Source organism: Peromyscus maniculatus, chromosome 1, assembly GCF_049852395.1.
Source record: "Peromyscus maniculatus bairdii isolate BWxNUB_F1_BW_parent chromosome 1, HU_Pman_BW_mat_3.1, whole genome shotgun sequence".
Taxonomy (NCBI): domain Eukaryota; kingdom Metazoa; phylum Chordata; class Mammalia; order Rodentia; family Cricetidae; genus Peromyscus; species Peromyscus maniculatus.
The window spans coordinates 89,783,671-90,068,998 of record NC_134852.1 but is presented as its reverse complement, the minus strand read 5'-3'; the positions used below and the strand labels follow the sequence as shown (position 1 = coordinate 90,068,998).

At 47.1% G+C, this 285,328-nt stretch overlaps 6 protein-coding genes and 2 long non-coding RNA genes across 16 annotated transcripts; 4 read left to right on the top strand and 4 right to left on the bottom strand.

Annotated features, from left to right (window-relative positions):
- Positions 1–11,072: 11,072 nt before the first annotated feature.
- On the bottom strand, positions 11,073–24,492 carry Isg20 (interferon stimulated exonuclease gene 20). Of its 2 annotated transcripts, none has more exons than XM_006970037.4 (4): positions 24,145–24,492; positions 23,622–23,872; positions 15,475–15,675; positions 11,073–11,875 (listed from the first exon to the last, which is right to left on the bottom strand). In XM_006970037.4, exons 2-4 carry the CDS (start codon positions 23,847–23,849, stop codon positions 11,753–11,755), a joined length of 552 nt encoding a protein of 183 aa, XP_006970099.1. In that variant the 5' UTR covers positions 23,850–23,872; positions 24,145–24,492; the 3' UTR covers positions 11,073–11,752. The 2 variants fall into 2 exon arrangements, with proteins under 2 accessions (XP_006970099.1, XP_042134319.1); XM_042278385.2 differs by lacking the exon at positions 24,145–24,492 and adding an exon at positions 23,977–24,109.
- Positions 24,493–28,655: 4,163 nt separating this feature from the next.
- Positions 28,656–38,714, bottom strand: Aen (apoptosis enhancing nuclease). 2 transcript variants are annotated; one of them, XM_006970038.4, is made up of 4 exons: positions 38,620–38,714; positions 35,228–35,828; positions 31,398–31,598; positions 28,656–30,550 (listed from the first exon to the last, which is right to left on the bottom strand). In XM_006970038.4, the coding sequence occupies exons 2-4, from the start codon at positions 35,762–35,764 to the stop codon at positions 30,311–30,313; spliced, it is 978 nt and encodes a 325-aa protein (XP_006970100.1). In that variant the 5' UTR covers positions 35,765–35,828; positions 38,620–38,714; the 3' UTR covers positions 28,656–30,310. The 2 variants fall into 2 exon arrangements, with proteins under 2 accessions (XP_006970100.1, XP_042134302.1); XM_042278368.2 differs by lacking the exon at positions 38,620–38,714 and adding an exon at positions 38,386–38,546.
- A 12,261-nt stretch (positions 38,715–50,975) lies between these two features.
- LOC121829580 (uncharacterized) lies at positions 50,976–74,292 on the top strand. 2 transcript variants are annotated; one of them, XM_076545418.1, is made up of 3 exons: positions 50,976–51,087; positions 73,601–73,663; positions 74,010–74,292. In XM_076545418.1, the coding sequence occupies exons 1-3, from the start codon at positions 50,976–50,978 to the stop codon at positions 74,261–74,263; spliced, it is 429 nt and encodes a 142-aa protein (XP_076401533.1). In that variant the 3' UTR covers positions 74,264–74,292. The 2 variants fall into 2 exon arrangements, 1 of the variants encoding a protein (XP_076401533.1); XR_013042553.1 differs by having other exon boundaries at positions 51,062–51,540; positions 74,010–74,115.
- On the bottom strand, positions 63,640–74,019 carry LOC143267440 (uncharacterized). 2 transcript variants are annotated; one of them, XR_013042554.1, is made up of 4 exons: positions 73,886–74,015; positions 65,379–65,444; positions 65,144–65,222; positions 63,640–64,704 (listed from the first exon to the last, which is right to left on the bottom strand). It is a non-coding gene; the product is annotated as an uncharacterized LOC143267440 (long non-coding RNA). The 2 variants fall into 2 exon arrangements; XR_013042555.1 differs by lacking the exons at positions 65,144–65,222; positions 65,379–65,444 and having other exon boundaries at positions 73,886–74,019.
- Positions 74,293–79,829: 5,537 nt separating the features above from the next.
- Positions 79,830–104,339, top strand: Det1 (DET1 partner of COP1 E3 ubiquitin ligase). 5 transcript variants are annotated; one of them, XM_076545407.1, is made up of 5 exons: positions 79,830–80,287; positions 90,975–92,067; positions 95,039–95,226; positions 99,596–99,787; positions 103,721–104,339. In XM_076545407.1, the coding sequence occupies exons 2-5, from the start codon at positions 90,985–90,987 to the stop codon at positions 103,953–103,955; spliced, it is 1,698 nt and encodes a 565-aa protein (XP_076401522.1). In that variant the 5' UTR covers positions 79,830–80,287; positions 90,975–90,984; the 3' UTR covers positions 103,956–104,339. The 5 variants fall into 5 exon arrangements, 4 of the variants coding, with proteins under 4 accessions (XP_076401522.1, XP_006970181.3, XP_076401518.1 ...); XM_006970119.4 differs by lacking the exon at positions 79,830–80,287 and adding an exon at positions 86,520–86,661; XM_076545403.1 differs by lacking the exon at positions 79,830–80,287 and adding an exon at positions 86,521–87,538.
- Positions 104,340–137,851: 33,512 nt separating this feature from the next.
- On the bottom strand, positions 137,852–147,964 carry Mrps11 (mitochondrial ribosomal protein S11). Its single transcript, XM_006970039.4, has 6 exons — positions 147,637–147,964; positions 147,398–147,505; positions 141,905–142,003; positions 139,886–140,015; positions 138,772–138,837; positions 137,852–138,200 (listed from the first exon to the last, which is right to left on the bottom strand). Exons 1-6 carry the CDS (start codon positions 147,699–147,701, stop codon positions 138,093–138,095), a joined length of 576 nt encoding a protein of 191 aa, XP_006970101.1. The 5' UTR covers positions 147,702–147,964; the 3' UTR covers positions 137,852–138,092.
- A 48-nt stretch (positions 147,965–148,012) lies between these two features.
- Mrpl46 (mitochondrial ribosomal protein L46) lies at positions 148,013–157,161 on the top strand. Its single transcript, XM_006970040.3, has 4 exons — positions 148,013–148,272; positions 149,534–149,723; positions 150,463–150,636; positions 156,781–157,161. The coding sequence occupies exons 1-4, from the start codon at positions 148,045–148,047 to the stop codon at positions 157,029–157,031; spliced, it is 843 nt and encodes a 280-aa protein (XP_006970102.1). The 5' UTR covers positions 148,013–148,044; the 3' UTR covers positions 157,032–157,161.
- A 2,445-nt stretch (positions 157,162–159,606) lies between these two features.
- Positions 159,607–274,273, top strand: LOC121829575 (uncharacterized). Its single transcript, XR_013042531.1, has 3 exons — positions 159,607–160,068; positions 165,695–165,828; positions 274,157–274,273. It is a non-coding gene; the product is annotated as an uncharacterized LOC121829575 (long non-coding RNA).
- The last annotated feature ends 11,055 nt before the right edge of the window (positions 274,274–285,328 follow it).

Sequence of the window (285,328 nt, the reverse complement as noted above, 5' to 3'; positions counted from 1 at the left end):
ACTGCTACCATGACTACAGGGGAGGTCAGGAGAAGACGGAGGCAGGGAAGACAGTGATGCTCCCACAAGGCAAGGGATACCTCCCCTCCTAGTAATACTTTTTTGTTGGCTGTGATCAAAATACCCGCAGAACAGCAAAAAAGAAGGCAAATTTACTCTGGCTCAGGGTTTCCGAGAGTTCCATACATGGCTGGTTGACCCCCTGTCCTTAGGCAGAACGTTATGGTAGCAGGAACCTGTGGTAGAGGGAAGGTTCCTTACCCTTTGGTGACCAGGAAGCAGACAGAGAGGATGGAACTGGGGAGTGGGAACAACTTTTAAAGACACAGCCCAATGGCCCACTCTCTCCAGATAGGCTCCACCTCTGGAAGTTCCCATCTCCCAAGGCAGTGCTGGAGACTAAGCACCCTGTGAGCCAGCTGGCGAGCATTTTTTTTTTCAATTTTTTTTCTTTATTAAGAAATTTTCTACTCACTCCTTAGGCTATCCACAGACCCCCCCTCCTCCCTCCTCCCTCCTCCCTCCTCCTTCCTCCCTCCTCCCACTCTCAGCCCTCTTTCCCAAGCCACCCCACATCCCCACATCCCCCAAATCGTGGTCTCCCATGGGGAGTCAGCAGAGCCCAGCAGAGCCTAGGCAGGTCCAAGCCCCTTCCCACTGCACCAAGGCTGTGCAAGGTGCTGCACACACAGGCACCGGGTTCCCAGAAGCCTGCACATGCACCAGGGACAGATCCCCATCTCCCTGCCTGGGTGCCCCCCAAACAGTTCGAGCCAAACAACCATCTTCCATGCCCAGAGGGCCTAGTCCAGTCCCATGGCGGCTCCACAGCCACCAGTCCACAATTCATGGGTTTCCACTAGCATGGTCCGTCATCTCTGCATGTCCTCCCATCATGATCTCAACGTCCCTCGCCTGCAGTATCTCTCCTCTCTCTCATCAATTGGATTCCCAGAACTCAGCTTGGTGTCTGGCCGTGGATCTCTGTATCTGACCCCATCTGTCACTGGACAAAGGCTCTATGATGACAGCTAGATTATTTGCTAGGCTGGTCACCAGAGTAGACCGGTCCAGGCACCCTCTGGACCACTGCTGGCGAGCATTTCAAATTCAACTCTTAACACTCCCAGGCTCTGCAGAGGGAAAGCAGCTCTTGCCTTCAGATTTGCAGCCTCCAGCACTGAGAGAATAAACTTTTATTACTGTAAGCCCTCAAGGCGGTGGCAGTTGGTGATAGTAGTCCCGAGAAAAAGAATGCACTCCAACAGCTCACCTCGGTTCAGCGGAACACCAGGACCCAACTCCACCTCCTGCAGTGGAGTGTATAATGGCTCCACTTCTCCCAACTGTAATCCAAAATAGCCGCGTCTCCACAGCATCTCACTACTCACTCCGTACAGCTGGGACTGTCTTCCTTTTCTGTCCCATATCGGCATCCACGCTCTGTCCCATCTTCTACACTCATGACCCTGAACTTCGGTTACCCTCTCAGAACAGCACTGTTTCTCTGTTGCTATATAAAAACTGCGTCTCAGGGCTGGTGAGAGGGTGGGGCAGGGCGGGCGATTGCTGCCAAGCCTGACAACCGAAGTTCCATCCCTGGACCCCATATGGTGGAGAAAACCAACTCCCAGGACTCTGACCTCCACATACATGTGCCCACACATACATGCCCACACAGATTAATAATAACTAAATGTAATAAAAATCTCAGTTATATATTTGAGGCGCACAGAAATAGTCTGTCACATCTGTCCCCTGAGAAATAAAACATTATTAATGTTGAAGTCGCCTTCATATCACTCGTTAACTCCGTAATTACAGCGTACTAAATTCTATTTTTCTATGAATTTAACACCGGAATAATTCTTAGACGAGACTAAGCGATATTAACAAATCTTATCATAGCACACAGTGGCCCTCGGCCCAGCTCCCATCAGCAGCAGCACTGTGTCGATGGTGAGCATTTTCAGTGGACGTAACTCTTTCTTCTGGTGATTACCTCTCTTTCCTAAATAGCAGCCACATGTTGGGCATTTCCTGTTTGGAATGTCACTGACTCCCTGGTGTGAAATGTGAAGGCAATAGGTGCACATGTACACACTTTCCCCATCCTCCCAAAATAGTTGCATCATGTGGGGAGTAAGGGCATTAAATCAGCATTCAACACTTGTGGTATTAGCACATGTAAATACTACTTTCTATTCTTGTACAGATTTGTTTCTTGGTTTGAATAATTGTCTCATTTTTTAAAAAGTGGGTTTTCAAGGTGCCTATAGTTAATTCGGCTCCAACCAACCAATATTCTCTTTTTGGAATGATTTCCCTTCTATATTTAACAAGACTCGGGGCTCTGGACAACTTTCCTGTACTCTGCGCTGGCTCCTCTCTGGGCTCCACACACAGAGCTCGGTCTAGAGGTAACCCTTTCCCCTTCTCTTGGGGACATCTTCCACCTGTCTCTTACAGCTACACTTTTCATTTTTCTCCTTTGTTTGTGTAAAGCACACACACACACACACACACACACACACACACACACACACACACACAAACAGCTTCTCTCAAAAGGAATCTGAAAAATAAGTACTTGGAAGTACAGAGGTTTTTGTTGTTGTTGGGACAGGGTCTCAATATTGGCCTGGTACTCATGTGAAGCCTAGCCTTGCCTGGACCACACAGCAATTCTCCTGCCCCAGCTTCTGAAGTGCCGGGATTACAAGCATGAACCATGTCTTAGAGTAAATGTTGTTTGTTACAATGAAACACCATGACCAAAAAGTAAGCTGGGGAGGAAACGTTGCTGTTTATCACTGAAGGGAGTCGGGACAGGAACTCAAATAGGGCAGGGGCCCTGGAGGGGAGCTGCTTACTGCCTTACTCTCTATGAGTTGCTCAGCCTGCTTTCTTATAGAACCCAGGACCACCAGCCCAGGGATGGCACCACCCACAATGGGCTAGACTGTCCCCCATTAATCACTAATAAGAAAATGCCCTACAGCCAGATCTTATGGAGGCATTTTCTCAATGGAAGCTCCCCCCTTTCAGTTAACTCTAGCTTGTGCCAAGTTGACATAAAACTGGTCAGTACAAACCATCACAGATTTCTTATATACGTCTTTATTTTGCCTTCATGTGTGATCTGTAGTTGGGGCAGGTGTAGAATTGTAGACTGGACACAGTCTTTCAGGATAGTGAGGCGGTATACCCTTGTCTTCAAGTTCCTGGCCCTGAGACATCTGATGTCCTTTAGATGTCTAGCCCATGGGGTGAAGCCTGATCCTCCTCTCTGAAGGCTTCTAGGGTCGTTTCTCAGCCCACAGTGATCTAACTCCCACAGGAGTGTTACTTAGTGTAAGCCTTTCTTTAGCCATCTCACTGAGCAATTCTCAAGGCTGAACTCTACTCTTAGGGGAACTGTTCCCAGTTCCTGGAATTTTTCTTCCCCTTTGCTGTGAAAGAGGAAGTTCCTGGAAACAACCTCATGTTACACTGACGCTTCCTCAAGAGTGAATACCTGATTAAAGCTTTAACTACTGTGGGGAGGTTGGGATGTTGATGCTGAAGGTCCAGAGCCTAATTGCAATTTAACTCGGGTCATCCTTGGCTCCCTTAGGCTAAAGTAGGCATTTATGACGCACCTCTGTATGTGACCTAACATCTCTGTGACCATTAGCTCTCACCACTCAAAGGACTAAGAATGTGATGCCTATATCTGAGATTCCCTCACTTTCCTGCAACCTGCCTACCTGATGTTTGAAAAGTTCCTTGATGTATGACTTGTTTAGTTTTGTCGCCACAAAAACTTTAAGAAATTACCACTGCATTAGAGCATGGAACTTGGGGTAACCTGCGTCTGTGTTCCCAGGGCCATGGCCACTCATACTTGGCTCTAGAATAAACTATCTCTTATGCCTTTGAGGCTAGAGTTGTGCTTTTGTGTTGTCTCCATTTTCTCTCAAATATTCAACCCTAGCTGGATCCTCTAACTTTCTCTCTCTCTCTCTCTCTCTCTCTCTCTCTCTCTCTCTCTCTCTCTCTCTCTCTCTCTCTCTCTCTCTTCCTCTGTGTGTGTGTGTGTGTGTGTGTGTGTGTGTGTGTGTGTGTGTCCACCTCTGTCTCTCTCTCTCTCAACATTTTTTGGTACATGATTTAAAGTGTATGCTATATTTCTTTAAAATGGTGTTATTTGGGGGTGCAAAACCTCTTGATTTCTGAGTATATTAGTTATAATTTCATTTTTTCCTCCATTTTTCCATTTTTCTTTCCCACATCTTATCTATTCTTCAACTCTCCCCTTCTGCTTGTCTGGCTATGGGCTTTGCATCCTTTGCTGGCCACTCATATTGAAGAGTGATGAACTACAAATTTGCCTGAGAGCTTCCTTCGCCGAGCCTGGAGGCAGAAGAACAGCTAGGTCCCTGGGTGGTGTTTTAATTGCTTCCCCACTGCTGTGGGGAAGACGAAGAGGAAAGCCTTATCTGGTTAACAACTTCAGAGGTCTCAGTCCATGACTGCCTCACCCTGTCACTCACAGCCTGTGATGAGGCAGAGCATCACACTATGGAGTATGTGGTGGACCAGCGCTGCTCACCTCATGGGGCCTAAAAATCAGACAGAGACAAAAAAAAGAAGCCAAGACCTCCAAGGTCTCCTCCAGGGGCAGCACCTAGATAGTGAACTGACTTCCTCTCCTAGATCCCGTCTCCGAACAGCATCACAGGCGGGGGACCAAACTTTCAATAAGGAGTCTTTGGGGGAAACTTAGATTCCAATCTACAAGGATCCTAGTCAGCCATATTTATAGGTCATTGCCATAGGCTTGGCCGGCTTCCTCAGAGAAATCCTTCCCTCTCATAACAGGGAGAAGAGATGATAGATACATTCTCGAGTATAGCGTCAAGAATCCTACAATTATGAGAGGGCTCCCTTCTCAGAATGCTACACTTTCCCCCAGACGTAGGCCTTGGCAGCTACAAAACCAATCTCATTTGAGAGCTGTATCATTTCAATAAATGGAACCGTACAGTCTCTGTCTGTTTGGACCTATTCTTCACTTGACATAATTCTCCAGAGACTAACCCATGTCGTGGAGCATGTCGATAGCTTGCTCCTTTCCATTCTGAACAGAATTACATGCTATGGACATGGTGTAGTTTATCTAAACAATCATTCACCCATGGACACCAGACTGTTTCCACTTGGGGAGTATTCTAAGGAGGCTGCTAGAAACACTTGTGTTCAGGCTGTTTTTGTTGTTGTTGTTTTTGGTTTTTTGAGACAGGATTTCTTTATGTAGTTTTGGTGCCTGTCCTGGATCTCACTCTGTAGACCAGGTTGGCCTTGAACTCACAGAGATTTGCCTGGCTCTGCCTCCCGAGTGCTGGGATTAAAGGCATGCACCACCACCACCCGGAATGTTCAGGTTTTGTTGTGAACATGGACTTCTATTTCTCTAAGATAAAAGCCCAGGAATGCAACTACACATGTAGTCTGACTAGAGACTAAGGAGTAGGTGCCACAGGGCATTACTGTCTCAGAGGGCCAGCTGATTCCACGCTGGTGCCACTCCTTCCTGTAGTGGCCAGTCTCCCACTCGGAGCAAGCCCTGCTGCATGCCTGTTCAAAGCCTCCCTTTGAGTGTGTTGATGGAGCTCAGCATGTACAATGCTGTCTCCGACCCTCACACTAGCCCTCACAGGATATCGCTGTCATTCTCCAGCTACAGCTCAAGAAGCAGAGAGGGGACAGATTCTGCCCAGAGTCGCCCAGCCAAGAAACCAACCAGCCAAACCCAGACTGTGCACTGCCTGGCAGGTTCTGCCCCCTTTCTCAGCTACACCCCGTGCCAGACTTAGAGGATTTCAGAGGCACGCCAGTCTGCACTGTGCAATCCCAGCCATTCCATGTCCCCTGCAGGAAAGATGTTAACTCCATAAAAAGAATGCTTCTTTGAAATCTGCCCCCATCCAGGACTCCTCCTCCACCCCAGATCTTCTACCAGACAACAGTAGGGGTCAGACAAGCAGAGATGCTCCAGGCCTCAGAGTGGAAACTGAGTCTCCTGTCAAATATAGAAAATGGGACAGCAGAAGGGCTGGGACCTCCAGCCCACAATTGTGGGTTTAGACGTTGTCCCTGGGGCCTCCCTGGAGCAGAGGCCTCCAGGTCCCGCCATGAAACACATGTGGCTTGAAAGGAAAGTGCTGGGGCTGGGCCAGCGCTCTGCCTTTCCCTTCGGCCTTCTCATCCCACAGCAGGAAAAGCATATGTTCTTTCCATATAGAGGAGAAATTGTTCCGAGAGTGAGTAAGTCTCTTGGCCGTGACGCTGGCACAGCCCACAGAACACTGGGCAGGAAGCTGGGCAGCAATCGTTCCCACTCCTGGAAGCCGGACCAGGCTGAGTTGGCTGACACCCTCCAAGAAGATGGGATGGCGCCCGGGCGCTGGGTTCCGATGCCTAGGTCATTGAACTTTTCGGGGGGCGGGGGGAGCAGGAGGATGCTGACGGTCTCTCATACGGATGAGGGAGGGCACTTTTCTCGTTCATCTGCTGGGTTCAAGGAGCGAAGAACCAGGGGTTGGCCAGAGGCAGGCGACCTACAGTCTGGGTCTGAGTCAGAGGTGACTCAGGTGTGTGCTCAACCATACAGGGCCATTTCTAGACGGTTATTTCCAATACCTCCCCAATTTTTCCTCTATGCTTCAGGGTTAGGTGGCAAGAGGGTGACTCATCTTTAATGACAAATAGCCTTCCACCAGCCCCAGATAGACAGAAGACGCTTCTCTTTCCTGGCTGGGCTGGGTCCAAAAAGCCGAATTTTTCCCCATTGATTAAAGACCCTACTGTGTGTGGGGTCTGAGAAAGGTGGGGAGGGTAGGCTTGGTGTAGGGCATAAGATGTTCTGGCCAGGGGTCAAAGTAAAGCCATTAAAAAAACGTGGGATACAATGTAGGCCGCCTTGAAGTCACAGAGGTGTAAGGTGCTTTAAAAAGCTTGGGTGCTGGTCAGGGACAGCTAGTCTGAATCTTAGAAAGGGGCCAGGACATGGCCCAGGTCCAGGAGGCTCTAGGCTTTCTAACTCACAGACCCTCTTTCTTTCTGCGGCTTCCAGTTCTTTTGAAAAGCAGGACAAACCTGGATTTTTTTGTTTGTTTGTTTGGGGTTTTTTTTTGTGTGTGGTTTTTTTTTTTTTTTTTTTTTTTTTTTTTTTTTTTTTTTTTTTGGTTTTTCGAGATATTGTTTCTCTGTGTAGCTTTGCACCTTTCCTGGAACTCGCTCTGTAACCCAGGCTGGCCTCGAACTCACAGAGATCCGCCTGCCTCTGCCTCCCGAGTGCTGGGATTAAAGGTGTGCTCCACCACCGCCGCCGGTCAAACCTGGATTCTTAAGGGAACTCTAACTGAGCTTCCTGCTTCAGGCTGGCATGCTTGGGTGCCTCAGAGCCCAGCTGATACCCAGGGGTACAAAGCCTATGGATGGACACAAGGACTTGGAGCAGAAATGGATGAGACAGAAGACTGTCTGCAGATGAGGCAAGTCACTAGGTCCTGAGTTGAGCTGTAAGGGTCCATCCCTGATGTGTATAACCTAGGGATCCTCGTGTTTAAGGAGGCATTTGAAGGTCCTCAGACCCCTCGAGGCCCAGGATAGACAGCTCCAGGTGAATGGAGGCCAGTGCCAGCTGGGAGGTCATATGCAGCTTAGATGTCAGACTAGAGAGAGCCTTACAGGCCAGGGGCAGCCCTGAAGTTGCACCCACTGGCCACCCAGTCTTTCTTTGTAGCCACAATCTGCTAGGGACAAATGGCTACTGTCCACTCCAGCAGGGTGAGCACCCCTGTTCTCCACGGCTGGACTTGCTCCTGGGGCGTTTCTACGTGAGCCCTCAGAGTAGATGCTAACCTTGAATCCTTCTCCTTCTCCCGGTCTTGTCCCGAGGGTCCCCTCCAGGACAGCTGGAAACAAGGAAAGACACAGGCTCTTCCCATAGGCTTTGTACCCCTGGGTATCAGCTGGGCTCCGAGGCACCCAAGCATGCCAGCCTGAAGCAGGAAGTTCAGAGTTCCCTTAAGAATCCAGGTTTGTCCTGCCTTTTAAAAGAACTGGAAGCCAGGGAAAGAAAGGGGAGGCTGTGAGTTAGTGAGCCTCGAGCTTCCCTGGACCTGGGCCATGTCGTGGCCCCTTTCTGAGACTAGGATTAGCTGTCCCTGACCAGCACCCAAGCTCTTTAAAGCGTCTTACACCTCTGTGCCTTCAAGGCGGCCTATTAGGCTGATGGTCCATGACCGCCATCTAGTGGTGAGTGGCGGCCAGGTAGGGTAAATGTAACCAGGGGTTTTGGAGGTTCATAGAAAATAGACAGGCAAGCTCTTGGGCAAGGCGGGTGGGTATGAGACGTGGGGGAGCACACAGATAATGAAAACTGCGCTTTCTCCTCCTGAGAGGGAGTCCCCCAGTCCCCGGAGTTCAGTAGCACAAATGGCAGGCATTGCCATTGTTAAAGCACTACAGGTTTGTGATGAGGCAGGACCAGATGTGAACCCCTCAGATCCCAACCTTACCTGTTGTATTGTGTTTTGTGTTGTGTTGTTTGAGACAGGGTCTCAAGTGGGCTAAGCTAGTCTCAAGTTCGCTGTGTACCCAGTGATGACCTTAAACTTCTGATCTGCGTGCCTCAGTTTCCCCAGTGCTGAGATCCCGGGTGTACAGCACCATGCCTGGTTTATGTGGTGCTGGGGATCAACCCCCGGGCTTGGTGATTGCCAGGTGAACACTCTAACAAAGTAGCCACATCCTCAGCCCTCTTACCATGAGCCTGTCATCTGTGAGGCAGGGCTACCTAGGACCCAACTTGTAGGGCGTCAGACCTCCCTCTGCATGAGTAGTCCGGGGAGAAGAGGCTGGATGGGTAACCAAGTCCTCCCTTGCCTAGGGCAGCTGTCAACTGTGGCTGCATATTGCACTCACCAGTCACCCAAAAAACATTTCTCAAAGCTGTTATCAAACCTGCCCCCGCCCAGGGTCCAGTTGCCTGGGAGGCGAGTTGAATGTGTGACAAGGTCTCTTCCCAATAGAATCAAGTGCAGATTGCTGTTATCATCTGTACCGGTGTCCCACGGCTGATCCACTACACTAGAACCTGACTCTTGTAGTAGGGTTGAGGTCTTTATTTTTTCAAATTCCATGTGTGATCTAGATCTTCTGCCATCTGAAGCCAGGAGGTGCTTTCTGAGGAACCCCAGGACATGAGTATCGTGTGCTCACACTCAGTATGCATCAGGTACTGACCCACCCCAGCACCTTCCCAATCTGCTGGTCTGGGTTAAAGCCCCTGTTGGTAGTTAGACATTAACAGGCTTGGAGGACTTAGGATATGGACCCTCCCTCGTAGTCTGCAGTCTAGAAAACAAAGGACAGGGACTGCTGGGTAGTGGTGGTCACAAGGCTGGGACCTGAGGCATTCTTCTTGCTGAGGGAAGAAAGGTGACCTCCTAGGCTAATGTGACCCCTTGGACAGCCTGAAGTAACTACGTGAAATGGGCTCTATGGAGTCTTGAAGTTCATGAAAAAAAGGCAGCCTTCTAGTGAAGAATAAAAACACATCATTCCGAGACACACCACTGAGCCTCCTCCTGGAAGTCAGAGGGATCCAGTCCAAATCAACCACCACAGAACAGAGCAAAGGCCTCAATGGAATGCTGGGGCTTATAGACATAATGTAAAGCCTGCCTGGTGTGTAGGTCCAGGCACTGGTCTCTGGCTGTCGTCTGCTCTCTCCCCTCGAAGGCGCTTGCTTTGCGATAAATTCTGTTTTCTACACTGCACTCACTCTGTGGCTCGTATGTGAACTCTTTCACTGACAGTCACACGGGCTAGAGATGGGAGCTGAGATGGAGATTCGGGCAACAACCCCAGAAGAGATGGCGACACTTGGCCTGCGAGGACAAGACAGGAGCGGCATTAGCAGTCCGCAGAGAACAGCTCCTAAATATCCAGTGTATCGTCAGGACTTCCTGGTTCACAGAGAAGTCGGGGGGCGGGGGGGGCTCGCTGTCTGTCACACAGCCACTAAAGGGCAAAGCGAGCCTCCTGACCGAGTTCCCGCAGACTCTAGACTTTCTCATCTTAGAAAGAGGGGGTACAGTGGCTCCGCTACACTCCTCGGCACACCTCTGCCTCAAAGCACCCGACTCCAGGTGGGGTGGCTTGACCCCTGAGCAAGAAGCCTAGGAAACAATGCCCCTCTGTGTAAATTCAACAGGAACAGAGGGGCCTTAAGACACATGCTACTCAAGGTGGCTTCCTTGGATGCACAGGGTGCAAGAAACTAAGAAAGGCCAGTGGCATAAGCCTATAATCCCACTAGTAGCTAGGGTGAGGCATGGGGATTGCAAGTTCAAGGCCAACCTGGGCAACTTAGTGAGACTCCTTTTCAAAGTAAAAAGTAAAAAAGAAAAAAAATAAGGGTGAGGGGATGTAGCCCACTGCTAAAGTACTTACCTAGCATGTACAAAGCCCTGGGTTCCCTCCTCAGTACTGAAAAAAAGGGAGGGAAACAGGGAGACAGAGTGGGGCAAGACGGATCAGCAGGTAAAGGCTTGTCACTAAGCTTCACGACCTGAGCTTGATCCTTGGGACCCACGTGGTAGGAGAGCTGACTCCCACACATGGGCCATGGCATGCATGCACACGAAGGATGGAAAGAAGGAAGGGAGGGGGAGTAGAGAGTGGGGAGAAAGAAAGGGGGGAAAGAAAGGAGGGAAGGAAAGAGACAGACAGGAAGAGAAAGGGAGCTCCCATAGAGCGAGGAAGCACTGAGTCCTGGCAGAAAGATGCCGTGAAGGAAGACACAACGCTAATTGTTTGTCTAGTTCCAACTCCGTCGTGGATTTGTTTGTTTGTTTGGTTTGGGTGATGGACAGTACATAAAAACATACCGTGAAGTATAAAATCTAATATGATGCTCTACAGCTTTCATTCCAAATGGCTACTCTAACTGTACAGATGGTCGGTGAGTTGTATAGTCTTGGAATCTGATTTTGGTGTGTGATTTTTTTTTGGGGGGGGGTGCAACTTTTTCATAATAAAGTTTAAAATGAGGGCTGGGGATGTGGCTCAATGGTAGGGTGCTTGCTTAGCATATGTAAGACCCCAGGTTCCATCCCCGGGAGTATAAGAAAGAACACAGCAGCAAAGGTCTCTAGGCATCTAAGCTGGCTGTGCGCCACACACCTGCAATGCTAGCACTCAGGAGGCGGAGGGCGGACAGTCGTGAGTACAAGGTGGGCCTGGGCTCAGGGAGAGTTAAAAAAAAAAAGCAAGTTTCCCTGTGACTGCCATGCTCACTGTTCTATAAATGTACTAAATCGACCTGGGGGAAGTGGGGGAGGAAGGGGAGAGAGGGGGAGGGAGAGAGAGAAAGGGAGGGAGGGAGGACGGAGAAAGGAGAGGAGGGAGAGGCATGTGCCCAACTTCGGGGGCATAAATCTTCATTCTCTGTCACCAAGCAAGACAAAAGACAAGCATTTCCAGTGGAATTAGACAAAATAACGAGCCATTCATTACTAAAGATCTCTCTTTTTTTTTTCTTCCAAAAAAGCTAGAAAAATGCGGGCCTGGGGGAGTGTTGTCTCTGGTTCTGCTTTTCTTGTTGCTGCTGGCTGCTGTCGTTAGAAGCGGGTCTCATTTGTGGAAAAGTACTGTCCTTAAGGAGTGGAAGCCTCTGGTCCCTGGACGAGGATGACCTTCAGTATGACGCCCCCAGGCGGGACAGCCCTTGTTGGGTTCTGGCTCTGAGTCGCTGCGAGATTCTGTAGAGCTCCATCGTGGCCCTGGCATCTTCCACGGAGCTGTGGCCATGCCGGTTGTTCTGCAGACACATGGGGGGCAGGAGTTATGGGGGGCTGCATGTGGGGGTACCCTGGCCTCCCCGGGCCTGGAGGGCGTCAGGAGGTGAGAGTGCCCCTGAGGTCCCTGACTCAGGTTTGAGCAGGCATCAGCGGGCGGCTGGAGCTGGATGGGGCGGTACACAAGAAGAGGCAGGGGCACTCCAGGGAAGGCCGGGAAAGAAAGGCCGCTCAGAGAGGGAAAGGGCACCACCTAGTAGAGACCAGCGAATTCCATCATGTCCTACGCAGGGCAGGAGAGGAGGATGTCAGTGCCTGGCACTCTGCATCCCTGGTTCCCTGAGAGGCTTCGAGTACTCGGGAGACATGAGGAGGGTGAGCCACTAAACTGGGAGCTCTTTGAAGAGGGGGCCAGAGCATGGGGGGCGGGGGGCGGGAGAGCTGGGTTCTACACTTTCCATTCAGGAAAAAAATGACTGCCACCTGCCACCTCTGTGCTAATCACTTGGTCCAGGGAACCTCCCTAACTCCAGGAACTAGATCCGATCATCCCCAGTTTTACAGGAGGTGAAACTGAGGCTCAAAGGCATCGAAAGTTACGGAGTCGGGGCTTCTATCCAAGAGTCAGGCGGACTCCCCCAGCATCTTTTACCTCCTGTGCCTTCCAGGTCTGGCCTGAGGTCTTGTCTGCCACTGGATGTGAGGGGTGGGGTGGGGGGTGTCTCAGACATGTTTCCCCTTTTCCCTTATGTCCCTCTGCTAGGGTGGCCTGCCTTTCCAAGGGCTCCTTTTCTACTCTCTAGACTGGGTGTTAGGGACACCTGCAGGCAGGCAGGCTGCAACATCCCGTTCTGTGTTAATAAGCAGGTGGCCACGGTGTCTCCTACATTCCAAGGGCTACTGTCCTAGGTGCCTCCAAAGACTCGCCCTATCACTACCCTTGCTTGTCAGAAGAGGAAACTGAGGAATGGTCTCCGAACTCTACTGCTTTGCTATCTGAGGCGGAAGCAGCAGGTGGCTGGAGCACCCTCTGCCAGTCAGCCTGGAGAAGTGGACAGCTCTGCCCTGGGTACCGGCTCTAGTCCCCCCACCCCAGGACCCATGGCCTTGGGCAAGTCTTTTTTCTTATGCCTCTTTCCTCTTCTGTGAAATGACCTGGGCAAAAACTGCCTTACAAGGAATGACTGTATTATCAGTTCCCAGCATGCCCAAGGTCTGAGTACGCCAGGGACTTTCCCTGTGGGGCTTATGCCCTTGAGGGAAGGGATTAGCAACTCTGACCAGTGACAACCCTGGCTCAGCTCCTGCTGAGGTGATCAGCAGGGTCATTGCCCTCAGGCAGCAGCTGGAGGCCAGGTTTTGAGGACATCAGTGCAGGTGAGAGCTGGTGAGGAGGGTGATGGGAGTCCCTGGAATGGCCACTGCTAAGGAGCAGATCCTAAGGGTCCTGCAGACCAGGCTGAAGGCCCCCAGGACAAGGCCTGAGCTGAGAGCCACAGAGGGTGGCGAAGGGCAGGTGTGCAGAGATCTTGGTCAGGCTCCTGACTCATCAGGCACACCAAATCACAGCATGCCCCCAGGGTACAAGGAAATTCAGGACTATTTTCATGGGTCGGGAGACCAACAGAGGCCAGGCAGATTCAGACCCGCTTCTGCTTCCCAAACCATTCCCAGAGGTGTGGGAGGGGGTTCCATACCATGAGCACTCACCCAGCCAAGTCATCCACACACTACTGGCCCTGGCTCACATACCCTCTCCAGCCCACCATCTCCTCCCACAGATCTCTGTGACTCTGGCCCTGCAAACCATACTGGGATTTGCCCTCTGAGCCCGCAAACCCACCATTCTCCCCACCCCAGGACACTGCCCTCCCCTGCTCCTATAGTCTAGGTTAGCCTCGAACTTATTACGTAGCTGAGGATGACCTTAAACTTCTGCCCTTCCTGATCTACCACCCAAGTGCTAGAACTGCAGGTGTGTACCATGCTTGGTGTATGTGGTGACGTGGGTTTCACGAACGCTATGAAAGCATTCTACCAACTGAGCTACATCCCCTCTGCCCCCCCTTCTACCTAAGCAATGCTGATGGTCTATCCTGGGCTACCTCCCATTCAACCCAAAGCTCCTCCCAGACAGGGGCCTGCCACGCCCACTTCCAGCGTGGGACACAGAGTAGATGCTCCCTGAAGAGCTTTTGAAGCTGCTCATATACCTACAATACCAGCGTTCAGAAGGCCGAGGCAGGATTGTGACTAGGTTACACAGCCAGACCCTGCTTTAAGAAAACAAATGTTGACTGGCAATGTAGCTCACAGTAGAGTGCTTGCTCAGTATGTTATGTTCAAGGCCCTGGGTCTGATGCCTAGTTCTGAAAAATTAAAAAAAAAAAAAAAAAAATCCCAGCTGAGCAGTGGTGGTGCATGCCTGTAATTCCAGCACTCTCAAGGCAGAGGTAGGAAGATCTCTAAGTCTGAGGCTAGCCTGGTCTACCGAGAGTTCTAGGACAGCCCAGGCTACACAGAGAAACCTTGTCTCAAAAAACAAGACAAAACTGTTGACCAGGAGGGCCCTTGGGTACTGTTTGGCTGTTAAGGTGTGCCCCCCTAACTACAGCTCCTCCCACTTGGATGAGGGTGAGTGTTAGGATCCTGCCCTCACTCCGGCACATGCGCAGCTTGGGGTCTTGAGTCTTACGTCATGGGGTGGGGGGATGCCGCTGGCGACTACTACGGGGTCACACAATCTGCGCCTTACAAAAGCCCTACCCTCTCTCTCTGCTCTCTCTCTGCTCTCTCTCTGCTCCCGCCATCATCTCTCCCTCCCCCCAGGCCTGGCTCTCCCCCCTCCTATCCCCTCCTTCCTCCTAATAAAGCTCTTTGTAACTCTGGCAGCCGTGGCTGTGGCCCGTGACTTTTCCGCCGGTAACCAGCGCCACCACCAGCGCCATTTATCATAACCATCAGGGAGTCCTACCCCCACATACCGAGGAGGTAGTACCTTGGAGCAGCACTGATTATAAGTGACAGCAACTGGTGCGTCGGGACCCCAGCTCTCAGGTCCCACTAAGGCCCATCGGAGGTGCAGACTTTCCGCCACTTCCCTGGGGCTGCAGTGACTTAAGCCTCACGATGCACAGGATTGAAACCCAGAAGCCTGTTCTAGGGGCTTCCCTCACCTTCCCACCGGTGCTCCTGGATCACCTCACAAAGAGGCTTTCTGCCTTCCCTTCCTTGACTCTGGTCTCCTGAAGTTTAAGACACGTCACACACAAGCAGACGGCCTCTCAGGAGTGGAGGAAAGACTCTTGGGGTCACGTGTCTGCACTAGAGCTCCTGAAGTGGTGGTGGAGAGTCCTGGAGGACCAGGCTAGCCGCAGAGGCTCCTCACCTGGAGCCAGCTTAGGTGGGTGGGACTGGCCTGCCTTGGGAGGAGGGGCCGTAAGGAAAGGAGGAGGAGCCTCACTTTTAGGAGAGGAGAGAGGAGACTAAGGGAGAAAGTGGGGAAGGAGGAGGACTCCTCGCTTGGAGGAGAGGAAGGGGAAGAACAGGTAACTCTTCATTTGAGGGTGAGGAGGGAGAAGAGAGAGACGGGAGGGGAATGGAGGAGGGGGAGGCTCCTCACCTGGATGGTCTTGTGTAGCAGGCGCTGAGTCAGCACCCGCAGGGACACGCGCTTGTAATGGTCCAGCCTGGCCTCATGCCAGAGCAGCCTGTCTGTGGAGGTGTCATAGATGGTGTACTTGCTCATGTCCTCCTTCAGGGCGTTGAAGTCATGCTTCAGGTCGTGGCCCACCACCAGCTTGCCTTTCAGGAGCTGCAGGATCTGTCCAGGAAGACAGGTGGCCTCACACATGCCCACCCTGGGTGCTGGAGGTGGCGTACCCCGCTCGCCCACAGTCATGGAGCTAGTTGGGGAGTAGCCACTCCTGGAGTTGCTATGTGGCCTTGGGCAAATCACCTTCCCTCACTGGAGAGAAGTGAGGTCCAGAGCCCTTCTCAAGGCAGCCTAAGTCTGGGAGGAGCCCTACGCTGGACTGCCCCCATGGCTCATGGAAAGGGCTTGAAATGGGCACATGGTACATATACTATGTCCTAATTTAATCTTCTCAGCAACTCTGCTGTGGCACGGCCAGTAATAACCCCCCAAAGGTGTCCGCACCCCTCTGAGGGGAATCTGGGAACACATACCTGTTGGGGTCCCGCCCGACCTGTCAAAGGGCCCTTGAATGGAGGAGTGAGGATCGAGAAATAATAGATATGAAATACAGACATAAATGAAGAAAAAGACAGAGACGCAGGATAGCTTCGGGAGGGCTCTGGGTCAATACCACAGATGCCTGTGTTTATTACTCACAGCCTTTACAGATCCAAAGTAAGGGGGGCGGGAGAAAGACCTCCCCCTTTCAAGGACATCACGGTTCAATGTACAAAGTACAGACAAGTGTAAACACCTCCTTAGTATTCAAGACATCTGGTAACCATGCCTTAAGGCAAAACATCCTATGATTAGGCCTTGAAGTATTTAAGACACTGATAACCATGCCTTTGGCCAAAATACCCTTTTGTGCAGCCTTGCCCAGTTGTGTGGCCTTGTGGGGTACAAACAAGCTGGACCTCTCTGACCTTGAGTCAAGAAAGAAGAAGGCCTCACTATGGAATCTCCGTGGGCCTCCACCCATACCTGGAGAGCGGGCCCTAAGTGCCTGTGGAACTTAAACTGTTAGCCAGATAATGATCTCAAAAGAGGGAAGTTTTTGGTTGGGACTGTGGCTCAGTGGGGGAAGTTATTAGATCCAAGTCCTAACCCTGGACAGAGAGAGTGAGAGTTCCAGAACAGATCCCCATTACCAAGGACCCTTATTTTTGAAGATCAGGGATTTTTTTTTAATGAGAATTTGTGGACTGTTGATAGTTTTGAATAGCAAGGTGTTCGAGCTGCCTCCGGAAGCTGGCAAAGGTACCTGAGGAGGCTGCCTTTCAGACTCCTTGACTTTAGTTCCATAAGGCCTAGGTGTAAGGATTATGTCCTGAATTACGTCTCCAGCCTATGACGGCGTCCCAGCCTAAAAAGTGGGTGTGCTCTCTCTGTGTCCTCTCTTCTCTCTCTCTCTCTCTCTCTCTCTCTCTCTCTCTCTCTCTCTCTCTCTCTCTCTCTCTTTCTCTCTCTCTCCCTCTCCCTCTCCCTTTCTCTCCCAATAAAGCTCTAGAAAGATAACCATGGCTCGTGACTCTTCCGTCACTGATACATCCAGCACTCTCCTCTGTCGTCATGGCTGCCGCTTAACCAACACTAGGTTGGACTTCTGAAATGAAGAACATTAAGATAATAAACTCATATTGTCTTAAAGCCTGAAGTTGCTGGCTCTGTTCAGCAGCTACAAAAACTAGCTCGGTTAGGAAGGAGGCCCAGGCTCACCAGAATTCTACAAAAGAAAACAGGAAATACAGAGGAGTGAAATAATTTTCCCAAAGTGTTGTGGGTCAACTGGTAGCGTGTTGGCCTAGCATGGGAGAACCTAGGTTCTATCCCACACCTGTAATACCAGAATTTGGGAGGTAGAGGCAAGAGGATCAATTCATAGCAAGATCAAAGTTAGCCTGAGCTACCTGGGACCCTAAGCAAACAAAGAAGGAGGAATGGAATCCCCCTGGCTGGGGAAACTCTGGAGAAGGGTCGTACTGAGAAAATCTAGTACAGCAGACAGGTAAACTTACACATAGCTCCTCCCACTGGCCCTGCCACACTGCCCCTAACTGTCAGGCGCACAAGTACGACCAGTGCTACAAGAGTTTAGGCCATTTTGGGGGTGGTTTGCTCAGCACCATCTGAATACTGGGATCCCCACACAGGGGGTAGTGGCAGAGCCTGGCTTCAGAGCACCTGCTTGTCACACAGTTGGATGAGCAAGCTTGAGCCAGGCATCTGGCAGCCAGCCCACTGGGAGGATGGGCAACTGTTAGAGCGCTCAGCCTCATGTCCTACATGGACTTATCAGCCTCCCCCTTGGCCTCTCTCCCACATCCTGGCACACAGCGCATCACCATCCTTTCATTTGGCTGGAAAGAGGTATCTGGAAGCAAAATAAAGTGTCTGTCCCTGGCTGGGGTTTCAAGACAGCTCTGCCTGCCTTCGGCTTTCTCTGTAGAGAACCAGCACCTTGACCTGCATCATAGGGACAGAGACTACTGCCTGGCTAACGCTGCTCCACCACTCGCTTCTCCTGGGGACACCAGAGGGCATCTCTGGGCTTGTGCTGTCACTCAGAGAAGCATGAAGTGAGGACTTGTCCCATTATCTGGCTACCTGGCACTCAGATGCCAAAGGAAGCCCACAGCTGCCCACCCCCACGCCCCCATCCATGTGCTCCTTTCTGTACAGGTCTTATGTCCTAGCATTTCCCAGATGAGTCTGATTCAGAGAACTGGGACCCACGGCAGAGGCACAGGATCAAAGTGCCTGGAGTGGGCTCCTGGCAACCCTCCCCCTGGTGCCCCTTCGCTGATCAGTTTGGGAAGTCTGCCTCAACCCTGGCAGACTTCTGGGAGCCTGTTGCTTTCTCTCTCTCTCTCTCTCTCTCTCTCTCTCTCTCTCTCTCTCTCTCTCTCTCTCTCTCTCTCTCTTCTACTCACTCAACCCTCCACTGCTTCCTGTATCTGTCCACTCACTGCGGGCGACCAGCAGAGGTGGCTGTAACTGGGGGACTGGAGAGGACCCTTGCCGCCCAGAGGACCAAGTACCTTCCTGCCATCTTCAGAAGTGGCCACACTCTCCCCTTCCCTCCTCCCAGGCTCACGGGTCACTCTGCCCCTGGCTCACCCTGCTATCCTGGATCCGCAGCAGAGTGGAGTTGCTTCCCCGACCTGGCTGAGCGCCTTAGGGACCTGCCAGGCAGCAGAACCCCAGCAGTCCACCGTGGCCCCAGCAATGCCAATGGAAGGCAGGTCCCAGTGACACCACTGCCTGACCACAGACTACCTCCTTCCTCCTTTGTGGTAACTGGCGAAAGCCAGCGATCAACACGAGTCGATCTTAGATCCCCAGAAGCAGAACGACGCTAAGCTGCCAGCAAGGAGCCCCGAACCCGATGGTTGACGTGCAGCTCACCTGCTTGTGTCTTTAGTCGGGTCACTGCCCTTCCTGGTTCCTTGTTTCTGATGTGTAAGAGTCTCCACAGACCCGGGTTTCTCCACTAAAACTCTATAGGCAGTTGAGGCCAGCGCCCACACCCACCCACTGTCTGTGCTGTGTAATAGTATGGTGATATTTTATTTGTGCTGAAATGCGATTTCATTTGTATGTTAGTAAATAAAGTTGCCTGGGGGTCAGAGCTAATAGCAAGTCATTTAGCAGAAGTCTGGCAGTGGTAGCACACGCCCTTAATCCCGATCACATGGCAGGCAGAGTCTCTGTGTGTTCAAGGACACAGCCAGCATGGAGACACACCCCTTTAATCCCAGTACCAACCATAGAGACCCGGAGGTCTGTATAGACAGGCAGTGATGAGGAAGTCATGTGGTTGGGTTTAGAACCAATGAGAAGGCAGAACAGAAAGTCAATAAGAAGACAGGACACAGGAAGAAGATCTCTCCTCTCTCAGGAGAAGGACAGCAGTGAGAGGCAAGATAAGGTGGTCTTAGCTCTTGGCTACTGCTCGATCTCTGGGCTTTTAACTCTTTATTTGGCTCCATGTTTCTTATTTAATGAGACCCTCTAGAATTACATCTACATAATAGGATAGGGGAGGAGGCTATTGAACAGCATGCCCAGCCTTTGTTTACACGCTGCTAGGGGCAGCCCTGCTCAAGCCACAGTGACAAGCAGAAATGTCGCTGGCAGGGGAGGGATGTGTATGCGCGAAATCATCTCCTTCAGAACCAGTGTTCTGGGTGATTGGCAGATGTGGGAAGATACAGGACAATGGCTTCACACTGTAGAAGCAGTCATGTCACACTACAAACTAGTAAATCGAGAAAAGCCAGATGAGGGCACATCTGGAAGCCCGGGAGGAGCAGAAGTTCAAGGCTACCCTGGCCTACATAGTGAGTTTGAGGACAGCCTGGGCTACACGAGGCCCTGTCTTGCAAAGAGAGAGAGAGAGAGAGAGAGAGAGAGAGAGAGAGAGAGAGAGAGAGAGAGAGAGAGAGAGAGAGAGAGAGAGAATGGATCGGCTCTCGGTGCCCTACAGTGCTAGTGTTCCTGGGCAGAGCCAGGGGACCCAGGATAGCCCACAGCACTCCTGGCTACCACAGGCTAGCTTACTGCTTGCTGTGAGTTGGGCCTACTCGCTGTCCCTGCCGGAAACCTGGAGCTGAAGAGCTTTGAACAGAAAACCTGCCCAGAACCCACCTCTAGCCAGCTCTAGATGTACCTGGAAGGTGCCCCTGCCTGTGGGTCTGAGAAAAGGCTAGCAGTTTCTCTATTCTGGGGGTCTCCAGTACATTTGGGGGCCCATGAGTATTATCTGTCTTTAGGATTAAAACATCTTAGACGGGCCTGGGGAAACAGCTCAGTTAATAAAGGACCTGACACATATCATAAAGACCTGAGTTCGGATCCCCAGCACCCCCTTAAAAACTGGGTGCGTAGGCACATGTCTATAAACATAGTGCTGGGGGCCAGGGGAGACAAGGGGATCCCGGGAATTCATTGGCTGGTCAGCCATCCTTTCCAAAACCATGTGCTTCAGATTCAATACGACCCTGTCTCAAAAGTAAGGTGGGAAGAAATTGAGACGGACACCTTACATGGATTGATCTTGGCCTCCACACACATGAACACCCGTTACACACGTGTACACACAGACTATACATGCAAAATTATGGAGACTAGGTTTGCAAGCACATGTCTGTTACCCCCCCCACACACCAGCTACTCAGGAAACTGAGGCAGAAGGACAGAAAGTTCAAAGCCCACCTGGTTAGGGTGAGTTCCAGGTCGGCCTGGGAAACTTAGTGAGACTGTATCTCAAAAGGTACAAAGAGAGCTGGGGATGTAGCTCAGCTGGTGCGATGCTTTCCTGGCATGTGCAAGGGCCCGGTTCAACCCCCAGCATCACAAAAACAAGTAACAACACAGCATGGCTAGTGAGTGAGACCCAGCTGTGTGAGGAACCAGCGCACTCAGTGTGAGTGAGTATTTGTCAGGTCCAAAAGGAACACCCAAACTCCCCCCACCAAAGGGCAGGCCTAGGACCAGGATGACGGTAAGGACTTTAGCTGGAGGATAAACCAAAGGATTGCAGGGGACTAGATGGGAGCTCCCACACAGCGTTCTTCAGGAACCCAGGGAAAGGATTTCCGTCTGCCAAAGGGAACCACTTCCCTTATCTCTCCTTGCCTCTGCCGAAGGGGACATAGACCTGTAGTTACACGCCAAAGCCAATGCTAATCTTCAAGCTCTACCAGTCTCTATCAACACGTACCTATGGTACATCCCAAAGCTGACCTGCCAAGTTTCCTTCTGCCTGCACCCCAGAGATAGCCGTGGTGTTTTAGACAAATTTTTATTTTTCACCCACGGAGCAGTTCAGTTTTGGTGGTTTCACTGTGCCCTCCCTTCCAGCATTCATGACATGAGCATTAGCCACATCAGGGATCAAAATACTTCAGACTCATGGAGACAGAGAGGATTTCTTTCCCCAGGTCTGACTCAGGAGAACGGCAAGGCCTCCCCTGGATGGACAGATGTTGATGAATGGCTAACCTTTAGCTAAAAAGCAGTATGCACAGAAATGACCAAGCACAGCTTCCTCCCCCTGGGTAACTGTAGCCTTTGATGGAGCCCCTACACAGACACCCTACCCAGATTAGCTAGCCCGCCTCCTCGGTTTCTGAGCTGATGGTGCGTCTCCGATCATCAGGGTGCAGGGTCCACCCCATCCCATATGTAATTCCTCATTTCTCCAGCCAGGTCAATCCCAAAGCCACCCAGATCATGGCACAACTGCTTCAGGGACCTTGGTTGATCCCATGTTCCTGAAAGCCAAAGACAGCTTGGTGCTTGGGCACCTAGTATATAGGCAGCCCCGTAAAAGCCTTGGATGGGGCAGGGGCCAGGTTCTGGCAGAGTCACTCCACTAGAAAGGGGTGGATTGGGGTGAGGGGACATGCAACAGGGTACTCGGCTCCTGTTCTAGGTGGCTGGGAAAGGTCAAGGTTGGGGTGAGGGTTAGCTTCAGTCAAGGGCTGAAGTCAAGTAGCCTAGGCTTCTGTGGATGGAGTGTGCTGCGCCGGCCACTGTCCCTTACACTGGACACTGATGCCGAGTGATGGAAGAGAACGTTACAGCTCCAGCCCTGAGTCGGCATGAGCTCAGCTCCACCTCCCCTGTATCACAGCCCTTGTGCCTTGGTCTTCCCATCTGGAAAGTGGGAGTGAGGAGACTGACTCACTCATACTCGCCACTGCCGTGACGTGAAGAATAGCGGGATACTGCTTAGAACAGTATCTGGACCATAGCACTGGAGACATTTACATTGGCGTATCAACCTTATATCACAGAGCCTTGATCAGGGAGCTCAGAGAGGGTGAGCACCAAGCCTGAGGATACAGAGCAGGCAGGTGACAGAGCTGGGGATGACTCCCAGAGCAACATGCCTGCTCTCGGCCCTTCCCCAGGCTGCCTGTGTACCACTCCAACTCACAAAAGGATGGTTGGCTAAAGGGAGCTGGGATACAGAGGCAACTTCACTGCTGAAAACCAGCCCTGCTTCTACCCCACAGGCATCCCCAGGGCACCTTCCAGGTTCCAAACAGTATGTCTTTGGTAGAAATGGACAAAGTGTCCTGTTGGAGCCGTTTCACGAGCAGCAGGGAGCTGGGACTCAAGAGTGTCTGCTTCCCAGTGAGGCCGTTAATTCCTAAGTACCACTCAGGCTGGGCTGGGGTGGGAGTGAGCTCAGGAAGGGTGAATGAGCATGGGGGTAAGGAAGGAGAGAGGGAGGGAGGAAGAGGCAGAGGGAGAGAGGAGAGGGGCAGAGGGGGAAGGAAAGAGGGAGAGAGATAGAGGGAGGGAGGGAGGGAGGGAGGGAGAGAGAGAGAGAGAGAGAGAGAGAGAGAGAGAGAGAGAGAGAGAGAGAGAGAGAGAGAGAGAGACTACTACCTATCAAAGAGTAGCACTGTTGGGGTTTTTATGTTCGGCCTCCAGTACCTTGGTACACACTGGGCATGTCTGTGGAGACCAATCACAGTCCCTGTGATCTTGGACTTCCCCAAGCGCCCGTTGAACCTGCCCAGAGGTGACAACCCCTGGGGAAATGTCTACTTGAGTTCTCCTTTCCCTTCAGTCAGACAAAGAAACAGAAACTTATGTCTCGAAGACATGGCCACAAGCTAAAGGGTGGAAACCTTGGGCTTCAAGCTGAGCAGGAAGCCTGCTGTGGCCCAGAGCACTTGGCTATGACACAATTTCCATCAGCCTAGGAGTCTCTGGTCTCTGAGCCAGAAGCAGCTCATTTCCCAGGCTCACCAGAGCAGTGGGGTATAAAAGAGCGGGGCCATCAGGTGGAATTCAGTTTCCCCCATCCCAAGACTTGAAAACTGGACCAGATAGATGCTCCGGAAGCAGCTCCAGGTGGGAGCCTAAGGTTCTCTGTTGGCGGGAAGATACCTCATTGGGGGCTGTGATAGCAAGGCCCAGAGTTCCTCTCTCGGCAATGTGAGGAATTTCTCGCGGTAGAGTCACAGACCACAGACCCAAGGGAAGGAGCTGAGGAGGAAAGACAGGATCCCCACAACCCCTCTTGGCTTGACTCCCGGTCCTTCACTTACCTCCAGCCTGGCTTCGTCAAATGGTGTCGCCCTCACCATGTGCTGAGGTGTGATCCCGCTGACTCGGGTTCTATAATCCGTGATCTCTCCCTCAGGCCGGATGTACTTGTCATACAGGACTGTGCCATAGAGGTTCACGATGCTGCAGCGGGCAAGGCCGCTCACCCTTAGAGGTCCTATACCCACCATCTCACAGTCCATGGCCACCACCTCTGGACTGCCTGCCATGCTCCTTGGCGACCCTCAACGTCCTGGAGGACCGGGGGGGGGGGGGATCAGGGTGTCATTCCAGTACCAACAAAGCCTCCAGGCATCCTGGGCCACCACCCTGCCAGACTACACCCTCAGCCCTAACCTTTGCCTTCGATGCCACCTGGCAACAGGGGAAGCTGGCCACTTGCTGCCCTGCAGCTTCTCTAGGCTTAGGTCCCAGAGCCTGCTGGTCCTGCCTGCCTGTCCCACCAACAAGGAGCCCCCTCCCTCCGCCTCCCAGGCTGGGCTGCTCTGTGGATCCTGCTCTTACCTGTCTGCTTCAAGTGCCCCGGGGGTCTTGTCTGTCTGTTGTCACTTCTCAGGGACTGCCGTCACTTTGGGAAGTGACTCATCTCTAACGTGATCCTGTTTTCGTTTCAGTTTCTGGTTTGTTATCAGGGGAAGTTGGGGAGAGGGGCAGGCCATGGAGGCTGGGCTACTCCATCTCAAGGCCAGCAGGTGGGGGACCGGACTGCGTCAGGGCCAGCTGTGCCGGGGTGACTCATCTCTAACTTGAACCTGTTTCAGTTTCAGTTTTCTGGTTTGTCATCACGGAAAGTTGGGGAGTGGGGACAGGCCGGGTAGGCTGGACTACTCCATAGCCTCAAGGCTGGGGGGGGGGGGCAGGCTGGCAGGCTGGGTCAGGGCCGGCTGCTGTCAGGGTGTCCCTCCTCTGGCCCTGCCCTCCTCCCTTCCAGATGACGCGTCTGACGTGGATGGAGTGAATTGCAACATCTCTCTCTTTGCTTTTTCACCCTCCACCCAGAGAATAAACATCTCCGGGATTGGAGCCTGAGGAATGTCCCACAACTTCTGGGATCTGCTGTCAGTGCTGTGAGGTCTTCTGAGGGCAGAGCAAGCCCTCAGTGAGACAATGAGGCTATTAGCAGGACGGGCAGGAGGAGGGTTGGGTAGGAGCGGGCAGCTTCCTGGCCTCGGCCCCAGTGAAGGCAAAGGAGGCTATGAGGGGCGGTTGGTGGTTTCTACCAGTTCAGTAGTGCCTTGTGGGGCTGAGTCTCTACCTGGGATAGTTGGACCAACAGCAGCAGACCCTGAGAAGACCTCAAGCCAGGCTGTTCTTCCAAAGGGGGTATAGTCCCCCTGGCTGGACCTTAGAATTCTCAGAGTGGTACCTATTATTAGGTCCGAGGGGAGAAATCCCAAGGACTCCCCAAAGAGGACAGGTTCACTGACTTTGTCCAAAGGGACAGCCAAGGCTCAGCTCAAGCTGATGTTGGGGCTTCCTTCTTCCGACCTGTTATAATCACCAGTACCTGGGTCCAACGGAACACACCGTACACTTGGATCTGTACAAGATCGTGTACCTGTTACACATTTCAGCGTTTTAAAGTCCGTGCTGGCCTCTGGCCCTTCTCACCTCCCGGACTCCTCCCTGACTGTCCAGCTCTCACCCCTCCTCCCCTCCTCCCTGCCTTCTTTAAAACCAGCAATAAGCCGCAATCCCAATTCTCTCACTGTTCTCTTCTCACTTCTCCCTCTTTTTTCTCTGCTCCCAAGAGATGGCCCTGGCCATGGCTGGTCTGCGGTTTTTCTTCTCTGCTCTGGACGCTTCTGGATGCCTCTGGCTGTTCTCTCACAGCTACAGTAAAAAATCCTCCCCTTAATCCCGGGGTCCTGGCCTCAGTGCTTTCTTTACTGAGCTCTTTGCTTACATTTTCCATGCAGGGAATGTTCAGTATTCTTTTGGTAAACAAACGAGGTACACCTGGGTCAGAAATAGACCTAGCGGGCTGAAAAGGAGCATTCTGGCATTGTGTGCCGTGGGGAGATTCCAGAAAGGGGAGAGCCAGGCCTTTCCTCCCTGCCCAGGTCTGTATAAAATAAGTCTTCAGCCTGATGTGATGTCACAACCATTTGTGGTTTTGGAAAGGGAAGTTGCCCGGATCTGTGGTTTCTTTGCCAAACCAGACTTCACAAATCAAATGTTTGGGTTGAGAGTATAGTTCAGCTTGGTAGAGTGTTTGCTTAGCATGCAAGAAGCCCTGGGTTCGATGTTCAGCATTAGCCAGGTGTGGCGGTATAGGGTGTAATCCCAACACTTGGCAGATTGGGGTAGGAAGATCAAGAATTCAAAGTCATCATCAGTTACTGAGCAAGTTCAAGACCGATCGGGACTGCTTTGAGACCTTCATCTGCCCCACTGCCCTTCCCGTCTCAGTTCAAACCCGAGCCCCGGGGCTCTGTACGATGACTCTTCCCGGGCTCATATGCCTCCTTCAGACGATGTCAACCATCTCCCCAGTGCCAGGACCAATGACTAAACTCCAGTGGTTCTCAACCTTCCTAATGCTGCTACCCTCTAACGTAGTTCCTCATGGTGTGGTGACCCCCAACCATAAACTTACTTTTGTCGCTACTTTGTAACTGTAATTTTGCTACCGCTATGAATCATAATGTAACTATCTGATATGCCAGATATCTGTGACTCCTGTGAAAGGGACATTTGACCCCCGGGGGGTCGCGACCCACATGTTGAGAAACTCTGGGCTGGAGGCCCCACTCTAGGTGGGAGTCCTGTGGCAGAACTATGAAGGTACCTTCCTTCCTGCATGCACGCCTCAGGGTTTGGCATTTGCTGCCATTTAAAGAATTGCTGTAGAACTGAATGGTATTGTAAAATAAAATAAAAGGAAAAACAAACAAACAAACAAAAAAGAATTGCTTTTCTGGGAGAAATAAAATGCACTACCATTTCTTCTTTAATAGGCCCCAACAAGCTAAAGAATAATTCCACCAAAGGACAACTTGGGGAATCAATGCACTTATTGGGCTTCCTTATGGAGCCTGGGTGAGAGCGACTCACAGGAGCCTGGGAGGACGTCAAAGCAAACACACGCTAAGTCTTCACCCTGTGTGGACGATGGCCTCCCCGTAGAGGCATTGCTGGAGCTCCAATCTTCCCAGCTCATAGACTTTACCACTGCCTGAGATCCCAGGCCCCACGCAATTAGGGCAGAGGTACATACTGACGGGTGGGGGAGCAGCTGAAATCTCAGATGAGGGCCCGGAGACCCTCCCCAGCTCCTCGCTACGAGGGACTGTCAACAGTCAGCAAGCCTCATTGTAAGCAGGTGCAGCCGATCTCTTTTGCTTAAAGGAGAGGGTTCTACAACACCTGCTCAACATTCTGGAAAGCTCCTTTCCCACATCATGATCTGCCTAACAGCCCCCTCTTCTACATTCACTCATTGACGGGGCCTTACCCTTTTCTAGAGGAGCAGTCATAAATGCTGTGCATTCTATTCGCTCTCTTGGGGCTCTCCCACAGAGCTGGAACCATTTCCCAGAACCTGCCTGAATTGTACTGAACTTTTATCCAAGTGTACAGTGTGTTCCTTTGGACCCAGGTACTGGTGATTACCAGGCCTGTAGAAGGAAGCCCTGACCTCAGCTAGGGAGTTTCCTGATCTTCCTGTTTCACCTGACAGCATCAAACAGCAAGCCAAGCCCACAAGCCTTGTTGATCAGGTGATAGGAGTCACTCAGGGCAAACCTGTCAGCCTTCCAAGGACACATCCCATCAGTTGCTCACCCGTCATGACATGCAGCAGCTACTGGACGGCTCTTCCTAATCCCCAGTCATGCACTGAATGGACACTCACGATATGGCTCTGGTATGACTTGGTATTTCCCAAAGATTCCTAGGGGCTTAGTTCCCAGTGTGGATGAATCATGAATGTGAGGGTGAATGATACACACACCACTTTCATGAGTGGATTAATTGGGTCCCTTGGAAGCCCTAGGCCTTTGTGAATTGTATTTGGCATTGTGCAAGAAGGCTCACAGTGGTTTCACTCTGTATGGATGGCCTCTCCCACTTCCTGTCTTGCCGTGGGGTCCTTTCCACAAGTGTTTCCACTATCATCAGCCAACACAGGACCTTCAGCAGAGTCCTGCAGACCAAGCCTTTCTGTCTTACTCAAGTACCAGCCCCAGGTGTTTTGTTATATGATATGAAACAGAATGGCATCAGAGGCGACTCTCCCTAGAGGAAACCTGCCCTAGAAGTTCAACTACCTTGAATCAGGGCTGCGGCAAGAGGATCTCTAGAGGTTCCAAGTCTAGTTCACACAGTGAGACCATTCCTCAAAGCAAAGCAATTGAAATGCTTGAAGAGTTGATGGGAATGTAAAATGATGCAGCTGCTGTGGAAAGGAGAGTTGTCCAAACTCTTACACACAGTATCATCACATGACCCAGCAGTTCCCCTCCTGGGAATCTGTCCAATTGTTTGAAAGCAGGATATCAGTGATCTCTGCATACCATGCTTATGAATACTTTACTCACAATAGCCAAGAGGGGAAACGACTGAGCAGATGTTGTTGTGCAAGGGTAGGTGACTAACATTATACACACACCAAGGAGTCTTCTTCCTAAAGGGCAAGGTCTAACAGAATGGCAGCACACGCTTACGACGCCAGCCCTGAGTGGACTGCGGCAGGACTGCCTGAGCTCCATAAGGAGTTACAGACAGCTGGGGCTCTACCATGAGATCCCTTTTCAACAGCAAACAGAAATCCCTCAAACCATTTTTAATGTGAGAACACAGCGCCAGGGAGAGACCAAATTAAACTGTGTGCTATGTAATAGGGCAACTCCAAAAGGAAGTCAGAACCTGCTCTAGATCTAACGTGTGCCATCTAAAGATGCCACCTCTAGCCAGCACCCAGCAAAGCTCAGTGCTCTAGCCCTCCCCAACCCTCAACCAACCAACCACCCTTCGGCCCAGCTTGACTATTTAGAAAGGATCACTCCACCCACTTTTCCAATTGAGCTTTATTCCTGCACTAACGGTCCAGTACCACGAGCAAGCTGATTTCTCACAGTACACTTCCACAGGCTATCAGATCCACCACCCTTCAAGCCACAAATGAAGCCCTCAAGCTACTACCCAGCAGCGAGGTTGGCACAAGTTGTTGCTTTTTAAGGAAACAAGAGCTTAACCCTGGCACCAGGCCAGAAGTGGTGATGATTCGGCCAGCTCTCTTCCCCTGGTAGGGAGGAACAAGCAAGCAAACAATCGGTGACTAAGGTTTTGTGCATCGGGGCCTCGGCTGACAGTGGAAAGTGTGGACTCAGTAGTGTCCCTTCCTTTCTGACCCTGTCTGGGTTACCGCTCTCACTTTCCCAAATACAGTGGCTGGATGCTGATGTGAAGCCAAAAGCTGGTAACAAGACCTGCAGAGAACTCTGAACTCCCCTGCAAAGCCCTGGCCCTGGCCCCCACCTCATCTGCTGGAAAAGCCAAACCAGAGGCCTCCCCGGGCCATAGCAGCTCAGAAGTCAGGCACTGGCCTGAATAGAACCCATTCTCTTCCATCACTAGGATGCATGCAAAGCACCTAAATGTTCCTTGAGGTAGTCTATCACTCTCCCCACTTTACAGAGGGAAACAGGCTCCACGGGGAAGCCACAGGCTTGCCTAATGTCTCAATATTACGTAGCGGTAAGGATGAGGCTTTGTGAGAGGATGGTGTGATCTGAGCCCTTGCTTAGTAACTTAGTCCCCTAAAGTTACCCTTAGGACATAGGAGAGCTAAGAAAGTAAGAGACGGGTGTTGTTGGTTGTTTCTGCTCTTTTGTGGGGGGCCCACCACCAGCTCCCAAATAAATCACACATGGAGGTTTAGTCATACCTCCTTTTCTTAAAAGTCTCCAAAAAGTATCCAACTTTTCTTAATCTTTAAATCATCCCAACTACCTTTAGCCTCTGGGCTTTTCCTTTCTCTTACTTCTGTAAATCTTACTCTCACTCTGTGGCTTGCTGTGTAGCTTATGGCTGGCCCCTAGAGGCTTCCTCCTCTGGCTACCTCTTCTCTTTATTCTTCCATCTATTTTTTCCTCCTATTATATATTCTCTGTGCCAACCCCACCTGTCCTTTCTCCTGCCTTGCTACCGGCTGTTCAGCTCTTTATCAGACCATCAGGTGTTTTAGACAGGCACAGTAACACAGCCTCACAGAGTTAAACAAATGCAACGTAAACAACAGTAACACACCTGAAAACAAAAACAATGTTTGTCCTACTGCAGACAGGGACCTAACTCTAGGTTACGGTGATCCTGAACACATCTGTGGAAGAACAGAGGTGGCAAGAACAACTGAACTTCACCCTGCCAGAGGGGGAGACGGAGCTCCAGGACAGACTGCACCCCCCACTCCTGGGGGAGACGCTTTACCCCAGAGCAGCACAGCACTGACCCCGAAGTCTTGGCTCAGGGAGCCAGTGACAGCCTTGGAAGGTCCTTCCACACTTTCCCTGTACCCACTGGGCACTAGGACAAGGTCTGCCTAGTGTCATTAGCATCCCTTAGAAGCAGGAGGTGGGGCTGGGAACCAGCATGTGGACAGGGGAGTGCTCTGCCCCTGTCTACCAGGCTGCTCCCTGCCCCATGTGCCATCGCCTGCCCCTTCCTCTCACTCCCTCCCTTCCTGGGCCTCCCGCATCATTTCTCCACTGGTGCTCTGGGTCAGCTCGTCAGGCCAGTACTGGTCCTCCATGAACTGCTCCACGTCAGTGCTGCTGTCGGGGCCCCTGTCCTCAGGATGGGCCTTGGCGTTACTGGCCTCTTCTTCTTCCCACTGCACCTCCACCAGCTGGTAGAGCTCCATGGCTGTCATGGCATCTTCCACAGACGAGTGTCCCTGATGACCTACCTGCAGACAAGAGCAAACCCATCACTGTGTGGTGAAAGGGGCCTGACCATCAACCCAGAGGCCAAGCTGGCCTCCAGGGGGCGAGAGCACACACCCCAGAATACCAGCAGCTATGATTTAGAAACGAAATATATCCCAAGGGCTGCTGTGTTGTGGACTTCTTCCCTGGCGGACAGTGCTACTTTGCAAGCTACTAGAAACTGAGGGGGCTTAAGGAAACAGAGGACCAGAAAGAGACCTCGGGAGTATTCTGTCTGTCCTTTCTCTGCTTCCTATTCACTGTGGGGTACATAGCTCCACATGCCACCATGATGTTCTGCCTTAGCACACGGACCCTATTAAACCATGAGCCAAAATAATCCGCCCTTTATGTTGGGGCCGGAGAGAATGCACAGTGGTTAAGAGCACTGGCTGCTCTCCCCCAGGACCTAGGCTCAATTCCCAGCACCTACATGTCGGCTCCCAACTGTCCATAAGTCCAGTTCCAGGGGATCTGATGCCCTCTTCTGGCCCCCAAGAACACATTATGCATGTGGTACACAGACACACATGCAGGCCAAGCACCTATACATACTTAAAAAAAAAATCCCTGCTCCAGAAGTTGGAAGATGGATATCAAACCAACACAGCAAGAGTCAGAACACATCCTATGGGGACACAGGATAGAGCCAGGAGTCGGGTGGGCAAAGACCGAAAGAGATGAACCTGGTGGGATTTGACTATTACTGGGGAATTCACACAGGGGAGGAGGTGGCTACAGCGGTCCACAGTCCCATCACAGTTCAGCAGCTACGAAAGTCAGATGAGCCATCCCCCAACATCCCCCAAGAGATCCTGCACCACATACCTGGATCTTCTTGTGCAGCAGGTGCAGGGCCAGGTCCTTAAGAGAGACCCGAGCTCGGGTGTGGAAGCTGGGCTGGCTGAGCAGATTTGGGACGTAAGTGGTATCCCGGGTCTGGCTCCGAGGATGAACATACTTGAGGGCCTGGAAGTCATTGTGGAGTGCATGCCCCACCACCACCTTGCCCTTCAGGAGCTTCAGGATCTGTGAGGGGAGAGGAGGCAGGAAGGTCCCATGTCAGGAAGGAGACGACCTGAGCTCCCTTAGCGTGGGTGCATGAGCCACTCCACTCCAGAGGGAGACAGCAGTGGGGAAGGGGAGAGTCTATGAGCTCCGGTCGACCATGATGCCCCAAGTTTGAATACAAACCCATCTCAGCACCTGCAAAAGGGATACTATCTCAGCATTCCAGGGAACAGCTGCGAAGGTCAAAGGAAGCCATGGATGGAAGCCATACCTTCAAGGTGAGTGAGCCAAGCAGTTTGCGCTGGCACAGGGACTTCTTAGCTGCAAGACCTTCTCACCCACCCAGGTCTCAGCTCATCAGCCTTCCTTGGAGGACCTCCCATGATCCTCAGCTACCTAGGGACCCTGGTCCTTCTAAGTACGGATTTAGCCTTTACACATTTTACACACTTAGCTCTTGGGATGATCTAGTCTCCCCGCCTGCACAGTAATCTCCACTTGACTTGACCAGTGACGCTCACCCAGAGCACAGCATATACTGACTTGCTTTTGTTTGTTGGGCTGGTCCTTTTGAGACAAGGCTCACTCTGCAGTCCAGGCTAGAACTAACATCAACCCTCCTCCCTCAGTCTCCCATTTTCTGATCAACAAAGACCTGTTGAATGAAACCAAGAGAACCATGCCTGGCGCTGGTAGATACACAACTAAGTGGAAGCCCTTCTTAGTATTCAAGGACTCAGTTCCTTGCTCCTGTGTGTACTGACTCCTCCGACCTGTTCCTTCCCTTCCTCATGCTCAGGGAAACAGGGCTAAAGGCCTGCTAACTCCTGATTATCAGCTGTTGGCCTTCCACAGCCTTCCCTATTAGTATGGGAACAGTTTTTGTGGCAGATGGTAAGACATATTTAAGCTTTATATTGGGATCACCCCCAGTCTCCTACCCCACCTGCCATCAAGTAGGAGAGAGATCAAACCTACCCCACCCCCCCCCCACTAGCCCAAGTGAACTTGCTCCAGGGATTACCACCAACCATAAACATGGACGGGAGGGATCAGAGTTGGAGCTCACACAGACTTACCTTCCTACTGCTTCTACTCATGATCAAGTCTTCAAAGACTTGATGCTTAGGGCATTATGGAATATGTCTTACTTAGGATTTCTATTGCTGTGAAAAAACACCACGACCATAAACAACTTGAGGAGGAAAGGGTTTGTTTATCTTTCAGCTCCACACCATAGTCCATCACTGAGGGATGTCAGGAAAGGAACTCAGGAAGCTGGAAGCAGGAGCTGATGCAGAGGCCATGAGGAGTGCTGCTTATTGGCTTGCTTAGCCTGCTTTCTTACACACCCAGGACTATGGTGATATTTTATTTGTACTAAAATGTTATTTGTATTTTAATAAATAAAGTTCCCCAGGGGTCAGAGCTATTAGCAAGCCATAGGAAAGCTGGGCGGTGGTGGTGTGTGCATGTAATCCCAGCACTTGGTAGGCAGAGCTAGGTAGATCTCTGTGTGTTCAAGGATACAAGCCAGCATTGGAGACACACGCCTTTAATCTCAATACCAACCATAGAAGACCTGGAGGTCTGTACAGACAGGCAGTGACTAGGAGGTCATGTGGTTGGGTTTACAACCAATGAGAAGGCAGAACAGAAACTCTATTAAAAAAGATACAGGAAGTAGGTCTCTTTCAGAGAGGTAGGACCACCATGAGAGAAGGGTAAGGTTTTTAGCTCTTAGTTCTGACTTCTTGGCTTTCTTCTTTGCATTGGTTCTGTGTTTCTCATTTAATAAGACAGTTGGTTACATCTACACAGGACCACAAGCCTAGGTGTAGTGCTGCCCACAGTGGGCTGGGCCCTCCCACATCAATCATCAATCAAGAAAATGCATCACAGGCTTGCTCACAGGTCAATGGGGGGGGGGGGGGCGCGGCGGCGGCATTTTCTCACTTTCAGTTCCTGCTTCCCAAATGACTTTTGGCTTATGTCAAGCTGACAAAACTCGCCAGCCCACTGTGACAAAGGTCACAAGATGAGGTTTATCAGTATTTCCCAAACCTTCCTAATCCCAATAACCCAGAAACGTTAAAAAGTAGTTCTGTTCTAGTGCTCGGTTTGAAAATGTGTATTTGCCGGGCGGTGGTGGCGCACGCCTTTAATCCCAGCACTCGGGAGGCAGAGCCAGGTGGATCTCTGTGAGTTCGAGGCCAGCCTGGGCTACCAAGTGAGTCCCGGGAAAGGCGCAAAGCTACACAGAGAAACCCTGTATCGAAAAACCAAAAAAAAAAAAAAAAAAAAAAGAAAATGTGTATTTGTTCTAATACAACTGTGATAGGGTACAACTTAGGATGTGAATTTCACCTTGGTTTCTGCATAATTTTACTCCCGAAGAAACACCACACGAATGCAGAAACTGCTGCCAGCTGAGTAGAACCCAGAGCACCCAACACTACACGTCTCCAACATCTGCCAGCAACTGTGTGTTTGCCTGGGTGCTGAGCCACAGCAGTCTACCAGTGTCAGACTCAGAAACTCCACCCCCTCTTCACACAGCCCCAGCAGCAGCATCCTGCCCTCGCTTCCACAAGCAATTACTGCTGTCTCTTGCATTTCCGAACCCTAGGCAAAACTGCAGTGCCATTTTAATTAGGTCTCCTTGTGTCTGTGGTAGCACCAAGTCTTTTGAGCATTGTGCCTAAACACCATTTCCTTATAAATATATCTTTATTATATTAAGATATATTCTTTTAATATAATCCTTATAAACACATACACATATATATGCACATACCAACAAACTCAGTGTTGTGCCTGAACACCATTTCCATGGCATAGGGCAGGTGTGGAGGGCCTGGAGTCAGCAAGCAGATAAGCTGGGGGCATAGTCCTGAAGATAGCGACTGCAGCCTTTGATACGAATAAGAGCTTCCCCTTACCAGTACAGGGCTAGGCATGGTTCTGTTGATTAATGAACTCTGGTTAATTTGTGGGGCAAGCTTGCCTAGCATGATTTCTTTTTTGTTTTTTTGTTTTTTTTCAAGACAGGGTTTCTCTGTGTAGCCCTAGCTGTCCTAAAAGTCACTCTGTACACCAGGCTGGCCTTGAACTCACAGAGATCAACCTGCCTCTGCCTCCCCAGTGCTGGGACTAGAGGTGTGCGCCACCATGCCCATCTTAGCTACGATTTTCAGACAACCATGTCAGAGCCCTAGAGATCTATGGGATGGAATCTTTACCGAACGAAGACCCCGGGGCAAGGATCCTAGTCTACTTACAAGGCTTTCACTGTTTCCTATGGTCAGATGCTTTTGCAGACTCCTAGTATATTAGCGGATCTCAACTACTAATCACTTTTCCCAGCACTGAGAAACCATAAGGAGGTGGGCTGGAAGAGCGGCCCTTGACTGAGAACTGCAGGCGAACTGTACAGACTTCAAACCTTTTGTAAGCTGTGCCTCTACCTCTCACATAGCTCTTCTAGCAGCAGCCCTTGGATTTCTATGATCCCATTCTCTGGAAGAGGAACTGCATGTGGGATGAAGTGAAGTGACTTCTGTAGGACACCCCCCCCCAGGTGACTTAAACCAGGGCTTCCCTCCCCAACCTGTCATTCGGGTCAAAACAAGACCCGGAGTCCTCACCTCTTTCTGGGCCACCTGAAAGGGGATGGCCTTGCGCATGTGCTGGCGGGTAATGCCGCTCCAGCGGGTGCGATAGTCCACGATGGGCATCTCAGGCCGGACGTACTTGTCGTAGAGAACGTCTCCGTTGTAACTCACCACAGAGCAGCGGGCCAGCTCACTCACCCGCCCACAGGGGCCTGTACCAACCATCTCACAGTCAATGGCGACACACTTGCTGGGCCCAGGCCTTGGGGCTTCTCTGGGGACAGGCCTTTTCCTGCATGGGCCACCACGGCCAGATCTGGCCTTGGGGCGCTGCCTTCTGCTGCCTGAAGCCTCCGTGTCCGCTGGTGTCTGTGACGGGGAGGCCAGAGGGCCGGAGCCTGGCCCTGGAGCCATGCTCAGCAGCTCCTGCTCCTGTAGCAAGGCTTTGCGGGCCATGAACCGCTGGTGCTGCCGGCTTCTCCTCTTGTGTCTCTTCCGAACCACATCCTTGGAATTCAGGCCGGAGAGGGGTGGACACTGAGTAGACTCAGGGGCTTCTCCCAGCACCATGCCAGGCAGCTCGCAGCGAGGGGTGAGAGGAGCCCTGGAGGCTATCTTCCAACGGGGCAGTGTGCTGGAGAGAGATCACATAGGGGGAGGGGATGGGAGGAGGATGCCAGGCCACCCTGCCTCTTATCCCGTGGTATTTGCAGCTCAAGTACCTGACTGAACCTCAGACACCTTTACGAAGAACTGCACTCGGAACACGGCGCATGCCACACGTGCCCCCGGCAAATTCCTTCTACAAGTGTTACATGGAATCTTCTACCTCCCCACTGACACCAGAGTATCATCACCCTTGTCCTACAGAAAGAAGTGAGGCCCAGAGGCTGAGTAACTTGGTTAAAGGCTGATAGGAATCTGGAGTCAAGCTCACCTCTAAAAGCAGTAGTTTACCAGACTGTTGGGGTTATGGATACAGGGAAGCAAAGGTCACAGAAACAGATTGCAGCTGAACACGACCCATCTAGGATCCCCATGTCTGAACTCTGCAGAGCGAGGTTTAACCTAGGTCTTTATAAACTGCTGTGCCCCCATGTCTGACCTATACCTCACACAGTACGGCTCAATAGCCAGGTCTCTGCTCCTCTCCTCCAGCGAGGCCGACTCTCTTTCCTACACTGGGCAGCCAGTTATCCTCAGGCCAGAGCTGCCTCCAGCTGGACTCACTGCTCTTCCAAAAATACACCCCCGGCCTGCAGACCCAGCTGCTGCTCTGTATCACCAAATGCTGTTCAGGAACCCCTGCATCTCCCCAGTGTTGCAAGGAGGTTCTCTGGGGTCCCAGCTGTGCCACTGACTTTTGTGGTCCTTCCACAAGCCACTCTTACTCCGGAGTCCTCAGTCTATTGGTCAAGTGAGGGAGGCCCGAGACACCCAGGTGGACCAGTAGGCACAAACTGTCTATCAGAAGAGCAGAGAAATTTATCCTGTGCACCGCAAGACACTGGCTTGTACACTCCTCACTCAACAGGTAGTCTTCCGCAGGGCTCCCTCAAGTCAGCAAGCTGCAGCGCCCTACTGGGTCTGCTACCCCTCTCTTATGGCAGACTCTCTTCAGAAGTCCAAGCTGGGCCACCCAGCGTTGGGCCTGGGGGGTACTACAGAGCTCAATGTCCTTGGAACCACAGAGCAATGGGACTAACAGAAAGGGAACCTGAGAACGGGGGCAGACACCAAAACAGGAAGAAACGCTGAGTTCAGGAGGGCCTGGCAACAGAGAGGATGCTGCAGATGTTTTCCCAGGCAGCCCAGGGAGGGAAGGGCGGCTCAGAAAACACAAAGCCAAGAGCCAGGGAGAGAGAGCCAAGAATGTGGTGCGGCCTGTAAACAGCTAGGCAGCAGGGGGTGTGGAAACAGGTAGAGTGGGAACGCTGAGCCTGTGGAAGGGACCCAAGGATGGGCTCAATACAAGGAGGGAGAGAATGGAGGGGTTCAGGGGACATCACAGCTACCTGACTGGAGGATGAGGTTAGACCAGGAGTTTGGGCAGGAGTAGCACAGGAATAGGTAGCAAAAGCAGAGGGGAGGAAAAAGGAAAAGCTCTGTGCTTGCTGATGCCAGCATTTGCATGAGGTGTACTGAGCCACTCAGCCAGCGGGGAGACCCAGTGACCCCTGCTGACTCATCTGCTCTCAACTTGCTCATCCGGTCTCCAAATAGTGCCCTCTCTCTTGAAAAGAGCTTGTTGGAGCTGGAGAGATGGATTGCTCAGTGGTTAAGAGCACTGACTGCTCTTCCAAAAGACCCTGGTTCAATTCCCAGCACCCACATGGCAGCCCACAGCTGTCTGTAACTCAAATTCCAGGGGATCCAGAATCCTCACACAGACATACATGCAAGCAAAACACCAATGCATGTAAAATAAAAATGAATCTTAAAAAGAGCTTGTCAGCAACTTCCTCATACCCGTCTCAGAACTGACAAATTCAGAATCTCAATTTGCCTTAGCCCAGCAATGGGAGAGAAAGCGGCCTAGAGGACCAGTGCTGATCGTGGACTTTGAGGGTGGGGGGTAGGGAGGGCAGATGTTTCCTGCTGGCAAGGTTTGAAAGAAGCTAAAATTAGGTTCCCTTGAGAAAAAGTCTCCGTGGCCTTGAATTTGAAGAGATAAAAGTGGTCACTTCCTATAGTCCCTGGCCTTAAGGATGTGTCAGAACCAACAATTACCAAGGGGACCCACTCCTACAGTTTGCAGCCCTGAATGGAGCTCAATTTGGCTGGAGAGAAGCATTCGGAGGACACAGCCCTTTCAGCAACGGCACGTACACAATTTTCTCATCTTAACTCTGGTCAGTATGGTGGGCACTCGGCTTTCAGGTGAGGGTCCCTGGCCCAAGAGGATTCCAGATGAGAAGGCTCCCAAGAAACTGCAAAGCCAGGATCGTCAGTGGCCTAAGGGCCATCGGCCTGCTGGCAGACCAGGTCTCTATCTGAGGGCCGGCCTAGACCAATTCTAGCACGAAATAACCAGATGACCCCGGGAAGTCACTGTCCCTTAACCGCTAACGCGAGCTTTCAATAGGTAGCCCTAGGCAGAAGGCAAAGTCTGGGGACAGGACCCGAGACCCCACCCTCAAGTTTGGGAAAGCCTGGCGCAATAAGGTGCCCGATGTTACCCAAAAGCTTACCAGACCAAGACAAAAAAAAAAGAAGAAAGAAAAGTACTAGGAGAGCCCCGCGCTCCCCACCGGTTGCGGGACCTCGCCGGAGCCGCCCCCTCAGGCCCACATCCCCCAAGCCGGGCCGGGACTGCGCGAGGCCGCACCCCGGCCTGGGTGCACACCGGCCCGCCCCAAGAGAGGCGAGCGGCTGGCGGCAGGAACCGGCGGCCCGGGACTCCCCACGGCCGGCCCCCAGCTCACCTGAAGACCCTGCCGCGTTTCCCTGGCCTACACGTGGAGTCCTTGCCGGCCGACGCGGCTGCTTGCCCGGACAAGCCCGGCTTCGGCTGCCCGTCTATTGGTTCGCTGGGCCGTAGCGCCCGCCTAAGGCCTCTTCTGATTGGTCTGCCTCGAGTAGGCGTGTCAGACCAGGAAGGGAGGGGCTACCGGCGGGGGCGTGGCTTGTGCGGGGAGAGGGCGGTGTTCGGTTAGTAAAGGGCCAAATGACACATGCGCTCTTCTGTCCCTGACGCCAGTGAAGGCGTCCGGTTTCTGAGCTAATGCCCAGTGAAATTCAACCTCCAAAGAGCTAATGACACAGGTAGCACACCCACATCTGCCTAGTCAGGACTGCAGCCCCTCCCGCCTCGGGGTTTGGAGAATCCGGTGAAATATTAACAGGTGGTGCACGCCTTTAATCCCAGCAGCACTCAGGAGGCAGAGGCAGGAGGATCTCTGTGAGTTCCAGGCCAGCCTGGTCTACAAAGTGAGTTCCAGGACTGACAGGGCCACACAGAGAAGCCCTGGCTTGATTCCCCCAAATAAAAAATAAAATAATAATGATAATAATAATAATATGCAGTATTATGAGAAACTTGAAAAATCAGATTTGCTTCTTCTGCACTGAATTTTGAATTTATTTATATTTTAATTTCAATATTTATTTGATTTGATTTTTTTTTTGAGACAGGGTCTCATGTAGCCTAGGCTGCCCCTACATTTTCTTTTTTCCTTGCATCAAGTTCACCTAATGTCCTCTAGTTGAGGAGGATGAGCAAAACCAGTGTCTCGTGGACATGGAAAAACTACTGCACTCATGAATTTTAGCTCATTCTATGGAAAGAGGTGTTTCTTTATGGAAAACCATTTCCAGAACTGAAAATGGTGGGAGAAATTCTTAACCATTGTAGTTTTCTTGGAGTGTGGTGCTGGGGTAAAAGTCAAGATAGTCAGTTCCAAAAGTCTTTTTTTTTTTGTTTTGTTTTTCAAGACAGGGTTTCTCTGTGTAGCTTTGAACCTTTCCTGGATCTCGCTCCGTAGCCCAGGCTGGCCTTGAACTCACAGAGATCCACCTGCCTCTGCCTCCCCAAGTGCTGGGATTAAAGGCTTTTGCCACCACTGCCCGGCCCAAGAGTCTTTCTATGTGTTTTTAAAAACTGATAATGTGATGGACATGATAACCAGCTAGGGCTACGTAGTGAGACAATGTCTTTAAAGACAATGTACTGGGGAGTGTCGGCACATGCCTGTAACCTCAACACTTGGGAGGTGAGGGCAAAGGTCATCCTTGGCTACACCGCAAGGTGGAAACCACCTGAGTTACAAGGGACCCATCTCAAAAACAAAATAAAAAATGATTGACAAGGTTAAAATCAAAATGGCTATACCATGGAGGTTTGGTTGCATTTATTTGCCAATGTTGGGTTTTGTTGATTGGGAATTTGTTGGCCTTTTGTTTTTCAGTACATTTATTTTGTATCTGTGTAGGTATGCACATGCCATGGAGTGGGTGTGCAGGCCAGAGGACAACCTGTGAGAGTTGATCTCTCCTTCCTGCAGGTGGGTTCTGGGAATCCAACTCACGCCGTCAGTCATGGCAACCAGCACCTTTACCTCCTGCACCGTCTCACCAGCCCATTTTTTAAAGGGTCTCGAATAACCCAGGTTGGCCTCCAACTTGCTATGCAGCTAAGGATAACCTTGAACATTTTTTGTCTCTGTAGCTTTGGAGCCTGTTCCTGGAACTTGTTCTATAGACCAGGCTATCCTCGAACTCACAGAGATCCACCCGTCTCTGTCTCCCAAGTGCTGGGATTAATGGCCTGCCAACCTTGAATTTATCTCCACCTTCCAAAAGCACTAAATTATGAGCATGTGCTACCACACTCCGTGTATAAGGTGCAGGGGATGGGACCTATGGCTTCCTGTATGTAAGCACTCTACTAACCCAATTTATCTCCTGCATGCATATATTTTATGGTGTGTGTGTGTGTGCGTGCGTGCGTGCGTGCGTGCGTGCGTGCGTGCGTGTGTAGGGCAGATAACTCTAACTCTCCTTGTTACCATGTTTCTCTCCTTCTACCATGAGGGTCCTTGGGTGTTGAACTCGGGTCGTCGGGTATGGCAGCAAGCTCATTTACCAGCTGAGCAATCATACTGACCTAAACATTTTTTAAGATGTCAATATTCCTGGTACATCCTTTATGACTACTTAGATTTATGACAAAAATATTAGCAAACAAAGAAATGGAGGTCCCAGGCATTCGGGACAGTTGGCATTTTGACTGTGGATAGCAGGCCAATCTTCACTTCTTAAGTCATTGAGCTCACTTTCCCTGGCCTCCTTCCAGAAGGATTGGAGCTTTTCCATAACAGAAACTTTGTGAGCTGGTCCCTGCTCATGGCCCACCTCGAGGGGCCCCTTCCTCGCCATCTTTTCCATCAGGAGCACAGTTTGATGCCAGCAGCACATGAACCAGGTGTGGTGGTGCACCTCTCCTATCACAACACTTGGAAGGTGGAGGCAGGAGGATCAGCAGATCAAGGTTACCTTTAGCTACAGGGCAGGTGCCAGTAGAAGGGAAGGATCTGGGACCTAAGACTGATGTTTTGTTTTGATTTTTTGAAACAGTGTTTCTCTTATAGCCCTGACTATCCTGGAACTAGGCTGGCCTGGAACTCAGAGATCTCCCTGTCTGCCTCTGCCTCCTGAGTGCTGGGATCAAAGGCGTGCGCACCACCACCGCAGCCTTTGCTGCCGCCGCCGCCACCACCACCACATGGCAAGAACTGATACTTTGCTTTTGCAAATTATGCACAATGTGCTGTCCTACCTGCCATGTGCACCCATTCTTTTGTTTGTTTGGTTTGGTTTTTCGAGACAGGGTTTCTCTGTGTAGCTTTGCGCCTTTCCTGGAACTCACTCTGTAGCCCAGGCTGGCCTCGAACTCACAGAGATCCACCTGGCTCTGCCTCCCAAGTGCTGGGATTAAAGGTGTGCGCCACCACCGCCTGGCTCTTGTGTACCCATTCTAAGGACAGCTGAGGGTGCTGTGGGGATGCCCTTGATGCTGAACTGGGTGCAGACCTGAAAGGGGATGCTCATCTGGTCGGTTTTCAGAGTGGTGGTTCTTTATATGCCGGAGCCATAGGCATTACCTGGGAAGTGGTTGGACTCACTGAATGAAAAGCACAGAGGTGGGGTCTAGCAATTTTGTACATGTTGTGGTGGCTACAACACAGGGCAGGACCAAGTTCAAGCTCTGCTGTTAGAGTCTGAAGGGACCACAGGTAAATCATTTACTTACTTTACTCACCTGGCTTCCTCTTCCAACAGCACTCCAAACTCAACGGTGCCTGAGCTGGACTTTGGACCTAGACATTTGTGGTGCCATCGTCCTTCTCCCAACTCCTGAGAATGTGTAGCACTCTTAGGCCCGAGGTTAATACCACATTTTATTTTTTATCATGCAAGACTAGGGTGCTTCCATCTGGAGACTTTTATTCCCCACTATTACTTGTTCTGTTCCAAACCACATCTTTTTCAATCCTTAAATCAGGGGACCTCAGTTTCGGCTGATCCTGGAGAGCTTGAAAAACTATCGACATTTGGGTCACAGCCCAAGATTCTGACTTAGAAGGCCTGGATTGGTTCTTTGACCTGGCCCACCGAGAATGGCCGCAAAAGAGCAGGTACCCAGAGACCAGCAGAGGGCGCTGCGGCCCTGTGTATTAAAGGAGACGAGCGTGCGGTGATCTTACCAGACGTAAGCGCTTTTTTTTTTAAGGGTTTTTATATTGTTTTTATTAATTTTATTCATTTTACATACCAATCACAGATCCTCCTCTTCCCTCCTCCCGCTCCTCCAGCCCCTTGCCCAACCTAGCCCCCATTCCCTCCTACGAGAAGGTAAGGCCTTTCATGGAGAGTCAGCAGAGCCTGGTACATTCAGTAGAGGCAGGTCCAAGGCCCTCCCCCTGCCTCAAGGCAGTACAAGGTGTCCCACCATAGGTAGTGGGCTCCAAAGAGCCAGCTCATGCATCAGGGATGGATACTGATCTTACTGCCTGGGGGCCCCTTAAGCAGATCAAACTACACAACTGTCTGGCTTATGCAGAGAGCCTAGTCCAGTTCCATGGAGGCTCCACAGCTGTTGGTCTAAAGTTCATGAGTTCCCACTGGTTTGGTTTGGTTGTCTCTGTAGGTTTTCCCATCATGATCTTGATGCCCCTTGCTCATAGAATCCCTCTTCTCTCTCTTAGACTGGACTCCTGGAGCTTGGCCTGGTGCTTGGCTGTGGATCTCTGCATCTGCTTCCATCAGTAACTGGAGAAAGGCTCTAGGATGACAGTGAGGTGTTGATTTTTAAAGAGGGAGACCCTGATGAGCTGACCCTTGAGTCAATGACCCCTTCTGTTGTAAAGTTCCTAAAGGCTGGGCATGCCTTTAATCCCAGCACTTGGGAGGCAGAGGCAAGTGGATCTTTGTGAGTTCAAGGCCAGCCTGGTCTACAGAATGAGATCCAGGAAAGGCACAAAGCTACACAGAGAAACCCTGTCTCGAAAAACAAAACAAAAACAAATAGACAAAAAAGCTCCTAAGACATCACCTTACCTTAGAAAGTAAAAGAGTTGTCTATTTTGCCAAGTTGTCAGCTAAGCCTTGATTTGTATCTCTAAAGTGAGGAGGGGTTTGATAAAACTCCATTTTTTAGTATATTTATTGATTGGCTTGAAATAGACAAAACGCTGCCCTGGGAAAGGGGAAGGTTAATATTAAATAGGCTGATAAAACCACATGAGAGGAGAGGCTCGCAGAAAGATATGGTTCTCACTTTTTGTGGCTCCAAAGTGAAAGATGTGACTGAGGCCGACGAGGAAGGAAATGGACAAGAGGCAAGAGAGACCCAAATGCCACCGTGTGTTATGACACACACACCCCTCGCCTAGCTAGGTAGATGGGGTCAGTAACATATGCTGCTCGGAGGTGACAAGGACCTGTCTTGAAGTCACACAGTGGGAAAGCAGGGGAAGGAGGCTTGAGACTGAGGAGTTTGGTTTCAGAGCCCGGACTCTGCTCCACACCCACAGAGGTGGCCTCATTCGGCTCTCAGATCAGAGAGATGCCTCCCTTCCTTCCCCTTCCTAAATTTTTGCCTCGTGAACATAGGATGGAAGTCCTTTCACCCCCCTGTCACCCCTGGAGGCTGAGGGCATCTGGGGAGAGACTCCATCCCCTTCTCCTGTCAGCTCCACACATTCTCGCTTGTGGCACACTCCTCCGCGCCTGCACATACCCTCCGCCTCTGGTTGCAGGACGGACGCCTGCTGAGTGACCCAATTTGTAGCCTTCTCAAGTGTGAATGAGATTTTCAATAGGACTGGCTGCCTCCTGGCAGGGCTGGAGCAAGGAGAAACTCGAGAGGCTGGGAATTGGAAGGAGCCCTCTGGAGGAGGAAGCTGACAACGGGGTGAAGTGACAGGGTTCAGAGAGGCTAAGTGCCTTTCCCAAAGGTCACACAGCTTCCAAGTGTTAGTTACTGTCCTGCTGAGCTGAGCTGAGCCAGAGGGTACATATTTATGATTTCTAGAGGTGCATGGCTCCTGGGCCAATCTCGGTGTGAGGTGCCATAGCGTGCTCTGCTTCGTGGGTTGAGCACGACAGTGTGACTCAGCATGGAGGGGACCGGAGAAGGGACTTGAGCTGTTGCTGAGAAAATTATTTCCACCAAGGGTGTCCACCTCAGGACTTGGTGCCCACCTTAGGGCAAGGTGACCTCCAGACAGGGGCACCAGGAAAGGCGGGGCTGGGGTGTAACACGGGTACAGCACTTGCTTAGCTTGCACAGGACCCTAGGTTCTATCTCTAGTACTGCGGAAGAATGAGTGAATGAATGAATGTCAGGAAGGAGGGCAGAGAGTGGGAGAGGAGGAAAAGAAGAGAAAGCCAAGAACGGGGACGAAGGATTCAAGGGATAAGGTGCTTGCTTCTCTCGAGAGAAGCCTTGGGCTTGTGCCCCCAGCACTGCATAAACAAAATATGGTTGCACATGCCTGTAATCCCAGCACTCAGGGGGCAGAAACAGGAGGATCAGGATCCTCAGCTACATAGGTCATTGAAGGCCAGCCTGGGCTACATGACATCCAGAAAGAGGATTGGGGGAGGGGGCTGGGAAGGGCTTCCTTCTTCCCTGCCTCCATTTATTTATTTTCCTTTTGAGACAGAGGTTTACTGTGTAGACCAGGCTGTCCTGTCTCTGCCTTTCTGAGTGCTGGAATTAAAGGCATGTGCCACCATCGCATTTGTGGGGAAATGACTACTTTTGCCATTGAGGTGGCCTCCCAGCTCGGGCAGGGGAGAGGGCTTCCAAAATGGCATGGATTGGCATTGAGGAGGTTCTTTCTGTATCATCATTCCCACGGGCAGGCACAGACATTCCGGACCAGCCAGGATCGGGTGCTCCCCCCCCCCCCCCCCGTCCACAAGGTAATAATCACCTGGACCCCCAGGTGAGGAGCACATGTGCCTGAGCTGGTACATACTATCATCCGCCCTCCGTGAGCCTGTGCGTTGGCCCCGTGGTGCCCCTCACCAAGGAGGCGCTTGCAGGGTGAATGAAGTAAGCCCATAGGAGGGTGTGTGGGCACAGAGCAGCTCACCATTCCCCGAGGACATGCATCCTGTCCTCTGGCCCATTCTAAGACTCAATGTCCTTGTTTCTGGAGGAGTCCCCCTGAGGTGTCCTCGGCTGAGGCTCGAGAGGAAGATTTTGGAAGTTTTCTGGAGGTGTTTGCTGGGGAACGTAGAAGGTGGAGAGAAAATACATCCAGAAGTGGGGCTCCCACGCCTCCCCGCAGCTGCCGAGAGGACCAGCACCATGTGGTAGACTGGGACTTGTTGTTGGGTATAGAGCAACAACAACAAAATCACTAGTCTTCCAGACGGGGCTGGCCTGTCCATGGCCCTGCTAACCACCACCTCTGGGCCCACCACCCGTCGTCAGCTGGGCATGCCTGTGAGGAAGGCCAGCTTTTATCCTCACTCCCACTACTTTCCCTATGTTCTCCACCCCCCACCCCACTCCCCCACACATCCCCGACACACACATCCCACGCACACCCCAGGACTCCCTAGAGTCTCTGGCTCCAAATGGTGGAGAAATAATTTCCCTACTATTTTTTCCTCCCCCTGGAGTGCCCTATTTTTCCACAGTGAAGACACTTCTTTTAATCATAGGGAAATCTTATTTCTCACGGGGAAGCAGGTGGGCGGCGCCTGTCTCTCTCTTCTCCTCAGGTATCACAAAACCCTGTGCTCTCACAGAGCAAGGATAAGAGAAAGAGCTTCAAGTAGTGCCTACCCCAGGCCTCTTCTCCCCTTCCCCAAGGGTCCCCAGAGTGAACATCCTCCCAAAGCTCATGCGCCACAACCCAGACTCAAGTGGGACTTAGTGGGCAGGGGATGTGGGCTGGATGGTTGGTTAATTTCCCTTGCAGTGCATTGATAGGAGGTAGGCAAGGCCCCTCCTGCCCGAGCTAGCCTCTAATTGCATGGGCAGGGCACATCCGCTCCTTAATTAGGAAAAGCCACAATATCCTGGCAACTCCGAGAGCCCATGGCCTAATTGTATGTCTGCTGCAGCTGAAGGATTATTCCCCTTCCCGATTGGCGCTTTTTAATTCTTTTGCCTTTTAATTGCTAGCTCTCCCTTTTTGCCCCACCCCCCCTCCATCTTTTGATTTGTTCTGTTCATCTCGACTGGGAAAGGGCTTGCCTGGACATGGAAAGAGCCAGTGACAGATGGGATGGGGATGCTTGGAGAAGGCCTCTGGGTCCAACCCCTTCAGAGCCCATGGGATGGGACGGGGCACAGTTCTACACAGGCCCAACTGAACTCCAAGGAGTTCCTTGCAGAGGTTGCAAAAATGTGTCCCCAGTCCTCACCCAGGACCATTCTGAGGTTTGCAGAGACCCCAGTGCAGACCAAAGAACAGGTGTAACTGGGCTGCTGAGCCACGAGTGGGTAACAGGAAAAGCTGATACTTACAGGATTTCTGGAGGATGCAGAACTTTCTTAGAGACCTCCGTACAACCTTCAGGTGATAAGAGACATGCTAAAGGACATGAAAGAAAACTTCCAGATCTCAGAAGCCATCTGGATACCCCTTTGCAGACCTGGATTTGGATACCCTTGACTCAAAAGCCACCAACTGAGTCACCACCCTACACTAAGCTCCCCAAGGGAGTGGGGGGGGGCTCTTACTAACCAGCCTGGCATAAGAGTGGCAAAAGCAGCAGAGTCCAGAGGCAGCCGGACTGCGTGGTGTGAGTGGGACCAGTGCATTTCGATTGCCTTTCTCCTGGTAGATCCAGTGAGGATGGTGTTGGCCTGATGGTGGTTCGTGGTCTCTGAAATTCTTGAACTCCAGCCTCTCTCTGAGTTGGAGGGAGATGCAGGGTACCCAGACCCTTGCTATAGTCTCCGAGGGTTACGTCTTGGAAAAGTGACCTGCCCTTGAGCCCACTAAGTGTCCCTCCCCACTTCTCATTTCTTCCCTCTGAATTTAGAGCTGTCCCCTTAGCAACCCTGGTTTCCATGGTTTCCTCCATGACAACGATCCCCAAACCCCTCCTCTCTTTTACCTCATGACAGTAATGGGTGATAGGAATCCTCAGTGTGGCCACTCCATGTAACCATGGTAACAATTAATTGAGCCTTCATGTATCTTTTGTGAAGCGGGCTGGAAACTACGAAGCTTTAGATATGGAGGAAGAGCACGAGGTGGGGGGTGGGTACAGGATTTGAACTACCATTCTCACAGAGAAGTTAGGGGGCTTTTCTTGACACTGTCCCGGAAGATTTAGTCTTGAGCTTCTGCTGCAAGCGTGGCTAACCTCTGAGGAATCAGAGTCCCTAATATGGGAGTGTAGTACAGCCTCATACTGGAGCACACGGTCCCAACTAAATTCAGCACAGCATGGGGAGGGGGCGAAAGAGGTGTCCCTTGATGGCAAAATCCTGGTCAGGCGTCCGTCTACTCCTAAGAACCAAGGAGAGACAAACGGAGTCTGGACTCACATTCAGGCATCCTCCAGGCTGTCATTGGCGTGCTTGTCCAAGAGGAAGAGGATCTTCAGTGGACTCCCTTGACCCACCTCTTTTCCTGAGACGTGGAAATCCACACCAGCATTTCAGGGCTTGGAGCAGAGAAGAAGAAAACAAACAGTAACAGAAAAGCTGGCCTACCCAAGTACAGTTCCAGGGACCCTCACCACCTACCTGCCAGGAGGCTTCCTGGGCAGTGGTCAGTCTGCTCCTTGACTGTGTTAGAGTTGTTGTCTCCATCCCTCCTGGTTCCCACCCCAAAGAGGCAGCCGTCAAGCTGCCAAAGTACAAAAGCAAAACCATCCCAGAGCACCAAGGCTGAGCAGAGTGAGTCCAAAACACAGAGCTGCCTGCCCACCACAGGTGAGGCAGCATTTCCTGCCTCTTCTCCATCCTGTGTCCTCCAAATGTTCATAAATCCCTCACACGTAAGGACCAAATCTGTAATCCCAGGGATTTCATAGCCTTGCACCCCTGGTGTACTGATACTAGAAATAACCTATACTGGCTTGGAAATATATTTATGAAACATCATAAAATGGAAAAACCCAGAACAATGTATTCTGTGAGTATGTTCAAGTGAGCCACAAATGGCTAAGCAGAAAATTTAATTCAGGTAAATCAAGTGCATTCTGAATCAGGTAAAGCAAAACCCTGATCCTGGGTTCTGAACCTGTCCTTTGCTACTGGATAAAACTAAGGCAGAGTCAATCATTCTGGGTACCCTGCTCTCTCAGCTAGTCAGTAAAGGATAAATGGCATCCTCTTATTGGTTGACAAGGTGATACATACCAACCAATGAGAGACTGGCTCTTCCTTTCTAGCCAATAAGGTCTAAGTTATCTTCTTGAAAGGAAAGTAAATCCTTTGTCCATAAGGAAATGAGGGGGAAAAAAAGGAATAAATTTTTAAGTAAAAAGACTGTTGTTGCTATGGGGCATTACTGATGCGATCAGTGATAGCTGGCCCAGAGAACTGGGAAAGGAAAGGCAGTCCTCTGAGCAGAAAACTACAAAAAGCAGACCAGCTGCCTGGTTTGGTGTAAAAGGAAGTTTCTGTAGTAACCTGGAAGAGAAAGGCATTTTGATATAAATGCCCTCCATACTATATCTAAATGGGCTTTTTGAGAAATAAGTACTAAAATATAGACAACTTAGAATGGGTCTTCATAAGATTGTATTAGGACTATGGGGGTGGTGGTGGATGAAGGAATGGCAATGTGATTGCATTTGTTGATGTGAGGCATCCTGGTAGTTACTGCCTGAGATGGGAAGCTTTCCTCTGTCTGTGTGAGCAGGTGACAGCCGTGTGTGAAATGTGGCTGTGTTTGGGAGCAGCAAGTTCTTGGCTCTTAGTGAGAACTATTCTAGATCAATCAATGCATGAAACAGGTTGCGCTGGTAACTTCCTAGGCATTTCCCTTTCCCCTTCACCCCCCCCCCCGCCCCAAGAAGGCTACAGTCACCTTTGAAAATGTGTGGGTACGGTGATTCCCCACCCACATGTTACAAATGAATGCAGGCAAGGGATGTCGGCAGGTGCAAACTAGAGTCAGGTTTTGCCAATCCAGGGACAGGGGAAAAGGCCCGAGAACAGAATCTGCAAGGAAGCCAATGCCAAAGAGAAACTAGGTAAGACTTTTGAATCCAGTGCTGCAGTGCTAGAGACTAATTGTTAAGGGAGACGCATGGCTACCTAAGCTCCACTCTCTGCGAAGTTCAGGGGTGAGGCAAGCCAGAATCCAGACCCATCTCTCAGGTAAAGAATGGGAGGGGGCTGCCAAACCAATTGTACCTACAGCAGACACACTTAAACGATATCCTTGTATCCCTCTTGTTGTCATTTAAAGGGGAAAAGGTGTGTACACTGTGTGTGTGTGTGTGTGTGTGTGTGTGTGTGTGTGTGTGTGTGTGTAGGGGAGCAGGTTATGAGCAATCAGCTCCTCTAGTATAAAGGGATAAATGAGAGGACCCGAAACCGCAAGTCCCTAGAAAATGGCTGGGCAGGTTATGATTACATCTCTGAAGTGGGCTGGGGTACAGGTGGGAAGGATTTCGGGGGTCTTAACTCCTTGACTTAAAGGGGGAAAATCACCTTCTAGGGCGTCCTCGCGGGTCATTAGAGCAGTACATGGGAATGGTGGTGACTCCCACGCAGCCCGCGAGGCAGGGGCTACCAGGAGATATTTCATTTAGAGAATCAAGGTGCTCACAGATAAACAGTAGCCAAAGCCCCTCCATTCACTGTTACCAAGGCAACAGGAAGCAGGGGCTGCGGGTGGTTGCTTGGTAACCACACTAGAGCTGGCGTCCTGTCCGCTCTGCTCTCCTCCTCCCCCACCTCCATTAGCCCTTTTGTGACAGCTTCTCCCCCTCCCTGGCTTTTTCCTCCCTGGCAAAACAATCATCTGTGCTCCTCTACAAAGGCTCTTAGGACTTCTTCAGATAAAAAAAAAAAATGTGTACCTGGATGTTCATTTTGGGCAGACATCTCTATACCCAAAGGTTGGCACCCAGACACTATGTACTACTTTCTACCATAGCCTCGGTATCTTTTCTCTCCAACTCCATGGTTTGTTTTTTCCCTTCATTTACTCCCAGTAAGGTTTAGAGAGGAGAAAGACTCAAATGTGGTGATTTTTCACAGAACACTAGTGCCCGGGGACCCTACCAGACCCAGTGGGTGCGTCTCCAGAGCTTAGCTCTGTTTCTCCTCTGGCGACATAGAACCCCTGGAGAGATGAGAACGCCGACCGCCCCCCCCCGCCCCCCCGCCCCACTTCCTCTACAAACTGCGTCTCACCTCCTGGCCTCGTCTGAATGGTCTCTGCGGGAGTGTGGGCACGGGTCTGGCAGGTTGAGCAGCATGTGGGAACCGACCCCTGGGACTCTGCGGAGTGCTGTCCAGCTTCTGATGCTGAATGAATGCGCTGAAGCTGGATTTCTCAGGAGGGGCTACAGGGACCTTAAGTAGCGGGATCCTGACCTCCAGACAGGGACCTGGCGAGTTGGAAAGTCGAGATTGGGGTTTATCTGCCCTGTTTTCACCTTTTCAGCAAGTGCTTCCCCGGTCCCCACAGTCCCTGAGCCTCTCCCTTCCCTTCCCCGGGCTAGTGGGGCCACCAGCTGATGTCGCAAAGGGTAGGAAGCGTGTTGGTTGCATTGGGATGGTTACCCGCCGCTTTTCCCGGCATTATATACGTTTTCCTTCTGTGGGCGCTGGACTCTCGGGATGTTCCCCAGAAGAATCACGGCTGACTTCTGCGTGGACTCCTGGCGCTCCGATCTTATGGGACGCTTTCCTGCAGGCAACAGGTTGGCTCGTCCTGGAGTCTGGGCACAAGGTGAGGAAGACCCGACGGCATCGCCCTCTCACAACCCTTTTACTCCAGGTGGCAGGAGAGCTCAGTGCGAGCTCCGGAGCCGCTTTCCCAGCCCTCGGGTTTGGAGGAAGGGAGACACCTCACCTCCGGGCTGAGGCGCCCCCTTCCCTCCCCTCCAGGGCAGCCCCGGGGAGCTCGACCTCGCGAATCTGGTTAGGACTTGGGGTTGGCTGCTTCTCAAATCCGAGCCCTTGACTAGGGGAAGGCACTGGCTGGGAGCACTGGCTGGGGTTGAGATAGCCGTAGGGGAAAGCCTCTGCCCTCTGCTTCCTTCTGGAAGAAACTCCCTTCACCCCAGAATCAAATCGTGGGCTCGGGGACCGGGGACCGCGCGGAGGATGCTCTGCGGTGGGTACTTGCCTGTCTTCAGTCGTCCGTCCTGTCCGCTGCAGTGTTCTCCCTGAGGGGAGGAAGGTAGGTCTGGAGTCTCAGCATGCTCCCAAGAGTCGATGGATGTGGTGGCCGCCCGCTGGACTTCGGGGAAACAGGGGCACAGCTGCTTTAAAGCCGAGACCAGCCTACAGGTGGCCTGTCAGGGAGGCGGACGTCTGTGACGTCATCTTGAAGGCGAGCGGGGTGGCAAGGGGGGGGAGGAAGAGGAGGGGGCCCATCGCGCTTCACATCAAAAGTCCCCTGTGGCCATGGCAACAGCTTCCTAGGAGAAGCGAAGAGGTCCAGTGCCCGCCCGGGAGCCTCTCTCTTCTCCTGAGAGCTGTGGCTTCAGGAGTCCGTGCTCTCACCTGGCGAGGCAATCAGTTGTAGGGTCCTCCTGGCCGTCCTTGCCCAGGCTGGTGAGAGCCTGAGATCAGCTGCCCTTAGGCTCCCAGAGGCGACCTAGCAGAATCCTGCGTTTCATAAGGGCACTTCTAGCCTCCTACCCCATCCCCAACCAGCCTGGTGAGATCTGGTTCACCGGACCACACACAGCGATTTTCTTTAATTCAAGGACTCTAAAGCTCAAGGTTCCCACTTACTCTCCACCGACCGGTGCCCCTGGGCTCCCCGCACGAGGCGGCACCCACGCAGAGCCATCTGTCTCCTTCCTCATACCTGGCAGCCTGGATGCTCACCCAGGGCTCCAGAAGCAGCCAACCAAACCAGGAAATAGCAAGCCCTCCTCGAGGCAACTCCGTAGTCCCAGAAGCATTTGCTAGCCCTCTCCCTGGTAAAAGACTGGAGAATTCCCTATGGGAATCCGGGTTTTCCTCCTCAGGGGAGGCTAGACGTACTGCATGCTTCCCTTGTTGAAAGGACTGGGGCTCGGGCCAGCCTCTCTTTTTGTGTCAATGATACCAAGGCTATTTTGCTATCGCCCTGTCGTTCATATAGATCCCCCTTACAGCAAAGGGGAGGTGACTTTCCTTTCGTCCTCACTTGTCTCACTTCATTAATGTTACTGGTGGGGTCTTGGAGGCATGTGGATGTTCTGCCCCACACTGCTCAGAAGCCAATGGTAGCTTCCCCCAGGAGCAAGTCTGGCTTCACACTGGGAGGTGCCCTGCAGACCCAACTAGGCACCAACGCACAGTACAGGTAATGATGCAACTGTCTCCATGCCCACAGCACAAGAGGTGGGGGCATTTCCTGTTAGGGGTTTGTGTGTGTGTGTGTGTGTGTGTGTGTGTGTGTGTGTGTGTGTGAAGGGTCCTTTCCTTTTTTCTGCTTTCACATTTTAAAATATTGTAAACCGGGGCTGGAGAGATGGCTCAGCAGTTAAGAGCACTGACTGCTCTTCCCGAGGACCCAGGTTCAATTCCCAGTACCCATATGGCAGCTCACAACTGTAACTCTAGTTTCAGAGGATATGATAACCTCACACCAATGCACACACACAAAAATTATTAATTAAAAAATATTGTAAGCCAGGCATGGTTGTGTCTGCCTATTGTCCCAGCACTCAGGATGCAAAGAGGGTAGGACCATAAAATCAAGGTCAAATTTCAGGTGCTTGGAAATACCTAAGAATTGTGGTTTTCATCTATCACTGAGATATTTGGTCACATAGAACATTCTTTTGTAGTGCTGGGGATTGAAACCCAAGTCATACTTTACATTGTTTAAGGAATAATAATAGCTCATTCCCAGATAAATGAAAAAATAGGAAAAAGAAAGTGTCAGATCTCCCAGTTTCGCTTATCATTACACAAACATGGTAATATTTTACATTTTCTGCCTGGCAGATAAAGTACATCTGTAAACACCATCCTCATGAATGCAACCCATCACTATACATACAAATAAACCAACAGCCTCCCAATAACAAAGTTCACCATGCACATCGTGCCCTCTCTCAATCAGTCATCAATAAGATTTCTGTTGGAGACAGAGTCTAGCTATGTGGTCTAGGCTGGCTGGGAACGCCTGTCTCAGCTTTCCAGGTGCTTGAGATCATCACGCCCCATCCCCCACTCCCTCTGGATCTCCTCTTCTGAGCAAGTCCCCATCTCCCCTACTTCCATGCACTTTCTCTTTATGACCCACTGAATTTACTTAGGGCTACTTACATGAACACAAGTGTGGGGTTATTTACTGAGGCGTGGCCAATTTATCAGTGATGAGATCACTGAAGAAAAATACCCCCCCTTCTCCCTAGCAGCTATTAACGGACAGAGGCCAGGGGTGGGGCCTTGTGAGCCCCTCCCCAATGTGTTGGGATGTTGATGGGCTCCAGGGCATTGTTTTTGTTCTTTTTTAAAAAGATTTATTTTTATCATTTTTATTCATGTGAAAGTGTGTGTGTGTGTGTCTGTGTGAGTGAATGTTATGTGTGGGCAGGTGCTCAAGGAGGTCAGAAGAGGGTATTGGGTCTCCTGGAGTTACAGGCCATTATGAATCTCACTATGTGGGTGTTAAGAACCAAATTCAGGGCACATCCAGGTGACAACTGAAGAGACCCAGTTGTCTCTTTTGTATGAGTTATTAAACCATATTAACCAGTTAAGGACATTGGCTCTCAACCACTGAGCCCTCTCTCCAGCCTTTACACACTGGTTTGAATGGACATTTTAAATACATGTGCTGGTGTGGGAGAAACTTACCTTCTTCCCCTAGCAGAATAATTACCCTAAGGACAAGCAGGCTTTTATTTATATGAACTTGTCTCCTCTGTAAATATCTGTACGTTTTGGATGCACATCAAGGTACTTAACACTAGATCAGTTCCAGTGTGGATTTTTCGTCGCTCATCCCTCAGCTGGATTGTTCTAGTTCTCTGCTAGTAAGTAGAATCTTCCAGCTCTTTTTTCTTTTGTTTGGTTTGTCCCTTGGCACAGCACCAGGCTCTTGAAGCTACTGCACTTGGGAAGCCTAAGGACACTCATGTTAATCCACTTTAGTATCTTCCTGGAGCCCTGGGTAGTTCAGCCGCATTTTCAGTTTCTGACTGGGTAGTTCAGCCACATTTTCACAGTGTGTCTGGTTAGACGGGTCACCAACATTTCCACAGTGTGTCTAGTGGACAGTTCACCAACATTTCCACAGAGCATCTGGTGGATAGTTTACCAACATTTCACAGAGTATCCGGCTGTTTGTTCTGTATATGAAGAGGCAGATCATAGACTATTTCACCTATGGTTACTACAGCTATTTATACTGAAAAGACGAGTTGTCTCCTCTATATGAGCTGTCGAATCATTTACTAAATGTGGGCTAGGGTTTAGCTCAATTGGTAGACTATGAAACAGGCAACTCACCAAACCCCTGATACATGAACATTTTCATTTCCTGCTTTATTTTTAATTTACCTCCTAATGCTGGAGAGGGCAGGGGGAAATGAGGATTCATACCTTGTGGAGGTTGTAAATTGGCTAGCTGGATTCATTGGAAAATAATTTTACATTTTGTATCAAAAACTATAAATTCATTTACACTTTTTGGGCTAGTTTTGAATATTCTAATAATGCAATGTTAAATGCAGGAAATGCTAAATACACTTAAGTATGTGTATTAGTTGCTTCAAGAAAATAGGCTTGACAACAGCATCTTAAGGAGGAGGAATTTATTTTGGCCTACCATTTGAGGGTACAATCCATCATGGTGGCAGGAACTTGAGACAGCTGGTCATCTTGCATGCACAGCCAGGAAGCAGAGAGAGAGGTGACTATGGGACTCAGGTCACTCTCTTCTCATGCAGCTCAGAACCACAGTCCGTGGAATGGTGCCACCAACCTTCAGGATGGATCTGCCCACCTCCATTAACCCAGCCTATAAACTCTGCCACAGATATGCCCAGAGATCAGCCTCCTTGGTGATGTTGGATCTTGCTAAGTTGAAAATCAATATTAACCGTCACAGTGTGCCCTGTGGCATTGCCTAATGGTTTTAAAAGTAGACGCAGCATATGTATCGCACATGAAGTAATACTACATCAGTGGTTGAATAGATGGAGTAGTCTACCCACTCTAAGATCTATGTTTAGGGCTGGCAAGAGGCTCAGTGGGTAAAGGCAGTTGCTGCCAAGCCTGGCAACCTGAGTTTGATCCCCAGAACCCACATGGTGGAAGGAGAGAACCAACTACTAAGTTGTCCTCTGATCTTAACATTTGTGCTGTGGCATGAACACATTTCCCTTCCCCAGTACCCCACCCCCTCAATAAATAAATGTTATAACATTAATATATACCTAGGTTTATATTGAAAATAACTAAATAAAATGTCCATGCTAGAATGCTGTAGAAGAAAGTGAGTAAAATGTAGACTTGCTTGCTCAACACTAATTTAAGTTCTTCCGTTTTGTGTGTGCGGTGCTGGGAATATTGAACCCAGAGCCTTGCGAGCTAGAATGTTCTGCCTCTGGTCTGCATGCCGAGCCCTAGGCATAGTGAAAAGAATGACACTAAATGGCACACACAGAGCTGTTTCATGTTTGTTCAGTGTAGCAAAGTGCAAGGCTCTGGGTTCTACCTGCAGCATTTCAAAACAGCAAAAACAGCATGCGTACAGAAAACAATAGAAAGGCGCACATCACACGTGGCTGTTTATACTACAGTAAAGCGATCATGGGGACTTTAAATTTATTTTTCTTTTTTACCGTGTTTCCCAAATTTTCTAAAGCAGGATTGTATAGTTTCTGTAGTTAAAATGTACTATGGCAGAAGCAGGGGAGAGGGTAATCGTTGTTATGTAGCTCGCCGTCACTTATCTAGCCCTGTTCCAGATGGGCATAATTGGGACAGGTGGAGAGACCTGGGTAGGTTGCTTCAGATCTTGCCTGGGATAGTCAGTGACCATGACATAGCTTGGCTTTATCAGCAAAAAGGCTGATAAGGGACATTTGGTTGTTGGTTAACTCAGATAGATACACCGTCAGCCCAGCTGGCCTCAGCCTCTTCTCCATTAAGCTTGTTTCTGTTTCTGACCACACTTCCCTCCAGACCTGAAGTGATAAGGACGGGGTGACAACAGTATGTCCCTTGTTGGTGTTGGAAACAGGGCATCGCAGTTACTTTACTCATGTCTGTGACAAAATACCTCACAAAAGTGGCTTAAGGAAGAGAGCACAAGAGAAAACCTAGATGGGCTCGGACATGGTAATGACTTTTTAAAAATTGTGTGTGTGTGTGTGTGTGTGTGTGTGTGTGTGTGATATGTGTGCATGGTGTGGGTGCAAGAGTGTTATGGTGTGCATATGGAAGCTGGAGAACAACCTCCAGGCGCTGGTGAGATCTGGGGATGAAATTCAGGCTATCAGACTTGCTCGGGATGTGTCTTTACCCGCTGAGCTAGTACAATATCAAAGGAATAATTCATGGCGGAAAAAATCACTGATAAACTAGACTTAACCAAAATTATAAATTTCTGCACTATCTTTTGTTTTTGTTTTTGTTTTCTGAGACAGGGTTTCTCTGTGTAGCTTTGGATCTCACTGTCCTGGATCTTACTCTGTAGACCAGGCTGGCCTCAAAGTCACAGAGATCCACCTGGCTCTGCCTCCCAAGTGCTGGGATTAAAGGCCTGTGCCACCGCCGCCCGGCTTAATTTCTGTAGTATTTAATTCACAGCAGAGAATGAGCGGACAGCCACAAACTGGGAGACATACACCCAAAAGATGTATTTGATAAAGACCCATTGTACAAAAAACTTACAATGAACTCTTAAAACTCAACAAGAAGAAAACAGTCGAATTTAACACTGATACAGGGTCACAAGAGACACCTCACTGAAGCAGAGATCCGTAAAGTCAATAGGCTTCATACCATAGATTTAGCAAACATCAATTAAAGCAACAAGATACCACAGTGTGCCTATTTAAGTGACCAACATCTGGAACACTCGTCGTAACACCATGCATTGGTGAGATGTGGAGCAGAAGCAGCCTGTTACTGGTAGAAATGCAGAATGTTACAGTTTGGAAGAAGCTCTGCAGTTTCCTACAAAACTAAACACATTCTTCCAGATTTCTTCTCTCCTTGCTGTGACATGTAACTGAGGAAAGCAACCTAAGGCAGGAAGAGTTGATCTTGGCTTATAGATTGAGGGGACAGTCCCTCATGGTGGCAGGAGTGTGAGGCAGTTGGTCACATTGCTTTTGCGGTCAGGAGACACGTGAGATGGATGTTGCTTATCAGGGAGCTTTCTTGTTTCTCTTCAGCCCAGGATCCCAGCCTGTGGGATAATGTTTTCCACACTCACAGTGGGTCTTCCCTACTCAGACATATCCGGAGGCATGCTTCCATGGCGATTCTAAAATCCAGTCAAACTGACAAGCCTATATCCATCACACTTAGTGCATGATCCAGTTGTCATGTCCCCGAGTCCACACAGAGTCTACACACGTGTTTATAGCAGACTTAATACGCTGCTTAGCAAATGCACGAAGATCACAGCCCCAGAGCTTGAAGCAACGAGTCATTTTTTTACAGAAAGAAAATGTTATTTCAGAATGAAGTCCTGGCCAAGGCTATGGGAGTGGTGGGACACCACCCTATATAAAGAGAAAGATTCTTGGAGCACTCAGCTAGATTTGCCCCTGGATAGGGGAAAACATTGGTTTTACTGAGATTTTCTACACCCAGGAACCGATTTCTTCCAGATGGGCTGAGGCCACCTGGTGAACACTTAGGACCTAAAGCAATGACGGGGTGTGGGAATGGAAGCCCATGCCCATACCTTCTGAAGGGCAGGCAACACCAAACTACTTAGAGGGGAGTCCTGTGGCCTCCCTGTTTCAGGAAAGTCAACAACTCACCCTCATCCCTTATAGATTGATTTACCTCAGCACAACTCCTACAAGCTGCATTGGGTTGCTGCCTCTGTCAGCTTCTAGGAAAAGGCTGTCATGATGGACAGTACCGTGGGCTGCTGGGACTGATTTACGCTGGCACTCATCCCTGGGCAGGCAGCTTTTATCTGCACTATTGGAACACCCTGGGGAACACAAAGGAAAATTAAGTTCTTTCTTTTCTCTATAATCTAATTCAGAATTAGAATGATTGTGGTTATAAATCTCAGATTGAGTTGTCTGCTCATTATGGTTTTGCCATTTCATTTCATGTGATAACAATAGCATCACGCATTAGGCAGAATTATGGTCTTCCAAGTGTGTGCTGCTCGCTCCCCGCTCCTCCCTCTCTCTGCATATATTTGATTGTCACCAAAGCCCCGCTGCACAGAAACTGAAGGGTCGCCATTCCCTTTAGAGGGAAGAGAACCTGTAAGACCAAGGAGAAAGGGCTCCCCAGGATCAAACGCCAGTTTCCACCACCAAACAATCTTGTGTGGAGATTGCATCTTCCTTTTAAAGATGAGTTATTAGGGCTGGTGAGATGAGCCTGCCACCAAGCCTGACGACCTGACCTGAGTTCCATCCCTGGGACCCACATGGTGGAGGGAGAGAACTGGGAGTCCTACAAGCTGTCTTCTGACCTCTGCATGTATACCATGGCAAGTGCAACACACACACACACACACACACACACACACACACACACACACACACGTACACGCACACGCACACACACACACATAAAAATAAATTGTTAAGTCTTTTGAAGATATTTAAAATACATAAAATAGGTGCTGAGACTGTGGCTCAATTGGAACAGGACTTATCTAGAAAGCATGGACTAGGTAGGGGACTCTAATGCCAGCACTTGAGAGACGCAGACAAGGAGGATCCAAAATCTAAGGTCATTCTCAGCTACGTAATGAGTTCAGGACAGTCTTAAATAACTGAGACACTGTCTCAAAAGGAAAAAAAAAAAGCAGAACCCAGCAAGGCACCTATCTACCATTCTTCTTTCCTTTATTTTCAGGGTCTAATCAAGGTTTGTCCATTTTGCCCTCTTCTGGCCTGAGGGTACCAGGCACACACATGGTGTGCAGACACGAAGTCAGGCAAAAACACCTGGAGAGATAAACTTAAATTATATTGCTTTAAATTAAATATTTTTTAAATAAAAAGGATTTGTTACATAAAAAAAAAATCCCCAAACAGCTTTCCAGCAAGCCAGGAAATGGTACCGAGTGGCTCATTCTCTGCCTGTTTTGGTGGACGTGATACGCTGAGGGGCCAGGGTTTGCCTCACATGAACAAGGGAAATTGCATCTGCTCAGGCGCGGCTGCTAGTATGAGCATTTCCTTACAGTGAGTCCCACCAGTTACCACGGGGAGAAAACTGATCCCCAACAAGCTTTCAGACTTATTGCTTGCCTGAGGATCATATACATCTAAACATGGCTCTGTCATGTTCTGGAATCACCAAGACCTGACTGAACACACGAAGGCAAAGCATGTCAAACAAAGAAAGAGTCATTTCGTTTTCAATACCGAGTGTAAGTACTGTTAGAGTTAATGGGCACCATGTTTTCCTATGAAGTTACATTTTCTTAACATTGAAGGGGATGGGGGAGAGGAACAAAGGCTCTTCCCACTCACTGTATGACTAAAAGCAATATGTTTATAAGAAAACATTTGACATCCTTACTGTTTCGTGTTCTTTTAAGCATACTATAGTGGTGTGTTTGTTTAACATATGTGTATAGGTATTTTTTTATAATTATTTTTATAGTTTCCAAACAAATATATGTTTGTATAATTTATTATGATGACTTCTTCATATACATCATTAGGACAAAGTAGGGACATGTATCATGTTAACTGGTTTCTCCTTAAACACTTACCGTAATAACGTGACTTGAGCACAATAAAGACTCCTGGTCATCCATATCTCAGTACAGAATGCAGCTTAGCTTCACTGATTTGGTTATAAAGCAAATCTTCCTCAAAACTGGGAAGTAGGCCGGGCGGTGGTGGCGCACGCCTTTAATCCCAGCACTCGGGAGGCAGAGCCAGGCGGATCTCTGTGAGTTCGAGGCCAGCCTGGGCTACCAAGTGAGCTCCAGGAAAGGCGCAAAGCTACACAGAGAAACCCTGTCTCGAAAAACCAAAAAAAAAAAAACTGGGAAGTAAAGAGACCCTTCTGAAATAAAATGTTATTTTTTGGGGAAAAAAAGTTTCAATCATTTATTTGGTTTTTCATTTTTGTTTGCTTGTTTGCTTGCTTTGTTTTCTAGAGACAGGATCTCTCTCTATAGCTCTAGCTGTCCTGGAACTCACTGTGTAGACCAGACTGGGCTCGAACTCACAGAGATCCACCTGCTCCTGCCTCCCAAGTGCTGGGGTTAGATGCCACCACACTGTTGTTACTTTTAAAGACTTGTTGACTGGATTCACACTTAGAAGTAGAAGGTCTCAGTGAAGACAGCCAACGTCTCTTGTTAATCTGTTTCCTCGAGATTTTCTGTGGCTTCCTTAATCCCCTAGGCCAACAGTTTAGTAAGTTCAGCAGCCTCCTTTTCTTATTGCATTGTATAAAACTTTTCTTATTGCATTGTATCTTCAGAACAATACATCAGTGTTTCTGTTGCAGGACACATGGAGAAGTCACAAGATGCTGAATTTTGGGTGCTTTGGTCCTGGGCTTCTTAGCTTCATTGTTTAAGGGTTTTCTGACAACATAGTGGCACACATCATCTTCTTTAGAGAGATTGAAAGGTTTTCAGATTCTGCAGCTCTTTTGGGTCCCAAATGCTGAGGCACAGTAGTATCTGTGAATCCAGGAAGGTCCTTCTCTCTCTTTTTTTTTTTTTTTTTTTTTTTTTTTTTCAATAACCAAGTTGAGAACACTGTGGCATTCACAACACATCCTCAAACAGACTTGCAATTCCTCTCCCCAGTTCTCTTTGGTCTATAACAAGAATCCCCCTTACTCAAAAGCACATGCGCTCTGCCGTGGGTCAAACACTTTGCTTTATGGGAAAACCTTGTTTGTCATTCCCAGCATTGGTTCATATTGCATAACCCTCTTCCACTCTTCAGCCAGAGCATCAGCAGCGACTCCCATGGCTGTTGAACTCCTCATAGAAAAAATCAAGTTGGCATTGAACACATCATCCACTTCAGTGAGTTCCTGACAACTGGTGGCTGGGAGGCAGATGATCATTTTGATGCCACGGACCACCTAGGATGTTCCAGGAAAACAACTCTACCTCTCTGTTCTGATGATTGTTAACACATTTGCTCCAGGTACTTTTAAACATGAGAAAAAAGTATACAAGTATAGAGGCCTCCATCCCATTTTCTCTTTCTTGTCAGATAAAATACTATCCTGAAGGTGATCCCTGTCTTGCTGTTCATGTTACTAAACAGTTATTACATTGGTACTTACCTAGAGTGGTTCACACTAATATTGCTTTTTATTTATTTATTTATTTATTTACTTATTTATTCATTCATTTATTTATAGACAGGATATGACTCTGTTTCCCAAGCTGGCCTGAAACTCTCAATCCTCCTGCCTCTGACTCCCCAGTGCTAGGATCACAGATGTGTGTCTTCATACCTGGATTTGCCTTTACTTTTTATTTTAACATTACAGCTTTTGGCTTTCTGTCACTTGTTTTACTCACAGAAATATATCAGTGTGGTATTTCCTGTATGTCTAAATTAACTTCCACAGATCCATAAGTTCATTGATCACACTATTTTTCCCCACTGAGAATTTTGTTGCCTAAGTAGAAATGTGTTTTCCATGTCTTATTGTTTATAAGCAGTACCACACTGGACACCTTGCTTCTAGAATGTTCCACAGAGGGAAACATTATTCCAGGTGTCAATGGACATACATGAGCTTCGTTAGTGTATGTACCAATAAGAAGAGCTGCAGGACTGAAGGGTATACACAGCTCCACATTAATTAGATGTTGCCACATGAGTCACCAGAGTAATGGTGAAAATTTATACTTCCAAGAACAACATCTAAAACATCCCACTATGTTTTCACAAACATTTGCAAGCATCATTCCTGTTCATTTTTCAAAGTTGATGGGTGTAATTTGTTGTTTTTTATTTTATGTACATAGGTATTTTGCCTGAATGCATGCCTGTGTACCATTTGGTGTCCCTGGTGCCCTTGGAGATCAGAAGAAGTTGGATCACCTAGAGCTGGAGTTACTGACTGTTGTGAGCTGCTGTGTGGATGCTGGGAATTGAACACACTGCTCTTAACTTCCCGGAAACACAGCCACAGTGTTGGTGATGGTGGAGTCAGAACTACATAGATCTCAGGTGCCATCACACAATGACTGAGTTCCTAGATGCTGTTGTAAATGTATGTTTGTGAACCAGGCATGGTGGTGCACGCCTGTGATCCCAGCACTTGGGAGATGGAGGCAGGAGGAGCAGGAATTCAAGGTCATCCTCAAGTATGGAGCAAATCTGAGGCCAGCCTGGGCTAATGATTCTCTCTCTCTCTCTCTCTCTCTCTCTCTCTCTCTCTCTCTCTCTCTCTCTCTCTCTCTCTCTCTCTCTCTCTCTCTCCCTGTGTGTGTGTGTGTGTGTGTTTGTCTGTCTGTCTGTCTCTGTCTCTCTCACACCCACACCCACAAAAAATCCCCATATGACAGAAAGAAAATGAATATTTATGAACAAAAACTCTTCCAAAGAGATTGGATGTGAAGGTCTAGTTAGCATGCTTTCTTCCTATATACAGCCCCATGTGGTTGTTTAGCAAGTTTTGAGAGAGATCTGTAGCTTTTCTTAAAGAAGTCAGCACCAGGTAGCCTGGGCATCTATCTTCTCAATAGGATAAGACTTTTAAGTGGCTTAGTCATTTCCTAGAGTGAGGATATTGCTCAGCAAACAAGGTTTTACCCAAGGCACTGTCGAAGTTGGCTTTTCTGACTCTACTTGCTTTAAAGTTTTTTGATCAACTTCTCTTCTGCTGACTCTATCTTGGTTCATTCCTCCTTTATTTCAAAACAATTTTATATTTAAAGAATTATTGCAAGAATAGTATAAAGGCTGGGCGGTGGTGGTGCACACCTTTAATCCCAGCACTCGGGAGGCAGAGGCAGGCGGATCTCTGTGAGTTTGAGGCCAGCCTGGTCTACAGAGTGAGATCCAGGACAGGCACCAAAAGTACACAGAGAAACCCTGTCTTGAAAAAACAAACAAACAAACAAAAAAAAACCCAAAAAATCCAAAAAAACAAAAACAAAACAAAACAAAAAGAATAGTATAAAGAATTAGTGTCTATTTCTCTTCCCAGATTGTCAACATAACCACATGTCAATATTCATGGCCAGAACCCTCTCACCATTTTTCCTCCTGTTCCATCTCTAGCCCATTTATTTATTCCATGATTTCACACTAGTCTCTAATCTATGGCAGTTCTTCCTTTCCTTATCTTCCAGCTGGAGTGCGAAGAAGAAAACGCTGGTCAGTTATTTGTGCAGCATCTCTTAGTTTGAGTTGATGTCCTCTCATTGACGAAGTTGGTGACAAATACTATCAGAAAGAGATGGTGTGTCCTACAGAAGATATCTGGGTCCTTCGCAAGAGAAGAAATAGTGTGTCCTCCTCAGCCCATCATTTCAGAGACTCCATCATTTTGATGTCTTCTTAGTCTGGAGAGTGTTCACCTCGAACCCTTGGTTAAGGTGGCCCTTAAATGTTTCTTTGCTAGAAAATCATTGCCACCTTTGTGGTTGATAAATATCTTGGATAGATACTCTTAAAATTTTCATTTATTTATTTGTTTGTTTGTGTGTGAGGGGTATATGTTTCCGTGCTCTGGTGCATGTATGGAGTTCAGGAGACAATTTGCTGGAGTTGGTTCTCTCCTACCATGTGTATCTTGGGGTAGGGAATGGGGAAATGGAAGGAGAGATCAAACTTAGGTCTTCAGATGTAGCGGCAAGCATCTTCTATCTGCTGAGCCATCTCACTGGCCCCTTGGAGAGATACTCTGAGGGTCTACTATCCTGCATTCTCGTCAGACTTCTGTCTCCTGATTTTAGCTACGCTATTGTCTATAAGACACGTCCTATAGGAGACATTTGAGTTCTTAAGGTTTTTTAATTTTTTAATTAATTAGTTTTTAAAATATAGGTACTGTATAAATATAATCTCAGGCTCAGTTTGCAGAGGATAACTGTGAAGTCCTTTTTACTCTTGCCATGCGGGGTCACTTCCAGCGCGGAGGTATCATCTGCTCAATGGTGTCGCTCCAGCATGATTTCTATATGTATCAGGAAGTCTCCATACAGTTCCTCTTCCTCAGAGGTCACTTGTTCTCTCTGTAAACAACAGAACACATTCTGTTATACAGGAATATGTATGGCACCTATAACCAGTGTTGATATTTTCCTTTTTATGGCACTGGTAGTATGGCTTACATCTAGTTCTATACCTTAATTTATGTTTTTGTATAAAGTACACCTTGGGAATCATTCTGTGTTAATAGGTGTGTTAATGGGGCATCTCCTCACGGAATCTAATGGTGGCAGAGCCTTTTCTAGTAAGGACCCCACTGGAACAGTTATTAGTTTCCTCTTGGGGGGTGTTCACTTAGCTTTCAATCTTTTGGTGTCAGTGGTGTGGTAATACATTACACAGATGTCCTGGGCTATGATAGATTACATTCTGATAAAACCGTCTTTAAGTTGAAAATGTTATAGGTCAGAAAAGCACCTAAGACCACTTTCACTCAGTAGAACAGCAAATAGGAGGACTCACTGTGGTTCCCTGTGCCTGACTGCATGTGGCTTCCTACAGCTTCTCAGCATCACAGGAAATTATATTTCATGTTACCAGCCTAGGAAGAGATCAAAATCTAAAATTCAGAGTATGATATCTTGGGACAGGGGTGAGCAGAATTTCACAAAGCTCAGGTTGGCCTCACCCTCATTGTGTAGCTGAGGATGACTTTGAACTCCTGAGCCTCCACCTCCCAGGAGCTGGGATTACTCACATGCATGACCACACCCAGGGGGTTGAAGTGTGGTTTCTGTTGAATGGCTATCCTTCTTGTATCCTCCTAAAGGAAAACATTAGACACGTGACCATCATGGTAGATGGCAGTCTCTGTCTCATAGAAGTGCAAGTACTCCTACCAATGAGAGTGTTATTTTGATGGCAGGTGATGGTGGCACACGCTTTTAATCCCAGCACTCAGGAGGCAAAGGTCAGAGGATCTCTGTGAGTTCGAGGCCAGTCTGGTCTACAGGTGAGTTCTAGGACAGCCAGGGCTACACAGAGAAACCCTGTCCCAAAAAACAAACAGACGAGAGAGAGAGCGAGAGAGAGAGCGAGAGAGAGCGAGAGAGAGAGCGAGAGAGCGAGAGAGCGAGAGAGCGAGAGAGCGAGAGAGCGAGAGAGAGAGAGAGAGAGAGAGAGAGAGAGAGAGAGAGAGAGAGAGAGAGATATTATTATTATTTGGACACAGGGTCTCACTATTCCACCCAGGGTGCCTCCAAGTCATGACTCTCCTGTCCCAACTTCTTGAATGTACGGATTACAGGTGTATATGTGTGTGTGTGTGTGTGTGTGTGTGTGTGTGTGTGTGTGTGTGTGTGTATGTGTGTATACATGCCTGGCTTACACATATTATTTTTGTGGTAAATTCCTGGAGTTAGAAATGCTAATGTTAGGAAGATGCAGCCCAGCACTGCCTGCAGCAGCCTGAACAGTTTTCCTGACCCTGATACCTTCAGTCAGACAACGCTGACCCTTCCCTACACTGCAGTCAAGAATTTCAGGACACAGGGCTGAGGAGATGCTCAGCCTCAGCCGTTAACAATGCCCGCTCTTCTTCCACAGAGCCCGAGTTTGGCTCCCAGCACCCACACTGGGCATCTCACAATTGCCTGTAACTCCAGTTCCAGGGGATCCAACACCCCCTTCTGGTCTCTAAGGGTACTTGTACACACACACACACACACACACACACACACACACACACACACACACACGCACACACACGCACACACACACCACGAAGGAAAATTAATACAAAAAGACAGTGGAACTCTGAATGTGTTGCACACCCTGTAATCTTACATTTGAAGTTCAAGTCCAGCTAGAGCTGCATGAACCTATCTTTAAAATGAAAGGAAAAAAAAAGAAAGAAAGAACAAGAAAAGAAAAGACAGTGGAGCAGTGGGAGCCAATACCATCCAGAACTTTCTCGAACCTCTTAGTAGAGTAGAGACTCTTATTCAATCGCTGTTATCTAGGCTTTCTGGCCCTGTCACACTGACTCAAGAGTTTGTCTTTACTGTAGGATCATCAAGGTTGCCTGGCAACCACCAGCAGGTCTGGCTCTCACAAGGTTTCTTTAAAGAGTATGGCAAAGCTCTCCTTCCTGTTACAGTCCAAGAAGGGCCTAATTAGTGTGAACCAGAATCAATGTCAGGGGAGGGAGGGATGCAGGATCTCGACAAAGGTGTGAAGAGCACAGAAGAAGGTCCTGAGATGGGCACTTGGGAGCTGGCGTGATAATGGCCATGATTTTTTAAGGGTCTGTGCATGGAATCACCCACAGATAAAATCGCAGTTCTCTTCATACTGCCTCCATGATAGAACTATCATAGTGCAGGGCCCCAGCAAGGGAGGGGTGCTTTTGAGGCTCACGGCTGAACTACCATGAAAAGGATATAGGGTCCGTAACCTGGACAAGGCTCCTGGTAAGGTTGGGAGCCATGACTGGCTTCAAACATTTGGAAGTTAAAAGCGCAACATGGAGAACTGGGGGGGAGGAAATACAGGCTCAGAAGGAGGGATGGTGTTTTATTTTTATATAAGGTTTCTTATCGGCCACAGCCATGATGGCCTTGGACTCCATATGCACTTGAGGATAACCTTGGACTTCTGAGCCTCCTGCCACCCACTGAGCACTGGGATTATCAACATGTGTCGTAACACTCAGTTTACGTGGTGCTGGAGATTGAACCCAGGGGCCTTGTGCGTACCAGGCAAGCGCTCAACCAAGTGAACTGCATCCCCAGCCCAGGGGTGTGTGGAAATGCAGATGGCTCCTAATGGAAGTGTCTGTCTTGGGGAGGTTATGGAGTCCACACAGCACAGGCCTATGTGCCTGAGAAGAGTGGGCGCTGATGGGCCTGATGCTTTTGATGCATCCATCAAGTGCAAGCAGGCTCTGGGATACCCCACTTCTGATGGGCCTCCATTCCTGAATGGGCATGGATAGGTCAGTGTGGGAGCACAGGATCTGCCCCATTCTCCCAGTCGCTTTGGGCAGCTGTGATAAAATACCCCGAAACTAGGTGGCTGAGCAACAGTAGAAACTTGTTTCTCACAGTTCTCCAGGCAGGGGAATCCATGATCCAAGTAAGGGCTGGCTGCCCTGGTGTCTGGGGAGATCTGCTTCCTAGTTCTTAGGCAGCTTCCTCATTACAGTATCCTTATATGGCAGAGGGGTTGAGTGAGCCAGCTCTGTCTGGCCTGGGACTGGGATGTAGCTTGATTGATAGGATGCTTGCCTTGCATGCTAGAAACCACGGATTCTGTCTGCAGCACCATGTAAAACTGTCCATGGTGGCACACACACACAATCCCAGCACTTAAGAAGTAGAGGAAGGAGTTTCCCTACTTGGCTTATTCTTGGCTACCTAGCAAGTTTGAGGCCAGCCTAGGCTATGTATGACCCTATCTCAAAATGGGCAGGAGGTTCTTGAGCATATAGTTCGAATGACTCAGGATGTAGCTCAGTGGTAGAGTGCTTGCCTAACGCGTGTGAAGCCTTTAGGTTCGATCCCCAGTACTGAAAAAATAAATAAATAAATTACATACAACATATAGTATAATGATGTTTGTAATGTTCTCAGCTGCTCACCGATGACTTGGCTGCCTGCTAAGCTCTCTACTCACAAATCTACAGAGCCGTTATCTATGCTGGGATATGGCACATATACAGCAGACCCTCTACATATACAGCAGACCCTCTACATATACAGCAGACCCTCTGGTTTTTTGTAACACAAATCAGATCTTTACTGAAACAGCTAAAAGTATACATTAACGGCTCATGTGCAGCTGGACAGGACTTAACATGATTTGCTAACATAGGTGCCATGCTCTCTTCCTAAATGCTATGGTTTCCAGAGCCCAGAGGAGGGGATGTGGTGATTGTACCATAGATAAGCCTCAGAAGCCCAGCTTTCGAGATGATTAATGGTCCCTGGGCTGCTGCTCTGATTCGGTCTGATATGGAGAGAAGAGAGGGGAGTCTTGTTTAAACTATCCCTGTTCCAGCCTCACACTGTTATCTCAGCAAGGTCAGAATCAATCTACATTTAAACTATTGGGGGGGGGGGCGGGGAGGGTGCCTTACAAAGGCTCTGCCCCAAGATGTCACAGCTAAGGACATGCATCTGACAAAGCAAAGTCATTCCGAAGTGTTACCTGGGGCCCTAGAAGGTTGCCTTGCAAACTGGGGCTTAGAGAGGCGCCCCCTTTTTCCCCCAGCAGGTGTTTGAGGACCCCTGTAGCCCTGACCTTTGAGAAGGTGGGCAAAGGAGGCCCAGGGTAGTTTGTCTGCAGAATGGAAGTGCCAGATGGCCAGGCAGGTGTGCCTGCTGACATAACAATCTTATCAGATGCATGCGGGACCCAGCCCCCACACACAATCCTGATTTGTGAAGGGGGAAAGCGTCCCCTCCTCCCTCCCCTCCTCCTGGCTCTTCAGCCAGCTCAGTGCTGAGCAGGGGACCATCCAGGTGGTTCTCAACTCTTCCGCTGTCACTCTTTCCTCATCCCGCGACTCCAGTTGGTCCCTAGAACTCTGGTGGTCTCCTACACTCGCCACTCACAAACTGGCAAGAATACGAGGCTGGGGAGATATGACAGAATCTTGTTTGGGTCTTCGGAGTGGCTGATCTCATGAAGGTCACACTAGATGGCTTTAGCACCCTCAGACTTCTGTCCTTTCACTTCTCTGTTCTCGTGTGCCAGACCTGGCCTCTGACTTTTCGTTTGTCACTCGAAGGTGTTGAATGGGGTGGAAAGGAGAGCAATCGTAGGTGGCCTCACTTTTAGGAGGGGGACCGTGTTTCATGTCCAGTTATTGTTGCTATTGGATACCTATCACAAATGTCGGCTCTCTATGGTTCACACCTACCCAACAGTGTTGGGACAGAGCCCAGCTTCTTGGCGGACATACCAAAACTGATGTCTTTTTCACATATGCAGACATTCACCTGGATCCCAGGGTCGCAATCCTTTCCAGCACCCCAACTTCCACAAGCTAGTTAGGTGGCCTCGTGAACACACGTTTTCCCCTTCCCCACTCCAGTCCTACTGTAAAGGGAGAAGGTAGATGTGGTGGGGTGGGGAGCGGGGAACGGGAAGAGAAGGCAGAAAGTACAGGGCGATACTGGGCAAAAGCAGCCGAGCACTGTGAATGCCGCACTGACAGTCTACTAAGGCAGTGGCTCAAAAGCTGCCCACAAGAAGCCATGGAAAACATGGAAAGGTCTTCCGTGTGCCCTGGCCTGGGGTGGGAGCTAGGACTTGGGCTGCTTATCTTTCCCTCATTTATTTATGTTTTTCTTTTGGGGCTGGAGTCACGTGTATACCAGGCTGCTCTTCAATTCAGTATGCAGCTGAGCATGATCCTCCTGCCTCCACCTCCTGAGTGCTGGGATTACAGGCATTTGCCACCATGCCTGATTTTATTCCGAGCTAGGTATCTAACCTGATGATTCATGCATGCTAAGCAGGCCCTTTACTGTGCTACAGTTCCAGCTGGGACTCAGTATTTTTTAAAATTCTTTCGTTGAGTCCTTTGGTCAGTCAAGATTGGGAAGTACCACCCTCGCACAAATTCTTCTTGCCAGCACCCAGGAATGGGATGAATCAGCCAGCTCCCTGCCTGCTGCCCTAAGGGAAGCCTCCTAGGTAATCACGGAGGTTGCTAGGATACCTCCCTCCCAAACACCCCCCACACACACCTCCAACATGGGCTAGGATGAAGGACACCCTTGGCTCCCTCCTCTCCATGAACAGTGCTGTCCCGAGGGAGAAGAAGAAGTACATGTACTGGATATTTTAGTGTTTCTCCAGGGATCCCGAATCTTCCCACCCTGCCGACACCCCACATTCTTCCGGAGGACCAGCTCTGATCCTGTCACTCAGTTCCTTCACTGCTTGCAGTCCAAGTCCTAGCAAGGACAATCTTCCACCATTCTCACATGTTTTTATAACCAAATTCCCCTCCCTATCCTGTATGTCAGTTCAACTGGATGTGGGACCCTCTTGGTCATACAGTACCCCCTCCCCATCTCCACCTCTGTAATCATATCTAACCAGATGACTCGGTGCTTAGCCTAGCACAGTGTTCCTGGATTGCAGAGTGAAAGCAAAGATCTGTCTTTGCTGAGACACAAGAGTGTCCATGACTGGCATTGTCCTAAAGAGAAAAGAGGAAATATATGTGGAAACAGCTCAGGGTTTCTCCAAATATACAGCCTTTTCCTGTTTAAAAGTATTCTAAGAATATCTGTAATCATTTTGCTGATTATTGAAATAAAACATGCTCATGTCTCCCCCTACCCCTGGCCCCAAGATATATATATAGATATATGGAGGTTGGAGAGATGGCTCCTTCATTAAGAGCACTTGCCATAGACGACTTGGGTTTGTTTTTCAGCATCCACATGGTGGCTCACAACCATATGTAACTCCAGTTCCAGGGAATCCAGTGTTCTCTTTTGACCAACTTCCACAGGCACCAGGCACACACATATATTTCAGGGGAAAAAAAACTCATACACATAAAAATTAAATAAATACATGTAAAATTTTTTGATTGAATTATTTTAAATAAAGATTTATTTATTTATTACACATAATTAATTAATTAATTAATTATATATTATGTATACCGTGTTCTGTCTGCATGTATGACTACAGGCCAGAAGAGGGCACCAGATCTTGTTATAGATGGTTGTGAGCCACCATGTGGTTGCTGAGAATTGAACTCAGGACCTCTGGAAGAGCAGTCAGTGCTCTTAACCTCCAGCCATCTCTCCAGCCCCTGATTTAATTATCTTTGAGACAGTGTCTCTCTATGTCAGCAATTCTTAACCTGTGGATTACAACCCCCTTGGTTGTTGAACAACCCTTTCACGGGGGTCACATGTCAGATATCCTGTATTTCAGATAGTTACATTACAATTTATAATAGTAGCAAAATTGCAGTTATGAAGTAACAATAAAATAATTTTATGGTTGGGGAGGGTTACCACAACATGATAAACTATATTAAAAGGTCACAGCATTAGGAAGGTTGAGAATCATTGCTCTATATAGTCCTAGCTGTCCTGGAACTCACTCTGCAGGCCAGGCTGGCCTTGAACTCACAGAGATCTGCCTGCCTCTGCCTCCCAAGTGCTGGAATTAAAGGTGTGCACCACCACACCCAGCAGCTGATTCTCTTTTTCTCTCTTTCTCTCTCTCTCTCTCTCTCTCTCTCTCTCTCTCTCTCTCTCTCTCTCTCTAAGACAGAGATATCTGCAATCAGGGAGATGGCTCAGTCAGCACATACTTGCCATGCAAGCATGATCCCCATAAGCCATATCAGCACTGAACATGGTGGCTCATGTTTACAATCCCAGTGCTGGGAAGGCAGAAGCAGGAAGATACCAAGGGCTCTCTGGCTGGCAAGCCTAGCCTAACCAGAGAGCTCCAGACCAGTGTGGGACTCTGCCTCAAAAAATAAGGTGGGTGGCTCCTGAGGAAGGACACCTGAGGCTGTCCACACAGGTGCACACATGTACCCTCCTCACAAACACACATGCATCTGTGCACATGTGCACCTGAAAAGACAGAGCTATCTATCAAGTGAAAGCGACTCTCACTCCTCTACCCACCAGTCATAACCAGTCAACAGACCTGTGTCTAGTCTAAACGTGCTGACATTTTATGACCCGTGTGCTGGGTAACAATATTTGTACGACCTCTCAACTCTATTTGCTTAGACCTTAATGTCCAATACACTGGTGGTTGGAGGTAATCAGGCCACAAATGTAGTGCCTGCAGGATCAGGTTCCTCCGATCCCCTCCCTGCCCTAGTGATGTTAGGCCATAACTGATAATTTTCAGCTAAATGACTACACTTCCTAGCTTCCCTTGTGGACTACGGAAGTTATTCCTTCCCATTGGCCATCCACACACATGGGTGACAAAGATCTCCCTTTGCCGTGAATAAACATGATCCCACCTAAGGTCAGACCAAGCCTCTTTTTTTCCATCTTCTCTCTCTACAGTTAACTTTTAAAAATAATATAACAATAATCAGAAGGAGTATCTGTTAATCCCACCGATAGAGAAAAAGACCACTACCACAGTTTAAAGCCAAATTTAAAGCAAGCTTTAATTAAATACTGGCCAGTTGGGTGGGCTCTGGCCAGGTCCATACCCAGGTTCCTGGGAAGTATCTCAGAATCAGTTTGCAATGGCTTAAGAAGGAAAATCCATAATTCATTGCATTTTCCATCAGGTCCAATTAGGGGCAAACATACATCTGATATACCTCTAGCCTACATCCAATCAGGGGCAAGTGTACATCCTGACATATTTTCTGCCTGTTAACCTCCCACCCACATGTGATCAAGCACATCCAGTGCAGATGGGTCAAACAAACTTGTTTAGGGGAGTGAAAACATGTGACTTGTCATCTCCCATAAATAATTGCTTCCCGAAATTTCAGGAACCATCTGTTCTTGGGCATGGGGCTTGCATGTCAGGGACAAGGACAGAATCTCTAGTTAGTGGAAAAATACAGACCCCCATAAGACAGGGAACTAGATCATCTTACAGTCAGGTTGCCTAGCAACAGGACATTGAGTCAGAGCCCTTGACCTTACACCCTGTAAACATCCTACATAAACATCTTATTAGCTTGCCCACCCTATGCAGATAACAGCTTCCTGCTCCCCCTACCCTGCAGGAACTATATAAACCCTCCTGGAGAAAAATAAAGTTGCACCTTGATCAGAATCTTGTCTTGGTGTATTTCTTTGTGTCTCCTGTCCCTATCATTCCGTCCTTAGGGTGGTAGAGTTCCTGTTGAAGCCCTGCTGGCCGGGGCACTTGCAGATCAGGGGCATTTTTGTTTCATGGATCTCTTAGGCATAGTAATTAAAACTTAACATGTAACTTTGTCTCTCACAGATCCCTACCACAAACAGGACCTTGGCCTTGATTTTGATTTCAGTCTTCATAGTCTCCAAAACGGTAAGAAATAAGTTAAGTTAATAAACTATAAGAAATAAGTTTGGGAGGCTGGGGAGATGGTTCAGTGGTTAAAAGCATTGACTGATCTTCCAGAGGTCCTGAGTTCAATTCCCAGCAACCACATGGTGGCTCACAACCATCTATAATGGGATCTGATGCCCTCTTCTAATGTTGTATACATAATAAATAAATAAATTGTTAAAAAAAATAAATTTAAGCTACCTTGCCCATTTTATCTTGTAGAAAGTTCACTAAGACCTTCGACCTTCGACGGATTCTACCCCACACACTCCATGTACTGCTTTCTTCATTTGCCTTGTGATGTTTTCCTCTCTTTGTCAACCAGGTTTAAAAACCCCGAGGAGACTGGCTGGTAGTCAACTGCCCACATTCCAGAACCAGGTGCTCCCCCACCCCACCTTCAATGATTCAGTGCCAGCGCTGACACCAATGCAACATGCATGGTTCCTCCGCATTCCCCCGCATTGCTCCATACCCCCTATACAGCCCGCCATCACATCCTGCTCGGCCTGCTGTCTCCACCACCTCTCAGTGGCAGCCATTGTGTTCTCTCCCGCCGCAAATAAATCTCTTGCGTGAAGCCTGCTGCATGGTAGATTTGTGTGGTATTCCTTAACCCTAATTGCCAAGATACTCTTGTGCTACTGGCATGACTCTGGCTGTGTCTTTTCCGTTTTTAGAGGGGGAAGACTCACCTTGAATGTGGGCAGCACCATCCTGTGGGCTAGAGGCCCAGAGAGAATAGTAGCGGGAAAGGAGAAAGACTTCAGAGCGCCAACATTCCCTATTCGCTGCTTCCACCACATCCAGTTACACTTTTAAATTAATTTGTTTTCTTCTGTGAGAGCCAAAGTTACATTTTAAGTTTTAATTACTATGCCTAAGAGATCCATGAAACAAAAGTGCCTCGGATCTGCAAGCCCCTTGCCCAAGGACGGATAGTTCCTGAAATCCTGGAGGCTATTGCTTATGGGAGATGACAAGCCACATGTTTTCACTCCCCTAAACAAGTTTGTTTGACCCATCTGCACCAGATGTGCTTGGTCACATGTGTGCCGGAGGTTAACAGGCAGGAAATGCGTCAGGATGTACCCTTGCCCCTGATTGGATGTAGGTGGGAGGTACGCAGGCAGGAAGTACATCAGGATGGATGCTTGTCCCTGATTGGACTTCATAGGAAATGCAGTGAATTATTGGTTTTGCCACCTTAAGCCCCTGCAAAACTTGATTTGGGGCCATTTTCTGGGAAACCAGAGATGGACCTGGCCAGAGAGTCCATCAACCTGGCCAATATTTAGTTAAAGCATGTTTCAATTTTGACTTTAAAATGTGGTAGTGGTCTTAATCCCAACTGGTGGGATTAACACTTCGTATACAACTTTGATATTATTGTTTTTACAGACAGGGTCTCATGTAGCCCAGACTGGCCTCCAATTTGCTATGTAGTCAAGGATGACCTTGAACTCCTGATCTTCCTGCTTCTGTATTCCCAGTGCTTGGATTATAGGCATATGCCACCATGACAGACCTTCCTATACATTTTCTGTTAAAGCATTTTAGACCCAGTGTGTATACCATAAACACTTAAAATAAAATTCGGCATCATTGGCTTTGCTGGGTCTTGAAGAGGCTTTGTGCCTCTTCCAGCTGTAAGAAGTTTGGGTTATTCTCTAAATTTGGTACCCATAGTTCCACCCACCTAGAATCGAACCTGTGATCCTAGACAGTCGGTGATGCCTTTCCTCAAGCTGATTCAGTGTTGCTTCAGCAATGTCTTTCAAAATCTGCCCCTCAGAGTCTGCTACATTTTCTAGGTGTCTCGTGCTGTCCTGCCTAAGGGCCCCCTCATTATCCCACACACAGTGCACATCAGACCCAACTAGAGACCCCTCTTCTTGAACACTTGCCACAGCTGAGGACCGTGTGGGTGGGCTGTCCCTGCTGCCTGCTCACACTGCCCTGTGCTTCTTAACTGACACTCTCTGTATTTCCATCTGTTTTATGGTGTCAGTTACTCACGACTATGTTCAGTAAGAGAAAAAGAAGATGAAAGGGGGATGGTGATAAGTGTTTTGCACCCCATAAGCCTCTCCGCCAACACAGCCATCCAAATCACACCAGATCAGACCGAATCAGAAAAGCCCCGGTTTAATGGGTGAAATGTTCCCGGGCAGTTCTCTGGCCCCACAGAGAGGAGACCTGAAAACCGTGCGTCTCTTTTCTTGGATGCAGCTTGTATACCCTGTGGGAGTGGTCTTAAGCCTTTGGGGGAGGAGGGGCTGTGTTTGGCGGACTTTGAAGGGGTGGGTTTGGGGAAAGAGAAGGGGGAGGGGAGTTGAGGTGGATCTTCCACCAACCAGAACATTCCAGACTCTTTGTGTATAGGGATGCCAGGGTGCCAGGGCTTGAGGTGGAGCTCCCACCCAAACAGACAGATCAGGAGGAAATGTCCTGTCCTGCCAAGTCACAGTGTCTCCTGATTCCTCCCAGGGCCTCTGGTGTCCTGAAGCTTATAGATAGAAAGGATGTTAGTTCTAGCCTAGCCACTCTGGTAAGCCTCCTGCCCCCAAGGCAGGTCCAGGCTATAGGTTCCTTGACCAGGCATGGGTGTGGAGGGCCCCAAAATAGCTTGACCATACAGCAGCCATGACAGGCTTAGGGGCCTAGATACAGCTTCTGTGACAGGCTTACTGGCAGGTAGTCCAGGAAAAGCCTTAAACTGATACCACCCAGGGATCCATCCAGGGATGAGGAAGTACCTAACATCCCAAACATTCTAACCATTAGATAAGGTGGCCAGATGTCCTTGAGCCTAGCACACACTTATTTTTGTTTTACAGATACCCCTAGACAATTGTCAGCCAATCAGGGTCCTGGACCCTGGAAATCCCCTCACCTCAACCTCTGCTATGACAAAAACTCTGCCCCACCTGAGCTCAGGGCTCTGCTCTCACCGCTGTGTCGGACAGACAGAGGGACCAAGCTCTGGAGCTTGAAATAAAGGCTCTTTGCTTTTGCATGCGGGATTTGGTCTTCGTGGCGGTCTTTTGGGGGTCCCCACGATCTGGGCATAACAATGGGGTAGTGGTTAGGAGGGAGTTTCATGTTTTGTGGGTGACCAGATCAGCGCCGCACCCCGCCAGCCGCGGCTCTCGAAGTTGCCCCCATTATAGGCAGCATTGATGTTGGTCCAGACGGGACTATGTGTTCAGTTCTCGTGAGAGAGGTGATTACCAGTGCTGGGGGGGAGGGGGCAGCTGCCCACTATCCAGCCAGTCCTGGCTGCCCTCACCTCATAGCCTCTCCAGGGCTTATCAAATTTCAGTGTCTTACAATTACCCCTAATTTCATTGTGTAGAAGAGAGCTTTTCCCTGCAGCAAAGATTACTTTATGTTCCCTGCGCTTTGCCTCTTCAGTCCCCGCCTCTTCCTTTCACGCCACAAGCAACAGGAGCCATCCTTATCCTGGAGTTCTATCCCGCTCCCCCATGCACGGCTTCTTAAACTCCAGTCATTGATCCTCATCCTGTCCCTGGGAGGGGAAGCCGAGGAAAGTCCTTAAAGTGCCCTGGGACCCCAGGTTTAAGGAAAACACTTCACGGGACTCTTCAGGGGCCTTCTTTCAGCATGGTATCCTAGGCAGACCTAGGAATAGGTGAGCACCAGCCTTCAAATTGGCGTCATTGGTCCATCCATTGGACATACGCTTGCTAAGCTGTTTATTCGTTTATCATGACTTTATCAAGCTGTTTATTTCTTTATCATGACTTTTTGGGACAGGGTCTCATGGAAGCCAGGTTGGCCTCCAGGCTTGTAGCATCCCTCCTGCCTCTGCCTCCCAATGGCTGAGACTACAAGTGTGAGCCACCATGCTGATGTCCTAGTTAGCATTATCTGTCAACTTGACACTTCCTGGAGTCCCCTGAATAGGGAATCTCAATTGAGGGATTGCTCAGATCAGACTGGCCCACGGGCATGTCTGTGGTGGTGGTGGGGCTGTCATGACTATGAGTTCATCTAGGAGGCCCCAGCCCTAGATGGGTGGGTGGTCCCATTCTTTGAGCAGGTTCTCTTGAACTATATGAGGAAGCCGGCTGAGTGTGAGCCAGCAAGAAGTATTCATCCATGGGTCCTACTTCAAATTCCTGTTTGATTTTCTGCCTTGACTTTGCTCAATGGTAAGTACTACCCAAAGCTGAAATCAACCTTTCCCCTAAATTGCATTTGATCATGGGACTTGTCACTACAACGAGATGAAGTTAGAAGAATTGCCATACTTACCCCACTAATACACATTAGAGCCACCGGCCAATCAAAAACCATTTAGCACAAATCATTTTCAGCCCAGAGCCCAGGTAAGGCAAAGTCATAGCCTTAATTTTAAGACTCGTTCCCCACTCTGGAGAAGTTTCAAATGTCAGGGCGTGGAAATGGCAATAGTTTGTGGTCCAGCCCTGTCAGAGGCAACACCCCTGCTTGAGATAAGGAAGTGTTAAACCTGAGAACCTCGAGGAGAGAAGAACAGACCCACGATTGTCCAATTAAAGCAAGCTCAGGACTGGCCAGCTGGTTGTCTACCCTAAGTCGGGATTTGAGAGGGAGGTTCCTGCCGGCCTCTTGAAGTCCCTTTTATAGGAGGGAGAGAGAAACCGTTCTCAGGGTGAGAGAGTTGGCTCTTATACATTGTTAGAGTCACAAGAAAAGGGAAGGAACGAGACTAAGGATACACACCACTCGAATGGGGTTCAGCAAGCTCAGTGTAGTTGAAGGACGCGCTTTGCAGTTGACATCAGATCTAAGAAACAGGAACGTATTCTTAATTACAAATAGAAACCTTAACTTGCAAGGACTTCACAGAGGACGAGCAGGAACTTATTCTTTAACTGTACACAGAAACCTTAACCTACAAGGGTAGGGTTGTTCCTGTTTGGGTCTCACAGAAGGCGAGCCCCCGAGTCCCGAGTCTTCTCTCACATCACTTCAGGAACACGGGTCTGTGCTTCCTTCTGAAGAACTCTCTTCTTCACATTTCACCTTTCGTCTCTGCTGTTCCTCCGGCCCCAGCCTCGGGGCCTCCAGTGTCTTCCTTTTCACACCCCTTGGTTAAGACAGGGCCCCCTGTATCCCAGGCTGACCCCAAGTTTGATACGTGCTGCCGAGGAGAACCCTAAACTTCTGATTCTCTCATTTCCATCCTGTTTCGGGTGTGCACTGTGCACCTCCACACCCAGTTTGCTTAGTGCTAAGGATGGAAGCCAGGGTTTCACACCTACCAGGCAAGCAGTCTACAACCTGAACCGTCCCTCAGCCTCCTTAGCGTCTATTTTGGAGCATTAGAGTTAACATTCATCCGTCTACCTGCTTTGCTATAAATACCTCTGGTGGGTGTTTTCCTCCTGCTGATGGAAGGCAGATGTCTGCACGTGTCCTTCCAAGCAGCCCTAAGGTGGGAACTGTGGCCTTCTCGCCTCCCTTCTGCTGTGCCCAGCACAAAGCCTGGCTTCCAACCAAAGGGGGAAATCTTATCTGTTGTTAGGAACCATGGTGGTGCAGCATGCTGGAGTTAAGAAAAGGCTTCCTTCTGAGTGGGTGGACTGCAAAGCAGGCTCTCTTGGGGGGACCAGTGGGGAAAGGTCTGCCTTTCTCAGCTGATGTATCCCTGGGGCAGACTTTTCTTCTCCACCATATGATCAGGGACAATGAAAAAACTTTTGTTAGGTTCCCTCAGGCTGTCCAAATATCCAGAAATGAGCTCAAGCTGGACTATAGGGGGGTTTCTGGTGGTTAGATGAAGACAGCTTCCTCAGGAACTTGTGGAACTGGTTCTCAACTGCCAAAAGGAGTCACTTCCCTTCCCTCTGGCAAAAGGGACGTCGGGCTCCGTTGATAAATACCTGTGGCTGCACATGAAGCCCATGCCAGCCTCCAGGCTCCTTCCGTCCCTAGTCACAAGGACCTGATACACATTTCAAAGGCCACACTCTCACCCTAGCCCTTCTCATCTCTCCTCTACCCTAAACTTCCTCCGGTTCCCTCCCACTACTCGCCCTTACTTCCTCTCTCCTGCTGCGTTCTATTCTCTGTCTCTTACTCTCTCGCTGTCTCTACTCATTGTCTCCCGCTTCCTCAGTTCTCAGCCCTGGCTGTGTCCAGTCCGCTGGCCATGTTCAGTCTACTTCTTTTATTCCTCTCTGCTCTGGACTCTTCCAGATGCCTCTGGCTGTTCTCTCTCTTGTCTGCAGTGAAACCGTAACCATGTCACCGAGCAGTTATGTCTGCAGTTTCTTTGTTGTGCCCCCTCGAATACAAGCGTTTTCTAGAGAAGAGAAATGTGAGTGTGCGTGCACAGCACATGTGTGTGAGAGAGAGACAGAGAGAGACAAAGATAGAGAGACAGAGAGATAGTATCTAGGGCAAGCACTAATAAAGCAATGAATGTCCTAAACCACTGCTGCCATGTTCCCTTGGTCCTGTTCCAGATGTTCTTCTCTCCACAGAACAAACAGAACAAAACTCATCCACTTTCCCTGGCACTGATAAAGCGGAGGCAGTGGGATGACGGTATCTGAGAAAAACAGAAGTTTCAGGGTCACCAAGGATAAGGTAAAGCAATTCAAGGGTAGTGAGCATTGAGCAGAAAGCATGTCGGGAAGGAGAGTCTTCATAGAGCTGATAAGACTTTGTTTTGAAATTGGAAGGTGGAGCAATTGCAAGCAGAAACCTGATGTTTTCTGCAAATAGCAAAAAAGAGATGAGCCTTCCAGGAGGAGCAGGGCAGGGGAGCAAACAGGGTCAAGTGTCCACCTCTTCTAGAAAGTCAGACAGTTAAGAACCTCTTACCCACTGGTCCCATCTGTCCTTTTAGTACTAATGCTAATAGTGAGCAGGGTGGGGGTCAGGTCTTGGGGGTCTCCTCTCCTCCCTGGGAGAGGGGACAATGGTGAAATGGAGAAGAAGCAGAGATTGGGACATCTGTGAGAGGAGGCCAGAGAGGTTGTGGTGGCTATTCTTGGTTGTCAACATGACTATATCTGGAATGAACTATAATCTGGAAATGGAGGGCACACTTGTGATCCGGATCTTGAGGCAAGAAGACAGCGTGCCTTTGATCCGGATCTTGAGGCTGGATGACAGGCTTTTGATCCGGATCTTGAGGCTGGATGACACATGCCTTTAATCCAGATCTTGAGGCTGGATGACACATGCCATTAATCTGGGCCACACCTTCTGCTGGAAGGACAAGGGAAGAAGGAAGGGTTCATTCGTCCTTCATCTGCTTGCCTTCACCTTGTCAGCACATCCATTCCTTCCCTGGCATTGGAGCCTGCTTCTTCAGGATTCCAGCAAATACAGAAGGCCAGCTGGGACACCCAGCCTCGTGGGACTGAGCAACTGCTGGGTTCTTGGACTTTCCATTCACAGCTAGCCATTGTTGGACTGCAGCCTGTAAGTCATTCCAATAAATTCTCATATATATATATATATATATATATATATATATATATATATATGAGAGAGAGAGATTCACCCCACAAGTTCTGTGACTCTAGAGAACTCTGACTAAGACAGAGGAGTTTCTGTAAAATGGGGATAACGGCACTCACCTCGCCGAGTCATCCAGGGGATTAAAATGTGGTAATGTGGGTAACTGCAGAGGATCTAGCAAACTGAAAATACTTATTGTAATTATTTGGACTCATAGGCTCCCGATGACTGTGGTGGCATCGTAATGCTAAGGGGAGAAGTATGGCGAGGCAAGAAGCACTCCGCGGCCTCCTCTAGAAGGGAGGAAGGACAAGGGCCTCTTAGCCTGCTGCTGCTGTCTGCTCTTTTCAAGGCTGAGGCAGGCAGCCTGCAGTTACTAAAAGCCTTGGCAGAAGAGCCCCGAGATGGGAGTGAGCATGAGGAAGGTTTGCCGGCCTGTGCTCTGCCGTTCCTGACCCTGGGGCACTCTCTGGGCTCTGGGAGGAAGCAGTGGTTTAGCAGTTAGCAAATACTTACCAAGTGCCTGTGTGCCTGGCATTGTGTTAGGGCTTGGGGTCGGTAGTAAAAAAGGGTTGGGGGGGCGGTGCAATATTCCAGAAGGTAGCATCGAATTTAGCCCAAAGAGAATGCACTCTTCTTTTCTGAGTCAGAACACTCCTGGCCACCTAACCAAGGACTGGAACATTCTTAACACCTTTCTTTCCTCTCACACTGTTTATCCAGTTCACTGTGAAGCCCTGCTGGCTCCATCTTCAGTTTATTAGAAATCTCACCGCTTCTCACTCTTCTCACCCTAATCCAGGTCACCATCATCTCTTGGACTGCTCCAAGAGCCGCTTGGTTGGTTTTTTATGTTAGCCTGTTCTCTCAGGTCCTCTGTCCTGATGGTAGCCAGAGTGAATCTCCTAGAGCAGGTCCTTCTGCTTCTTCCCTGCTCCAAGTACTCCCATGATTCCTTCTCTTGCTCCCAAATGAAGGCAAAATCTCTACAGTGATCTACACGGTTGCCTTGGACCCAGGTGCCTCTTTAGCCCCACTGTACTCGGTTGGACAGCAGTAACATCGGCCAGAATGAAGTGAATGAAACCCACTTCCCGGAAGAGGCAGGGAGTGAAGACGGGGTGGGCCTCCCTTCCCGCTAGCAGACTTCCAGGAAAAGCAGCAGTGTGGCCTCGGCACACTGGGCCCTGAATTAAATGGCTAACAGCAAGACAGGCAATAAAAGGTCAGATGTTTTTAAAGACATAATTATAAACAAAGTTTAAAGATGAATATAAGCTTCACATAGAAAAATGTGCAATACTAACACATCTTAAGGTATAAATAGCTCCTAGAAGCCAACAAAGAAAATAAAAAAAGGATGTGTAAGAACAACAACAAAAGGAAGAAGGTAATGCAAAAAATAACTCATAGTAGAAAATGAAATGTCCTGTATGTATCTGGGGGGAAAAAAGAGCTTAACTCATGAGGAATCAGGAAGTCACACACTTGAACAATATGGTGCTTTCTTTTGCTAATGCAACTGGCAAAATAAGAAAGGTCTGGGATGTGGGGCTGGGGAGATGGCTCACTAGATAAAGGGGATTGCTGCCAAGCCCGATGACCTGAGTTCAATCCCTGGGACCTACACAGTAGAGAAACTTCTACTGCAAGTTGTCCTCTGACTTCCACACGCTCACTGTGGCACAAAAACACACACAGATAGAAAGACAGACAGACAGACAGACAGATTACACAAATAAATGTAATACAGCTTTTCAAAAAGGAGAGCTTTGTGATATAAAGAGCAAGCCAGAATGTACTGAAATGAGTGTGCAAATTGGCAATATTTTTTGTAATTAACACACTTGATTAAGGTAATTATCCTTCTCTGCTACAACTGTATCTCTGGGGGAGAATTTTGTGGTTTTCATTTAAGCACAAACAAAGTGTACATGTGAGCTATCTATTCATTTTCTATGCTGTGCAGTCTGGTGTTGGAATCAGTGTTGATGGTCAGGTGGGCTGTTCTTTCCATGACGACTTGGTTTTCTGTGAGGGTTCTTGGAAGAAACAAGCATGATCACAAACACAGTAAGATCTGATGTGCAACCCGGGGCCCTTCCAGTTTCCTGGCGCTGTGGACCAGTAACTTCTGGAAGCCACTGAGCAGCGTGTACTTTTTGGTTCCTTATTGTTCCTGTAGCCAATGTTAGGGGTCAGGGTTTGGCTCCTGAATCTTCTCCATTTCCTGTTGTCAAAACCTCTGGCTTTCTGCCAATTTTTCTTAATTTTTAACATATCTGATTTACTGGTAACAGATGCAAGTTTTGGTCTCTTTTTGGTGTTCTTGGATTTCACCAGAGGTCTGAGGACCGCCCTGATGCTGAGCAGGAGAGGGATACCACTTTCTCGGGCAGCAATGAGGAAGAGCGCTAAAGCTTTATTTAAATGTCTAATATTTAAATTGTATTTTATAGATATTGCAGACAGGTGTCCCGTGTTATGTACCTGAGAGCGACCTTGAACTTCTGACTCTCTTGCTTTTGTCTCTGGAGTTCTGGGAGTAGAATGCACCATCTTGCCCTGTTTATTTGGCACTGGGGGTTAAATTGGGTTTGTGTGTGCTAGGCAAGCACTCTGCCAACTGAGCTACATCACCAGTCACAATTTCCTAAATTCTAGACCTAGTTAACTTTGTTAATAATTTTTTTTAACAGTGAAAACTAGAAAAAACCTTTCTTTTCCCTTCCTTTCTTTTCTTTTCTCCCTCCCTCCCTCCCTCCCTCCCTCCCTCCCTCCCTCCCTCCCTCCCTCCTTTCTTCCTTCCTTTCTTTTTTGTGATAGGATCTTATGTAGTTCAGGTTGGCCTTTACTCTGTATTGGAGGATAATCTTGAACTTCTGGTTCTCCTGCCATGCTGTGCTAGAGATTGAACTCAGGGTTTTATACAAGCTAGGCAAGCTCTCTACCAAGTGAACTATCCTTGATCTTATGGAAGAAACTTTAATGCTCATAGGAGTGTTTTTTGTAGATGTAACCAACCGTCTTATTAAATAAGAAACACAGAACCAATGCAAAGAAGAAATCCAAGAGATCAGAGCTAAGAGCCTTACCGCCTACTGCAGCTAGCCTCTTCAGCAAAGAGACCTCTCTGAAAGAGACCTACTTCCTGTCTGTTTGTCTTTATATAGACTTTTTGTTCTGCCTTCTCATTAGTTGTAAACCCAACCACATGACTGCCTCGTCACTACCTGTATGTAGTTTTTTTTCTTCCTTCCTTCCTTTCTTTCTTTTTGGTTTTTTTGAGACAGGGTTTCTCTGTGTAGTTTTGGTGCCTGTCCTGGATCTTGATCTATAGATCAGGCTGGCCTTGAACTCACAGAGATCTGCCTACCTCTGCCTCCCAAATGCTGGGATTAAAGGCATGTGCTACCACCACCTGGTGTTTTTTTTTTTTTTTTCTTTTTACGAAAAAAATTTTGCTTGTGTGTGGCAGGTGGAAGTGGGTGTTGGGCCTGTGCTTGCCAGGCATCTGTGTGAAAGTCAGATTACAATTTTCAGGAAGTCCATTTTCTCCCTCAACCTTTAGTCCAGGTGATGAACTCAGGTCCTCAGGGCTGTGTGGCAAGTGCCTTTATCCACTGAGCCACACGGAGTATTATTCAATCATGACCATTGCTTAGATGGAGCAGAGTACTGGAGTGAAGTCTCTAGGTACCAGCATAGAACAATCTTAGGAACACATGGATAAATAAATGAAAAAGACTGCTTGCAAAACAACATCTATGTCAGAATCTTTTCACATTTAAGGACAAAAGTCAAATGAAACTATTAATAGAACTGTGTATGCTCATACAAGTGAATAATTTGTAGAAAGATCTGGAGAGATAGACAGTTCTAACTATAGTGGGAGGAGCAGGCTTGTCAGTGGAGGAGTGTTTTACCATCCACTCTGTTTCTATACTACTTACACTTCACAAGAGTAATGTGCTTTTGTATTATTTGTGTAGCTAAAAATTTGGGTGGGAGCTAGGTATAGTGGTTCATGCCTGTGATCTTTTTTTTTTTTTGGTTTTTCAAGGCAGGGTTTCTCTGTGTAGCTTTGTGCCTTTCTTGGATCTTGCTCTGTAGACCAGGCTGGCCTCAAACTCACAAAGATCCGCCTGCCTCTGCCTCCCAAGTGCTGTGATTAAAGGTGTGCACCACCGCCTGGCACATTTCTGTAATCTTAGCACTTGGGAGATGGTTGAAGGGGAATCAGAAGTTGAAAGCCATCTGGGATCACAGTGAGTTGAGACCAGCCTGAGCCACATGAGATCCAGTCTCAAGAGAGAAAAACAAAACAAAAAAAACAAACAAAAAACAAAAACATTATGGGCTGGGCCTATTGGCACAAACCCATAATCCCAGCTACTCAGGAGGCTGAGGATCACAAATTCAAGAACTGCCAGGTCTACAGAGTGAGTTCAATGCCAGCCTGGGTAACATTAGACTCTATCTCAAAATGGAAAGTAATATCACAGCCACTCAATATTCCCAAGTTACCTTTCTTTCTTGAGCTTTAATCCCTCACCCACCCCTACCCCCAGTAAAAGTCAGCCAATATTCCTTCCTCATGGTATTGTGTGCAGAGTCTTTTTTGGGAGTTGAGGCGGGGAGAGCAAGGCTCAGCCTGACCTCTAATTCTATATTCTATGCTTCATAAGAGCTGGGGATATAGGCATGGACCACCACTCATGGATCACTGATAGACCCTTTATTGAGCTTTTGTAAGATGCCTTGTTATTGGTGGGGCTGGAACAGAAAATAAGACAAAAACAGCTGTTCCCAGTTTATATTCTACCAAAGGGCAGAGAAGCAATACAAAGCAATGCCTAGCAACAAAAACAGATTAACACACACACACACACACACACACACACACACACACACACACACACACACACAAAGTCATATATGTAAAGACTTGAATGATCCAAAAGATGCTGATGTGGGACATTTTGGGGTTAGACAGCCTAGGAGAATCCACAGGCTCATAGGAAAGAAATATCTTGTAAGTCACGTGTCAGTGAATGGCCAGTAAATGTTATGGGATTCATTTAGTAGAGAAGATTTTTATTGCATGCTCCGTGCCCACGGAGAATGACACGGTGCATATAGAACCCTGCCTTCCACCATTACAGGAGAAGCAGGTGAGAACTTAGTTCCTATTCATGGTATGATGAATGTGTCTTGGATCACTAGGGCGCAGGGTTTTCCATCCAGCCTCTACGACGTCGATCCCGCCTCCCGGCGCCAGGGTGCGCTGCGCCGTTCCTTAGCTGGATGGCGTCTCGCTCTTCCGTACTTCCCTTCTCGCTGCGCAGCGCTTCCGGTAGCGGGCGGAAGCAGGGGGCCGGTGGTTGCCAACGCCGGGGTCCGGAGGCATGGCGTGGGCGGGGCCGGGGGAGGTGTGCACCGAGCAGGCTAGGGCGACCCTTGCCCCGGCCCCATGAGCCAGGACCCGACAGGTGAGGACTCGTCCTTTTCGGCCCGTGGGAGCTCCGCGGCGGGCTCCTCCTCGCATGATCGCCGGGCCCCACGAGCCCCGGCGCCAGGCTTTGCCCGGGGAGGCTCCGCCCTGGGCTTTTCTTTCCGGGGGCGCCCCTTGGGCATGTGTGCTGCCTCTTGGCATCCTTTTCTTGTTTTGGAAGCCGAGTGAGGGGGCACGTGCACTTGCTCTAACGAGGAACAACAACAACAACAACAGCAGCAGCTTGCTTTCACACGTTGAGTGACCCGATTTAGCCAGGCTTTCTTTCGTTTCAGAACGCACCAAAGCGTCTACCATGTGCTAGCCCTTGGAGCTGGAGATAAAGAGTATACCGTGGTGACCGAAATAGACCTGGTAGAAAGAGTACAGTTCAGCGAGGAGAATCAAACATTAAACACAACCATGCAGGCGAACGTGTAAATAAAAGCTGTGACAGATTCTATAGAAAGAACAAGAAAAGGATGAGTCCTGATTTAGGTAGGGCGGTCAAAAAAGACTTCCCCAAAGTTGACACTAAAGTTGCAACAGGAGAAGCTAATGGCAAGGACCAGGGAGAATGCATTTCGGAAAAGAAAGGTACCCCTGTGTTTTCCCGCGTTGGCCAAGAATATGGCCTGAGGTAGGCTCAGTGTTTCAAATGGGGAGCTTGCTATGTGTCAAGCACTGTGGTGGGTATCCAGAAGAGGTGTGTAGCTGACCCGGAGAGATCACCCTAAGCATACGCATAAGTAAAATACTGAGCGTTGCAGGGAAGGAGAGGCGTGGCTAGTGTGTTGGGCTACCTGTCTCCTGAGGTGAAAGAAGACCCTGGAAGACAAGATGATGAAGCTGATAACCACAGATCGTTCTCAAAGGTGAAGAATTTAGAATCTACAAAAGGCCAGATAGTATATTTAAGTCTCTGGTCTGTTACAGACACTCAGGTCTTCTTTCCTAGGGCTAACGTGGCCATAGGCGATATGTAAATGAGTTGAGTGTGGTTGTGTTCCAGGAAAACGTTCTTTCCTAAACCAACCAGAGCAGTAGTTGGGAGCCTAGACTCCCTCAGGTCTAGTCAGCATGCCTTTTAGATTCTTGTCCAGTGGATGTAGCTTCTTCATGGGTCAGCTTGAAACGAAAGGGTTGCAAAACAGTGCCCTTCCTATATGTTGTAAGGTTTTTGTTTGTTTTTATGGCGCTGGGGATCTGGGCTACTTGTTAGGAAAGCCTTTGCCAGAAACCCCCTCCCCCCACTCTTGATTCCTCTCTGATGATTATGGATGTACATACTTTCTTTGTTGGCCAATTGTATGTCTTTGGGGAAATGTCTTTCAAGTCTTTCAAGAATTGGCGTTTGTGGCTATTTGTTGCATTCTAGGAGTTCTTTAAATATGCTAAGTATTAACTCCTTATCAGATATTTGGCCAGAAAGTATTTATTTCTATTTATTCTGTAGGTTGCCCTTTCACTTTTGTTGGCTTGTTTTATTTTTGTATTTTTGAGAGGGTTTCTCTGTGTAGCCCTGACTGTCCTGGAACTCACTCTGTAGACCAGGCTGGCCCGGAACTCGCAGAGCTCCGTGCTTCTGCCACCCCAGTGCTGGGATTAAAGGCGTGGGCCACCATCACCCAGCACCCTTTTACTTTTCTAATTGTAACTTTTAGTGTTCAGATGTTTTTATGTATTCACATTCAGCCATTTTTGGTTGTGTTACCCATGCTTTTGGTTTCACATCATAAGAAGACATCGTTCGCTCCCTTTTCATTAAGTTTCTCCCTGTGGTTTCCTTTGGAAGTTGTATAGCTTTAGGTCTTCCCCCTTAGTGTTTAATTCATTCTGAGTTAATTTTTGTAAATGGTGGAAGATAAGGGTATAGTTTTATTTTCAAAATTCTTTTGCTTATGATATCCATTTGTCCAGAAGCCATACATTGGAGAAACTCCCCTTTCCTGTTGTGTGGCCTTGGCCTTACTGAACACCAAATGGTGTTTGTCCCTGTGTGTGAGCTTAGGCTTTGGCTCGCTATCTGGGAAAGCAGCTTAAAGAAGGGGAGCGTTGCTGTGTCCTAGTTTCAGAGGGCCCAGTCCGTCATTATGGGGAGGGTCTGGCAGACAAAGTAGAGAAAAGGGGGTACAGGAAAGGGCCAGAATAAGGTTTAACCTCCAAAGTTAAGTGTCCATGTCCCTCTCCACCTACTTCTTCCCCTCAGTCCTTCTGTCTACCCATTATCACCTCCCAGTAATGCTGCCATGAAGAATCCATGAGATAGGCGGGGCAGTGGTGGCGCACACCTTTAATCCCAGCACTTGGGAGGCAGAGCCAGGCGGATCTCTGTGAGTTCAAGGCCAGCCTAGTCTACAGAGCGAGATCTAGGACAGGCATTAAAACTACACAGAGAAACCTTGTCTTGGAGAAAAAAAAAAAAAAAAACCGAATCCATGAGATACTAATCCATTGATTAGGTCTGAGCCCTCATAATCTGCTAGTCTCTGGAACTATTTGACAGACACCCAGATGTGTGCTTCACTGATCTGGAGCAGGGGTTCTCAACCTCCCTAACCTGTGACCCTTTAAAACAGTTCCTCGTGTGGTGGTGATCCACAACCATAACATTATTTTCCTTGCTACTTCCTAGCTGCAATACCTGTAATTTTGCTACTGTTATGAATCATAAATATCTGTGTTTTCTGGTAGTCTTAGGAGACTCCTGTGAAAAAGTTGTTCAGCCACCAAAGGGGTCATGACTCACAGGTTGAGAACCCAGAGGTTTCTGATTAAGTCATGTTGATAAGATTAATCATGATTTATTCTGAAACTATTCTTTTCCATTGACCTGGTTATGCAAGAGTTATACCTTTATTATTTTTATTATTGTGGCTTTGTAATAGGTTCTGAAATCAGGAAATATAAGCACTCTAATTGTGTTATTTTCCATATCATCTTAGCTGTTTGGTATTCTTTTAGGGTGAAATTTTATGTTTTCACAAAAATGCCATTGGGATTTTGAGAGATTGCTTTAATCTATAGATCATTTTAACATAACACCCCAGTAAGTGTATATATGTACATTCAATGTTACTTTTTTTTTTTTTAAGATAGGATCTTGGGGCTGGGGAAAGTAGCAAAATCGATAGAGTGCTAGCCTAGCATGTGCACCCAGCACCCTGTAAACCTGGTACGGGTGCACAAGCCTGGAATCCCAACACTGGAGGGCTAGGGCAGAAGGAGCAGAAGTTGAAGGCCATCCATGACTGCGTAGCAGGTTTAAGGCCTGCCTGGGATATGTGAGATTCTGTTTCAAGAATAAACAGACAAAGACAAGATTTCAATCAGTATTCTGGTCTGGCCTTTGAACTTGAAGTGATATTCCTGCCTTGGCCTCCTGAGTGGTGGTATGTGTGTGTGTGTGTGTGTGTGTGTGTGTGTGTGTGTGTGTGTGTGTGTGTGTTTGACCCCACTCACCCCTGCCCCACCCCATGGAGTACTCTTGAACAGGGAGAAATGAGGACTATGTAGATAGAAATATAGAGGAGAGAGACAGACAGAAACACAGAATAGCCTCGGGTCAAAACCCATCAGCTCCAGCTCCTTCTGTCTCTACTAAAGGGCTTTTTTTTTTTTTTTTTTTTTTTTGGTTTTTCCAGACAGGGTTTCTCTGTGTAGCTTTGCACCTTTTCCTGGAACTCCCTTTGTAGCCCAGGCTGGCCTCAAACTCACAGAGATCCACCTACCTCTGCCTCCCAAGTGCAGGGATTAAAGGCTTGCGCCGCCGCCGCTGCCGCCGCCGCCGCCACCACCACCACCACCCTAAAGGGCTTTTAAAAGAATGCCAAGGGGTAGAGCAAAAGACCACCCCCCAGCACAGCCATCCCAAAGTGTAAATGCAGCCCTGCTGTGTAAAGCAAGCTCAGATCTCACTAGGAAGCTTTTGGTGGTGGTGGTGGTGGTGGTGGTGGTGGTGGTGGTGGTGGTGGTGGTGTTTTTTCCTTGTGTACTACCATACCCTGGAAGTGTGATTTTTGTGCTGTTCACAATTGATGTACTTGTCGGCTTACTCTTTGAAAATTCCTGTTAGCTTGTACTTGGAAGGTAATCTTTGGGTAGTGTATCCTTCTTTCAGACCTTTAGATTTAGATATGTCAGGATCACTGTGTAACTCTAATCTTGGAAGGAGAAATGCTGGTCACTGTTGTCCTGGGAGATCCTGGGTTCAGTCAGAGTAAAAGTAATCTGTTTAATTTTCATGTACTTATGTATTAGTAAGTTTTGTTCTGTTTCCTTCATTTCTGGTTTTTTTTTTTCCCTAATCAGAGATGTTATAATGGATCATCATGTTTCCACCATTAAACCTCGAAGAATCCAAAATCAGAATGTCATTCACCGCCTAGAACGCCGGCGTATCAGTTCAGGCAAGGCAGGAACCCACTGGCATCAGGTCCGAGTGTTCCACCAGAATGTCTTCCCTAACTTCACAGTCGTCAACGTTGAAAAGCCGCCTTGTTTCTTGCGTAAATTCTCACCCGATGGACGCTACTTTATTGCTTTTTCTTCTGACCAGACATCTCTTGAAATCTACGAGTACCAGGGCTGTCAGGCAGCAGAGGACCTCTTGCAAGGATATGAAGGGGAGATCTTATCCAACGGCAATGACCAGCGGTCAGTCAGCATCCGGGGCCGGCTCTTTGAGCGCTTTTTTGTCCTGTTGCACATTACCAACGTAGCGGCCAACGGCGAGCACTTGAACCGCGAGTGTAGCCTCTTCACTGATGACTGCCGCTGTGTCATCGTGGGTTCCGCTGCCTATCTCCCCGATGAGCCTCACCCTCCTTTCTATGAGGTCTATCGGAACAGTGAGTCAGTGACCCCCAACCCGCGGTCCCCTCTAGAGGACTATTCCCTCCACATCATCGACCTTCACACTGGCCGTTTGTGTGACACACGCACGTTCAAGTGTGACAAAGTGGTCCTGTCACACAACCAGGGGCTGTACTTGTACAAAAACATCCTGGCCATATTGTCTGTGCAGCAGCAGACCATTCACGTCTTCCAGGTGACTCCGGAAGGGACGTTTATCGACGTGCGGACCATCGGCCGCTTCTGCTACGAGGATGACCTGCTCACCGTGTCAGCTGTTTTCCCCGAGGTGCAGCGGGACAGCCAGACAGGCATGGCCAATCCCTTCAGGGACCCCTTCATCAACTCCCTCAAGCACCGCTTGCTGGTTTACCTCTGGCGCAGGGCGGAACAGGATGGCAGCGCCATGGCCAAGAGGCGTTTCTTCCAGTACTTCGACCAGCTGCGGCAGCTGCGCATGTGGAAGATGCAGCTTCTGGATGAAAACCATCTCTTCATCAAGTACACCAGCGAGGATGTGGTGACGCTGCGGGTCACGGACCCGTCTCAGGTAGGGGTGGACCCTCGTGCCCGGGCCCTGCTCGTCTCCACCCCTCAGGAACACACACCTTGATGGAGTATCGACTTTGGCTGTGCTTGGGTTCAAGGTCAAAGTCGCTCTCCTTTTTGTCTGGCCTCACATACAGATTGACAGTGGAGGGTAAATGTTAAAGCACTGCTGTGTGGGCAGCCAGCTCTGGCTGTGATCTCAGTCGTTCCACAGGGCATTTTCAGTACCCGTCAGACAGGGGCGCAAATGCTGTAAGGTCAGGGTTTGGGCCACATAGGTAGAATCCTGCCTAGACTTGTATAAGGCTGCTTATTGAGCCAAACAGGTTCTGGCAGTGAGAATGAGCACTCCATGCAAAAACGGAAATCCTTTGGGGCTCAGTGGTAGAGAGCTTGTCTAGGATATGAGGCTCTGGGTCCCCAGCACTGAAAAAAAAAATTGAAAACTCTGACATTGCAGCCCGGTGTGATGGAACACTCCTATAATGCCAGCAATCCCCGCGTTGGGAAGGTGGAGGCAAAGAGATCTTGGGTTCAAGGGCAGTGAGTTCCAGACCAGTGTGGGCTCTGAGACCTTGACTCAGAAAACCAAAGGAGGATAAGAGGTGGTGAGAGGGAGTCGCACCGATGGTACTGAGACGGGAAGTGCAGGGGGCCCTGGATATTGGTCTGTGAAGAGCTCTCCACCTCGGTGTTGACTGAGTAAGAGCCTGCCTTTCTGTGCCGTTGGCTCCCGTTTGAAAGTCTCTGGTTTGGAAATAGAAGACAGCGAGGCCAGTAGTAAAGTAGGGCGCCAGCCGGTTCTCCCTTTAAGAGATGCTATACACTGTTGGGGGATGGCTCAGTGGATAAAGCGTCTGGTTATAAACAGGAGCGAGTTTGGATTCCTGGAACCAGTGTAAATGCCGGGGGGGTGGGGGGTGGGGGGGTGGTGGGTGGGAGGGGGGGTGGGGGGTGTGGTGGCCTGCTTGTACTTCCGGTGTTGAGAAGGTGGAGACAGTCTCAAGAGCAAGCCCCGGTTCAACCACCAGACACTACCTTAATGAATAGGGTGGACAGGATTGAAGAAGGCTCCCAGCATCAGCCTTAGGCCTGTGTGTCACAGACACACGAGTGCACCACATACGCACGAGAAACAAACAAACACGAGAGATGCTACACAGGACACTGTTTCTGAGCCCTCACTCAACCTCACTCAACCTGTGGTGAAGTGTCTTCCCACTCTCCAACTCCCACCCCCACCAGAGACTGTGCATTCCAGAGAGGCGAGGGGATTGGGTTAGATTTTGTTTTGAGAATTCTTTTTCTTCCTTGTTAATGATGAGCAGTGTCACTGAGCCGCCACAGGTGAGCGTTGGCTTCATAGTACGCGTCATGGAAGATGGGTGGTAGAGTCCTCACTTCTTTCCCCTCCTGTCCTTAATTTCCCGGTCTGCTGTAGAGGGGAAGCTGGCAAGTGTTTGTGAAATTGTATATTCACATAATTATGAAAGATCCTGCTAAAACCCTGATAGGATCAAAGCGGTGCCCTCGTCTATAGATGGGACATGAGTCAGTCTTTTATTCAGGTTTCAGCTATAATTACCTTTCTATTTTGGAAGGAATAAGTTGTCCGTTATCACTGCACTGAGATTATCCTTTTTTCCCTTCGCTAAGAGGTGACCTGTTTTGTCTCTGGTAGTTGCAGTCAGTTACGGCTGGACCTGCTGCTGGGGCCGTGCCCTCGCTCATGGAGTCTGAAACTCGAAACCCAGCCTCTGGGCCCCAGTTGTCCTCTCCTCTCCTCCACTTTAATTTGATAAGTTCCAATAAGGTTAACGAGTGAAAACTGCATCCATAGATAAAGCCTTGGTAATATTATGGGTAGTATTCTCGGGTTGCCCTCCAGCCTCTTTAATTTGCAGCCAAATTTAATTTCCAGGTAACTGCAAAGTCATGTAAGAGGAGCTCTGGGAAGGACTAATTACTAGTGCGACAGGTGGGCCCCATGGCTCCAGAGATGGGTAGTAGAGATTTAGACCCAGTCAGAGGAGGGTGAGACACTAATCCTGGTGTCCTGACGACGTCTTTGAAGCCTGCTGGAAGCTTGCAGATTTGCTTCACACTGCTGCTTCCACCGTGACAAAAACTCAGCAGCTTGCCTAACAAACCTGGAGCTTTCTGTTAGGCAAGGCAGAGCCCTGGAGGTGTCAGGGAAGAGGCCTAGTCACCCAGGGCCCCATTCAGAAAAGCCTGCCTGCCTGCCTCCTATGGTATTTGAATGCTTTTCAGGTGCCCCCTTTAATCTTAATTGCCAGAAATCTCAAATGTATCTTACAAAAGCTCTTGGCTGAAAGAACATTTATGGAGAAAGAAATGAAAAATGCTTGTCTGATTTTTCATTTATTCATCTGCAGTATCCTGCATGGCTGCAGCTTGCCTGGGCAGTTTTAGCACACAATGTACTTAAGGTGTCTCTCTGTGTGCTAGAAATATTAAGAGGGAAAAATAAATGCCCCTAAATTGAACTTTCAACTGTACACATAGAAGAGGAAATAATTTACCAACAGGCAGCCCTGGGCTGCAAATCACTTTCTCAGCAGGAAAGAAAATTAAATCTGGCATTTTAAAAACTTTTTTTTTTTTTAAAAAAAATCTTAGGGTGGATTGGGAACAAGTAGGGAATAAACACTTGGGAGGAAAAATATTGAATTTGCACAGTGTGAAATGAAAGATTGAAAGCCTCTTTATATCTACATGCTGGCTAGCTCAGTAATCCTCGCCACGCAGTGGCCGTGGGAAATCTGGTGGCATCAGGGCTCTCAGCTGATGGAGCCAGTGCCACTTCCTCCAGCTCCAGACCCTCTGGAGCCATGCTCCCTCTCCCGGGCCAAGGCTGAGGTCCCTGAGCGGATTGTCGTAGGGTGTGGACTTTAAGTCAAGTGGGACGTTTCCTAGGCCTGGCTGCCCATGGCTGCCTCTCTCCTCTGCAGGCATCCTTCTTTGTGGTGTATAACATGGTGACAACGGAGGTGATCGCAGTGTTTGAGAATACGTCAGATGAGCTTCTGGAGCTCTTCGAGAACTTCTGTGACCTCTTCCGCAATGCTACCCTGCACAGTGAAGTCCAGTTTCCTTGTTCAGCTTCTAGCAACAATTTTGCCCGGCAGATCCAGCGCCGGTAAGCTATTCTGCCAGGCCTCCCAGGCTTAACTTGAAATGGTTGGGGTTAGGCTGGTAGCCATTTGTTTCAGGAACTATGTATTCTGTTTGTCTGCCTGGCCTTGGTAGGTCTGCCTAATGGAACTAACTCTCGTGTCATCCTCAAGTTTTCCCCGTCTCTGAGGACCTATGTAATAATGTATGCATCGTCTGGGTCCTTCTTAGACCATATGTGAGCTGCAGAAATATAGAAACTACATCTGTCTATTGCCATATTCTTAGTGGTGCACTGCCAAGCCCTTGCATATTTATGGAATGAGTGGTGGAGATGATTTTAGAACTTGTGGTTAAATATGGCATGCTGAACACACCCATTTATCCCTGTTCCATAGTAAATCCCACTAGAAGTAAAGTGAAGGGATAGGGGGTGGACCATAAGAACAGAAGACAAACCGGAGCGGTTGATACAGTTTTGGAAGTAGAAAGTCTGAGTCCTCCTTGCCTGTGCCTTCTCTAGTGCACTTACCTTCTGCCTTAGAAGCATGCTTTTTTTCTTTTCAGTCTCACTGTGTAGCCTAGGCTGGTCGTGTACATGGTGATTCACTTCCGCAGCTTTCCCAGTGCTGGGATTACAGGTGTGGAATACACTCCACTCCCTTTTCGGTGGCAGTGCTGGGAACTGAACCTGGGAATCTTCTTTCAAAATTAACTTTTAAGTTAATCATATCATTAACAAGTTATAGAAGGTAGGTGTTCTTGTTTCTTCCTGTTGCTTTGATAAACACCATGACCAGAAGCACCCTGGGGAGGATGGGTTTATTTCAGCTTACACTTTTAGGTCACACTCTATCACTGAGGAAAATCAGGGCAGAGATTCAAGGCAGGAACCTGGAGGCAGGAACTGATGCAGAACCACAGAGGAATGCCACTTACACTCTTTATACAAATCATGCCTACCCCCAAGAAAAATCACCCACCTTGCCAGCATTCTGCTCATTCAAGTACTTAGTGTAGTTAGTGAGAAAAGGCCCACGTGGAGGCATGCTATGAAGTTTTGAAACACTGGAGACAACGGTAAATCATAAAAACTTTGAGTGAGAACACACATTTCACACGCAGAAATGGTGTCAGAATGGCATCAGACGTGCCAGTGTCAGTGCTAAGGGCTTACACACGTGACAATCGTGCCTCCAAAATCTTGTGAAAGGAGTGACTTCAAGGGCTTGGGATTGTAGTTCAGTGAAAGAGTACTTCCTGCTACTCACAAAGTTCTGGGTTCAATCCTGCTCCCACCCCTGGTACCACCAAAAATGACTGTCTTCTTTTTCTTTTCTTTGTTTTTTTTTTTTTTGAGACAAGAACAGTCCAGGCTGGCCTTGAACTTGGGTTCCTGAGTGCTGGGATTACATATGTTTGCCACTGTGCCTGGTGAAAAGGATTTCTCATTTAAAATCCTACATTCAAATAGAGTAGAACAAAGATATTTTCAGAGCTGTGGGACTCAAAAATGAAATCATTTTTATGTGTCTTTCTGAGGAAGCCTTTGGAAAACACATGTCATCAGTAAGCCCCAAAGAGATGGTTTGTAGGCAACAGAGTCAGAGTTCTGAGGGTGCTAAAAGGGAAGCTGCAGGGTCACAGTTCACAGGTCAGACCGGAGGGGCACAAGAGAGTGAAGGATCCAGGAAGGAAGGGTTTCAGGGAAAGGCAGCTGGGGCATTATCTGGTGGGTCTGAGTGTATCTTCACTGTTCTGTAGATCATCAATGGTATGTGAGCAGAGGTGTTGAAGGAGACCAGGAGCAACCTGTGATTAATCAGGAATCAGATAACATCCAGCAGAGGCAATAGCAAGGCCAAGGGCTGCGGTATTTCTGAAGCCTTTGGAAGACACCAAGGAGGGCAGATGGCTGGATTGGAGTGAGCAAAGTATTTGGTGATGGTACCAGAGACACAGCTTCAGATGTGATCAGAGTAGTGGCAAATGGTGTTGATTTCTCTCTCTTTCTCCCTCTCTGCCTCTGCCCACTGAGATTTGACTCTAGGGGCCTCTGGTATGCTAGGCAATGCTGTGTCACCGAGCTATATCTCAGCCATCTTTCTACATTGCTTATTTTAAGCAGTCTCACCAAGTTGCCCAGACTGGTCTTGAACTTTCATTCCTGCCTCAGTGTCCCAAATAGCTGGGATTACATAACTCTGTCACTAACCAGATGGTTTTCCTTATTTTAAACTGAGAAGTAAAAAGGACAAGTTTGTGTGTTGATGGGACTGATCCTGTAGAGAAAGAACCTGCCTAGTATGTGAGAGGAAATGAGATCTACTGGCCCAAAAGAGAGATTGGTGTGCCATGCAAGGACAAAGGTCCTCTTCTGCTTCCCTGTGTTCATCAGTAACAAACCAGGGGGAGATGAGGTAGCTGTGGAGAGAGTAGGAGATGGCTGGACTGTGGAAGTGCAGAGGAGTATCCCTCCAATTGAAGGCCTGTGCAGGGTTCATGGCCAGAGGTTGAAGTGAGCATTTCTGTTTGCTTTTCTACAGCCATGGGGAACTGAGCAGCACGAGCATAGAGTCAGAAGAGCTGAACTTCACTAGAGCCCTACTTGAAAGCATAGTTCAAGAGTTAGAGCATGCGGTGGAGCTGTTTCATGATTAACTGTGGATTGTAAGATGCCTAAGAAAAGAGAGATGACGTAATGGGTGTGTGAGATGGGAGGACATGGTGGTGGAGTCAGTGGGTGTTGGAGGGTTGTTGAAGTTGGGATGTGTAGAAGGCTGGAGCTGGGGAGACAGGGGATGGCTGGAACATGGGATGGTCACCTGGGGTTGCAGTGGCTGCATGGTGAGAGTGAGGCTGTAGGAATGTAGGGATGCAGCTGAGAAGGCAGGGGCTGGGAGGCCATGCTGTTCGAAGGATGGTTACTGAGAACTTTAAAGTCCCCTAGAATTAAGAGATGTTAGTTGGACAGAGTGACCCAGCCCAGAGCTAAGTGCTGCAGATAGCAGAGGGATGGCTTCTTCATATTTCAGGCAGTGGGGAGCTGGGAGAGCGGGGCTATGGTGTTCGTTGTCGAAGAATAGGAACTGCTTCAATGTACAGATCCCGAGGCCATCCTGGAGGCCATGGGGCTCACAGAGCCATGAGACAGCTCCCGTCATGCTACTGTCAGTGGTGACAGGACAGAGACACAGCTCCATGGTGCCACCTTCAGTAGCCTGAGGAGTTCCCTATCCTTTTGGGGACCTTCACCGGAGTAAAACCAGATCCATGGCATGGCAGCAGAAAAGAATCTCAAGATGAGCCAGGGTGTGGCAGAATTGGAAGTTATTAGAAGACATTTTGAACAGATTGAAGGACAGGGTGAAGAACAAGGTTCATAGAGAGGCGCTCAGGAAAGGGTGAGACACACCCACGCGGTACGTATGGTGCTCTCACGTGGGAGTTGTGGTAAAATGTCTTTACAGTAGCATGTGTACTCGGTTTGGTGGCTTCTTGGTTATATCTAAAAGGGTTGCTAAGGAACTTTTTCTTGCCTGGTGAATGAGGTTTAGGATGGTTTCAGAGATACATTGACTAGGAGTACAGCTGATGAAGGCCCTGGTTCACAAGCTGCAGAGGAAGTTAAGATTCAATTTTTTAAAAAACGTTTCTGTAACATGAATCTTAAAGGGTCTTATTAACAAAAAACACAGGAGCCAGATATTGGGGTGAACACTGAAAGATCAGAGACAGAACAAGCCACAGCTACCTCACCTCAGTTCCTCAGCTGATCCTGTTTCCTCAAACTGGAAGCCTCTGTCTGAGTCCTCATCCAGAATGAATCTCAGCTGAACTGCTGCTAAAAGCCTAAAAGTTTAACAAGCCTAGTTCCTGGTCCTCACGCCTTATATACCTTTCTGCTTCCTGCCATCACTTCCTGAGATTAAAGGTGTGTGTCACCATGCCTGGCAGTTTCCAGTGTGGCTTTGAACTCAGAGAGGTCTGGGTGGATCTCTGCCTCCCAAGTGATAGGATTAAAGGTGTGTGTACCACCATTTTCTGGCCTCTATGTCTGTCTAGCGGCTGTTCTGTTCTCTGACCCCAGAGAAGTTATTAAGGTTTATTAGGGTGCACAATATATTGGAGGACACAATATCACTGCACGTTACTGTATGTGTATAGTATGAGTGCATGTGCCATGGCACACATAGGCTGTCAGAGGATGGTTTTGGGGAGTCGGTTATCTCCTTCCACTGTGGGGTCTGGTGACTGAACTCAGGTCAGGTCTTCTTCAGGCTTGTGTGGCACTTTTCACCTGCTGAGCTGTCTCTGGATTTTAAACATGTGCACGTGAGTTTTAAACTGAGGCAGCTGCTGAGAAAGCCTTCCTTACTGGTGCTTTGTTCTAGGTTCAAAGATACGATTATAAATGCCAAGTATGGAGGGCACACGGAGGCTGTGCGCCGGCTGCTAGGCCAGCTCCCCATCAGTGCCCAGTCTTACAGTGGGAGCCCCTACCTGGATTTGTCTCTCTTCAGCTACGATGACAAGTGGGTGTCGGTCATGGAGCGACCCAAGACTTGTGGAGATCACCCGATCAGGTATTTTGTCACCCCCACAGCTCCATACTGCTTGAGGCGAAGGGCACTGCGCTTCCTTTCTTCCTCGTCTGTGACATTGGTCAGTGACTCTTCTTGTGCTGAAAGGAAAGGCCAGGCCATTTCTACTGAGTGGTGAGGGCTTGGATCACTTAGGTATTATTCTCAGAAGTTAGCTACTGCTGCTCTTGGCTTCCCATGAAAACGTTTTATTCGGGTAAATGCTGTCTGCTATTAAAAGTATCCAAGGAAGCCGGGTGGTGATTGACGCATGCCTTTAATTCCAGCATTTGGGAGACAGAAACAGGGTGGATCTCTGAGTTTGAATCTAGCCTGGTCTACAGAGCAAGTTCCAGGACAGCCAGGGCTACACAGAGAAACCCTGTCTTGAAAACAAAATAAAACAAAAAAATAAAAGGATCCAAGGAAAGGAACTTTATTTCCCATTTTTAATAATCCAATGGCATTCCATAACAGATTTTGTATTCACTATATTTTACTGAAATTATTTTATCAATGTTACTAAGTAGAAAAAGCAAAGATAATTTTTTACTTTTGGAATCTTTTTGTTTGTTTAAGATTATTTTATGTGTATGAGTGTTTTGCCTACATGTGTATGTACACCATGTGTGTGTCTGGTGCCCACAGAGGTCAGAAGAGGGTGTCAGATCCCCTGACCTGGAGTTATGGTTGGCTGTGAGCCACCATCCTGGGAGTTACAGGTGGTTGATTGTATGAGACGCTGTGGATGCTGGGAATTGAACCCAGGCTCTCTGCTAGAGCAGCCAGTGCTCTTAACCACTGAGTTATCTGTCTTCCCAGCTTCTGCTGCTGGGACCTTAAACTTAGCCCCTTGTAGGCCTCCTCCTCTCTCCTAAAGCCACACCTGTTCCTCTACATCTGCTGGGATGGATGCTGTGAGGTGGACCGGGCTCTGTCTCCAGTGCGCTTGACTGGCCGGGAGGGCTCGGAGCCCTAAGCTGTAGCTTGGAAGGTCTTTTCACACAGAGACAGTAGCATGCAGAATTTATAGTTTTGTTCATTTCTTTCCTCCCTCTTTCTCCCTGCCTTGCTCCCTCTCTTCCTCCTTTCCTTTTTCTCTAGGCTGGCTTTGAACTTAATGTACAGCCAAAGATGACCTTGAACTCCTCACCCCCCCCCTTGTTTTATAGGTAATGCCTTATCACACCTACCTGTAGTAAGTCTGTTTGTCATCAGCATCATTATGTATATGTGTTAAATGGATCTTTGTAACATATTCTGTAGAGTTAATCACTGTTCATAGTATTTCCCTTGGGAAATTGCAGTCAAGTTCCTAAAATTAATTTTTTTTTTATTTTATCATGGCAAATTTTATATCTGTGATGGCCCTCTGTACCTCCTAGCTTCAGAGGTGTCAGCTCCTGGCCAGCTGCTTCCTCGCCCCACCTCCCTGCCGCTCTGGACTACTTTTCAGTAAACCGCTGTTTCCCTTGAATTTTACCCACAAACATTTCAGTGTGGATTTCTAAAAGTTAACAAGCTTTAACAAACATCAAAAGCCTTGATACCACCCTGTCTAAACCAAATTCACAATTTTTGAATGGGGCTGGAAATGTAGCTCAGTAGGTAGACCGCTTACTTGGCCTGCACAGAACCCAGGTTCAGTCCCCAGTCCCACATAACCCTGGAGTGGTGATGCTGCACACCTGGTGGTGCACGTGGGCGATGGAGGTGGGGGGGGTGTTGGGGGGTGGTCAGGAGTTCAAGATCATCTTCAGCTACACAGCAGGTTTGAGGCCAGCCTGGGCTACACGAGACCCTGCCTCAGAACAAACAGTCCTTTGTTAATGTCCCCAAGCATCTGATTAGTTCCCCTGTATTGCCTGTGAGTACTCTGCACAGTTCCTTTGTTTGACTCATGTTCATATGCATGTGGCTCTACCCTTCAGATCGCAGTCTGTAGGTTTACTTCTCTCTTTTTCTTGCAATGACATCATTGTTCGTCCCCAACTTGTTCATCCTGTAGTCTTCCTCACATCTGGGCTCTGTTCATCGCATGCTGGGAGTAGAAATATTTACTACATTTCTCATTCCCCCTGCTTGCCTACAAATGGGTGGTTGGATTTAGAAGCCCCAACAACTCACTTTAAATTATAAACCCTGTATGTGTTGGCAACTATGTGGGTAGGTTAGTGTGCTTTTTATGCATAAAAGCACATAATGGGCCTCGTTTGATATAGTCAAGTAGATACATTTCTGTCCTTGCTGATTTCCCTGCTTTTTCAGTTTGAAAAGATGAGCCCAAGGAACACCCTGCAATGCCATTGCCGGGCTGAGGAGGCTTCTCTTGTAACTCCTTCATGTTTTTACTCCAGATGAGAACTGGAAGATATTACAGGCTTCTGAAGAGGCTGTCCTGTCAGTTCCTTTGCCGTCTCCTCCATTCTGGTCTTTGTCAATATATATGTGTGTGTGTGTGTGTGTGTGTGTGTGTGTGTGTGTGTGTGTGTGTGTGTGTGTGTGTGTGTGTTCATGTTTGCATTTGCAGCTTTAATCACAACAGGCATCATGGGTGTCGACTGCTTTAACTTTAGGGATGTTTGTCCGTTGTGTTACATGGTCCTCACACTGATTCACTGTTCTATCAAGTAGACATGTCATCATTTATCCAGCCTTCTGACCATCTTTTTTATGCATTTTTATATTAGAGCAACTCTGATAATGCCATCGTTAATCATTTAAATTAAATTCTGAGGATATGAATTCTTGATGATGGGATTATTTTATCAAAAAGTCTGACTATCCTTGAGCTCAGGGGTGGCACATTTCCCATGTATTTGCAAGGCACTGGATTTGAGCCTCAGCTCTGCAAAATAATAATAAAATAATAGTTATAATAAAAGTATGAGTATCCAAAAAAGAAAATCAGAGCTCTCCATTTGGTTCAGAACTCTCCATTTTCTGGAATTCTCCAGCCTGTTCATCATCTCTAGTTTCCCAAACCACAAGTTATTCAGAAACATCTTTTGTCGAATTGTGTTAGGTGGAAAATCCTAACCCAAATCACTCGCCATTTTGTTTGTAAGCAAGTGCCCTACTGCTGAGCTGCATCCCTAGCATGTGATTTTATTTCTCTGTGTGAAAAATGACAGCCTTCAGAGAGAATTTATTTTATTTTTTATCATTTATTGAGGTGCTCTCATGTAGCCCAGGCAAGCCTCAAACTTGCTATATAGCCAAAGCTGGCCTTGAACTTCTGATCCTCCTACCTCTGCCTTCCAGAGTGCTGGGATTACAGATATGTGCCACTATACCTGGTGCAAGAATTTGTTCTTAAATCTGAAAATCTTAAAGATTAGCCCAGAATGGCACTGTTCTATGCAGGAGCCGCTAGCCACTTACAGCTCTTGCGCACCTAATGTGAGCCGCGGCCAAGCGGAGATGTGTGCAGGTGTCAAGTACGTTTCAGATTTCAAAGATGTAGTGAAAGGAAGAGTGTATGGTATCCCAGGGTTTGTTTGTTTGTTTTGCATGACTGTGGGTTGTAATGGTAATATTTTGGATATATTGGATTACATTAAATATATTACAAAATAAATTCCACTTTTTTGTTTTACTTTTTAAAAATATGGCTATTCAAAGATTTAAAGTTACACATGAAGCTTAGATTTGCTGTTTGCATTTCATTTTTAACGCCAGCTTAAACAGTCCTCAGGCAGGAGCTTCTGGAAGCAGGGAGGTTCTGATTTAGTCTAGTTCAGGGTCGTGGTGAGAGGAGGTGATCACAGACTCAGGACAGGAGTTAACTTTACAGTCACTCTGCCTCTCAGCCGAGCTGATCAGATAAGGTGGCTTCGTGCTTCTGCTATCTGATGAACTACTGAGGGTCTGCCTCCCCTGCTGTCCGGATTTCAAGATGGCAGTGATACAGCACCGTGTCTTTTCTCTGCTTAGGTTCTACGCCCGGGACTCTGGCTTGCTAAAGTTTGAGATCCAGGCAGGCTTGCTGGGCCGCCCCATCAACCACACGGTGCGTCGCCTCGTCGCCTTCACCTTCCACCCCTTTGAGCCGTTCGCCATTTCGGTGCAGAGGACTAATGCAGAGTACGTTGTCAACTTCCATGTGCGGCACCGCTGCACCTCGGCGCCTCACCACAGCCGCGCTGGCCAGGACTTCACCCCTGCTTGACTCCATGGACTCCAGAGCAGAAGCCTCTGGTTGCCAGCTTTGGGGATTCCAGACTGGAACCTCCCCCCACCTAAGACAGGGCCTTAGAGGGGTGGGATTGGTGTTCCTGTTACCCAGCTGATCGTTTTGTAAAGTTTTCTGGCTTTTCCCTGTGGGAACACCTAGCATTAAGTCCATTTTGTTTTGTTTACTTAGCATTTTATGGCTGTGAAAATAGAAGCATTACACCTTTCCTCCTGGCTGCGCCTCTTTGGCATTCAGGTCTGAAGCATGCAGCAGGTAAATCATGTTTACTCCTGAGAATTATGTACTCCTTTCCATTTCTCCAACAAGCAGGGCTCTTTATAAGAGAGAATAAAGCCTTGGTATTTTCTTACGAAACTCTCTCTCTCACTTGATGTTCCCTTACACCGATCCTTTTTGGATGCTTAGGTTGAAAGAAGGACCGTGAGAGAAACGAAAGGCCCTGAACGCAGCGGCTGCTCCTGGGCGTGCTAAGTGGCCAGTGCCCGCATGAGAGGCAGTCATTTGCCGGCACTGTTTCCTCCCCAGGGGTTTTCTGCTGGTAATGGTTAGCACCGGAGAAGCGGGGGTAATCACACATCCTCATGTGGAAGCATGCTCACATCTGCTGCCCGTGTCGTGCTGGCGAGAGAGCATGCGGCCCTGGGAGTCTTGGCAGAAACAAACCATGGGTAGCACGTACTGTCCTTGAGTGGCAGGAGCTGGAAAGCTCCAGGTGTCCCTAAACAGATCAAACCGGTTGTCCCCGGGTGGCTGAGCTCTCATAGCTCTCCGATCCACCCCTGCTGGCCCTAGACTGCACCCTTCTGTCACATTGTCAGCCAGTCTCCTCCAGAGAGCTTGTCAGCCTGTTTACATTTCATTTGCATAATGTGTTCCCCCCAGTAATGATGTAGTCCGCTTGTTTAGAAACATCTGTCTCAGAAGGTACCTTTCAAATGTTTTGTACCAAAACAGTCTGTGGAAGGAGCCATGGATGCAAGCAGCTGGGTCCTATATTCCTTCTGCCAGCCAGACTTCTAGGGAGCCTAAGAATGGTGATAGGAGATCCTGAGCCGCACCCAAGCCAGTTCTATTAATGTCATCGTCTTCAGTATTGAATAACTAAATTTATTCGCTGCCTGCAAGCTTTGAGCACCTACTGTGAATCAGGGTGATTAGTGTACTAAGAGTGAGGAGAGTTGGAAAGATGTGGCTGTTCATTCAACAGAGAAAAATCATTTACAGAGTTTCCCTGAGGACAATGGAGGGAGGTGAAGGAGACGCAAGGAATCCTGGGGAAGAGCTACTGGATTACTGAGTGTGTTCTGTGATCCAGAATGGTGCCACCCACCTTTAAGATGGGTTTTCCCTGCTTCCATTAACCTTATCTTGAAATTCTGTCACAGACATGCCCACAGCTTTGTCTCCCAAGTTATTCTAGTTCCTGTCAAGTTGAAAGGATTAGCTACCACACCCCTCCCTTTATTACTTTTCTTGTCACTATGACCAAATAACCCGACTGAGACAACTTAGGGCAACAAGGGTTGGTTTTACTTAGTTCGCAGTTATGGGGTGAAGAAGCCATGGCGATGTTCATGGGGCTGGAGGAGAGTCTTAATTTATTCTCATCTTGGCTGCAAACGCAGAACGAAACACCTTAGGTAGGAAATGGCCTGCTATAACCCATCTCCATGGCCCAACATCTGCCAGTGAAGTCTTAGATGCAGAAGGTTCCACGACCTCCGAAACTGGCATCACCAATCTGGGGAAAAACACTCAAACGTAGACGCCTGTGAGGGACATTGTGTACTCAAACTGTTCACATCCCCGCCTCTGATCAGGCAGGTGTTTCGTCAGTGAGCGGTTCCTTCACACAGCTCTTCCAGGACCCAGAAGTCTTGCCTCTGGTCTCCCTGCTGTCCCCTGTGGCATCATCCTGCATTGAGTTAGGGCAAGGGTGAAGAGTGTGGAGACGGCTCTTCTTGGTCATAGGTCCCTGTCCGTGAGTGGTAGACATCCCTTGCACAGACATCCCGTTGTAGTGAACCTAGCCAAAGGTACACATATTAGCAAGAGTGAGGCCTGCCTGTCATGTGCCTGGCTAACCGTTTGCTGGTTTTTCTTGTATTCAAAAGGAAGGAGACTGAGTCATTGCTCGGGGGATATGAGCTTCCTCACTAGCTGTCACCTCCCCTCAGGGTCCTCTCTTTTCTAATTCAGCCCAGGTGACTTGTTGTAATATAGACACTGTCTTGCCAGGGCCCTTGCCTTTTTTGTTTGTTTGTTTGTTTGTTTGTTTGTTTGTTTTCTGTTCTTCCTTCATGCTGTATTAGAACCTCAACTCTGTCTACTTTGAGTGGCTGAAAACTATGTTGCTCTTGAGTTCACGATCACTCTCAGCATTGAAAGTGGGCTCTCAGCATTGCAGAGTCAGCCTTCTAGATTCTCCTTGTCTCATTTCCCACTTCTGGAGGCTGCTAGTTTTCACCTTTGCCTGCCTCTGTCTGTCTTCAGAATTCCTTCTATATTTCTCAGCTGGCCACCTTGCTCCTCATGTCAAGACAGAAACCATCAGGTGGGGATTTCTCCCGGTTTCCTTTACCATGTCAATCAGAAGACATGTCTGTACTTGTTCCTTGCAGGAACTTGATGTAGTAGCATCCACAGTTCAGAGCAGAGAGAACAAATGTATGCATGTTTATTGTTAAACTCTTTTTTTCTATTCTTAATCGGTCCAGGGCCAAGGGATGGTACCACCCACGGAGGGCAGGTTCTCCTGCATCAGTTAACGCAATTACTGTAATTCCCCTTCATACAGGCCAACCTGATCCAGACAGTCCTTCACTGAGACTCTCTTCCCAGGTGATTCTAGACTGTTCCAGGGTGACAATTAGAGCTGACCCCTCATCTGTGGTATGATGATAAGAAGAATTAACTGTAGCCGGGTGGTGGTGGCATACACCTTTAATCCCAGCACTCAGGAGGCAGAGGCAGGCGGATCTCTGTGAGTTCGAGGTCAGCCTGGTCTCCAAAGCAAGTTCCAGGAAAGGCGCAAAGCTACACAGAGAAACCCTGTCTCGAAAAACCAAAAAACAAACAAAACAAAACAAAAAAAAAACCCCAAAAACCCACACACAATGGCACAATCCCTTCACTGGGAACTTGCCCACTGCTTTCATGCAGTGCAGTTCAATAAATTCTCTCTTGTCTTTTTGCATCTTGGTAAATTCGTCTGCTCCCCACATCACAGCACTGCCTTCTGTACACCATCTGAGGACACCTAGTGCATCAGTAGAGAAACACTTGGTTCTGGTTTCTAGGACAGCATGTTTCTAGTTCTCCTGCCTTCATGATTGCTTTCTTGTCCCTTTCCTGGCTCCTCTGAGCTCTGCCTTTAGATGTTGGGACGCTCTAGCACTGGACCTTGGATTCTTACTTCTTTTTTCCCTCTTTCTTTAGTAGATTTCTTTTTCTTCCTATGGTTTTAAGTTCTTGTGATAGGCCGATGGCCCTCAAAGTTATAACTCTACTTGAGCTCCTAATTCATATAGCCCATGACTTACATAACATCTTCATTTGGATATTAGTAGGCTTTTCAAAACTAGACCATCCCTAACACCATTCTTGTCCTACCTCCAATCTATTTTTCATTCCAAGATTCCCCATATGGAACCAGCTGTAATGGCACATGCTTGTAATCCAGCACTTGGGAGGCAGAGGCAGGAAGATCAGGAGTTCAAGGCCAACCTCAGCTCGTAGTGAGTTTGTGGACAGCCTGGGTTAAATGAGACCCTGTTTCAAAAAACTTAAACAACCAAACAAACAAAATGATTTCCCATATGGCTTCAAAATCTATACCCATTGACTGGAGCTCGAATAACAGGACATGCCTCTCTAATCTGCTTCCTACCCCCATACCTGACTTCATTCTAGGGGATTGCCATGTGCAGTCTAAACCAGTTTTGGCAGCCCCTTTTTTCATTGCTACTGACGAGAACAGGAGTCTAAACCAAAACCTGCTAGCCTAAGGGGTTACTTTAAAGACAGCGTGCGACTTAATTCAGGTCAATGGCATGCTGAGGTACAGGCTTCTGAGTAACATTTCCCTATTGATAGTGGCAGTGAGAGACCGTGTAAGCCTCCTTTCCCATGGTCCAAGGCTCTACATCCAAATTCAAAAGAATCAGCCTTAGGATAACATTGACCTGGTGTAAAACAGAGCAGGAACCAGCCCTGCTTATTGATGACATGGCTAGTTGGCCTCAAAAGCAAATACATCTGCATTTCTAGTTCTGTGAGACAATGTCCTTATTGCTTAAAGCTCTTTGAATTAGGTGGTCTGTTTCTTGCAATTGAGAGCAAATGTATGGATGTAAAGAGAAAGGTCCTTGTGGGAAGGTTCAGCTGTCATCCCTTCTTTCTTTTTTCCTTCCCTTTTCTTTCTTTTTCTTCCTTTTTTTTGAGACAGGCCAGGGTCTTGCTATGTTCCTCAGGCTGGCCTTGATCCCGAGTCCAGCAGATCTTCTTGCCTTGACCTCGGGAGTAGCTAACAGTTCCAGAGTTTATCAGAGTGTACAGTTCCACATGCCTGTGGTAGATTCATGGGATTTGAGGAGGCTGGAGCTTAATGGATCCGGTGATGGTCTCCATGAAGTCAGCTGCCAGGGTTCCTGCTCTCGGGGCTCCGTGACAGTTTCTGGTGTTCCCGTGGCTTCCCTGCAGCCATCCTTGGGTTTCTCTGTGTGTTTCTGATAACTAAGAGGATTTAACTAAAACTGGAGATAAAGCACTCCGCCTGTTGAGTACCTGCCGATATTAAGTTCTCAATCTGTGTGCATTGTTTATATTGGCTTTGCTCCTAAAGGATTTAAGGTGGCACTTGGTAAATTCTAGTAAATGTCCAAGGAGTCTCAAGACTCTTTGGAGAAACAAATTCTTTGAAATTCATATGTTTGAGGAAAGAGGGAGTGGACCTCAGGGAATGTCTTTTAGATCTAAGTCTTCCCTGAGCTTCCTCCCCCCCTCTCCCCCGGCAGAGCTGGCAGGCTGGCCTCCGAGCTGCTGCTCTGGACCTTAGAGAATGCTACCATTTAATTTAGCACTGCCTGTTTCATTTGCAGCCCTTGCAGAGAGGCATAAGTGAGTGAAAAGCCTAAATTAGATAATTTTTAAAAGGACAGTAGCTTCATTATTTTCGAGTACACAGAGTAACTTAAACTCGGCAATGAAGTGTTCTGTTGTAGCAGCTCTTAGGGACATTTCTTAATGAGTAGATTATAATTATTGCTAATCAGCATAACAGTTCACCGAAACACGTGCTTTGAAAGCAATTGAGCATATTAGCTGACTTGGATGTTCCAAGGGGCAATTTTGTTTACAGCATTAACTTGCTGCCTACATAGCCTTGATCGCTGTAAACCTCTTTTGTTTCAGAGAAAACATTTTAGAGGTTTTCTGCATCAGACAACATTTGATTATGCATGTAGGGAGCTGAGAGATGCATTCTAGGACTGGACTAGGGGTGCATAGTAGGACCAAGATTCTTTATCCATGGTGCCCTTATCCAGTTGTGGGATCAGCTCTGGCTGACATGGATGCCTAGTACCAGCCTTGGCTCTATCACCTACTGGCTGGGCAACCCTAGGCTTGATCGTCAGAGCTGTACTAAGTATCAGTTTTCCTGCTATAAAATGGGGGTACTTCTACTCCACAGGACAGATGCCAGCACACAGTGGGTGTCAGTTAAAGGTCTTACTCTACTAAGCACTCATTAAATATCTACTGCCTTCTCTCTTCCCTTTAGACATTTTGGCCAGAAGGGGAGTTTCTTGTTTCTTCAGCACCTCAGAGACTGCTCCCAGCCCTGGTGTGTAGTTGGGGTTATCTCTGGTCCCGCCCAGCAGCCACTCAGACTCAAATAAACACAGAGACGCTTATATTATTTAAACTGTTTGGCCAAATGGCTCAGGCTTCTTGTTAGCTGTTCTTATATCTTAAATTAACCCATTTCTATAAATCTATACCTTGCCACATGGCTTGTGGCTTACTAGTACTTTACATCTTGCTCTCCATGGCGGTGGCTGGCATTATCTCTCTGCCTCAGCCTTCCACTTCCCAGAACTCTCCTCTCTCCTTGTCCCACCTACACTATCCTTCCTGCCTGGCTACTGGCCAATCAGCGTTTTGTTTATTAAACAATTGTAGCAACATGTATTCACAGCACACAGGACATCTCAAAGCCCTGGTGACTGAGATCAACTTGACCCTGGCCACTGAATGAAAACTGGCGGCATCTCAAGGGGTGTCCTTCTGCTGCCGCAGCCTCTGTTGCCAGAATACCTGTGTCTGAGAGGACCCGAGCATCCCTGTGCTCTTTGCAGAGCTTGTTGATTAAAGGGAGTTTGGTCTCCTGAGGCTTGTTTCTGTTGGGCTGCTGATTATCATTGTCAAGAGCCAGAAGCTGCATTAAGTGCCTTGCATGGGAAGGCATGGAATCCATGCCGTCAGTTCTGTAATATATATTGCTAAGCATTCTTAAAAATGGGAGGTTGTCGAGCCGGGCAGTAGTGGAGCACACCTTTAATCCCAGCACCTGGGAGGCAGAGCCAGGCGGATCTCTGTGAGTTCGAGGCCAGCCTGGTCTACAGAGCGAGATCCAGGACAGGCACCAAAACTACACAGAGAAACCCTGTCTGGGGGTGGGGAAGGGAGGTTGTCTTACGACTGGCTCCTTGTCAGCGTCTGGCACGCAGCTGTCGTGATGTGACTGCTGTCATCACCTGTGCACGTGCAAACTGGCCGTGTTTGTCCCTCTTGTCATCACTTTGGTCACGTGCACCGTTAGTGTCACGGGTTTTCCACAGAAGCACTTTGTAAGGTACTGTCAAAAAGACCTCAGTGATGGGGTCCCCTAATGCAAGGCTGTTGTACTTGGCGCAGATGCAGAGCCATGGGGGCAGCGTTCACATCGGTGAAGCGCAGGGTTGTCAGCAAGCCATTGCTTTTCGCAGAGCAGAAGGTACCACCAGGAAATGACAGTTTACTGACATGAGGAATTGGTGCAGTATCACCTGCCACATCGAGAAGTCATGTGGATGAAGGAGAGATCAGCTCACCCCTTGAAATGGACGGAAGAAGCTTTAATAGGACCAGAGCCTAGCAGGACCAACGCATGCGAAAGCACAGGGCTAATCGTTAAGGTGGGAATAGATCTGTCAGAGGCTCCCTGCTGACTTTGAACAGGAGCTGATTAGCTCCTAAGGATAGGTGATCCAATAGACGAAGACCTGAAACGAGTCTAAATTGAATCCGGAACACTGGTGAAATGAGATGTTTTTCAATATGTCTTGAACACCACCCTCACACAAAACCGCAAACTTCACTTAAAACCCGAAATTGTCCTCTATTGCATGGTGCTCCGTATGAGTATGGACTCTGTAAACAGTGATGTCATGTCGCTGTGTCAAAAGGCTGGGTGTGCCCAGTGGTGAGTTCAAACTCAGGCTCCTCAGCCTAGTCCTTGAAAGGTTTTGTTGCAGATTCTGAGGTTTGGAATCTGTCCTCAAGAGGAATGTCTTACAAACAATTATTGCATCTACCTTGTTCCCTTGAGGCCACAGTTTGTTTTTCTGCTGTCTTTTTGGATAAAAAAAAAATTTTTTTTTGATAAAGTGTATCTGAGAAGTGATTTTCAAATTAGGGTAGGTTACAGGTAAGATTGAGGTAGTGGGCATATGAGGCTCTTGAGGGCAGCTAAAAAGGGGGTAAAAACCCAATCAGTATCATTTTGAGGAGGAATGAAAAATTCGTAAATTTTCATGTTAGAAACTTAAGGGTTTGAGAAAGCAATTTCCTGACGAGGTCATACAGAGGGCACAGTAACTAGTAGTTGGAACACATCCTTTCAAAGTCTTGGAAGGACATGAGATTTTTCCTGGTTATCCTGCTGGTAGTAGTGGCGGGGAGGGGGGACACACGTTTTAGAAGGTTGAGAAATGTATTAGGAAAATGCAGTTCCTGAATGCTCGCTCGCACATGCCTGTCATCCCAGCCCCCAGACAGCAGTGCCACTGACAGTATCATAGGCTGCAGCCTGGCTGATCTCTGACTGGTAAACAGAAGGACCGCTACGCAAAATCAGTGTTCCTCAGAAACATTATAAAGTGAGTTTCTGTTAGCCAGGAAACCCTATTACTTTTTTATCTGCCACCTACAGCCCCCCGCCCCCCAACTTCTGGACAGGGCTGCTAGTTCTTCACTAACTCAAACAAGCCTTCAACAGATCAAAGCCCTGGGCTAGTTCCTTCCCAGGCTGTTCCAGCTAACTCGCCCTCCTCCCACGGCAACAGAACCCCACAAAACTGGCAAGATTCTTCCATCATTTTTGCTGTTTTCTGTGCCCCGAAGAGGTAGCCATGGCAGTTTTGAACTCACCAGAACGGACCTTTCTTCACACTTGGTAGTTTCAATGTGCCCTTGTTTACACCAGCTGTTCTGGAAGCTGCAGCTGGAGGGTCACACATTTGAGGGCAGTGTGAGCTCTGTAGGCAGATCCCCTTTTGGAAAAGAAAAGAAAAGAAAAGACAGGCAAAGGAAAAAGAAAAACACCAATTTTCCTGGTGGGAGGAGGGGCAGAGCTGGAACAGGGCTGAGAATGTTCCCTGAGATTCAGGAAGAGACAATTAGGAGAGACAAGCCGGTGTCGTGGTGGTCAGAGGGAGCCAGGTCTACAGACTAGACCTGACTAGCCAAGACTCCATTTGTAATTTTACAGTGAGAAAGGACCTATGAAACTGAATGCCTACGACTGAAAATATGCGTCTGCTGAAACACACCAGAGCAAAGTCAAATGAGATACCTTTATCAAAGGACTGACTTCTTTAGTAACAACGTTCTATAAAATCTAAAATTGAAAATATGATGCTATTATCAGTAGGGTGTTTGTAGGAAAAAGTTAGCACACAGTAAGCAGCTACATTAAAAACAACAACAACAACAACAAAAATGCTTGTAGTATTTATTTCTATCTAGTAGATTGGCAAAGGTTAAAAACATTTGCTGGACCTGTATTGACAAGGGCTTAGGCTGCCCTTAGCCAGTGATGGTAGGAGAATAGATTGATTCAGATTTCCTTTAAGACAAAGAAATATTCTAGTAAATAGACATACATTTTAACCAGGTAAATTCTAACTCTAACATGCATCATGGGAAAATATTTGTGTGTGTGAACAAGATGTATGTTCACTGCAGCTTTTTTTCATTATAAAAACTGGAAGCTATTAAGTGTGTGCTGATAGAAGGCAGGCTAAATTGTGCAACATCCATGAAATGATGAAATCCGATAGAGCTGTGAGAGAGAACGGGCGGATCTGTGTATATTGAAAGCTCTCCCAGACACACTAACTGAAGAACCGTTGTTCAGTGTGGTGCTGGGTTTTTGGTTTTTTGTTTTGTTTTATTTTTTGCAAAAGGAAAAAACAAACCAATAACTAAGGTCTAAGCTCTTTAGTGCATTTGAAGTCAATATAGATATAAATAGGTGCGGGCTTGTTGAGCCAGGGAAGGATTTTGAGAGGACACGGGCTACTGTGAGCACCTGGAAGGTGGGTCTGGGTGGAGGCAGACATTTACTATTTTGCTTACTCCTTTAATCTTGGTGATTTGCTTTATGATGAACTCAAATTTCTTGTTTTTGCTTTGTTTGGTTTTGATTTTGAGGTTTTGAATTCATTATATAGCTCAGGCTGGCCTTGAGCTCACTGTGTAGCCAAGGCTGGCCTTGAGCTAGCAGGGATCCTCCTGCCTTGGGCTCCTGAGCACTAGGATTATAGGTGTGCTCCACCATGCCCAGCTCTAAACATTTCCTTTTCTCCCTCTCTCCCTCCTTCCCTCTGTCCCCTCTTTCTTCATCCCAAAGACTGAACTTTTCTTTTCTCTTTTTCTTTTGATACAGGATCCAGAACTCACTATGTAGACCAGGCTGGCCTCAAACTGGCAGCAATCCTCCTGTCTCTGCCTCCTGAGCGCTAGACTTACATAAGCTACCACGGCCAGCTGAACAGATGTTTCTTAAAAACAACAATAAAACCTTTTACAACATCCAGGAAGTGCAAAGAATGTAGGAGCTGGAGGAGGGGCGGAGCTGTAAAAGGCTGGCTTCTGGGGAGGACATGGCTTTTGCATTTGGGAACGAACGCACAGCCGCTGTGATTGTCTTCCCAAGGATGTGTACAAGATCAAGACAGCTAAAATCCCAGTATAGATGGGTCAGATGACTTCCAGGCCCCACCCCTTACTGAGAAGCTACTGGTAGTTGATAGGGGCTGGGGAGAGAATTTCATTCTTTCCTGGGGGTGTGGCCTCTGGTAGGTTTTACATGTTCCAGTGGAGGGCTCCCCACTTGTGCATGTATGGGCACCACTAACCAGACTTGGTGGGTTATCAAAAAAAAAAAAAAAAAATTAAAAAGATGAAGCTGGAAGCAAGGTAGTGTGGGGGAATGTGGGTGGGGGTAAATGGTGTAAATATGATCATATATGTATGAAATTCTCAAAAATAAAATGAAAAAAATTATAGGGTTAGTGTATATTTTACTGGTGGAGAACTTATTTTTTTTTTTAATTTGTGGAGCTCTGGGTTCAATCCCCAGTACCACCAACATAATTTAATAAAAAACAAAGCTTGTCATCTGAACTAAGTATACACAGAGTTCAGCAGTAATAAGTATATTGATTTTTTGTTTGTTTGTTTTTGAGGCAGGGTCTCATGTATCCCAGGCTAGCCGAAAACTCGATATGTAGCTGAGGGTGACCTTGAACTTCTGGTCCTCCTGTTCTCACCTAGCTGGGATTATGGGTGTACACTAGCATTACCTGGTTTATGTGGTGCTGGGGATGGAAGCCAGGGCTTCCCGAATGCTAAACAAGTACTCTAACCAGCTGAGCCGCATCTTCAAACCCTAGTCACATTATTATATGTCTCTTTTATGACCAGGCTCTAGAACTTTTTTTTTTCCAGTGCTAGGAAGTGCCAAGCCTCTGTTCTATCACTGAACCCAGCCCCTGCCAATAGCATCTTGTAAAACTGAGACTGGGTTTTTCATTAAATAGTAACTGCCCATTTTCCTCTCCCCAAGTCCCCGGAGAGCACCTCACATCTTCATTCTGTGAATTTGCTTACTCTAGACATCTCCTATGAATAGAGTCCTACGGTGTTTGTCCCGGCTTGTGTCAGCACCATGCGTATAAGGTTCATTCACGTGGCAGCACATTTTAGAATTCTCTTCCCTTTTAAGGCTGAACGACACTGAATACATCGTGCATCTGTTTACCTACTCATTCACCGATGAACACTCGGGTTGTGAACTCTTGGCTGAATCACAGTGCTGCCTGCTATGAATTATGGGAGTACAAACATCTCTTGGAAATCTGCTTTCCATTATTCTAGATCTATGTCCAGATATGGAGCTTAACGGGACTGCTAAGAAGTAGTTAACCCGTGAACTCATCTGTGTTGGCGGTGCAGGTATCAGGGAGATACTCTGAGTGAGTTGAACCAAGTATTCTGAGGCCAGGACTTTCTTTACCAGCTTCCTGGGGAGGGTTAGCGACTTCATTGTAGCCCCCCCCCCACTCCCCAGAGCCTTTGTACAGAGGCAGGAGGAGGCTTAGCCTGTTTGCGAGCCCAGCTACTCCGGTCTGCATTAATTCGGCACATTTCTATGGCTCCCTGAAGGAAGAGAGGCTGTGGCAGCATTTAATTAGCAGCCAGGGACATGCTTTGCCAAGGACAGGACTGATTTTCCAGCCAGCTGTTACCAGTTGCTTCCTAGCAACATACCGCCTGTACAGCAGATTGCTCTGAGGCACTTTCTGTCCATGGCCGTCCACCTGCTGTCATGTCTGGTGGGGGGGAGGGAGCCCTGGGTCCCGGGCTAATTTTCCAGAGGTGTGAGTGAGCTGAACCTGTTATTTCTGCCAGCTCTGGTGCTAAGCCCCCTGACTCTTGAATGACCCTACTCCCAGTGGGTCAGGTGCTTTACTAACCCCCTCCTTCCAAGTTCACGATCAAAGCAGACAGAAAGAACATTGCAGCTGTGGAATAGTCACAGCCACAGAAAGTCCCCTGGGTGACAGCAGGGTGGCTCAGAGGGTAAAGGTACATGCTGGATCCACAGAAGAAGACCCACTTGGTAGAAGGAGAGAACTGATTCCAAGTTATTGTCTGCTCTCCATACATGTGCCGCAGCACGAGTGTATACATATGCATATATACATACATGTACCTATATATACACATACAAATGTATATACATATGGACATGTGCATTCACACACACAATAAGTGCATGTTAACAAATTAAGGTCACTGGGATTCCAAAGGGCAGCTAAAATGAGTGACTTGGAGAGGAAAGAGCATCACAGCCTCCGGTGGGTGAGTGTAGCTTTCGGGAGGTAATGAGGGCTATTTTAGGCGCCTGAGGCACACCATCTGTGAGGCGCTAACAGGGATGCCTCATATTGGATGCCCAGCTAGCTGCTTTGGGTTTGTAGGGCTTGGAAAGAGGGAGTAGGGGGGCAGCAGCCATTACTCGGAGGCTGAACTTGCCTATCCTCGGTGCCTGAGAAATGCGCTCCAAGGCCGAGCTGTGGTTGGTCCCTCTCAGAGCTAGAGGCTTTGAGCTAAGACGCTGCCTGCTGCTAGGCTTCATTTACCATGCCTGGTCTTTTTCCAACTTAATATCCTGCCTTTTTATGTTGCCGTCAGGGGGCCTCCAGTCCAGCACGTCAATCATTTGGGGCCATCTAGACTGGGCTTGTGTGCTCCCGAGTCAATCCTGTGTGAGTATGTAACTTACTCTGCTCCTTGGAGACCACCATCATGGCATGGCTGCCTCTGCGGACGTTGTCTTGGATTCTCTCTTCCACTCACTGTGTGAATATTTACTAAGTTGTCTTTGAGTATCCGATCTTGAGCCAGTAACTTGGCTGAGAAATCCAACAAGGTATAGTTCTTGCACTCTATAAACTTATGGGCCGGAATGGGAGATGGAGATGTAAACAGGCAGTGGTACATGAACTGTCTTTAGGAAGTATACGAGAACTCCAGAGGAGTGCAGAAACCTCTAATATATGACCCAAACTGACGGAGATGGCATAGGAAAGTCAGTGATGATGTTCTCCGAGCTGAAAATTCTGCGAGATGAGTGAAATTCACCTGGTGACAAAGGAGGAAAGGTAGGGGGTAGGACAAGAAGGATGGGGTGCAGAGGAGAGCTGGCATATGCAGGGGCCAGCAAACAAGACCTTCAGGAGCCTAATGCTAAGTGCTCCCGTGGAAGCAGATAGGCAGCCGGTGGGGTGGGGTGGGGAGGGCAGGAGTGTGGGAGCCAGCCCCAATGTGAGGAGCCTTGCTGTCTTGCTGAGGCTGTGTGCTTACAGAGCCCTCGAGTTTAATTTGGGAAGTCACTTGTCAAATTTACGTTCACAAAATTAGTTCAACTAATGATTGGAAATATCATGAAGCCCATTGATAAGCCTGACTATTATGCATTAATACTATTTTAAAAGGACAAATATGTTGGGTTTTGGTGGGGAATGAAAGGGTAAAATATAAAAAGAAAAAGGAAGATAGCACTATCTACAGAATGGATTTGTTGAGGGAATAACAGTCAGGGAGCGGGGAGGTGAGAAAAGAGGCCATTACAGCATTCAAGAAAAAGAATAACCAAGGCTCGGGGCTCTCCTGATTCCTTCCCACCTATTAGGCAGCTGAACCCACAGCAGCGAGGAGCAGATCTGCTTTCAGAGGATCAAAAACTGTGCACTGTGTCCAACTGCACTTTTGCAACTGCTTGTATTAGTTAGGGTTCTCTAGAATAACAGAATTTATAGAATGAATCTTTCTGTCCATCTGTCTGTCCATCTGTCTGCCTATCTGTCTGCCTATCTACCTACCTATCTATCTATCTATCTATCTATCTATCTATCTATCTATCTATCTATCTATCTATCTATCTATCTATCGTACTTATTGGAATGACTCACAGGCTGCAGTCCAACCAAGGCTAGCTGTGAATGGAAAGTCCAAGAATCCAGCAGTTGCTCAGTCCTCAAGGCTGAGAAGCTGGTCTTCATTACATGCCGGAATCCCAAAGAAGTAGGCTCTAACACCAGTGAAGGAATGGTCATGTTAGCAAGACAAAGGCAAACAGGCAAAGAGCAAAAGTTTCCTTCTTCTTTTTCCTTGTATAGACTTCCAGCAGAAGGTATGGTTCAGATTAAAGATGTGTCTTCCTGCCTCAAGATTCAGATCAAAGGCATATGTCTTCTCACCTCAAGATCCAGAATAGAAGTGGACTCATCCACTTCAAACCAAGCAAAAAACAAACAAACAAAAACAAACAAACAACAAAAAACCAACCAGCCAAGCAAAAAACAACAGCAACAAAAAACTTTCACAGGTGTGCCCTCCATTTCTGGATGGTAGTTCATTCCAGATGTAGTCAAGTTGACAACCCATAATAGCCATCACACTGCCCTGTCCACTTTGATCCCACCTTCTCCCACCCTTGATTTGATGCTCAGGACAGGTGTCAGGCTATAATGTCAGTGGAGGCTCCCGGAGTCAGCATCAATCAGTGACGGCTCTCACCAGGATACTCAGCTGGTCACCTTTTCCCTGAGGGTCATCTCAGTGCTGGACACTCACACGTGGCCCAGGGCATTGCCCCTCCAACCGCTTACCAGACTTCAGTGCCCTGTGGCCTGGATGGGATGGACGTGTGCATCCATGGGCTGGCAGCAGCTGAGAGCTGGAGAGGATGGGAGGATGGACGGCTGTAGAGCAGGAAGCAGTCACGTGTGGAGACCGAAGGAAGGATAGAGTGAGGGATGAGTTAGGCTCCCTGGGAGGGGAAGGTACCAGATACAAGTGGCTGGCCATGCTGGAGACATCAGGGTGGCACGAACCTAGAGGGACAGAGCTTTAGACTGGAGGTCACTGAGGAGTCAGAGGCAAAGCATGTGCTGACCTCTAGGAGCCGGTGACAGGGCTTACCCAGGAGAGTGTTTTGTTTGAGAAGAAAATAGTAATATCTAAGTTTATTCACCTTTATTAATTCCTAAGTCCTATAACTACCTTGTGATGATGAATTCTTATCTCAAGCTGACTGATTTAGAATTGCTCAGGAATGCTGCAGAGACGGCTCAGTAGTTGAGAGCACTGGCTGCTCTTGCAGAGGACCTGGGTTCAATTCCCAGCAGCCACTCGATGACTCACAATCAATCATTCTGGCCTCTGTGGGCACCAGGCACACTCAAGGTGCATAAACAGGCAAAATAAATATTCACATACATAAAAAACCTAGAATCACTTGGGAAATTGAAGTATACCTCTGAGCATGTCTATGAGGACACTTCCAGAGAGGATTAACTGAAGGAGAGGGAACTCATCTTTGAATGTGGGTGGCCCTGTTACATGGACTGGGGGCCTGGGTGGAATAAGAGGAGATGAAGAAGAATGGCAGCCGAGTGCCATGGTGTTCTGCTTCTCTGCTTGCCGTAGATATGAAAGGGTCTGCTCTCCCATCTCCTCTCTGCCATGATGGCCTGAGCTCTCAGAAACAATGAGCCCCAATAAATCTTCTCCCTGAATCTGTTTCTGGCAGGTGTGTTCGGCACAGCTATGACAACGTAACTAATACAAACCCAGTGAGGCAGAAACTGTGAGCTGTCACTTCGAAGATGACCGAGTGGGGATTAGAAGATGTTTCTAGCCCCTCAGCTTCTGGAGTTGGTTATGAGTAGAAGAGTCTGCATTGAAAGCAAGTGGTCTGTCTCCCGAGCTTATATGGAGACCTGTCACGGGCCTCCATTGTTGCGTCTCTGAGCTCCTGTCCTAGAGGGTTCTCAGTCAGGTATAGCAGTCAAAATGAGGGCTCTGTGAGGGAGTTGACACTATTTCTGTTTTTTTTTTTTTAGGTGGGAACAATGTACTGGATAACACACATTGGACAAAACATTCAGGATTTGAATCTAGCTCTGCCTAATTCAGATGCCAAGCTGTTTGCACAAATGCTCTGTCTTTAGGTCCAGACTAGACAGTGAAGGTTGGGAAGACTCCATGCAGACCTGCATCCAAAGGGTTGGGTGACCAGAAGGCTCTCTTGGTTAGGGCTATTGTTGCCATGATGAAACGCCATGACCAAAAGCCACTTGGGGAGAAAAGGGTTTATTTGTCTTGTATGTCCTTGCATGTCCACTGAGGGAAGCCAAAGCAGGATCTCAAACTAGGCAGGAAGCTGGAGGCAGGAGCTGATGCAGGGGCCATGGAGGAACACTGCTTATCGGCTTGCTCCTCATAGCTTGCTCAGCTAGATTCCTTATAGAACTCAGGACCACCTGCCCAGGGGTATCCCCGCCCCCATTGGCTGGGCCCTTCCATATCAATCACTAATTAAGAAAATGCCCTCAAGCTGAGTAGTGATGGCACAAGCCTTTAATCCCAGCACTTGGGAGGCAGAGGCAGGTGGATCTCTGAATTCGAGGCCAGCCTGGTCTACACAGTGAGTTCTAGGACAGCTGGGACTGCACAGAGAAACCCTGTCTTGAAAAGAAACAAAAACAACAAGGAAAAAGAAAATGCCCTTCAGGCTTGTCTGTCTACAACTTAATCTCAATTGAGGTTCCCTCCTCTCAGATGACACTAGCTTATGTCGAGTTCACACGAAACTTGTCAGCTGGGGGTCAAACGATGCATGTGTAGGCTAATTTTATGTCAACTTGACACAAGCTGGAGTTATGGAAAGGAGGGAACTTCGATTGAGAAAATGCCTCCGTGAGATCTGGCTGTAGGGTATTTTCTTATTAGTGATTGATGGGGGACAGCCCAGCCCATGGTGGTGGGTGATGCCATCCCTGGGCTGGTGGCCCTGGGTTCTATAAGAAAGCAGGCTGAGCAAGCCATGGAAAGCAAACCAGTAAGCAGCTCCCCTCCATGACCTTTGCATCATCTCGCACCTCCAGGTTCCTGCCCTGACTTCCTCCAAGGATGGACGACAAAGTGGAAGTGGAAGTGGAAGCCAAATAAACCCTTTCCTCTCCAAGTGGCTTTTGATCACGTGTTTCATTGCAGCAATGGTAACCCTGACTAGGACAATGCACACAGAAGGGTGAAGAAGAGGGAAGAAAACTAACTAAACTGAATTAGTCAGTTTTCCGTTGCTGTGACAAAATGCCCGAGGACATCAACTGAAAGGGGCTGAGTTTATTTGGCTCCCAGCCTCAGAGGCTCAGTTCACGGCTCCCTCGTGTTGGGGATGGTGGTGAGGCAGAGCATCAGGGTAGGGGCCACGTGGCGGGGGGGGGGGGGGGGGGGGGGGTAAAGCTGCACCAGGCAGCAGAGAAGGAAGGAGGGGGTAGGGCTAACATCGTGCATGCTCTCCAAGGGAACGCCTCGCCAACCTGCTTTCGCCAACTGCCGAAGCTCTGCCTTCTAAAGGTTTCCCCAGCTTCTTGAAATACACTAGTTGAGGACCAAACTTTCCACTCTTAAGCTGTGAGGGAACATTTGAGAGGCAAACTACAAGAGGAGCGCAAGGGTCCATCGGACTCACTGAGGGAGGGCAGGCTGCGTGACTGACTGCAGTTTCGGCTCCCGACTCCCTGCACTCTATTGCATCTCCTCTGAGCCTTTATTTGATTTATAACTAGACGACCACACTGACTTCCCACGGTTGAGTGTGTATGAAGTAAGAGACTGTCTGGTTGTGACACACCGTCAGTTCTCAGCACGTAGAAGAAAGCACTTGTTGGAAAGACAGGATGGCTCAGTGGGTAAAGGCGCTTGCCTCATAACTATGTTTACCCCCCAGAACCCACATAAAGGGAAAAGGAGAGAACTGGTTCCAGAAAGTTGTCCTCTGACCTCCAAAGATACGTAGTGGCAGGTCCCCCCCATCATCCACACACATACAAACACAATAATAATTAATAATAATAGGAAATACTTGCCAAGCCCCGGTGATCTGCACTCCCCTCTAGAGAGCCTGCAGCCTCTTACTGGGCTAAGGTGGGAGCAAGGGAGTATTTGAAGGGTTAACCTGGCAGGCTCCAGTGCCTCCACCCATGGCGAGAAAAGACAAGGGTTTTTCCATTTCTAGAGAGACCGCGGGAGATGACAACCCTGGTTCTGCCTTCCCTTCCAGCTGCTTTCCTATTGACGAAGTGAAAATAGGAAGCCACCACCTCGCCGTCCCCCACTGTGCAGGCAAGGCCGGCCTGTCCCAGCCTGTAGGGACCTTAGAGGTGTGTGCATCTTGTATCGTGAACCACAGAACACTAGGAAGCCGGGCCTGAGGAGTCCACAAGAAGACCAGGGGAGGCTGCTCCCTCCTCACCCTGCCCTGGCGAATACAGAAGAGCGGCTGGGCTCTGCCCTCGGTGTCATGGAAAGGAAGTCCTGTCCTGCACTCTGACAGTGAGGCAGAGCTGGAAAGGGGGGCAGAGGTCACCTCATTCAGAACCCCTAGGGCCTCAAGTTCAAGGCCTCTGTTCATCATAGCGGTCTCACCTTCACAGTTCTACTCACAACTTGTGAGTGACGCTATCACACGTCAGTTTTATATCCCAGTGAGTCACTTCCTGGTTTGTGTGAGCCAAGACCAGATTTCTCAACAGGTCCTCCCGTGGTGGACTTCTGGAATCGGCTGTGTGTGTGTGTGGGGGGGGGGGGAGGGGTTAAGTGAGGAGCTCCCTGGCTATGGCAGTGGGCCCCTTATAGTAAGACTATATCTTAGTGTCAAAGTAGCATTTTTCAGCTAATATCTGGAAACAGCAAGCAAGCGTGTTGAGACTCTAGGCTGGAGTAACCATATCAGGCAAAGCGACTCTCATCCTCCAGTGTGGGGAAAGCAAAGAGGACGAGGTCGCCAGGGAGAAGGGAGGGAACGTGGCTCGCACACAGGCTTCTCTTTCATTTGTCAGGTTTTCCCATAGGTTCATCGAGTCCACTTGTTCCGGGCCACCTTCTGAAGAGGCTTCTTAAAACTGCTGTTAAGCCGATGGAACAGAAGTCCTGGTGGAGGTCAAGGAGGTTCCCAGGGCTGTGGTTACAAGTCCCCAGGGAATTGCTGGGGCGCTAAGAAGAGTGATCATTTCCTGGGCACTTAAAGCAGACGTAGTGCTAAGATTGTGTGTGTGTGTGTGTGTGTGTGTGTGTGTGTGTGCACTAACTTAATCTGCTCAATTCCTGAGGTGCCTTGTGGAGTGGGTTTCATCTTCTGGATGAGGAACTCAGGCAGCGAGAGGTTAAATAAGTCACAGGGGCAGAATTCTAACTCAGACACTAGAGTCTGCCTTCCAGCTACCCTCTTACCTGACAGGTGGTGAGGGGCATTAGCGAAGGGCTTGGATGGAGGGAGGCAATTGGCATATCTGGGCTCATGTTGCATGTAGAAGTCTAGCCATGTGGGAAAGATGCAAATTTCCACGTGACCCCTTGATCCAAGGCAGGTGGAAGAGAACAATATGCTCTTAGGACAGGGGCTGTCTTAGGGACACCTGTGACTCTCTGGCCTGGAAGAGTGGTAGCAGATGGGCAGCCATGGAACTGAGCTGGGACCAGCTGCTGTTTGCAGGAAAAGGCCCTGGCGGCAAGTGCTGGGTGACTTGTGGGATTAGGTGTACCCTGCAGCCTCCCTCAGCGACTATTGGAGAATGAGGCACTATGGGCCCTTCTGGATGCCCTTTCCCGCAACTCCAAATCCTGGGTGCATACTGCTTGCTAATCTCTGTCCCCGTGACAGCAGAAGATGCCAGAGCCATCCCTAAGACACTCAAATCTCCTACTCCTCAAGGGCCAAACTGTTCACCCAGCAAATGTTCCCTAGCTTGAAGAGATAAGAGATGGACAGATCTCCAGATCACCCCCTGGAGTGCCTCCCCATCACTTCCTTCCAGTGTGTGCCTTCTGTCTTAGCTGGGGGGCAGTGGGTTTCTATCCAGTCCTCTCAAGTCTACTTTTTTATTTTTTTTTGAGACAGGATCTCATGTTGGGCTCAAACTTGATACGTAGTTGAGGATGATTTGAACTCCTCATCCTGTTTTTGACTCCCAAGTGCTGGGATTACAGATACACTACCAGGAAATACAGAGAATTATTATGGACCAAGAAAGTTCCAGAAGCATTAAAATATGTCTGGATTCTACATTGCACTAAGTGAGAAGGGTTAACTGATTGTCTTTCCCTTTCTTAAAGATTTTATATATTTTTATTTTGTATGTATTAATGTCCTGCCTGTATGTGTGGGAACCATATTCATGCAGTGCCCACAGCAGTCAGAAGACAGCTTCAGATCCCCTGGAACTGGAGTCACAGACAGTTGAGAGTTGTCATGTGGGTGCTGGGAAGGAAATCCAGTTTTCTTATAAGAACAGCCAGTGCTTTTAACTCCTGGGCCATCTGTCCAGCCATTGTCTCTTGTTTTTTTTTTTTTTTTTTTTTTTAAATGTATATACTGTAATTATGTTGGTGATTTTTAAACAGTAATAAAGCATGTAGATTTTTGCAGCTTAAAAGAAGTCTGTGAGGGCAGTGAGCTCGCTCAGCAGGTGAAGTCCTGACCGCTTGAGTTCTATCCCTGGGCCCCACACGGTGGAAGAGAACCCACGCCTCTGGCCTCTGTGTGGATTCACAAGCACACGCACGTGTGGATGTGAAACAAACAACTATGTTTTTAAAAAAGAAAACTGATTTCAGTCTTTCAAGAATGGTTTCTTCTTGGGAAAAAAAAGTTACCAGTTAACTTGTTTTGAGATATATAGGAAACATATAGGAATTCTTTGAGTCATAAAATTGTGATGCAGATTTGTGAATTTGCATTCATGGGAGAAATATGACTTCATAAGTCATCTAGAAAACAGAAAAATGTGTATATATACATAGAAGTAAGTCATTTTTATTACATTTGTTTATTTGTGTGACATGCACATGCCACGGTGCATTTGTGGAGGCCAGAGCACAGCTTCTCAGAGTCTGTTCTCTCCTTCTGTCACGTGGGTAGCAAGATCTAAGTCGGGCTGCCCAGCTTGGCAGCGAGATCTCTACCCACTGAGCCATCTTACTGACTGTAAGTAATCTTTTTGAGTACTTCTTCCTGTTATTATCATTTTTGTTTTTGTTTTTTTTTTTTTTTTGAGACAGGGTTTCTCTGTGTAGCCCTGGCTGTCCTGGAACTCACTTTGTAGACCATGCTGGCCTCGAACTCAGAGATCCACCTGCCTCTGCCTCCCGAGTGCTGGAATTAAAGGTGTGCTCCACCCCTGCCCAGCACCTATCGTTATTACTATTATTATTACTACTACTATTATGCATGTGTGTGTGTGTTTGCTGATGTGGTGTATATGGTGTGAATGTGTGTGTGTTGTGTGTATATGTGTGGTGTGAGTGTGTGTATGTGGAATGTGTGTGTGTATGTGGAATGTGTGTGTGTATGTGGTATGAGTGTGTGTGTATGTGGTGTGTGTGTGTGGTGAGTGTGTATATGTGGTGTGAGTGTATGTGTGTTGCATTCTTTTATGTTGCGTTTGTTTAACTCTGTGAATCTGAGTTACTTTGCTTGTCTAAAACATCTGATTGGTCTAATAAAGAGCTGAATGGCCAATAGCTAGGCAGGAGAAAGGATAGGTGGGGCTGGCAGGCAGACAGGATAAATAGGAGGAAGAAGGAGAAGAGGGAGGAGCGAGAAAAAAAGGAGAGGAGGACACCAGGGACCAGCCACCCAGCCACCCAGCCAGCCGTAGAGTAAGAAGTAAAGAAAGACACATAGACTAGAGAAAGATAAAAGCCCAGAGGCAAAAGATAGATGGAATAATTTAAGTTAAGAAAATCTGGCTAGAAATAAGCCAAGCTAAGGCTGGGCATTCATAACTAAGAATAAGTCTCTGTGTTTTCATTTGGGAGCTGGGTGGCGGGCCCCCAAAGAGCGAAGAGTAAACAAACAAACAAACAAACAACAACAAACCTGCATTTCCCCTTGCCCCACAGGCTCTTTCCCCCAGGCTGGCATCAGGCAGTATTTCCATCTTTGTGCATGTGCCCTAGTCAAGCTCTATCAGACATCACCAGTGTTTCCTTACCAGGAATGCTCCTGTCAAACTCTGCTCTCCAGGTGGCATGGAGCCAGTTCACAGGTCTGTGACTCACGAGACCTGCTGTCACTTAGGACGGCCATGTGTGCCCCCTCCCCCACCCCAAGCCACTCTCTCCACCACTTGGTGGCACAGTGGGGAGCAGCCAAGGCTGTGTATGATGTCTTGTGAGTCAGCTGCATAAGAGTTGGGAGGAAGGAGTGAGGTGGAAACTACCTTGCTATATCCCTTCTGCTCCCCATGGCATTTGGAGAGATGTTAGACTTCTTCCACGGAAGCCTTGCCAATGATAAGAGGCAGTCATGACTCTTGGGTCAAGGAGAAGCAATGGTCTGAAGGCTATCCTTCTCTACAGTCCCTCAGAATACTTACCTTCCTGATGAGGTCAAGTTGGAGCAAGTTGTATCTACAGGGACAAAGCTAGACCCCTCCCAGAGTCTGGGAACACACAATTTTTAATTATAAACCCTTTGTTGCATAAAATAGCCAGAGTGGTTTTGATTTCTACAACCATGATTCTGGCTGACTATGCCCATTGGAAGCATGTGAACTGGATGAGACAGCTCTCTGGGACTGCCCCTTCCACCAAAAGCACTTCCATCAGGTGAGTGACAGGTCCTTCCTTGAGCGTATCTGGGGGCACAGATCTGTGGCCAGCACAGAAAGGTGCAGGACAGAGAGCTCTGCATGGGGAAGGTTAGGGCAGGGTGGTGGGGCGGTGTCCACAGAGCTCAGCATGGGCCCCACAGTAAAGCCACCCTGTCAAAAGGAAGGTGTGATGACCAGAGTCGTCTGAGAGACCCTCCAACCGCACCTGCCAGGTACAGCATCCTTTGCAGAGCATCTTGGCTCCATCTCCTGCTACTCAGCCTGGCCATGGAGGTGGGGAGCCGGAGGAAGAGAAACTTGGAGCAGGCTGTGAGGCTTAGGTTTTGTTAAATATTTGGGCAGATTTTTCAGACCACTGAAGGAATTATAACTATCAGGTCGAACTTCTTTTGAAACAGGGTCTCACATATCCCAAGAGGATGACCTTGAATGCCTGATCTTGCCTGCACTTCCTGTGTGCTGGGATTGCAGGTGTGTGCCACCACACCCAGTTTTATTCGGCGCTGGAAGAAAAAGAACATTCTTTGAAAGACTAACCTTTTTCTCTTAAATCTCATATGGTTGCGCTCTACAAAGGAGGATGTGTAGTATAAGTGCTGGAGCCTAGAGCAGGATTCAGGCCAAACCTCCTTATCCTCTCTCAGACACATACACACTCTCTCTTTTTTTTCCTTTAGTCAAAAAAAAAAAAAAAAAAAAAAAAGGAAAAAGAAAAAAAAAAGAGAGAGAGAAAGAAAGACCTCCAGGCTTTGTGTGTGTGTGTGTGTGTGTGTGTGTGTGTGTGTGTGTATGAGTGTGCCTTGTGTATATGTGTATATGTGTTTGTGTGTGCGTATATGTTTGTGTGTGTATGTATGTGTGTGCGCATGTGTGTGTGTTGTGCATGTGTGTGCCTTGTGTGTATGTGTGAGTATATGTTTGTGTGTGTGCATGTGTGTGTGTGTGTGTGTGTGTGTGTGTGTGTGTGACTGAGGGTTGAACCTGGAACCTTGCACGTGCTAGGCATGCCCCCTATCACTGACCTGTATTCCCCCTTTCAGCTCCACATGGGAGTTGTTAGTCTTGCCATCAGGAATGACCACGAAGCCAGGGAGTCTCCCCGAAATGGTGCCCTTGGGATCTAGAGAAGAGGACAAGACACAGCCTTGTCTTGAGGCAGTGATGGGAGGGAAATGCAGCTCTCTTTGGGGAGCCCTGGACTTCCACCTTGCTTATGGAGGGTCCTGGCAGGCAAGAGGCCTGGTCTGCCCGGAGTGGACATGTCTTCAGGCGATAGGGAAGTGGGTAAGGTTACATGTTTGGCTTGTCAGATCCTGGGAGCCTCAAGAGCCAGTCCATGTCCCAGTTTTCCGCCTCCATCTGAGTGAACTGAGCTCTGATTATAGGAGGTGTGAGGGCTCTAAATGACTGCAAAGTACGATTCAATCAGACAGAAAATAGGTGAGAAATGCATTTTCCTTAATGCTCCAATTATCCCAGTCCCAACAGGACAAAAAAAAAAAAAAATGTGCTTTTGCCTGCTCCCAGGGATGCAGTGCTCAGGATCCCTGCCTGTCCTCAGGATCCCTGTGAACTTCTGTGGTCGACGGGGAGGGGGGGTGCACTTGCCCCTTCTGAGGGCCCAGGATGCAAGTGTGCAAAGAGCACCCCATCTCCCAGAGGCTGAGGCACTGGAGAGGACTGGCAGGCCCCTTTGTGATCCGCCCTGCGGCATCCTCCGTGTCTCTCCCCATCTTTGCCCCTCCCAAGCCTGTCTGGGATGGGCACTGCGCTATGCTCCTGCTTGCCAGTGCTTGTCAGCTGCGTTTTCACTTTCCACCTGGGCTAAAGCAGGGCTCCTGGGCCTCCCTGCCTCCACTGGGCTCCAGAAAGATCTTTCTCAAATGCTTTCCTATGCTGTGACCCTGGCACCTGCCAAGGGCTCCTACTGACTACTGGCCACAAACAGTCCTATAGAATGCCCCCCCATTTTTTCCCCCACCCACAGTCCACCCAAGCCTGGTCTAGTTATCTCCCACATGACTGCCCTCTACCAGCCTCCCCATCCTCATTGACTTCCCCTGCTTTCTCTCCTGCCTCTCTGCATGCACACTGGAGGCTGCTGGAACAAATGGGTACATTCTGTTGTCTTAACAGAACTAGCAAGCCCTGGTAGCACAGGTCTGTAACCCCAGCTGCCCGGATGCTGAAGCCTGAGGCCCTTGAGATCAAGGCCTATCTAGGCTACAGGATCCGTTCAAGGCCAGCTTATACTGTCTCAAAATAAAAAGAGGAAAAGCAGGGGTTGCTGGGGCTGGAGCTGGCACTCAGCGGTGGAGTGCTTGCCTGGCACATTTGAGGCTCTAAGTTTGATTTCTTGGACAGTGAAAAGAAGGAAAACAAACAGTTTGGTTGTCCGAAGTTCTGGAGGCCAGGAGTCTGAAGTCAGGCAGCGGTGGACACAAATTGAATTGTTCCTGAGTCTGTGAGCTCTCAGAGGCTCCAGGAAAGAGTCTTTGCGTCTGTGGCTTCCTGTGATGCTTCTCTCTAGTCTTCCTCTGAGTCACACGACCTTCTTTCTTCTCTGTGGTCCAACCTCTCTGTGTTTTGTAAGGAACCGGGGGTTGTATGTAGGACCCACACAGGTAGTCCAGCACAATCCCCTGCATTTCTGCACCGGGTCTCAGTGTCCTTAACTGAATCACATCTGCAAAGACTGCTTGTCGATGAGGCAACATCCATGGGTTCCTGGCTGGGATCTGAGGCTTTCTGAGTCCACTGCACTTCCCCTCCTCCACACTGTGTTGTTTCCCACTTGCCACAGTGTGACGGTTCCATCACCACCACCAACCAGATTGGAGTTATACCCCCTGGAAAGGCGTCTCTAGGTTTGTCTTGGAGGGTGTTTCCAGAAAGGTTTAACTGAACAGAGAAGACCACCCTAAGTGGGTGGAACCACTGATGGATGGGCTGAATAAAAAAGGGGAAATTGAGCTGAGTACCAGCATTCATCTCTCTCTCTGTCTCCTGACTGTGGATGCAATGCAACCAGCCCATGCATGCTCCTACTACCATGCCTTCCCAAGACTGTGTCTTCTTCAACTGTAAGCCCAGGTATTTTCTTGTGTATTTTGGTCTCATCAATGAGGAAAGTAACTAACTCACCCATAGATTGTGTATTATACTTCCCTCGTGGTCTCTCTGAAAATCACCATTACCCACCACCCCACCTTCATAGCCTCTTATTAGGATTTTGAGTAGCAGTGTTCCCTATTCTTTGATCCCCCTTCTTATCAATACTCTCTACCACCTACACTCACACAACACATGCACACTTACACTCACATTCTATCCTGGGAAATTACCATAAGGCTTTGGAATTTCTCTTCCCTACTGGCCTCTTACCTGCTCAAGACAGTTATCAGGGCATCACAATCCTGCATCTGGTTACTGTGAGACGTTGAGGAATGAGGGAGGGAGGGAAGTCTTTGGAGGGATAGTCTTGAATCATGTGGCTCTCCTATTTCATTTTAGGTTTTTGGCTGCACATTTTTAACAACCTGGCTTGTTCCACAGTTGAGTAGGTTAAGGGAAAAAGGAAGATGGGCGATTGGCTCTTACATAACACTTTCTAATGGCAAGCTCTGGTAAATATTTGAGAATAATAACAGTACTAACAACAGCACGAGCAGGACCAGATGGGCTAACACCTGCACTCACTACAAGGTTCCCAGGCAGGGCTCCACAGAGTGGAGCTGAAGGTCTCTCCATCGAAGGGGCCTCACAAGTGGGGGCAGAGCCGTGCTGGACGATACCAGTTGAGTACAGGCAGAGTAACGCCGTCTTCCTGGACCCCCTTATTAGGAAAGAGCTGAGGTTCCAAGAACACAGATGGAACTCTAACTCCCAAGCTCTTCCCATCCCAACATGTAAGAAGGACCAGAAGACCACAGGAAGCAATATCCCGAGCCCAGTGGAGACCTAACAGGGTCTCGAGGACTTCCAGTTTGGTCTCTGCAGAACCCCCAGGGTTCTCCTCTGAGCAGTTCTCCATAAATGACTTTAGGCTCTTTGGATCAGCACTGATCCTCTTTTCTCCTCCATTGTCCTGAGGGGGACACCCATGTCTGATGGGGGAGGGGAGTGTGGGCTCAACCTGAGTCTAGACAGCAGGTGTCTTCCCAGCCCGGGTCCCCTGTGACACAGCGCTGCCCCTCAGTTGACATTTCTTCCTCGTTCAAGGGGATTACACAAATCCTAGGTGGTTAAGCTGCCACAGGGCACTATGGAAAACAGCACCTGCTCCATCCCCCCTCCTTCCAGCCAGGCAATAATGACACTGAGGTGACTTTTCTGGCAAGGCTTGTTATGCTAATTTGAGAGCAAGTGCACAATTCGATTTGAACCTAGCTCGGCAGAGGGGAGAAATCAGATTAATTAGCAGAGCAAACTTCAGAGCTGAAGCCAGCGTCTTTTACAGGACCACCAGGGCGACAGGCAGTGTTACAGGGTCTGTGCGTGTCAAATTATATTTTTAAAAAAATGTTCTGTACACACTTCAGCAGGTAATTTACACACTGCCCAACTGCAGCTCGTGTGTGTGTGTGTGTGTGTGTGTGTGTGTGTGTGTATGTATATTTAGCTATACATTGAATATTTTTGGCAAAACCAGGTCTTTATTTCTATTATTTTATTGGTTTAGTAATTAATCTGAATAAGTAGCATGTTCAGGGAACCCGAGTCTAAAGGTGAGGAAGGCAGAAAGTTAAGTCTTCCGTCCACTCATGGCCTCTTGTGTTACTGTTACATGTCAATGCACACACATACATGTAAGCACCATATGCTCCTTTAGGAAAATTTTGCAACTAATACCACACATACGTCATTCCACCGCCCACATCTCCATTTGTCCCTTAGCCACACATCTTGGCTTGTTTCCTGCCTAACATCCCCCGTGGATGTTCTGCAATTTCTCCCACTAGCTCCCGACGGATGGCCATTTAAGTCCTGCTCTTTGGCCTGACTCACAGGCTTTCATGACGTCTTTGCAGAGTGGGGACGCGGGGAGGATACCCAGGGCCACGCTGTCCCAATACAGTAGCACCAGCTGCGTGTAGCTATCTAAATTACAATGAGTTCAGATGAATGAAATTTAAAATTTAGTTCTTTAACCACGCTAGCCACATTTAAGAGCCATGCGGGGCTATCTGCTGGCAGAGCGGATACAGCATGTTGCCATCTGGCAGAGTTCGGGGATAGAACTGCCTACTGGATAGCGTGTTCCTACAAGCGATTATGAAGCCGAAGCCGCCCCGTGTAAGATACAGCGCCAGACACAGCCAGCTCTCCCTCCCTCTGAAGCAGCTCTGGCCACTTGCGCTGTTTCCGTAAGAGCTGGGGGAGAAGGCGCCCTCTTTTGTTTCAGGACAATCACATGAAATCTTAGAAAGAACAAGGAACGGTCCCTGTGTACTGATTCCAAGGACATTTTGCTTCTGATTTGTCCATGCTGCTCTCATCAGCGTGGCTGTTCCCGGCTTACAATGGGCACACCGGCCCCTGGGGTCTCACATGACTGTCTGCCCTGGGAGCCTGGTCTTCTGCCGCTTTGCTGAGTTCTGCTTCTTACCTCTAAGCATCATATCCTCTCTGTGCACCCGAATCCATAGTCCACCATGTCAGTGACAAAGTGCTGGACCCTCACAGATCCCATGACAGCAGACATCTTTACCAGATTCGGCATCTGGCTCAGGTCTCCACTTTCGCCTTCCTCAATGGCTCCCACCCTCTCTTCCTTTGGTATTTCATGACCTTCCAGGCTGCCAGAGCTCACCCCACACAGCAGCTAGTTGACCTCTAGGTGGCATTCTACACAGGATGTACTGGGTCTCTGCAGCACCCCCCCCCCCAGAGGTGATGCTCTTCCGTCTCTCATCACTCTATTCCCACCCCTTTGGCTCACCTACGGTGTTTACAGACAACACCATCTTCTTTCAGAAGTTCTGTACTTTTCCCTGGGCAGTCTCGTCCCCACTGTGGAAACAGGTATGTAGAAGGTGCTTTTGTTCAAAAGCATTGACTCTTCACTTGGGTTCACAAGCTACCTTGGATCTCAGGAAGAATAAAACCTCACAGGACAGCTCCTGCACCCCTCAATGAGGGCAATTATCCAAGAGGGTGAGGCTAGACTCTGGAACAAAGGAATCATCTTGACAGAACTAGATTGATGTTAAACAAATGGCAGCTGAGAGGAGGGCATTGGACAAGGATGTCTTCAGAACTGAGAAATGGATGAAAACTGGAATTGAGAAAACAATGGGTGGAACCACTACTTGATGAGACCCCATGTGCATGTCTCCTGTTCCTTGCTCCAGTGCTTTCTCTATTGAAATCTAAAGCCATAGTTTTCTTGATTCATATCTCATAATTGCTTTATTTAAACCCCAGTGACTTAGTTCAACTCTGTGTAGACACCATGTATGATAACTTAAATGAGAATGACTCTCATAAGCTCATGTTTGAATATTTGGTTCCCAGTTGGTGGAACTGTTTGGGAAGGACTGGGAGGCGTGGCCTTGTTGGAGGAGGTGTGTCATGGGGTGGGCTTCGAGGCTTCCCACTGTCCTCTCTTCCTGCTGCTTTCCAATCCAGATGTGTGCTCCCAGCTGTTCCTGCTGCTATGCCTTTGTTCCCCCATCATAGACTCTAACTCTCTGAAACTGTAAGCCTAATTGAACACTTTCATTTGCAAGTTGACTTGGTCATGTTGTTTTGTCACAGCAACTGAGAATTAACTAAGACACCATGTAATGAAATTTACCTCCTGTAAATGAGTGGTCTCTAAGACTTGACACTCAAGTTCTTTTCTGGCCATAGTCTTCTACACATGCACTCTTTCTCCATCCCATCAGTTGAGCTTGCCTATCATTGGTGTGACTATCACTTTTTTCACTTTGTTTTCCCTCTGACTCCTTGGTAAGCGTTGACCGCCATGCCTTCCTCTCCAGTCTGAATCCCATGACCCTCCATGACAAAAAAAGTTGTAACAATAAACTGATGACCTCTTACTCTTGCCTTGGCTGTGAATCAATTTTCAAGTGACATATACTAACCCATCTGACCCTGTCTCCAGTGCCACCTCTTCCTTAAGCCTTCCCTTCTGTCCTTTTAAAGGCACCACTCTCATAAACATTGGTAACATGTATGCCTTCTTTAAGGGACATCTTCATAATTTTGCTGCATGCCTGTCTGGCCTCAGACTTATCCCCAGGAGAGCAGTGTCCACACCAGACCTCTGCGCTCCCTATGTCTAGCCTCTGTGTCCGTAGAAGAACCTATCATAGCTCAGTGTGGGTGAGTGGATAGTTTTTGCTTTTAGTAAAAGAAATTGGGTGTTGTGGTGGTTTGAAAGGAAATGACCCTCAAAGGGAGTGGCACTAATAGGAGGTGTGGCCTTGTTGGAGGAAGTGTGTCACTGTGAGGGTTACTGAGATTACTTTTGCTCAGGCTTCCCTCAGGGTGACAGTGTCACTTCCTACTGCCTGCAAGACTTAGGACTCTCAGCTATTCCTCTAGCACCACATCTGCCTGCATGCCGCCATGCTCCCTGTCATGATGACAATGGACTGAACCCCTGAAACTGTAAGCAAGACACCCCAGTTAAATGTTTCTTTTCTTTTTTTTTTTTTTTTTTGGTTTTTTTGAGACAGGGTTTCTCTGTGTAGCTTTGCGCCTTTCCTGGGACTCACTTGGTAGCCCAAGCTGGCCTCGAACTCACAGAGATCCGCCTGGCTCTGCCTCCCAAGTGCTGGGATTAAAGGCGTGCGCCACCACCGCCCGGCAAATGTTTCTTTTATAAGAGTTGCCGTGGTCATTGTGTCTCTTCACAGCAATAAAAACCCTAAGGCAGGTGTCCACTCGTGATGGCTAATCTTGTTAAACTTGACAGTCTTGGATGATGACATTTCCTCCATCAAGTTGGCCTGTGGTCATGCCTGCAGGGGGCATTCTCTCAACTGCTGATTGATATAGGAAGGCCTAGAAAGTAGAAAGTGGAAAGAGCATTCTGAGGCAGGTGGGCCTGGGCTGTCTAAGAAAGGAAAATGAACATGAACTTGGGGTAAAGCCAGGAAGCCGCATTCTTGCTTCAGGTTCCTGCCTGGCTTGAGTTCCTGCCCTGACTTCCCTCACTCATGGACTGTAACCTGTAAGAGAAGAATCCCTTTCTCCCAGGTTCTTTGGGTCATGGTGTTTATCACAGGAACAGAAAGCACACTAGAACACCACTCCATCACTTGGGGCTGCAATATTCAAATTTTTAAATAGCAACCTGTCTTTCCAAATTAGGAAAAAAAGGTAAACAAAAAAAGGGGGGCCTGGTGGCATCTATCAGTAACCAGTACTTGGATGCTTCTGAGACAGGAGGATTAGGAATTCAGTGTTGTCTTCAGCTGCACAGCAAGTTCAAAGCCAGCCTGGACTTTTTTTTTGCAGGGGAGGGGAGGGGAAGGAAGGTGAGACCCTGTCTCAAAAAAGCAAAATGAGCTGGGTGGTGGTGGCGCACGCCTTTAATCCCAGCACTTGGGAGGCAGAGCCAGGCGGATCTCTGTGAGTTCGAGGCCAGCTTGGTCTACAGAGTGAGTTCCAGGAGAGGCTCCAAAGCTACACAGAGGAAAGCCTGTCCCGAAAAACAAAACAAAAAACAACAAAACAACAACCTAACAAAGAATAGAAGAAAAAAAGAGAGAGAGAGAGAGCCTGGAGGGGGAAAGGTATACATTTTCTTGTACTTTTCTCTCTGTTTCTTCTTTCAAGTTGGCATGTCATTCAGGATCGGGGCAGATGGTTTCTGGAAAGCCAGTGATATTCTAGCAGCCAGGGACACACTGTTAAACAGGCTTCCTTTGGCAGTGACCGTATCTTGGCTGAGAGAAATGAACACGCTCTATGCTGAAAGGAGAGACTTCATTCTTTCCGTGTATACAGGAGAGGAAAGGAATCCTTACATTGCCAGTCCTGTGGCACTGGCTTTAGGAGGAAATCTGTAAGTGCTATATAATAGAAGGTATCCAAGGCCTGCTGGTCAGAGGATGTCAACACAACTTAGGCCTCTTCCCTGCATGGGAGGATAAGTTCACAGCTCACCACTCCTCTGGGTAGGGGCTGATGGTGAGAAAGGCCTGTGGCAACAGCCCAGTATGAGGAAGCAAAAGTTGCCTGGACCGGCCAGCCTTCGCAGAGGAGGCCTTGGTTTCTGCAAGGGGTACACAACAGCCTTTGAGAAGCCAAGTCCAGAAGACTGAGATGATACAGGAAAAAGAGGAGGGTGTTGCTTGCTACTCAACAATTTGCCACAATAAAGCCAATTTATTTCCTGGCGAAGCATTTGGAAAAAGTGGTCCCCACAAGGCTAGCTCGAGGCTAGGTCTGCCAGGGCTGCATTTCTGAACTGTGGGCCTGATCTTCAAGCCTGGTTTGACAAGAAGGCTTTGGTTGATTTGATCCAATGTCTCACGAAGCCCTGGTAGGCTTCAAAGTCACCATTACCTGTGGGACATAGTAGACTTCACTCATAGCTGGCTTGCTTTTCACCATGGCCCCCTTTGCCTCTATCCTGAGTTGCCTAGGTCCACACTACTGCCTTTTGGCTATCTGTTGGGTTCAACCAGGAGTCCAGTCAGTGTTTGGAGCAAAGCTGTTGGAGAACTTCCTCTTATCCCTGTCTGTGTGGCGACTCCTGTGAAGTATCTGTCTCCTTGGCTCAGATCCCATCAGGCTACAGGCTTCCTTCACCTGACCTACCTCAGGCCTAGGGTGGAAGCTGCTCTGGGTTCTCACCGGCCCCCGAGTTTCTAGCACTCCCTCATCCCGCCTGCCCAGTCCTCTGTAGAGAAAGTTCACACAGCTGTTTTCCTAAACATTTTTGCTGTTTCTGCTTGAGCCACAATCAGCTGCTTCAGGCCCTTTCTCCACTTTATAAAGGCCAAACCACAGAAAACCATGAAGAATGGTTTCAAAAGCTTCATTTTTCAAGTCTATTTTATTTGAAATCTTCACTTTTATTGTCATCAATAAGAAAATAGCAAAATAGCGGCAGTTTGTACACAGCAACTGTGTGTGTGTATACATACATATACACGTATGTGTGTGTGTGTGTGTGTGTGTGTGTGTATACTGTCAGGCGTGATGACACTGTAAACCAAGCGCTCAGAAGGTTCAAGGCCAACCTGAGCTACACATAGTGGGATTCTCTAATGCAGCTTGGATAGTGTTGTATTAAACCGATGGCCCTCCTCCCACAGTGGCTTTAATACAAGAAGCCTCCTAAGTCACTGACCTCAGGACACTCCTCACACATCCTGCTAAGGATCAAAAGGAGTAGGGAGACATTTTTCCTTAATTTCCTCTAAGTTGGTAGTCTTGTCCTTCCTTCAGCTCCAACATAGTCCTTCCTGCCTACCCAGGGGCAGCTGTGGGCCTTCCCAGCTGGGCTGCAGCCCTGTCTGGAGGAGTGGGACTGTGTTGTGGGCATTTCCTTCAAGTTTCTGTGACGCTCTCTCTCAGCGGAGGGGCAGAGGAAGAGGCGTCTCCCCTGTGGCGCTGCTGTTTCCAGAGCCCTGGCCTCTGGCACTGGTGAATGACTGGCAAAGTGGCAGCCCCGGGTTCTGAGCTGTGCCAATCTGTCTGTGCCATCCAGGTTCTACACCAGCACAGCTCTCAGAACCCCACTCTCCAAACTTCTTCCTGGCAAATCCTGTTTCACACAACCCCACCAGCCTGCTTTTGAGATGACTTCCTCTTGCATTCGGGGACTGCTGAAGTCCAGAGTATAAAGGATGGACACTCTCAGGAAATCTGAACTTCAGAGCACCCCCCCACCCACCCCACTCCTAGGGCTACCTTCAAGCATGCCCTCCACCTGTGAATCTGAGAGACTCCAGAGGATGGGAAAAAGCTCACTCAGCTGGGTCAAAGGCTCGGCTGTTGGCTGTGACAAGATCTGGACACCTTGGTTAAGAGGCTCTACAGGCAGTGTGAAAAGAAGGGGCACAGTAGACTGCAGACCACTTTACACTGTAACCCTTCCACCCGGGGTGACACTGCACTCACAGTCTTTCAGAAGTCTGTAACGCTGGGCACAAACACTGACAGCCATGACACAGAACAGTCTTTTATTGTCAGAGCACAGCCACCGCTGTACTTTAGTTCCCACCCCCTCATGTCCGTGAGAGGCGACCCTCCAGGGCACTTGCAGCTCCAGGTGCAGGCTGGAGCAAGACTCCCCTCCGGAGGGCTGGAGAGCGGCCAGCTCCAGCAGCTCCCACGGTGGGCTTTTGCAGGATCCACTTGGAGTGGAGACTTTAGGTCAGCTTTTCCAGCGCAGGCTTCCTTCCCATCACAGCCTTCGAGCCTTCCGGGGCCGGCAGCCATTGTGAGGGACGGGAGTGTTGTCTGTGACCGAGATCACTTCCAGACCCCCCATGGTCAGTCCTTTGATGGCAGACTGGAAGGGTCAGAAACAGGCGAATGGTATGGTCTCCAAAATGATGAGGACCCAGCATCTTCAGATAGGGCTCCAGGAGGGAGGGAAGCTCACGGGCTGACAGCTACATTCCAGCCACGGCTGCCTCTACCCTGTGATTTACCATCTGAGAACAGGCTTGACTCTCACACTCCAGCCGCTCTTTTCCTCTCCCAGGACCCCCCCACCCACCCCCAATGCCTCGTTCTTGTAAAGTCAGAGAGATGTTACCTTCTAGCCCCACTGGTCTCAGAATACCCCTGAGGGTCCCCAGCACCTTGGTCTAGACTTCTCCACTGCACCCACTAGTCTGTGCTGAGGATCTGTCTGTGATGGTTCCCCAGAGACCACTTTTCCATTCCCAGGGCCGGCACACAGCAGGCACTCAAGAAGTTGAGATAAACTGTACGATCTAGGCTTGCTGAGGAGCTTAGCTGATCGCAGGAACAACAGAAAGGAACTGAGGGGGACGGTCACTACGGGGACATTTCAACTCTCCACACCTGGCTCTAACAAACATGCACACACACTGTGGAGAACCCTAGTTACTTACCCAGCGTCCTGGTCCCAAGCCTTTCACTACAACTCTGATGTGGGTCACGCCCTTTCCTGTGGCTTTCTGGAGAGAAACAAGTGGTCAGTGCCTCCGAGACAGAATGGCTGCACCCCAACCTCTAGCTACTGTCTCCAGGAGACACGGGGTAATGGCAACAACAGAAGTAAACGGGGAGGCAGGAGACAGAGAAGGCAGGGAAGCGCTGACGGCCATAGTGGACATGGACACCCATAGAGGCTGGCAGACCGACAGCTAAGGAACTTAGGTGACAGAACCACACCGCCACCTAATGGACACTTCGAGATATTGCTTGATTTTCCTCCAAACGCAGACCCAAGAGGCTGAGCCTGAACGCCCGCTTCTAAGGTGGGATTTAGAATCTTTAGAGTTAAGTATGTGTCCAGTTTATAAACACATTGATTATGGGTCCTGGAAAATACCCAGAACTCACTCAAAACCTACCATGCAGAGGTCCCACAACACTGACACATCTCTCTTAATCAAATGTCCTCTGTCTGGTGGGCAATTACATCGTTCTGAGTTTTGATGATCATTACTACATAGCAATCAATAGTTTTTCTAAGTCTCGCTGTAAAGGTCAAGGTGTTTCTTCAGGAAGCATTCCTGTTTGTCAGAGCACACACATTTGTGAGGTCGCTGCTATAGCAGGAAACATGCAGCTCTGGTCCAAGGCCAATCTGGGTTCACATCAGGGAGCTAACTGGCTGCTTGGCTTTGACCAATCTCACACAATCTGGTTCTCTTGAAGAGTAGATGAGCAGGGGCTTCTGAAGACACGGTAATAAGGAACTATCTGAAATGACGCTGATTAGTTTGCCTCTAAAAAGTCACTTCGGGACCTGTGCTGTGGGACATGAATAAAATACAACCCCCACACTGTCCCTCCTGTCTTTAATGGAAGGAGCTTTCATTCCTAAGTCTTCAGGACTCTGCTTCCTCCTTTTCTACACAGGCTTCAAGCAACTGCAGTACCAGGACATCTAACGGGGCAGGCAAAGACCTCCCCGCTTCTGATCTGCTGTGCAGGGAGCGCTGGGCGCTGGCCACCGTCAGCCACAGGGAAGGCACGACAACGTGGGCAGGTACTTACCGCTGCCGCGGCAATGCCTGCCGTCTGGGCTGCGATGCCCGTGCCCTTCTTGGCATTTCGAAAGCCTTCTGTGCCACAGGAGGTACGGGCCAGGGGCACGTTAGTGGCAGACACCACCTGGATCTGTGTGCTTGGAAAAAGAGGCATATAGCTCTAGTCCCGCTCAGGGAAGGAAGGGAGCTTGCTACAGTCCTGAGCAGCCCGAATAAGAAAGGTCGCTAGCCCCTCCCCTGTGTTCAAGGAAGGCTGACAGATCACACATGGAAGGACACGCTTCTGCCTCCAGCCTTCCCCGAGGCAGTGGTTATGTTGGAGGTTGATATCCCTGTCTGGTGTTTTATAAAAACCTAGCTGTTTCACACTGGGCAGCTGTTAAGAGAACAATGGAAAGTTCCAAGTATCCTCCATAATAACAATGAACAGAGCGGTATGTGAGGGACGGCTTAAAGGTTACAGATGCACCCACATGGTGGAAGGAGAGAACTAATTTGTGCAAACTGTTCTCTGACCTCCGCATGATTACGCTTCACCCCCAACAAGGAAGCAAAACTATAATAAAGTAATAAAAAACGAGTATATGAATAAACGCCCAGACCTGTCGCCTCACTCTGCTCCAGCAATAACCAAATTTAACCAAATAAACGCTGTTTCCATCTCCCCATCAGCAGACTGTTCTGAAGGGAATCTAAGATCTACCATTGCAGTGTCTATCTCTAAAAGGAGGACACATACAAAATCCCACAAAACATCTGTCATGACAACATCACTATAGTGGATAATTTAAATGCTATGACACTCTATGCTGGGATCAAAAATTATTTTAAGTAAGTGAAACTTTTTTTTTCTAATTTGCTCTATAAGGGTAAATTAAGAATGACTTTAGGAAAATCCTAAGGTGTGCTTTCTATCTTCCTTTTGGTTATTATCACCCCATTACCCCACTTTCTGCAAAGCTTTCTGGGTGCTCATGGGAAGGGGAAGTGAAGGGGATGCTGTGCAGGAGACCTGCAGGGTCAGCCCTGACACCTGCTGTGGCCTCGTTATGGTTGTCACCCTCTCCAAGGGCTTCTCACATTCCTACACTGGACAGAAACACTCTGACGCAGGGTGATTGAAAAGGCCACAGAAGCCGGGCGGTGGTGGCGCACGCCTTTAATCCCAGCACTTGGGAGGCAGAGCCAGGAAGATCTCTGTGAGTTTGAGGCCAGCCTGGTCTACAGCGTTAGATCCAGAACAGGCACCAAAAACTACACGGAGAAACCCTGTCTTGAAAAAACAAACAAACAAACAAACAAACAAAAAACCAAAAAAAAAAAAAAAAAAAGAAAAAGAAAAAGAAAAAGTCACAGACACATCAACCAAAAGGAAGCATAGAAGTTATGTCTGCACATTAGCTCAAGAGGAGAGAGGGACACTGCTGTGGCACCTCTGTGCCACACACTCTAGGCCAGGACTATAGTCTCTGGTGCTGTACTCCAGCTGTGTGGCAGGCAGGCTGAGACCACACACAGGTCACACTTCCAAGTGGACTTGGCCAGCGAAGCTGTCACCCACGCCCGATGCTCGTGTAGCCGGGAGCCTGCTCGGCACCCGTGTACGGCACACAAGGGCTCTCGTCTTCTTGCTTTCCTTCACCATGACACTTAGTCCTGCGAGGGAAGGGCCAGTGCACGGGAACTCAGGTAAGAAGGCTAAAGGGCTCGCACTTGTCTGGAGTTCATATTCGGGCTGGTTTACTAATAAATTATGTATTTGTATATCGCTTCTCTCACAACAGGACCGTTCCCTTTAATACAGTCCTTCTAACTCATGCATAGGAATCCCAAGAAGGCAGAAAAAAATCTTAAAATTACAATGTACTAAATCGATTTAATATTTTTATGAAAGTTAAGTACACGTCATAAAGAAAGAAAGAAAGTGGTTTCCCTATACTAGCATCTGGCACCCTGACTTCTACTCCAAGAAGTGTTAAGGCTACGGCAGCTCACAGGGGACTCCCTCAGGCTCCCCCTTTCTTACTTGTTGTGGGTTGCTTTAATGTGTGCAACTGGGACCTCCTCAAATTTCATCCCTGCCCACCGCAGAGAGCTTTCCTGTCCTGGAGCTGGAGGGTAAATGCTGCAATCAGAAGAGACATTTGCTTTAATTTTCCAATTGTTCTTTAAATCAAAAGAAATACATACATGCTTAAAAACAGAACAAAACAGGTTGAGTATAGTGATGCACACTTGTGACCCGAGCATGGGGAGGTGGTGGTGGGGGAAGTGTGCAAAGAGGGAGGGTGGGGAGGGCGGGGAGGGCAAACCGAACCCGAGGCCAACCTGGGATACACACAGCTTAGGATATACTGTAAGACAGTCCCTGCAACACCCCCTCCGCAAGCCCCAAAGGCCCCAAACTTCTCACTCACTCACCCCATACACCAAATCAAACAACACAAACTCCGTGGTAGTTTGAACGTAATTGGCCCCCATAATCTCGTAGGGAGTGGCACTATTAGGAGGTGTGGCTTTGTTGGAATGAGCGTGACCTTGTTGGAGGACCTGGGTCACTGTGGGGGTGGGCTTTGAGGTTTCCTATGCTCGGGATACCGCCCAGTGTTCTCAGTCGACTTCCTGTTGCCTGCAAGATGTAGGACTCTCAGCTCTTCCTCCCCACCATGAGGATAATGGACTGAACCTCTGACACTGTAAGCCGCCACCTCAGGGAAATGTTTCCTTTGTAAGAGTTGCCGTGGTCATGGTGTCTCTTCAGTAAAAACCCTAACTAAGATAAACCAGAACGAAAACTTAGAGTCTCTGGCTCTGGAGGAGGCTCTCTGCACCGTTCCTTCCCACACCTTCTGGACACTGCAGTGTTTCAGGGCTGGGAACACTGGCCTCGACACCGTGCTGGGCTCACACGTGCTAGGCTCTTTTACCCTAGTCTGATTTGCTTGTGGGATTTCCCTGCGGCCATACATAGTCTTCATCTTCAGGTGGGAAACTCAAGTCCATACAAGCATAGAGCCAGCAAGGAGGCTAGGCTTTGGACTGGGGAGACTGGTCTTGGATCCGAGCTTTGTTCTTTAAAAACTTAAACACGCATGTAACTGTCATTCAGCATTTCAGAGGGAGTAAACCTGCTGTTTCATTGTGCCCACACACCTAAATCAGACTCAGATTTGTGCCCACACTCCCACGCTATGTTTCTACTATGCTGAAATCCGTTTTAGAAAATACGCTACCATTCAAGCACCGCCCGGGCCCATCTGCTTCTCTAGGGATATTTTCAAAAGCTCAGCACAGTGAGTGCATTCCCTCCTGTGGGCCTGATTTTAGTGATGACGCACAGCCTCTGTAGGTGGCTGGCCTATCAGTTTCTGTACTAAGAAGAAAAGTATCCCAGTCCTGTAGATGACATTACTGTTTCAATGATCATCATTTCCCCACTGACTTTTGTTTTGTTTTGTTTTTTTGTTCCCTATGTTGACTTGGGAGTGAGCAAATGCAAATCTGAGTAAAACCGATACAATCATCCCTTTCATATAGCAAGATTTTGAAACCCGGAGCTCAGAGTCATTTAATCTAGGGCATGGCCAAGATCAGGCCTCTAAACTTCCCAGTTTCAGTTGGACATGGTAGTGCATGCCTGTAATCCTAGCCAGGAGGGTCACCATGAGTTTAAGAGCAGCTTATGATGATGACAGGGTTCCTGGTCATCCTGGGCTCCACAGCAAGAGTCAGTCTCAAAACAAAACAAAACAAAACAAGATTCTCCCAGGCTGAAGGCATAATGAGCAATGGCTCATCTGAGGATGGCCCTACAATGCAGAGACAGAGCTTTCTGGAACTAGTCTTTCTCCCCACTTTCAGACCAGGGAGGTGTGGTGAGGTAGTTCATTTATGAAGTGGGGATGCCAGGTACATAGCTCTGGCTAGCCTGGCTCACTACGTAGACCAGGCTGTCCTCAACCACAGGGATCTGCCTGCCTCTGCCTGCACTGTACTTGGATCAAAGGTGTGCTCCACCATGCCTGGCTTAATTGCATAATCTTTAAAAATGCAAATGCAGGCAACTTAAGAATGCTAAGAGTGGGAGAAATAGAGCAACCAGATTGGTGATCCATTATGACGTGGTCAGCGCTGAAGTCATATACATACACTTAACATTATACTGACTGATCAGGTTCTATTTATGAGTTAGGAATACACCTCCCCCAACAATTAAAAAAAAAAAAAAAAAAGAGGCCATAAATTTGAGAGAGAAAATGGGGATATAAGGGAGGGATTAGAAGGAGGAAATGGGGGGGGGGACGGGACAGGGGGGACGGGACGGATGGACAACAGGATGACAATGTGACTGTATTTTAATTTCAAAGAATTATTTAAAAATGGAAATAAACTGCAAAAACCATAGCCAGGTCTCAGTGTCCTCTGGCACTACTTCTCTGTAACTGTTGATTTCGGCAAGATCTCCACAAGTTCTGCACTTCCATTTCTAAACCTGCCTCCTTCCATCACCATCTGCCTTCTGTCCTACCCTGGCTATGAACGTCGTGGGGTCACAGCCAGCCATTATCATTGCCAGCACATGCACCATAACCTTGGCTTCAAGCATCCCTGGCTACCACCCGCTTGTCAGCCTCAGTATCTTCAGGGCCAGCACCCTGATGAGCCCATCAGATCTCCACCACTCCATACCTCAGGTACCAACCACTTCTTTCCCCACCTGGATGAAAGCCTAGTCTCAATTCCCTTCTTTCTTAATCACTTTCTCCTGGCAAAACCCCAGCTCTTGTTAAATCCATCTCTCCAGACAATCTGAGTCTGTGTAAGCACTGCATGGCTGTCTGGTCTCCATTCCAGGGCTTTCGACCGACCTTTGGGATAAGTCACTGCTGTAGCAGTGTCCTGTGAACAGTAGGGTGCTTGGTAGCATCCCTGGCTTTAATTAATCAGGTTCTGTCTCCTAATTTATGACCACCAGAGGTTTTTAGACACGGCTGAAAGTCCCTACCAAGAACCACTGATTAGTTTTAATGACCTTCCAGCATCAAGCAAGCTCTCAAGATGCCTGACAACCCTTCTCAGTTCAATTATCCTTCCATTCTCCAGGATGCCTCTTCTCCGTTTCCTTTTGTCTCTTTAAACATCCAACCCCTTCCTGTTTCCTTGGGGCCAGCTGATGACCTCTACAGAGAAATAGAATCAATTAGACTTTCTGCCAGCTTCCACCACCAAACATCTGTGCCCAGGGCCTTCGAGGACTCTCCTCTCACAATGTTCCAGTTGCCTATTAGTCCCACAAGGACACTTCCTGCAATGCTCCCTCTTCAGGATCAGTCTCCCCCTGGTTCCAGGAAGCAAGACATACTGTCACGTCATACACATAAAATCTAAACAAGAAGAACAAAGACTAACCCCCCACCTTTTAAACCCCAAGTTCTCAAGAGCTTCTCCATTCTCCCTTACAGCAAAGCCTCCTTAAAGGAATGACAATACTTGTTTATTTATTCTCTTTGAAACCAACCCACTCCAATTAGAAGTTATTTCCGACCTCTCCATCAGAAAGGCTGTGTCAAGGTCATCAACCCACTCCATATGGTTAAGTCCAGTGAGCAATCATGCTCTCTGCCAGTCAACCCATCTTTTCTGCAGTGCCGAACACAGCTGCATTCCCTACTTTATACCACACTAAGCAGAAAATCTCATCTGGCTTCCCTGCTACCTGTCTTGGGGAGGTTCTCTCTTTCGCTGGGTCTTCCTGTCCCCAAATCTCTGTCTCTATTACATCTCAACTCCCATGCTAGGAGTCTCAGATTTTTTTCTTTTATTATATACAGTTGCACAAGGCCATTATTATTATATATATATACTTGCATTATTATATACTTGCACAAAGCAAGTATAAGGCATCTCAAACTTAACCACACCGATCTAAGCTCCATCAGTCTGTTAGTATAACAATTTCATATTTTCAGTTGGTTAGTGCCCAAATTTGAGCCTTCACACCTCTCCTTTTCTTACATTTTTTATTAACAGATCCTTAGCTGGGCGTTGGCGAATGCCTGTAATCCCAAGCACCCAGGAGACTGAGGCAGGAGGACGGCTGCACATTCCAGGCCAGCCTAGGCTACACTGCGAGACCTTGTCTCAAAACCCAAACCAACGGCTATACCGGCAAAAGGGATCAAATACCACCCTGTCCCAGACACCATCACTTTTACCTAGACTATTTTTATTGCTTTATAACTGCTTTCAAGTCTCCTCTCAGCTTCCAGCCTTGCTTCCTACAGCTTAACATCAACACAGTGGGCAAAGATGCTTTAAAGAGTAAGCAAGATTGCTGGGGCTGGGGTATACTCTTGTAATCCAGGCACTCATAAGGCCAAGCTAAGAGGATTATGAATCTGAGGCTAACCTGGGCTGCACAGCAAGGCCATCCTAAAACAAACAAACAAATAAATAAAATGGTATCAACTCTTGCCAAAGCTGGAGAGATATGGCTAGGCTTGGTTGCCTGCTTGCTGGATAGGGTCTTTTCTGTTGGAACAGGGATGTAATTCTAACAATCCCAATAGTGCCTGGGATTGCCAAATGAATGACTCCAACAGTCCTGGATTAAATTCCATCAGCAGCTCCTCACTGTCTGTATCAGGTAAAGTGTAAAAACTCCAGGATGACAGGGAAACCCTCCACCATTCATAGGCCTCTAGAGGCATCACACACCATGTTCTTTCGGACAGCCTGCCTTTCCAGACTGTTGCCTTTGCCTGTCACGATGCCTCTGATCTTGCCCAGCTGAATTCCTATTCAGTTCACTGCTGCGCTCCAGGCTACCTTAAGTCTTGCCTGGTTTCCTCAGGAATGCCTTACTCTTCTAAATGTCCAACCAGTTCTTACCTCTATGATTCTGATCAGATTATGGTTAAAACATCTGCATCTATGTCTTCCTTGAGAGTCTGTGAACTATTTCAGGGGAGGAATAAACCTTTTGCATTTCCAGTACTTATCATGGTACTCAAGAGGTAGTAGTAGGTTTTCAGTAACTGTTAAATAGATGTGAAGTAAGTGAACGTATATACAGCCTGCATATGAAGTAATTATATTAGTGGGACGCAGAATGCCACTTCCCAGGGCTAGGCACAAAACTAATGCTGGACCTCTGACCAACTCTAAGAAATTCAGCTGGAGTAGTTCCTCAAGTCATATTGTGTTGGTGGAAGAGAAAGTTGCGAGTCGGAATTAAAGCCTATCTCACAAGGAAAGAAAACTGGTACTTGTATGCAGGACGCTCGGCCAACAGCTGCTAACTCCACAGCTACTTTATGCACGGTTCGTTCCTCTATCTTCATCAACAACCCCTCGAAGCATTATCTTCACTTTGAGAGCGCGGAGGCTCCAAGACTGGTTTGCATGAACTCCCACAGACGGCAAAAGACAAGACATTGACTTTTTCTGATTCTGGAGGGTCACGGGCAGAAGTCACAGGATCCAAGTTTCCAGAGTCCTGGACCCACTCCGCCCTCACCTGAAGGGGCTCGGAGCCGCTTCCCTCTGAATCTTCTGCTGGGCAGCCTGGTCTTCTAACCTCGGGGCTCCGGTGTGGATAGTCTGAGCTGGGGCAACGGCCACAAGCCTGCAAAGGAGAGCTCGGTGAGGGACTGGCTTAACGGTCCTTTGGGGGCTCAAGGGGGGCCACATAGCACTGGGAGGCAGGCGGGCAGGCTCGAGAGGAGGGGCCGTGGGGCTCGAAAGGACAACTCTTACCTGGTCATCCCAGGTCCAGCCCAAGACCGCAGGAGCCACGATCCGGTGTTCCTTACAACCTGCATGACTGAAATTGACTCTCGTCAGCTCCCGTCCGCGGCGCCCGGCCTCGCTGGAGTCAGCACCATGAGCCCCTGTGGGGGAGCACACAGAAGGGGAGTCACCCGACTGCTCTCAAATGGTACTTTGAGTATTTTTGTTCAAGTTTAAACGCTCTATAAAATCATCCACACGGGACTCTCCCCCTGTCTAACGGCCTAACACGAGAATGCACCTCCCTCTCCCAGTTGCAATGGTTCGTTCTAAAAGGTAGTCCCGCCCCTTCACCGGCCCGCGTTGCCTCCTGGGAACTTGGGGTTGGCTGAGGGCCCCGCCGGGAGCCGCAGTTCCTTGTGGGAAGGCAGGAAGATGGCGGCGCCCATGGGGCGTACTCTGTTCGGTGTGGCTAGGGGCTGGCGGCGTCTCGACAGTCTCTGGGCAGGGAGCCCGCCTTTTCGAGGCCTGTCCCTTGAGGCTGCGCCCTCGGGAAGCCGGTCTCCATGGCGCTTGTTGGGCGCTTTGTGTCTGCAGCGGCCGCCGCTGATCACCAAGCCGCTCACCCCATTGCAGAAAGAGATGGCGGAACTACTACAGAAGGTGAGGCAGGCGCGGGCTTCGGGGTGCGGTGGAGGGAAGCAGCAGGACCAAGTGGGCCTTGATTCCGTGGTGACTCTGGTGCTCCGGGTGACCTTGAGCAAATCATTGCACCTCTCGATCCTTAGTGACATCTGCAGGTTGGAAGTTACCTTGATGAGTTGGGTTAGTATATAGCGGGTCTTCAACCAAGTTTAACTGAATCGACTCGTTTTCGCTTGGGCACTCTGTGTGGATAGTTTCCTTCTTGTACATTCAACACAGTAGGGATCCGGTGGTGAACAGGAATCGCTCACTTCCTGTAATTTAGGAGCTGACAGAGTACAGGAAAGTCTTTGTGATGTGGTGTGTTATAGGAAGAAAGCCTTGGAGGCAGTGGGCACATCCTTAAGATGCACGTGGTAAAGTTGGCTTTGTTTTTTACCTCGGGGAGCAATGTCTGTGAAGGGCAAGTGAGGAAATGTGGGCAAAACCCCAAGTGTAGTTGCTGTCAGGGTGTTAAGTCTCTGTAGATAGTGATGAAAGAGCTTACCTGTCCCTGGACTCCGAGGGACTTTTGTCTTGGGAATACTAATGTAAACTCTTTTTCGGTGCTTTTTGCTCAATTTATTCATCTTTTTTTTTTCTCACCTTACAGGTATTCATAGCTCATACTGTGTATCACTGTGCAAAGTGATAGATACGCAGTTGTGGATAAGATAGGCACATAGCTCTGGTTCCCAGAGAGTTTCCTGTACTGGAATTAGGGGTGCAGTCAGTAACCACTCATATGACTAATTACAGACTTTGGTAAACAAAACACAGAGTACTAGAGTTTTACGAAGAACCACATAGGTTTGATTTTCATGAGAAGTATCCAGGATGACTTCCGGAGAAAGTGGTATTTAAGTTGAAATCAGAAGGATGAGTAGAAATCTGGGAGAAATAGTGTGAGGGGAGATATTTTAGGAAGAAGGGATGTTGCAATGTCTTAAGGCAGGAAAGTGCTTGAAGAGATGCTGATCAGAGACCAATAGACCTAGAGTGTAGGAAGGGGTCCACTGTGCCATGCCACCCCTCTGTTCTTCCTGGCAGTCTTGATCTCTAATCACATTCTGACATTTTGGCAAATTTCACTCAAGCTTACAGCCCAGTGGCCCTTTTTCTTCTTTACATATGTACAGCGTTTTGATTATATTTCTGAGTGTATTATGTGATGTGCTCCCAAGCCTATCAAGGATGTGGTAGCTTTTTTCTTTCCTTCTCTTCCTTTTAAATTCTCCAGGTGGAGACAGAGAGAAGCCTGTATTCAGACCACGAGCTTCGTGCTCTGGATGAAGCTAAGCGACTGGCAAAGAAGAAAGCCGACCTTTACGATGATGACCAAGATGAGCAGGGCATCACACTTGCACAAGACTTAGAAGATATGTGGGAGCAGGCGTTCCTCCAGTTCAAACCTGGAGCTCGAGTAACAGGTGTGTGGCCTCCTAGGCCAGCCACAAGGAAGGGAAAGGGGGCTATTCTGATTTCCAAACGAAGGACAATTGCCTCACTCCTTCTTTGTATTTCAGTAACACTTAAACAGTTTTCAGGAAAATAACATTTCCCCCCTATTCCTTATATCTCCCTAACACCATTTTTCAAAGACTTAAGTTATTTTCAGGGGGAGTAGATGTCTTTCTCTTTCTGTTAGAGCTCGCAGTTACTCTTTGAGTTTTACCTCTAAATTGCCCTTGTTTCAAGGATGATGACTAAAGAACAGAGAGAGTAGGAGTTAGTTAGACTCAGCAATAGTGTTAAATCCAATGGGGCAGGGTTTTTTGTTTGTTTTGTTTTGTTTTTTTCCTTGAACTGTGTGTGTGTGTGTGTGTGTGTGTGTGTGTGTGTGTGTGTGTGTGTGTTGCTGAGGACTGAACCCAGAGCCTTGTGCTTGCAAGGGAAGTGCACTGCCTCCGAGCTGCACTCCAGTTCTTATGTTTGAATTGTTACAGGCATCGCTTCTTTTCCAAAGGCTTCAAGTGTACTTGAGAAGTTCAGCTCTGGTTCCAATTCTCACCTGTCAGTTTAAGTTAGGATTATGCTTTGGCTGTAAGTTCTTAGAGGACAGGGCTTGAGGTTGTCCCCAAAGGAAGGCTCTAAAACTCGAAATCCTCGGTTTTGGTGGATCACGGTCTTTTTTATTTTTTCTCTCTCTTCTAATCCTCCCTCTTGTAGAAGCTGATAAAAAGAATGACCGAACCTCCTTGCATCGTAAGCTAGACAGGAACCTGGTCCTCTTAGTCAGAGAGAAGCTTGGGGACCAGGATTTTTGGATGCTCCCTCAAGTAGAGTGGCAGCCTGGGGAGACCCTTCGAGGGACAGCTGAGCGAATCCTGGCCACCCTCTCAGGTAACTTCTGTAACTTCTGAACCCTCCAGGTTCATTCCAGTTGACTGAGTTTGGGCATAAGGATAGAGAGTGAGAAGTTTAATGGACATGGGTGAATAAAATTCCCAGCACTTCGGAAGCAGAGGTGGGGAGGGGTCTCTGATTTCAAGGACAGCTAGAGCTACATAGTGAGACCCTGTCTGACCCCCTCATCTCCCACAAAAAGACAACCCCAAAACCAAAGAAACAAAATTCTGGCAAGAATTTCCCTTAGAACCAGTGAGTGCTTTATCTTAATGCATTGAGATTTTAGTGCATTAAACACAATTTTCAGCCCTCCTTCCCTTCCCCTTCCTTCTTCTCTCCTCCTTCCCTATTTTCTTTCTTTTTTTGGTAGCCCAGGCTGGCTTTGAACTTGCTTTAGATGTACTTGAGGATGACCTTGAACTTGTAATCCTCTTGCCTTCACCTCCTGAGTGTTGAGATTATATGTTTGAGCCACAACACTCAATCCTTAGTTGGCAAGTTCATTCCTGTGCTGGGAGATGGATTTCTAGTTCATTGCCTTAACCACTTAGCTATGATTATATTAATCAGAATTCTTTTTTTCCTTTTTATTTATTCTTTGTGTCTTTCATATCATATACCTCTATCCCATTCATTTCCTCATCCCTTTGTATCGACCCTCTGCCCTTGCAACCTCTGTACCCTAAATAAAATAAAATAAAATTTAAGAGAAAAAAAGAGAAGGTAAAGTCAGTCCCGTCCTGGAAGCTGCAGTGTGACACCGTGAGTCATGCAGTAACCCCTTTTGTTCATGTATCTTTACTTGCAAATGTTCATTACAGAGAGTCATTGGTCTGGTTGGGGACTACACTATGGATGCTGGGCCCTCACTGGAACTCCTCTTGGTTATCCTGTTGTTGCCTTGTGTTGTGGAGATCCTGCCGCTTTGAGTCTGCAGGTCCAATCCCTTCACCTGCTCTAGCAGATCGCAGATGGAGTGGATGTTGTGGTGGGCCAACTCATAACCCTGGTTCTGGGTAGTTGCAGGGTTGGTCAGCTTGCCAGCTCTCCTTTATCCTCACCACCAGGGTGAGTTCGCCTGCGTTGCCTTGGCGAAATCACTCCTTGCAGTGATGTGCAAGGGCCAGAGCAAGTTCTACTTTCCTGTCTTCAGGGTCAGCTCCCACATCTACACCTTCAGGACCAGCTCCACTGTGTTGCCCAGTGGAGGTGTAAGGGCCACTCTAGTGCTGCAGCTGATGAGAGGCAGGGCTAGTTCTTCAGCTCTTCTGACCTCAGGGCCGGCTCTCCCACCCGCCTCAGGCATTTTGGGGTGTGTATCTCTCTCCTGCCCATACTGCCCGGTGACAGGTAAGTATGGGGACAGCTCTTCCATGCTCACAGTATCGGGACTGGCTCGTCCATACCTCTGCCAGTGGGGCTGGTGCTATTGTGCTGCCCACGAGAGGGGCAGGGCCTGCTCTCCCGAATGCTGGCGCTGGCAGTGGGCAGGGGCAGCTCTCCCGCCCTCTGACCTCAGGGCCAGCTCTCCCACCTGTCTATGCGTTGATGGGGGAAGGGGCATCTCTCCTCCACCCATGCTGTCACATGACAGATGAGTAATGGGGACAGCTCTCCCATGCTCACAACTTCCGGGCTGGCTCACCTGTACCTCCGCCAACGTGATTAGCTCTGTTGTGCTGCCCAGGCCAGGTAATCAGAATTCTTACACTCAGGAAATACAAGTTTTGTTTCTCAGTACTAGAGATTGAGACTATGGCCACTGACTTGTATTCCCAACACTGCTTCTTGGTAGCATGGTTTATCTGCTGGTTTAGCTCGAAACCTCAGCATTACTCTTGACCTCATTTTGTTTATTTTTGGTTTTTCGAGACAGGGTTTCTCTGTGTAGCTTTGCGCCTTTCCTGGATCTCGCTCTGTAGACCAGGCTGGCCTCGAACTCACAAAGATCCGCCTGGCTCTGCCCCATTAGTGCTGTGCTGGGATTAAAGGCGTGTGCCACCACCGCCCGGCTGACCTCATTCTGATGTATGTATCTTTGTGTCTTACTTGGTCTGTTCCAAATCATCCTGTCTTTATTTTCACAATTTTAGCTCTGATATCCTTCACTTCTCACTAGACTATGGTACTGTTAATGTTTGGGGCTAGCTAATTCTTTGTGAGAGGCTCTTCTGTGTATTATAAGGTATTTAGCATCTTTGGCCTCTACTCACTAGTTGCCAGTAGCAATATTTCATTCCCACTCCCAACCCTACCCCCAGTGTGACAAGCAAAAAAATGTCTCTACACATTGCCAGATACTACCCAGAGAGCAAAATTAGCGTGGTTTAGAAACACTATATTGGGAATGCCGAAAAAGTCCCTCCTCACTTTTGTTTCATATTCTCCAGTGTTACTGACGTATGGTTTCTGAATAAAATCCCTTGTCACTTCTTTGCACAGAATTCTCAAGTGTTTTACATAAATATGTAAGTACCCACACATAGCTTCCAGATTCTTATTCCGGTCCCAGTCTCTGCAGCTCTTAGTGAGTTTTCTATTATCCTAGTTCTAACCCAGCAGAGCCTTTGTGTTTCTCCAGTTAGTGGATTTTCATGCATCTGTACTGTGGGGCATGCACTCTCTCTCTCTTTAGGAAGAGCGCTGTCTCCAGGTCAAGAGCTCCGCAAGCTCTGGCTTGTGCAAGCAGTTTATGCAGCAAACACTTTCTGTGCCTGCTGTTTTCCAGGCCTGCCTGGCAGTGGGTCGCAGTGATGAATTGGGCACTCTGCCTGCTCCATGGCTGCTTATGTTGAAGTGGAGAATATGTTCTTTCTCTCATGCCATTGCACCATATGGTTTATTTACACATTTTGTGCTAGCTAGAGTTGGGAGTTCCCTGAAGGTCAGGGCAGACTATTGCTCTTCGTGAGTTCTCAGCAGTACCTGGCAGTAGTGGACACTTGTTGGTGTTGGATAATAGTTGGTAATAGTGTAGGCACCTAGCCACTTGACTGGCTCTGCCACCAGCGTAGGTGCTCCTAGATGTCAGAGGTTTGTATGCCCTTGGTCCTTTCTCACTAGAGGCCGAGTTAGCCAGCGAGAGAGGCCACAAGCTACAGTGGAATGTGGGGGCTCTGCTTCTGTCAGTCTTCCAGCCGTCACAGGAATCGACAGCTGTGTCTTGTGCCAAGGTCTTTGGGTACACCTTCGCAGGGTTCCTCACACGAGTGTGCATGACCAGTGCTTGCTCAGCTCTACCTTCCCTGTGCCTTGTGGAAAGGGGTTCTTCCTTGGCACCATGCTTTCTTTTAACATTCCTATTGAATAAATGGTTAAGGAAATAAAAAAGGATACCAATAGGTATATTTACATTTAATAAATTTTAAATAAAATATATATTGATGGCAAATAAATTTATGACAAAGTTAGTAAAGTAGCAAATTTAAAAATAGAATAGCAAAGAAAGTTTACACAATATGTATCTAAGAAAAGTGAAAATACATTCCTTTCCCACTGGCTCCACACTTACGCAAGATGGATTTTCTAGAGGTGGGATTGCCAGGTCAAAGGTGTGCACACGGGAGGACTTGAGGAATAATGCACACGGGAGGACTTGGGAAATATCCCTGCTTGGTTCCAGTATGAGATGATGGCATCTTCTGGAACTCTTTGGTAATGCCTGCTTACCTCACCAGCGTATGAAATAGACCTGATTTTAGTTTGTAGCTGTGCAGTTAGTAGAAACAATCTCTCTTGAATTAGTATTTACCTCTTTGCTATTGAGACTGGCCATCTTTTTCATATGCTCAGTGTACTGGCTGCTCTTATATGTCAACTTGACACAAGCTAGAGTCATCAGAGAGAAAGGAGCCTCAGTTGAGGAAATGCCCCCGTAAGATCCAGCTGTAAGGCATTCTCTCAATTGGTGATCAATGTGGGAAAGCCCAGTCCATGGTGGGTGTGGTGCTATCTCTGGGCTGGTGGTCCTGGATTCTATAAGAAAGCAGATTGAGAAAGCCAGGGGAAGCAAGCCAGTAAGCAGCTCCCCTCTGTGGCCTGTGCATCAGCTTCTGCCTCCAGGTTCCTGCCCTGTTTGAGTTCCTGCCCTGGCTTCCTCCAATGAAGGACTATGATCAGGAAGTATAAGCCAAATAAGTCCTTTCCTCCCCAAATTGCTTTTTGGTCATGGTGTTTCATAGAAGCAATAGAAACCCCAGCTAAGACACTCAGTGTATTTCTCATTTCTGTGAGCTGTCTGCTCAGATTCCTCATTTTTGTTTGTAGTAAAATGTTTTTATTTTTTGACTTGATAATATCTTAATCAGTTTTTTCCAGATTATAGAAAAATAATCTGCTTTATTTAATTAAGTTTGGAGAGTTGAGGAAAGTATAAAGAAATATACCAATATAATCCCACCTCTCCCAGATACCCACTCAGATACTTAGTATAGCATGTGAATGCACATTATATGTAAATTCATCTGGTGCTAGTAATGTTTTGCTAAGCTTGAGGACACTAATTCATGCATATGTTTAATGATTATCAGTATCTAAGTGTGATATGGGAAGTATTTTTTCCTTCTTAGAGGTAATGCTTACTAACAGTTTTTTTCTCTTGCATTCTTTTAGAAATTTTCTGTATATATTCAAGAACATGACTATTTTTCATTAAAGATTTTAAATTTTTTTTTTTTTTTTTTCAAGACAGGGTTTCCCTGTGTAGTTTTGGTGCCTGTCCTGGAACTCACTCTGTAGACCAGGCTGGCCTCGAACTCACAGAGATCCGCCTGCCTCTGCCTCCCGAGTGCTGGGATTAAAGGTGTGTGTCACCGCCGGCTAGCCTAAAATTACTTTTATTTGTGTGTGTGTGCGGTCTGCACATGATATGCATGGCATGAGTGTGAGGAAACAACTTGTGAGGTTGGTTCTGTCCACTCTGTGGGTCCCATTGATCTTATTCAAGTCGTCAGACTGGGTGGTAAATACCTGTCCCCACTGAGCCATCTCCCGTGTCCTGTATTCCGTTTCCCCACAGTGCCAGTGCTGAAGATGGGAGGCATGTGCCACAGTGCTTGGCTCCCGAGTGCTTCTTGGTACTTAAGATTTTAGTCCTTTGTTGCATGTGCTGTCTGTTCTTCTTTGAGACAGGATCTCCTGTAGTCCGGACTGGCCTCGAACCCACTGCATAGCTGAAGATGACCTCCAACTGCTGATTCTCTTGCCTCTCCCTCCCAGGAGCTGGTTGCTTCAGGATCATTGGGAACATCAGTGTCTCTGATATACCCGCTCAAGTTTATAATTTTGTCCTTGCAGGTTTTTTTTTTTTTTTTGTGTGTGTTTTATTTTTTCTCTGAAAGATTTGAGTTGTATGTGGGCAAATGTAAATTTTTTATAATTGTTTTGTTTGGAAGGCTGGCCCCTTTTGATATGTAAAATACCAGTATTGCTTTTTTAAGTGAAGAAATTTGAAAATACATCTTAATTCAAAAAATACAAATTGTTCATGAAAGCATCATGCAAAGTGAACAAATTTTTTATGAAGATGTGAAGTTTGTGTTAAGTCTTTGGGTCACAGTATCAGTTGTGGTGTGAGTACTGAGGTTGGTTTCCAGCTCTGTTGCTTCTGTTTAGCTCTCTGTTCTTCAGGTGCCATTTAGTCATTCCATTTTGCCATCTTTGAAATGCTAGATTCGGGTTGAGGAGCGAGATCACCACTTCTTGGCCTGGGCTACATAGAGGGGTCTAAGCTATCTAAGCATCTTGAAGAAAAGCAAGACTTTACTTCAGGAAGCTCCCTCATTCCCATTCCCCTAAAAGTCACATTGGAGACCCCTAGAGGTGATGAGCTTGGCTCTGCAGATCCCAAGTTTCTTGGTCCTGTTTCAGCAGTTGGTGACAGGGCTGAGTGCAGAAGCCAGCTGCTATGACTCCTAGATCATGTTAACTGCACGGTGGACTTCTAGGCCCAGAGAGGCGGCCTGGTACCTGGGCTAGAAAGCATTGGGTTCAAGGGTGAGGAGCCTCCTTTCAGAACTGCCACAATGATGGGGAATCACCTTTAGCTCTGTTCGAAGTGGCTTTTCTGAGCCTCCTGTGATTTGGGTGAAGCAGCAGATGGCTCTACCCTAATCTTTCGATTCTTTCTTTTCTCTTCAGAAAACAACATGGAAGCCAAGTTCCTAGGGAATGCACCTTGTGGCCACTACAAGTTCAAACTCCCCAAGGCAGTTCGGACAGAGAGTGACATTGGGGTCAAAATCTTCTTCTTCAAAGCTCTGCTACTCACAGGAGACTTCCCACAGGCTGGGAAGAAGGCCCGTCATGTGTGGGCCAGTAAGGAAGAGCTGGGCGACTACCTGCAGCCCAGGTACCTGGCTCAGGTCAGGAGGTTTCTTCTGGACTCCTGATGGATGCAGCCGCTTGTGGATGATGCGCACATAAGTCAAGTGCTAGGACCTCAGGAACAGTGCGGATGCTCATTTACAGGGACAGTCAAGCACCAAACTAAATTCTGAGAATTAAATGTGTTTGTCAGTGTCTTGGATTTTGATTTGTCCTTGAGGGACAATTGGCTTTGCTATATAGCAAGTTAAAGCATTATGTTATAGTGACTTAACAGACCTACGGGGCCTGGAAGAAAGAACAGAGGAAATGAATTGACCTGAATTCCTGAGTTCTGAGAAAGTTTCTGGGCTCATGAAAAGCCTAGTTATGTAGCTTCTTAGCTGCTTTCCATTTTTCCCTTTCCGTTAGATAGGAAGGACATATCTCCTTTCTCTCTCCCTCCGTTTTAGAAGTTTTATATTTAGATGGGGATTAATCACTTCTTAACTGTTTAGTACTGGTCATTTGAAATAAAGTGACTTCTCTCCAACCTACCAATGGAAGAATCATGACCAGGTCATGATATGCATCAGAGTCGAAGCTGGCGGTACCCAGGGAGATTGCTATTTTCTTGCCTCTGGGATTGGGGCCCTGGCTATGAGTATGGTGTTTGGGTCATCACTCATCCCCAGAAGCTGGCATACAAAGCACAAATAAACACTTGCCACAGAGTGTAGGTGACTCAGATGCAGTGTCTGCTCAGAATGGTCAGACAGTTACAGACCCATCACTCTTCCTGGTTTCCTTACACACAGACTTCTGGGTAAATTGCCCGCCCTTCGATGTGAGCTTGTGAAGTGTGATCTGTTTCCACACTAGATGGTGCCTGCTGTTCTTGCATAGAGTTGGGGAGTTTGCTTTTTCTGATCACGATTGGGTCCCTAATCCTGTTGCCTTTCCTTGCCCTTGGCCGCCTCATGGCTTCTCTGATAACTGATGTCCCCTGGGGGAGGCTGGCTCATCAGGAGCAGCTAATGGTGCCTTAGAATGGTTACAGCCATAGGGTGCACTTTCTGGATTTAGGAGTGTGTGTGAGGTCTGTGAACTGCTTGGCCTGCTGTCGAACCCAGAAGGCCGAGCTATGGGTTATTTTTGTGTACATTCATAAGAGCCTGTTGTATTGCTTGTGTATTTGCTTTTATTTATTGGGGTGCCAGGGATCCAGTCTAGGGCTCTGTGTATGTTAGGCAAGCACTCCAGACTGCCACATGCTCAGCCTACATCCATGCCTCTAGTGGTAAATAGCATGTATGTAATCAGAAAGCTGAGAAACGGTGTCAGAATAACCTGGCATTCTGCAGTTCTGTGAGATAGGCCCCAGAATATCAATAGTTTGAGAAAACTGGGGACAAAATTGAGTACTTTAAGGAAAAGCTGAAGATTTTAGACATGCCTTCCTTTATAGCAAATAGACTAGTTTAGCAACAGGAATCCCTAGTAGCCTTTCTAGGGGTTCACCTATCTGGGGAAAAAAAGTGGAAAGGACAGGGCTCTGAGGGTACCCCAACCTGCTTGTTTTTAAAAAAATGATGAAGATGGTCCCATCCTGGACTATCTTAATTTTGCTGGAACTGCTCTCTGGATTTGTGTTTCAAAGGGCCTACCTTTGGGGGGCGGGAGAAGCATGCCTAGGATTCCAGGCTGTCAGGGACTAGCAAGGTGGAGGAGTTTTGGGGCTTTATTTTGCCTTTACTGCTCTGGCTACAGGATTACAGAGGTTTTGGGTAGTCTTCTCCAAAGCATTTTTATTTTTGGAGTGTGATTTTTACAGATTGCAAAGCTAATCGGCATGGTGGTAGAAATGATTGAATGCTACCTTGAACCTTCCATTGGTTGCCAAATGTGACCAAAAGTAGTTTATTGTGTATCTGTCTTAGGGTTACTATTGCTATGATGAAACACCATGACCAAAAGCAAGTTGGGAGGGGGAGGGTTTATTTAGTTTACACTTCTGCATTACTGTTCATCATCAAAGGAAGTCAGGACAGGAACTCAAACAGGGCTGGAACCCATAGGCAGGAGCTGATGCAGAGGCCATGGAGGAGTGCTGCTTACTGGCTTGCTCCCAGGGCTTGCTCAGCCTGCTTTCTTACAGCACTCAGACCAGCAGCCCAGGAATGGCACCACCCACCGTGGGCTGAGCCCTCCCCCATTGATCACTAATGGAGAAACTGCCTTACAGGCTTGCCCAGAGCCTGATCTTATGGAGGCATTTTCTCAGTTGAGGTTCCCTCCTCTCAAAGGGCTTTAGTTTGTGTCAAGTTGACACAAAACTACCCAGCATAGTATCCTGGGGAAGAAGGCCAGGGCAAACTTAGAAGTGACGGTTCTATTTCAGGGGTGGAATGACTTCAAAGTAGACCGTGAGAAGAGGAGGAAGTTGCTGTGTGTGATGATGAGGAGTTCAAGTATCAGGAGTGGTTGTGTAATCAGGAAAGGGTGGGCTGCCTGTGCACCTGTGTGTGAGTGTGTGTGTGTGTGTGTGTGTGTGTGTGTGTGTGTGTGTGCGTGATGGTGAGGGAGTTCAAGTATCAGGAGTGGTTGTGTAATCAGGAAAGGATGACTGCCTCTGTGTGCACCTGTGTGTACCTGTGTGTGTGTACCTGTGTGTGTGTATAACTGTGTGTGTGTGCACCTGTGTGTAACACATAAAACAGACCTTTGGGCTCCTCAGAAATCTTCAGAGGTACGTAGATTTAACCTGTTCCCAACTTGCTCATTCTCTTTCCCAGTGGTTCCCAGTCTCCTGAGACCACCACCACTTCTGGTTTTAAATGAAAATCCTGGCATGCTTGTGAACTTTCCTTCACACTCACCTCCTGTTGGGCCACTTCTGACCTAGTGTGTGCTGCTACAGGTTAACTCTGCAGTAGGCCTGGTCAGCCTGTGCTTGCTTGAATCTAACCCGACTTCAGAAAGTGTGGCATCGAATCAGCTCTGTAGGACACCAGGCTTGGAAACAGCAGGCTTGGCATTTTTGACGTTTTGGCAACTGTTACCATGGACGTAGTGAAGGAACTCCCAAGAACTAGGAGCAGAATAAGGCTCCTCACCCACAAGGTACATTTTTATTTAAACCAGCCAAGCTGGCAGGCATCTTTATCCCTGTTTTATCTATGAGGAAGTAGACTTGATGTAGTTACCTTGCTCAGGATTTCTTGCTAGATGTTAGGGGCTGGTACTGAAGCTTGTGGTGATATATTGTGTATCCTAATAAAATTTGCCTGAAGATCAGAGAAGCAGAGCAAGCCACAGCCACCACCTCTTAGCTCATCAACTAACTCCTCAGCCTGAAAGAGCTTCAGCCAAAAGGGCTTCAGCTGAAAGAAAAAGCCTTTAGTTCCTGTCTCCTCACGCCTTACATACCTTTCTCCGCCCAGCATTAAAGGCGTGTGTGCTTCCCAAGTGCTGGGATTAAAGGTGTATGCCACCACCGTCTGGCTCTGTGTTACTAGTTTGAATCAATCTCATGTAGTCCAGGGTGGCTTTAAACTCTCAGAGATCCAGGTGGATCTCTGCCTGCTGAGTACTAGGATTAAAGGTGTGTGCCACCACTGCCTGGCCTCTGTTTAATCTAGTGGCTTGTTCTGTTCTCTGATCTTCAGCCAAAGTTTATTAGGGTACACAATATATCACCACAGACGCTCAGCTGTGCAAAAAGCTAGTTCTTGATCTGCTGTAACTATCTTGCCTGTAAAACCAAGATGATGTTGCTTCTCATCCAGGTGATCTGATAATTTATTGAAAGCTCTTTAGCGCCATGCATGGCTTGACATAAATGACATGCAGAATGTCCCTCCCTCCACAGGCTCCCAAATGCTCCTGAAATCAGCAGTGTGGTTCATATCTTTTAGAACTTCTCTCACCTTTCCGAGGGTGTGTATTGTGATAGCCAAGCACTTCTGACCTGTTTGGAAAGGGACTTGGGTAATTTATACATTACTGGGCTCCACTCAAAACAGGAGTATGGTGGCTCAGCCCTATGATTACATCTGGCTGTTAGAATGTGTTAGCCTTGCCCCACCCTGGTTTGGGGAATCCAGAGCTACCCTTAGACCCAGGCTTATGGGGGCACTAAAAGCAGAGCAGACTTGGCAACCCATTCTATTATCCTATGAAGGGGAAACATGCCAGCTGAAAGGTCAGGAACCCAATTATAAAGTATTCCCAGATAGCTGAGCTCCAGGCATACAAGGTGAGATAAAATCCATTAGCCTGAAATCTCGGGTTAGTCACAGCCCCCACCCTTCTTAGAGGCATGGGTGGTGGCCAGTCCCTTCCACCTGCCTGGGGACTTCAGTGCATAAAATGCGGTGAGGGAGGAAAATGCTCGTCACTGTTTCCGGTGGGAGCATCCACTGTGGGTGCTGCCCAGGGCTCATTCTGGACATCATCCGTGGCTGCCTCAGTTAAAGGGTCGGACTGGTTGCTCCCCAGGAGGCTGAGAGGGCGTAACTAGTACAGAAATAGAGAAATGGATGCCTGTATGCGTGTAGGCACACTCAGCTACCCCACTCTGAAAAGCTATCGACAAGTATGTTCGAAGGTTTCGGCAGCATGGACAGACATGCACCGCTGGTCACTGAAACTGGATCCTCCGCTTCAGTCCCGGAAGGAGGGGGGCTGATTTGGGGGAGGGAGAGTGTCTTAGGGTTTCAGTTGTTTTGAAGAGACACCATGACCATGGTAACTCTTCAAAGGGAAGCTGGCTTACAGTCCATAGCGGGATGCAGGGTGGCCCACAGGCAGACAAGACACTAGAGAGGGAGCTGAGAGGTCTACATCCAGGTCAGCAGGCAGTGAGACACGGGGCCTGACTTGAGCATCTGAGACCTCAAAGCCCACCCCCCCAGTGACCCACTTCCTCCAAGGCCACACCTCCTAATAGTACCATTCCCGATGATCCTATGGGGGCCATTTTCATCCAAACCACCAAGAAAGCCTGCCTCTTCAGCTGTCCTTTGGCCCAGTAAGGGGAAAACCACCCTAATGTAGTCAGAAGAGGACTCGTTGGACTAGTAGCCTTTGGGGGTAACGGATGAAAGGCAGAATGAACACACGGGTAGTAAGGGCTTGGGAAAACACTTCCAATGATGAAGCCTGGGGTAGATGAGTGGAAAACACCCGTGACTGAGAAGCCGGGTGGAGAAGTAGCTCCCAGTGTTTTCACTGGGGGGTGGAATCATGCATGCAAGGACCATAGGTTGGTGGATGTGATGTGCACTTCTTCCTGAGGGCCAAGGCTGTCCCTGGAGACTTTCACCATACCTGGCCTTTGAACAGCTTCTTGCTGAGTAGAGCCCTTGGAGTCCTGAGTTCTGGGCAGGGGGCAACAGGAAGCTGGCATGCTATCAGGACAGATTCTGGGTTCTTGTGGTCATCTCTGAGCATGTCACAGATGGATACTGTATCCTCCAGAAGGAGAGAGGACCCAGACCCTTATGTACTGAGGCTACTTCACGTAGGTCAGGCTAATTCTGCTTGTCTGCATCACCTGCTTCACTCATGTCAGCCCCGTGTGGCAAGTTTTATTCTTGTCATTTGTGGATCAGTAGATGCATTTAGGGAGGCAAAAAGACTTTGTGAAGGTTTCCCACGCAACATATGGGAGGCAGCATTTGAACCCAGAGCTATATGATTCTTAAACTACCCATATACCCTGCTGCCTGGATATGCCCTGTTAAATCAGAATTCTTAAAACACTAACCAAGGACCAACCCAGTACATGTTGGTGGAATCCTGGATAGGTTGAGAGTCTGAGAATTTGGAGCAGAGAACTGTGAGACTTAAGGGGCTAAGATTCTCAAGCCTGAAGAAGAGAATGGTAAGAGTCATGGTCTTCTAGTGTCTGTGACCCAGGAGACCAACTCTTCATCTGAATGAGTAAGCTTAAGATGCAGCAGTAGGGATGCTGTGAAGGAACACATGGGAATTCCTTTACACACGAGCGTCAGTTCTTGAAACATTCCTGTGATCCTTCAATACATATTTGCAGAGGAGATGGTTTCGCTGCCAGATGCTGGGGATAAAATGGTGGTTGAAATACTGGCTAACATCCTTGAGAGGGTTCAATTCTGAGGGGCAGGAAACAGACCCATCAACAAGCAAAAGGGAGTGTGTGCCTGGCTCCCACCCCACTCTGGCTCAGGGCAGGCCTCCTAGTGAGGGCTAAGTGGAGATCACGAGAGCTCATGAATAAGGAGGAGGGAGCCAGGAGAAGACAGATAAGAAATGAACACAAAGCCATCTGCGGGCACTGGGACAGAGTTCTGTGGGGTGTGAGGGCAGCAGGTGGGCAATCCATCTTTGTGTCTTTGATTCTTACGCACAGCTCAAGAACAACTGTCTGAAGGCAAGGGGATACGTGTCTTGATCTTATGTAGAATCACATCTGACATGTTGATTGGAATCTAAGGCACAATGTATGTTAACTGTGGAAATACATCTTAGGTGTCACATAAGTCCAACATGGCCAGTATGTCCCCAGATGGTTGGACCAATCATGCTTTATCTGATTGAGCCCAAGTTTAACCAACTGGTTTCTGTTGGGGGGTCTGTGATATATAGAACACTAGGATCCCTGTATATGTCAGTCAGGGATAACTGACTAGAGCTCTGTGTCTCCACGCCTAGAGAGAATGGAATTCTGGCTCTCCTTGCTCGCTCGCGCTCTCTCTCTCTCTCTCTCTCTCTCTCTCTCTCTCTCTCTCTCTCTCTCTCTCTCTCTCCCTCCCTCCCTCCCTCCCTCCCTCCCTCTCTCCCTCCCCATCTTTCTTTCTTTTTCTTTTTGGTTTTTCGAGACAGGGTTTCTTTGTGTAGCCCTGGCTGTAGACTAGACTAGCCTTGAACTCAGAGATCCGCCTGCCTCTGCCTCCCGAGTGTTGGGATTAAAGGTGTGCACCACCGCTCTCCCTGCTTGGCTACATTGTGACATTAGTGAGACCATCAAGAAGAATCAGACCCACTCTGTGTATTACGAGGTACTCTTGACGGACCTGTCTCACTGGCTGCAGGTTCATTCCAGAGCAGGGACAGGAGCCCTTGAAAGGCAGAGGTGCTTATAGCATTATTTGTCTCCCCTTCAAAGGTTCCAGGCTAATAGTTGGAATTCATAAAAGCCAGCTGTGAGAATGGTGTGACTATAGATTCTGTAGTATTTCTGGGTCCCCAGTCTTTTTATAGCTCCCAGTGCATACTCCAACTAATTATTGAGCAGTGACTTTTGTGGACTTTTTTGTTTGTTTCCATGTTGGATTTGAACCCAGGGCCTCCTCACACATGGTAGGCAAGTGCTCTCCCACTGAGTTATGCCCTGCTGGAAGCTTATGTTTTAATACACATACTGCAAAGGAATCTTGGTCTCAAAGGTGACAATGTAGCCACAGTGGGGCTGACATAACTAAGTTGGGTCATTTTGGCTCTGGCTGATAAGCTTGGGATTTTGAATGTGATTGGATGTCATTTGGTAGTTAGGTGGATTCTTAAAAGAGATCTAAAAATTACCCAGCCATGGATGCAGCAATAAGAATTCAGCGTCTTCAGGTGGCAACATTGAAGATGACACTCATTTGGATGATGTGAAACCAGTTTTGTCTCTTGCTGCCATACCTCTTGTACAAGCTTTTCGGCCATCACCATGGTAGCCACCTTGTGTGCATCAGTGGGCAAAAACAGCTTAGCATGGATGCCTGTCAAAGAAGACCCACGGCTGCTTTTCTACCACATGCTGCATGAAACAGTTCTGTACACTTCTGCTCTCCCTTCCTACTTTTCTCTAAAATCTCTCCTGTGAATGCTCTTTCCTCCCTCCCTCCCTCCCTCTCTCCCTCCCTCCCTCCCTCCCTCCCTCCCTCCCTCCCTCCTTCCTTCCCCTTCCGCCCCCTCTCTCCCCCTCTCTCTCCCTCCCTCCCTGGAACATCACGTCATATGCCTTTGATCATTCACATCACATTCTCCTCCTTGGACATTCACAGCACACACAAACATGCACACCAAAAGCTATCAATATTCTTGCCACACATACCATACCCTTGGATGTTCACATCACACCCAAACCTGAGGATGCTTCTGCTATCACACACGATACAAACCTCTGAGACTGATCTGATACATCTGTCCCTCTGATACATTTAGACTCGCATACTACATTCACGTGCATACATCGCTTCACGCATACCTAGAAATTGCTTCGATGGTACGTGTGCGCATTCTTGAGCATTCACATCACAATACGCTCATGAATATTCACCTCACACATCTCAGGTCCTTTGCCTGTTGCTCTCAGATGCCGTGTGTGTGTGTGTGTGTGTGTGTGTGTGTGTGTGTGTGTGTGTGTGTGTGTGTGTGTGTGTTTGGGAGAATGTGTGTAATAACCCCGGTAAATACCTTTCTCAAGCTTTCTTGCTGACTGGATTCTCACTGGATTTAGCCAGTAAGATGTAACAGCGAGCGATTAAAGGGACAAGGAGCTAAGTATTCTTTCCTCTCTGTTTTTACACTGCCTGCTCAGCATCTCTGTGGTCCCAGGTTCAGTGGGCAGCCTTCTTTGGGATTCACGTTCCTGCAGGATGGCACACTCCTGGTAGCATCACTCTCTCCCACTGTCCCCAGACCTGGGGGGCGGTGGGGGTGCCTTTACTCTTGTTACTCTCTGAACTGCCTCTCCACACCCTGTTTTGTTTTTCAGCCCTCCTGACAGCTTTGTCCACACTGAAAACTCTTTTGAACTACCTGACGTGGGCTGCGTTTTCCTAACTGCATCCTGATGGATGTTGAGCCAACACCATGATCATGATGGATTTCATTGTGACACTTATACATGTATGTAAAGTGTTTTGATCATATTACTACCTCTTTGTCCTTCTCCTCTTTCCTAGTTATCTCTCTTCAACTTGGGGGCATCTCAATTTTTTTTCTCTAGAGTCCATATATGAAAGAACACACATGATACTTATTTTTTGAGTCTGGCTTATTGCACTTACCATCCATTTTCCAATAAATGACATGATTTTGTTCTTTGTGGCTGAATAGCACTACATTATGTATACATACGGCACTTTCTATGTTCATATGTGAATGGGCACCTAGGCTGATCCCACATTTTGGCTTTTGTGAATAGTTGATGATCAACACAGGCACTCGGGTGTCTCTGACATAGGCTAATTTTGATTCCTTTGCAGAATATCATCAGGAGCAACACTCACAGGAGAACATTCTCAGTCCTGGCCCACAGCCTCTCCTCCAGCTGTGGTCAGATCTGTTGTGTTGAATTGAACCCTGCCTATTCAATATTTGCTGAGTGAATGTGTCCAGTGCAATCCACCCACCCCCTACACTGGTCTAGTGTTTTTCTGGGATACAGGGACCTCTTATGCCTTCTTTAGGTACAAGCCTCATGGCAGTCCCTATCTTCTTGGATAGAGTCCATTTGGAGAATGAACAGTGCCTTTGTGGAAACTGAGAGGGCATTGTATAGGACCAGATTTTTGCATCGGTTGGCTGAATGTAGCTTCAGAAGCAAGTGGTTCATCACTACCTGGCTCCCCAGGAAAGAATGGGGTCATCTTTCTCTCTTCCTAAAGATTTATTGTGTGAGAACTGGTCACTGAATCCAAATCTAAAATCACAGCTCTGACGTGTCCTTGGGCAAACCACAGTTTGCTTTTGGGCTTTCTTGTTCTCAAAATTATGAGGTATTGTTGCCAGTCATTTATTACTGTTTTCAAAATGCCAAGGGAACTGTTTAATCTTGAACAAGTTTTATGCCAGCATGTGGGCCTCATTTTCTTCATTGGCAGTGTAAGGAAGTTGGATTCAGAGCCTGGTCAGGGCAGCTGTTGGTTCCTGAGCATCAGGGATCTGGCCGGTCTCTGCAGTACAAGTCATATCCACAAGGAGGTGCCACACACAAATGTATATATCGCCCGGGTACTCCTGGCCAAGAGCTGGGCTGTGGGTCAGAAAGCTCACTGGTTTCTCTCTTTTCCGATGCTTTCTAGCACGTTATTACCGCCAGGTGGCCATCTGCCTATTGCAAACCGAGTCAAGACCCCGATGGCCACTGCAAACACACAACTCTATCGCAAGGAAAAAAGTCACCAACCAAATCGTTAATGCATTAGCTTAATGCATCAGAGGGAGCTGACAGGATTAAGCTGAGATCACTAAGAGGGTGCGGGAACTCGGGAGAGGTAAAACGTGAAAGGGTAGGAAGAACTGGGGAGAAGGGCATGGGTACCAGCATGCAAGCGGGTTGCCGTGTGCTTGATTCGATTTCTCGTATTTTTCCTAGAAGGGATGACTTGCTAGATTGGCCCTGTCGTCCAGTGTCCCACATCTCTCTGGTACTCACCAGAGATGATGCCAGAGGAAAGCAGGGTTGAAGAAGATCTCTAATTGACAGATGAGGGGAGACCAGGGCCGGGGAGTGGAGCGGCTTGCTCGCTAGTCCTTGGCAGAGCTGGGTCTTCTGTCCAGTCCTCATGTGCCAGGATGCCAGGCTCAAGCAGAACACCCACGGTCCCGGAAGCAGTCAGAAGAGTGGGGTACCCTAGCATGGAGTGGGTTTGGGTGATTCTGTTTGTCCCAGCTCCTGGCATGTGACAGGAAGGCAGTGCTGACCTTGGCTTCACACGCAGCGGAGAGTGGAGCGAAGTGGGCTCTTTGAGTCACCTGCTTCTAGGCCTCTTGTTATATCTGGGGGTAATGAGGCCCAGAGAAGGTTGTCACTCGACAAGGTCTTAGGATGGAATCAAAAGCAAGAGACTAGGACTCCTGATTCCCACCCTGGGCTTTTGCTCAGATGTCCTGTGGGGCCTACTTGGTTCTAGCTTGGGATCCCTGGTGTTTGCTGGGAGCCTCTGGGCCTCCCCAATTGCCCTCAAATACTAGCTTCCTAGGAGCCAGGCCTATCCCTTGGCCAGCATCTCCTCCCCTGCTGGCCAAGTTCCTTGGCCTTTGTGAGACCTGTTGGGTAGAGCAGGAGATTACCCAGCATGCCAGGCCTGCGGAGGCCAGAGAACCAGGCTCTTGGCTCTGCACAGCTTTTCCTGGGATTACAAGATAATGCATTTGAAGAAACATTAACGCATCCAAGTTTATGGATTATATGGAAACAAAATCGTAATAATCTCCTCAGCCATCTGGTCTTTGATGCCACTTAGCCAGGACCTCCCAGAAAACCCTCTGGCCCCCACACAGGGCTGGGGCCAGGGATGGCCATTCTCCTCATCCCTTTGGTTAGGCCAGCATTTTCCAAGGGGCTTGGAAAGGCCAGGACCGTTTGTGTCTTCAGTGTCAGAGAGGTGGGCACGACAGCTGTAGCAGAGCAGAGATGTGGAAAACCATTCATTACCAATAAAGCTGCCTATGGGCCGCCGACCTGTTCCTGTAATGAAAACCCGACTTTGCATTTTGGAAAGCATCATTAGGCACACTTCTAGGCTTGGAGTGCTGGGAGGGGAATTTTTCTCCCGATGAGATGCTCAGATTTTCCTTCCTTCTAAAGAATTCTGAGCAATGGAACCCTGGCCCCTCCCTGCCTCCGAACAAGGGGATGAGGGTTCCCTGCAGCTGGGAATTTGGGTGATGTATTCCTGGTTGACAGATTGCAGCGTCGCCTGGAGCTTTGTAAAAAGGAATAAGAGGCTCACGGTAATGGTGCGCAGGGGCAAAGCACATGGATTTTTGGCTCTTGTACACCAAGTGTGAACTCACCTGTCTCTGTATGACCCTTGGCAAGTCCCCTATCTCCTGGGGTTATTACGTGGAATAAGTGTGCTTACTTAAATTTAAAATTTATTTGTCTATTTGTACGTGTGCAGCAGTGCATGTGTGGAAGTCAAAGAACAATGGAGGGAAGTTGGTCCGTGTTCTCTTTATACCACGAGGGCCCCTGGGACCTAATTCAGGTTGTCAAACTTAGAAGCGAGCACCTTTACCTGCTGAGTCATCTTTCCAGTCCTTGTTTTATCATTCATTCATTCATTCATTCATTTTTGTAGTGCTGGAGATTGAGCCCATAGACTCACATTTACTATGCAAACACTTTATCACTGAACCACTCCCCCATAGCCCTTTAGTGTCTGTATTTAAAGAAGAATCTCCATTAGAAGATTGGTTATTGCCAGGGCCCTGTTCACCCTGTATATGAATGTGGTTGGAGCTGATCGTTCACACCAGTGGCACGCTGGCAAATAAGCAGTTGGAGGTGATGGAAGGTGTGGGGGGGGTAAGTGTTGTTGAAATCACCTCATGCTGATTTCCACAGTGCAAATACTCCCACCAGCCTTGGCTTTGAGGTCCCACTAACTAGAGAGCTGAGAAGAGGCTCACACTATTAGTTCTCCACTGGTTGGTTCCACCAAAGCTGAAGCCTGCCACCCACAGATAGGAGAAGGCCCTTTAACAAGTATTACATGGTTCAGATGTAGCTCAGGGGGAGAGTACTTGTCTTGCACGCACAGGGCCCCCGGGTTGGATGGCAAGCACTGAAAATAGAATGGCAGGTGTTCATACTGGCTGGTAAATGGTCATTTTCTCAAAAGCCCCTCCCTTGCTCTGCTAGCCTTGGCCCTCTTCCAGAGAGCATCTTCATCTCTCGGCGATTCAGCCACTACAACAACTAGTCCCTGCTTCAGTGATTCAGCCAATGTGACTTCTGATTGGTCAAGACTGTGGTGGACCAATAAATAAATGATTTAGGCATTGCAGACCTTTGTCCTCAAAGATGTCAGTCAGGTCAGTCTATCTAGTGGCCCTGATTTATGGGCATAATGCTTGGATTATTACTGCCAGCTACTTTGTGAGGCCCCTCCCCTTACAGTCCCTGAGATGGCTATAAGACAAAGGCCAGGCCTTGTATCTGGAGTCTGAACTGGTGTAATAGGGATGTCTGTCTCCTTTAGAATAGAGTTTGTATATGGTTTGCTCAAATGATTACAAATGCAATCAATATGACCAGCTTCGCTGGTTTGGAATAATATTTCTTTTATTTCTCCAATTAGCTGCTTGAACAGACTTGATTATTCAGAAGTTTATTTAGGATAGCTCTTTTGAGGCTTCTTGCCCCATTGACTTGTTGGCTCCTTATGAAGGAAGTAGTCCTATTTTCAAATGCCAGGCAGGAAAACAATTCAAGTCAGATCAGTTGGCTAGCTGGCAGGCTGGGTTGGTGGCTGCTATTGTGCTTTGCTCAGGACTCACAGCCTGAGTGATGTGCCAAAGTAGTTGGATTCAGGCAATATGGAGCCAGGCAGGCGGTAGAAATGGGTGGGATGGGTTGGAGGTGACAATAATGTGGTGAGGTCTGTGGTGAAGCGGCACATGGATGTCACCAGCCACCTGTGGCCCCATGGGAACCTGGGCCTTGCGTCAACAATCTGTCTTTTATTTTCAAAAGAAACCACATATATGTGGGGATTTATTTAGGGGGCATAGTTGGCATCCAATAAAACACAAATGTAATGAGTTCTCACATATTTACACATTCTGTGTATGTAACCCTCATTCATGTAAGGATCTGGTCAACTTCTACATTGAGAAATACCCCCTTGCTTCTTTCTGGTCACTGGGTTCTCCTGCCCCCACCAGGGATAACTATTGACTTAAAAAGACAGAGATGAACTTCCTTTGGCCTTGGAGTTCCTGTAACAACTGTACAGGAGGCATTCTTTTGTAACTATCCTCTCAGGCACTTTCTGATCTATGCACATTGTTGTTTTTTATTTTGTTTTGAGACAGGGTCTCACTCTATAATCCAGGCTGGCTTTGAACTCGCCACCTTCCTGCCTCAGCTTCTCAAGACTTTGGCTTTCCATGCCCAGCTCCATTATCAGGATTTATTCATGTTCCATGCCCCCCTGGGCCATTCCTTTCTGGTGCTGAGTATGACCAAATGCCCACATTTGTCTGTGCATGCTTTTTCTGAGGAGCACACATGTGGCTTGCTTCCCCTTGTGGGCTATCATGACTAAAGCTACCATGAACTTTCAAGGGCCTCTTTTTGTACATGCATGCATTCAGTTTATCTTAGATGTGCACAGATACATGAGCAGGCAATAGACTGGTGCATTCATTGATCATTTTCTTTAAAGATGACATCATTTGCACTGCCACAGTGTGTGTGAGTTCTGGGGACTCCCCTTTTCATTGGCACTCTCAGCCAATCTAGGGGCTGTGTAGTGGTACGCCAGTGTGGATTTAACTTGTGTTTCCCTGACGAATGACGGCTTTGATCATCTTTACATATACTTATTGGCTAGCCAGTATCTTCTTTTGTAAAGTTTGTTTTCTGGGGCTGAAGAGTTAGTCGTAGATGTCTTGTCTAGCAGGTGAGAGACCCTGGGCCAGCCCATAGCATTGCAAGAGAAAAAGAGAAAACAAAAACAAACAAACAAGCAACCAAAACAAACTTCCCTTTCAACTCCTTGTCTTCCTTTTTTTTTTAACTTGAGGTAATTCATTATCATCATTATTGTTGTTGTTTAACATTAGTGTGTGTGCGCGCGCGCGTGCGCGCGCGCGCGCGCGTGCGTGCACACGCACACATGGAGGACAGTCTGTGGTAGTTGGTTCTCACCATCTACCATTTGGATCTGGGGGATCTAACTCAGGTCTTCCGTCCAATGGCAAGTATCTTTACCTGCTGAGCTGTCTTGCTGACCCTTATTAGTTTGTATTTCATGTACATCACACACACACACACACACACACACACACACACACACACACACACACACACTGTTTAGGTTTTATTTTGCTAGTGACTTCTATTTTAACCCATTGTGGTCAGAGAACATGCTGTATGATTTTAATCTTTTGAGATTTGTCAGTTATTGTCTCAAGTAGATGGGCTATTTTGGTGTCTCTTCCTTGTAATTTTGGGTAGGCTGATTTTTGATACTGGGATTGAACTTGGGCTTTGCAACATACTAGACAACAACTCCACTTAGCTACACTACCAACCCTCTTTTATTGGAATTCCACAAAAATTATAATCCAGAGATGTTGAGTATTGTTTTCTCTGGAAGAATCTCAAGTAAATCAAAGTAGACGTATCTCTAGTTGATTGTCTACGTATCAGTTGTCTACATATTTCATGACTTTTTGGTTAGTGGTTCAACCCATTATTGAGAAAATATATAAAAATAGCTATGTTTGTAGATTTGTTTGTGTCTCCTCTAGCTTATATTGTATTACCTGTATCTTTTGAAGCTCTGCCTTGGATGCACATATGTTCACGATGGTGAAGACTTTCTGACGAATTGATCTTTTCATCATTACAGTGTTCCCCATTTGCTTCCAATGAAAGGGCTGTTTGCTGAATACAGACAAGATTTTTTCATCTCTTTACTTTCAAACTGTGTCCTTACCTTTAAAGTATGTTTCCTGAAAATAGCCTGATTCAAGCTTGTTTTTTTATCCAAATAATTAATGACACATTCTACTTTTCTTCTCAGCACCCTCCCCCGTTCCTTTCCTTTCACCTCTTCATCTTCCTTTTTATTTTTGTGCCTTCATTTCTGCTACTTTTATTATTGACATGGCTTTGAGTTTACAGATCCTTTCTTTTAGTCTGCTCAGTCCATTATGAAATCACTTATTCATTTCAAAGTTAAGTTTTTTCCCTTTAGGCCTAGAATTTCTATTTGATTATTCTCTAAAGTTTCTCACTCTCAAATGCAATTCTCTTTTTACCTTTATGCTTTCCACTAATTTCCTAAAATATTTGTTATTGCTGTTTCAAAGCCCTTGTCTGTTAATTCTATTATCCAGGCCACCTGTAGGTCTGCTTCTATCGACTATTTCTCTCTTGATACCACTTGTCATTCTTCTTTACATTTATGAGAGTTTTGAATCACAGGTATATAAAATGAAAGTAGCAGAAATTAAAGCAGGCAATTTTTGCTCTTGGAAACGTATTTTTTTATTCTTTCAGCAGAAACCAAAATAATGGAGCCATTGGTTTCAGATGTCTTGAGTGGTGTCCAACCTCTCCATTGGAAGCTAAATGATTATATGATCTCAGTGTGATTTCCTGTCCTGGCTCCATATTTTCATTATGTGGAAGGGCCCTTGCTCTGCTTTCTAGCTCAAGTCTGCACGCTACTGTATACTCAGTGAAAGTCCTATGGGGGAGAAAGGTCATTCATGACTGTCATCTCTGCATTAAAATTCAATATGCCGTTCCAGGGAATCTTGGTTCTCCTTAATTCAGTAAAATATCCCTAACACTGCAGGCTGGCTTCTCTGCAACCCCACAAATAATAAGGAAGAGTGAAATCAGCCTCTAGTCCCTACTGACTTATGAAAGACCTGTCTCCATCTTTAGAATTTAGCTCCTTTAGATTCCTCTTCATCCTTAATTCTCTGTGGGCTTGACTTTTTAATGCATTTTCTGGCATTTTCTCATTGTTACAATGGGAAAGAGTGGCTATCTTCATGGGTTTGTCCAAATTATCTGTAAGCCCAGATCTTGTTCCTTTAGTGTGAAATCATTCCATTTTCAAGATAACAAAAACTTTCAAGTATTAAAAAAAAAAATAACACGCAGAACAAAAAAAAAAAATGATTCTGTGAGCTAGAATAGCCCCTGAGACTTTATTTTGGAGTCCCTGGTCTATTTCCCTGAAGAAACAATGTAAAGGTTTTTAAGATGTGCTGGTACTTAGGCAATGATGAGCTTGAGTTCTTCATGTCCTTCCTAAGTGTCATGGTAAGGAAAATGCTAAGAATGTGCTTGATAAGACAGTGAGTACTCACAGACACACCTCCAGCCACTGAAGTCTCTGGATTACATCAAGGCCTACCTTAAGTCCAAACACGATGGTGTTTTCTAGGAGAAGAAGAAGAGTTCAGGGGACACACACACACACACACACACACTTGGGGAAGCGAAATTGCCAATAGTCTCAAGCATCAAGTGCATTGTATTGTATAACCCCCACATCCTGGACACCATGCCAAACTGCCTTTTCTCCAAACCCAGTCTGTCTCTGTGAGGTAGATCAGAATGCCTCACAGAGGACCCGAAGTGAAGGGGCTGATGGGAACTGAGCCGTTCATTCCCAGTGAAGCCCACTTCATTCCATCAGATCTTACTTCCTGTGATGGAGATCATTTCCCCATCCATTTCATTGGGAACAGTTAATCTTAGACTTCTCTAATGAAACTTTTAATAAGTCCAATGATAAAACTCTTCACAGAGTATATCACTCTTTGGGAGTTAGAGTTCTGTCAAAAGCTTTTCCCAGAGGTTTGTAACTGATCAGCGAAAAAGAAAACCAGGAATCTGTTCTTTTGAGAGTCGGAGGCAACATGGTGGGTAGGGAGGTAAGAGTGAGCATGTGGGGATGCTGGGTTTGTTATGTGTCTCCTTTCTTCAGCCTGCCACACTGATTAGAGATTGCTGATGACTGATACCTGGAATAGCCTTTCATCTCAACTCAGTGGCCTTTTCTTTTTCCTCATCCCCAGTCTTTTCTTCCCAACCCTCTGCTTCTCTTCAGTATGGTAGTTTCAGTTCAGCATTAGAGTTCACGTGATTCCCCCTCTGAAGCTGGAGACGCTGGTCCTCTGTGGTTTCTCAGAGTTCTTACATTTTTACCTTTCTTGAAAATTTAAAATCCTCAATTAATTAAATGCACTCAAACACACACGATTTTGGTTAAGTAGATAAATGCTAAAAACAATATAATTCTCACGGATATCTTTATGCAGTGTGTTAAGTGAAGAAGTGACATGCTTAATGAGGCACTTTGCAGAAATCCAAAGGTTAATTCAGAAGATTAAATAAATACTCGGAAGTGCACACACAATTCTTATAAACAGTTTTATATATGGTTCAAAATAGATGACACATATTTAATAGCAATGCTGTAAAATTCTAAATCTAATTTGGAATTATTAAATAAACAAATGCTCCAAAGCATATCAATTCTCTCAGAGGCAGTAACCAAATGGACAGGACTGTTTTTCAGTGGCTAACGCTGCTTTAAAAACGCAGGCTCAGGAGGGATCGTGGGGGAAGCAAAACCTTGGATTTTATATCGTCAATAAATGAGGTTCAGAACTCAGCTCAGACCTGGCCTCAAACTCAGTAGAGGCATGGAAGGGGCCAAGAGGTGGGAGTTCTAATAGATCCATCATGTATAGCACCACAGTGCCTAGTTTAGTATTCATTCCTCCTTCCAGGGTTCTGTGACATGACATGGAAGCAGGGCCAGACCTATATCTGTAGGAATTGAATCTTGGATGGCTAGTTTATGGGGTGGAAAATGGCTTACTGTGACTGAGTCAGTCAGGGCTGGGGCAGCAGGGACCCATATCCTGGTGTTGATGCCTTCTTTCCTACAGAGGAAAGAGCCCATATTTGGGTGGAGAAGTCCTGAGGTTCAGACTCAGAGTCAACACTCACCAATAGGCTGGATCAATTAGCTGCACCAACCTTCAGCCTTCATTCATACAGAATGAGGCTCATGGTGTTTTTCTTTGAAATCTATAATGGACATGAGTTCTCGGTAAATCACCCAAAGTGCTGCATACAGTGTTAATTTGGATCTACTCCACCGAAGATAATCAACTCATTCCAAAAAAAAAAAAAAAAAAAAAAAGCCGGCACTAAATACTTACCATGTACCTGGTAGGCATTTGGGGGTGGATGGGCAGAATGGTGAATAAGAATTACCCTTGGTAGAAGGATATGGTGTTAACCCATGGAGGTCTTTCCCCCTGTTTGAGGTCTACATTGGAAATGCACTTTGACCAATGTTCTAGCCTCATGTAACTTGGCACAGTGAATACATCATCTTTGCTTTCCAAGCATATACTCTCCAGTTTCTGGCAATAGCATTTGTCCACCCAGGATAGAGTGAAATGTGGCAGATCAGTTCCGTAGTGACCCAGGTGAGTTCCTGGCATGCCTCAGGCTACTTTCCTAGTTGGGAAATAGGACTGACTGTCATTTCCCGGTTATAGGAGGGTAAGTGAAAGTTTAGAGAGCTAGGACCTGGCTGCGGTGGCTGTGTAAATGAGGTTGTATCTCTGCCTGCCCACAACATGTTCATCAGATAGGAATGGCAGTCCCTGGAACAGACCCTGTTTCCATCGATTAGGCCGGGAGCGGCTGTCTGACCTGATTTGCCCAGCTCCTCCATCACATCAATTCACTCATGAATCTGAAATACAGACACTGAGAAGATGAGCTGCTGAGTTGTGAGGTTGAGGAGGGGTGCCCCAAAGAGTCTGAGCCGGTCAGCCTGGCCCCAGGATGACCACGGAAGAGCTCAGTGATGGATGAGCTAGAACCACATTATCTAGATGAATTCATTTACAGAGAAGCCTGGGAACAAAGGACCACTGGAAGCAGGAGAGAGGGAGGGAGAACCCGGACTGTCTTTCTAGCTCCCGTGGCTGCCTTCCTTTCCTCTTCAGCGCTTCCTCAAGGACCCCATAGTTTTCACTTAAATACTCTACCAATTACGCTAGTTTGGGAGGGAGTTTCCTTTCTTTGCAATTCAGTGATTCCTGATCAAGATGGTGTCTCACAGGCTGTATCTCCCACTCCATGGATGGGTGCTGAGCACATGGGTGAGTGCCCAAGGGCTGTGAAAGTACACGGGAGAAAGGAGCCACAGCTCAGTGGACCACAGCCTGAGAAAAGAGGTGTAGAAACAAATGCTTATACCCTGCTGAGAATGCAGGGAAGGGGCTAGCTTCTGGATACAGCTGGGATGTCTGTAAGGGAGTGTTAGCCAAGTGTCTTCTGTGAAACCACGTGGGGCGTGAGTGCCGTCTGTCTCCAGAGTTATCACTCCCTTCCTTTATGGCTCTGGTGCTCCATTGGCTTGGCCCAAGGTTCTCAAGATGCTCCCTGATTCCCCATGGTGCCCTCCACCAGCCCTGCATTGATTCAGCAATTCCCAATCTTATCCTCCTCTTCCTTTTCTTTTGATGTTAACTCCTGTATCCTAGTAATGAAAGAGCTTGCAATGTGGGTGACCGATAAGATCTGATTTGTCTTTGGGGTTTCTGGGCCTTCCCAAGCTTCTGACCTCCACAGTTGGAACCTAGCCGACCCTCAGTCTGGGACTTTGTTTCATGTCCTGTTCTGTATCAAACACATGGTAGGTGCTTAGGAGACATTTGTGGAAGTGAATTTAGGGGAATATACTTGACATAATCGTATGTTCTTCTAGGGGCCTTTGGTAGACTGAAGGGATCTGTAGAGCCCTGAGGCTCTGGAAGAATAGAGAAGAGGGAAGAGGTGAGTCTTAGCAGCAGTTAGGGATGTGTTTGGAGGGAGGTAACCGAAGACATGTTTTGGCAACTACATTACTTGGGATAGTTCAACTGCCAGAGCAGAGACACCAAGACTGGAGTGTCTTCACACGATATAAGTTTATTTTTTGCTCAGATATATGTGTGATATGAGGGTTTGACAGGTGGCCTGCCATGTGGTGATTCAAACACCCAGGCTCCCTCCACTTTGTAGCTCTTCTCTCTTCTAGGACCTCAAAATACTCTGTTGGAAGCTCTGCATTAGGGAGAGAGAAGGAGAGGGAAGGATGGAGAGAGAGGACAGGAGGGCAAGGACCAGAAGGATGGAGGAGGGCAAGGAAGGAAGGGAGAAGAAGGGAGAGAAGGATGGAGAGAGGGGAAACAGGGGAGAGCGAGAGCATGCATGCTATCTGCATGGAAGACTTGCATGGGCCAGGCCTAGATGTGATGTCTTTCACTTCTCTGTTGCCTGGAAATTCGACCTTGTGACTTCTAACAATGTAGGCCATGCATAGAGAGGTCGTTAGATGACTGCATTCATGACTGCTGACAATTAAGAGGTGGGGACATGCTGGGAAGCTTGGGACCACTGGTGGAAAGTGGGGTCAGGCAGGAGGAGATGGGAGCAGGGAAATGGTTATGGTTGACCCAGGAAGGAAGGAAGGAGGCAGGGAAGGCAGGCTTCTGATTGGCTAATGTGAACAATTTCAGTGGCGTGCCTTTGGGGATATAGGACCCATTATTGTGTAATACCTAGTCTTGGGTAACTGGGGTAGGAAAATGGTGTCCTGTGCCATTGGAGCCCCATAAAGCAAGTGCTTGAGGGGTAGCTTTGGGTTGGTTAGTTTGCCATGAAAGACATCTCTTGGGGGCAGGGGTTGTTCACTAGCTCCAGGGTCTGCTAACTTTGGAGGGGCAATTTTCTCCAGGGCAGTAAGGTCCTAGGTGCCAAACTGACAGTTTGAAAGGCTGTGCTTTGATCAGAGACGATACTTAACAGTAGGAAGGGCAGAGGTATGTGCTCTAGCTGTGTGCTCAGGAAACAGAGGCGTCTCATTGTGGCCATGAGCTAATTTAGGGAAGGATCTTTGCTGGGTGGGAAGGGTTTGAGGCCTGTAGTTAGAACTGAACACCTGGCCTTAGGACAGGTAACTGGCAATGTGAACCCGATACCTTTTCTCAGAACATCGGTTTCTTTCCCTTTAACGGGGCAGTGCGTGGGGTGGAGGTGGGGGGGCTGGTTATCAGAGCCACATCTCACAGGTTGTGAGAATCAAATAAGATGTTGTATAAGACGCATTTGGCAAACTCCAGTGCTGTTCAAATGTTAACTGTTTTGTAATTTTTCCAAGCTTCTGGGCCCAGGGTGCTTCTTCTCTCCCTCTTGGAGTGGGATTCTGCTGTCTCCAAGGGACCCTGCCCTCCAGCCTGCTTGGAGAGGCACCTGTGTAACTGCAGGGATGGCTTGGCTCCCTGGAGCCACACACAGAGGCTCTGAGGGTCTTTGCATGGATGGTACAGGCTTGGCAGCTGTGGCCTGGGGATTTCATGCTGCATCCAGCTGGGAACACATGGGGTTCCAATGAGAGATGCTGACAACTGGCTCTGCCAATGCTTAAGGAAAAAAAAAAACAAAACCAACCAACCCATTCTTTTGCTCCATTTTAAATCAGTACATGCTCATTAAAGAAGTTGTGTTAAATATAGAAAAATACAGGAGGTAAAGGAGTCAAGGCATTCAGGACATCACATAGTCACGGGTGACATTCTGCTTCTGTCCCCACCTCCCAATTTGGTATTTCCCCCCTTAAAATGGCTTTTAATTCATTTATTCCTAATCAGAAATTCATTTTGATACACAGTACATACAAAATTCCAACCTTACAGAGGATTATGCAGGGAAGAAGCCTCACTCCCCTGCTCCCACCCCTTCCTGGAAGACAGCCTTGGTTACCAGGCCTGGCGTCTCATTCCAAAGTTAATCAATGCACACATAAGTATATGCATGCATATTCTTTTATTTTTACACACATTCTAGCATGGTATATACCCCTTTCAATAACTTGCTTTTCCACATAACAATATATCCTAGAAAATATGCCATGCCAGTTTGTGGAAGTGTCTTCTACATTTTAAAGGCTGTACAATACTCAGTCATATGGATTATATTGCAGTTTATTTAACCAGCCTGATAGCAAAGGATATTTAGGTTGTTTCTACCCTTTTCAATTTTTTTTAACGATGGCACTATGAATATTCTTAGGCATATGTCATTTCTTGCATGTGCAGGCAGAGCCATGCCATAGGATAATTTTCTGGAATTGCAATTACTGGATTAAAGAGTCTGCACATTTTAAATATTATGGTTTATTGCCTCCATAAAGGTCACATGCACGGAGAGTGAATATGAATGAGAGTGTCAGCTTCTTCAGAATCTTGCCAACAATCTGTTATTAAGCTTCGTCAACTTGGCCAACATAATAGGTAAAAATGGCATCCCATTTGAATTTGTAAATCCTTTTTCATGTGTTTAAAAATCCATTTCATTTCAGTTACTGTTAACTGTTTTATCTTTCCCACATTCTCCCATTGGACTATTGATCTCATTGATTTCTAGAAGCTCTTTGTATATTATGCAAATTAACTTTTGTCTGTGACGTGTCTCACGCATTTGCTTCAGTTTATTAATCATTTTAAGATGGATATTTTCTTGTGTGTGTTCATGTGTGTGTACATGTGTATGTGTGTGTGCATGTATATGGAGGCCAGAAGTTAACTTTAGGTGTTGTTCCTTGGAAATTCTCCACCTTGTTTTTTGAGACAAGTTTTCTCATTGTTACCCACAGCTCTTTACTTTGGCTGGGTTGGCTACTCAGTGTCCTGGGATTCTCTTGTCTGTGCTTGCTTAGGGCTGAGATTAGAGTAGGCCATCCCATCTGGGTGGGAGGGGTGCTGGGAACTGAACTCAGGCCCTCTCATTTGTGTGGCAGACACTCTATAAACTTCACCATCTCTCTGGTCCCCAAGATTTATTTTTTTGAGGTTAATGTAGTCAGTCTCTTCCGTCATAGGCTTGAGTTTGTATCATAATTTTGTGTGTGTGTTGTGTTGGGATCCAACCCTAGGCCTTGTGTGTGCTAGGTGAATGCTCTACTATGCTCTCCCACTGAGCTAGGTCCCCACCTTTCTGTCCAACTTCGAATGAATCCACTGAGGTGGCGGGGGGCGGAGGTCACAGTGTAGAACTGGGGGTCAGGAGAATCTACTAAAGCACACACTTTGTTAAAAGGTAACATAATAGGGGCTGGAGAGATGGCTCAGTGGTTAAGAGCACCGGCTGTTCTTTCAGAAGTCCTGAGTTCAATTCCCAGCACCCATGTGGTGGCTCACAGCCATCTATAGTGGGATCTGATGCTCTCTTCTGGTGTAAAGGTGTACATGCAGATAGAGCACTCAGGCATAACATAAATAAATCTTAAATACCATAATAATGTCTAATGACTTGCACACCCATTTTAAGAAGAATTAAAGACCCTTTGTGCTCTGTGACTGTAAAGTTTCATCTGGTACTTTTGTGGCTTTATTTTATATTTTCAAATGTTTCTTCTATTGGGAATTTTTGATGGTGTAAATAATAAAGCTAAGAGCATTTTTTTTTAAAAAAAGATTTATTTTATTTATTATATGAACAGTGTTCTTTCTGTAAGCTTGCCATATGCCAGAAGGGAGCATCAGCTCTCATTACAGATGGTTGTGAGCCACCATGTGGTTGCTGGGAATTGAACTCAGGACCTCTGGAAGAGCAGACCTCTTAACCTCTGAGCCATCTCTCCAGCCCCATTTTTTTTCTTTTAAAGATCAGAGTTTTGTTATGTTTCTCAGGATGGTCTGGAGCTGACTTGGGAGCCCAGGCTAGCCTCACTCAGAATCCTCCCACCTAAGGCTCCTAAGTACTGGCATTATAGGTATATACCATCACATCTGGGTTAAGATATTTTTTAGTTTTGTTTCGGAGACCCATTTTTTTTCTTTCAAGTTAGAGCCCAAGTTATCCCATCTATTGACCCCCACATCTCTGGTTTGATCATGTATTTCATCTACCTGTGCATGGGCCCATTTCTGGAATGTGAAACCTGCTTCATTGGTGGGGTCTCTAAAGGAAAAGAACAGAGGGAGGAATTGTCAGGGAAGGTCTGGGGGTGGGGGGAGGCGACGTCTCCTGTGAGGCCGGCAAGCTGAGGAGCTAACTGGCCCAGTGTGGGAGGGTGGACTGGCCTTACAGGAGCGTGGGACAGCCGCACATGGTGGGGGGCTCTGAGGTAGGAAAGGCCTTTTGACTAGTCTGTCAGAGGTGCCGTGACAAACATCCATACAAGGTGGCTTGAGCTACAGAAGCTTTTTTCCCTCATAACTCTGGAGGCTGGAAGTCCAAGATGAAGGTGTCAGCAGGGTTGGTTTCTGGTGTGGCTTTCCTCTCTCTTGGCTTGCAAATGGCTGCCGGGCAGAGTCCTCACACGGCCTTTCTTTGGGTATACGTGCTTATGGCATCTCCTTACAAGGAAGCACTGTTGCATTGAGGCCCTTTGTTTAAAGGTCATATTTCCAGGTACCGTTGTATTGAGGGTTAGGGCTGCAACCTGTGATTTCCAGGGGGTAGGTTACACAGTTCAGTACATAATAGATGGGGTGAACCAGAGCAAAGTTTCTTAGCTCTTTCCACTCATGACCGCCTCTCCTGGAGTAAGTTTCACATGACTCTACTCATGTAGTTATGTAAAATGCCTCCACATGTTGAACATTTACTGACAACTAATCACATCTTTGTTTTAAAATAATTCTTTGGTATACATATAATTTTACCACTTATCAAGACAAAAAGCAAGTTTGCATAGTAATGAGATGGATGCGCTTGTTTAGTTTTATATCGTATGATAATCCAAATCCTGGTTGAATGGGTATGTGATACTGCAGGTGAGAGAACCTCTTTATTGTTTTTCAGAGTTGAGTCATAGTTCATAGTTATCAACACTGAGAACAGCGCTTTGTACAAATATATAGTACAAGAGGGCAGAGATGTATCTGGGGCCATTTTAGAAATTATATGAAACTATTCTAATCCTAAGCCAACATTCACAGAATGATTTATTCTGAGGGTCAAGTCAGCAACTCAAACAGCAATTTTAAAGTCAAGCATTTGTACACAATGCAATCCAAGTGTATACTAATTTAATACACTATAGGTAGTGATGGTAGGAAAAGAGAGAAGATCTTTGTTTTGCACAACGAAATAATTACGTTTCTGTAAGAGCAGACAGTTTTGTGCAGTTAAAAACACCGCAGGGGCCAGCAAGATGGCTCAGTGAGTAATGAGGCTTGTTGCCAAGTCTGATGACCTGAGTTCAGTCCCCGGGACCTACATATAGAAGCAGAACCCATTTCTATACGTTGTTCTCTGAACTCTATTCATACACTGTGGTCACTGTCTCGCATGCGCACACACACACACACACACACACACACACACATACACACACACACATACACACACACACACTAAAATATTTTTTAAAAGTCCGCTGCAATTGTAGCGATAGTCTGGAATAAGAGCTGAGCTTGGGGCAGTCAGTGTTCATTGGCACTGGGCAGTATGACGGCATATACAGTGCAAAAACCACATGCTGTGTGCTCAGGGCCCAGGCTGCCGCGAACTCATGTGTTGCAACATGGGGGTGCCACCAGAACACCTCAGATTCAACATATATTTGATTCTGAATCGGTTTTTGGTCAGTGTGTATTGCCAAGCGATTCTGGTCCTCCCATATTCAGTTATATGACCCCGTGTGGGGTTGCCATGCATGGTTTAAGAAGCTCGCATTGGAGGAGCCCACAGACAGACACTCTGTGTGACAGGCTCCCAAGTCAGAAGCCTAACAGCCCAAGATGAGTGGGAATGGGCCAGGGGGGTTTGCTCAGGACTCGACTGAGTTAAAGATTTGTATTTCATCCTGGACCTGACCCACATCAGAACTTATGATGGATCTTAGGCGAGGAGAGGCTTAAGTCATACTAAGTATTTAAAGATCTCCCTTTTAAAGTGCTTGTTGAACAGATGAAGACAGCAGCCTTGGCTTCCTTCTGCAGTCCCTTGAGGGGCCTATCTTCTCTACCTGAGGTTCCAGCACAGCCATCAGGCTCCTTCTCTCCCATGGCCTCCTCATGCCGAGAGCAGTGAGACCTGTGTATTAGCCAGTAATTAGCTTTTAATTAGAAAAGCATGGCTTTGCTTCCACGAAGGAACAAATACCTTTAAAAATTGAATTACCGTAATTGAATAAATCTCTTACCAGATAGTTCTGAAAATTCTAGTTCTTTCATTATGAACCCCATCGAGCAAAGCTGGGTGGAAATGCTGTTAATACAGCAGCTGCCGGAGCACTGTTTGGCGTGAAGTTGTTTTTATCATGAGTGGTGGCCTGGTTCTGAACTGTACAGGGTTTCTCAGATGCTCCAGGCTTTCCTGTGGGTGCTCTCAAAGTGTGGCCGGGTACCTGCAGCACCCATAGACCTTCTGAGTCAGAATCTCAGAGTTGGGGGCAGAGCTAGGGCAGGGCTAGGAAGTCTATTGTAAAAGCTCTTCAGGAAATTCCCAGGTACCATGCAGAGCTTAGAAGGCAACTGAGAATCTCTCTTCTACTAGCCAATCATGTGGAGGATTCCTAGCCAAGCTGTCCTCATTCAGGGTCCCTAAGCATGTATTCACTGAATATATGGTTAAGACACAACCACAGGACACTGGGTATTCCAGAAAGATTGGGAGTGCATGGCAGTCTCTGTCTTCCTGAGTTTAGTATAAGATTAAAAAAAATGCATGAATGAATCACGTAAGAGTATTATGCAGGATTCTATAGGAGCCCAGAGGTGTATCGAAGGTTTTGCCACCCATCATCAATCCTTTCATCTTCATATGGCTGCCATGAGGACCAGCCTTCAGCAGCTCAGGGATTGAGGGGGATCCTGGAGTTGGCGAACTAATCATTCAACTTGACTTTTCTATCTGAGGGAGTAAAACTTCATTCTGTGGGGCCAGTGAAAAAGGGACACACACACACACACACACACACACACACACACACACACACACACACACACACACCTCCAACAGGTCAGGATCTCACCCAGGCAAGACTTCAGCAGGTCGGAGAAACTGAAGAAGAGATGCAGAGTAGGCAAAATTCTGGACAGACAAACAGACACACGAGGACTTTTCTGAGGGCCAAGGCTTAGTTCTTCATTTTATTATTCTTTCTGTTGCTTGTTCTACTCTATTCTTTTTCTGTTCTGTTTTTCTCCCCTGATGTTTTCCTTCTGTTTATCTTGATGTCTTCCTTCTAACTAACTTTATTTTTCCCCTTACAACTTATACACCCCAGCAAAATTTTTCAAACAGCGTAAAAATTGCATTGTGGTTACATTTTGATTTTTAAGTGAATGATTACAATGAATACAAGTAAAAACATATTTTCTATATCCTTTACATGATTAAACATTTTACATATTACAGGTAAAAACCAAGTTATCCCAAGAACCCACATACATTCATACCCAAGCAACTTGTAGACTAGCAGAGTATAAGCAAGCAAGGTATTTTTTTCAGCCAGTTCTTTTGCTGGCAGGCTGCATTTTGTGGTTACAAAGAAAGGATCAATCACTTTATTATTTATCTCAAAAGGTAATCTTATAAGAGATCTTAAAAGAATCACAAATCTAAACTTTCATAGATGAAACAATCAGTCGACTCTACTTAAAATTTTCAGGGTGCATACCCACGCATCAATTTTTATATCAGGAATCTGAGAGAAGTAATGGGTACAAGGAATTAGTCATCACCCTTGATCACCAACCCATCCTAGCAAGAAAGGTATGTCAGCCAGCAAAGCCAGGTTGCCACTGTTCCTGTCCCCTGACCTCAACAAGTCCCTTGTTCAACTATTAAAACTGTGTCTTTATAAACTTTATTTTTCCCCCCAAGATTTTCTACCTCAAAGCCATTAACAAAAACATCTTAATCTTACTAACAATTCTACACGTCTAAATTTTTTCTAAGGGTGGTGGTTGAATCATTAATCTCCAGCATCAATGCTTGGGAAAAGTCAGCCACTATTATTGTTAAGTACCAGTAACACTGCCCAGTGAGGGACTAGAAACCCGCTGAGAGTTTTCATACAACTCATAGATTATGAGGAATGTGGTGACCGTGCAGGTAACAATTAGAGCTGTGCTCAGTAACAGCATGAGGTCCTCAGGACAGGTAGTCTTCCGGGCTTTACCTCTGCAAGGCTCACTCAGGCGTGGCTTTGCCAGCTGTGTGCCCAGGACTTCCAATGCTGCCTGTTGGTCCCCTTGCATGGCCCCTGACATCTTCAGCAGGTTTTTAAGCTTTGTGGAGACCACCGATTGCCCACTCTCAATATTCAAATTGTGGAAAAAGCTGAGCTCACCACAGAGGCCAACTGAGACTGAGGGCCATGACCCAGGACATAAGCTGCTTTAGCCTGGGCCATGACTTAACTCAGAGCCAGGGAGAGAGGCAGCCAGACTTCACTGCTAGTTTGGGAGAAAGCCTCCTCCCTCCTGGCTGTGAAGTGAGAGAGTGTGAGGCTCAGAGCTGCCACTGTCTTCTGGCCACCCCTGGAGAGTGTGCAGGACACTTGACAGTCCATGAAGGAGAGCAGCTGGAGGTTGAGCCTCCCTGTTCTTAGTGGCACCGTTTCATCCCTTTGTTGTATGCGTGTCCTGAAGCTTGTCCACCCCCTGAAACCTGTAGACACTTCAGTTATCAGATTCCTCTTGCTGAAGCCATTTTGGACTGGGTTTCCTATTACAATCAAAATATTGATGATTTCACTTATCAGGGCACTGTGTTAGTAGCCTGTTTGAGTATTTATTTCACACGATGCTCAAATTCAGATGCTCCTCCACTGGACGATGTGGTTAGAGTCCCATAAGTTCATTGTGAATTGAGACTCTGAAGCCCAAGTACAATGAACCCACTTGGATGCAGTTGCAAGAACATCCCAGTTTAGCTCCACAGCACATAACAGAGCATTGCTGTTTTTCTTCAGAACTGCAGAGCTTACTGGGAGCTGTGGTCGACACTGGCTAGCTAGCCTGGTGAGAGAGTGTCCTATTGCATTTACACCAAACCCAGGAAGATGAACCATCGTTAGGCAGAGGACTGTCTATACTAGTCTAAGGACTTGTGTTTGAAAATTAAGTGCTTAAAATCCATTTTTAGATCAGCAGGAGCTGGTGAGTGGCTCAGTGTGTTTGGGTACAGGTTGCCAAGACTGATGACCTCAGCTGAGTTCCCAGGACCCCACATGATAAAAGGGGAGCGCTGACTCCCACAAGTTGTTCTCTGACCTCTGGTTGTCAAGATACTTCTGTCAGTTGCTTGCCTGTGTGCCTATGTTGTGTCTCGAGACTTCACCACAGCCTTGCTTCCAAGTGTGCAGTTCTGGGCACACAGATGCACATACAAGTAAGTAAGGAAATAAAATGTAAAAAGTTTAAAATCATCAGTAAAATAAGAAATACCTTTCCAAAGTCTATAAATGTCTATAAAACATGTGATACTGCACTAGCCAAAGCGTTAATTGGAATATTATCACCACACAAGCGTTAGTGGTCTTGTATCATTTTGACCCGAGACATTGTCCAAGCCCAGCCCTTCTGCTTCCGCTCCATGCATCACATTAAGCATTTTCCAGCCTTGCCAATGGCATGCAGCTCATTTGACAGAGCCAGGGCAAGATTTCAGACCTTGAACTCCCATTTCTATCCTTTGTCCACTACTCAACAGAGGAGTAGAGTTTCCTTGGCATTCAGATCATTTTTTTTAAAAAACGTTAGTATTTATTTATTTTACATCCCTACTGCATTTCCCCTCTCTCCTCTCCTCCCACTCCCTCCATGCACCTCCCCCCAGGCCCCCCTCCCAATCCACTCCTCTTCTGCTTCTGTTCAGAAAGGAGCAGACCTCCCATAGGTGTCAACAAAACATGGCATATCAAGTTGCGATAAGACTAAGCACCTCCCTTTGTATCCAAGGCAATCCAGTATGAGGAATAGATTCCCAAGAGTCAGCCAAAGCATTAGGAACAGCCCCTGCTCCCATTGTTAGGCTTCCTGCATGTAGACAAAGCTACAGAACTGTCACATATATGTAGAGGGCCTAGGTTGGTCATATGCAGGCTTCCTGGTTGGTGGTTCAGACTCTGTGAGTTCCTCTGAGCCAGGTTAGTTGTTTCTGTGGGTTTTCTTGTGACGTCCTTGACCCCTCCGGCTCCTACAATCCTTCCTCCCTCTCTTCAGCAGGATTCCCTGAGCTCGGCCTAATGTTTGGCTGTGGGTCTCTGCATCTGTTTCCATCGGTTACTGGATGAAGGCTCTCTGAGGACAACTGGGGTAGTCAGCAATATCACAGGAGAGGGTCAGTTCAGGCTATGTATCCACTTTTGTTAGGAGTCTTAGCTGAGGTCATCCTTGTAGATTTGTGGGAGTTTCCCTTGCATTAGGTTTCTACCTGACCCTCAAATGTCCCCCCTTTCCAGTCATCTCTTTCAGTACTCTCCCCCTCCATCCACCCCCTAACCCTATCCCTCAGGTTAACATCCCCACCTACCCCCAGTTTACCCAGGAGATCTCTTCTATTTCCTCTTCCCAGGGAAATCCATGAGTCCCTCCTTGGGTCCTCTTTGTCACCTAGCCTCTCTGGGTCTGTGGACTATAGCCTGGTTATCCTTTACTTTACAGCTAATATCCACTTATGAGTGAGAACATACCATGTTTGTCTTTCTAGGTCTGGGTTTCCTCACTCAGGATGATTTTTTTTCTAGTTCCATTCCCATCTGCCTTCAAATTAAGACATTTGGCCTTCTGGCATTTAGCTCATTTAAATTTTATTATTATTTATTTATATGTGTTTGTATGTGAGTGTGTGCATATATGTATGTATATATATATATGAGAGTATATGTGTGTGTCTTTGAGTGTGTGTGAGCATGTGTGCTTTTATATGTGGAGATTAGAGGTCAACATTGGGTGTTAATATTTTGAGACAGGGTTTCAGTGAACCTGCATCTCACTGATTCAGCAAGACGCTGGGATTCCCCCTGTCTCTGCTTTCCCAACATTAGGATTCCTGGGTTCTGGGGGATTAAATCTAGGACCTCAGGCTTGTATGGCAAGAAATTTACCAACAACAATCCTCCCAGAGACCAAATTTAGGGCATTTAAAAATATTATTTTTTAGTTTACAAGATAGCAGATGAACTTTAAGTCATTTTTATTTAAAAAGTAAAGCTTTTCTCCCTCCATCCCTCTCTCTCTCCCTCCATCCCTCCCTCTGCCTTCCTTCCTTCCTTCCTTCCTTCCTTCCTTCCTTCCTTCCTTCCTTCCTTCCTTCCTTCCTTCCTTCCTTCCTTCCTTCCTACCTTCCTTCCTACCTTCCTTTCTTTTTTTTTTCTTCCTGTTAATTTTTGTAGGACTCGGGACTGAACCCAGGGCCTTACACATACTGTTTCCCTGATGTACATCCTCAGCCCTTTTTGTATTTTTTACTTTGGGACAAAGTCTCACAGAGTTACCCAGGCTGGCTGTGAGCTCGCTCAGGAGCCCAGGCAGATCTTAATTTAACAGTCCTCTTACCTTCAACCTCCTAGTGACTGGGATTACAGGCCTGTGCCACCAAGCCAGGTAGACTCTCATTTCCCCATGTCAGTACTACAGAGCATCAGAGAAAGGGGACTATGCCGGGTACTTTGTTAGGTACTTTTCTGAGTACCTCAGGCAGAGTCTACCAACTACTTATGAGGCTGTTTTGGGGGACTCTGCTTTTAACTCAGGTAACACTAAGGCTCTGAGAGGACAAATGTCCTTTCCAAGTGACCACTAATAAGAGATAGAAAAGACTTCAGACTGTGGCTTCCCTTTAGAGGTAAGAGACTTTTACAATGCACATGTGCTCGCACGTGTGTCTGTGTGGGCACATGTGGATGAGTGTACATGTGTGAGCAAGTCCTTGTGTGTGAGTATGCACTGTGTTTTTCCAGGCACCGGTGGGCAGAAACAAAAGCCTTTTGTCTCAGAGGAGAGCAAAGTAATAGGGTGACAATGTTTCCTTTTCTGTCCCTGGCTGATCTGTCACAGAGGACACTAACACGAAGAGGTGGTGGATTCCACATTCCTTCCCTAAGGACTGGTTCAGGGTGCTGTCTTAGGAAGGGGTGCAAGGCAAGGCATGGTGATCAGTCATCCCAGGTTTACAGGAACAACCTCTGTCCTAAGAGGGGTGGATCCAGATGGCATAGAGGGCCCATTCTTATCCAGCACGAGGTGACTGAATTATCAGCAAATCATAGCACTCTGGATTTTTCCGTACAGCTTCTGTGGAGGGTAGGTGTTAGTGTGTGGCCCAGAGCTTGCCAGTGTGTGTACATTCGGGGGTTGACAGGAGCCATTTGGCCAGGCCTCACACTCACCGAGGGCTTCAGATGTAGACTCTTGATATTATCCCCAAATGAGGTTACATGTGCAGTCCGAGAGATAAGCTGACAAGACGTGGAGGAAAAGGCATTCATCATCCGCTCTAAGCACATTGCATTACCGAAGTATGCCGCCTGCAGTGCCCTAAGAATTAATAGTTCATAAGTCCTTTAATATTTTATGGATAGCACAATTATATGACATTTAAAACATATAATGATAATTTGTTAAATGTAAACATCTCAAACAGGCACAGATTTGGGAGCTTGGTGGTAGAAATTTCTCATCCGTGAACATTTTGCAAACTCCCAGACTGTACATGGTGTGGGGGTTCTCGTCACTAGTGAGGACCCCCTGGGTGTGGAATTCATGTCAATCATTGAGGATGATTATTGACATGAGAGCCTGTGAGATGGGGGAGTGTGTATGTGGGCATGCCGGCATTTGGATGTATAGGAGTATGTGTTTCTATGCTGCTGGGAGACCAAGGTGCAACCATCCTTAGCTTGTGAGGATTGGGGGTGGGCAGGTTGGGGGGGGGCATACTGTCAGATTGCTGCAAACCTACGACGTCAGTGGCATAACTTGATTTGGCGATTTGGCCCGAGTAACCCTCTCAAAATAGAAAAATCAAGGGCCCAGCATGGAGGCAGCCTGTCTGGGCTCAGGCTGGTAATGAGGACTAACAAGAGTTGATGGAGCCTGGGAGCGATGGGCTGAGATGGCCCCAAGCTGCCTGGCACCCCGAGTCCTGCAGTCATCAAGTGCTGCCCAGCCTGGCCTAATGCTATCACCCACCGAGATGCTCATTGATAAGGACCCAGAGAAGGGACAGAACGTCTTTGCCAGCTCCTGTGGAAAGGCACTGGGTTCTGTGGAACGTGGCAGGATGCTGCCCTTGTGGGCTGCTAAGTTTGGGGTCCCTACCCCTTTCTCATCAAATGCCCATAGAACAGAGGGTCTTACCTGTCCTTTAAAAATGTATTATTTTAAAAACTTATATAATCTTACTCATGTTTATTTTAGGAAACTAGAAAATACAGATTGTCAGAAAGGAAAAAGAAACAATCTTAGCCAGAATCATCACTGTACACAGAAACTTCTCAGGCCAGGAGTGGGTTAGGACCTGAAGTCAGGCCATAGGGAGAATCATTAGCTGGGTAATTCTTCAGGGATTCGCTACACTGAGGGTAGACTCACCATTTCCCAAACTAGACAAATCAGCCATTTTCTTCTGGGCTGGACAAGATCACTGTCTTGCTGGTTGAGTTCTAGGAAGAAGTAGTTGACTTGCATTAGGCGGGACAGGGTCTTAAACACTTCCTGAAATATGAGCATCAAACCGAGCAGGGGAGGAATCTCACATTTTGGAAGGCAATTTGGAAATGAGTGGAACTGAAATTCCAGCAGCTTCATGTGCTCAGTGAGTAGAGGGTCAGGTCAGATCTTTTTCACTAACAGCCTCTTTCTGTCTCTCTGTCTCTGCATCTCCCTACCCCCTACCTTCTAGAGTTGAATTAGGTGAAGTTAAATGTATGCATTATATAACTGCATCTTTTCCAACTTTTCCCTGTGTATATGAATAAATCTCTATGATTGACAGGAACAGGATCCCATTGTACATAATCTTCTCATTCATTATATCCTGGATAATAAATATAATATCTGTATTATTTTACTCAGGCATGCCACTAGAGAAATAATATCATAATCTATGTAATTGCGTAATCAATCCTGTGTTGCAGGGCAGTTGTTTTCAAACCTTTGTTAATTGCCTCAATATATTTCCTTCTACAGGAATCTGCTTTCCCATGCAATTACTTTCTTAGGACAGATCTTCTCAGGGAGGAATTCTGTGTCCAGTACATTTGCAATTTCAGCCTGTGGTCACAGCTAGTCTGCAGTTTTGATGCTTGTCCAGGGAAGAGGAATAACCCAGATCATGTGAATCAGTAGCCAGAAAAGAGGTATATTGGTCACAACTGTGTGGTAAAGGGTTTATGACTACGTCTGAACTCCACTTATCTTGTGGTCATTCATCTTCAAGATCACCATCATTTCCCACCAACATGGGGTTATTTACTGTTTGTCAGTAGGACGAACTAGGCTCAGGTCATCTCTGGTTTCCTTGACATAATGAAGATGATCTACCACATTTATGGAGTGCTTTACGGATTTCCGTGGTTTTTACCTTGTCAATCTCTCACACACACACAGCAGGCTTTATTAGTTCTTTATTGTGAAAGGAAGAGACTGGAGGTGTGGGAAAGTGTTGGAAGGGTCTCAAGTTCACAGACATAGGAAACAAGACCTGGAGTTCAGCTCAGCAAATAGAAAGTGCTAATGGGATCATAAACCTAGAGAAGCTGGGGATTCAACTGTAGGGCATGGTGACTACAATCCCACGTATAGCTTAATGCTTCTGGAAGAGCTAGAACTTCCTGTGTCATTGCTGATGCCATTTCTACCTGCCTGCCACACATTACAGTTTTTCCTTTGGCAGAATCCTGATTCGGCTTTGAGAATTATCCTTTACCTACATTTTTTAAAAAATGAGACATATTCTCATATAGGTCAGCCTATTAGTTAACTCATTGTGTAGCCAAGGATGACCTTGAACTCCTGAACTCCTTACCTCCACCTCCAAAGTGCTGAGATTACAGGCACGTGCCACCATGGCTGCCTGGTTTGAGAAGGGTTCTTGAGTGGAGTGGTCACTAAGAGACTATTTCACATTTTTTAGAGTGATTCCTCCTTCAACTCATGAAGCATCTGCACTGGCACATAACTTTAGTGTCTGCCTCCCCCATTTTATAAGGCTTATGAATAATGAAAAATGGGAAGAGTCCATTCTTTACTCAGACTTCCCTGTGTTCTCACTGTTTAGAGCATGCATGTTACCCAGGTCTGAATAGTTTCTACAATCTTGATGGGCAGCTCAACTTCAAGGCCACCAGATTTCCTGTCAGGTTTGAATATTGTGTCTCTGCCAGGCCTGGCAACGAGACAGAAATTGTTTCTCAAAAGAATATTTGCCTTCAAGAAAGGACAGAATTTTGCTTCAAGACCCCAGATATATTAACTGTAGTTATCCCATTGGGGCTAGCCTCGGACTATATTGCTTTCTGTTAGCCACAGATCTACTAATACTGGGGGCTCAGTATTAGAGTTTTGCATTGCATCTTGGCCCTCCCCCAAACTTCCCTTGCTCTGTAGCCCACAGAAAGTTGGCAGTCTGATGGGCTTTTGATGAATGGGCATGGTATTATGATCAAAGTATGGTGAAATATGTTCTGTTGTTTTTAAAGTTGAAGAGAATCATCAACAAACACTGCCTTCATTGGAAGTGTTCACATGTGTACATCAGTTTGGACTCTAAACTTTGGACCCCAGGAACTTCATGGGGTGATACCTTCGTGAATTTTCATGAAATTTGTTTGCCACTACTTGGCATGTACTTACTCTGAAGCAACCAGAATATTTGGTACTTTTTGTTTCCCAGCTACTATCAGCATGATCTATCAGTGTGATGGTCTGTGGTCATATGTAAGAATGAAAGTCCTTTCAGATAAAGTAGTGCACAGACCCTGAAGTTGATACATTTCCGACATGTGAATGCAAATGTGCATTGCTTGCCCCCTGTCCCCATTGATTGAAAGTGAAAGCCAACAGGACTTTGGAACCCTCTGTTCCTGGGGATAGAGAAAAACATACATTGGAGATCATAGCTGAAGCACTATTTTCCAGGGATCAGGCTTAGTTACTCCTCAGAAAATATAACACACCTAGAATGGTAGCTGTGATTGGAATGATTAAATATAATCACATACTATTATTGTTCAAGATTTGTCTTTTTCTAAAATTTATAAAGGCCAAAAGGGAAAATTAAAAGGGACCTCCACCTCTGAAATCTTCGATAGTGGCATTAATCCCAGAATTGCCCCCAGGAATGCCATAATGAATGTTTTGTCATTGTGTAGGAAAAAGTGCTAAGGGCTCTTGCTTGACCCTTATTGCAAAATAGCCTTTGCTTAAGAGCACACAGGATTAACGCAGGAATTCTGACTGTGGCTGAGCATTACTTTTTTTCAACTATACAATCATAAAGTGGCCAAATAATGATGTTGGAACTCACGGCCAGCTCCACTTACCCCTGGTTTCTACAGCCTCTACCTTAGCAATGGACTGTAGCGATTTACCCGTTACAAGTGGTATCCGAAAGCCAGGGTTAACTATGTATTCTTTTTCCGTGCCCCTGCCAGGGAGCAACTACCCTGAAAAACATTTGTATGTCCTTTTGGTAACCATTAGGTGAAAGATTTATAGTACACTCTGCGGTGTTACACAATTGTTCTTCAAGGGTACCCAGTCTCCTTTTCAATCAGAAAGCTCTGGCTCTGTGAACTGATTTCGGTCTGGGAATTGGGTGAGAGGTAGGGAGTCTCTTTAATGGTGGCTCGAATCAATCTCCTGCTTATCAAGTCTAGCATTTTTTTTTGACAGGCACGTCGAGTAGAACCTTAGGGGGCAACACATTCTGCCATTGCAGAGGCTTCATTATTTACGAGATTCCCTATAGGCAGAGCATTCTGTTCAGTGCTGGCCCTGCTGCCTGTTCTGAGAACCAGAGCTACCTTTCCTCTGGCAGCTGAGGACACCTAGAACTTTGCCGTTCTGTGTTCCAGGCATTGTTTCTTAAAGCAAGGGGCTCATCTTGATGGCTGCGCCTCCTGCTTTTATAGCTGACGGTGAGCACATATCCTCAGAGGGGATTTGAACCGTGCCTCTCTACTTCATGCACGTCTCACGATCATGGTACCTCCTGCACTCTCTTGTCTCTGGGGCAGGGCTGTGAACACGACACAGTTTCTCACCAGTGCTTATAGCCTCGACTCTTTGGAATTTTCCCCTTGCTATCAGATTCATTTCATTTATAGACTCTGGTTTTCAATCTATCAGCCAACCAAAAGAGTAGAAAAGCCTCAACCAGTCTATGAATACAGAATTTGAATCTAGACTCTCTGGCAGATGTCAGCATATGATCAAAACTTATGTTTTTCTCTTCATGCTCCAGATCCATGAGGCTTCATTCCCACACATGTTCTTTATATAAACATATCCTAGGCTGGCCTCATGTATCCCAGGCTGGACTCAAACCCACTGTGTAGCTGAGGCTCACTTTGAATTGCTGATCCTCTTTCCCTGTAAACACTTCCTCCCAAGTGTGGGGACACAGGCATGTGTCACCACATCCAGCCCGTACTGTGCTTTTAACTTTAAGGATGAACATACAGTAAAATTGAGTTTGGGGAGTATAATTTCATGTTTTAACACATATAGATTTATGTAAGCACTGCCAGCATAAAGGTAAAGAATAATTCTACCACCTCTAAAACTCCATGTACAATGTCTTCCTAACTACATCTGCATCCCACTCCTAACCCAAGTCATTGACCTCTCCATCACTGTTTTGCCTTCTTGAGAATGTCATGTGAATGGAATTGTGTCCATGTAGCCTTTGGCTGGCATCTCTCATACAGTAAATACATTTGAGATCCACCTACATTTGTGGTATGTATCAGGAGCCCTGTCTTGTTAACTGCTGAATACTTACTGTATGATAGGACCATGCTTGTGTATGCATTCATCATCGGAAGATCAGAACAGCTAGCTGTTTCTAGGCTGTGGTGCTCATGATCAGAGCTCCTACAAACATCCACGGACAAGTCTTGGTGTGAATGTTGTGTTTTCCTTTCTTTGGGGTAAGTGCATCAGGAGTGGAGTTGCTAGGTCCTATGGTGTATGGCAAACTAATGGGGAACTGCTACCCTACTTTCTAGAATGAACATATGCTCTCACCCACATCTGAGGGTTTCAGTTGCTACCATTCTCCCTAGCACTCGGTGTTACCAGTTTCTGATTTGTGTTAGCTATTCTAATAGGTGTGCAACACAACCTGGTTTAGTTTGTGTCTCCTTAGTGGATAATTATTTATTTTTCGTGTGCTAGTTTTGATCTGCATGTCCTCTTTGCCCAAGCATTTTATATATTTTATGGTTGGGTTGTCTGTTTTCTTTTTTTTTTTTTTTTTTTTTTTTGGTTTTTCGAGACAGGGTTTCTCTGTGTAGCTTTGCGCCTTTCCTGGAACTCACTTGGTAGCCCAGGCTGGCCTCGAACTCACAGAGATCCGCCTGCCTCTGCCTCCCGAGTGCTGGGATTAAAGGCGTGCGCCACCACCGCCCGGCGGGTTGTCTGTTTTCTTATGGGTGGGTTTTTGAGAGTTATAAAAGTCCTGGATACAGAATATTTGTCAGATGTGTGGTTTGAGTATATCTTCTTCCAGCTTGTAACTTACCTTTTCATCATGTTAACAATGCCTTTTACAGAACAAGTCCAAGATTCAGATGAAGCCAACTCTTCCTTAAGGACCCTACATTTGGTCATGTCTAATAAACTTTTGTTTAACCCAAGTTGCGAAGGTTTTTCTCTTGTGCTTTCTTCCAAACGTTTATATTTAGATTTCTGATCCTTTTTAGAAATAAGCTGTGAATTAGTGAAAAACAGAGCCCATGAATTTGAAGGAGAGTGGGGAGGGGTACATGGAAGGGTTTAGAGGGAGAAAAGGGAAGGAAGAGATGTAACTAAACTGTAGTCTCAAAACCAACCAACCAAACAAAAATCCCCAAAAAAGAAACAAATAAACCCAAAACAAACCTTTCTTCTTAAAGAAAAAATTCCATAAGGAATAGGATAAGATTTACTTCTCTTCACACTGAGACATCAGGTTGTTTCGGCACAACTTGTTGAAGTAGAGCCTTGCTTTAGGGACTCTGTGATAATAACCAGTCATCTCTCTGGGTGCTTTGATTTCTAGTCCCACCATTCTTTTGTATTGACCCACGTCCCAGTTATGTCCCAGGATCCCCTGGTATCAGTACTGAAGTCTCAAGTGAGCCCTCAACAGGTGATATGAACCTTGCAACTTCACTTTTCATGGCTAGATGGTCTTGACTATTATGCTTTTGCGTTCCACACAATTAGCACATAATTAGCTTGTTTTATCTGTGAAAATTCCTGCCGAGCTCATTTGGGTGGAATTATACTAAAATATAGAACCATTTGAGGGGGAACAACAATAGCTTTATTTATTGAATCTTTGAATTCTGAGTCTGAGCTCTTCAGTGAGTTTTTGGATTTGCACATGTGTTTTTCAGTTCTAAGATCTCTGTGTTGTGATGCCTTCTGTTCCTTTTGGTCTGAGATTTCCATCTTTTGACCTGAGTGGTTTCGTTTGTTTGTTTTTTTTTTTTTTCAAGACAGGGTTTCTCTGTGTAGCTTTGCACCTTTCCTGGAACTCGCTTTGTAGACCAGGCTGGCCTCGAACTCACAGAAATCTGCCTGCCTCTGCCTCCCGAGTGCTGGGATTAAAGGCGTGCGCCACCACCGCCGGCAGATCTGAGTGGGCCTTTACTTCTGAAGCAGCTTTATAAGGACTACTTTAAGGTCTTTGCATTTCCATTATCAGTGATACCTTCACATCGGCATCTCTTGATTGTTTGCCCATGTGAGTTGGTTTTTGTTTTTTTTCTTGTGCTAAATAATTCTGGATTGGCATCCTGAACATTTAAAATATCACATTAGGAGATTTTCAGGTCTCCTGTAAATTCTACGGAGAATGTGGATGTTTTGGTTTCAGCAGGCAGATGACCCCATTGGGAGCAGGCAGTGAGTTCTAATCAACCTCCCGTGGGCTGATCTTTCAATGCTTGTTGGATTTTTAGTCTTTGCTGTTCATGTTGCAGGGCTGTTGGAACCTGGGGCCTTGTGCATGCTAAGGCAAGCACTCCACCACAGAGCCACATCCCAGTGTCTGTGCTAACCAGATGTGTGTCACTGGGTGGCCGGTCTGGCAGCTGGGCCACTCCTCATCTGCAGTTTCAGCTCTTAGTCTTTGGTCTTTTGTTGAGGGTCTGATCCACACACGTGAATCTCAGGACTGAGCTTGGCATTTAAAGGCAACTTTGTAGGATCCGTTTTCTGGACTTTTTTCTATTTGTGACCATCCAGGAACTTTTCAGGTTCCTGGTACTTGTCGTTTTGGTCCCCAGAAAGATGTGACCACATATCCTTTGACTTGATCTTACATCTGAAGCTGAACGACAAAAGGGAAAAGATAGACATCAAAGCTATGGGGTCCCTTACTCCTTTTGGAACTGTATGGTTCCTCCGATTGGAAGTGGGAGTTTCATAAGAATGCCCACTGTCAGCTCCTCATGTCCCAAGATCATAGCAACACCTGAGAGTTGGAGTGCCAGGGAATTATTAAATGGCTAACAGGAGCCAGAAGTGGAGAGGAGTGGAGAAATTTCTCATGTTTTTTGAGCAACCTACCTTCTTTCTTTTTTAAAAAAAAACCTTTTTAGAGCTTTATTGAGAGAGGGAGAGAGAGAGAAAGAGAGAGAGGACCCTTTCTTTTTTGATGTGTGTGTGTACATGTGTGTGTGTGTGTATGTGTGCGTATGTGTGTGTGTGTATGTGTATGTATGTGTGTGTGTGTTGCATGTCACATGAATGTGCTGCTATGTGCACTGTTGTGGAATATTATTTTAAGATGTGTTACATTTGTTTATGCTCTGAAACATTTATTTAATGATGCAAAGATGTGTTGCATTCTTTTATGTTGCATTTGTTTAACTCTGTGAAGCTGTGTTACTGTGCCTGTCTAAAACACTTGATGGTCTGATAAAGAGCTGAACAGCCGATAGTGAAGCAGGAGGAAGGATAGGTGGGGCTGGCAGGCAGAGAGAATATATAGAAGGGGAGATCTGGGAGAAGAAGGAGAAGGAGCAAGAGAAAAGAAGGAGGAGGACGTCAGGGGCCAGCTACACAGCCAGCCACGGAGTAAGAAGGAAAGATAAGGTATACAGAAATAGAGAAAGGTAAAAGCCCAGAGGCAAAAGATAAAGATAAGTTGGCTAGAAGTAAGCCAAGCTAAGTTCAGGCATTTATAATTAAGAATAAGCCTCTGTGTGTGTGATTTCTTTGGGAGCTTGGTGGTGGGCCCCTAAAAGAGCAAAAACAACCAACAGCAGTGCACCTGTGAGTGTCCATGCAGAGGCCAGAGCAGGATGTCGGGGGGGGGGGGGGGGGGGGTGAATGTTATCACTCTTCGCCTTGTTGCCTTGAGGCAGGATCTCAATAAAACAGAAGCTCACCACTTCTACTAGGATGGGGAGCTGCCTGTCTCTTCTCTTCACGTCTGGGGTTATGGCCATGTGCAGCCGTGCCCAGAGTTTTATGTGAGTGCTGGAGATTTGAACTCAGGTTCTCACGCTTGTGCTCTTACCCACTGAGCCAGCTCCCTATCCCTGGAGCTTTCTTTCTTGGTTTTTCATGAAGAGCTAGATGGCTCCTCCTTTGTTTCTTTCTGTCTACACCTGGCATTTGGTTTTTGGTTTCTGATATTCTGGACCGGGGAATATTAGAGGAAACCTGGAGCCTGCTGTGAGTTCTGGTTCAATCCCCAGTTTCTACTTCTTACTTTCTAGAGACCCCAGAAAGTCTTATGTATACAGCCTGGATTTCATATGCATGCTGGCCAAGTAGCACAGGATACAGAGGGCTTAGTTCATCTTCCCAAGGACCAGGATCCTTTCTTATTTTTGACAATATAAATGGAAATATCTTGCATTTTTTTGCCATATTGATTCTTTTCTGCCAGGTATGACTTTTTGACAAACTATACAAATGATCATTGAAAATATAGTCTTTGCTAGGCATGACTTTGTAATTGGCCACCTCTGATTTGGCCCTCATTATGAGTTTGGAGTCAAGTGTGAGGGTGGATGAGGCCATACAGAGGACCCTTACAAAGTAGTTAATCTCACACAAGATTGTTCTAAGGACTTTGTTTAAGGTGGAACCAATTTCATGACACAGGAAAAGAGAAACTCAGTAGGCTTAGGGCTAGGATGCTCAGATGCTCCAGAATAGCACTATTCCAGGCCTTGGGGTCTTACTATATTATACCAACTGTCCTTCCAAAAGACATGTTAAGGCTTGGAGTCCAAGCACCGGTGCAGTGTGGCAAAGCACAGCCTCAGACTCATTCTGGCTTTTAGTTGCACAAGCCTTGCTAGAGATAAGCAACTCATTTTTGCCCCTCCGAGTAGCCATAGAAACTCAGGGCTCTGACTACATTGGGTTGAAGATGTAAAAGGCCAGCCTTTCATTTCTGCCCTCTAAGCTTACCAGTGAAGTTATAAACCACCGGTCTATTCTACAGTCTTTGCACTTCCCAAGCCCCTGATACTATTCCGTCAGTGCTGCTGCTGTGGCTCTGGAAGCCTTCATTCCAAACTCTGCACTTCAGGTAGCACCAGACGGCATTTAAGAAACAGCTTTGCCACTATATATTTTAGGCTGGTGCTGTTACAGCCTTTATTCATAAGCTGGATTCCTCTGCCATCAGACTTCGCAGCCTACTAGTCCTGCATCCAACTTTCCTCGGAGATCTGCTTCCTCTACTGTTTGCTGTTGTGCAGCAGTTTCTGCTGAAGACAACAGAATCCACGTGGCCAAGTTTAAGTGGGAAAGGATTTAAAATAGTACATGTGGTAGGATCCCCAAGATCCTTTCCCACTGCCGTGCCTACCTTGTCTGGCCACTCTCTTTAAGAGTGGGCAGAAACTTTGAATAGGACAGGATATCATGGGATTATGCTACATCATATGGAAAAAAGCAATTGTAACCATAATCATGATCCCTGATATGTCGGCAGTGATTATTAAAAAGCGAAGCTATTCTAGGTGAATGTGGTCTAATTAGGTTGTACCTTAAAATATGCAAGAAGCCATAGTGGGTCTTTCCTCTGGTCTTAAAGAAGCAACCAGACTTGTTGTAGAGAAGGCCATGTGTTAAGGACTCAAATGCACTCTCTAGGAGTGGGAAGTAGAATGGGTTGGTAGTTAAAGTAGAGAGACCAGCACTGGGGAATCAGCTCAGAGGTAGAGTTCTTGCTTCACGTGGACAAGACGCTGAGGTCAATCCCCAGTACCACAAAAATCCACAAGGATACAGAGACTTCAGCCACATGGTCACAAGGAAGCTAATTCTGCTGACAAGCTGGGGGGACTTTGTCAGTGGGCCATTCCCAACCAAGCTTCTTGGTGAAGAAAGAGCTGATGTCATCCAAATTTCAATGAAGCCTGATCTAGGGACTGGCTAAGATGGGCTAGACTTTGGTCCATGGAGAATTTGAGATAATAAATATATGGTGTTTAGAGCACAAAATCCATGAGATATTTTATACAATAGAAAAAGAATGTTGTATATCGGCAACCGCCTAGAACTTCTAGAAGAAACGAGCTTGTAAGTCATAAAACTAGAACTGATATCGGCGAAAGATAGGTCCAACCATGAGGTCATTTGTTGTAGACAACACTGGGCTGCTGCTTCCTCTTGGCGCCAAGCGTTGATGAAGCCAAGGCCTCAGCACCGTGACTGAAGGTCGCTGTCTACTTCTGCAACACTCAGATAATGCTGTTTCAGTGTTGTTTTCTTATCTGTGATAGAGGAATGACATTAGTATTTACCCCAGAAGGTAATTATAAGGATTAAGTGAAATTAATCTTCTAAGGTGTTTAAACAATGCACAACTCTTGCTGTTCCATGTGTCTTAGCCATTATTTTAAATAGATGACTAACCCAAAGCCATGAAAATTGCAAGTGGTTTAATGGAGACTAGATTTGGCTCTGTCTACTCCCCAAGCCCCTCGTTCTTATTTTCATACCCCCTCAGTTTGTAGCAGGAAGAGCAATCACAGGAATGCAGTTTCAAAGAAACTTTGCCTGTTTTCATTTTTGGTTTCTCCCAGGAGAAGCCCATCTGGAAGGGACAGAAGACATCTTACACAACGGAGCATGAGAACCATCTGATTTGATGTTTACCGAGTAAATAAGAGCGTCGTTAGCACCTTTATTAACAAGTGCAGAACTCGGGAGCTCTGGAGACAGTTGGGTGAGACCCTCACTACGGAGGCTCACAAAGATGTCTGGAAATGCCTCAGATCAGCCTTCTGGCTTTCTCAGTATTCTCACTGTGATTTCTGCCTCTTCTGCCATACACCTTGTTTGAAATATCCATCTATTTTTCTCCTCTACTAATTGAGATTCTCTGCCTGTCACTGCGAGGAAAGGGTGTGAACGTTTGGAACTGCTGCCTTCACTGTCTAGGGAAGGCGTGCGTGTCTGTGTGTGGGCATGTGCATGTGTATGGTATGTACGGAGGTGGAGAATAAGGCAGATGGTTTGGTGACGACGCTTTAGACCTTCACTACTGATGCAAAGAAGAAGAATTCTGACCAATGAGGAGGCAGAGTGAAGGTGTTAGTGATGCACTATGCAAACCTGTGGGTAAGATGACTTACTGCTACCCAGAAGGAATGCACTTAGCTGTGCACAGAAATATGATCATTATAAAACCAGAATATTTTAAGCCAATATGCTAATTAAAAGTTGAAAAAAAAAGGGTGGAAATTATTGAGCTTGGTGTTTTCATGGAGAACCCTGTGGCCAATTGTCATAGAGAGGTGTTTGAAGCCACTCAAGATTTGAGCAGCACATAGGTCAACATACAACCTAGACATTAGTCAGAGCCCCTAATTAAGAGAACTTGCCCTAGCTAATTTAAACAAAATTGGCCTTACTGGAAGGATATTGGTATACTTACCAAGTGGCTTAGTTGGGGTTTCTATTGCTGTGATAAAACACTGTGACCAAAAACAACTTGGGGAGGGAAGAGTTTATTTTGCTTATGATTCCACATCTTGTCACTGTTCATTGAAGGAAGTCAGGGAAGAAGCTCAGACAGGGCAGGAACCTGGAGGTAGGAACTGGAGGATGAAGAAGCCAAGGAGGGGTGCTGCTTAGTGGCTTGTTCCTCATGGCTTGCTCAGCCTGCTTCCTTATAGAACCCAGGATGACTAGCTGTGGAGTGACCCCACCTATGATGGGCTGAGCCCTCCCTCATCAATCACTAATTAAGAAAATGTCCAACAGGCTTGCCTACAGCCCGGTCTTGTGGAGGCATTTCCTCAATCGGGGTTCGCTCCTCTCGGATGACTCCAGCTTGTGTCATGTTGACATAAAAACTAGCCAGCATCCCAAGTAAATGACAAAAATCTGGAGATTGAGGTTTCTAATGGTGAGATGTATGGATTGCTGGCTAGACTGTGGTTCAGTTTGTTTGATAAAAATATTTCAAGGAGCGTTTAGGAGGTGGTTCCATGGGCAGCAATGCTGGCTGCCCAAGCCTGAGGACCTGAGCTCCAACACTGTGTAATGAGCCAGGCATGCCATGCACCTGCAACCCCAGCTCTGAAGAGGGCAGAGGCAGGAGGATCACTGGAGCTTCCTGGCTGTCAGTCTAGCTCCAGGGCCAGTGAGAGACCCTTTCTCAAGGAAATAATGTCGAGAGTGATAGAACCGACACCCAATGCTCTCCTCTGCCTCCCCCACCCTCCGCCACAATTTCAGTTGATTTCTGGCCCCAGGTTATAGGAGAGCACTTCATATCAAGCTAACTCTCCCACAGACAGTATTTTTTAAATCTTGGGGGGAAGATGCTGAACATATTTAAAAAGCACAGCAGAATGACCCAAATCAGATATGAAATGATGGTAACACCTTAGGTGAGGTTCATGTTTATTTTTCTTTTCACTGAAGACATTTTCAATTTTGTCACTGTAGATGATGTGTGATAGAGTTCACTGGAATGTGGATTCCCTGATGGACAGAGGTTGGAGTGCAGGTCTGCTAGTAGCTGAAGTGGAGGGGAAGTGAATATACAGAAAAAGAGTCATTCTAGAGGGAACCCCGAATCTGTACACAAACTCTCTCAAATCCTCAACAATTCCAGAATTGTGAAGACAGAGGCAATCAGAAGGGAGTCCTAAGGATCCTGTTAAGTGTATGTCAAATAACTCCCAGTGTCATGATACACAATTTAGAGATCAGAGTCTGGTAAGATAAGGTGAAAGCTCTCTGATAATGTGTGGGAAGAGCCAAAGTCTGGGCATAAAGACTGTTGATAGAGGCTAATGACTATTCTATAAGGTAAGGGGAAAACAGAAAGGATTTACTCAACCATGCTTAAAGGCTCCGTGTGACCAAGGCTATCTTCTATACTTTAACTGCTTGTAAGAACAAAACTCAATGTCCTCGGAGGGAAGATAACAGCATCAGTCTCCCAAGGGTCTCATTCACAATACCCAAGACATAATTAAAATATTATTATGATGATAAGAAGAGAGGAAAATGAGAAAAATCAGCCAATAGAAAGACTCTACAATGGTCCAGAACCCAATTATAAAAAACAAATACCTTAAAATAATTGTAAAGAATATATTTAAAAAATGTACAGGAAAAGATGAATCACATGAAGGGAGAGAATAAGTCAGGTTAATAGAAATGATCTGATCAGATTTACACACACACACACACACACACACACAGGGAGAGGAAGAGAGGAGATATTTTAAAAATAAAATAGCAAAAACAATTAAGAGGAATATTAAGGCATTCAGAATATTCATAAAAGGAGTTACAGAAAAAAAGGAATAAGGCATCAATCAGGTAGGGTAAATATTTGAACAAACATTGGCCAAAATTATTCAAATTTTATCAAAATTAGCAATTTGCTTATCTAAAAGTCAAGTTAATGTCCAAGAAGATAAATACAAAGAAAATGATATGTGATCAAGCTAATGTGAGAAATTCATAGCAAGGAAAGTTTCAAAAGTATCCAAATTAAAAAAAAATTAACAAAAAAGCTGGGTGGTGGTGGTGCACATCTTTAATCCCAGCACTTGAGAGGCAGAGGCAGGTGGATCTCTGTGAGTTCGAGGCCAGCTTGGTCTACAGAGCAAGTTCCGGGACAGCCAAGAGTACACAGAGAAACCTTGTCTCAAAAAAACAAAAATAAAATAAAATATAAAGAGGCATACAAAGGAATAATGATAAAGTTAACAGCTGATTTGTTAAGAATGTTCTAGAAGAGACTGGGCTGACATTTAAAATAAAGATGCTAGACAGATTAAGGCTGGGAGACCTCAAATATGTACAATGCTAAAGGACATTCTTGAGGTTCAAGGGCACTGATGCCAGGTGGAAACTCAGGCCTAGAGGGCATAATGAAAGTACTGGAGATGCTGAAAATACGGGAAATATAAAGTTATGATATTAAAATCTCTAAAAGACAATCCTCTTCAGTGAATATACTAGCAATAAGTATTTAGAAGAAAATACATAGGCAGGAATGAATAGATACAAAAAACATATATTCAAAGTAGATTGTGATAATTTTAGGGTGAATGTCATCATCAGAAAGCTGCCAAAAGTAATGCAAAGGGCGATGGCTTAGGTGTCAGTGGGGGTGACCAAATGAAATTTATCTTTTTAACATTGACTAGTTCAAAGGACAGTAGGAGAAGGGAAAAAAAGAGAAAGAAAAAGTGGATAGGCAACTGAGAATAGCAGGATGATGAAATACAAATTCATTACATCAGTGGAGTTTTTCCTTCCTTCCTTCCTTCCTCCCTCCCTCCCTCCCTCCCTCCCTCCCTCCCTCCCTCCCTCCCTCCCTCCCTCCTTTCTTTCTTTCTTTCTTTCTTTTTTTCTTTCTCTCTTTTTTTTTTGAGACAGGGTTTCTTTGTATAGCCCTGGCTATCCTAGAACTTGCTCTGTAGACCAGGCTGGTCTCAAACTCAGGGATCTGCCTGTCTCTGCCTTCTGAGTGCTGACATTAAAGGCATGCACCACCACTTGTGGCACCCATTAGTGGATTTCATAAATGTCCATGGAATAAACAGTCCAGTGGAAAGACATCAATCTCCAGGGCAAAAAGGAAGACAACCAAACTATATTCTATCTGCAATAAATCCACTTTAAATCTGAAAACATTTGTGGGTTGAAGGTAAAGGATTGAAACTAAACAAATTATAAAGACTTGGTGTTAGAAGACTGATAGGGATGTTAGCACAAGAAAAGTTAAGGACTACTTCAGAGATAAAAAGGTCATTTTTATAATAATGAAAAGGCCAATTCATCAAGAATATAAAATATAACAACCCCAAGTGCAGGTGCACCTAATAATGAGCTGACGTACACAAAACAAAAATTGATGGAATTGGAGGAAGGAGAAGAAAAGGCTCTAGCTTTCATTGCAGACAGTAACATCAGCTCCCTCTAATTCATAGAACCAGTACGGAATACACCAGCATGAGAAAATCTGCTCCGTGTCCTCGAATGTGTACTTGGCCACGAAATCCATCTTGATGAACTTGAAAAGACTGGAATTACAGAGACGGTTCTCAGAGCACAGTGAAATTAAATTAGAAATCAATAGCAGCAAGATTCTTGGAAAATCCCCAAATTTTTAGAATTGAAACTCTGTACCTCTAAATTACTCATAGGTCATGGAAGACATCATAAGGGAAATTAAAAAGTACTTTGATCTAAACCAAAGTGACAACATAGCATGTAAGAATTTGTGGGCTGAAGGTGAACCATTATGATCTGGACTGCTCAGTCACAAAAGGCTGAACACCAGTAACTTCTACCATCAGGATCCCCTCCTCCAAAGGTAAACTTAACCTAAAGTTAGCGGTGCAGAGGAAATAGTAACATCAAGAGAAATCAACGAAACAGGAAATACAAAATAGAGACAACAAAGAGCATCAGTGAACTTGAGGAAGACAGATGAATAGGAATTCTAGAGTTAAGTAGAGAGATGATTGAATATAAGGAAAGAGTGAGTATCAGGACATTTGTGAGAACGTCCAACAGCCCCAAACCTAGAGAACTCAAGTCCCAGGAGAAAGGAGAAGAAAGATAGTGTTTCAAATATGATAGCTGAAAATTCTCATCTTGTGAGGATAGAAATGCACAAATTTTAGAAGATTGGTAAACAGACCCCGAGGACACACACACACACACACACACACACACACACACACACACACACACACACACACACTGTAGGCTCTTCATAGTTGAACACTTGAAAAACCAAAGATAAAAAAGAGGACATCCTGACAGCAGCTATAAAAAAATGTTAAATTCCCACCATGGTGACAGTGATTCAAACTCCCAATGACTTCTCCTCAGTTACCATGGAGGCCAGAAGACAGAGGGAAACATCTGTGGTGGGCTCACTGAGACACTTAATCCAGAACTTCACACTCAGTGAACACACCCTTTAAGCATGAAGGCAAAAGACATTTTCACATATGAGAACAGAGGAGTCATTACCAGTAAACTGGCACTGTATGGGAGCTCTAGGCACTTCCCAAGGCTGAAGGGAATTGACACTCTGCTGGAAAAATTGAATTGTTAAGAAGGATGAAAAGCACCACAAACAATAAACATCTGTGTAAATACAGAAGCTGTCAGAAGCCAGGTTCGGGTAGCTTCGTCAATGATCTCTAACAAGTAGTTAAGAAACAAATGTAACAAATTTGTTCTTTAAAAATTTTATTAACACATTAATTATACATGATAAAAGGCTTCATTAGAATAGTTCATATGCATATATAATGTATTTTGGTCATATTTACCCCCTACCCTCTCTTCTCTTCCACTCCCATTGATCTCCTTTCTTTCCCTGTAGTCCCCCTTCCGTGGTCATTTGGTGACCCAATGAATTCAATATGGTTCCTTTCAGGAGCATGAACATCCTACTGTGGCTACACTGCTGGAGAAATGTCTCTCCATCTCTATTAACTGTTTACGGCACGTAAATGCTCAGGAAGGAGCACGGGCATGACAGAGTGGAGGTGGACCCAGTCTTGTGCAAGTGATCACAACTGCTAGGAGTTCAAGCGTGCATCAGCCATATTATGCCCAGAACTCAGCATCCATACCTTCCTTCCTCTGGCTTTTCCATTCTTTCTTCCCTTTTGCCACCATGTTTCCTGAGCCTAGGAGTGGGTGGCAGTGATTCCATTTATGGTCAAGCATTCAACAGTCATTTATTCTCATTATGTTGACCAATTATGAGTCTCTGCCATTACAGCTACCTACCTCAAAAAGAAACCTCTCCGACCAAACCAAAGTCACAACATTACTGATCTATAGGCATAGGCATAATGAGTTAGAAGGCAATTTGATGGGCATATTATTTCCATTTAGCAAAACAAATAGCTTGACCATAGGGCCTCTGAACTCCCCAGCCACAGGCTTTTGATAGACTTTGGAGTCCCAGACATGAATTCCCTCTTGCGGAACACTCCAATTGAATCAGAAAGTAGTTGTTTACCACATAACAGATTTGCAGCAGTGAACACTGGTGGTTGGTAGTATGATACATAGGGTCTTTACCTGAGCAAGACTTGATGACAGTTTTCTAAAATGTGACAAATTTTTTTCAGATAGGAGAGGAAGAAGGAACTCTTACAAATTTATTCATAAACAACAAGAACAAAGATATTAAAAGAAATTACCCATATCCCCCAAGAATAGAGTACAATAATAAAACATATCAAATCCTGATCAAAATAGTAGCAAATAAAGTCTACTGGTTTATAAAGAATATCAAAGCCAAAAGAGGATTATTTCAAGAATTTAGGATTACCTTGAAAATCCTTCAATTAAATTCATGACATGAATAGAAAAATGGAGGAAAAAAACTCCTGTGAACAACCCGGTGGCTTCATAAAAATGGCTGTCAACAGTGAGCAGTTGATGTCACCCACAAGAGTGAAAAATTAAGGACCTTCATATACTGTCCAGGTTCTGTTAGCTCACAGTCTCAGAGACCTTTGATTAAAAAAAAAAGGTCAGTAGGGGTTCCATTAACTAGAAGCTGCAACTATAACCTGGGATCTTTGACGTCCTGATGCAAGTGAAGCCAGCAGGAAGAGAAAGTAATTACTGTGTAGGCCTTGATTGACTCTGAATACCACAAGGACCCAGGTTTTATCACCATCCTGGGGACAGTGAATAGTATGCTAGGAATCTAAAGGATGCCCCAGAGCTGCGTTGTAGTGTTCCTGTGTCAGTAGATAACACCTATAGTGCAAGACATCCAGGGAACCAAGAGCTTAGACTCTTGCAGATGAAGGTCTAGGTCTAACTACCAGAAAATCAACACACACCAGTCATGATGGATGCTGTGTGAGGGTGATGGTGAATGCCCTGGCTAGGAGCAGTAGTACTGATGAAGGAAGCTTCCTTTGCTAACCTTTCTAAAAGTCTTTGCAGGAGAATGAAACTTAGCATTCTGTGAATAGTTGGATCGTGTCTTCATCCTTGGTGGTGGTGGTGGTGGGTTTGCATCTGTTCTGTTCCAATATGAGATACATATATTACAGATGAGCATGCAGAGACATAGCTTATGCTGGACCCAGACTGTGTGTCAGCCCAGTCTATGTGACTGTATCTTCCTCTCCCTGAGCCTTTGCCACATGCCTTGCTCTCCAGTTGAGCAGCCTTAGCAAGAGCTCCCACTGTTGTTCCCACAGCAGTAAATCCAGATTGCTGTTGCTGCTGTCGGCACCAGTACAGATGGAAGATTCTAGCAGGTAGTGTGTATAACCCAGGGAGACTGGATGCTATGCCATCCAATGCCTTAGACACCTAGATTCTGTAGTATTTTTAGAAGTTGCATGGTGAGGCCAGGTTACACATCTCAGAAAGGCAACCGGGCAGATGTAGAGACAGAGTTGGCTTTGACAGTGGGACATGGAGGTCAGGAAAGACCCGGCACTAAATCCTTCCCATTCCTCCCTCTACTTGAATTACTGAAAAGAAAGTCTAAAGATGATCTGTAAGACTGAACCATTGGTTGCATTTGTTACAAAGCACACCCTCTCTGTTAAACACTTCCTTCTTTTTTGTTCTTCTTTCTCTGCCTCGGTCTCCCTTCTCCTGAGATTGTGTTCCTCAGAGAAAAGTTAGCAGCTGGCTTCTCCCCCAGACAAGTTGTCTTCTTCAGGGAGGTTTGGTAAAGGCATGCTTGCTGGCATGGAGGATGCTGATGTGGTTGTGATGAGGCTGGTGAATGTGGTGGTGGTAACGGGGACTGATGGTATGATGAGTGATAATGGTATGGATGGTGTTGGTGATGTCATATAAATGAACAGTCGTGAGAGGCGCTGTGGCATTTCAGTCAACAATGGGCCACATATTATGGTGGTTACATAACATGGTTACACAACAATGGCATAATGGAGCCAAAGAATTTCTATCACTTAATGACATTGTAGCCATCTCAATGCCATAGAGTGGACCTGAGGTGATGGTTGTGGTGATATTGTGTCCCCCAAAATATTGTGCACCCTAATAAGCTTGTCTGGGGTCAAAGAACAGAACAGTCACTAGATAATAGAGGCCAGAAAATGGTGACGCACACGCCTTTAATCCTATCACTTGGGAGGCAGAGATCCATTTGGATCTCTGTGAGTTTAAAGCCACACTGGAAACAGCCAGGCGTGGTGACACACACTTTTAATTCCAGGAAGTGAGCCTTTAATCCCAGGGAGTGATGACAGAAAGCAGAAAGGTATATAAGGCATGAAAACCAGGAACTAGAGCCTGGTTAAGCTTTTAGGCTTTTGAGCAGCAGTTCAGCTGAGATCCATTTGGATGAGGACTCAGAGGCTTCCAGTCTGAGGAAACAGGATCAGCTGAGGAATTGGTGAGGTGAGGAAGCTGTGGCTTGTTCTGCTTTGCTGATCTTCCAGTGTTCACCCCAATAACTGGCATCAGGTTTATTTTTATTAATAAAACCTTTTAAAATTCCTGCTACATCTGGCGTCCAACGTTTGTGGTACAAATTTATGAAAATTGCCTGTAGCCTTGCCAACCCCAGCTGAGACCTGGGCTACATGTTGCCTGTTGTGGTGGCACACGCTGGTAGAATTTACTGAAGGAGGCAGAGGCAGGAGGAACCCGAGTTTGAGGCCGGCCTAGGAGGCTAAGGAGAAGCTTCGGCCCGGCCACAAACAGTGGCAGTGGGACCATGGAGGCAGTGGCTGCTGCTCCTTCTCATCGTGTTGGTGACTGCGGTGATGATGCTACTTGGGACAAAGGGTTTACTACTGCTTGTTTAGAGAAAAATTGCCAGGACTATTGTGTTACAAGAAACCATCAGCAAAGGTCAGTTTGGAAAAGTTTGGCAAGACAAATGATGGGAAAAAATTGCTGTGAAGATTTTCTCTTCTAGGGAAGAACGTTCATGGTTTCGAGAGACAGACATTTATCAGACTGTGATTGCTCCAAAAACCACAGAGAGGGCACCAAAAAAAAAAAAAAAAAAAAAAAAAAAAAAAAAAAAAAGTCTGCAGGGAACCATGACCACACCTAACTGCTTCACAAAGTTAGATAGTTAGATTCTGTCCTCCAGAGACTGGCGGGGTGGGTGCGTTGTGGGGGAGGGTTAGGAGTTGAAGGACAGCCAGGACTACTTAATGAGACCCTCTTTCAGAGAATGAGAGAGTAGAAGGGAGGGAGGGAGAGGGAGAGAGGGAGAGAGGGAGGGAGGGAGAGAGGGAGAGAGGGAGAGAGGGAGAGAGGGAGAGAGGGAGAGAGGGAGAGAGGGAGAGAGGGAGAGAGGGAGCGCTAGTTCTCAGTTCTTATGGGATGTGCTCCAGCTGCCTTGGAATTCAGGGAAGGAATTCCGAATGAAGAGGGTATCAGGTAGCCTTTCCACATGTATGCATCCTCTGTCCTCCTTGCTTCCCACACTTCCTTTACCAGCCCATGGGGGTCCCTCAGCAGACAAGTTTGGGCTGTTCCCATTCCCGCTCCTAGCTTACAGGCGGGTGTGTTACGGATCACGGAAAACACGGTTTTCTCATATTTCTGACTGCTGGACAGAGAGCACAGAGCTCTGTCCTGTGAACAGGGGCTTTCTCCGGATGTTTAGTATGGGAAGAAAGAGGGGATTGGGATGGGATGCATATTAGGGGGTGTAAAGAGGGGCAGAGGGGCAGAAGCTGGCTTCTTTAGGAACAGTCATGGGGTGGGGACTTAGAGAGAGGAGTGATCTGGCTGGGTCTGCCTCCTCCTCCTCGCCGCCTCCTCACCCAGAATATATAGTTCTGATTAAAACCAGGAACTGCGAGAGACAGCGCTCTCTGCGGAGGGCCGCCACGCGCCCTTGCTGGCAGAAATAAGCACAGCTAAGCTGCTTTCAGAAAGTGGGGCTGCCTCCAGGCATGCACTCAAGCTCCTTGACCTATATTTTCTTCATAGAGGCGTGTGTGTGTGTGTGTGTGTGTGTGTGTGTGTGTGTGTGTGTGTGTGTGTGTGTGTGTAGGGGTGAGGATTTAGAAGCTGTGAGGTTAAGGAGATGCTTTCAAACATCCGTTCACTAAGCACCTACTATGTTCTGTCATACGAGGAGTGGAAACACTTGGAGAGAGGCAATTGTGACTTTAGTCCATCACAGTGTGGTGAGAAATACAGAGTTGAATTAGGGAATGCAAATGGGAGCTTCAGATGGGGGCCAGCGTTGTCTAAGGGGTCAAGGAAGAAATGATGAAGAAGAGGTTGAAACATGGGCAGTGCTGAACCATTGATTACCTTAGCACATTGAGTAATTGGATGCTGGGAATTGAATCCAGGGCCTGGTACATGCTTGGCATGGTCTTTATTACTCATGACATCTCCCAACACTCTACTGAATGTGTCTGTATCAAATATGTACCTGTGTATAGGTACAGGATATACATATGTACAGGCGTGCGCACACGCACGCACACACACACACACACACACACACACAGAGAGGAAGAGCCCAGGACACTGAACAAATGAATTAGTCCATGGAGAAAAGTTTTCCATATTGCCAAGTTTATAACCCATCAAGCGCACCCTGATGATTTTTATTGCCAATGAATTAGATGTCAATTTTTAGAATATTAATGTTATGTTTCCCTGCCCTCGGTAGCAGCCTAAGTAGAGCTGCCTTCACACGGTCGGGCCTTCTCCCTGAATGTCATGACTCCACGGCGCTTGGAGAGAGTGTTTCCTCAGGATGTATCCAGGAGAATATAGTAACTGTATTCCACAGAGATGGCTTCGGCCGCTTTTGCTTTTTGAGCTCTTATGTCTGCTTTTTATAGTTTGCTGTCTCTTTCTGTGCTCTCAGGCTGTCAACTGTCACTTCCTGCAGCTGTCAGCCTGGCTTTCTGTTTCTTGGGGCTCACCACTATCGGCATCTTCCCCACCCCCAAGATCACACACACACACACACACACACACACACACACACACACAGAGGGAGATTCCATTCTGATTAAGGATTGCTTGCAGTTAATGGGTTTGACTTATGCAGTCTGCAAAGCAGCCCAGCCCAGCCCAGTCCAGCCCAGCCCACCCCCCTTTAACTTGAGTGCAGCCCCTGGTCGGGTGACATCAGCTTCACCTGGGAACTCCTCAGTTCCCCTGGGCCCTGCTCCAGATTTGCCTAATCAGGATCTCTAGGGTGAGCAGGGTGGGGTGGGACCAGCAATCTGTATTTAACAAGCTGTCTGGTGATTCAGATGTCCCTTCGTGGAAGAAGCAGCCCAGAAGGAGGGGAAATAAGGTCTAAGGGGAGGCAGCATTGCAAGCTGCACGTGGCACAGACCATCAGTCTATGTTCTCTGTCCAATCTAGAGACTTCGGAGCCTTTATGGGTTCTGAGCTGTGTTCAGTGCCGTTGGACAGTTTCAGGATAGTTGAACTGTAGGAAGGTGTGATGTTGTATGTGTGTGTGAGCTTGGTGCACACAGAGAATGAGTAAAGGACAGAGAGACAGAAAAAGCCAGGCTCCACAAAGAGGCGTGTCTGTCTGAGCTACTAGAGTCTTCTATGTGTGGCCGAGCCTCAGAGTCCTGATCAGAATCCTCCAACTCAGAGTCCGTGCGGTCTTCAGGTAGGAGAAGGATTGCCTGACGCCCTCTCACACATGTGAACAGTGTGCCCAGGGATCAGGCCAAGTGTCAGGAACACTCCGAGAGGCACCAGCTGGTGGGGAGTGTGCCAGAGACTCTCCACGCAGAATTCTTGAGGCGGACAGCTGGGATATGTGTGGGAGCCTCAGAGATGCATGGATTTGGGTTTGTAAACACAGGCCTGTTAAATTTAGGGTGGGCCTCGGGCCTAGGAGAGCTCCGTAGCATCATTTGGCAACTGCTGCCCATATTGAGTAGTTTTAAAACTCTGCTTATTCCTTATATAGTTGGAGGCCTGTTTTAGCACAGCTTGTCGTCAGAGGGGAGGGCCTTGGCACAGGGGGTGAACACCCACTGTGTGCCAGGTGCTCTGCATACACCATGCCGTTTTGTCTGCACGCCCAGGGGCCCGGGCCTTATTATCTCTGCTTACTGAGAGCAAAGGTCTAGCCCCAAGAAGTCCCAGTCACGTGGATGTGTTGGATCTGCACCAAGGTTGGATGCAAGAGGACGTCATGTGTAGTGGAGAGGGGTAATTGGCAGGTGGCATGTAGTGAGGATCCTCTGCCCAAAGTGACAGCACGTGGACATGTTCTTGATATCATCCCTAGAAGCCAGGCTGAAGACTCTGTGGCTGAACCGCCTAGTTTACTTACGTTAGTGCTTGCCAGAAAGAGGTTTTTGGACGACGATCCCATGGGATGCTCTTCAAATTCAAGGCTCTGCTGGACAACTGGGTTTGGGAATTGTCACAGAGCTTCATTTTCCTCTTGGAGGCAGTGGTTTAACTGCAGCCAGCAGGTTAACCAGACAGGAAGAACAGAGATGACACCTAGGAAGAGGTGATAGGAACCGGCTTTGTGGTTGTGGGGGCTGCCAAGGCCAGGTTGAAGTCCCAAGGGCAGGCTGGACCTCTCGGCTTGGAGTGAGGTGCTGTCTGCATGTGGGATCCCCCACCTTTTCGGGGAGACTTCAGCTCTACTGTTAAGACCTTTGGACCCATTGAATCCAGCCAACCCATGTAGCCTATACTCAAAACCAGCTTATTATAGATTTAACCACATCTATCAAATTCTTCATGGTAACACCTAGGTAAGTGTTTGATGTTGACATCTAAAACTGATCACTACAATTTGGTTTAGATCTTAAATATACCCCCCAAGGCCACAGCTGAAGGTGTTGTGGCATTATTAGGAGATAATGGAGTATGTGTTTGTTTTTGTTTACAGGCAGGGTTTCTCTGTATAGCCTTGGCTGGCCCAGAACTAGCTCTATAGACCAGGCTGGCTTTGAACTCACAGAGATCTGCCTCCTTGTGCCTCCCAAGTGCTAGGATTAAAGATGTGCACCACCATCTTTAAGAGGCTGAGCATAGTAGAAAGGAGTTGGATCCATAGGGATGCACCCTAGAAAGGGTGATTGGCATCGCCGTCGATTTCTTTCTATCTCTGCTTACTGGCTGCTACTAGGTGAGCAGCCTCCTCTGCCCTGACCTAAAGCAAGTGGACTAAGCAACTATGGATCATTCAACTATCTCTGATCGAATGGATCAAAACAATCCTCTCCTTCTTGAAAGGTGAGCGTCTTAGGTCTTTTGACACCGTGATACAGAACTGACTAATACAACAGCAGATAAAGCACAGACGTCTTGTCAAAAGACCTAACGTTGTGCGAGCACTAGCCCTCCCTCTTTTTACAACCCCGCGACAGAACAGCCATGTGTCCCAGTGTCCCACATAACACCCAGGAGATTGCTGGCCTGAGCTTCCTGGCCTCCCTCAACCTGAGACCCTGGAAGAGGTAAGAACACAAGTCAGTCCTGTCTTTGGTGACTCAGGGTCACAGTTTGCCAACTTCAGTCCCATTGGTATCTTAGCCAGATAACGCTGGGTCGTAGGCTCACCCTGTGTCTTGTGGGATGGTTAGCAGGATGCCAGCCTTGTCCCCCTGGGTGACAGCAGCGCTCCTTCCTCTCCAGCTGTGACAGGCGATGATGTCAAATGTCTTCTGGCAAGCAAAGTGACCTCTGTTGAGAAGTACTAGTGCAGAGGAAGAAGTTGTGAAACAGCAGAGAGGTTCAGGATGCCTGGCAGCCCGAGTTTGCATTGTACCACCACCTAAAAAAATTCAATTGTGTCCTATCGTGTTCGAGAAGGCGTGGAGCGGTCCAGCCTGGGCTTACTAGATCTGTGTGGGGCATGATATTGCTTTCATGAAGCTCAGTGTTCCACCTCTGCAAAATGAGAACCGCGATAGGATTTATCAAGTTACTGAGAGACTCACTGGAGTGGAACATGTAGGGCATGTGACTCTCAACAGTTAGTCTACATGTGCTAGTTCCTTAGCCTTCTAACAGGAAGGCTGAGTCTCATGTTTACACTCTACTGGACATCCTGGGAGAATGGAATTGCAAGACCATGATCTGGTCCATATTCTAAGTGAGAAGACAAGTCCATCTCAGGGTTTGAGGCTCCACGACTACAGGCTGGTAACAGCCCCCCACTCTGAGTGGTACAGGTGTCCATGTCCCCAAGCTTGTAGAGGAACTCCAAGCGTGTCCAGAGACTCAGCGGCCTCAGGCTCTCCTCCAAGCATCTCCATAGGCTGTTCTAGGCCTCCTTCCCCACAGGCCACAGATTTATGAATGGTACACACTGTGCCCTTGCCAGGAGGTTTATTAATGTGCTTTCATACAGCACTTTAGGTTGGTAAGCTCTCTTTGCTCCTCTGGTTCCTGGCCAGATGTGGGGAGATGCATCACATCAGCAAAATCTTCCTCTTGACTTGGCAGAGGGGGTGATTAAGACACCATCTACTGGGATTGGACTGCCAGCCCACCCTCCTCCTCTTTCGGCCATCTCTTGGCCACAAGCAAATTCCATGAAGGGCAGCATCTAGTCCATAGCTGTACTCTGCAGGCAAGATAGCCACCATATCTCCAGCCGTGGGGAAGCTGATCATACCAATTTTGGGTCAGTAGCCTTGGCTCTGGGCGTCCACCTACTAGGCAGATGGCCTGGGGGAGTTGCTGGGCCTCTCAGAGACTCGGTTTCTTTATCTGGAGTCACAGCCAGTCCATAGGATGGGTGTGAGTATTCCCTGGGGGTTTTAGTAGTGCAAAGCCTTGGCTTGGATGAGCCCATCCTAATTGTGGAGGGAACGTGCATTGCAAGTGTGGGAGTTGGGCTACTCAGGCATCTCAGAGGATGGCAGTTTTGGAGGGGCTCTGAACCCTTCAAATGACATCTTCAAAGGATGTCATTTTCCCAGTTAGGGGAACACGAAAAGAACTTCCATACAGTCTCTTATACCCTAGGAGTCACTTGTGCCTGGTACCTACAAAGGGCAGGATCCCTCTGAAGACTGAAGGATAAGCCCTCAGGGATGAAGTTCCTCTTTTCTCAGGTATTATGTGGCAATTTCCTTTAAACCTCCTGTCTTGGAGGGACACTTCTTTTTTTTTTAAATTATTATTATTAAGTAATTTTCTATTCATTTTACATACCAATCACAGGTCCCCCTCTCCTCCCTCCTCCTGTCCCCCAGCCTTCCTCCCCAACCTACCCCCCATTCCCACCTCCTCCAAGGCAAGGCCTCCCATGGGGAGTCAGCAGAGCCTGGGAGATTCAGTTGGGGCAGATCCAAGCCCCTCCCTCCTGCACCAAGGCTGCACAAGATGTCCCACCATAGGCACTGGGCTCCAAAAAGCCTGATCATGCACTAGGGATGGATCCTGATCAGAGGGACACTTTTTTTTTTTTTTTCTGAGACAGGGTTTCTCTGTGTAGCTTTGCGCCTTTCCTGGAACTCGCTTTGGAGACCAGGCTGGCCTCGAACTCACAGAGATCCGCCTGCCTCTGCCTCCCGAGTACTGGGATTGAAGGCGTGCGCCACCACTGCCCAGCCAGAGGGGCACTTCTTAAGACAGAATATTTACAGGGATGTGAAACAATGGATGTTCTAAGGGGAGGTGAAATACTACAGGGAAGTAAAGAACTCAAAATAGCTTCAGGAAGTTCCCGAAACTGACCAGATTCACTAGACCCCTCCCTCCCTGAGAGTACATAAACAGTAAGTACTGGTGAGAGTCACCCTCCAGCAAGCCCATTAGTCTGCAAGAAGCAGGGACCAGCTGAACTGGTGGAAGGACATGCTCCAGAAGGGCACCCTCCGACCTGTTGAGCTGCCTGAAGACTGTGCAGTGTGGTCCAGGTTCCCAGCTTTGTGAGCTGTTACCTATCCTGGGTGGGCTTTGGTGGTGCAGCCGTTTTTGAGTCTTTCTGCTACTCTAAGTGACCTCTCACCCGTATTCCTGTGAGCGAGTAACCCCAATAAAACTCATTAGTTCACCAAGTTGGACTTGGGTGGTATCTGTTCTTTTATCTGTCATCATTTTCCTATCTGAGGTGAACAGATATTTGTTGATGTCTTCCCAGGAATAGCATCTCACAACACTAGGATCACAGTGCTCTGCTTCCAGCAATCCCTCAAGAGTGAAGGATACTGTACCACAGAGGTCTGGATAGCCACCTCTTATGTTTGTGACTTTGGAGGTTGGTTCAGAAGAACCATGAACTCCTCTCCAGTTTTGGTACCCTCTGCTTTCAGATCAGAGAAGATCAGCTGCTCATCTCTGCTCCCAGGTGGCTAAATTCCCTGGTGAAAATGTGTCCGTTCTAAGGGGCAAACAGAGACCAGAATGGCCCACTGTTGACATTGGGCCCTGTGGTTATACAACCACATTATAGAATGTGATTGGTAGCTTTGAGCTAAGATGAGGGGAGCTCTCCTCTTGCCAATTTTCCTCATATCAGTTCATACAAGGTTGGTTTGTTGGGAATCCTTTTTCTATGCGTTGCAGACCTCCAACCTCTGTGAAATTTCTTTATCCAATAAATATTGATTAAGTACCCACTCCAGGGATCTGAAAACCAGTCACTGAGTCCCCAAGAAACTATAGACACACAAACCAATAAAATCTTTGTCATCCAACAGGTGCCTCATGGACAGGCATCCTTGGGGATGCAGCTGGAGGATCAGGTAGGGTCAACTCCAGGCTTCTCTGCTAAGGAAGTGGACTTAACTCTGAACCAAGTGACTCCGTGCCCTGTATCCAACTATTCCTGGTCTGGCAGAGCCCTCCAATCACACCCATCAGTTTAAGGTTTTGGCTTGGAGAATAAACCCTCCCTATTATCATGAAAGCCTAGATTAGCCCTCCAGGCCAGCCCTGGCAAACAGCTGCTGCACTGTCTGGAGACACCATCCTCTCAAGTGAAGAGTGCTCTCACCTTCTCCCTCCTTGGCCTCACACAGTCTTGCTTTAGAGGGGCCTCTAGGGAGGATGAGAGTGAAGGAATCTGGCAGTTTAAAAGCCCTGTAATTGCACTGTTGGTTTCTAGCAGGACTCCGGGCTTCCCGAGTTAAAGAAAGTTTACAGGGCCTCAAAAGCAGCTCAAGTGCCAGCAGGCTCTGGCGATGCTGTCCAGAGCAGAGGCGGATGGAGAAGGAAGAACAAAGGTGCTTTGTGTAACATCTTTATGAGTTTCTAATCACTCTTCTCTAGGGCCAGGAAAGGAGGCCTTCTGGGATACAAGGAGAAGACATTTTAGGGACAGGACATTTAAAGAAATAGTTTCCCTAAAGCTCTTTGGGGATTTCTGGGTCTTCTTAGCTCAGTCAAAACTTTTCTGTGTTTGTTGGATGAACCCTGTTCTAGGGGAATGATGATCCATCTCTGAGCTGATCAGACCGAGTCCTTGCCCTGGCTGAGCCCTCACCATCACTGGGTGGGCACAAATGAAGCATATAGACAAATATATATATGGTGTATGTCAGAAAGTAAGACCTTGGAAGAAAGAATAAAGCAAAGTTGAAATGGAAAACCAGGGAAGAAAATGGTGGTCAGGGTAGCTCAGGGAGTCTTCTTAGGAAGGTAAATTGGCCATGAAGCCACCGAAAGGAAGGAATGAAGCAGATAGTGAAGGAGGGGAGGAAAGGGTGGAGCCCCAGGTTGGGAATGTCCTTTGTCTGTTCAAGGACAAGAGTCTTGGTGAGGCTGGGGTAGGAGGTTGAGTGTGAGAGGAAGTGGGAAAAGGAAGTGGGCTGGGGGAAATTAGAACCTGATCCTGATGGGCTTCATGAGACAGGGGTAGCAGCTAAGCCATGGCCTCTTCTTGCTGAACTGTGAAAGGGAGACTAGAGACTGAACACAAGGTGTGTTGGGTTGGTTGAATTACTTACTGGGAAGGGTACTGAGGAAGAAGACATAAAGAAGAGGAGACATTCAGTGCTTATTTCAGAGAGACAGAAATTTCTAGGAAAAATGCTAGGGTTTCTGGGCAGCATTGAAGCCCCTTTGAGGCTTGAAGTGTTGAACTGAAAGAACAGTGACAAACACACCGCGTGGCTTTCTCTTTTGAGTGGCTAAAATGGGCTGGCCACAGTGTAGGCAGTGTGTGGAGAGACATGGAAACACTCTCATCCTCAGGTAGGCAGCTTGTCCTTTGTAAGGGAACCAAGCCAAGCTTACAAATAAATACAGATCATACCAGTAGGGTGTCCTTCAGGGAAAAGGCTTGGGAAGATGTGAGAGGTTTTGTGAGCAGTGGGATGGAGCAGAGGGATGTGGAACCCCAGCTGCCTACTTACAGGCTGTAGAGTCCAAAGCAGGCCACTAAAGCGTCCTGAAATGCAAGTTTTCTACATTCTGAAGCAGGGATAATCCCACAAAGCTACTAAGACTTCAGTGACAATTAAATAAGGAGCCAGCAGTGGGTCCTGGATGGAGAAGGAATGTGATGAATGACAGCCATTGTGGCCGTGGTTTAGGACAAGGGTTGGCAAATTATGGCCCACGGGCCAAATCTGTTTCACTGTCTATTTTTGCGTGGCCTATGAGTTGGGTTTTTTTGTTTTTTTTACAACTTGCAATGTTTTGATGAAAATCCAAAAGAGGAATAATATTTCATGATACATCAAAACTGTATGAAATTCAGATTTCAATGCCCATAAATTAAGTTTTATTAGAACTCAGCCACGCTCTTTTGTTCACATGCTCTCTCTGGCTGCTTTTGCTCCACAGCTTCAGAGTTTACTATTTAGCTGTGTCTACTATTTCTGTGTTCCAGAAAGCTTAGACTATTTACTGTATGGCCCTTTATAGAAAAAAGTTTGCTAGCCTCTAATTTAGAGAAAAGAAGGAGCAATCCAAAGGGGACATTACGAACAATCTGCTTGGATGCTGGTCTTGGTGATGCTTGAGACCACGTGGCTGACTTCAAGCAGAGTCCTGGGGTAGTGAGAGGTAAGTCTTAGGAGCGAGGGAAATATTGGCAGCACAGCAAACCCCAGGATCAATGACAGAGCTTCTGTGGAAGAGTAGCGTCTGCTGGGAACCAAGTTCTCCTTCTCTAATAAAAGCAGGAGAGGTGTAGGGGGTGGGATGTACTCTGCAGCACTTCCTTTCCAGATGTGTGCTGTGTGTTTTGTGGGTGAAGACGCCTGAGCTTGGGCATCTTTGCACTAGTTGCCTGGGAAGCCAGATACAGTGAGTACCTTTAAAAAAAAGACCTTATGAGGTAGTAAAAAAAATCAGGGCCAAAGAAACATTAGAGAAAAACAGAAAGGCCTGAATTTATCAACATAGCCATGGGTGGTGGGCTCTTTGCTCTGTTCCCACCTTCCATTTTTCTCCTTTTAGGGGCTGTTGCTGATGAGCCAACCCAGACATTCCTTAACCCTCTGAATCTACTTATGCTCCCTACCCTTCAGAAGACCCCGACTCTAGCCCAGAGGACATGGGGCTGTCTCACCTGAGCTCCTCCAGCCTCCCAGTGCCCTCTTGGTCTTTGTTAATTTTCCATGGCTTCTTCACACTGCCCTTAAGGAAGAAAGTCCCTTTTCCAGCTCAGACCAAGCCTTCTGCCTCACTTTGATCTCGTCCCTTCTCAGCTCCCCCAGGCTCTTGTCCTGTTGATTATGTGTCTTTCTTGTGTTCTCAGTCTTGTGTCCATTGGCATTTCCTCATTTCCTCTGGTTGGGAAGGTGACTAATATTTAATGAGTTCCTATTATGTGCCAGTCATCTGTGAGGTGATTGTATATGCTGTTTCATTTGATTTTGAAAACTGCCCTGAGGTAGTGTATTAGTCAGTCCTTTTAGTTACCACTGAAAGAAATCCAACTCAAGCTAGCTGAAGCCGAAGAGGGAGTTTATCAGCTTTCGTCACCGGACAGTTCACTCATGAACTTCAGACATGGCTAGATCCAGGTCCTTGACCGAAGTCCTCAAGAACCTCTCAGGCTTTCACTTCCCTTTTACTCTGAACTGGCGTCTTTCTCAAACAGGCATGTGGTGGCGGAGATGGCTATCAGCAGCTGTGGACATGAATTCTGCTTTTGTATTCATTCCTACAGGAAATCCAACCACTTTCTGGTTGAATTTAAGTCCTGCTCCACAAGATGATACACACACCCCGGCACACCATTATTGGGTCAAGAACCTGTGACTTGGACAGGTGACAGTCCCTAAGGGAGAATGTACTACTATTATTCTGTCATCTGTTAAATGGATGCAGATTTAGACTGACTCCTAATAACTTATTGTTATACCCATGGATTAATGCATCTCTTAACCCTCATCAAAAAAGCTCAGCCCTAAATGGGGCTGATGTCATACCCCTACCTCTGAGACTCAGGGAATTACTGCAGAAGAGGGGGCAGAAAGAGTATAAGGATCAGAGGTGTTGCATGACTTTGGGACATGGTGTCTTCTGAATAAGCAGGCCATCCATCCACACATACTGAACTCACAGCAGTTGTGACAGCATGCACAAGACCCATGCAAGATCAGTCCAGCTCAAATTCCAAAATGGGGACCAGAGATGGACACAAAATCTCACTGCTCACCAAATAACTATTAGCAATTGATGGCTGCTGGGAGAGGGGGAATCGTTTTCTCTACAGTTCCTGGTAAGTTGAGCACACTCCAGTGGAAGCCCATACACCTCAGAATATGTGGAGTTGATGGATGCGAAACAATAAATGAACATATAGATAAAAGAGGACACAAAGGTGGTTGAATAGAAAAGGGGAGGTGTGCATCTCCTCCATTAAGTTGTTCCTTATTTTGCATTTGACCACAGAATTGAAGAAAGTAAACAATAATCCCCATTTCAACCTTGTGCACTAGGAATGAGAATGCTGTGGGTCCCTTAGAGGAAAAGTATGATGTTGATACTAGAAAATGGGAGATTTCTTACCGGGTCAGCAAAAATGACAGCTGTCTACTAGAGGTAGAATATTCTTATATTCTAAATGAAGAGATTGTACCCAAAAGAGGTTTGGTGTGCACCAGATTACATAACTACCAGTCAGCAGAGATGCAATTTCAGCCCACGTTGAGATCTTTCTATATTCAACTTTGATTTCTAGGCTTGCCAAGGTGCTGCAGGAACTTCAGCTTGGTCAGGAGTAGAAGAAAACAGAGAGGGAAAGATGCAAGAGAGGAGGCATTATCTTCTGAAGTAACCAGCAAGAGAAAAGCCACTGCATGGGGCACCCCAGGTGGAGCCAGGTGGCTGTGAGAAGTGTTGGGAATCAAGAAATTGCTATGGGAGATGTCTACAGTGAGTAGACCCGCTCTCCCTATTTGTTTCAAGTAGCGTTATCATTGGCTGTACAAAGCTTGTTATAGCCAATCTTCAGGTCTGATAAATGCTGGTGTATTGCACCTAAGTAGAGTGAGTTTAGGGGCTACTGCTGAGAACACACAAAAGCCCTGGGGATCCCTAGAACTCCTTCAGAGTAGGGGAGACCTAGAACTCCAGGAACAAAGCCTACTGGTATGAGTTGGTGGAATACCATTTGACCATTCAAAGAGAAGAACCCTGTGAACAAGGCTATGACAGGTAAGAGAATTTGCCTAGGGGAGGGGCTGTTTTTCTGTTGGTCTGGAAAATACTGGTGTAAAAAGTGGTTGGTTTTTGGAAAATTTGGTGTAGTTCCATGCATGTACACAATGAAAAGAGGGAGAACACATAGACAGATGCTCATGTTGGAAGATTTTATCTGGGAATTCCAGGCTATGATATAATAAATGAAGGCTCTGAATAAGGTTGAGAGGGGGTTCTGGGAGTTGACACAGAAAATAAGTTGAGGAGGCTGAGGTAGGGGGGACATGTGAGCCTAGAATTGAAGAATGGAGACTCTGTCACCACCTCATGGTTCTACCTCTGATCTCTTGAGAGACAGAGAAGGGAGGCAAGCCATGGTTGAATGTGAGGACATCTATAAAAACGTTGCATAAGAGATCTGCTTTGCCTCCACACCCCCAGCCACACTCAGCTCTTCTGCACTTCCAATCTGAGCTCCTGGGGTGGAGGGAAAAGTGGTTGAACATTTGTTAAATCTAGAGTGTTTTAGGCTTGAACCCTATGGGAACGCCAGAGGCCACTTTGTCCTGATCTAGTGAAACAATGTCCTGGACAGAGCACCATGAAGCACATCCTCATTAGAAAAAATGCCTTCTGAGATAGCCCACACCTGTCTCCCAGTAACCCCCGAATGGTCCAAGCTCGGAGCTGGGACCATATTAGACAAACCTGTACCCCTGGGAAATGTCTGTGACGCAAGCAGAGCTGCTTCTGTGAGCATGTGTGCGGGTTTGACATGTGTCAGGTGACAATGTATATTGTTGTGCATTCCGGCAACCCAACTGGTAAGTAAAGAACAGCTATATTTATCTCCGCCTCTCAGGCCTGAGAGCTCCCGAGCTGTGCCAGTGCGGGGAAAGACAAGCATGAGGGGAGACGCCTTCCATTATTGTGACAAGTCATTAGAGGATGTGAGATGTTCAGAAATGACTTTATTAGACAAATGCTGCTCATAAACCCATGCAACAAACATTCCCGGGGAGTTATCTCTGGTCTCAGGACTCCATCACTGAAGGAGTCCCAACACCTGCCCCGCCCCCCCCCCCCCCCAGAGCTAAGGCCTTCTCTGGGTACCATGTACAGACAACATGAGACAGCATGAAGGGAGAGTGTCAAGCTTGCAGGGGCAAACTTCTGGACTTGACACTTGGTTCTGCTCCTTGTTTCTAGCTGCGTGCTCTTAAGCCAGTCATCCTAGCCCACCAGGCTGCAGTTTGTCTCTGTGCTTTGCTTTAGGAAGGGTCTCTGGGAGACTGACATCAATGGGGCTGGAGGGGCAGAGGAAAATGGGAACGATGTGATCCCTGTCTACGGGAGCTGGGGTCATTGGAAGAGGAGTTTCCCAATGGACAACAAAAACTGCAGCATAGAGAAGGGACAGCAAGCTTTCCTGCTATGCCAAGGGCCAAAGAGTAAGTGTTGAGACCTCCCAAGTCATGTGATCTCTGTTGCAATGACTTGGCTCTACCACTGTTGTACAAAGTAGCCTTGGACAATAACTATGGGAGTATGTGCAGCCATGTTTAGATAAAACTACAGATGCTCTGTGGATTATTTGAGACAGGATCTCACTCTGCCTCCTGGAATTCACTTTGGAATTTGCTGTGTAGACCAAGATGGTCCTGAATCCATACTGATTCTTCTGCTTCAGCCTCCTGGGGTTACAGGCATGAGCCACCATACTAGGCTCTCCTTTTTCTTCTTTTTCCTCCTTCCCCTCCTCCTCCTCCTTCTCTCTTCTCCTTTTTCTTCTCCTTAATTATTATTATTATTATTTTCAAACCCTTAAAAATGTCAAAACCAGGGCTGGGTGTATAACTTAGTGGGGGAGTGCTTGCCTAGCATGCTTGAAGCCCTTGAAGGCCAGCATAGAAAAGAACAAGACAAAACAAACAAACAAACAAACAAACAAACAAACAAACACATATCATTGTAGCTACCACCACCACTAACAACAACAAAAGACCCCAACCCAAACCAAAATAGTACCAAAATCATCCTTAGCTTGTGGATTATTGGCCAAACCTTTGGGCTGGATTTGGTCAACGATACATAAATTTTACTCACACAGAGAAAGAAACAAGTGTCCACTTGGGGTACAAGGCAAGGTTTTGTGAAGGAGGGTGGCATGGTCCCCATGTCCGTGAAGGTATTACCTAGACCAGGTGCTGGGGCAGGCCAGAGGCCAGTCTTCTAAGCAGAGGGGTTGCAGCCTGTGGCTTAGGGGCATGACTGTGAACTGTGATCTGGAGAGAAGGAAGTGGGAGTGGGGAACCCTCATACATCCCAAGGGACATTCAGGAAGCATCACCTGATCACTGCAGAGGGACCAAGGAGGAACTGTCCCAACAGACGGAGGAACAGTTGGTGGGAGGCTGGATGGAGGCAAGAGCAGTGGGGATGGAGAAGAAGAGAGGCCACCAGCAAGGCCACATATGCCTAGTGGAGTGCCATTTATGGACCATCATCTCTTGTGATGTCACACTTTGTGATTGGCAGTGGCTCTGTAATGTTGTCTGTAATGTATGACTGGAAAGGACCGCTTATTGAGGACCCACTATGAGCCAGGCACTGAGCCAGGAGTTTTATACACATTACTTTGTTTTGTCCCACTGCCCACGCTAAAAAAGGAGCTTGTGGCTCTCACAGAAAAAAAAAAAAAATTCAAAGTCAGAAAAAGCAAGCAATTTGCCTCAGGCTGCACAGCTGGTAGGTGATGGGGAGTACCTTTGATCTTGAGCTAAGCATTCTCTTTCACCTGGATAGCCTGCTGGGGTTGTGAGTTGGAAAAGCTCAGAGTCTGAGAGGGCATTCTTAAGGGCCCCTGGTTACAAAGCAGGCTTTGGAGGAGAGCACAAAAGAGAGGGAAGGAGGGTAGAGAAGGAGGTGGGGAGAGCTGGGGCCAGGGAGGCCATGGCGGCTGTGGTTGAGACAGTCTTCAAGCACAGAGGGGCTGTTTTTCCGTTTGGTCTTCCTTCCTGAGTACTGGGCCCCTGCCTGTTTGGAAGGAAGCCTCAGAGGGCAAGCTGGGTGGCTTTAGTCTCTTGAACATAAGGTTGCAATTCCAGAGAATCTACCTCCTTGATACGACTGCCAGGACCTCTTCCCTAGCTATTAGTTCCACCTCTTCTTTGTGCTGCTCAGAAGCGCTTGCTGGTGTCCTTGGTTGTTGGCCACACAGCTATCAGGGGAGCCCTCTCCACTGGACTCAGATCCTCTTCTCCCAGTTTACATCACAGCTCTCCATGACAGCATGTCATTGTCACCCTTTGCCCAGTGAAACACAGTGCTTCTTTTGTTGAGACGCTACATGTCTAGCGATCCAGGAGAATGCATTCCTTCCGGCCCAATTGGGCCTCACCTTCTACCAGACAGATCTACTCTGATGCCTGAGTGGTGTGGAGACCATACAAGCTCCTGCAAGCCCAGGCACATCTTTGGGGCTGAGGGCTGGCCATGTATTTGTCCCAGGTATGAGGGAAAAGAAGGGGGTTCAGATTTGTGATGGATGGTATGAAAAGGGGCACAAGCATCCATTGCTTCTTGCTTCTTGATGTTGTATAAAATGTGACTGGTCGCCTCACCCTCCTGCTGCTGTACTTCCTCCACCATGATGGACTGTTACCTCAAATGATGAGCCCAAACAAGCCCCTTTATCCCTTAGCTTCTGCTGGGGTGCTTTATTTTTAAATCATGGCATCAGGAAAAGTAACTTAGATTGGCAGCATCTTCCTGTAAATCTTGTCCGTCATTGCCAGGCTGTGGCTGAAAGCCACTGGCCACTCATAGGCGCATCATCAGTCATAAACCATTTATAAACACATCCCTGAGTGCATCACCTAATCCCTACAACACTCCTGCTTTCTGGGTATCTTCAGTTTGAGGATGAAGATGCTGGGGTTCAAGAGCAGATGTGATTGGCCAGGCCTACCCTCCACTGGGGAATTCTGTCTTCGAGGTTATTTCTCCTACCAGGAGGGCAATCCTGTGTTTGGTAAAATGTTAACAAGGATCATGCAACTTCCAGTCACTCTTCATGCAGCTTCTCCCAGGCTGGGGACCTGGTCCACAGTTCTGTGCTCCTCCTAACAATGCATTGTACTGTGATGTATCTTCAGGTGTGTCTGTTGGTGAAATTATATTCTCCCTGAGGATAGAGACTCACTAATTGTGTGCCAGAGCCTGGCATGAAGAGGAGCTTATGCATGTCGCATATTGGCACAGAGTAAGCACTCAGCATTTGCCTGGTTATCGCTTTCCCATTCCCTGTATTTAACTTGTTCTGCCCCTAAGCCATTATGCTTTGGGAGGCAGAGATGAAGGATTGCCAAAGTCCCTTTGGGCTCCCCTTCCCATTGTGGGTGTTTGAGCAGAGTTCCCAGAGATGGCCTTGAGAACACAGATATAATTCATTCCATGTCTAGCATCTATATCCCAATGATATTCATTCCTTTGCTGCATCTTCTCATGGTTATGTTTTTGTCAAGAACGAAGGACGTTGGCTTCTCAGTCCCTGAAGGGCAACAGGGCGAATTCTCCGATGCCAGTTTCTTAACTGGGCCTTGTTTTACTGCTGACTGTGGGGCATTTGCATTTGGGGACAATGCTCTTTTCCTGTCTCAAGGTTCAAGAAGAACTGGTTCATTGTAAGTTAGTTTCTACCAGTTTCCCTCCCTTCTCTCCTCATCCGCTTCTGCTTATCTTTCTTCCAGGTAATGGTTGCCACCCTGGCATGAAGGGTGCTGCTGGGATCTGGGGAGACCCAGGCTTCCAAGTTCTCGCTCCTAGCAGGAGGGCACTGTGTTTGCTAATAGGTGTTAAATGGGAGCATCAAATTTTAATCAGCCTCTTAATGGAGTCTGGGGACCTGGAGGTTCTCAAGTCCTGCATTATGCTGCCTGCTGGAGCCAAGCTGGATGCTGGGAGTGGGAAGGGGAAGTGGGTGGCTGCTGTCACGGCCAGAGCTACTGGAAGATGCCTGGGCTATGTGATCAGTCAACAACCACTTCCATCCAGTACCAAGGGCAGTGCAGCTCAAGTGGCCAGTGTTATCACTGTGACTCTTCACAGCGACCTGCCCACTGTTAGCTTCTTCTTGGTGGAGAACAGGTGTGTGGATATGGGAGACCCCTGGAATCAGGAGACCCTGGTTCATATCCTGGAATTTTCAAGTTGAGGAGATGATTGTGAACTTGGTATGACAGCTTGTTATCATGGTGGCCGTCTGTGAGACAGACCTAGACGAGCCAATCACCTGTTTGAACAGGATGTTGACATTCTTCCTGTTGAGAGGCAGAGTACATTTTCCTGTTTTTTGATACTGGGATGGCTGGTGGCTTCTTTGACCACCAAGTATTTCAGGAGTGTCATTAGGTAAGTCCTAGATTACAGGACTTAATAAGTTTGGCAGATTTTCTTTCCATTCTCTTGGGATCATGAACTGAGACCATGAAAGAATGCCTGTGTGGCCTGCGAAAGTCAGAGCCCACATGGAGAAGAAGCCAGGTACCTCTGTTCACATGAAACCCCATCTGTGTGTGAGGTGATCTTGATGAGCCAGTGAAGTCTCAAATGATCATAGATACATAAGTGAGCTCAGGAAAGGCCTTCAGAAGAATCCCATGCCTGTAAACCTACAGATTGTGAGAAGTAAAACATCATTGTGTCAAGGGACTGGCTTTTGGGGTGCTTTGTTCCTTATTCATAATAGAGAACCGAAATGCTCAGTTTCTTGGGGCTTGGGATTCTTGGATACAGCATCAATGTCGGTGACTTTTTGGTTGAGAGGTGAACCACTGAAGAGTGGCTGGGATAGTGCCTCGGATACTCTAAGTCAGCACTGTGAGCATCCTGGGAAGGAGATGAGGTCATTAGGAAGGGATTCAGCTGCCACGGTGAGATGTGAAGTTATTTAGTAGTGGGAGGGGAAGGAGAGGAGAGGGATGATGTGCAAGACATTTCAGAGACAAAACAACAGGGCTTGATGAATGACTGCCACGAGCAAGAAGGATGAGTCAGAGATGACTTGGAGGTTGCCAGCTCGGAGAAGGGAGTAAACAATGCAGCCGAGATGGTGTGGAGCAAGCCTGAAGGTGAGGATGAGCCAGCCCGACTTTGAGGCTTCTGGGTGGGCGAAGGAGCCACTGGACACAGCTGGACATGTGAGGCCTGGCCAGGGCTGCTGCTGTGAGGCTCATGGAGCAGAGAGGCACTGATACCGGGTGTCTGAGGACACAGGATGGTGAAAATCAGGTAGCTATCCTTACATAGATTCATAAAGACCCACTCTACAGAGGGGTAGGCTGTTGGACATCCTTCATGGGGGAAATGTGGCTCATTAAGTGGGCCCCATAAACCAGCCATTTCCACACTTCCACATGTGTAAAGCTTCAAGTCATTTAAGACTACAACCCATGATTCAAGTTAATGCCAAAAAGCTCAAATTAGGGCTCTGGAGGTAGCATAGCTGGTAAAGCACTTGCCTTAAAAGCATAAGCAACTGAGTTTGAGACCCAGAATCCACATAAAAATCTGGGCTTGTAATATCTCTAGAGAGATGAGACAGGTAGATCTGTGGGCTGGCTGGGAGGTTAGTGAGAGACCCTGTCTCAAAAAAATTGTGACTGATACCAGAGGAATGATGCCTACAGATGTCATTCCCACCCACCTTCACACAGACACACAGACACACAGACACACAGACACACACACACACACACATACAGACACACACACAAACATGCACACACACGCACAGACACATAATAGACACAGACACTGACACACACACAGATACATATATACAGACAAACATGCACACACACACAAATATTAATAAGTATCTCTATAGCTCTCAATGCAGGGATTTTAACTGCAGGGTCCTCTGGGCTGAGAATTAAGACATGCCTTTTCCTCCCATCTTCCACTTTTTTTTGTGCATTGCAAGTTTTCTATAATGAGCATTCAATATTTATTCTTTTTTTCTTTTTGGCATATAATGCTTTGAAAACAAAAAGAGAAAAATTCAATACTTTTGTCTTCTTGATTTTGGCATCTAATACCTTGAAAAGAAGAAAAACAAAGAGGTAAAAGAAGCCTAAACAAGATTAAGAGCTGAAGGCCCAGGGGAAGGGGTACTTCAGGGGTGCTTCTGTTCCCAGACACCAGGTCACCACAGCAGAGCAAAGTCAAGAGGTGACAGACACTGGGAAGGAGCATGGCCAGTCTCCGTGGGAGCTGCAGACTTGAATTCCATGTCTCAGGTCTCTTGGAAATCTAAGAACAGCTGAACAAGTTGTTGGTGATTGCTAGGGACAGGAGGGCAAGTGAACAATCCTGGCGGACTTTTGGGGAAGGCTGGTATCTTAGGAATTGTGTTTTTCTTTCTGGGGGTTGCATTTAGGATCTGTGTTTGCTAGGTAAGCACTCTACAGCTGAACAATACCCCAGCCCAGGGACTAGGCTTTAAGTGGTTAGAGTTGGGCTGACCATGTAGAGAACTCTGGTAGACAGCACATCATGTTCAAGTAGGCCAGGCCCCAATCTCCAGTCAGAGAGAATGGCAGGCACCAACCAAGTCCCTGAGTCTTGTGGCCAGGCTTGTAGGCATGGGGTCTGTGCTGGGGGAGGACTTCTGGGGCAGGGCATGAAAGTACAAAGCTTTGCTCAGGAAGGTGTAGCTAGAGTTTTTCTGGTCCTGCCTGGCCCACAGTCAGGACAAATCTCTCTAACCCGCCAGATCCGCAGCAGCTCAGACCCAGCCAAGTAAACACACAGAGACTTATATTGCTTACAAACTGTATGGCCGTGGCAGGCTTCTTGCTAACTGTTCTTATCTCTTATATTAATCCATTTCTATAAATCTATACCTTGCCATGTGGCTCATGGCTTACTGGCATCTTCACATGCTGCTTGTCATGGCGGCAGCTGGTAGTGTCTTTCCCTGTCTTCCTGTTCCCTTAATTCTCCTCTCTGTTAGTCCAGCCTATACTTCCTGCCTGGCCACTGGCCAATCAGTGTTTTATTTATTGACCAATCAGAGCAATTTAACATATAGACCATCCCACAGCAGGAAGGGGTGTGTATGCGTGTGTGTGTGTGTGTGTGTGTGTGTGTGTGTGTGTGTGTGTGTGTACTCTATGTGTCACCCCACTATTTGTTTTAGACAAAGTCTCCTATTGGCCTAGAATTTGCCAACTACACTAGGCCAGCTTGGCTGGTAAGTCCCAGGAGTCTGCCCGTCCTCACCCACCCAGTGCTGAGATTGCAAGTGTGTGCCACCATGTCCAGCTTTTCACATGGGTGCTGGGAATCAACCTCAAGTCCTTGTGTTTGCAGGCAAAGCACTGTCGTTACTGAGTGGTATCTCCAGCCCCATTACAGTTTGAGATGCAAAGGGACTGGTCTAGGTCCTGGGCAGCAAGCGGGGAGAAGGAAAGACTAGGTGAGGAGGCCTAGACGTTAGATAAATGAAGTTTTCTGAGAGTAGGACCCAGGACTTAGGGAGGCAGGCTGAATCTTCACGCCTTCCCAAGAGCACCTACCCCAGCTCACCATGCCCCTTGGGGCTTACTGGCGTATGCTGGCTGTTTACATCCTATAGCTGTGTAGAAAGGGCTGCTGAAACATCCCAGCCCTGCTCTGGATGCTCAGGGTACTTGAGTATACTTGGGACTGTTAGTGCTGGTTGACGAAGGAGAATTGAACAGATAGGCAAGTTTAATGAGGAGGAAGGGTATGTTGCGTACAATTCCTCTTCAGTCAACACGATAGTGCTCCTGTTTCCCCCTGTCAGAGAGCTCACTTAGAAAGTGGGAAACCCACTCATCTCATTGCTCAGAAAGGGCCTTGTTATTTTGGATGTCATGAGAGTTTTAGGGAAGATAATTATATCAGGGGGTGAAATAGCTTGCTATAAAGCAAATGATGCTATGAAGGTGAGGTGTCAGTGTACCCTGGAAAGACAGCATGTCACTTTTGTCTGTCCATGTCCTCTGGTGGCCTGCTGTAAGTGGTGATCATGACTACAGTGATGGGCAAGATTTGTGGATGCTTACTGGCCATCCAGTTCCTTGCAAACACTTCACAGGTTCCATCTCTCTCATTCTTAGAACCACTGAACAGTTCCTGTTTTCCAGAGCAAGAAGGAAATGCCTGAAGAGTTAGCTTCACATAGAATGGGTTCTGGAAGACGCACAGGAGGAGATCTGTTCTAAAGCCCACACTATACACCGATGATAGCTATATCAAATCCCCAGTGTGGTGCACTTAGTAGGCACTCATAGCATCTGTCGGATTGAATTAAAATCTGGTTGTGATATTCCTAAGATGTATCCCAGGAACCCAGGCGTGGGAGATGCTAGAGTGCCGGCTGTGCAGCATAAGGGTCTGAGTTGGATCTCTAGCACTCACGTAAACCCTGGGCATTTGGATGTGCACTGGCAATCGCAGTGCTTTGAAGGAGGAGAAAGGAGGGTCCCTGGGGTTCTCTGGCAGCTAATCAAGTTGAATGAGTAGTCGTAGGTCTCAGTGAAACATCCTGTCTCAAAACGTTAAGGTATGAATTTGAAAGGGAGCAGGGAGTGGTACATGGGAGGGTTTGGGCGGAGGAGAAGGAAGGGGAAACATATAATAATCTCACAAGTAAACAAACAAACAAACAAATAAATAAGATAGAAGGCTCCTGAGGAATAATACCTGAAGTCGACCTCTGACGTCTACAGATGTGTGCACAGGTAAGTGCATGTACATGCATGTGTACCCACATGCATGGGAACACACTGTCCCCACAAATAATACGATCAATTTAAAAATGAAATATCTTGAGAACTTGATCTCTTTTAAAAACACGCTTGGAATCTCTGTTACTAGGAAGAACACGAAAGAGGCGAGTGGGTAGGCTTTCAGAAGAGATCCAGCATTTCCATTTTTGTAGCGGGTGCAGCTTGCTGCCCTCTGATCTCAGCCCCGCTCCCACCGCCCTTCTGACTTGGCCTCCTGGGTACAGAAGAGGATGGCAGGCCCACTGTGGCGGGCAGGAGCAGGGGCAGAGCAGAGATCAGTGCCCTTTCTGCCGCTGGAGCCGGTGAGGCGGAGGCCAGACGAGCTGGAGCTGAATGCAATTTTTGTCAGTGTTCCTTTCCCGTCTATGAATGCAAATCCTGAATTACAAGCCATCCGGATGACAAGCTGACATTTTAGCTCCAAACATTCTCCTATAATTAGCAGAATCTAATGCAATACAGGGAACGGCTCCATTTTACACACACATTATCGTAATGCCTTTAAATAAGATAATTGATTATGCCTCTGCATAAGAAAGTGAAATATTCGGTGTAATTAAAACCAGCATTCCAAGCTTGGCTCCCTGACAGGTGATCCACGTGTCAATTTATAAACCCTTAAGGCAGTGCTCACACCCACATTCCAATTTTTAAAGTTTGTCTTTAAAAAAAAAAATTTTTTTTTTTTTTTAGAGAATTTGGCTTTCAGTTTTGAGTCTGGAAATCAGAGTGGGGGTGGCTACTGAATCTGGGGGTATTGCTGTGTTCCCTTCCAGCTCCCTGACACCACCATCAGCTGTTTCCCTGTTTGAGCTTTCTTTTGGAGATAGGGAAGTCGAGGCTCAGGGAGGTGGCTGCAGTTCTGTGACTGAGCCTTGGAACGTAGGAATCTGTCTGTCTCACAGCTTTTGGAATTAGATTCTAATTTGAGCTTTTTTTTTGTGGCTAAAAATGGAAGAAAGTGTGGTTTGGTGGACAGAAAGCAGGAGTGGGCTCACGGAATCTGGATTCCAGATTTGAAATCTTCCCGGAGCCTCAGTTTCTCAGTTGCTATTATGTTGTGTAATTAGGCATGAAAATGAGACTGTATGAGGTGAGCAATCTTAACAGAAATCTTGCAGGTAGACCCGGGATGGGGTGGGGAGTTGGGTGAGGACTTCACTTGTATATATAGAGAAAAGTTAGATACAGATGTGGACATTTCAGTTGTCTTGGGACTTAGGGGTCCCCAGTATTGCTCATCCCTTTTGACCCCATTTTTACTTTCTGAATGTCTAGTGGCAGGAAGGGTATAGGACTTGTGATATGCTGGGCGGCTACTGGGACTTGTGGGGCACCTCTCTGACTTGCTAGAGCTAGGGGATGATGCTACAAGTATCTGGGATGGTGTTAGGTTCGCCCTATGTGGTCCCACCCATTTAGTACCTCTCCAAGGCTGAGTCCGTGCATGTTCTGTGGGACAGCTGGCAGGTGCTGGTGAATGATCTGGAACTGGAAAGCTCTTCAACTCCAACTGGTTCCTCCTGAAGGGGCGAATGAGTGCTTTCATCCTTCTTCTCATGAACCTACGCCTTTATCCAAATAACCTTACCCAAATCCTCGCTTCCTACAGAGATGCTAACACCAATGCATCTGTTCGGTAAACCTCTTCCTGGTGTTGTTTACGCCGGTGTTGGTGTCCTGTTGCTGTCATTACAAGTTGCCGTAGACTTGGTGAATGAAATACGTTTATTATGTTAAATGTACAGTGATCAGAAGTCTGAATGAATCTCATTGGGCAACCTGACGGTCTCATCAGAGCCCACATTCCTCCTGGGGTTCTAGAATAGGACCGCTTCCTTTTCTTGTTACCATGTACAAAGCCAGCAAGAGTGGCTTGAATGACATGATTCCGACTTTCCTGTTCTTTTTTCATCAGTCAGGGGCCCTTGACATTATACTCAACCTATTAGGATAATCCAGGAAAATCTCATCTCAAAATCCTTAACACATGCACATCTTCAATGTCCATTTTGTCATGTAAAGTAATATGTTGAACAGGTCCAGGGATTGGGGTATGGCCATCACTGGGAAGTCATTTTTATGTTTGTCCCAATATTCTACACTCAAGATTAATTGAAGTCATGATTTCTTTTTAAATTGCTCCAAAATTTAGTGGCTTAAACAAGAGGCAATATTTCAAAAACTATCTGAAATTACCCTGGCTCAGAATCTCCAACAAGGCTGTAGTCAGGGTCACCTGGAACTGTTGTCACCACAGGGCTTATTGAGACAGGATTTTCTCCCAAGTTCCTGGATGTGGGCCACTGGTAGTCCACGGCTTTGTTGATCATTTGGCTACTGTATTAGTTACTTTTCTATTGCTGTGATAAAAAAACCATACAGGAGGGTGTGGTGATATATTGTGTGCCCCAATATATCATATGCCCTAATAGTGTACCCTAATAAACTTATCAGGGATCAGAGGACAGAGCCAGATAGAGGTCAGACAGTGGTGGCACACATGCCTGTAATTCCAACACTAGTTAACCATAAAGGTCTAGAGGTCTGTACAGACAGACAGGAAGTGACAGAGCTGGGTGGAGAGAGGAAGTGAGATGGCAGGGACAGAAAGGCATATAGGCATGGGTATACAGGAAGTAGGTCTCTTTGGAGGCTGAGGAGGCGGTAAGGTGAGGTTGACTGTGGCTTGTCCTATTTATCTGAACTCTCGGTTTTCACCCCAGTATCTGGCTCTGGTTTTATTATTATTATTAATAAGACCATTTAGCAATTCATCTTACAGGAGGGAGGCTTTTGTAGGGAGTGAGGAAGGACTTAGTTAGTGAAGTCCTGAGTGAATGCGTATTGTTGATACAGGTATGGCCATGTAGAGGACTCCAGGCCTCAGATCCCCGGGAAATTGGTAAAGCTGTTATCTATATGTGTCAGACTCAAGAGGGGTGACAAAGCTCTCCCCTGAGGTCCCAGTCTGAGTGTTTATGAATGAATGACCAATGTGTACAAAGTCTAGCAACTGTAGTTCCCTCCTCCTGGATGTTCACAGCCTGAGACTGCTCACCTACAGAGGCCTTCTACTGAGACTAGCTACCCCACCCCCATCCCGTGCTATATTTAATAAATATACCAAGGTTCTGGGTTGTGGAAGTAGCAAGTTCCCACCTGATTCCAGCATTCTTGTGTGTGTGTCTATGTGTCTGTCTTTCAATCTTCGTTCTCTCACCCTCCCTAGTCAGGGTTCCAGGACCCAAGCCACAGGGGTTGTGGGAAGGTTTCTTCGGGATTGCAGTTGCAGAGGAATAGGAGTTCGTCGCCGTCATGGTGGGGAGGCATGGCAACAAGCACCAGGTGTAGAGCAGCAAGCTGAGAGCTCATACCTGGAAGCCCAATCACAAAGAGAAAGCTTTACACTCTCCAAGCCTGCCACTGGTGACACACTTCCTCTAATAAAGCCACACCTCCTAAACCTCCTCAAACAGCACTACCAACTGGGGACAAAGTGTTCAAATGCATGACCTTAGGGTTACACTCTCACTCAAAGCACCGCAGCTGGAGACATCCATTTCTTGCCTCTTAGGCAGCTCCATCCACAACTCACGTTTTGAGGACAAATGAGAAGGGAAGCAGGGGGCCCCCATGGTGGAAAGCTGCAGTTTTTCTATGAATCAATGATTTCTATGAATCAATGTTAGGAGAGACGCAGACTTACACCTCCTATACTATTTGTGAGAAGTGAGTCACCGAATCTAGTCTACATTCAGGATGATGGGGTTACCCAGGGTGTGACTACCAGAAACAGGAATCAAATTCATAGACCACTACTGTAGTTTTTAATGTGTTTTCCAAAAGTTAACACGTGGCAATCTTAAGCGAAAATACAATATATGTTTGGAGATGGGGCCTTTAGGAAGTAATTAAAATTAGATGAGGTCATAGGGTGGGGTTCCTATGATGGCATTAGTGACTTCATATGAAGGAGAGAGGCCCATTGGTTCTATCTCATTATATGCTGCCCATCATGATGTCTACAAAACTTTCTTCATTCTAGGCCAGCAATTTTCAAACTAAAATTAGAATGATCTGCAAAGCACAATAAAATCCCAATCTTTGTCTTCAAGCCTGTGCATTCTTATTTAGTTGGGCTGGATTAGAACTCATGCATTTTCATCTCTAACGGTGGTTTTGACCTTTATCAGACTTCAAGAAAATGATTTAGAGGGTTTTCTGATATCTAAAAGGAGGGGGTTGGAGACATCATGGAATAATTTGACTTCTGGGTCTTCTAGATGAGGATGATGATGGTGGTGATAATAATCATGACATCATCAGCAGGAGAGTTATTGTTTATGTGAGTACTTAATACTTGGCAGGCACAGTGCTAAGTTACTTATCTCCAGAGCCTTGGCCTCTTCATCTGCAAAAGGGAGAAGACATTGACAATGGGGGGTTGGATGATGGGTGCCAAGACACAGTTAAATACGTTTTGGTGTTCCGAGGCTCAGGGAAGACAAAAGTTCTTGACAACCTGCTATATATTTTATGAAGATATAGATGAGAGGATCTCGAAGACTAAAGACTGTGATTTGATCAGTGTGTGCTGTAGTGTGTGTGTGTGTTGAGATACCACACTGGACAGCATTCATATCTACAATCAACTCATACTAATTAATGAAAGGTATTTAAAAAGGAATAAAGTAGCATCAGTCCATCAGAGGGATGATTATGAGGTCTAAAAGACTTACATTTGTAAGATGTTCAGAGTCATGTGTGGCACCTACTAAGTCCTTGATTTACATCTCCTTTTCTGGTCCTGGCCATCCCTGCACTCCACCAGGGGACCTGAGACACCAGGGGTCAGGAGCCACAACCACACAATTGTACTGATATCCTGGAACTGCTGGAAAGGTTTAGTGGACTCAGAGATGCCAATGGAAGGCATAGTGCAGTGACCACAGCCTGATGGGCTGTGTGGTACCCAAGTCTTCCGTTAAGGGGATCAGAGCATCATCTTAAACCAAGAGTGATGACTCTTTTACCTCCATGTGTCAAAACTGGAACTATTCTCTGTAGAGGGATAGTCTAGGCTACAAGAGGCTGTCCCTTTTAGGCTTCATCCACTTCTTGTCACTGATGACTGAGCTCTGTGGACAATTATTCCAAGAACTGTCTCACCACACAGGTGTCTCTAGTCCTGCCTAGCAGCTTTATCCGCAGCTAAGATTGATTCACGGGTAGGGTTGGTCCTCCCCTGCTTAAGCCGCAACTTCATTCTTCTGGTATAGTCTGTATTGTCTCCTTTTGTAGCCTTAAAGAAGCAATTATAAGGACTGGTGATTCAACTCAATTCCGTCTGCTCTGTTCTGCCACTAGCAGGGAAACTGAGGCAGAACATAGGGCCTTCTCTGCTGAGTAATGACAGGTTTCATGATTCATGAAAGCTTCAATCCAACAAGAATTATCACTAATTGATTTGTATGGAACTTCTCTTGCAGGTGAAAATACTCTGGGATCAGCTGTATGTAGTGCGGAGCTGTATACCCATGCTCTGGCCTTTGGCATCTTGGCATTCTCTCACCACAAGGGCATCTCTAGTCCTGCCTAGCAGCTTTGCCTGCAGCTAGAATAGATTCGTGGGTAGGTTTGGGCTTCCCCTGCTTCAGCCACAACTTCATTCTTTTGGTATAGTCTGTATAGACTATATCCCTATAGTCTGGGATTTTAGATTTTATTTTTGATTACGGGTGCGTGCGTGCATGCATGCATGCGTGCGTATGCACACCACACACACACACACACACACACACACACACACACACACACACACACACACACACGCTTGCACTCAATCAGGTTCCCATGGAGGCCAGAAGACAGGTTCAGTTCCTCTAGAATTGGAGTTTACAGGTGATTCTGAGCTGCCTATCATGGGTGCTGAGAACTGTAGGAGGTACAGAGGTCTTCGTGTTCATAGAAAATTACTAAGGAACCAGCAATGTTAAACTCACAGGGTTGTCTCTTCAAAGGGAGAGATGTATAGCCTGTTTTCCACCAAGAAGGCCGGGAGCAGATGTGGTTAGTAGCCTGGTGACCTTTGTACTATTTCTGTGGCCACACCGGATTCTCTCCCAGACCCTTATCATCTTGAGCTTGTTTTCTCAGTTAACCTACAAAATCCGTCTTCATGGAAGATGTCACATGTCACATGTACTCTACAAAGAGTTTTGATGTAGCCTTGTCTTAAGCGTTTGTTGTGCACAGGGATTGAATTAATTATCACCAGGAAACTTTATTCCAAATGATGCCGTGCTAAAATAAACTGCTCGGGTCAGACTCTCAAAGTTTGCATCAGCATCGGCTACTGAGTCATGGTGAACCAAACTGCCATCTTGCCTCCTGCTGGCTGTTATTCTGTTGGTCCTGGTGTTTGCAGAGAACCCCCGCAGGGAACCACAGTTAGGTCCTCTGCAAGAGCAGTGTATGTTCTTACCTTCTTTCTAGACTCACCATCTGAGATTTTTAAACCTCTTCTTTTTTTGGATTGAACAAAATTGAAATCGGGGGAAGGTCGCACGTCCTTACCATTCTCTGGTGGCTAGAGGTGGGTCTCTGGCAGCAGGAGCTCAGATCACAGTCACTTGGTACTCACCTGTGAGTGAGTGCTCCTCTGCCATTCCATTGAGAGTCTAGCCTGACAGGTAACCATGACACCTTCTCCCCATCTCTGTGCTTTGCAGCTGAGAAGGCTGCGGCCCAAGTAGCTTTTCTGCTTTGCCTAAGGTCCCTGCAAACGGGAAGTGGCTGGATTCACACACGGGCCTCATGTTCCAAGCCCGTGGCCCCTTTCACTTCATAACACTCCTTCATGGAGCTGTTTCCATCTCCTCGATGCTGGGGGAGAATCTTGGACACTGGAATTGCAGCACCAGAAGGGGTGTCAGGGGGTGATCTGGCCCAACTCTCCCATTTTACAGAGGAGGAAACTCGAGTCCCAGCTAAGAATGACTGGCTTAGTGCTCGTGAGCTCTTAGGCACCCTCCCCCTCCTTTTTTCTTTCCTGGAGACAAGGTCTCATTGCGTAGTCCTGGCTGTTCTGGAATTCCATAGGTAGACCAGGTTGGCCTTGAACTCGCAGAGATCTTCCTGCCTCTGCCTCCCCAGTGCTAGGATTAAAGGTGTGCCTACTACACCTGGGTGATTTTACTTTTAACTATGTACACGTAAGTGTAGGTGCCCACACGGGCCAGAAAAGGTCATTGAACCAACTTGGAGCTTACAGGCAGTTGTGAGCCTTCTAACGTGGGTGCTGGGAACGGAGCACGCTCTGTGAAAGAGAGGTATGGAGTACATGTGATAAACTGCTGAGCCATCTCCAGTTCCACACAAGCTGTTCAAAGTCCCACTCCCACATTTCCCCCCCCCCAAGGCATTCAAGCCATTATGATTTTTTCCCCCAATTTTTGTCTTCAAGCCTGTGCATTTTTATTTAATTTGGCTTGATTATAATCATTTTCACCTCTAACAGTGGTTTTGACCTGTATCAGACTTCAAGAAACTGATTTAGAGGGTTTGTTGATATCTAAAGGAAGGGGGTTGGAGACATCATGGACTTCATTATTTCTGTGCACTGTTTGGTGGCTGTCTGGAACATGTCATCCTTGTTCCGTAGCATCGCCACCTAGAAGCTTCTCTGACCATCCTGTCTCTCGCAGGCTAGGTTTAGTGTTGTCTACTCATGCGTTATCATGGCTCCTATAGTCTTCAGGATGGTCCCATGTGCATTTGTAATAGCCCGCTGATTCATCACCAGTGCCTTCCACCCATTAGGAGGGAGATACAGTTTGTTTTAGTTTCTGTTCTCTACTAACAGGTATTGGAAAATGTTTGTGGATGGAAGGAAGAGGAGAGGCAGGTGAGAGGGAGAAGAGATTCCCAGCATGGCTCTTCACCACCGTGGGCTCTCTCTTACAGGTAGCCAGTGGTGGAGAATATTGGCTTCTGTCCTGTTGGGATCTTCTCAAAAGCCAGAGAGAGCCCAAGGAAGCCTCCTGGTTGCTTTTCTGGGGGCCGTTGTTCCCCTGTCTTCTGAGCTCGTCTTATTCTTTCTGACAGCCCCCGGAAGAGGGAAAGGAGCGAGGGGGAGAGAAACAGGGATTGAGGGGGAGAGAACAGAGGAGGCTGCGCTGCTCCAAAGCAGGGGAAGAACACTTAAAAAATGTCACTTAGAATCCCTGAAAGAATAAGCTGTAAAAACAACCACACATTCTCTGCCGGGTGACGCAAGTCAACGGGAGAGGCAATGCAATTAGTCACTGGTTCCAAGGAGGAGGCGGGTAGTGGGGGAGGGAGACAGAACCGGAGAATGGCGAAGGGCTGGGGGATCTGGGGGAGCCTCCCTCAGGAGCTCTGCATTATTTCCTCTACCACGGCCTCCCTCGCTGCTCCGGGGAGATGTGATTTCCTTTCCTTCACCTCCACTTATTATTGGTCAGAGCCTCTTTCCCACGAGGTGGCATCTTCCATCTTTGCCAGCAGAGTCAGCTTCTTAGGTCTAGAGCCAGAGAGAAGAGCCTGGCGTACCTGGAAGCTCTGACTAAGGAAAAGAAGCGGCTGGGAGAATAGGGGCCCATGAGAGGCTGAAGGGGGAAACTCTTGACCCCGGGGGGCCTCTCGGTTGCTTGCACCTCCAGCTCTCACTTCCCTACCCACTTTGGTATAAAAGCCCGTGTTAGCTTGGTTTGAGACCTTGAGGTAGTTTTATTGACAGCTCTGCCCACCAAGCATTTACTGAGCACCTACTAAATGGGCTAGATCCTGCTTTCATGGTGGTGCTCACAGCTCAGGTGGAAGATGGTAAGTCAAGAGACAAACAGGCTGAGGGGGGCTGAGTGGGAGAGAAGATGCTGGTGGCGGCTCAGGTTCCCCACTTTAGGCATCCCCCTGCGGCTGTTCACAGGGCTGAGGGGAAGGCACATGACCATGATATCAGTTTCTCAGTGCTGGGACAGGTATGGTAGCAGGACAGGGAGGCAGCTGGTCATACTGTATCCACAGTCAGGAGGGAGGGAGGGAGGGAGGGAGGGAGGGAGGGAGGGAGAGAGAGAGAGAGAGAGAGAGAGAGAGAGAGAGAGAGAGAGAGAGAGAGAGATGCATATTGCTGCCCCACCGCTGTCTTCTTTTTCTTCAGTCCAAGACCCCAGGCCATTGAATGGTGCCACCCACGCTGAGGGAGGGTCTTCCTACCCCAATTAATCCAATCTAGAGACTCCCTCACAGACATGGTGGGGTGGTGTGTCTCTTAGGATTCTGTCACGTTGACAATATTAACCATGGCAACCGCCTTCCCTCTGGTCCTTCCGATTTCCTGGGTGTGATAGAAGCCCATGGCAATGGAGAAGTCTGGGTGTCATGGGACCTTCCCATGCTGTAAAAGCACTGAGCTTGCTGGCGTGAGAGGGGGATGCAGGCAAGAAGGAGCCGGATGTTGGTGTTAGGGCCATGGTTACCCTGTGTCTTAAGGGCTAGTCAGTGTGAGTCCTTCAGATCAGCAACACAGGCAAACACAAGGAACTTACTAGACATACAAATTCATGGGCTCTGCCCGGTCCTCCCAGATTAAGGCCTTAGTGGTTGGGGCTTGGGGATTCACACTTTTGATAAGACTTGCAGAAGGTTTCATTTTGTGTGTGTAAGTTTGAGACACAGTGTCTGAAGACCTCAGGTCCCAGCTGGGTCTTGTGGGACGGTTCCTCCCCTGACTTTTGTGAATTTCCAAGGCGCTCCTCGTCACCAGTAGCTCTGACTGGAGAAGAAATGGTTCACAATTCCTGTTCCTATTCAGAGTTCTCAGCCTTTCTCTTGATTACCACCCAGAGGCAGGGCCCAGGCTCTTCTTGACACATCATTTTTACACATCACACCACTCCAATACGGCTCACAGGAGGTGGTTGTGCATAATAGATGTCCCTTGTGACCCAAGGGCACACTGAAGGGTGGAACATCACGCTCCTGCTAGCAGATCACTGGGATGGAATATTTCCCTTTCTACCCTCAGCCATTTCTGACACCCTAAGTTCCCAGTAGGTTTCCAGCCTTCTCCCCACTTCCCATCATTCTCCTCTGTTTGTTTCCATGCATTACGTTTATCAAGGACCTGAATTCTTTCCTGTGGTCTCCTTCCTGCCCAGACCTTCAGGATCCCCACCCTTCACCCAGAAACTCTGATGCTATTTTTATAAACATAGTTGCTTCACCGGTGCTGTCTGTTAAGTAATAATAATTTTTAACTCATCATCTTAGCAGCTTGGCCTCCGACTTGTTCTCAGAAGATTCCTGCTGCTAAAGCCTTGGTGAGCGCCCATTCCTTTGTGATGAAGCGTTGTGGTCTGTGCTCCTCATGCCCGTGCACCCTTTATCGGGAAGTCTCTCCTCTGCTTCATCAATGACTTGGTTCTCAGGTGGACCCTTCACCAAACAAATTCCCCGACAGTCTCCTCTCCACTTGATTCTTTCTTTGGCTGTTGTTTTTGTCCCCCAAACCTTGGCTTATTCTGCATTCTTTTCTTTCTTCTTTAGCATCTCTCCATCTACAGCTGCCACCTTCTCAGGCCGTCCCTCTGCTCACCTTCGCCTCCAAAGCCCTGATGGTGAAAAGAATGTCCCCTGATCCCAGTGAGCCCACAGCAACTTCTGCATTGGCCTTTGAGTCTCCTCAGGCTCTTGCGCATTTTGTCTGATTTCCAAACGATGGACTAGACTAATGGGACTTAAGCTATCAGGGTAAAAATGAAGGCAGAGCTGGCCTCCTCCCTCCAAATGGATGCACAGCAGGTGTTTCATGGAAGAGAAGGCTCTTCCTTTCATGAACTGGCTTGACTTGAGCACATAGTAGGGGTGTATTAAACGGTGGGTAGGTAAGCGAATGGATACTGAAGTATTTTTGTCTCTTCCTCTTCTTGGCCTGGCCACCATTGGCAAGACTGTCACCTTTGCTTTCTCTCTTAATTGTCCCTCTAAGTAGGTCCTGGTGTTAGGTGTTTAGGATTTTCTCCTGTTTTTGAGCATTTCTTTGAGTTTTCTGTCCTATAAGACAGATGCCTCTACTTATCTCCCTGTCTTTTCTTTGCCAGAAGCAGACCCAAACCGGAACCAAATGGCAAGGACCACTTAGGCAAAATGAGGGCCACAGAGGGCTGAGCCCATGGTATCCAACTGGAAAAGCCAGGAGCAGGCTTTTGGGTGCAGCATGGAGTGCTGGGAGCTTGTTTCTCTGCAAGAGCAATGATGCTCTTTCCTGTGACCTCTCCTGGTCTAGAGAATCCATGGCCTTGGCCAAAAACCAATAATTATTTCTTCAGCTTAGATTTTCCAGTTATGATGACTAAGAGGGTCTCTTTCTGGTTAGCTACAGACATTAGAGCCTTTAAGGTCCACGGATACACAGCATGTAGGAGCAGCATTTGCCCGGATACCTTTTCCAGATGAGCCTTTCCCTCTGGGCCAGGTGCTAATCAGTGGGCATCCTGATCATTCTTCCAGGGCAGAGACCAGCAGACTGAACAGTGTCATCCACCTGGGATTCCACACCGATCCACTCTCTACCTTGCATCTGTCATAGTGGTCACCAGGACAGCCACCCCAGGATCATCGTTTTCTGTCGCTACAGCTTTCCTGCTTGTGTCCCCTCATCCTGAGGTGGATTTTGCAATACTGCAAGGACTTAGAAGAGATCCTTTTGTTCTCGGAAAGGCTTAAGGAGTTGCTTGTGAGGCTGGGAAGAGGGAGACTGGAAAGTCACAGGCACCACTGAACCAGAATCCCCCATCTAGATACCACCAGACTAGTGGCTGCAGCTGAGATACTTTTCCTTTGGGCCATCACGAGCAAGGATAGAGTAGTGAGACCCTGCTTCATGGCTTCTGGAATGCTGTGATCTAGGTGTTGGAGTGGGATGCAGAGGCTGAGGCTGGGAAATGTCACCAGATGTTTTCTTCATATTACAGAATGATTATATTGTGTAACATCTCATTCTGTTGTCTTAGACCTTTCACGTCCACAGCAGAGTAGGCCACAAGACATGGTGATGGATAAAATTTGCTTGGTTTTATGGCAATGATCTCTCTGTCCCATGTAAGATGTGACAAAGTCCCTTCAGCTCTAGGAGTCACCAGTTTCTACATACGCAAAATAGTTAATGGTGTCAACTTCATGGATCAACTGTGGGATGCTTAGATGATAGATGTGCAGTTAGATGATAGGTGTGCGGTGTGTGTGTGTGTGTGTGTGTGTGTGTGTGTGTGTGTATTCTCACAGGAAGAGCACACTGAAGCTCCCATCAAAAGGCATCACAGTACAGTGAAAAAAGCTCTGGGTCTGGGGGCCAGACAGCCATAGGTACTATATTAGTCTGGGTTCTCTAGACTCAAGGAACAGGACTTATAGAATGAATCTATCTATCTATCTATCTATCTATCTATCTATCTATCTATCTATCTATCTATCTATCTATCATCTACCTAACCTAGTTACAGAAAGGTGATTTATTAGAATGATTTACAGGCTGTGGTCCAGCTAATCCAATGATGGCCGTCTACCAATAGAAGATTCAAGAATCCAGTAGTTGTTCAGTCCATGAGGCTGGTTGTCTCAGCTGGTTTTCTTTATATGCTGGAATCCCAGAGAAGCAGGCTGTAATGCCAGTGAAGGAATGGACTTGCCAGTGAGATAAAGCAGCTAAAGCTCAAAGGCTTCCTTCTTCCTTGTCTTTTACATAGGTTGTCAGCAGACAGTTTGGCCCAGATTTAAGGTGTGCTTCCCACCTCAAAGCCCTGGATTTAAAGTGTGTCTTCCCACTTCAAATGGTTTAATTAAGAAAAGAATCCTTCACAGGTGTATCCAGGCACTTGCTTTTTAGTTCATTTCAGATGTAGTCAAGTTGACAACCAAGAATAGCCAGCACAAGTACAAATTCCCATTTTCCTACTACCCTTCCCAGCCATGTGACCTTAGAAAATCGCTCAGTATGGAGTCTTATGTTCTCATCCAGAACTAGGCTTATAGAGTATCCACATATATTTATTTCCCATCACTGCTGTGATGGATTGCCACAGATTTAGTGACTTAAGATGGCAAAGAGTTGTTCTCCTACAGTTCTTCAGATCAGAAGTCTGAAAGTGGGGGCTGGAGGGATGGTTCAGTGGTTGAGAGCCCTTTCTCTGAAATCATGAAGACCAGAGTTCAGATCCTAGCACCCACACAGCAAGCTGGTCAGCATCATCAGTAAACACCTGTAACCCCAGATCTGAAGGGGATGGAGACAGAAGGATTACTGGGACTAATCGGCCTCTAACCTAGTGGAGCTCCATGTACAGAAAGATACCCTTCCTTCGAGGAACAAGCAGAGAAAGACAGAAGAGGAAACCTAATGACCTCTTCTGGCCTCTGTGTGCACACAGAGGTGCATGCATCTGCACACATGTGTGCATATACATTTACACAGACACACAGCTGAGTGTGTGCATGCATATACACATGCAAAGTAAATAGATACAATTCAAATTTAAGAAGTCTGAAAGGGATCAGACTTGATCCAAGTCATGTGGTGGCAGGGTTGTGTTCCTTCCTGGAGGTTGAGGAAAAGCCTGTTTCATTGACTTTCCTAACTATTTTTATTCCTGAACTCATAGCCCCTCCCACCTTCAAAGTCAACAATGGCTCATTTCCTCTTTTTTTTACACATCCTGATGCCCTTCTTCCCTTTTCTCCCCTTTTTGAAGTGCCCACCAATAGCATTGGATCTGTCCACCTAACCCAGAATAATTTTGTTAATATTACCTAATTAGTCGTCTTGACTCCATAGACAACCTTGATTTTTTTTTTTTTGACATGTCACAAAACATACTTACAGATGCCAGAGATTAGGGTGTAAACATATTTGGGGGTCATTATTCTGCCTGCCATACTTCCTCAGAGTCTTGTTGGAAAGATTAATGAGACAATATATGTAACCTTTGCTGCTCAAAAGTGTAGAAACTCCTCATTTACTTTATCAGGTTTATTCCAATGAGACCATCATAAATCAAAAATGTGCTGAATGTGCCCAACCTAGCAGCCATAGTAGCTCAGCCACAGAGCACATTGCAGTGTCTTGGTTTGTGGGATTGACTGAGAGCTATGGCTTGCTGTCCGTGGTTGTTTAAGTGAAGAAGGTTCCCCAGTGGACTCAGAAGACCTGGTCTCCAGTTGGTGACACTGTTTGGGGAGGTGTGGACTCGCTGGAGGAAGTATGTCACTGGGCACGGGCTTTGAGAGTTCAGAGCCTGGCCCTATTTCCTGTTCATTCTCCTTGTTCCCCGTTTGTAGTCAAGGATGCTTTCTCTCAGTTTCCTGTTTCTGCCATCATCCCTGCTGCTTGCTGCCATGCTTCTCTGCCATGATGGACTCACCCCGCTGGGTCCATAAGTGAGAATAAATTCCTCTTGTAAGTTGCCTTGGTCATGGTGTTTTTATCACATCAGCAGGGAAGTGACGCATACAGTGCCATCGCCCTGAATTGAGGCATAGTATCAGACTGTATGTCAGTAGCCTGGGGAGAGACAAAAATTCAAAATTAAAAGTTTGTTTTCTATGAGAGCTCGTAGCTTTTTGCACCATTGCGAAGCTGAAACACGGCGTGTCAAACCATAAAGATTGGGAACTACCTATGGAACAAATTACAATTGCCATTGGACCGGCGAGGTAGCTCAGCAGGCAGAGGGGCAGAGGTGTTCAAATGTGACTACCGTTATCATCAGTGTGATGGTTAATCTTGACTGGATCTATAGTCATTTAGAAGACAGGCCTCTAGGCATGTCTATGAAGGCATTTCCAGAGAGGTTTAACTCAGGGGGAAAGACTAGCCTTGACTATGGGTGACATCATTACATAGGCTGGGGTCCTGGACCGAATGAGGAAACAGAAACCAGTTGGGTACCAGTGTTCATCTCTCCATGGGTTCTCACTGCAAACACAATGTGACCAGGTTTCTGCTCTCCTTCCACAATGCTTTCCTCACTACTAGGGGCTTTACCCCAAACTCTAAGCCAAAACAAAACCTTCCTTTTTAACGTTGCCTTTGTTGGGTATTTTGTTATAGCAATTAGAAAAGTAGCTGATACAATCATCATCATCGTCGCCATTCTATTTATCAGCATCTCATTACCTACTCCATTGCCCTACAATGGGATACCAGTGGGGTCCCTGAGAATGGCCCCTCTGTGGGGACTACCAGTGTGCTGGGGGTGGGTGGGGTGGAGGAGACTTCTTGTCAGAACATGCTTGGGACCAGGAGGAGATCAGACCAAATTAGACAGACAGTTTGTCTCTCCCAGCATTGCTCAGTACATCCCTGAGCTTTGGCTGAAGAGCTGCTCCTGGACAGAACAGGATAGTTGTGAGGACGATTTCCTCGGAACCTGACAGCTCCCTCATGGTCTTCCTGGCCATGTAGGAATCAGCCTCCATTCCTTCTAAAGATGGCTTTATTAAGTGGTTTCTTATGCAATCTTTCTAATAAAGAGGGAGCGACAGAGCAGTATATTAATCAGGCAAGGTGTGGGAATGCTCGTCTCTGTCCTGCAGCAGGAAGGGATCCTATGGACTCCAGGATACTGAATGGGGTGAGGCAAATGCTCTATTGTGAGACGAGGACTTGGGTCCTCTAGGGCTTTCAGAGCACTGGGCTGGGGCTGACAGTGGCTCAGAGGCATCTTAAAGCTGGAGCTTATTGGAGCTGTTTCCCAGTACCAAAGGCAGAGTGCAGATCTCTCAATACCTTTAATCTCTCAGAGGCCACCAAAGGCAGAGACAGCAGTGCCTGTCACTGAGCCCTTCTCCCTCTGTCCCTGGACCTTTATTCCATTCCCAGGCAGAGGGTGGGAGGAGTCATGAGAACCTGGTGCATTTGTTCTTCGAGGCAGCATCCAGGCATGGGGAAAGGAGGATCTCCAGAGACAAGGAGATTCAATGATTTTTCTATCGGACATTTTCCATGTTGTCGTTACATATGAAACTGGTACTGTCCGCCAACAACCAGGGCATGCACATAGCCCTTGCTCATTGTGTGCTATAGACAAAGAAAGATCAGTGTCGAGAATTAAAACCAAAGGTAGCAATGGTGGAGTTTGTAATCAGAGGGGTTTGTCCAAAGCTGGTGATGACCGTCCTTGTACACAGCACACGTGCGCTCAGCAAGCTGTGCTCGTGTCACTGAAGTCCCCCTGCAATTGTTTCACATTTGACATCCCCGCGGCTGAGGCTGATGTGACACACCAAGGTCACCCAGCAAGGGATGAATGGATATTTGATCTTGGGTGGTGGCTTGGCACCGGCTCCCAGCACGAGCTACCGATCTCGGTGGGAGAAGCTGAGGAAGTGGTGTGGTTAGCGACTTCCCCGTGCTGACCTCAGTGATGCCCTTTCTTTGTCATTTTCCAGAATGCAGAGAGGGGTGAAGGCGGGCTCAGGGAAACGGGCTGGGCTTGCCTCAAGAACTCAGAGGAGGAGAAAGAATTTTCTGCCCTTCGTTGTTGTTTTTTTTTTTTTTTGCCTGTCTTCCCGGTGACGGTTCATCATCCCCTTGGAGGCACTATGCTGTGTGGCAGGGAGTCCTGGATGACTCAGATTAGAGGTGGGTGTGTGAGCCAGCACTTGTGGGAGAGGCTGTGCAGCATGGAGGCCTGCCCAATTCCCTGGGCCCTTGGCGTTTCTGTTCCTTCCCCACGATGAACGCTGAATGAACACACACACACACCCCCACCATGACCACTACCACCACCACGACCACCACCATCACCACCACCACCACCACAGAAAGAGCGGGGGAGGGAAAGTGAGAGGGAGAGAGAGGGGAGAGAGAGAGAGAGAGAGAGAGAGAGAGAGAGAGAGAGAGAGAGAGAGAGAGAGAGAGAGAGATATGATTTTCCTAGCCAGGGCTCCCCAGAGGCTGCTCCCTAGACCCCTGGATGTGGAGGAGTGATATAAAGACAGAACACAGGAGATGAATCACCGCTGCAGAGATGACTGAGGAGAGTGTCAGCATCACCTGCAGGGAGCTGATGCCAGGGTGATGGAGAGGCCCATCGGCAGGGTCCCCACCAACCATTTTCTCTGGAGTCAACATGGGGGTGGTGTCTGTTGATTTCTGCCAAAATCTCTAAGATTTCCATTAGTTCCAATCTCCTTCCAAAACATCCTTTTCCATGGAAGATGCACTAACCAGAGTCACCTTTTCTTATGTGCAACAAAGAGCTTGCTTGCTAGACGCAACTCCTATGCATAGAACTTCAGGGACAGTGACTAGCCGGTCACTTTTCCTTCTCAGTTCCCAGAATCCTCTGGGGTATGGCCTATATCATGGATTTTCTTGTATCTTCTCTTATCTGCCTTTCTGAAGCTCTCTGTCTCATTTGGAAATGTCTGTTGTCTGTTCCTGCAGAGGACATGCACGCTTAACTTGGCCTCCTGGGACCTCTCCTGGGGTGTGCCATGTTGGAAGAAGCCTTCAGCTAACAGAGTTAAGTTTTACTTCATAAATCTGTCTGGAATCCCTGTTCTCTGTCCACTGACTCATTAGCATGGATGAACTTTTTTTTTTTTTTTTTTTTTTTTTTTGGTTTTCGAGACAGGGTTTCTCTGTGTAGCTTTGCACCTTTTCCTGGAACTCACTTGGTAGCCCAGGCTGGCCTCGAACTCACAGAGATCTGCCTGGCTTTGCCTCCCGAGTGCTGGGATTAAAGGCGTGCGCCACCACCGCCGGGTGGATGAGCCTTTTAACTTTCCCCGGCCTCAGTTTCCTCATCTGAGGGCTGGGGAAAGGATGAAATTTGAGCATCTCTTAGTAACAAATGACTGGAGGCTGTGTGATCTCTAGGATCCTGCACAGCAAACACAGAAGCCAGGGTGTGGAAGAGAGTCCAGACTTCGTTCCTAGCAACTAACCTGGTGTTGTGAGAGAACTAAGGCAGTCTTGTGAGAACCCCATCAATCTGGTCCAAGCCTGTCACCTCCATTCTCTGTCTCACAATAGCCTCGCTAGCTTATGAAAAGCATGCTTCCAGCACATGCAAGTCTGGGAGACACACTCAAACCATATGTGAACCGTAGCAAGTTTCTGGAATAGAACGGGGCCCTGGAACGAGGAAGCGAGGCATTCAGGAGAGCTGGCACGAGGCGGGGAAGCACACAGGAGTCTTGACAGTTGTTCATCTGCTGCTGTTAGCACTGGGGCCGTTACTCTCCTGCCGATTAGTGCCTTATGTTCAGGACACCCCGACTACCCTGACCTTTCAACTTTCCTAGGTCAGATTCTGATACCAAGGTACTTTGGTGCATTATTATTATCATGATCATCATGATCATCATCACTGCGACTGTGGCTTGCTATGTAACTCCTGGTTCTCCTACCTCTATCTCCCAATTGCTGCAAATACAGGCACAGGCCACCATGTGTGGCTCCAAGACCACTTTGGTAGAATGCTTGAGGTCTTGGTCAGGAAGAATTTCTATGCATCAAACTTTCAAAGTAGAGGAAGCATCCGAGTTGCATTCTCAGACTCCATTATTTTACTGTAAAGAGGTCACATTCACAAGAATCTTGGAACACTGGGGTTGGGCTGGGGGCCCTGTCACTCACTGTCTGGGGAGAGAACCTCTTTGCCACCACACTGTTCTCTGGAGCATGCTGGAGGCCTGCACTCATCTATATGTGCCATCTCCTCCCCCCACCCTCCCTACCCCTTTACACTGTCCTGAGCAGTCTGTAAACAGAGTGTATCTAACCCCCTCCATCCCTTAGGAGAAGAATACTCCAAAGCAGCATCCCTTTCCTCTTCTTCTTCTTCTTCTTCTTCTTCTTCTTCTTCTTCTTCTTCTTCTTCTTCTTCTTCTTCTTCTTCTTCTTCTTCTTCTTTTTCTTCTTCTTCTTCTCCTTCTTCCTTCTCCTCCTCCTCCTCCTCCTCCTCCTCCTCCTCCTCCTCCTCCTCCTCCTCCTTCTCCTTCTCCTTCTTCTTCGAGCCCATTGCCCCACCTCTGTTTTCTCCCTCTGGGTTATCTCACCATGAGACTGTCGGAATGAACTGCAGTATGGGACATAGACATGTTCCTTGGAATGAATTCAGCTGACTGTTAGCTTGGGTTTAATAACTTATTTATCACATTCAGCACAAATCTATCTCATAAATAGATTTCTTAGCTGAGCCTGCTATCCAGGGCCAGACACTTTTGAGATGTGGGGGAAACGGTCAAATCCACAGCCACCACCCACAAAGTTCAGCCAAAGGAGGGGGTCAGACGGGTTGGGAGAGTGAGGAGAGGGGAAGTTGATGTTGACAGCTTTTTGAGTGTCTCTTGGGTGCACAAGGCCGTGTGCCTCCCTAGTCTCTCACAGAATACTCTCAGAGGAGGAAACAGGTTCAGAGAGGCTGCAGAGGTCACACAGGATGTGAATGCCAGCGCGTGGAACCCAAACCACATCAGTCTGCCTTTGCAGACCATGAGAACCTTTCGGTCACAATGTAATTATGTTTCTGGAGGGGGTTGGGGTTGAGGAGATGGCTTAGTGGGTAAGGTGTTCAGCATCTAATGAGCTGTGATCTATGGAGTTCAGTTGCCTAGAACACCTGTAAACTCTGCACAGCTGTGGCAGCCCCCCACCTGCAATTATAGCACTTAGTAGGTGGAGACAAGGGGTGGTGGTGGAGGGACATTAACTGAATCTGGGAGCTCTGGGCCTAATTGAGAGACGATACCTCAATGAATAAGGGGTTAGGCAATCGAGGAAAGTTACGTGATATCAAATCAGGCTTCCCACATACACACCAGCCAGCGCACACATGCAGCCATGCACATGCCAACATCCGTACACACGTATGTTTTGGACATATAGACACATATATATCTCTCCTCTATCTTGAGCAAATGCCTTTTTTTTTTTTTGAGTTCCCATGAATCTTTCTCCTTCCCTGTGACCTCCCTTTTCTCTCTTTCACTTTTATGGTTTTTCTGGGGCATCAAATCTACTGGGTTGGGGCCCATGCTGAATGCAGTGACCCAGGCAGCCATTTCTCTGGTGCCAGCAGTGGGCAAGAAGCTGAGGCTGGCTGGCTGTCGGAGCAGAAGGGAGACAGGCCATTTCAGAGTTGGCCTCAGCTGCTCCTGGCTGTGACACTGGCTGACTGGTGCCTCTGGCTCTCTCTGGCCTGGGGATGCTGGCCACACGGAGGAGGCACCTAGCGGTTCTATGATGGAGAACTTCCCACCACACAGCTAGGCTTCAGAGAGCTCTGGGATGCTCTTGAGCTGAAACTACCCTGGTCCAGGTGGTGGGGAGAAAGAATGGGGACATCTGCAGTGAGCTGGGCACACTGAGCTACAACCCACGGAGTTAATTTTCTTTGTGCCTCCAATATTCTAGGCTAGTAATTAATTCACTTGACAAGTGCTACCATCTTCTAAAGGGGCCAAGTGAACCCTGAAATGATGGGATGAACATGACAGACGTGTTCAAGATCTTGAAAATATTAACTTGTGGTGGAAGAGAGGGACAGCCAGTGGGCATGGAAGGAGCTAGAAGAAAACTCTGTTTTCACTTCCAAAACCCCCATTAATTTCCATCCACACTGGCCTTTCTACCCGTTTCCCATGTGGTGTTAATTATCAGCAATTACAGATTACTGCCAGCATCAAAGATGACCATGTGGCTGATCAAAGATTCAGGGTTTGAACAAGACAGGCAGCTTCTAGCTGTATTTCAAAATTCGATGACACCGGTTCCCCAAGGGCAAACACTCAAGCAGCTCTGTGTCTTCAGGACCATCCCCCGCCCTGTGCCTGGCGATGGCACCGTCTGTGGGTGACAATCCTTAGGGAGTAACTCAAGCTAACGTCCTATAATGGTCAGGCTTTTCTTTTTAGAATCGAGACTCAGCTAGCATTCATAGAATGCTCTATAGCATGGCCAAGGGACATCGTGGCTCCTGTCCCCTGAGAGGTACCCACTCTGTTGTCACAGTCAGGGTCCACACTGGGCAGACCTTAGGGCCGGGGCTTGTAAGTCCAGTTCTGTAACTTGTATGTCATCCTGGTTAAGGTACGCAATCTTTGTGCACTTCAGGGATCCCTGGGGAAGCGAGGTGTCCAGCCAAAGGGTGGAGTCTCCGTCTGGACATCTTGTCTTTGCCACTTACTCCTTGCTTTACTCTAGGTGGGAGGCTTATCTGTGGATTTTTGATTTCTCTATAAAAAAATTGAGCACAAAACACCTCCTTCTTTGAGTTTTATTTTTAAAGATTCAATGAAAAATAAAAATTTCAAATGTAAACTCTATATATGAGGTGGTCAAAAAGTAGCATTTGAAACTCTTCATTTAGAATGAAATAAAATCTTCTAAGTAATTTATTGCCCAGCTCATAAACGGTCACGACTTTACTGGAATCCTAGCAGTCATTTATGATGGATTGATTTTTTTTTTTTTTAATTTCATGTCTTTCCTCAAGCACATGACTCAGTAGCAAGTTCCATGGCTGGCTTCCTGAATGTGTCTTGAATTTGTATTCTCTCTTCATCCTCACAGCCATCTGTTGTGACCACAATCCTCTCTCCCTTCAGTCTCTGAACATGGCCCAGAGTGCTCTGACATTCCTGACACTAAGAAGTGAGGTTGACCCTTTCCCTAGAACTGGAGAATTATGGGACTTCTTTGGCCAGTTCCTCATAATGGAAATAATGCTATGTAGTATCTCACCCCATAAAAGCCTTCTCTAGAACATTCTCTCAACGATCCCTCTAGTAACTGAGCCATCATATTAAAAGAAAGCCCCCAAATGCCATGTATATATGTCCTGCTAAACCTAGCTTTTACCATCCCCAGCCATTGGAGACTTCTTAGTTAAGATTCCAGACATCATGAGATAAGGTGAGACATATGCACTGTGCCCTTGCTGAATTTTGGACCCACAAAATTAGTGACCAAAATAAAATTGCTATTGTTTGAATGCTCCTGAATAGGAGGTGGGGTGCCATGCAATGGTGGATGATAGAACACTCTTCCTGACAACTGCAACAGCCTCTCAGTTTGTCCTCTGATTCCATTAATATCCATCCTTACACAGTAGCCACTGGGATCTCTTAAAAAAAAAAAAAAACACTAGTATGATAGCATCACCCTGACATGTAAAACCCTTCTAGGCATATTACTGCCTCAGCCCATGTGGTCTAGTCTCTGCTCTTAGTGGGGGCATTGCCATCTTCTACTGGAGCCCAGATGCTAATGGGACACAAGAACCCCCTGCTTAGCTTTACTTTCCCACTTCAGGGGCCAGGCCACATGTCCTGTGTCTATGTGAATACCAGGAACCCAATCTACTGATCCCATGGCCTTCACAGGCAGTCATTAGTATCCTGGATCTTTTCAGCAATAACTTCTCTTTTGGCTTCTGGTTTTATGGTAGCTCCCTTCTTCCTTTGAAATGCAGCCATATTTTTAAAACACTATCAAACATTTCTGTGTGTTTGTCGCTGGAGGGGAGAGTTGCATCAACTTAATAGGCCATGTTGCAAGAAGAATACTATTTATAGGTAATACGATCGTGTACTTAACTCAAGAGAATCGGCTAAAAGGCACTTGGAAATGAGACCAGTTGGCAGGGTGGTCAGATATTAGATTTATAAACTCAAAGGGCTTTTTGAGAAAAATAGTGCATTGAGCATCTTCTAAATCTACAGTGTCCTGAATACAGACGAGCTCCAAAAGTCTGCCAGATTAGGTCTGCTTGACCTTTCTTGTCCCTATCTAATTTCTTCCTTAAATGTGACCTTTGACAAAAGTGTCTGTCTCACGGTGGAAAGCTCTGTGCTTCTGATGGGTAGGAGTTCTACAGTTAAATACTGCAAAGTACTCTGTGGTCCAGGCTTTTTGTCTTCAGGCTTTCCCAACAAGGACATTGTGATGTAGTAAGAAATGTTTTTGTTTATTCAATTGTTAACCATTTTTTACAGGTATATATTGTACCCTGAGCCCATTCCCCGATACCCTATTTCCCCTCCTTTTCCTTTTCTTGCCCCTCCTCCCATGAATTTTCTGTTCCTCTAGACCAACGGTTCTCAACCTGTAGGTTGTGACCCCCATAGGGTGGAATATCAGACATTTACATTAGAATCATAACAGTAATAAAATTATGGTTATAAAGTAGCAACAAAATAAATTTTATGGTTGGGGGGGGATCACCACAACATGAGGAACTGTATTAAAGGGTCACAGCATTAGGAAGTTTAAGAACCACCACTCTAGACAATTTCAGCTCTTCTCTTTTTAAAATATACACATGCATGGTTTTGTGTGACTTTGTGAAATCTAAAGAATCACACGTGAGAGAAAACAGATCAAAAGTGCACACATGCGCACGTATCTGTCTTTCCAAAACTAGCTTAACCATTCACTCACTTACTAGGAAATCTCTCCAGTTGTCTCCCTTCTCCTGCAAACAACATAACTTCATTCAACTTCATAGCTGAAAACAAAACAAACAAAACAAAACAAAAGACAAACCCGTTTCACATTTTCTTTATCTACTCCTCTGTTGTTAGACACCCAAGCTGGTTAATAGGCAATGGTTTAATAAGTGAATCTAACTTCTGCTCAGAACATGAATGGAACTCACCCCTTCTTTTCACATTGAGCAGCTCTTAGTCAACTGGTGCATGCTGAAAATGAGTCCACACAAGCTGGTGGTGGCTTACTGGAATAGGTTTAGGAAAAGGAACATGCCATTTAACGCTACCAGCCTGAGACTCTGCATTGGGATGAAGGGGAAATGCGAAGAGGAAAAGTCCTCTTCATGAAAAACCCAACCAGAGTGTCTGGAAGGGCTGCATGTACCTAGGGAACAAGGAATATAATGAAGTCACAGACACAAAGCAGTGAGATAATGCCAAGTTCACTTCATATGCAGCTCCTGTAACAATGACCTGTATCTACTGATTCCCTTTTAAGGAAATCTCTATATCTGAGTTGATGCTGTAAGGAAAAAACAAACCAAACCAAAACAAAACTCAAAAACCACAACTCTGAGCTTGACAAAAGGACTAAGTGCAGACTATTTTTTCCTGGTGTTCCCATGTCAACAAGTCATTATTTTTTTTCTTTGGCTCAATTTGATTCACAATTATGGACAATAGTTACTAGGTTCCTGGGTTTACAGAAATAGAACGGAATTTTTTGCTCATACATTGAATTTTGTGGAGATGGATGTGATCCCACATTCCAACAGACAAGAGCATGGGAGATGATTAAATAAAACATTACAACGCAACCAAGCTACTCTTATAAATTTGCTTGTATATTTGTGTTTCTTTATGCACCAAAGTCTTTGCAGGTCCCACAATGGATAAAAACATTTCATACTGTCCCTAAACTCCACTATAACTACTGCCACAATCTGCTGGGATCGGGAGAAAGAGTAGGGACAGCAATATGTCCCAGGGAGATGATAGACAGACGACGGCTTGCTTAGCTGATCTGAGGAGGAAGAATTTTAAGCCCACAGTGGAAAAAAAAATCTAAGAACCAGTCAAATCTACACAGATTCGGGGATTGACGGCAGAAACTTTTGGAATCGGAGGTGGAGGGGTAATCAGGAGGACTGGTAGAGGGAGGCTTATGAAGCAGTTAGGAACGGGGAGCCACTGCTTAATGGGTCTAGAGTTTCTGTCTAGGATGACAAAGGTGGAAATATACAGTTTTGTCTTAGTCACTGTTTCTGTTGCTGTGAAGAGACACCACGACCATGGCGACTCTTATAAAGGAAAAATATTTCACTGGGGTGGCTTACATTTTCAGAGGTTCAGTCCATTATCATCATGGTGGGTCATGGTGGCATACAAGCAGACATGGTGCTGGAGAAGGAGCTGAGAGTCCTACAACTTGGCCTGCAGGCAACAGGAAGTGGTCTGAGACACTGGCCATTGCTTCAGCATATATGAGACCTCAAAGCCCATCTCCACAGTGACATATTTTCTCCAACAAGGCCATACCGATTACAACAAAGCCACACTTCCCAATACTGCCACTGCCTATGAGCTTATGGGGGCCAGTTACATTCAAACATGTTGTAGTGGTTGCACAACACAGAAAATATGATTCATGCAACTGAATCCTAACTGATAATGCTTAAATTAACAACATCTACATTGCATGTTTATGACACAACAAATATCATGAAACATCTAGACATTTGTCTTTACACCATCCTCCATTCTTTCCTGTAGAGTAGGAAGGCCCTTCCACTCTGGCCATAACATGAGTGCTTTATTGCCTGGAGAAGCAAAAGATAAAGTCTGAGAACAGGGGATATCAGGCATATTAAGTCAGTCCTTCTATCAGGTGTCATAGAGGAAAGAAGGACAGAGTGACTAAATGTAAACTGGGCCTTGACTTCTAGCATCACCCCATATTCCCACCATCCCTTCCTCTCCTTGAATCCCAGAATACAGACTAATGACTTCTTTAACAACAACAACAACAACAACAACAACAACAACAACAACAAAAAAGATAACATAAGATAAAGCAACAACAACAAACCATTGGAAGTTGACAAAACAAAAATGGAAAAGAGCCCATGAAAAGTCACAGAGAACACAGACTCATTTATTTGCATACTCAGGAATCCCATAAAAACACTAAGCTGGAAGCCATGATAAATGTATGCAAAAGACTTGTAGGGTAAAAAGAGAGAGAGAAAGTATATAAATAAAATAAAATAAAAATAAAAATAATAGAAACCCTGTCTCAAAAACCTCCAAAAATACATAAAAAGAAAAAAATAAAAATAATATAAATTTTTTTAATTAAAATAAAATTTTAATAAAATAAAAACAAAATTCTTTAAAAAAGGAAAAGCCCTGGCATGGCATTATGAGACACAGAACCTCCAAAGATACCGTTATGTTCATTTTCTGTTGGCCATCTACTGTTGGGCATGCAGCCTACCACCTACCCTTAAGAGTAGTTTGTTTCCCCAGTGAGACTCCCTCAGAGGAAACTAAATTTTCATTTGCAAGTGGTTATCAATTGGAGATTGTTTCTGGGTTAGGAATGGGGCATGTGTTTACTTCTCCTTTCAACTCTAAGACCCAATCTGGTGAAGACCTGAGCTGGCCCTGTGCATGCTGCCTCAGTCTCTGTGAGTTCCTATATGTGTCAATCATGTTGACTTAGAGGGTCTTGTTTTCTTCATGTCCTCCATCCCCTCTGGCTCTTACACTCTCTCCTCCTCCTCCTCTTCCACAGGGTTCTATGTGCCCTGAGGGGAGGGATTTGGTGGAGACATTCTGTTTAGGGCTGAATATTCCAAGATCTCCAACTCTCTGCATAATGACTGGCTGTGGGTCTCTGTGCTTGTTCCCATCTGCTGCAGGAGGAAGCTTCTCTGATGATGGTCGAGCAAGGCACTGATCTATAGTATAGCAGAATGTCTTTAGGAATCATTTCATTGATGGTTTTTGTTTGTTTGTTTTATAGCAGTAGTATTTGGATTTACCCTAGGTCCTTGGGCTATCTAGTCTCAGGTTCTTGGTCACCCAAGGAGTGTTGGGTGTGGGTCTCATCTAGTGAAGTGGGTCTTCAGTTAAATCAAATGTTGGTTGGTTGATCCCACAAGCTTTGTGTCTCTATTGTACTAGCAGCGTATCTTGCAGGCAGGACACCACTGTAGATTGAAGGATTTGTGGCCGGGTTGGTGTTTACATTTCTTCTTTGGTAGTGTTCAGCATACCTTCTAGTACCAAAGATACTGAGCACGTAGGGGTGAAGGCTCTATGCAGGCACCAGCTGGATATCTGCATGTTCAATGAATTGTGGAGGTATTGTCCTCAGATATGAGGGCTTTCCATCGGTTTGTGGAAAGCAACCTATAGTCTTGGCAACAGCCTGAGTTATTTAGGGGTTTGCATGGGGCCCCTTTGGCCAACAACTCAATTAGATAAAATCAGATCCTGGTAATGGAAACTTCATTTGGTGACAAGAGATGGTCAACTGGGGCTCTGTTTCCCCATCATTTGGCAATTTCATTTAGATCCCCTTCCTATATGTGTATATTTTAAGAAGCTTCTACTTACTGTATTGGGTTTCCATACTACTTTTCACAGGGCTCTTAATTTTAGCTCTCTCCATCCCCCCATTGTCCCCCTCTTCCCTCTCCCTCTCCACTTGATCTTCCTGTTCCAGTCTCTCCCGCCCCCCACATCATCTATCTAGAACCATCTATGGTTGTTTCCAGTTTCTGGTTAGGCAGACCAGTGACTTTGTAAGGAGAGGCAGAAGAATGCTCTGAGGAATTTGAATAGTTCAAAAATAAAGGCTTAACGAGATTTACGTTGAGGTTTCCTAGGAGACTGGGTGTCAACCATAGCACTGGATCATTCAATTCACAGCCAAGGAGTCCCACAATAGGCTGAGAGTTTCCAAACTGGTCTTCAATATCTTCCCCATGGAACTGAAGAAAGTCTCCATTGTGAAAGGCTGAAATCCAGGCTGTGTTCCTCCTACCAGCTATAGGCAGACAGATTTTCTCACAACAAGGACAAAAATAAAGATTTGAGAGAAACAAATAATGTCAACAAAAAGGCTTATGAATATTGTAATAGCCATACAGGGTGGTATTTCATCTGTGGAATAAGAACGTGCTGCTATCAACTAAAGAATAGAGAAAAAATATACTTCTAGAAATTAAAATAGTGGTGGTAGAAATAAAGAACCTAACAGAGGAGCTAGGAAATAAGGTGATCAAAGTTCTCAGATACTATACCAAAAAGATAAGAAAATGGAAAGTAGAAGAAAATGAAATTATAAAAGTGTTTGACATAAGACTTTCAAAAAACTGAGTGATTATCATTTCAAAAAAAAATAAATAAAGAGAGTGGACAAGGCAAACTCATCAATGAAATAATTTAGGAAAATCCCCCATAACTTAAGAACATGGAAATAAAACATAGCAGAACATTTCACCGTGAAATTTTAGAACATCGTTGTATTAGTTTTCTATTGCTTTTAAATAGGTTGCCACAGACTTGAGTTGGTTAAATCAACATGAGTTTGGTACAGCACAATTTACGTGGGTCACAGTTGTAGACATGGCTTGGCTGCATCCTCAGCTTAGGGTTGCAGAAGCAACCTCACTAAAGCTTCAGGTCTTCTCCCAAACCCATAGGAACAGAGCTTAGAGTCTTGTGGGTGCAGGGCTGCAGTCCCTGAGTGGCTTCCTTTCTTGGGACAGCTTTTAGCTCCCAGAATTCCCTTCGCCACAAAGCTTTGTTTGCAGGTCTTGTTCCAGCATGGCATCGTCTTCAAAACCCCTTATGCCCTTTAAGACAGAGTCTTAATATTGTAAGTAGCTTCATGAGTGCCCGTCTCTCACCCTTCTCGTGGAATTTAATCTAATTATTTCCTTGATTAATAGCTAGAAGCATATCCCAGTTTCTATGTGTATTCTAATTACACAGGGCTGTAACTAACTGGGGCAAGGGGTGTTACCTTGGAATTCTGCTCAGTACAACTATGGAGAAAAACCCTGAAAAGCTCCCGGCGTGAAATAGCTAGATTTATATGAATGGTAAGGAGTGGAATGGCTCAGACTTCTCAATGGCAATGTCAAGAGCTAGAAGATAACGAAGTGACATCATCAAAATTCTGAAAGGAAATGATTCCCTACCTCCAGTTTTATACCCATCCAAATAAGCTACCAGGTATGAAAATAGAATACCCACATCTCTGGAAATAAAAAGTCTCAAATATTTACCACCCCCACACTCTTTCACAGACAGCCACTGGAGATGATGTTGCATAAGCCACAGGCGTAGCTAATCAAAATGAAGATGGTTCCTTCAGGAAACAGAAAGCAAAGGGAATCTGCTCATGAGGGTACAGGGGAGAATCCATCAAGATGAGACTGATGGACGCCTCAAGTGAGTGAATGTGATGGGCACACACTTAGACGACTGGTCTAGGCTTTTGGTTGGACACAAAAAATTCAACAAACAACACGAAAATTAATCAAACAGTGTGATGGATGATTATTACCTCCAGAGGTCACAGAAATATCCAGGAATGGAAATGAAACCATGGTTTACTACAGGGCTTAGTTTTAAGTAACTGTAGGTTCATTATGATGCAAATACTGAACAGCAATCTGACTGGATTGGCACAAAATAAAGATAGAACGTTGAAAGGATGGTGTTGTGGATGAAATTGTGTCCCCTCCCTGAAGGTGTTGAAGTCCTCTTCTCTGGCATCTGTGAGTGTGACTCTTTGGAGCGGAGTCTTTCCAGGTGATCAAGTGTATTTGTGTTGGTTTGGGAGAAGAAAGGGTTTATCCTTTTTCTTTAGTGGGGAGTTTGCTGGTCATTCCTATAAATGAGGAATCAGGAGGCACAGGATAAGCATGGTGTTTAGAGGCTCCCAGACAAATAGCCAAGCGTCATGCAGAAGAGCTAAAGGCTGTTGCTTTGGGTCTGAGGATGATGGGGTAGGGAGAAGGAGGCTTGTTGGAGGCTAATGCTTATTTTTGGAAAAGCCTTTGAACCAGATAACTATTTATATCGTACGCACAGATTGATAAAAATAAAAGCTAAAATTTCCAATATATCAGCAATAATTAACCAGAAGCTATAACAGAGGAAAAAGAAATCCCATCTACAAGGGCAATAAAACCCGCATAGCCTGAGTAGGACACATGCCAGGTCTTTATGGAGAGAACAGACACGTTCTACTGAAGGACAAAGATAAATAAAAACTGGCCTCTGTCTTAAGTAGTCACGTGGCAGAGGAAATGAGATGGAAACAATGTGCAGGTCAATGTGTAAGGAGCCGTTGTTGAGGGGACCAGACTCCACTCTGGGGAGTCGGAGATGCTTCTGTGGGACAGGTGGGTTTTCAATGAGAGTGTGGAATTCTAGGGAGAGTGGGGAAAACTTCCCAGAGGATAACAGCTGACCTGGTGGACAGGTGTTTGGGCAAGAATAGAGACATTTTTTTCATGGTGGAGCTGGTGGGGGTGAAGCTGGACAGTGAGGCAGAAACCAGGCTGTTAAAGCTCTGCACACAGTGGCAGCATCTCCTCCCTTCTCTCATCCATTCTTTCTTCGTTGCCTTCCTTTCCCCCTCTATCCCTTGCCTCCTTTGGGACAGGGTCTCCTGGAGCCTAGGTTGGCCTGGAACTCTCTTTGTAACTGAGGATGACCTTGAACTCCTGATCCTCCTACTTCTACTTCCCAAGGGCTGGGACTACAGCTGTGAGCCATCAGACTCCATTTCATGTAGTACTGGTGACTGAACCCAGGCCTTTGGGCATGTTAGGTCACGCACTCTAACAACTGAACTACATCCCCAGCCCATTTCTTTGAATAGTTATGGCTGCCTTTAAAAGATTCCAAGTGAAAGAATGAGCCAGAATAGCCGTGTTAGTGACTGACCAATAAAAGATGTCAGTACAAAGAGATGAAACCACTACCTTGGCAAATCTTCACGCAAGGCTCTCTCAGGACATTGTTGTCAATATTTGCTGTAACAAGAACCCACAGCCGGGGTGACTCAAGCGGAAAGTTGTTTCTTACTGTTCTAGGGGCTGGGACGTCCAAGTTCAATTGTGCTTGCGATTCTGTTGTCTGGCAAGAGTTCTTGTCCTGACGTTCAGATCTCCATCCTTAGATGGCAGGAAGCAGATAGGGAGCCGGGCACTCACCCTCCACTTCAGGCTCCACCGTCATGATCGAATTACTTCCAAAGACTCCATCTCTAGCTGCCGTCCTCTGAGGGCGGGGGGTGGTTAGGAGTCCACAATATGAATTTTGGGAGAGAGGGCAGGCACACACTTTCAGCCCCTGTTCCTTGATTACCATTGTGAACCTTAGTCAGCCACGGTCGATCCAGGGGTAGTCATGAAGTTATTAAGCCTACCTGAGGAGATATGCTTCATGGAGGATTTCCATTGCTGGCACCTCCAGGAGAGGCCAAACCCAGCCAGGCTCTAATCTGCGAAGGCATAACCATTCTACCTCTCAGAGCTGATAGTTTCTGCATGTCATGAGTGTGCTTAAAAACTTGACGCTGAGTTTGACTTGTTCTAGTAAAAGCATAAAAGCAGACGTGTTGATGAGGGCAGCTTCCAGAAGCTCCCTTACAAGCACTGTTTTTTCCCCCTTTTCTCTTTACTGCTGTCTCTGAATACAGAGGTGATGGCTGGAGTTTAAGCAACGCCATTGCCTCATGAGGCACACAGAGATTGCTGACAGCGGAGGTTCTGGGAGAAGGTACTTGGCTTACAGATTATTTGGGGTGCAGAGTTGCTGTATTTCCTTGGACTGCTAATCTCTGGTTATTTTTTTTTTATTTTAGAAATACATTTCTATCTTAAGTCATTGTTAATTTTGGACTTTCTCTATTACTCATATCTAAAACTAATCTTAGAAAACAGAGCATACAGTGGGTACACACAGAAGTAAGATTTAACCTATTAAATATAGACAGGGCTGTCTTTGGAGAATGAGGGCGACGCAGGAAAGCGTAGGGTAAAGTGAGGCAAGATCGAGAAGGGAAGAGTAGAAACCGTCCAGGAGACTCTCGGGTACATACATGAGAAAATCAGATCCAGACCGGGTCTGCACACTCTGTCCTTATACCTGAGTCAAACCAAACTTCCCCAGGTCTTTAGTGATGTGAAACTAAAAATCCACACCAGAGCCTTGCTGGGTCCCACAGTGGGTTCGAGGCCAGCCTGGTCTACAGAGCGAGTTCCAGGAAAGGCACAATGCTACACAGGGAAACCCTGTCTTGGAAAAAAAAAAAAAAAACAAAAAACCAAAACCAAAACCAAAACCAAAAGAAAAGAAAAGGAAAAAAAAAAGAACAGATGAAGGGATGCATGTGATGAGAAAGTAGAAGCAGACAGTAACTGGGGGAAGGAGCCAGTTGGAGTCAGGAGCGGAAATGGAGGTGGGCAGTGGGATAGACGAATGAACGAAAACAGAAATTTTATGCCACATATGCGTGAAGAGGCCATGATGAAACCCACTGCTTTGTGTGCTAACTTTAAATTTTGATTTAAGCAGAGAAACAGAACAGGTTAAATTCCTTGCTGGTCTATTTGTGAGCGCCGAGGGGTTGGGGAGTATTTGCTCCCAGCCAGTCCTTTGAACCTTAAGACCAGCAAGTGCGTTTCTTTTCCTTAATGCCCATACACAGCTCATCTTTCTCCAGAGATCAGCTCAGCTTAAGGTAAGTCCCTAACTTTCTCCACACCAATCCTGTGGCGTGCTCCCGTCACCAGGAGAGCCAGACCGCCAACCCCTTCCAACTCATGTACCAAGAAGGTTCAGAGCCTATAACCCTGCCCTAGAGATGAACCCAGAGCCATCTCTACCCCACCTCGGCTTCTTCTACTTCTGTCATAGCCTTGGTGGCTTCCTTTCATGGCGTCTCACCAACATCTTAGACTTGTACATTTTGTTTTGCTTATCGCGGCTCGGCATCCCCATTCCTTCATAGACTGACAGTTCCTCGTTGGTGGGCGGGGCCTACCTCTGTCTATTTCCGTTTAATGTTCCCAGGAGCCAGCACGATGCTTGGCTCAGAGTCAAACCTCCGTAAAATGGGTGCCAGACGAAATGAACGTTTGGGCAACAGCATTTTCACCACACTCTGCTTTAGGTCCTTGAGCACAGCCCCTGTTTTCTCCTGATGAGTGTGTGGCTCATAGCCAGCCTGCGTGGGGGCTGGCTGATCTTGTCGCCCCTTGCTCTCATGTTTCTGTGCGTGGTGCCCTTCTCCCTCCGTTCTTGCGGATCGTCATGAGCAGTGTGCGAACCGCCACATGCTGCGGAGCACTTTGACCTTTTGAAGCACGCCTCCTTTGGGAGTGAATCACACAGCTCAGCAGTCACATTTCCCCAGCGTGGTTAAGCTTTCATTATCCCTACTTTGAATCCCAACACAATTGTACCCTTTCATGCCATGGCTTCCCTGCTCCGTGGATACAATGGGATGAACAGTATTTGCAGAATGATGCAAAAGAAGGTAGAACTCCCGCCAGACTGCCGCCACTTAGTAACTTATCAAGGACTCTATGGTTCAGACCAGCAGGACCCCCCCTCCAAACCACCCCCCACTCTTCATCTGTCCCCATCTGTTGGTGGGAGGCCAAATTGGTGTGATTTTTATAGTGTGGCTTTGAATTTGTTTGTTGTATCTCTAAGAGTTATAACTTGGAAATTCCTAAGAAGAAAAGTCATTTTTTTAAAATCTATAGTTTGCTATATATAAAACTATAACTATAACCATACATATCTCCAGACTATTATCTCTTAATCTCCTCTCGCAGTAGGAATTCAAAATTCATATTTACTCCTTTGTGCTGCGTTCTCCGTGTCTGGCGACCGGGGGAAAAGCTCACCGGGCTGCTGTTAAAGTTCACTTTACGTCACCCTGTGCTCTGCAGAGTGTTAATAGGTGTCCCACCTAGACGAACATCTGTGATAACATAAATAAATACAAGAGCCCTGTATACCCTGCTCTGCCACGTTCGGAATACCTTCTTCATTTGAAAGGCCTTTTTTAACCACTGGGCATTACCACTTAACTTGTTTAGCCCAGTGTTTCTTAACTCTGCTCAACAGTACCCCTCCCACCTTACAGCATACGCAAGTTTACGATATTTTTATAGAAATGCTGAGATACATATTTATCTCGTAGACCACAGATGTTTCTTGGAACCAAGACTTGGTCCCAAAAGGGGGTGAAAGCATCCTCGTAGCTCACCTGACAGACTGCTGTGCACAGCTCATTTCAGCCCTGGACCACAGCACTCTAAAACAGCGCAGCCCCAGAAGACAGCATCTGCCTCACTTCTAGAGAGGGCCCTCGCATTGTCTAGTTCAGGGATGCTCAACACCTCTTCCCAGCAGGTAGTGCTTCGCCTCTGTAATTATCGCAGTTTGTGGAAGAGAAACATGAGAAGAAGATTCTAGCAGTTTCAGGGAGGCTTGAAACACTTGTTTTGGTTTTTGAGTAGGCTCATCTTGGCTTCTGCTTGTCTTAACATGAGTAAGAGATTATTCACAGTGTGGGTGTGGCAGCTCGGGAGGACATGACGGAGGCACAAGTTTCGTTTGTTTCTTTACTTGATGCCTATCTTAGGCATCCAAATGAGAAAGACGTTCCAGTGTCTCTTCGGGGAGATCAGTCTGGGAAGACTCCTATGGTTGGGTCTTCCTTAAACACTAGTCATGGTATCAGCATTCCAGGGTATGTTTGGGGGTGGGGGGTGGAGGTGGAGGTGGGGAGATGACTGGAGTTGGTGAGTTGTGAGGTGTTAGAAAAAAAACCCTACTGTTTAGAATGCAGAACCAAAGGACCCAAACTCAGAGAACCTCTGAGACTCACCCTGGATGGTTAGCTGTGAATAACCTTGAGCCCGATTGGAGTTCGAAGCTCTCAGTCTCTAGCTACCCCAGGGGCATGGCAGGAAGTCAGGTGACTGTGTGGGCATTGCAGTGGAAGCTCTTATATTTGTCATTCTTCCGAAGCATCCTCTCTATTCACAGAAGCGATCAGTGTCAGTCCTTGTGGTACTGCTACTGCCAGTTGGCCACAGAATGACTTGCTTGATTCGATGCTCAGTATCTCTTCTCAACACACTCTTTTAAAAAGCTCGATTTCTAGTTTACGAGTGAACTAATAATAGTGGGTGAATCAGGAGGGATGACCTCTGGGTGTGTTCAATTCCATGGAGACTATTTTTGGAGGTTATCGACAACTTCCTGTCCTTGGCTTGGTCTTTGGCATAAAATACCTTAGATATGGGTTTCTGAGGATGTGGTCCAGTTCTTTCTTAAGAGGCTTCTGTGCTGTTATTAGAGTCATTCGTGGTAATGTCTTTGCCAAATCACCCATTTATAAAGCAGCCTTCCTCAGGACTTAGGGTGGCACCTGATAGTGACTGAGTTCAATCAGGCTTTCTTAGTAAATCAAGATAAAGCCGAACCCAGACACCCCATTGGAATACCTCCTTTTCCCCCCATTACCCTGCTTTAATTTTTCTTCATAGGACTTATACAATCTCCATGATATGTATAGAAATTTCATGTTTGTTTATTATAAACCACTACCTCTCAGGGGGTAGGAGTCTTCCTTTGTTTATCACCAAATACCAGACTCTGGATGGGCAAAAAATCTGGAAATAATCATGGGGTATAAGAGGCACTTAAAAATTAAATGGAATATATGGGAGCTCAAATGGCATCATCATTTACCTTTATTTTTTTCACTCTGCCTTTCTCTGTTTATTTTCATACTCTGGATTACCTCTTCTGTTGTGGAAGCAAGATGTCTTCCACCAGAAAGAGAACTTTCATTCAGTAGAATCAGCCTTTGCTCACTGGCAAGCACAGGTCATCTGAAGCATGGCCAAGAAGATGGACTTGGCATTAGCAAACCAGCGAATCTGAAGAGGATGCAGCCTGGGCATGTGTAATAAGACACCTCAACTCCAACATTACTTTATTAATTTCTTTCAGCTGCATGTTATCAACTGCGCCTCACAAAACTCCAGGAGGAAAGTAGGAGAGATATTGGCATTCCCGCTGTACAAATGAGAAAAAGAGAGGGAGAGTGGGCTTCTTTAAACAGTTTGGAAGCAGTGGGGTTCCCACTGGATCTCAAGTGTTCTTAGATAGATAGTACCCAATTCTACAAATCAGATTATCTGCCGGGATGGATTAACAAGGAAGAAAATGACAGCTGCGTGTCTTTACAGAAGGGGGTAAGAAAGTGGCAGATTTCTCTCTCTCTCTCTCTCTCTCTCTCTCTCTCTCTCTCTCTCTCTCTCTCTCTCTTACACACACAGAGAGATTAATACATAGGTAGATAGATAGGTAGACAGACAGATAGATAAACAGAAAGGCATGCACATGCTTATGGTTCTACTTCTCTGGCTGATAACTTGATTTCTCAACTGTTTGGACATGAATGGTGTTGGACATAAATGGTGTTGATGAATACATGGAGAATGAGGACTCAGAGTGGTTTGGAGAGTGAGAGGCAACAGCAGGGCAGTCCCCGAGCCTGATGACCTGAATCTAGAAAGAATAAGTGACATGTATTTAAACAACTCATAATCCTTTCTGGGGAGCCACACCAAAGCACGAACTCCAGCCTCCTGTCATGTAGACACTTCTACAGCACCAATGCTTTGGGGGTGAGAGGGGCCTCAGGAGCTTCTGTTCCCACCAATCCCACCACTGTTCATAGCCTAGGGAGCCAAACTCTTAGCATCATGGCTCTTTCCTCTCCCTCTTTAGTTCTCCTCGAACCCAGGGACTGGATCTCCTTCTTGCAGATTGAGTCTGACTAAGACTTATCACTCTGGTATTTCACACTTGAAGAACTAGGTTGGCAAAGGGTAAAGTTCAAGTTCAAGAATTCATGCTGATAAACAGCAAGATGGAGTCTTTTTTAAAAATTATTTTTAACCTTTAATGTGTATTTTTATTTCTTATGTGTATTGGGTATTTTGCTTGCATGCAAGTCTGTGTACCATGTGCATACTGTGCTCTTAGAGACCAGAAAAGCATGTCAGATGCCCTGGAACTAGCATTCCAGATGATTGTGAGCTGCCATGGTGGTGTTGGGTCCTCTGAAAGAACAGCCAATGCTCTTAACCACTGAACCATCTCCCCAGCTCTCAAGAGATGGAATATTAAACCCAGACATTTAGGACTGTTTTTAACTTTGAGTTATTTCTAGTAAATTGGTCTTAGCCTTGACTGGATCCCACCCTTGAGGTTCGATGGAATTGGCTTGAGGTGTGGCTGAGGTAGCTGAATGTATGCATCCATGGTTGACAAACCACCAAGCTATATACCACTGTTAAACTGTGGGGTGATATGCAAAACTGTTATTTGTTTCAAGGGTGGGGTTAAAGCAAATTAGGTTATAGGAAAGATCTAAGTATTATAGGTGTACTCACTGCTTTCCTCGTTGTTTTGACCAAATGCTTGAAAAGAAGATGTGCAAGGAAGGGTTTATTTGGCTTACAGTCTTTTGTTTTGTTTTGTTTTTCGAGACAGGGTTTCTCTGTGTAGCTTTGCGCCTTTCCTGGAACTCACTTTGTAGACCAGGCTGGCCTCAAACTCACAGAGATCCACCTGCCTCTGCCTCCCAAGTGCTGGGATTAAAGGTGTGCATCACCACTGCCCGGCTTACAGTCTTAAGGATGACAGTCCATCATGGTTGCAGGAATATGAGGTGGTTGGTCATGCTGCATTCTCCATCAGGATTTACCCCAGATAGGGCACAAATTGAGAAAACCGTTTAGCCCAAGTCTAACTTTGTAAGCCAGTGATTTTATAGGCAACACTTAGAAGAATATGGGTGAAACAGCAGCAACATCGCCAAAAAGCCTGCCCCAGTGTAGGAAATGGTCGTGAAGGCTGCAGCCCTGGAGTCCTGCCCTGGAGATGGCCCAGCCAGCCAGAGTCTCCTCTCTTGAGCATTGCTGCTTTTATAATTTTGAAGAGTAGGCATGTGAGTCTTCTGTTTCCCAGGCCTTGGAAGTGTCATGCACTTTCTGGGTTCTCTGAGCTTCTTTCTTCCCTTCTTATCTCTTTGCTCAGCCCTGGATTCTCACCAGTGGCTGGTAACACCTACATTCAGGCTTATCTCCGCAAGTTACCTCCCTGTGAACACCCTCACAGACACCCGGAGGTGTGTCTCCTAGGTGGTCCTAAATCCAGGCAGTTGACAGTGCTGATTAATCACCACAATGCTGCATTCGGTATCTTGGTATCTTCCTACGAGCCACCTGGGTGGGGAAATCAACACTGGTTTTCTTAATGCAAACTGTGGTGGGTACAGGGCCGCTGTTCCCTCATGAAGCTTTTTGGTAAATCAAAAAAATGTCTTCTGTAGGACGACTCAAGGCTGTAAGTGTCTGGAATGGCAAGAAGATGGTCAGTTAGTTGTGAATTTAAAAAGAATCTCTTCTGCCTTAAAGGATAGAGCCCTACACCAGGAGCACAGTCTAGTGAACAGAACAAAGAATTTGTGTCTTTATTTTCCACCCGGGATGGTTTCTTATGCAGTGAATAATCCGCATATGAATTATAGCAGTCTTAGGTAAGGAAGCCCGAACACCTAGACATTTCATTCGATTAGAATCGGAGTGTCTGGCACTTGGCTGTCCTGCCTCACCTTGCTACTCAATACATCTCCAGTGTGTGTGGGCAATGCAAATATGGCCCCAGCACCCCACCCCATGTCCTCATAAGGAGAAAATGGTCTCTAGAACCTGTGGAGAGCTCTCTTGCTGCTGGGAAAAGCTGACCACCGTGAAGCGTATTTCCTCAGACTTAAGAAGTCGGACTTCAGAAAGAAGGAAAAGATATCCCTCTACAGCATGGGACTTAGAAATAACATGATGCGAGAGAACTGGAAGTCTGTCAAATGCAACTCTTAAAATGGTTTTGCTTTTTTAAAAAAGTTTTTTCTTGTTATGAAAGCAATCTGAACTAATTGCAAGAAAGTGTAGAAAATAGAAATGAGTCCAAAGAAGAAAGAAGTCACTTGAAAATTGACTACTCAGAAATAACTGCTAGCCATTCTCTGTTTGTCCTGTCCCAAGCTTGCTATGCTTATGGAGCTACTTAGAATACATTTACACCTGGGACTGTTTTGTAAACTGCATTTTAATGTAACGGTAGTCTGTTAATATTTTCCGTGTAATTAACTACTCCTCTACCTTGGTATTTTGACAGTTGCATAGTAATTTGTTAATTTATCTAATAATACCATTATAATTAAATAAATCTTTATTTTGGAATTTACATTATTCTTGTTAAAATGTTATGCATGGGGTTTGAAGAATTGTGTGTGTGTGTGTGTGTGTGTGTGTGTGTGTGTGTGTGTGTGTGTTGCAGGGAATTGAACCTAGGGCCTCATACATGCTAGCCAAGTACTCCATCATTGAATTATATCCTTAGTAGCCTTATTTATTTATTTGTTTATTTTTGTGTATGTATGCTGGTGGGAGCCCATGTGTGCACATGCATGTGCAAGTCAGAGGTTAATGTCAGGTGTCTTTTTCAATAACTCTCTACTTTATACTTTGAGGCAGGGTCTCTCAGCTGCACCTGGAGTTTGCCAATTCTGTTACTCTGACTAGCCAGCTTGTTGGGGTGGTATCTCCTGTCTCAGCTTCTCAAGTGCTGGGATGACAAGTGGACGACCGTTCCTGCTGAACAGTTGCGTGGGTGCTGGGGACCCAAACTCCGATTTTCATGCCTGGGTGGCAAGCATATTACCCAGCACTCCCTTTGTCTCAGTGTATTTTCTACTGCTATGAAGAGACGCCATGACCATGGCAACTCTTATACAGGGAAACATTTAACTGGGGCTGGCTTCTATTTTCAAAGCTTTAGTCCATTTTCATCACGGTGGGAAGCGCGGTGGCAGGCAGGCAGACATGGTGCTGGAGAAGGAGCTGAGAGTGCTACATCTGGATTGGCAAGCAGCAAGAAGAGCGAGACACGGCTTGGCTTGATCATTTGAAACACCAAACCCCACCCCAGAACAGTGATACAGTTCTTCCAGTAAGGCCACACTTCCTAATAGTGCCCCTCTCTGGTGACCAAGCATTCAAATCCATGAGCCTATGGGGGCTATTGTTATCCAAACGGCCACACCCTCTCTTGTTTTTTATTTTGCGACAGAATCGTCTTGCTGAATTGTCCAGGCTGGCTTTTGTCTTGTGGTCCTCCTGCTTCAATCCCCCTAGTAACTAAAATGACAGGCCTAAGGGAACAACTGATGTACAGTTTTTGAATGTTAGTTTGCCACATGCATCAAGATTCTCTGGAGAAACAGAACCTATAAGATATAAATACAGAAGAAGAGATTTATTATAGGAATTGGCACATGTGGTTACAGAGGCTGAGCATCCCATGGGATGCCATAGTCAAGTTGAAGAACCAGGAATGTTATTGGTATAGTTTGTTTTTTGAGTCCCAAGGTCTGAGATCTGGGGAATGGGGAAGGTGGGGGCTTCTGTTGTATAGTCTGGAACGTGAAGGGCTGAGACTCAGGAGTCAGGAGTTCTAGTTTTCAAGGGCCAAAGCAGGTGTATGCTCGAGTTCAAGAGGAGACAGCGCATCCACCCTTCCTCTGATTTTTGTTCCTTCAGGCCAGCAGAAGGGGATGGAGCCTGTTCACACTGCTAAGTGTGGCTCTGCTTTATTCCTTCTGGGTCAAACATGGAGCTCTTCTGGAAACAACCATACTCAGAAACCTTGCTTTACCAGCTTTATGGGCATCCCTTGACTTTGTTGAATTGACACAGAATTAACTAGCATACACTTTCCTAATTAAAGTACCACTTCCAGCTTACACCAGCAATGGCTGAGAATTAGAGTTCCTGGAAGCCCCAGCACTATGGGTGGGAAACTGCTGAGATGTAGCCATTCTTCAACTTAGGGAGACCTGAGATTTAAGACCTTGGGCAGGTTGAACCTTGGAAATGGGAACTCCCCAAAAGCTGAATCTGTGAGACGGCTACCACACATGAAGAGTTCTAATTTTTTTTTTTTTGTCTCCCCAGGGGCTGAAGTCAACCATGAATATATGGCTTTCCTCTTCTCATCACCAGACCAGAGACAAAGATGTTCCAGGCCGCGTTTATTCTCTGTGCACACCTGGCTGCCCAGCAATGTTGCATGCTCAGTGGGAGGGAAGGATGGAGCGGGGTGGGAGTAGGGGGGTTAGGGGGTGGACTTGCCTTTGTAGAAGAACAAAAGGAGCTGGAGGGATGCAACCATTTCCCTCCCTGGGATTGCTGGGTGGTATCCAATGCTTTGCCAAATGAGGAGGATGCGGGGTTCTTTTCTTAGAAATCTCTTTCTTCTTTTTGGGTAATAAAGTTGAGTCTTTTTTTTAAAATCATAAATTATTGCGTGCTCACTAATAAAAGCATGGCAGGTACAGGAGTATGATGTCACCGTGGTCCCACCCCGTCAGGACAAATGTTGGCCCTATCTTTCCAGGCATGTGTGAGGGAGCATTTGTTTATAGCTGTCCCTTGTAGCTGTCTAAATTATTGTATACTCCCTCCACGTTTTCCTTGCAACTGCAGAGTTTCAATCATTATTTTTTGATGATTTAGTTTTTAGTTGTGTGGATGACCCAACACATACTATCTAATATCACTTGCTATTTTCATTATGGTTTCCATTTTGCAGGTGAGGAAACTGATGCCCATAGGTGTTACCAGACTTGCCCAACATCACAAGATAGGTAACAAATGCAACTAGCACTTCATCCATTCCATCCATTATTCAGTCATCAAACATTTATAGAGCATAAGGCCTTTGGGAGGCAAGCACATGCTTCCTGCTCATGTAATGTTTATAACTCAATGGATAGTGTAGTCTTGTAGAAGTGTTTACCGTGCTTTGGTACCATCAGAGTCCAAAGAGGAGGCACCTAGCCAGCCTGAGGCCCACAACATGGAGGAGGTAACAATGAAGCTCAGACTTTCTGGAAGAGTGGAATTGGGCAGGGAAGTAAATGGTGAGAGGTGGGTAGAGAGGGCAGATCAGGGAAAGGTCCAGAGAGATAAAGAGACAGGTAGTGTTTTAGGGACCGGAGGAGGAGACAATTCTGTTTTGTGGGTGGAGATTATCTCCTAATTAGCTTCTATTTTGACCTTACTCTAAAAGCAGTGGGTGGACAAGAGATTTACAAAACTTGTTAGGATTTTGGAAGGAACCCCGATGGCCATGTAGGATGGACTAGGGGACTGGATCTATGGGAACGAGTCGGGTCAGGATTATGATAAGTAATGCTGGGGCCCTGCACTGACTGATGCAGAGCAGGTGGGGTGGAAGAGGAGGCATTGATTTAAGTTGTCAGAGACAGAAAACAGAGGAGTCTGTGGAGTCCATGCAGAGGTCAGGGCCCTGTGAATGACCTCTGAGGTTGGGCTACCATGAAGACAGGGGATGTGAGTTCTGTCTTGGAGTTCCTTCATGGATTTGTTTTGAGGGGCCTATGAGACCGAGAGGGTACTGTGCAGAAAGAGGTGGGGAGTCTAAATAGAGGTAGATTAGGAGCCATGGGGTGGGGGGTGGGTGGGAGACTAGAAGTGATGCTCGAAGCCTGCAGGAAGATGAGTCCTAACCAGGAAAGGTGCAGAATGGTGCTATCAACTACGGCCAGTAGTGAACCGTTTCATGAGTCCTGAGACACCCATAAACTGCCATCAGGACATGAACAAACAGAGAGAAGTTTATTAAGTTTAAATAATTTAAACTTTGAAGTTAAATAATTTTCTTGGAGTTATAGGTACCCTGAAGGTCACCCCTCAGGATATGGAGTGGAAAATGAAGTTGGAAACACAGTTCTGAAGGACCTCCATATTTGGGGGGAATGTGGGAAAACGGAAAAGGAGTGCTTAAGGGGGAAGGAAGACGGAGAGAGCAAGGAAATCCTGTTCAAGAGTTCAAGGCTAGCATGGGCTACCTGACTCCCCTCCCCCATGTCTCTACAAAACGAAAAGAGAACAGGGAGGCCAAAAAGGCCCCGGGGAAGAAACATCTGTGGTAAGTGGTGTCGGCATTAAGCTTAAGTTCAAGACAGAGGCTTCCAGTGAAAGTGGAGCCCCATAGACTGAGACCAAGACCGTGGCAGTTATGGTTTCAGTTAACGAACACGCGTTTCTTCCTGACTCCCTCAGAATCTCAGAGTATCAGGGGGAGAGCATGCTTCCATCTCAGAGAGCCTCTCTTTATGTCCTACAAGGCCCATTTTCAGCACATTGGCTACTGACGAGGAACTAGCCAGCAACTGGCACGCCAAAGGTGCGGGTCAGCCACTGTTCTCAGCATTGACGCTGCATCTGCGCATGCATTCTGCTAGGCGGCTTTGTTACCCCTTCCACAGAAGGGCGAGCAGAGCCTGCCCCTCCTTCCTGACTCTGCACAAAGCAATGTGGCTGCTTTGGCTGGGTGATGCAAGCCGGGCTGGCCATGCCTCATGCACTCGGTCTTGCCCTTTGGAGATTATGTCACCGCCTTGAGAAAATCCTCCTGGCTGGCTCCCTGGTCCCATGAGGGATGTGTGAAGCAGAGGCAGCTCATGGCTGACCTTCAGACTCACAGTGAAAGAAAGCAATGCTTGTTATTGTTTGTCACCGAGACTTATCAGGCTTTTGTTTCAGAACGACTGGGTTGTAAAATGTTCTCTCAGTAAAGACATAGCTCAGCCATTGTTCCCTGCCAGAGACTCAACTTCTAGGACCTAATGTGGTCCTGCAGAAAAGGGGAAGCAGTTCCAGATGCAACTTGCAGTCCAAAGTCCAAGGCCCCCTTGGAGTCCCACTCTGTGCAACCTGGCCCCCAGGTGTGCACCTGGTTGCTCACATCTGTACCCAGTCCTGAACAGTGTCCATCCTAAGTGCACCGATTAGATCATTCACTGTACACTCTCCCTCTCCACCCACTTTCTCTTCCAGAACAGGATCTGATGTATCCAAGGCTGACCTCAAAATCACTATGTAGCCAATGACACTGAACACCAGATCCTCCTTTCCCTGCCTCCCAAGCACTGGGAGTACAGGTATGCACCATCATGTCCAGTTTATCTGCTACTCGGAGACTAGACCCAAGGCTTCTGCATGCCGGGCAAGCACTCTCCCAGCTGAGCTGTGTCCCCAGCTCTCATCTTGTCTTGTTTATTAGACTGTATTTAGATACGGCTTGTGTGTCTGTCACCACTCCCTTCCCACAAGGGTCTCATGCTAAAATTGTTCTCCAGTGTGGTGGCATTAAGAGGTAGTGGGACCTTACGGAGATGGAGTCTAGTTCAGGGAGCCCTTTGGGTCATGTCTTCAGAGGAACTAGAGTGGTTCCTGTGTGTGTGTGTGTGTGGCCCATGTCTATCTCTGGAATCTTATCTTGCTTTATAATTTAACTTCTCTTTTTTTGAGACAGTCTCACCGTGTAGCCTTGGCTGGCTTGAAACTCATCCTGTAGATCACTGAACTTGTTGAAATGTGCCAGCCTCTGCTCTTGAGTACTGGGATTAGAGGCCTGTACCACCACACACAGAACTTTTTTTTTTTTCTTTATAAAGTTTTTAGCCTTGGGTATTCCATTATAGTAATAGAAAAAAGACTAATACAGTCTACATTCCAGTTCTTTAAGAGCAAACTTCTCTCTTCGAAAGAAAACCACTCTTTTCACGTAAACACACTCATGGTAGGGCCTGTGTAGTTGGTGATCTCCTGATGGTAAACAGGTTGTTATTCTAGATACTGCTGCGATGAGGTCTTTGTGAATAAATCCTGGTTTCCATTTTTAAAGAACTGCTTATATTTTTTGATTACAAAAGCAATGCATGCTTGTTTTAACAAATTAAAATATCAAATTGCATTTAAAATTTAAATTAATTGACAAGCACTCGGCTTACGCGTCTCCTATGGAGCAGTGGTTCTGTGCTGAGCCCTGAGCAGGCGGCTCCAGGGACACCGGTGTGGCAGGTGGAGTGAGGGCTGGTACTCTCCAGTTCCGGGTGGCTAAGGCTCCTGCTGGGAACACTGAAATGGCCTCCTGTTGGGGCTCCCTCCCCCCAAGTCTAAGCACCTCTGCTTGATTAATTATTTGAGGCCTGATTAATTAAAACATCTCTGATCCCATTTCTTGGTGCTCTAAGCCCTTCAGTGGCTCCCTATTGCCTTACTGAATCACTTTACATCGCCGTTAGGGTAACGAACTGTACTGTGAAAGAGCTTTTCCAGTGCTTTCACTTTCTTCTTCCTATGGACCCAGCACCCCTTCCCTGGCTCCCCTCCAGGCCCAGTGCTCATTCTCTGGCCTTTCTTGTGCATTTCCTTTCCTCTACCCCACAAGTCCTCACCCGGACCCATTTCTGTGAGCCTTTCAGAGTTCCCTTCTCCGTGAACCCTTTTCCCAATTCCTTCATCTACGGCCAATTTTGTTTTTCTCCAAAGGCGACGGCACCATTGCTTCTGTGCACGATGGTGCCCCCCTCTCAGCCTTGTTGAGATTTGGGGGGTGGGGAATTCCTTACCTCGTTTAACAGCATCTGGTTTATTCCTATACACTGGATACCCACCCTGCCTTTTCACTTCACTGTGACAGCAATCAAGGTCTGCAGACACTGGCCAAAGTCAGCTGGGAGCCACACTCGTCCCTGGTTAAAGGACACTGGCCCAAAGTGACATTTATGCAACAAGTCCTCTGACACATTTGAAGCTTGTGTCTTACTTTAGAGGTCACAGCCTGGCACCCAAGGGCCTTCAATCATCCAGACCTTCCTTTACGCCTCGCCCCTTCCACTCCATGCCCCTCCCTTCTACCTTCAGCTTTTGTCTCATCTAGGTCTCCAGGATCTGGGTAGTTCAGCCTCTTGCTGGAGCCTGTTCCAACCTACCTCCCCTTTCCCTGGGCCGAATAGACCACTCTGCTCCTTAATTTCCTGCGGCACTCTGTACTGCCCTTGACTACAGCTCTCCGAACTCTGTGTGCCTTGTTGGAAAGAGGCCTGCAGCCTCTGTCTTCTGAGGGAGAAGCCCAGTAGGGACCTTGCTGAGGCCTCCTGAGAGGTGCCAGAGCCCTGTTCCAGGATCAGGGGGTTGTGATGGTTATTCTTGCGGGTCAACTTGACTTTATTTGGAATTGACTAAAATCCAAAAATGGAGGGCACGCTTGTGAAGGATTTTTTTTTTCCTTCTTAATTTGAAGTAGGGAGATCCATTTCTAATCTGGATCTTTGAGGTAAGAAGACAGGCCTTTAATTTAGATCTTTTGAGCCGGGAATAGCCACATCTTTAATCTAGATCTTGGTCTGGAAAGACACACCTTTAATGTGGACCACACCAGCTGGCAGCCTATACAAGGACAAGGAAGAAGGAAGCTTTTGCTCTTTGCCTGCTTGCCCTCTGGAGCATGAGTCTTAAAAAGTTCTTATTAATAAAATCAAATTTGAGGCCGGTTATTGGGGTGAATACTGGAAGATCAGAGAAGCAGAACAAGCCACAGCTACCTCACCTCGCCAGTTCCTCAGCTGGTCCTGTTTCCTCAGACTGGAAGCCTCTGAGTCCTCATCCAGAATGAATCTCAGCTGAACTGTGCTGCTAGAAGCCTGAAAGCTTAACCAGCCAAATGCTTCTAGTTCCTGGTCCTCACGCCTTATATACCTTTCTGCTTTCTACCACCACTCCCTGGGATTAAAGGCTCACTTTCTGGAATTAAAGGCATGAGTCGCCGTGCTTGGCTGTATCCTTGAACACATGGATTTCTGCCTCTGGAATGCTAGGATTAAAGGCGTGTGTGCCACCATTTTCTAGCCTGTGTATCTAGTGGCTGTCTGTTCTCTGACCCCAGATAAGTTTATTAGGTTGCACAATATTTTGGAGAACACAATACCACCACAGCCCTCAGTTTGTTACCAAGTCCAATTCTTCACTGACATTAGAGCCTACTTCTTCAAGATGCTAGCATATAATGAAAACAAGCTGAGACATCATAGGCTGAACAACTACTTGGCCCTGCCAATCACAGGCAACCATTGTTGGATTAGCTGGACTACAGCCTGCTGTGGGACGTTCTGTATGTCCTGTGGGAGCCCGTTCTTGAGTTCCTCGTGGCTTTACCCAGCAGGTCCGCATAGAGGATGATTAGGACCACGGGCCTGAGTGCAGGTGTCTGAGATGGTCTGCACTTGGCTGTGCTGGGGGATGGTCTGTATGTCAAATTGCTCTGATTGGTCAATAAATAAAATACTGATTGGCCTGTGGCTAGGCAGGAAGTATAGGCAGGACTAACAGAGAGGAGAAATAAAAGAACAGGAAGGCAGGAGTCACTGCCAGCCACCGCCAGGACAAGCAGCATGTGAAAATGCCAGTAAGCCATGAGCTGCGTGGCAGGGTATAGATTTGTGGAAATGGATTAATTTAAGCTATAAGAACAGTTAGCAAGAAGCCTGCCACGGCCATACAGTTTGTAAGCAAAATAAGTCTCTGTGTTTACTTGGTTGGGTCCGAGTGGCTGTGGGACTGGCGGGTGACAAAGATTTGTCCTGATTGTGGGCAAGGCAGGAAAACTCTAGCTACAACAGCCTGTAGGTCATTCTAATAAATCCCCTTTGTGTGTGTGTGAGTGTGTGTGTATGTGTGTGTGTGTGTGTGTGTGTGTGTGTGTGTGTGTGTGTGTGTGTGTATTCATTCTATGAGTCCTGTTAATCTAGAGAACCCTGACTAATACAGAGGACTAAGTCCAGGCAGAGTATTAGAATAGTCTAGAAATTCTAGAGCAGTGATATCCCAACAGAAGCATGGGCCAGAAGGGTGACTTTGGGTGCTATGTTAAGCTTTTCAGGAGCCTTAACTTTCCTTATTGTAAAAGGGCACAATGACAGCATCTTTCTTACTAGATCACACCGAAGGTTTTGCATGTTAATATATGCAAAACGCTCACTGGGTTCCTGGCACAGGGCAGTGGTCCCTGCATCTTCTAACTAACAGAAGCCAAGTGAATGTTGAACTGGGCAGCAAGAGGGCTCATGGTTCACAGGCTGGGGTCCTCTCTGTGGCCAGGTGCTGACCTTGAAGATGGAGGCTCTCCCGTTCCTTCTTGCTTTCCTCACCCACAGTGTCTCTCAGTTCGACCTGCATGCTGATCAGCAAAGGGCTGGGGCTATTCATGGAGTGGACACTGCTGCCTTGCTTCACTGGGAGGTAGCCAGGCTGCATGGAGCAAGGACAGACATTAAAAACCTATTTTCTCACTGGGCATAAGTAATTGGCAAAAAAGTTCTAAATCCATAGCTGTCGGGTGAAGTCATTTCCAAGAGAAAAGAACGGAGGGAGAGAGCTGAGAGTAGGGGGCCAGGTGGGAGCCAGAGGGAGGAAAAGGAATGCTAACTTAAGGCAGAGGAGGCCAGGGCAGACATCTTCCTGCTTCCTGCTCCTGGGCCAGGCTGCCCTCTTCACTTTTAACCCTCTCATTTAAAAAAAAATTTATTAAGTTCTTCTAAAAAAAAAAAAAAAAAAAAGAGGTTTCTAAGGTGATGACGGCAAAGAAAACCGTCCCCGGAATTATTTAATGAGCCAGAATGAATTGCATTTGAAATCATTTAAATGGGATCTGGGAGCATTTAACTGCAGCCTGGGATCTTAACTAGAGTGGGGAGGATCTCCACGCTAATTGCTGGCAATGATGTTTCTGTGGAGAGGAAGAGGTAGCAATTAGCCGAGTACGCACTGCTTGGCCAGGAGAATCAGAACCTTGGTGATGCTCTGGGGAATCCCAAGACGCCCCCTCCCCAGGGTGGTGGGGGAGCTGTTCAGGCCCAGGACTGCAGAGACGGGCAGAGGGGTAGGGTGGCCAGGTGAAGGGGCCCAACAGCAGGGCTGGGCTCCCAGAGGTAGAGGTGGAGTCAGGCGGCAGCGGTCTCCAAAGGGCTCCTGTTAGCCCCCAGCAGCCCAGGCTGGGGGATGAGTGAGGCAGCTGGAAGGCCCAGTGTAGGCAGAGACTCTACCCAGGGGCAGTTGTGGGAGGTGAGTGAAGCTCAGCCCCTTCAAAGAGTCAAGACAGTCCCATTCCCACTTACTCAGTTTCATATCACACACTTGCCCTGTGTTTTCCTCTCTGGTTCCAGTGTGTGTGTGTGTGTGTGTGTGTGTCTGTGTGTGTGTGTCCATGTTCATGTGTGTCTGTTCATGCATGTATGTGCATGCATGTGGAGGTCAGAGGACAATCCTGAGTACCATTCCTCAGATGCTGTCTACTCAAAAGAATCATTTTATTTGTATTCATTTATTTAGTGCATGTGCGGGTGCGTGAGTGTTGGGGGGTGGTGGCATGCCCATGCCATAGCACGTGTGGTAAGATCAGAGAACAACTCACAGGAATTGGTTCCCTTCTTCCTCCGTGGGTTTCAGGGACTGAATTGAAGTTTGGCACCAGTTGCCTTTACCCACTGAGCTGTCTCACTGGCCCTGTACAACGTTTTTGTTGAGGCAGGGTCTCTCACCCAGCCTGGTGCTCACCACGTAGGCTACTCTGGCTGGCCAGTGAGCCACAGAGATCTGCCTCCTGTTTCCACCTCCCAAGTCCTGGCATTACAGATGCACACGGCCGTACCTGGCTTTTTCACATGGGTTCTGCTGATCACATTCAGGTTTTTAAGCTTGCAAAGCAAGAGCTTTCCTGAGCTGTCTCCCCGCCTCTTGGTTCCATCACTACTTCAAGTCTGAAGGTGAACTTTTTTTTTTTTCAAACAGCCAAATTTAATTTTTATTCCTTCCATAATAAACACTAGAGAAACTTTGAGCCAAAAATAAGTGCTGACTTTCTACAAACAGTATAACGGGTTTTTTTTTTTCTTATTTGTTTTTCCTTTTTTTTTTTTTTAGAGACAGGGTTTCTCTGTGTAGTTTTGGTACCTGTCCTGGATCTTGCTCTGTACATCAGGCTGGCCTCGAACTCACAGAGATCCGCCTGGCTCTCCCTCCTAAGTGCTGGGTTTAAAGGCGTGTGTCACTACCTATTTGTTTTCCTTTTATATCTTGTGTTGACCTCTTTATTTCTCAAGCAGTTTGTATGTATATTCTTCTTCTTTTTTTTAATCTTTTTGTTATTCTCTGTGGTCCATACATCATGTGTCTCCATTCCATTATTTCCCCATCCTATTGTGTTTGCCTCTTCCCTTGTAACATCCCCCCAAAATAAAAAGACTTAAGAGAAGGGAGAGAGAGAGAGAGAGAGTTCATCATGGAAGCTGTAGTATGACACAGTGAGTCACACAGTTTACCTTTCAGTCCATACATCTTTACTTGCAAGTGTTCATTGCAAAGAGTCATTGGACTGGTTCGAGGCCTCCAGTTTCTGCTACACTCTCAATGCTGGGCCCTCACCGAGGCTCCTCTTGGAAATCCTGTTGTTGCCCTGTGTTGTGGAGATCCTGCAGCTTTGGATCTACAGGACCTGCCCCTTCACTTGCTCTAGCAGATCACAGATGGAGTAGATTTCGGGGTGGGCCAACTCAACTCATTTTGGGATGGGCCAACTGCTTCTGGGCCTGGGTAGTTGCAGGGTTGGTCAGCCCACCAGCTCTCCCCTGTCCTCACCACTGTGGTGTGCTCTCAGCATTGCCCTGGCTAGGTCACCCTATGAAGCCAGGAGCAAGGGGCGGGTCCAGTTCTCCTGCTCTCACACCCTCAGGGTCGGCTCTCCTACACCTGGACCACCAGGGCCAGCTCTACTGTGTTGCCCAGGTGAGGTGCAGGGGCCCAGTTCTCTGGAGTGTGCAGCTGGTGAGGGGCTGGGTCAGGTCCCCCACCTGCTGCAGGTGGTGAGGGCCAAGGAGGGGAGGGAGTCTTTCCCTCAACCATAATACCACATGGCCGATGAGGGGGCCAGGAAAGCTCTCCCACTTTCGAATCCACAGGGCCATCTCATCCCCACCCTCATGAAACAGGGTCACCTCTATTGTGCTACCCAGGCTAGGTGTAGGACTCAGTCTCCTGATTGTTGCACCTGGTGAGGGGCAGGGCCAGTTCTCCCTAGTGTTGCAGCCAGTGAGGGATCAGGCCAGCTCTGTGCAGTCCTATTCTCTCCGCCTTCGGTGGTAACAGGAGCCACAGACTTCAACACAGATCGCCGGCTGCAGCTGGGCCACAGACTCAGGCAGGTTGCTCTGGGTAGGTGTGTGGGTCCTCCCCTTGCTCAGTCATTATGGTGCTGTGAAGGTGATCTTGTTGATGCCCACACAACCCTGGGAAGATAGTAGCCCCATTGTATGGATGAGAAAACTGAAGCTTTCAATTGGGACTTAGCTGAGGGCACATAGTAGATGAGCAGTGGAAGAACTAAGAATCAGCTCCCTTAGAGTCACCGTTCAGACAACCGTGGGTGATAACACCTCTGTCTCTAGGAAGATTTCAACAATCATAACTGTAAGAGACTTAAAATGCTAACTGCCATTCAGAAGATTCAAAAGAAATCCAGAGGAGAGGGGTCCCCTTTGAGTGGGTGATAGCCGGGATGTCACTTTGAAGATGGGTCAAACTGGAGCACGTGGGAGAGAGAGGTGGTGACACAGAGGGCTGTTATTTGAACAAAGAGAGGGAGGTGGGCAAGCACGGGCCATGTACTGGGGGCGTCGGCTGGTTCTGTGTCTGGAGAAGAGGCAGAGCCGGGGGAAGGGTTAGGACTAGAGAAATGGAGGGTTCGACATGTGGGGGTGGGGGTGGGGTGGAGTCCAACTTTGTGTAAGCAGTGGGGAGCTGTGCACAGATTCCGAGCTAGGGAGCCATAGTGTAGGTAATTAAAGTGGTAGTGGGGATCAAGGAGGGCTTGCGGTAGAAAGGGGATGACTAGAGAAGCCAGAGAGAAACTGTCGTCATTTTGTAGAAGAGGCTAGAAGAGTCTGTGTAGGGCACAGGCCATGAGATGGAGAGAAGAGAGTCCCCCTCACTGTTCATTGCTCTGTCCTCTGTCCATTGCTCTGTCCTGAGCACTCACTACCTGGCTCTCACCAGTAAGCTGCAGGTCTTGTGCTGGGGTTGACCTGGGCCGGGGGTTGGAGATGGAAGACCATAAACAACATGCATACAAACCTAACCAGCCTGATGTTGGAAGATGGCTCGGTTGATGACTGGCATGCCACACAAGTATGAAACCACACTTTGATCCTCAGGACCCATGTGAAAAGATAGGTGCAGCAGTGTGTACATGTAATATCAGTGCTG

Bases quoted from the DNA above. Each gene is read 5' to 3' on its own strand.
- Mrps11 (XM_006970039.4), bottom strand. From the start codon at position 147,701: ATGCAGGTTGTAAGGAACACCGGATCGTGGCTCCTGCGGTCTTGGGCT. The intron at 140,016-141,904 runs GTAAGAAAGGGG...TCTTTTTCCAAG, and splicing joins ATTAAAGCAACCCACAACAA to CACACAGATCCAGGTGGTGT. The intron at 138,201-138,771 runs GTAAGTAACTAG...TGACCCTTCCAG, and splicing joins GCTTGGGACCAGGACGCTGG to TCTGCCATCAAAGGACTGAC.
- LOC121829580 (XM_076545418.1), top strand. From the start codon at position 50,976: ATGTTCCCCAGAAGAATCACGGCTGACTTCTGCGTGGACTCCTGGCGC. The intron at 51,088-73,600 runs GTGAGGAAGACC...TGTCTCTCACAG, and splicing joins TCCTGGAGTCTGGGCACAAG to ATCCCTACCACAAACAGGAC. The intron at 73,664-74,009 runs GTAAGAAATAAG...TTTGTCAACCAG, and splicing joins TCTTCATAGTCTCCAAAACG to GTTTAAAAACCCCGAGGAGA.
- Aen (XM_006970038.4), bottom strand. From the start codon at position 35,764: ATGGTGCTGGGAGAAGCCCCTGAGTCTACTCAGTGTCCACCCCTCTCC. The intron at 31,599-35,227 runs GTGAGGACTCCG...CTCCCCTCACAG, and splicing joins TTCAGGTGGCCCAGAAAGAG to ATCCTGAAGCTCCTGAAGGG. The intron at 30,551-31,397 runs GTATGTGGTGCA...TCTTGTCTGCAG, and splicing joins TGCTGCACAAGAAGATCCAG to GTAGGTCATCAGGGACACTC.
- Isg20 (XM_006970037.4), bottom strand. From the start codon at position 23,849: ATGGCAGGCAGTCCAGAGGTGGTGGCCATGGACTGTGAGATGGTGGGT. The intron at 15,676-23,621 runs GTAAGTGAAGGA...CTTCCTGGACAG, and splicing joins TTGACGAAGCCAGGCTGGAG to ATCCTGCAGCTCCTGAAAGG. The intron at 11,876-15,474 runs GTGAGGAGCCTC...ATGTGTCTGCAG, and splicing joins TGCTACACAAGACCATCCAG to AACAACCGGCATGGCCACAG.
- Mrpl46 (XM_006970040.3), top strand. From the start codon at position 148,045: ATGGCGGCGCCCATGGGGCGTACTCTGTTCGGTGTGGCTAGGGGCTGG. The intron at 148,273-149,533 runs GTGAGGCAGGCG...TAAATTCTCCAG, and splicing joins TGGCGGAACTACTACAGAAG to GTGGAGACAGAGAGAAGCCT. The intron at 149,724-150,462 runs GTGTGTGGCCTC...TCCCTCTTGTAG, and splicing joins ACCTGGAGCTCGAGTAACAG to AAGCTGATAAAAAGAATGAC.
- Det1 (XM_076545400.1), top strand. From the start codon at position 87,146: ATGAGTCCTGATTTAGGTAGGGCGGTCAAAAAAGACTTCCCCAAAGTT. The intron at 87,304-90,974 runs GTAGGCTCAGTG...TTCCCTAATCAG, and splicing joins GGCCAAGAATATGGCCTGAG to AGATGTTATAATGGATCATC. The intron at 99,788-103,720 runs GTATTTTGTCAC...TTCTCTGCTTAG, and splicing joins TGTGGAGATCACCCGATCAG to GTTCTACGCCCGGGACTCTG.